The sequence below is a fragment of the Thermobia domestica genome, chromosome 1 (assembly GCF_964235325.1).
Source record: "Thermobia domestica chromosome 1, izTheDome1.hap1.1, whole genome shotgun sequence".
NCBI classification, from domain to species: Eukaryota; Metazoa; Arthropoda; class Insecta; order Zygentoma; family Lepismatidae; genus Thermobia; species Thermobia domestica.
Window position 1 is genome coordinate 24,339,201 of NC_137454.1, and position 288,358 is coordinate 24,627,558.

At 35.9% G+C, this 288,358-nt stretch overlaps 3 protein-coding genes across 3 annotated transcripts; 2 read left to right on the forward strand and 1 right to left on the reverse strand.

Annotated features, from left to right (window-relative positions):
- Positions 1–8,843: 8,843 nt before the first annotated feature.
- On the reverse strand, positions 8,844–213,587 carry LOC145683816 (rifampicin phosphotransferase-like). The gene is made up of 29 exons (XM_081755413.1): positions 213,276–213,587; positions 196,646–196,790; positions 191,802–191,968; positions 187,351–187,489; positions 186,349–186,466; positions 185,228–185,293; positions 180,881–180,991; positions 178,984–179,208; positions 177,045–177,169; positions 174,058–174,214; positions 171,356–171,539; positions 166,720–166,865; positions 164,774–165,040; positions 157,771–157,918; positions 147,290–147,407; positions 144,781–144,932; positions 140,000–140,127; positions 129,420–129,591; positions 125,994–126,164; positions 115,784–115,918; positions 94,170–94,254; positions 77,292–77,380; positions 49,781–49,939; positions 48,640–48,800; positions 43,679–43,906; positions 41,853–41,934; positions 16,341–16,569; positions 13,899–13,973; positions 8,844–8,981 (listed from the first exon to the last, which is right to left on the reverse strand). Exons 2-29 carry the CDS (start codon positions 196,779–196,781, stop codon positions 8,929–8,931), a joined length of 4,026 nt encoding a protein of 1,341 aa, XP_081611539.1. The 5' UTR covers positions 196,782–196,790; positions 213,276–213,587; the 3' UTR covers positions 8,844–8,928.
- LOC145666654 (kynurenine--oxoglutarate transaminase 3-like) lies at positions 206,216–206,734 on the forward strand. The gene has a single exon (XM_081734501.1). The coding sequence runs from the start codon at positions 206,216–206,218 to the stop codon at positions 206,732–206,734; it is 519 nt and encodes a 172-aa protein (XP_081590627.1).
- A 62,033-nt stretch (positions 213,588–275,620) lies between the features above and the next one.
- Positions 275,621–276,046, forward strand: LOC145667528 (uncharacterized). The gene has a single exon (XM_081735180.1). It carries the CDS (start codon positions 275,621–275,623, stop codon positions 276,044–276,046), a length of 426 nt encoding a protein of 141 aa, XP_081591306.1.
- The last annotated feature ends 12,312 nt before the right edge of the window (positions 276,047–288,358 follow it).

Genomic DNA, 288,358 nt, shown 5'->3' on the forward strand with positions numbered 1-288,358 from the left:
TTTTCGTCACTAGTGAGCAAGCGGTCAAAGATGGGTGTATTCAGGTACCGAGTGAGGAAGGACAAATAGGCTGTTACTGTTCCTAGTTGGCTGCCGACAATATGTGGGGTACCCACTTCCTTAAATTGTATGACTTCCCTATCCCATACAGGCGCAGTCTGACTGTTTCAGCGGAAACATGGAACCTTTCTGCAGGTTCATCACATGTTAGACCACTGTCCTCCTCGATAACTTCTTTCAGGATCTCGTCATACAACACATATGGTCGTCCGCTGCGAGGTTCATCCGAAATGCTCACATGTCCCGAACGTAATTTCTGGAACCAACCTGGTGGTGCGTTAGTTCACGACATGCTCCCCAAATGCCTGACATATGTGGCGACTTAATGCGGCTGCTGACAAGCCCATTTTAAAGTCATGCAACACGCGAGCAAGTTGCTTCGATACTTCCGTTTTCTCTTCGACACTGGAGGAGTTATGACTGCTTTACGTGCGCAAAGTGCCTGTGTTACTGAAGTTCTATGGTCAAACTGATTCCCGATCGCTTGGCAGGCACGTCCGTCATATCGTTTCCTCTCTGTGAGCTCATGATTAATGAGACGTCAAAGCGGCAAGAACTTTCTTGGTTACCTTGTTCATTCTAGTAACGTCCTAAGGGTCCCGAAGATGGTCATCCTTCATGACAATGCACGGTGTCACTCGGTTAACATGATGGAGCTGCAGCGTCGGTGGCAGTGGCAGATATTGTGACATCTGCCGTATTCACCTGAAGAGCCCGTACAATTACTACCTTTCGCCGAAATGAAGGAATAACTTCGCAGGAGGCACCACGTCACAAGAAAAGCCATCATCTTTGTTATATTGTGGTCCCTGTGGGATATGGATAAAGATGGACTCGCTGACGACGCACGATGCCTTCCGCACGTGTGACAGAAAGTGATGGAAGACAATTATATTAAAGAAAGATAAGAGATGTTTGCATAAAGCCAAGTACGAATTATAACACTGTTGACATTACTTTTTATGCAACTCATGTACGTATCGAGATCAGGATATGGCACGAAAAAAATTAATGCAACAAATCGTTTGATACCATGTTTTACCTCGAATTTCAACATTACAATTACACTTATATGTAACGCACAGAAACCAGGGATGGAAAATGAACCGGTTCTTGTAAAAACGGTCACATCTTTAGCATGGGTTCTTGGTGCCTGAACTGGTTCAAAACCGGGTCAGAACTGGTTCTTTTTCCATCCCTGCCAAAAACACACCAGTGATTTCTAGAGTCCTTCTAAGTAGTATCTCAAAGAATCCGCAGTACACTGTCAACGAACGTGATTCGAGATAGAACATGTGCGAAACAAATGATTCGTTATATTCATTTTTCTTGTTCTATATCCTGATGGAAATATTATGTTCATCCAACTTTCTACATGTAACGTTTACATATATACTAACCTTCCATTTGTATCTTTAAAAATTTCTTGCTTCTTTCCCATTTTCATTAAAAAAAAAAAAAAAAAAGTTGTCATTACTTCTGCGGAATCCTCGTACATAATTCGACTTTTTTTGGAGTGCAATTCTGTTTCGAAGAAATTACAACGTTGGCAACAGATATGTATTTTACAATATACCATTTTAACAGATGGCTAACATATACCTTAGTAGCTAATGGGTGCAAATTGCAAAAATCAAGTTTAAAAAAATATGTTGGCCCAACAATTCGCCGTAATTTATCCAATATTTGGATCTTGTACTCCGAATCGCAATTTTATATCTTTTGTAAGAGGTTTGTTAGCAAATGCTCGGCAAAGCGACAAATTACATGGTTGGCACTTGGCTGACTCACCATTTCCCACTGTTGGGCCGACGTGAATATAAAAAAAATCGACTTAAACGCACTAGTGTGTTACAAAGTTCCAAGATGTATCTAGGTATAGGTGAACAACTAGATATATATTACTAGTACACATCTTAGGCCTTTTAGACATGATCATATTTCCACAATATACTACATCAAACTAAAGATTAAACATGAACGATGGTGATATGAATGCAACTTTGGGACTGCATACATTTGATGCAAAGTTCTATTTCCATCCAACATTGCTTTAAGTAAAAAGTACTGTGCGGAAGCACTGATGTCTGGAGTATCACATTTCGGATTAAAATATCCTCTCATATACATACATTATTCATCTCCACTGATATAGAATTATCCGAGTGGTAGCTGTCACCTAGCAAAAAATAGTTTGTATTTGTATGCTTAAAGCGTGGAAAATATTGACAGCATTTGGCACAGAATAAAATACATTTAAAAGACCAGCATAGTAATGCATACTAGAGTACATTCTCTATACGAGGGTGATCAGAAAGTAAGATTACCAAGCCTGCAGGGAAACATGTATATGTTATTTCATGCAACGAATACAACCAACAGCGAGTACATACATTAAGTTATTTTTCGACATAAACTTACTGTCCATATCGGCTGACGCATTTGTCCCATCGTGGGATGAGTTCAAAGATTCCCTCCTGGTAAAATATACTATGCTTGCATGTTCAGCCACATTGTTATGAAGTGTTTTCCTCCTCGCCTGAAGTCTCCGAGGTGCTTCGGCAAGTACGGGAATAGGTGAAAGTTTCTTGGGGCGAGGTCCAGGCTGTAGGGAGGGAGGTAGGGTGTTTAAATTTGATGATGCTGTGCTGCGCTGGGCACTGCGTTCCTCGTCGATGGCATTTTCTCTACCAACCGCAAACTTTCGACACTATTCTGCGACATGCTGACAAGACCTATAGTCTCTCTGTAAACCTCTACCAGCTGCCGTTGAATTTCTGCCCGGTTAGATGTTTCACCCACAGAAATCGAATAACTGAGCGGCCTTCTTCGAGAGACCAGTTTTCCAAACGAGTCGCCATTTTTGTTTACATACAACTAGCGTTGTAGATGACGGATGGCCGTAACTCTGCACAATTGCCAACTCCACGTATTAAAATTACCTCATACTTCTCATCCCTCTATAACAGATGAAACTCCAAAATTACCGGCCTTGTAATTTTACTTTCTGATCCTTCCTCGTATATGGAATTTAATTGCTTCACTTCGGTAGCATTTCAGATAGTAGTCTCTGTATTTATATACAAAGTTTATGGAATCACCTATCCGAACAATCGAGTGAGAAATGTTTTAACAAGTAAGTAACGAACTTTATTTTGTAACTTTTTTAAAAATCGTATATAAGGTCTAAAAATGTATCATCCACCTTGTCACTACTATACAAGAAAGATGAAAGAGATGTAACATACAATGGAAAACTGTGCTCGTGTCTAACTGCCCTTACAATAAATTTTTGCAGAAATAATAACTTTTACTGTATTACAATAGAAGGTAGGTGCTATAGCATTTTATGCAATATCAAAACGCTATATACAAGGAAAGCTTCAATCTTATCAAAAAGAAAGCACAATACAAATCTAATTCGTTATTTTCTGTAATAACTTTATACTATTAGCCAAGACGTACGAGTCGGGGACAAAAATTGATCATTTTCTTGGTATTCATAAGGAAATATAAGTCATCTCATGCATGCGTGCGTCCTATAAAGATCATATCGCTGTTAGGTTACTTTGTGACAATAACAAGGTTATCAGACAACTAATGCACAAAGTGACAGGTGGCATCGATTTCTTTATTATCCATTCATATTTCATCCATCCACCCATATTGTATTGTAACATTAGCATGTTACAATTACCGAGCATTTTTTGGTCTTTTATTTACCATTTTTCCGCAGCCAATGAATAAAATAGATTACATTTTATCGACAACATAGTGACCATGAACTTATTATATTGTACTGATGACGTAATGGGGACAGCACTATGGCGTCTGCAAGGTTAGGACAAATATTGATGAATTAACGGGTTTAATCGAATCGTTATAATTTAGCAGTGAAAGGGGATAACGTCAGCTAGTTTAAACATATTTCGGAAGACACAAGTTCGAGATGGAAATATTCCGCCTTATGCAGAGTCGTTTTGATGTATGATTAGCGTGATACTAAAGGCCTGATTACTGCAGGAAACATATGTTAGTTGAACGCTTTAGTATGGCACTAAATGACGCGTCAGAACGACTCTGCACAAGGCCCATTATGATTATATAAACAACAGGAGTAAAAATAATAATAAAAATAGCGATCATTAACATGAGAAGTGTATATCTTTGGTCTTATTATTAATGTTTAGTACATTTTAACAAATTATAGGCCTACAGGGTGTATCAAAAAGGACTTAACAACTTTAGAAACTCTAATTGATTTATTTATTTATCTTAATCAGACATGGTTTTGATGTCATTTTGTAGCAAAACATATCAAGTTTTGACTCACGTAGCACACTAGTTCAGAAACAAGCCACCGCAAGCGCTAGCGGCAGTTGCAGCAAAAATGGCCGCCTTTACTGGTCCCGAGCGTCCTATCTGTGTGTTTTGGATTGAAGAGTCCAAGTCTGCGACAACTGTGCAATGTAATTTTCGTACAAAGTATGATAAAGATCCTCCCAGTAGGCCTACTATTTATGAGTAGCATAAGTGTTTTATTGAAACTGGATGTTCAGTAGGATACAACAAATCTTCAGGTCGTCCCCGTACGTGTGAAGATGTTGTAGAGCAAGTGAAACAAAGCTTTATAAGATGCATTTTTAGGTATAAGGCAAAAAAGAAGAAGATACATTTTTAGGTATAAGGCAAAAAAGAAAAAGATACATTTTTAGGTATGAGGCAAAAAAAGAAAAAGATGCATTTTTAGGTATAAGGCAAAAAAGAAAAAGATGCATTTTTAGGTATAAGGCAAAAAAGAAAAAGATGCATTTTTAGGTATAAGGCAAAAAAGAAACAGATGCATTTTTAGGTATAAGGCAAAAAAAGAAAAAAGGCATTTTTAGGTATAAGGCAAAAAAGAAAAAGATGCATTTTTAGGTATAAGGCAAAAAAGAAAAAGACGCATTTTTAGGTATAAGGTAAAAAAGATGCATTTTTAGGTATAAGGTAAAAAAAGATGCATTTTTATTATAAGGCAAAAAAGAAAAAGATGCATTTTTAGGTATAAGGCAAAAAAGAAAAAGGTGCATTTTTAGGTATAAGGCAAAAAAAAGAAAAAAGGCATTTTTAGGTATAAGGCAAAAAAGAAAAAGATGCATTTTTAGGTATAAGGCAAAAAAAGAAAAAAATGCATTTTTAGGTATAAGGCAAAAAGAGAAAAAGATGCATTTTTATGTATAAGGTAAAAAAAAAGATTCATTTGGCTACAAAATGACATCAAACCATGTCTGTAAGCTAAATAAATAAATAAATAAATAAATATGAGTTTTCAAAGTTGAAGTCTTTTTTGATTCACCCTGCATATTACAAACGTGACGATAAACTGAGATACGAGTATTTTTGCCTGGTAGTTGTGTAATTATTAGATTAACTAAGTATTTTGAATGAAACTCTAAGATGAAACTTTAATACTTCAAATGATATTTTAAAAGAAATCGATTGGTTTCATTCTTAAAAAAAAAAAAAAAAAAAAAAAAAAAAAGATTTGAAACTAGGAATCTTGAATGTTTTAAAGCTGTGAAAAGAGACTAAATGACATATACAGGAGTAGTGGATCTAGCCCGAGGCCTAGGCGCCTAGGCCCCGCCAATTTTTGACCGACAAAAATAATTGAAGCTATTATTTATATATTTGTGAAAGTTTACATTAAGGGTTGCCTTTTATTCTTTACTGGAATTTTTTAAAAACAGTTTCAGTTGCAGTTTTTCTGTTATGCAATGTATAAAACAACCTAATAAATTTCTACCTAATACCTTATAAATTTCTGGCACTTTCCATTGTTGTTAAACTTTAACTCTGTTGCTGCCTTTAAAAGTATTGTTTCTATCGTTACCATGGCAACAATACTTGAGATCCACAATGTCAACATCCAACTAGCCATAATATCCATCGGGAGAGAATTGTCTGCCTCTCTCATTGCTGTTCTGAGGAATTAAAAAAACCGCATGTCATTACCCCTTTTCCCCTATACCCTCTCCTATGTTGCACCGTCAAAGTGAAATGATAAAATCCATCCTAGGCCCGAACCTCATCTATGTTGAAAATTTGATCGAGATCGGTCGGATAGTTCAAGAGTTATTAAGGCACAAAAATTAGTGAGTTTCATTTTATATATATGTAGATATAAATTTCTGGCACTTTCCATTGTTGTTAAACTTTAACTCTGTTGCTGCCTTTAAAAGTATTGTTTCTATCGTTACCATGGCAACAACAGTTTGAACGATTCTGTGAATGATATACAATTTCCTCCTTCGATAGTGGGACCTTGGCTCTTGTTTATCGATTTTCTCCAAAATCATGCATGAAAATTTATCCTCAAGCATTTCATTGTGTTCAGCTAGATATATTCTATCACTTGATATTTATCTTATCTTTGGGCAATGTTATAGGTAAAAATTAAAGCTTCAGAGGCCTAATCACTGCGAAATTAAAATACCGCTAATTTTACAGTAATTATGTAATATCTTCAAATAAATAAAAGATAATCCAAATGTGGAACAAGAGCGCGAGAGACAATATTATTTTGCATAAGGTATCGTTATCACGAGTCATCTAGTGGCTTAGAGTTCGCATCTATTTAGAAACGCGAACATAAATGCCGATTTTCTAATCGAAAATCTAAAGCAGATACGGTGACTCGTATCTCATGTAAAATGATTTCGTCTAATGAGCTCTTGTTCCACTTTTTGATTATTTTTTTATTTATTTGAAGATATCACATAATTAATTACTGTAAAATTATCGGTATTTTAATTTTTGCCGTGACGAGACCTCTTAAAAGCTAATAATAATTTTTACTATATTTCACTAATCCTACTGCCCAAAGATATTAGGTATTGTGATCGTGCTAGTCTCACAATGAAGAAGTTAATGGTTGTATGTTTAACGTCAGTAAATAGTAATGATTCTCGAACAGCGTCAATTTTTAGGTTTACAAAAAATTCATTTTCCACCATTTTTTCGAAAACTACGCATGATATTTTGTTCATTCAATCGGTTCTATTGATAGGCAGGCGTGTATTTATATATTGTACCCCCTATGCTCTACCTATAAATAATTTGCCATCCCCTCCACACAAACTTATGTCTCAAACAAGGAAACATTTTTGCCTCCCTAGTTTTGCAAACATACCACCTAAAGAATAACATGGAGGCATTTTAAAAATAATCGAAAAAGACCAATATTAGAGTTGAAGTCATAGTTTTTGGGGTCGCTGAGAATAATAGTTCAGTTTTAATCCAATTTAACTTTAAGGACATAATCCACTCCCCAGGAAGGATGCGAGATTTTAATAGTAATCGAGAACGATAGATATTAGTGTTATATCCATAGTTTTCGAGGTCGCTGAGTTTAATGTATCAGTTTTCATGATGTTCAAGTTATCCTCACCTTTTGGGGTGGGGTGGGAGAGGGTGACTTTTAAAAATAATCAGACACACTTTCGCAACCTAAATTTCGTACATTTTCTGTGTTTTGTACTACAGGATGATCAGAAATTCCGTTTACACTTGCACTTATTTCATTCATACATTAACAATACTACTGTAGTTAGAGCGAACTAGCATATTTTCTCACGCCTGCGCGGGACTCTGCGGATTGCTATTTTTAAATATTACTTTATTGTGAATTTTTTTAAATAATCCAAAATTTTGCCGCTCCCTAAATTCTGCCGCCCTGTGCTCGAGCACAGAATAGCACTTAGCTAAATACGGGCCTGTTGATAGGTAATGTGTATTTTCTTTGGATATAGAAGGGATGATCGAAGAAGAAGGTCAGAAAGCCTATTACGGCCTGTGAGGCATATCTGGAAAATCAACACATTTGATGATAGAGAGCAGCACTCAACAATATTTCCCGATGTAATTACAGATTTTGTTCAATTGTTTATCAAATCGGCAGATAATGCTATACCATTCGCAAAGAAATCCGTTTAAAGTTCTCGTAGCCGCAGTGTGGCAGCGGTTTTTGACATAATCACTTGAATCGTGGCCAGCAATTTTTTTGCTTTAGATCAGGGAAAAAAAAGTTAAAGTCAACTGGGGCTAGGTCAGGGCTATAGAAGGGGTGCCCTAGTTGCTCCAAGCGCTACGTCAGTGGTTGAAGTACTGGGTATACCGCTGTTTCCAGGATTGTCATTAAGAATATTGGTGTGTCTTCCTTTAAAGGCACGACAACATTTCCCTTACATGTTGCTTTGAAATTTAAGCCCTCCTCATACAGTTCTACATCTGCCTATGAATGTTAGCAAATATCGTGTTTTTTTTTTTTTTTTTTTTTTTTTTTTTTTAAGCTCACAGGAAGAACACTACTGATCTCACTTCTACTGTTGACCGATTTTCCGGACTGGGCATCATTTTTAATGTCCGCTTCTCGGGTTAGAATCCGAAGTCTTCAAATCTGCATCAAGACAGACATGTTACTAATCTACAAATAAATTTTCGTTAAGTTACAGTGAATAACATAAAAGTGTTATGCGTTGTAACGTTTTTCGATCATTTCTCGTATTTTTCCTGTTATTAGTTAAGTTATTATTATTATTATTATTATTATTATTATTATTATTATTATTATTATTATTATTATTATTATTATTATTATTATTATTATTATTATTATTTTAATTTAGGAACTTTGTTTCGAACCTATTAACTACTTTGCCATTCAATTGTACACAATTTTTTTCATTGTTTCACCTCTTACACAATACAAACAGTCCTAATTTTACAAAACTACTACAAAATACTGAAATCTATTTTTATTCAATTTTAAAATTTACAATTACACGTATTAAGTTAATTATTTTCGTGAATACTCTTCTACGTATGTCAATCAATTTTCTCCAACAATCCAGTTGAACCATCCAAGCGTACTATGTCTCCTGCAAAAGGATGAGAACAAATATTAAATTGAATATTTGTGTGTATTTGGACATCTTTTAAGAGTATATAATAAGAATACTCTTTTCTGGTATGCTTTCCAAACAAAAGAACCCTTCTCATTGTCACAAGCGGGGCTTCAAGATTCGCCTAGTACCTCCTAGCTATGAAGACGTCAATCAAAGCGATGACAGTTAATTTTATTAGGCGAAAGTTGAAATTAAAAAAAGAAAACTGTTTAGCTCGCAAAGGTTGGTAGTCCTGCACCTCGTCAATAGTTAGCATTTCCTGTTGAAATTATGTTTGAGCTCTTATTAAATAGTTCAGTATGTAGGGAAAAATTTTGACAAATCCAACAAAAATTAGTAGCTCAATGGAGCTTGCCAGATAGTTTCCTTTCATCAAGTATAGTAATATCCTAAAAGTCCCCGAACATCTCTCTCGAACTACATTCAATATGGTCGCCACATCTAATTTGGCCGCCACGTTTATAGAACAGCAATGTTTTCCTTGATTTCTTACCTTAGGTTCAATTCTACGGTCTTGAAACTTATAACAAAATATTTTGTAAATAAAATTTCCTTTCGCTTGATATATAATTCATCTCTGTAGGTCAGGTAGATATACAGTTACAAATGATACAGAGTAGGTTTGTATCACTTAATCTTGTACTTATGCTTCTTTCAAGCGTATTTTTCTGATTTCCTTGTTTTTATTTTATACATATAGTACTTATATAAGTGAAACAACTAAAGAAAATATATCAACATGCCATTTGACATATACAAAAATATCACACATTTGATAATAATGGGGCATTATATGGTAGTTTCTGTAAACTTATTTACCAAAATAGTCCGTAGAGAAAACGTTATTTGAGCCCTTTTTTTTTTTTTTTTTTTTTTTTTTTTGTAAACGATAGAAATAATTTAGAGTACATAAAAGACACAAAAATTAACACATCCCTGACACGGTGTACTGTTGGATCATAAATGATACGGTTAGGTTGGATCAGACCCACTGCTGGTTCAGATGAAAGAAGTCAATGATACAAGAACTATTTGGGATACGACTTTAAGGAGATCGTTGATATTTTTGGTAATTTAAGTTTCATATAATAAACTCTGCTTTTTCAGAAGAGGAAAACGGTAAATGTTACATTGAAAAACTAAAAAGAAAAGAAACTTCGAAAGATCCATAAAAGTATGGTATAATTCGAGGGTAATCCAACACTAAGAAAACGCTAGCGTGTCACTTTCATCCTGCTGCTTTTTCACTCTCAAAATGTGATGTTCCTGCAAATAATGAGCATGTCTGAGTAAAACCATCTCGAACATGAACAGTTGGACTAAGTACATGAGAGTTTTACATTTGCAATCAATTGCTGAAATATCTTGCTCCAGCCAAGTTTCCTCCTGATGTGACACCTTCAACACGTGACGTCTGCTCGCACTTGCTCTTATGGGTAATACTGAGGGATGAGTGACTGGTGTGAAATAAGTTTTCTATATGTGAAAATATCGATATAAAGCCAGTGCATCACCATTAGACGATGCATGAATGTGTAATTGGAAATCTTATCCCACTTTTACTAGTTCTTGAGGATAGATTTCTTGAAGGTGTACTCACAACCTGTTGCAGTTAAGTGTCTATCTCTCGAGTAGTTTCTAACAACTTTTCTTCTCTTTTTTGGAACAGAGATAAAGTCGTGTTACTTCCTGAAAATTCATGTAAAAACAGTATCACATCATCCATGTTTACTTCTGTATTTTTATATATTTAAACATTTTGGCTGGTTGATGAAAGCTGCCTTCTTTATGTACGAGTTTGAAAAAATAAAAAAAAAAATACACTTGAAAGAAATAGAGACAAGGTTAAGCGACACAAGCCAATTCTATCATTTGTAACTTTATATCTATCTAACCTACAGAGATGTATTATATATCAAACGAAAGAAAATTTTATTTACAAAATATTTTGTTATAAATTCCAAGACCATGTGATTAAATTGAAGGTAGGAAATCAAGGTAAACATAATTCTTCTAAAGAGGGTGGCGGTCAAATTAGATATGGCATTCATATTGAGTGATGCTTGAGGTGGATATCTGGACACTTTTAGGATATGTTTCCTTGACAGAACTGCAAGTTTCATTAAGTTAGTAATACTGTTTTCGGATTAGACCCGTACATATTGCACTAAAAAGTTTGAACTTAATTGAAAATTAAAATTTCCTCTTGAAATTATTCTCGCTCTGTGATTGGACTTTTTCAGGCTTATACTTAATCTTGGTGCTTTGTTTAATTTTATTTTATGATTAATGCAAACTCTCGTATAATTTACGTTACTTCATTTTATCCTTTCCGTAATACGTTTTGTAACTACATGTAACATTATCTTATCTCGATGCCAAACATTTAATGTCTAGTCATATACTTAATTGTGCTTACACTATTTTAATCTACATTTCAAATATATATTTCTTTAAATTTAGAAACCGGTACAAATTTTTGTCATTTCTTGTCAGTATTACCAACATAATTTCGCATTAGGTAAATCTTGAAAGGCGAATCGTGAATTCAAGATTTGTCCACACTTTCTCTTGAGTTAACATCTGTAAAGTTCATTACCTGAGCGGGGCCGCGGTGGCTCAGTGGTAGAGCGTTCGCCTCTGGTGCTAGGGGTCCCGGGTTCGATCCCAGCCCCCGCCAAGTGAACTTTGTGGTGGACAAACACCGTGCGCGTGGGTTTTCTCGGGGTTTTCCCGTTTCCTCCCACTTTCTTCATTCCACCATTTTTCATTCATTATTCATCATCACCGTCTCCTTTAGCCTAACCGTGGGACGTAAACCTCAAAGATTTCATTTCATTTTTTCCATTGCCTGAGGTTATTAGGCGAATCTTGAATAGGCGAAAGTTGAAGTCACCGTCACAAGGTATCCCTGAATCCTTTAAACAGAAGTTAGATAAGGTGATTAGCTAAAATCCAGGATTAGAGAAAATTCAAGTCAATAATCTAGTGCAGGGTTTCTCAACCTGGAGGTCGCGATCCCTTGGAGGGTCGCGAGTGTAAGCGAAAGAGATAGGGCCTAATTAGAATCTAATACCAGAAAATATTTTAAATATGACACATACCTTTAAGAACAACAATCAATAGGTCTACTAAACCTTTACAACAGATGCAGAGTTGTTTAAAAATCAATTTAAATGAAAGAGGTACTATACGAAACTAATGAGAACTGCATACTGAAATACCAGAAAAATACAAGTGCAACAAATCCTGCATATTGAAATATAATTAAAATTGAAAGGTAATGAAATAGCTGAGCATAGTGTCATTTCACTAGTGGGGCAATGTCCGGCTCAATCTTCGTGACACACATTATCAAATCATTTTAAATACTCAATAACTTTTTAAACAATTGTCCACGTTTTTTTAAAACGAAATTTAGACATCACTTCATTTTTTCATATGACCCAAAATTAAGTTTTGAAGTTTTAAAATTTTGAAACGGCTTCATTTTGAAACAGTATGAAGGATTGGATTGGATTCGATATTTGTAATATGAATGAACTGACCAAATTTAGTTTTAATCCATTCGCTTTTAGGGAAATTACTGTATTCACTATATGCAAGAAATTGATTCTACTATTATAGAAATAGATGGATATTGTAAGATCTCCACAATAGGTATATTAAAAATTCCACACATTAAAAATAGGTATATTAACAGTTTATTACAAACCAGAAATTATAAGGAGGTCGCTGGCAAGAGGATGTGATAAAATGGAGGTCGTCAGTGGCGGACCCCCCAGAATAGGAAACTTTAATATATATATATATATATATATATAACCCATCTGAGAATTTGGAGCTCTTAAAAGTAGCTCTAAGTAGCAGTATTACAACTCACCGCCTCCCCCAGAAGTCCGTCCTGGATCCGCCCCTGAGGGTCATGATAGAAATTAGATTGAGAATCACTGATGTAGTACACATGTGGGATCAGTAAATCTCCGCCACATATGAATGTTCTGAATTTTCTGTGCCAATGCACAAATGTCAAATCACTTCAGTTTAAGACGAAGTTTGACACTAAAAAACCTTTAAAAAATCTTCTAGTGATATAATATAAACATTCATCATGCATACAATAAATATAACAAACAATTGAATCTAAAATGAGTAAACTGTTTCTAAAGTGCATATCATTTTATTTACAGTGAATATTTTCTAAGTTTTAGTTCTATTTGCATGCATATTTCCACGTTTTTTAGTGCATACAAATGCGGTCCCTACTTGTAACTTTGGGTAACTTTTGTGATGTCTTCTCCCTTACTCACCTTGAATCTCCTTCTTTAGAGCAGTGACAGGAGAAGGAGGACACAGGGCTGGGGCCTTTGCCAAGACTTCAAAAAAGGACTTCGAAGGGGAAATGGTTTGTCGATTGTTCGCAGTAGAAGGAAAAACACGGTCATGTTCTTTGATCTGTAACTCAGCCCGACTATTCTTCTGAATCTCAGCATTCTCCTAAAAATTCCCTTTCTTCCTATTTGCTAAATTTTGCTACCAAATTTCCCTAGATTAAAGAAAATTCCCTCAATCTAGGAATACTCAATAAGGGTTGCCAGATTTTTCAGAGAGATAAAAGGAAGATTTTTTAGTGATATTTGATATTCATATATGATTTCACATAGTAAAGTATGGCAACAAAGAAAAGATCTGGCAACCCTACACTGAACACGCTGTATTTTCGCTGTATTTTAAACTTCCCCACGTGTACTATGTAGATAAATGAACACACGATGATTACCATGGCAACAAATAGTGTAACGTCATATTATAACCACTCTTTTAATCTTTTTCTTATGATTTACAAGATTGACTAATTTAAGAATGAAATTAATATACTTTGTAGCTCACCTGTCTTAAAAATCTTGGTTGCAAATTCTGCTCCAACGATGCATGGTAGGCCATACTCTCTTGCAACTACAGCTCCTAGAAACAATGTATGAATTTATTAAATTCTATTCAATATTCCGTGTGTTGTAAACCTTTCAAAAAGCACAACTTTCAAAAGAATGATAATATCGTCTTCCATCGCTGAGCAACTTGCAGCAGGATTCACCAACAGCATTCTTGAAATTTGTTTTTCGAACTCCCTCATGATCATTGATATCATCACCTAATTTCCCATCGCATTCTTATGTATTAACGGCAATAAGTCAATAAATAAATAAATAAATAAATAAATCTTGATACCCGTTCCTTTTACCCTCCTTTTTACAACACTTAAATTGATGTCAATGGTTAGAGAATGCGTTACCTTCTAGGGACCGCCCGTCTATTGATGGAAATGAAACTGCACTTGTAAAAAATGTCCCTCATGACTAAACATTCATCTGGTTTACTGTGAATGAGATATGCTAACTGTTACGTCACAGAACCTTGAATTACAAATGGATGTTCTAAACCTCACGAGAAAATGAAAAATCTTAATTTTCCTTTTGTGATCATCACACATGCTCGGATGAAGTAATAGCCCAAGAGTAAGGGCGCCGATTTCTCTGAAAATTAGGGGGGGGGGGACATTCAGATGCAGGAGGTACATATATGAGGATTTTAAGACAAATTGCATTCAAATTATGCCAAATATTGTATATTCATAAATACAATAGGGGCCCACATGAGCTTTGGGGGGCCCGGGGCCCTCCAGGATCGGCGCTCTTGCCCAAGAGTATGACTTGTATCTAATTTAGTATTCTCTTCCAGATAACCAAAGAACATCCTATCATAGCATTAATAGAAAGTAACCACGCGTGAATACATTTCTAATTGGGCTTTTTAATTATAACAATTTGAAGACACTAAATCCTGAGAAATATATATATTTTTTAAAAGTTATCCGTCCATGGCATCACGAGAAAAATGATCTTGAATTTGGAGTCTTTGTGGTACCGCCTATGTTAATGGTAAAAGTGCCCACGTTTAAATACATTTCTAATTGAATCGCACTTTTCATACTGATATTTTATCCTTTTTATTAACAAAAACTATCTGTATATGGTTAAGTAATGATACGATATATATTGTAATATCTTACACGCGGTCTATATTTGTAAATACCAAGACGTGTTTTTCATTTATAAACGAACCCATGTGATTTCTATACAACTATGAGGGTTCCACTGAAAGGTTCGGGAATCACGTACTGGCAACAATGTAATCTGTTAAATTTTGTCATCTTTATTTACTCTCAATGCAAAACCGTATATTACTCGGAATCTTTGTGGTTGCAGGGCACCCGTTTGAAGCGAGGTGGTTGTCACCAAAAGTGGACCTGACGAGAGAGCACTTCCGTATCATGATTTATTACAATTTTCACCAAGGGTTACGACTGCTACTTTTCTTGATTAAACTCTATCCCAGACGACAATTTACACCAAGGTGACCAGACGTCCCGTTTTAGCCGGGACAGTCCCTTTTTTCCAACCGTTGTCCCGTTTTTTCTGATTCTCGAACGGGACGCCTAAATGTCCCGTTTTTAAGTAAAAATGACCTAGGTATCCCGTAATTATTATTCAAAATATAAATCGTCAATGGAAATTCTACTCTTTTCCGTACCAACACTCGTTGCCAAGGTTTAGCCATGTCTAGAACTTTTGAATTTTCAAATGGGAATTGAGTGTTCGTGGTTCAAGTTGGAATTGAGTGGGAATTCTGAGTGTTCAACTAGTTAAAAGAATTGTTGGGTAGAACTTGCAATCGGGAACCATTATTTGTTGTGTGGTACACGTAAAGTTAGAAACGGTGTGTTAATCTCTTACTTGTGTATTTTGTAAATTGAGAACACTGCTGAGTCCCAAAACGCAATCTGGAAGTCAGTTATACCCCCCTTCCCGTAGCCGATTCGTATGCGTCCCGTTTTTGCAAGTGAAAATTCTGGTCACCTTGATTTACATGTGGTTTCAGGAATTGGGATATGATCGGGTCAACCTGAGTGATGAGGATCGTGCAGGTAGACAGCCATTGTGTCTAAAAACATTGAAGCTTATTACCGACCTAAAGCTCATTTTTTGGATTTAAAAGGGATATTGGGAAAAACAATGTACGAAAGTTCAATTAGAAATTTATCCAATCGTAGGCACTTTTTTATTAGTGCCATGATAGGATATTCTTTAAAATTTTATTTCTAAACTATTTCCTAACATTAAATAAAACTAAATAAAAAATAGGGAATATTCTAGGGTTTACACGGTGGGCAAACAATAGACTAACTGTCAAACCTAAATGAGCCTAGTGAGAAAATTCTGAGATCTGAGAATCATGAAACTCAGATACTAAATAATACACTCAAATACTTACCGTGTGAAATAAGTCCTCCTAATTCGGTGACTACTCCTCCTAAGAGAGGGAAGAACGGTGTCCATCCGATGTCCGTGCAATGGGTGATAAGAATGTCTCCATTTTGAATCTGGTCAGTTTCAGCAAGGTTTAACACCACACACGCTCTAGCTTCCACTACGCCATGGCAGACAGGTGTTCCTTTCAAAGTCACAGTTTGTCCTTCACGTTTTGTGAACATGGTTTCGTTCTGTTAACAAATAATGATAAGAAATAAGAAGTATAATTTCTTCAATATATCATAGTTACCCTCGCACTGCTAGGTACTTTTTGTAATGCGGACTTCCTGGAGGGGGGGGGCATTTTGTACCCACTTGTTAAGATTAAAAACGAGGTATGATTGGAAAGTTTTAAGACTGGGCTTGTAATTTAAAAATGGCAGTACTTACAGGCTATTGTGATGGATCTCCTTCAAAGTAGTCCCCTGCTGAATGAACACACCGCTTCCAACGGTGTTTCCACTTCTGGAAGCATTCCTGAAAATTATTTTCCGTAATGGTGTGAAGCACTCTCTCCGTGTTTGCTTGAATGTCCTCAATTGAATCAAATCTCTTTCCTTTCAATGACAATTTTAATTTAGGAAAGAGGTAGAAGTTGGCTGGGGCCAAATCTGGGGAATACAGGGGTTGCGGAAGCACAGGAATGTTGAATTTGGCCAAAAAGTACTTGATCGAGAACGCACAATGCTCTGGGTGCATTGTCGTGATGGAGAATCTAATTCTTTTCTTTCAAGAGGGCAGGCCTTTCTGCCGCACATTTTCGCGCAGACGCTGAAGGACACTTTTGTAGTATTCCTGGTTGACTGTCTACCCCCTAGGGGCAAATTCATGATGCACGATACTCTTAGAATCGAAAAAAAAACCACCAACATTGTCTTCACATTCGACCGACTTTATCGCGCTTTCTTTGGTCTTGGTGAATCTGGGCTCTTCCACTGAGAAGATTGGACCTTTGTTTCTGGGTCATACCCATAAACCCATGATTCATCTCCTGTTCTTTCTTACCCTATTCAAGAAATCTGAGTCCATTCCGGCTCGGTTAGACAGTTCTTGGGACACCTCAAGTCTGTGTTGTTTCTGCTCGTGTGACAACACTTTTGGAATGAATTTCGCGGACACTCGACTCATGTTCAAATCATCAGCTAAAATTGACTGAATTGCATATAAACTTAAACTCAGGTCTTCAGCCATCTCCCTAATTGTAAGCCTACGGTTCGAGCGCACTAAATCGCCAACTTTCGCAATGTTTTCGTTAGTTTTTGATGTTGAAGGGCCGTCCAGACCAAGGGGTCATCCTCTACTGACTCGCGGCCATCTTTGGGTCTGTAAAACCATATAAACACGTTTGACCGGCTTCGGCTCAGACATTTGTCTTCAAAAGCTGTTTTTAAGAGTTTGTCAGTCTCCGAAGAGGATTTCCCAGTTTTAAACCAAATTTCACACAAACGCGTTGTTCCAATTTTTCATCCATTTTGCGCACTTAAAAATCCGCCAACACACACACACACACACGCCCGCACTCAACTGGTTGCTACGCCGTACTGAATAAAGATATCTCGGTGCATGTTTCAATATGTGTCAAGGACACACCAAACTACGACTTCCATACTAACGGACGATTATATCTACTCCTCCTGAGCAGTGTTGCCAACTGTCTTAAAACTTCCCAATCACACCTCGTACATCTCGCAAAAGAAAGAAATTAGAAACTCTCACAAATATCTACAGTGACTGAAGCAGTGTTGGGTAAGTTACTTGTAAAAATGTAACGCGTTACAAGTTACTTTACTTTCTCTTAAAATGTAACGCGTTACTTGCCCCAAAAAAGTAACTGTTACTTTACTTCGAAAGTAACGCGTTATTCCGCGTTACTTTTAGGTCCGAAACTTTAAATATGTGATAAAAATTATTACTTCAATTTTCCGTACTACTATTACTACCGCTATTATTATTATATTATTATTATTATTATTATTATTATTATTATTATTATTATTATTATTATTATTATTATTATTATTATTATTATAACACCGTATATAAACATGAAAGATAGGAGCTTTGTATTTGAATACTAAAAACTAGTTGATTGCCAACCTCGCTAGTCGTGAAGTCTAGGAGTCAAGGACATTGTTCACGACATCCTGAATTTGGGTCTTGGTTGAGTATTCGAGCTCGAACCAAACACGGTTAAAAATTATAGGGCACTGGCCAAATATCTTCAAAACTGCTCGGCCCGGGCTTAGAATTGTCAACGCCTCGAGCAGCTCGGCTCATAGCTCAATCACTATCGACCCGAACCGAGAAGTGAGCCGAGCCAACAGCTCACCCAACCAACTCGGCTAGAGCCATCGGCTCAGTTGAGCCGAACCGAGCAGATGGCTCATCCCAGCCAAGCCAGTTCGAGTCGATGGTTCACCCCAAGCGAGCCGGCTCGAGCTATCTTCTCAGTTGAGCCGAGCGGAGCTGAGCTTGTTATAAAAAATCTCTTGTGGTCTCGCTATCGAGACGAGAGGAGATGCGAACAGTGTCCCCTCTCGTGAGCAACACTAAAAGTATTCCATATTACTGCTTAGCTTACATTTCTTATGGTTTTCACTTTCCAGTGTAATCAGGCCATGATTTCAAGACGAGTTAAAACGAACGAGCCATTTAAAAAACTCGACGGGACTCGCAACTCGATGCGATAAACTGAATCGACTTGGAACTCGACTTGAGAATATTACCTTTGACTTGACTCGAAACTCGACTTGAATTCGAGTCGAATCGAGTTTTATCTTGACTTGTGCTCATCCTTATGCGTTAGAAAAAATTGTTGCTTATTATTATACTGCTAAACTAATTATATAATAATAACAATGTTGTTATGTAAAATTAAAAATACACAATATAGAGAAACATAACACTACAACCAATAAAATGAGAACACATGAACTGGGGGTGAATCAAAACCTGCCAGTAACTCTAAAGTCGATACATGCTTTTTAAAGCTAGTTTCAAAGTCTGTAATCAACGGGACTCTAGGATAAGCAAACTGATCTGAAAGAACTCCAATATTACATACATCAGCAAACTATTTTCTAGTAATAAAGTAGGCCTGCTCATCAGAACAGTTTATTCATATTAACCCCTTACTGTATATCGTTAATTATGGCACCCTAGTTGTTGATATTTTCCACCAGGGGACTTCAGACATTTTACTTTTAAATTCTGTCCACCATCATCCTCAGCTCTTAAGAAAAAAGTATTCTTTCAAATGTTCGAACGGTAAAATATTTTCGTTCTCCATCTTCATAAAAACAATACCAATCAAAGTAAAATAGACTACCGGTATCATTGCACTCCTAGTTCACTCACTGAATGCATTGATTTCGAGCTGTCAAAATCTACGACAAAATCTTCCAGGTGCTTGGAATCAGTACACATGATTTCCCTGAGGCTGTCCTCATCTTCCAAACACAGCAAGTGGCACTACGAATTTATCTGTTTCTCTGTGTGTCTGTGACTGTCGGTCACTGACATACGTAGTTCATGCTCGATTGTTTCATTCTGAGAAATTCACTTACAGGAAAGAAACATTTGTTTCCGAAAAGAATACATATATTGTAGTTACTCATCCGAAATGTAACGCGAAAAAAGTAACGCAAACTAGGTACGTTACTTAAAAATTTGTAACGCGTTACCGTTACAGTTACTTTGGTAAAAATGTAACGCGTTAATAGGAAACGTTACTTAAAAAGTAACGCGTTACAAGTAACGCGTTACTTGCGTTACGTTACTTCCCAAGACTGGACTGAAGTGTATAGTACACGAGATAAGACTAACCGCCAAATTCAGGAAATGCAGCATAAATCTATTTATTATACTGCCATCTAGGAGTGACACTTCTAAATCACATCTCCTACCAACGAGACACACCAACGTTCAATTTGCACCACCATAAGGTATACGCTTTAGCCAAACATGTTGAGCAATAACACATTGTTTTACAATTTTAAAGATAAGATTAGAAGAGTTATTTACCCCCCCCCCAAAATCTGTGAAGGACACAAAGTATCCAACCCCCGTTGGTAGTGCGAGGGTTAAAGAATGCAAACTTCAAGAGGTGAACTCTTTCATCAGTGGCTAGCATTCAAAGCCATAACATGAAACCCATAGAATAGTTTCTCATTTCGTTGAAGAAACACTGCGTGTAACAATTCTAAAAAAAAAAAAAAAAAAAAAAGCGGCGAATCTTCAATTGTTACGTGTGCTAATCAGAAGTACAAATATTGATATTGCTAATCAGAAGTACAAATATTGATATTGCTAATCAGAAGTACAAATATTGATATTGCTAATCAGAAGTACAAATATTGATATTGCTAATCAGAAGTACAAATATTGATATTGCTAATCAGAAGTACAAATATTGATATTGCTAATCAGAAGTACAAATATTGATATTGCTAATCAGAAGTACAAATATTGATATTGCTAATCAAAAGTGCAAATATTGATATTGCTAATCAGGAATGCAGCTCGACGCAGAGCTCAGGGTAGGGATGGCCACAAAGTTCCGGTTCCGGCGGAACCGGTTCCGCAAGGAACCGGTTCTTGGAGATCCGGGTTTCAGAACCGGTTCTGGAACCGGTTCCGGACCTGGATCCGAAAACCCGGTTCCAGAACCGGATCTTAGGAACCGGTTCCAGACCTGGATCCGAAAACCCGTTCCAGAACCGGATCTTAGGAACCGGTTCCAGATCTGGATCTGAAAACCCGGTTCCAGAACCGGATCTTAGGAACCGGTTCCAGACCTGGATCCGAAAGCCCCCAAAGACCCGTAAAGGAGGCATAAAGTTCACCTTCAAAAATAATGCAAAGAGGACCATGCGCTTGTGCCTTCCTCGCCCAGACCCGCTTGTGCCCCCAGAAAAAAATTTTGGTCCACCAGTGGGTGTTTAGCCAAATGAGTTGGCCAGTTTGCCTGTTTAACCAATGAGTTTGCCAGTTACCCAGTTTATTTAGCCAAATGAGACAAGCTGCCGCCGCCTGGGCGCCTGCCTGTCGCTTCCACCATTTCATCTAGCATACTGTTCACAGCTTGCCAGCAGCTCGGGTTTAGCGTAGAGATGGTCACAAAGTTTCGGTTCCAGCGGAACCGGTTCTGCGAGGAACCGGTTCTGTTTTAGAACCGGTTCCAGACCTGGATCCGAAGAACCGGTTCTAGACCTGGATCCGAAAAACCGGTTCCTGACCTGGATCCGAGAACCGGTTCCAGACCTGGATCCGAAGAACCGGTTCCAGACCTGGATCCGAAAAACCGGATCTTCTAGAACCGGATCCGTTCAGACCCGAAAACCGGTTTCACTAGGAACCGGTTCTGGCCATCCCTAGCTCAGGGAAAGTAAGATGCTTGTTTTATGCATTCTTCCACATATGCTTTCAGAAAGGCCTTTGTCTCCTTCCCGGGAGTTCACCAACCGTCCCAGCAGAAAAAAATGTTCCGAGGAAGCGCACTTAGTATTCCGGGAGGGGAGGGGGCTACTGGTACTATTCTATTTATTTTTATATTATAGACATATTATTTTGGTCTCCTCTGGGGCACTCTCAGAGTTGCGGGAGGGCAGTGCCCCCCAAAAAAAACATGTCTGGATGAAACACTGAACTTCCCCTTCGAAGCTACGAGAAAAGAATAATAAATAACTGCCATAGCAACTATATAAAGATAGTGTCTCAGTGCAATTCCCTCGCATTTTCATTTCACCCTACCCCCGCTGAGAACAAAATTTTATTGAAGAAAGCGTTTATGTTACCTAGCGTTTTAGTAATTTCCGACTTTCTTTCCTGTAGTAATAAAATTTATCAGAATAAAGAAAAAATAGAGAACCCATCTCTTTACACCGACAACTGCATTTATATTAAGAGCTCAACGATCATATTCAATTTCTGGTATCAGCGGCCCCAAACATTTCCATACCCTCCTCTTTCCTCATTCTCCTTCTCTTCGTCCTTAAATTAAAAATTTAGCTTAACTAAATGAAGATTGATTTGTGAATCAACCATTTATCACAGTTCAATATCAATATTGTTTGTTGGTTGATATGTTACAAGCTACAAGTATGGTGCATAAATAAATAAATAAATAAATAAATAACAGAGGAAAGATGTTTTGAAATATTTTTAGATTTCTTATGCTAGAATTAAATATATTATAATAGAATAGTAAAAAATAATTTTGTTTATGAAATAATATACAGGGTGAGCATAGAGTCTTGCCCTGATTACAAAAATTTATTACAGAAGAACCGTTTGACATAATAATGTAAATACTGGTCAGTTACATAGGTTAGTATTACAAGTTTTTTTTAAAAAAGACCACTTACGTTACTTATGTTACTGATGGGCGATTTGCTTTCGTGATACCACAGCATGCATTGCGCTTTCTCCTGCTTCGATGCCATTTCGCCAACTAACCCGCGCGCGCCAAGTAACGTACTGCATCACTCTTGGGTAGCACTAGTGCCATCTATTGGTCTTTAAAAAAACTTGTAATACGAATCTATATAACGGACCAGAATTTACATTATTCTGTCCAACGGTTTATTCCGTAAATTTTTATAATCAGGGCAGGACTTTATGCTTACGGTGTACTATGCACATATCGTAAAGATCTTTGGGGCAGGGTGACCACTCTGGCAGAGGAAGAGATGCGTGTTCATGCGTACATTCTGGACGGTTCAATGTACGGTAAATGTAGGTGAGCGTTTCTTGTCCTTGTTTTGGGATGCTCAGTCCACTTTTGCTCATTTTTGACATAGACTTATATCATATTTCAGATCTCTACTTGAAGGTCCTTTCAGTGCGTAAAAGATTCAAGTCTAAATAACTCTTATATATATATATATATATATATATATATATATATATATATATATATATATATATATATATATATATATATATATGTGTGTGTGTGTGTATAATATTCACTTTTTCATACATTTAAACGGAGCCCACAAACTTTATGAATCTTTTGATCTGGACTTGAACTCCTTGTGATCTGAATGTTCCATTTATTATTGCATAGATTCGGAAAAAGAAAAAAAAATGAAATGAAATCTTTTAGTTTAACGCCTTACGAATATGCACTTTAAGCTAAGGGAGACGGGTGATTAAGGCAAGTGAATGATGATGGGAGAATAAGTGGAATGATCAGATGGAAGAAAACGAGAAGTACCCCGAGAAAAGTTATGGACACTATGTTGTCCCACCACAATCTTATTTTCTCGTAAATTCGAGGTGCACGGCGCGGCGCTTCTATCGTCGTGATCGTAAAATATCCTTTATTTTGCTTTTGGTTCTCTAACTTTTTAAGGGAAAAATATTTTTTAAAAAGAAATTTTTTAAATTTTTCACTTGCAAAAAATTTGCGATCTAGGCACGAGACTAGTCGATCTAATGGAAAATTCGTTAACTTACGAATCCTACAACATTTTGATAAAACTTTTCACATAAGGCAACCGTCTACGACTATTTGTGACTTTACTTTTTTATACATATATATATATATATATATATATATATATATATATATATATATATATATATATATATATATATATATATATATATATATAAAATTAATACAACGTATACAGCTGTTTGTTTATATATTTAGTTTAGTCTACATCTTGATCAGTGTTCGTAGGTTTCTTCAAGAAAATTTTCCCTTTTCTTATCAAATTTTTCCTTTTCTTATCAAATTTTCTATTTTCTTATCAAATTTTCTTTTTTATCAAATTTTTCCTTTTCTTATCAAATGTTCCCTTTTCTTATCAATTTTTTCCTTTTCTTATCAAATTTTTCCTTTTCTTATCAAATTTTCTCTTTTCTTATCAAATTTTCCCTTTTCTTATCAAATTTTCTCTTTTCTTGTCAAATTTTCTTTTTTCTTATCAAATTTTTCCTTTTCTTATCAAATGTTCCCTTTTCTTATCAATTTTTTCCTTTTCTTATCAAATTTTTCCTTTTCTTATCAAATTTTCTCTTTTCTTATCAAATTTTCCCTTTTCTTATCAAATTTTCTCTTTTCTTGTCAAATTTTCCTTTTCTTATCAAATTTTTCCTTTTCTTATCAAATTTTCTCTTTTCTTATCAAATTTTCCGTTTTCTTATCAAATTTTCTCTTTTCTTATCAAATTTTCTCTTTTCTTATCAATTTTTCCCTTTTCTTATCAAATTTTCCCTTTTCTTACCAAATTTTCCCTTTTCTGATCAAATTTTCCCTTTTCTGATCAAATTTTCCCTTTTCTGATCAAATTTTCCCTAGTTTGTTCAGTGTCTAATTCTTATGACAGAAGTTATGTAGTAAGATTAATTTAGCTATATTAAAGGAAGTGCCAACCACATTTGTTTTATTCATTTGCTTTTTGCTTCTATTTTTAAAAACTTTTTCTTTTACTTCTTTTTTTACAAAAATAAACACAAAAATACACTCAGCCAACAATGGGCACAAATTATGCTGCTTTGAACACACACACACACACATACTTCTATTGTATTTGTTTATTTCTGAAAAACAAATAAAATTTTAAGCATTTATGTTGGTCAAGCAGTCAGCGCTATAGCATTTCCCTCGATTTCTTCATATTTTATCGAAAAAAAATCTCCTTTTCGTGTTTCGCTGAATTTACCTACGAAATTTCCCTAGGTTAAGGAAATTTTCCTCATTTGATGTTCTTGGCAACACTAGCGCCGTTTTCAAGTTTTGACATAACAAGCAGGTAGCCTCTGAGATTTCAAATGTAGAACTTAATGATTTTTCTGCTACGGAGACAAATGGCGACAGAAGTAACACACAAACACACACATAGACAGAAAAGAAGTTACAAACATCGTAGACTTTTTAAAAGTGATATGTCTCTAAGTGGTAAGTTTGAGTAAGAAAAAAACACTTTTTTTTTTTTTTTTTGTAGATTTTGATTGACGTGTTCCACTAGTATGCACGTGATAGCTCGAACATTCTATGGCAAACCTTTCCAACAATTTGCCAACTAAACAAACTTTTTCTTTAAAAAAAATATAATAAAACAATCTTTAAATTCCATAACATAAAATATACAACGTATCTGACTAACTCTCAGTAGCGCATGTGCTGTCACTCATCTTGAAAAATGACACACACGTACCCTTTCAACCACTGTAAAATAACGTTATCAGATCAGGTGATCTTTCAGAAATCGAAAACCCAATGCTGATATTTACGTGATCAGTAAAAGCATTTTATACAGTGGACTGAGATTAATACGGATTGATTTCGTGCTACACAGTCCTGTGATTAAAAGAAATCAATATACGCATTGCATTTATGTCACATTTTCTTCGGACTTGATTTCGTCGTCCATCTGGCGAAGTAACATGCATTTATCACAATATATGAGAGTGCATAATAGAAGTTTTCGCGCTCTTAATTTTAATAGTAGTGTACAGTTTTGTTATATGGAATCGTAATACTGCTAATTATGTATGCATTAAAATACCAAATAATACTTTCCACAAAGTAGATACTTTCAAATATCTAGGATCAAAATTAACACCTTGCATTCCAGGTGTCATTTTCCTATGTGCGTGCTGTAAAATACCAGGTTTTCATTTTCTGTTCAACGACTATCCAAGACCGTTATATATGGTATAGTTATTGTCCACGCGCGAGGAGAGCATTCAAATTACTGACTTAAAAAGAATATTTGCATTGCGGAACATTTGGACTGAAAACGGGAAATTTTGATGATCTAAAAGGGATTTTATGCTGCTTCAGGTTGGCAACTCTGAGCAGAGATCAAAGACAAAGTTTTATTACTTTTTTTTCCGATCTCAAACTATGATCTCGAATTTGCTAACTGTTTATCATCAAAACAAATACATGCGTGTATTAATTCAATGCTCTCTTAGGTCTACCAAATACTAAGACAAAACGTTTTTCTTTTGTTAGTAAGGATCTGTCACCTAAGGAGAAACAGTACAACTAACTCGAGCCTTGCACCTACTAAAAAATTTCATCACCTCCAGGATTAATACGATCCTTAATAAAGGATACGTTTTCATGATATACCCATGGATGTCATTGTTATTTTGAAACGGAGTATTTTATGATATCCACATGGATGTCAGTGGGAATATTTCCTCATCTCCAGGATTAATACGACCCTTAATAAAGGATACATTTTCATGACATTCCCATGGATGTCACTGGTATTTTGAAACGGAGTATTTTATGATATCCACATGGATGTCAGTGGAAATATTTCCTCATCTCCAGGATTAATACGACCCTTAATAAAGGATACGTTTTCATGACATTCCCATGGATGTCATTGTTATTTTGAAACGGAGTATTTTATGATATCCACATGGATGTCAGTGGAAATATTTCCTCATCTCCAGGATTAATACGATCCTTAATAAAGGATACATTTTCATGACATTCCCATGGATGTCACTGGTATTTTGCAACGGAGTATTTTATGATATCCACATGGATGTCAGTGGAAATATTTCCTCATCTCCAGGATTAATACGATCCTTAATAAAGGATACGTTTTCATGATATACCCATGGATGTCATTGTTATTTTGCAACGGAGTATTTTATGATATCCATATGGATGTCAGTGGAAATATTTCCTCATCTCCAGGATTAATACGACCCTTAATAAAGGATACATTTTCATGACATCCCCATGGATGTCACTGGTATTTTGAAACGGAGTATTTTATGACATCCACATTGATATCACTGGTACGCAAGAGGTTAATAGACCAAACCATATTCACGACGAAATTAAATGTCGACTAAAAAAAGAAGGAATTTGTGTTATTATTCAGTTCAAAAATCTTTTGTCGTCGCAAATTCTGTCGAGGAATTTGAAGCTTAAAACATATAAAATTATAATCATATCTATTACACTGTAGGGTTCCGATACATGGTCGCTTATTCTGAGGGAAGAACATAGACTGAAAGTATTTGAGAACAAAATCCTGAGACGAATATTCGGACCCAAGAGAAGTGGGAACGGCGGGAACTTCATAATGAGAAATTGCATAATTTATACAGTGAAACCTGTCTTAAGCGGAATCGAGCGGGACTTGCAAAAATTTCCGTTAAAGTCAGGTTTCCGCTTAGTGGAGGTAGACCTTTCCTCTTTAAAAAAAATACATGCTTATAAAGGGGCATACTGAGAAAATATATTGCTGTACGTACATTGTTCGATTCAGTACTTCTTTCTTCTACGAATAAATACACAAAACAATTAAAATGAATACAAAATATACTATGCCCACGTTTTCTTTATTTTTCTAATAGCCAAGCAGGGTTTTCTGTGTACATTGCTGCTTGACTTTCCGCATACACTTTAGGCTGAGAAATTATACTAAGTGAATCAGAATCATTTTTTCGTAAGACAAATTTTTCAGTTCCTTTAAACTTCTGAGAGCATCTTGATATGTATTTATTCTACACTCTTCTTCGAACTCGGTATCGTATTTCTCTTCTTCCTCTATCTCGTTTTCTTCTTTCCGACATTCCGTATGGTTTTTGATTAAGTTGCTGGGATTAAGGACAATTTGTGGGAGTGAATATGAGTAGTGGTTGGGGAAGGTAAACACTGTCCAGAAATATTTAACAAAAGAACTAACATTTTATCGCAGACAATGTAATGTATATGTCTCACAAAATGTCTAAACATCTAAACGCTGTAGTCCGGAACTCAGAATTTTCCGTTAAATGTTTAATTTTCTTTCCGTTGTCCGCGTAACACAGTTTCCGCTTAATGAAGGGACTTTTTACACGTTTTGTTCTCCAAAATTCATGGGACCGTGAAATATTTCCGTTTAAGACAGTTTTCCGTTTAATAAAGGGTCCGTTGAAGACAGGTTTTACTGTACCATTTACCAAACATTGTTAGGGTTATTAAATCTAGGAGACTCAGAGTGGCCAGGTCATGTAGTTAGAATGGAAGAAAGTCGGAAAACTTTCAAAGTTTTAACTGGAAATCCAATCTGAAAACTACCATCAGGAAGACCTTGGCGCACAGAGGAGAACAATATTAAGATGGATCCCGCAGAAACAAGAATACAAAGTAGATACTGGATCCAGTCAAGTCAATGGAGCGGTTTCGTGAATACGGCATTGAACCTCCGGGTTCCATAGTTAGTTAGTTAGTTAGTTAGTAAAATTTTCTTTTCAAAAGTTAAAGTATGTTTAATAATGTTTTTTTTTTTTTTTTTACTCATGTTGTACAATTAAATTATATTTATAAATGAGCCCTATGGTTAGTTTAGGAGTCTTTAGCGCGGAAGATCAGGTTCGATTCCCTGCAGGAGCTCATGTAGTTTGAATCTCAACCAGTGTTCGAAGTGGAAAAAAGCAGAGGTGGTATGTTTTATTATCATTTTGACTCAACATACTGGCTATTTAAATATTATCTTGATCACTAAAAAACCAGAGACGGTATGTCCTCATTACTAAAAAACCAAAGGCGGTATGGCATACCACCGCATACCGTCCCATTTCTACCACTGATCTTAATTCAAATAAACCAACCTACTAATCTATTTATTTGTGTACTTTTAAAGGACTATCCTTATAAGCAAGACGCCTTAATCCCCCAGTAATGTTAATATGCAACCTTTAAAACGTATAAGAGTCACGGGTTGCATAAACATTCAAACAAACCTTTTTTACGAATAATGGAGATACTAAAATTTCACGCAAGATTTGAATTTTGCACCATTTGTACGGTTTCGGTGTTGCCAACGAAAAAAAAAAAAAGAAAAGAAACCTTCATAGCTGATAGTTCAGGGTTATTAAAATGGAGCGCTAGACAAAAGAACGCATTTTCATTGTTGGACAATATTTTAAAAATAATGAAGGTTTGGCAGACACAGTTCACAATTTTCGTACAAAATATACTGATTTAAGTTCATCAACTGTGAAGAGATTTAATTAATTATAAACTTTAGGGAGGTAGGATCAATTTGTGATCTTAAACACTCTGGCCATCCTTCAAGAAATCGTTCAACACAAAACATTGAAGCAGTTCGTGAGAATGTTGCTGAGAGGCCAGGAACATAAGTTCGATACCATCAGTGGCGTATTTAGGGGGCCTTCCGGGCTTAAGCCCCCCGAAGTCTTTCTTACTATAGTAAAGTAAATGAAATATCTTGCAGAATTTGCAAATTTCCAGGGAAAGATCCCCCAAAGTTAGCTAAATCCCCCCGAAAGAGAAGCGTAAATACGCCACTGGATACCATAGTCAACAATTGAACATTTCGAGAAACTCCCTACAGCGTATTCTCACGAAAGATTTGCATCCTCATGCTTACAAAGTACAATTAACTCAAGAACTGACGCTTACTGACCACGCATAGCTAAGAAAGTTCATTCAATGGATTCTGGGTGGATACTGATTTTTCGAAGAAAGTCATCTCCAGTTATGAGGCTCACTTTCATCTTGATGGCTTTGATAATCGACAAAATTGTCATATTTCGGGGTTCAAAAAATCCACGAGTTATTTTTAAGAAACAAATTGCACCCACAACGTGTCACTGTTTGGTGCGGATTTTGGACTGGAAACATCATCGGACCATTTTCTTCGAAAATATGGCTGGTTAGGTAACAACAGTTAATCGTGGTCGCTATTGCGATGCAAAACAGTCATGAAAATTTTCAATAAAGAAGTGTATATGTACAAGCAAAGCTGTGAAGGCCATTTACCCGATATGCTATTCCATACATAACCCTATACTGTGTACTTTATGAATCAATACAAAATTTACAACTTTAAATTATAAACCCGTGTTTTCTATCAAAATTCCTTCTTGCGTGAATTTTGGGAATCCTTTCATATTCTTAAGCTTTATTATAAAGTACGAAGCATCGTTCTGATACTCACATTAATTACTAGTAGTTCGCGTCAAGCTAATAATTGTCGCTAGCTGCGTCGCCAGACGCCAAGAGATGTCGCTAGCGTAAGACGAACCTTTAAAACAAACTAGGACTCTGTAGATTTTCAAAGTACAAGAAAGTCAACATAAGGGCTCTGTAGATTTTCAAAGTACAAGAAAGTCAACATAAGGACTCTGTAGATTTTCAAAGTACAAGAAAGTCAACGTAAGGACTCTGTAGATTTTCAAAGTACAAGAAAGTCAACATAAGGACTCTGTAGATTTTCAAAGTACAAGAAAGTCAACATAAGGACTCTGTAGATTTTCAAAGTACAAGAAAGTCAACATAAGGACTCTGTAGATTTTCAAAGTACAAGAAAGTCAACACATACTAGGATTTCGAGCATAAAGGAACTAATGAGAATCAAGATGTGTACGTTCAGTTCCAGAACGTATGAATATGTGGAATGTCAAGATGAACAACCTTGATTACGTGAACACGTCACGAAAGGAAATCTGAGAGGAAGTTCACAAAACCAGGTTCACGTGTTACGTCTAACCTACGGTAGTGTTCACAAAATGTTCAGTTTTACCATAAGTTCCAATTTTGTGTAGTACTGTCTCCATTGGACTATAAAGGTAATTGCTAGAAGCAGGAATTTTAGGTGCAAAATTTTGGTTAAAAAGGTACAAAATTTTGGATAAAAAAGGTACAAATATTCTGCACATTTCAAATATAAATATTCATACAAACAGTACCAAAGCTAATTACATCATATATACGGATTCAAATTTCACTAATATATTAAAAAGTCTGTCTAAAGACACTACCAGAACAGAATATTATTATTAATTCACAGTCACAAGTCCAGAAAACTGTTGAAACATATAACCTAACATTTAACATGTCAGTTTTTTTTTTTTTTTTGGTTAGTTAAGCTGCTTCTCTGGTCACTAAAGAAAGGATCGTGGTTTATCAGTAGCGTACGCGCCTTTGGCGCGGGAGATCCGGGTTCCATTTCTGGAGGGACTTCATACGTTTAGATCCTATATTGAGCTCTAGATCTACGTCTCATATAGCGTCGGTGGCAAACGGGACACTAAAGTTCAAATCAACTAACCAATCAATGCACCAGTTCACAAGGAAATATATGCCTGTACACAAAAACCACTCAACAATAGCAATTGGTGATAGCTATGATTAGTCAGTTAGATGTTGCCACCTTTCTTTGGTTTGTATTCAATAGCTTTCATTTAACGGTACACCTGAAACAAAAGGAAAAGTGATATTGCGTACTCTATATGTTTCTTGCTAAAATATTGTACAGGGACAAAATCGTAAAAGGAACCGAAAAAAAAAAAAAGATTTTAAAAGTGCAGAAAGGTGATGATACTGGAAAAGATGCAAAAAGGTATTTCATACTTGCATTTAGAAAAATACAGAAAGGGGGGGGGGGAAGAACAGAAGAGTTTATTTAATGCTTTCTTTGTAAAATCTGTTTGGACACTTTAGTAAGAATTCATGTCTTGCGAAATGATTTGAACCTCTCTTGGTAGTAGGAGTAACTGTTATTTCTTTCTTTTACTTAAGCACTGAAGTTTAGAAGAGCATTTTTTTTTTCTGCCAGTGATGTTAGTTTCATTCTTTCTTGAAAGGTGTTCTTTTATTGAATGGCAAATCTTTTGAACTTGGATTCGGATGTGATTATACTTTTCAACACTAGATTGTGTTAGCGTCTCGTCCTTACATAGCTGTGTATTTCGTAATCTGCATAGAATATTTTGTCTTATTTATGATATCCAGACGGAGAAGAGAGGTGCATAATTTTCTCTTGGAAAGCGATGTTGCGAAATATGACGAAGTGAAGAAGGTGCTAATGAGGAAAATGACACACTCATATATAGTAAATCCAGCGATAAATTTTATACTGAAAGTGGAGAGTATATACTTAAATAACGGCAGGACAACACTGAAGTTAAGATTCTAGCATAACTTTCTTTAAAAGGGAATTACGAGTAGGCCCTATATACCAAGATTCGTCTTTCTAACTTGAGGGGCTGCTGAGATATTCTATTTTTGACGTAATTTCTAACTCCCCTTGGAGGTGCACATATAAGCACATATATGTAATCAATAGCAAATGCCCTCTCATATTATAATGGAGGATATTTTGCGTTCTTCCTTTTTTTCCTCTCATATATATATATATATATATATATATATATATATATATATATATATATATATATATATATATATATATATATATATATATATATAAATAGATAGATAGATAGATAGATAGATAGATACATAGATAGATAGAGATATACATATAGATATAGAGATATATAGAGCCTATAAAACTAGTTGAAATACCCATTCTTCGCATGGGGCTGTATTTGGAAGTCAACGCTTTGGAAGTATCACCATTCATCTCAGCGACCGCGAAAACTATAGATTTGACACTAATATCGGTAATTTTGAATTGTTTTTACACGTCTCGGTATCCCCCGGTGACTCCACGCCAGCAGCCGAATCGGATGAATTTGGAAGTTAATGTGATCGGAGTTTCACCATTGATCTCAGCAACCGCGAAAACTATGAATTCGACACTAATATCAGTCATTTTTTAAAACTATTTTTACATGTCTCGGTAAACGTCCCCCTGAGACCCCCCTGGTTCGAAATGTGAAAAAAGCGCTTCATCTTGGTCTGGAGCCGGGACCAAGGTACCCGCGACCCAAATTTGGAAACTCTCGGTAGACTTGTCGGCCCACAGGCAGCACACAGACAGATACAGACAAACAAATTCTTTATTTTTAGATTCGTCTCAATTTGAGGTCTCTCAAGGAATTCGAACATCACTCTTTTTCTTCCATTCTATATCAAACACCTAAAAACACTGAAAGACATATTTAATTACTTTAGATTAGACCAAACATCAAATTTCACGTCTCTAACCTTGGGATCCCAGGTAACGTCTTTTTATAATAAATGTGACCCTCACACCTTCCTCTCACCTATTTTTTTCACTTCTAGGACAAATACCAAGAAAACATGAAATACATATTTAATTGCTTTAATGATAAGTCCAAACGCCAAATTTCATGTCCTTAACTTTAAGGAATTTCCAGAGAATCCATCCAATTTTAACTATTGTAACCCAACCTTTTTCCTTCCCTTTTAGGACATATATATATATAGTGTCTCAAAAGTATCCTGACATAGGGTAACTCTGTTGTTATCAGAGTTACAACAAAATGTAAGAGAGGAAACCATCTCCAAATGTGATGTTTTCAATCTAAAGTGAAGGATTTTTTTTTAATCGGACGAGCCGTTTGGGTTGTACATTTTTTTTTTTTTTTTTTAAGCCTCCACTTTCCCCTGCCTTTGCCATTTCATATGGTCTTATTAAATGGCAGATGCTACTGCCTCTTACTCGTAATTCTCTCTCTACTACTTTTTTTTTTCGTATGATTTCTCTCCTCTTTTTATGATTGGCCTCAGTTAGGGTGAGGCGAGGCTTACCTTTTATTGGCATGATACCTAAAACAAAATTTAAATCATGCCCTATTCTTTATTTTTTCTTTCTTTTTTCTTGTTGTTTTATTTCCTTTTTTTAAAAAAAATTGAAAAGATACACAAAGACACATACACACACACACATACTACATATACATGAACAGGAAACACCTTGCATAAAATGTTAAGGTAAGCTGAAAAGAGAAAAGAAATAATTAGTAAACAATTTAAACAAGTATTACCAGGATCTTTTTTTTTTTTTTTCTTTAAATAGTTATCTCCCCTGTATGAATTTATTTCTTGATGTTATTCATACCTGTCTTTCCCACTAAAAAGAAAGTTCTTTGAAAGGAAATCGGATTTCCAGATTTCCAATTTTTCGTTAGTTGTTAGTTCTGGAAATCAACATCAGAACTGTTTTGGTCTGTCTGAATTTCTCTCACCAGTTTTGTAAAGTCTTCTTATTTTCTTTCTTCTTCTAAAACACTTGTTATATTTTAAAATCCTGCCACCACTAGCAAAACACTAAACAAGGCACTATACACTAACACAAATAAGGAACGTGAAGGTTTAAGTTCTGGAATTGTCATCAGAACTTAGTTTTTTTTTTCTGTTTGATTAGTTTTATTTTCTTCTAATTCTTTATTTCTTTATATTTACAATATAGGGTGTGGGTCTTGTTAATTTCTTCTTCTTTCATAGTTTCTTTCCTTCCACAAGTTTCTTGATACATGTCTTGCAACAAATTGTAATTTTCCTAATTTCATTTTATCGTTTATTAAAGTTTATATATTATCCCTTTTTAATTGGTCTCTTATTTCTCTTATTTTATTATTTGTTATATAATTATTGCAATTCCAGAAGACATGTTCTGGTGTTTGTACTTCATTACATGTACAGTTATATTAAGTCTTTTCAGATGAGATTTATACGGTCCATGTCCCGAGATGTATTCTATTAATTCACTGCTTATTGTTCCCATTTCTTCTCTTATTTTTAAGTTTGGGATAATGGTTCTTGTTCTTTGTCCCTTTATCGAATCCCTCCATTCATCTTCCCACTTCCGTTTAATCAGTTTGTTAATATCGTCTTCGGTGCTTGGCAATTCTCCCGTAATTTCCAATATCTTCGTTCTCTCATTATTCTTTAGCCACGTCTTAATACATCTTCTTAATGTCTGAAGGTGTATGGGTTCTTCATTGGCCAAAAGTTGTATTGTTTCTGCAGAGATAGTTTTTATGATGCCATGGGTTCTAATTAGCATTAATCGCTGCACTCTTATTAATTTTTGCTTTAAGTTTTTGTTTAGAAACAGTCTATGACCCCAGATTCCGGCACAATATTGTGCAATAGCCATTAGAATAGCTTTGTTATACAATTTAAAAATTTTTCTGTCAATTTTAAAATCTTTCATAGCCACTGTTAAGAGTTTGTTGGCTATTTTTTTCATCTTCTCTGTTGTTTCAGTTATATGTTTATCGTAGTTTAGTCGTTTGTCTAGCCATACACCTAAATATTTGAATTCATTCACAATTCCTATTTTAGTGTTCCTAATTTTGATTGTGGGTTCTCTCTATAGAGTTTGGCCAAATACTGTAATTTTCGTTTTATTAACCGATAGAGTTAATTTATTTTCTATACACCATCTTTCTAGATTTTCTAATATTATATTTTCTTTTTGCTCTATTTGTCTTCTTGAGGATGCTGTCATCACAATTGCTAAATCGTTCGCATATCCAACTACACCTAATGTTTCTTTTAGATTGTTTAGTTTTCTTAAACATGGTTGGAAAGTAATGTCCCACATTGTAGGTCCGCATATTGAACCCTGTGGGCATCCTTTATTGCTTATTGTTGTTATATCTTTTCCTGGAGATTTTAATGTAATCGTTCTGTCAGTACAGTAATTCAGCATGATGTTGTAAAGAGCTTTACTAATTTTTAGTTTTTTGAGTTCTTTAAAAAGTGCGGGCCACCATAGATTGTCAAAAGCACCACTAATGTCGGCATAAATAACAACTTGGTACTTTTCCAGTTTACCTTCTTCTATGAGGTCAATTAGTCATTTTACAGCTGTTTCGGTGCTTTTTCCTTTTCTGAAACCATATTGCAATTTATCATTATTTAAAATTCTGTTTTTGTTTATTCTTTCCACAATGGTTCGTTCGAAAAGTTTACTTATTACATTTAATAAGCAGATAGGTCGATAAGATTTTGGATCGTCATTTTTCTTGTCATCTGACTTTTTGAATATGATTAAATTTGCTTGTTTCCACCTTTTTGGAATTCGTCCGTTTTTAAAACACAAGTTGAAGAGTTCTGCTAGGTATGGTGCCCATGTGTCAGCATTGTGTTTAAAAATTTCCGATTTTATTCCATCCGGTCCAGGAGCTTTTTTTGCTTTTAAGTCGTTTTATGTGATTTATTATTTCTTGGTTTTCTATTACTTCTATTCTGTCTTCTAAAGGTGGTAATTGCATTTCTCTTCTTATGAAACTTTGTGAGTTATTATCTTCTTCAGGTATATCCTGTGGTAATAGAGATTTTATTAGATAGTCTATTGTTTCTTCCCAATTATTTGTATATGTACCATGTGTTCTTTTTAGAGTTGAGAGGGTGGTAGGTATTTTAACTTTATTACTCATAATTTTGTAGGGTTCACCCCAGTGATCTAGATTTAAATTAGTTTCAATATATGTTTTCCAGCTATTTTTCTTTGATTCTATTATTTTGTTTTCATATTTTTGTTTTAACTCTCTATATTAGTTTAATCTGTTTTGTCTTAGATTATTTTCTGTTGTATGTTGATAAAGTTTCCTAGCTTTACGTGTTTTTCTTTTCAGGTCTTGTAGTTCATTGGTCCAGGAGGTATTTGTTTTATTGTGTAATCCTTTAGTTGTCTTTTTTTGTTTTTGTTGAGCTTTTAATTGCTCATGTTATTGTATTTTCTGGGCTAATTCATCTAAGTTGCTCTCTTCTATCTGTGGTAGATTTATCGTTTGCCAGAACTTTGTCCAATTTATCTTCTCTGGGTTATATATTAATGTTTCGTCTGAAGATTGAAAATAATTTGTTTCTTCTTGTTTGGTTGGTTTTACGATATCAAATATTATTATATTATGATCGCTTATTGTTGCTGAATCGAGTACTTTCCAATTTTTTATTTTATTACTCAATCTTGTAGAAGCTATTGTCTGATCAATGTTTGATTCCCCCTGACTGTTCTTAAAAGTTGGTGGATTCCCTTCCTCATTTATTATTATTAGGTTATTATTCATGACCAATTCTCCAACCCTTTCCCCTTTATTGTCCGTTTTATTGCCGTGCCATAGTGTTGATTTGGCATTTGAATCCATACATATTAGGATGTTTTCTTCTTTATACATTTGACAAAATCTTTCTATATTATCCAAAAAAGATTGTATGTCCATGCAAAATTGACAATAACAGTTAATTAATTTAATGTTCCCTAGATTCGTTCTCAATTCCACACATACCGTCCAATTATTTCCAAATTGTGTTATATTTAATGTTTTGATGTTTTTATTTCTGTTTATGATTGCAGCTTTTGGTTTCTCACCTACGTTTTGAGGAATCTGGATCTCTCCTGTGTGGTTTCTCGCAATAATTGTTTCACAGTCTCCCATGTTAATCAACTTGTCATTTCTTGTGTAAGGCTCTTGTACAACTGTTATGTCTGCTTCTACTTTATTTGCTAGTTCTTTAATTTCATCCATAGCCGTCTTTGCTCCCATAGCGTTGATTTGAATGATTGTTAAATTTTCTTCATTTAAGAAATTTGTCATAAAAAGCTTTTGAGTTTGTCATAATTTATCTTTTTTTTTTTTTTTTTTTTGTATTTAAAAGTCGACTTTTGCGATTGTGCGTTCGTATAGCATTTTATATGTTGCACACTCTTGTTCGGTTTTAGCATTGCACTTTTTCTTTCTCTTGGTGCATGGGATACAAACCTTGGCTTTATCTTTATTCACACATCCCGACTTATCGTGCTCTCCCTGTCCACAGAAAAAACAAACTTTCTCTTCTTTGCAGTGTTTACTGATGTGACCGCATAATCAAGACAGATATTGCATTTTGAGACAGTAATAAAGTCTTTTATTCCATGAGCTTCGAACATTAGATATACTCGTCCTTCTTTCAAAAGTTTTCTTCTAATTTGGGAAGTTGCTTCAATAACTAGATGACATTTATTTTGGTTTTTTGGTCCGGTCCTAAATCTAGGTTTAATTTCTTTGATTGCTTCTGTCATTTCTTGCTCGTCAAAGTTTTGCTCCACTAAAGTTTCGACGATCTCTTCATCTTTGAAATCAGCTGGAATGTTGTACATAATCAATAATGGTTTCTTCTTCTTCGGTTTTTCTACTACAACGGTTTCGTTTAGTTTTTTGTTATTTACTAAGCTTCTCATGTCTTTCTCAGTGGCTGTTTCTACAATGATTGCATTTTTCATTGTTTTAACCGATGAAATTTTGATTTTCTCTTTAGCTGGATTCACAACTTGAAACAATTTTCTCTTTACCTCCTTTATTTCCTCATTCCCATTCGCTTTTAGAAAGATTGTTGGCTTTTGTTTCGTTCGTGCTTGTTCAATTTCCCGAGTTCTTTTACTTGTTTGTACTTGTTCCTTTGATCCTGTAAGGATTGCGGAATACAGTGGCCTCTCTTCTGTGGCTTTTCCCTTGTCGTTTTGTAATTTGGTGATTTCGATCTTTAATTTTTCATTTTCATCTCTGAGCTTATTTATTTCGGTTCTTATGTATTGGTTGACACCTTCTGTTTTTGATTGTTTCATTAACCATTTGGCTAAATGCTTCTTGATGCTTTTAGCTATCGATGAACTGGCTTTGTTTTTTCTGACTGCTTGGTCAACAAAATCCATGGCCGTTTCGTAGTCCTTACTAATTTCAACATCGTTGTCTTCTTCTTGATCCTTTTCTCCTTCGACCTCATCTCCAGAGATATTTCCCTCTTGCTCATTTAAACTCATGCTGACATTGAGTATGGTTGGTGAAACTTCTTTTTTCCCTTTCCCACTCTTTTCCTTCTCAGCTGGCGAATCTACCTTTCGTTTTTCACTAAATGTCTTTCCTTTATCTTCTGGATTCTCTCTTTGAGTTGTGTTTGATCTGTTTCTGTTCACTTGTGCGTTAGTGTTGGTTGTTTGTCTTTGTTCCTGTTCGTACTTATCTAGCATATCCTCATAAGAACTGCCCGAAAAGTTTGGCCTCCTATCCATTGGGATTTTGGTTTGTATCTTTGTTTCCCTATGATTATATTTAGTTTAGTTAGTGTGGAAAATAACACCTTACTATTATGCAACCCGCGTGTCCCTAAGAACGTAGTAGCCGCATCTCCTGTATGCGTACTAGTTTTCCCGCCAATTTCCCCCCGACAACAGCAAAAGGGTTATATGTTTAAAGGTATTACTCACTATTGCATCACGCTGCACCAAAACTAAAACTTCAACTCACACAAACACTCACTGTTGTTTCTCAGGAACCACTGATTACACCCCGTGCCTTTGCATGTATACAAAAGCACGTGTTTTTACTCACTCATTCACAAGATACTATGTAGTACTATAAACTGCACACGTATTATTTTCTTCCATTTACACTTCACTCACAAACTAAAAAGAAAAAAAAAATGTTTTCTTGAAGAAAGATGATTCTGCGTTTGTCGAACGATAAAAGTCTTCGCTCTTCTTTTTAGCAAGATTGCAGTTTTTACTTTCTAGAGGAAGGAATTTCCTGACAACTTATCGACAGAAAATGTCTTCAATATTGCACTGTAACTTTTAGAAATGGTTATTGTTCTTGTTAATATTTTTAAAACAATGTTTTTTTCTCTAGATTTCACTACTCGTAAATGTTCACTTGATGTTCACGAGCTTGTGGGTCAGCGGATAATAACCTGCTTCCCCTACAACCTCTTTTTTCGATATATTCTTCCAGAGCAACATAGCACACGTCACTCGCGGTTGGTTACACGTTACACGTTACACGTGGTCTTTATGTGAATAATGTTAAATGAAAATGCAACATTGCCATTTACTTGGACCCACAACATAAGTGAATGAAGTTACTGTTTAAATGGGGGCTGGCCATCGACACGTTAGCCTAAAAGACAGTGGGCCTTATGCAGAGTCTTTTTGAGGTAAGATTAACCTCATACTACGAGGTTGACTAACGGATGGTTATCAAAATTGTATTCAGAGTCTCTGATTAGGGACGTAGTATGTGACGAAGATAATCACATCTGATGAATTAATCTATAGCAGAGGCTAATCTTTTACCCACGGTTTTGCGTGCGAAACAACATTTTGTATTTCGTATTTCATGTATTTTCATTTTTACAGACTACGCATGCGCACATCTACTTTTCCGTAGTTGCCACATTTATTTTTCTCATCCGATGCATTGAGGTTATATTAGTTAGTCATACCCAAATCGAAGTTTTAGTAGTAGGCCTACTGAAAGTGGACTCTGAATACCAAAAAGTACACCTTCCTTAGTCAAGAGCTAGTATGACTTTAACTAGTCTTTGTCTAAACTTCGATTAACGCATTCTCTCTGAATACCGCCCAGTGACTTTAATTCGCTCGTCCGATTAAGAAAAAAAAAAACTTCACTTTAGCTTGAAAACATCATATTTAGAGACGGTTTCTTCTCTTACATTTTGTTGTAACTCTGATAATAACAGAGTTACTCTATGTCAGGGGACTTTTGAGACACCCTATATATATATATATATATATATATATATATATATATATATATATATATATATACCCAAAAGATGAAACACATATATCGAATTTCATGTCTTTAACCTAGAGAGGTTCCGAGATGTGGACATTCTGAGATAATAATTGTCACCTCTCTTTCCCCCTGCCCGTTGAATTTCCAAAAATCCTTCCTTAGTGGAACCTTACGTCACAAATCCTATGCTACAGTATGTCCGAATTTCAAGTTTATAGCTTAAACAGTTTGGCCTGGGCGTCGATCAGTGAGTCAGTCAGGTACGATAGATATTTAGGATAAATGTAAAGTACAACTACAACTACTCCAAAGACTCATGTTGCTAGTGTAGCTGAAGGCATTAACTCAGATTCAATAAACGCCTAGATATATTTTTACAATCATTTGAAAACAGCACGAACAAATTTGACCCCTTCCCCTTGGCAATACACATAGCAGATACGGCCTTGATAATTACAGGTTTATGGTAGAAAGGCTATATGAAGCAATTCCTCATTATGGTGCTTCTGTAACATCTTCTATCCCTTCCTATTCTCTTTACCATATTCGTATACGACACGTTACGAGCTTTCATTTATTGGGCGTTCGTTAACAGACATCAACTAAGAAAACACATATACGTAACTTAGTATAACATGACTTTTATCAAAGTTGTTCAAGGGTCTCATTCCGTATCAGTCTATGTCTACGTAACACAAAATTTGTGTTCTAGTTTTGCAATACTCGTATTCGATAGCTTATAGTGTGATATGATGTCAGTGACAGAAACGATGACTTTGCGATCATCTTGCCTATTATGTAGTGAAATGCATATTGTTTGTGAAGTTCTTAACCCTTATTTTGAGCTGCGATGCAGTCCGAAAATTTTGCCAAGACTAGTACGGAATGAGGCCCCTAATCCTCCTACTCGCTACTGCTAAATTCACCATATCAAATTGAAGTACTTCTTTGCAGTCTACGTGCTACGACAATATGGTTGTCAATCGCACCAAGTTGTGCTTGTCAAAATATTTAGATTCACTTCTTTTTACCCAGTTTTTATGTACGGACTGTACTTCTATAACTTACAAAATTGTTTATATATATATATATATATATATATATATATATATATATATATATATATATATATATATATATATATATATATATATATATATATATATATATATATATATATATATATATATATATATATATATATATATATATATATATATATATATATATATCTTCTTACCAGTGGTTGAGGAATTCCAACAACTACTTCTGGAAAGGTCAAAGAATCCCATTGTTTCATTAGTTTCCGTCTGCGAATTGCTCTGCAACAGCATAAAATTTATAATTATTAATGAAGGAACCTGCTCTATAAACTATTGTGTCATTTGATATATATGGTACATACATACGTATAAATCAAGATAAACACAAGCATATCTTTTGAAGCAGCATGTCTTCTGATATCTTGAACTAAATTTCATGAACTACAAGCATACCGTAGACTATACAACATTCAACTAAACTTCCAGGGACGAAATTCCAAAGTGTTTTACCCGACCAGCAACTGATGTATGGCAAAAAGAGAAATATCACAGAAAGTTACAAGTTGGATGTTTACTCTAATTCTCAATAAATGAATAAATAAAAAAAAAAACACATAGTGTATTAAAAATAAGCAGAATTTTGGAATGCAATCCCTAGTAATTTACTCATGAATTAGAAACTTTACATCCTTGTTCTCGTTACGATCCCTGTATCAATGAGGTAAACACGTTGGATCAGTGCGCGAAAACCATTCATGACAAGTTCAACTTCAGAATAGTGTTCCTGGGATTGGTTCTGTCTATTTGATACAAGAACTGAACAGGGACGGATCCAGGACCGACTTCTGGGGGGAAGGGGCGGTGGGTTGTCATAATGCTACTTTTAAGGGCTCCAAACTCTGGGGTAGATTTTATTTATATATATACAATAAGAAAGTTTAATCTTCTGGGGGAGGCTCTGGATCCGCCCCTGGAACTGAAAGACAAACGTGTAGATACTTACGAATGTTCCTTCTAACATTACAGAGTTGAAGGGAAATCATTTATTTGTCAGTCAGTCATTGAGGACGAGTCTTATTCTGGATGAGTCATTGAGGACTATTTTCGTTGTGAAATTAAGGGAGTCAGAGTTGAATTGTTGAACGTATAACATTTTGTGATATTTCCCACTTTTGCCATACATCAGTTGCTGGTCGGATAAAACACTTTGGAATTTCGTCCCAAGAAGTTTAGTTGAATATTGTATAGTCTACGGTATGCTTGTAGTTTATGAAATGTAGTTCAAGGCATCAAAAGATATGCTGTGTTTATCTTGTAGGCTATCACATTATCTGCAGATCAAGTCAAGGCTGGTAGCTTTTGGAGCCAGAACTGAATACAATTTTGAATATCATCTGACCAAAGGCACAGGTAATAATAGTGCTTGTTCTATAGTGTGTTGCTGCAGGATCGTATGAAAACATCTTGGACATCTTTGGAGAAATATTTGCTTGTCATGGTTGTCCAGATATCATTGCTATGACTTATCTGACTATTGTTAATTTGCGTATGTAAATAAGTTATCCCACATCCTTTTTTTTCACACTTCAGACCAGCTCCAAGTGGTAATTGGCTTTTTTGACCTCTTTAAGAGGCTTTGTCTTGTAAACATTTCACATCTAATGAAGAAATTCAGCAGCTGACTTTCCGGTTGAAGCAGCAATTATATTTTTCTTTATAACGTTATCAATTCCCAACATAAGAATAACAATAGACATAGAAAATTACACAAATGAAAGAAAAATATTGAACAAGGAAGATAGAAAACCCAATGAATATATTAATTGGGAATTCGTTTTCCTATGTGCTCTAGACGCAACATGCATTATGTAAATGAAGTACTTCTGCTCAATTATCATAACACTTCACCAAAATTCTGTGTATAATAGAATATGTTTCATATAGTAATTTACTTGAATAAGATAAAATACTAATGTTTCAAAACGTTTTTCCTAATAGAAAGACTACATTGATTAAAACTTACTTGTTCAATAGCGTAGGACTTCTTGTTGAAATGAATTCTCCCAACTCATAGTGTGTCAGGAAGAAAACGAGTTCTGGATCTGGAAGACGGCCTTCCTTTACCATCAATGTTGCCAGATAGTTATAAGCACCTCGCAAATGATCAATTGTCATGACAGTGATGGACTTTGTGTTCTCTCTGCATCCAACATTAGAACGACAATATGGGAGCAACATCTTCAGAACTCGCCTAAAAGTGAAACAAAATAAAAGTTATAGAGTGGGCCTAAGTACAGTAAATACACCAATACTTTTTACGAATTTGAAAACCTTAATCTAGAATCGAAATAAAAATATTGAAGATAAAAATGGCGAAACACTTTTAAATTTTATTTTGCTTGGAGCGGGAACTACTGTTTGTGACAGATGGACCAGACTTAGGTATAATCACAATACAAACGTACAATTACAAACAGTTAAACTCATGGTAATGATCTTCGGACATTCCATTAATTGAATGTGAGGTGGGAAAAAATCAGGTCTAAGTCCAAAACTATATCATATTGATTTTTTTTTTGTGCTGCATAACCTCATAAATGTATTGTATTTCAGTGTGTTTTCTCGGTCAATATTTAACAAAACTCATCAATCAAAGAGCATATCATACTCAATGATTGAAACCTGTTTTCTGCACGCGCTGTTCTTATTCCATGCGAAGGTTGGCTAATGGCCTTCCGTGTGGTAATGATTCTATCAATAAAAATGATATATGTAAGTTGCTTCTAATGAATAGTTGGCGCCCACTTGATATGTTGTAAGGAAAGATAATATAATCACTCAAATTATCAATACGTAAGTGGAAACACTTGATGGTTTGTACTGTGCTTTCAAAGGCATATATTGAATATTAAATGAAATGGCCGTTATCTTTTATGGTAGTTGGAAATTATAGACGTGATGACATTAGTGAGACTTACCAAATGCACTTATATATCTTTATTACATCAGATTTTCCTACCTTTAATGTACGAGAATGTTTGTGTTCTATAACAGACACAAAATTGAATATATTATTCATAGTATCCAACTAGTAGCCTCTCGAACATGCTCTTCAGATTTCTTTTGACCGGTAAAAAGCCAGTGGGTCAATTTGCTCATGCAAGCAGTTAGAAGCTGTTATGAGCAAACCTGCAAAGTAATGTCAGTGTTTCCACTTCAATATTTGTGACACTATATGGGGTAATTCAGCAGAGTGGTCTGCTTATGGTAAAAGGCAAGTCGCCAATCCTAAGTTCATTCAATCCTCTTGGGAGGATTTTTTTTTTGGGTAGAAGACAGAATAGATGTTTAAGATGTAGAAAAATATTAAGGGTTGCTCAACGAAGTTTAACGTCAAGCGACATTATTCAACTTATCATGCCAATAAGTATGATAAGTTTAAGAAGAAAATAGAACCCTGCAGAAATAATAATAATAAAAAGGAATGTTACCAAATATAACTAACAACTATTATTAGTAGTATAAATCGTATAATTATTGTTTTGAAAGTTTGCTTGATTTGAAGGATATTTAGTAATATCGTAGTGTGTTAAACATTTTTTTTAATTCAATGTATGGAGTTGTGTTTCTTATGAAGTAGCACGTGGACTACTGGTGATCCACAGCATGGTTCCGGATAAACGATACGGAACATGATAATTTTGCAGTCACATCCAATAGATGTTTAAAATGTATGTACTAGTAACATAACTTTGTTTTGGTTGAAATAGTGTTTGAAGGATTCTCTTTATACAAGGTTATGAATTATTACTTGTTATTTGAAACAGAAAACAAAATATTAAATATATAGAAAAATTAATTACTTTAGGTTTGCAAGTGATCTATGAGAAATTATTTTTGCATCTACATATTCAGATAAATCACTGATAAGATACCTATTGAAAAATAATAGAAATTTCTAATGTTAATTCTTCAAATTGCAGCATTGAGTTTTAAATTCAAATGTAAGTATTTTTCCCTCTTCTTCAGTAGCTGTGTCAAGTGAAGAGTAACTGTAGAGTAGTCAGGCCCCCGTGAGGACGGGAAATTCATCTCATCTTAGTCTCGTCACAATGATGCTCTAAGGTTCATCCAGCATTTGTGAAATAGTATCAAGGGCAGCACTGTTCTGATTATATCACCTCCACTCAGTGGCGTATTTACGATTTTGTTTCGGGAGGGGCTTTGCTAACTTTCGGGGGGGCTTTGCCTGGAAATGTGAAAGTTCTGCAAGATATTTCATTTACTTTACTGTACTAAGTAAGATTTCGGGGGGGCTTAAGCCCGGAAGCCACCCCCCTAAATACGCCATTGCCTCCACTATATGTCGAAATTAAGAAAGTGTGTGAACCTTTACTTTCACACAGCCCTTGGATTGATTAGACCTGTCTCGTATGTGTCTGCCATTCACTTGTTACCGGTACACGTCTAATGAAAAGTACGAGGGAGGATCAAAAAGTAGCCTCCTTCATTATTTTTTCTATTACAGCTACTGACTTATTTATGCATGACGTTATAGAGGTAGCCTTCCTCCACTAACGTAGTCTTTTGTTTTTCAGATTGAGTTATTAGAACCATGGATCTGAAGCTAGAAGAAAGAGTCGTCATCGACTTTTTGGCGAAAGAAGGTTGTCCACCTAAGAAAATCCATATGTGCTTGAAGAATGTTTATGGGGATCCGGTAATGAACATTAGCAATGTACGGCGTTGGGTGAAGAAGTTTAGCAACGGAGAAACAGAAATCGCTGATAAACCAAGAAGCGGCCGGCCGACAACATCGATCACAGATGCAAATCGAGAACGCGCTGAGGAATTGATTCGAGGAGATAGGCACATTACAGTTCAGAGTGTTGCTGATGCATTGAACATCTCGTATGGCTCTGCTCAAGGAATAATTGCTGACTTGGGATATCACAAACTGGTGCTAAGTGAGTACCTAAGTAATTGACTGTTGGTAATCGGAGGAGGCGGGTGGACATTTGTCAAGAGCTCCTGAACCCTGAAAATGGGTTGGTCAGTTGTGCTTAACCCACCCTACAGCCCTGATTTGGCCCCTTCTGAGTTTTATCTCTTTGGACCTTTAAAAGAACACCCACACGATTGCCGATTCAATGATTTGGATGAAGTTAAAACAGCTGTAAAATCATGGGTCAAAAACCAACCTCCTGAATTTTTCCAAAAAGGTTTTGACGCCTGGGTTCAAAGATGGCGTAAAGGTGTTCAAATTCATGGAGACTATGTTGAAGGGTAGGATTCCTTAGAGGCTATGCTCTGCAATAACTTGTCTTGTTCTATGTTCATTAATACATTTTTGTGACACATGAAGCATTACTTGTTGGTCCCCCCTCGTATTAAATGTTCAACCAAAGAAAAGTTTATGCAACACTACTAGGGATTCCAGATAATTTTTCATGATAAAGCGGAAGAGTTTAATAGATGTTCCGTTCTGGAAATTTTCTTCCTGGGAGGGAGAATAGATACAACCCGTAAAAGAAAAGTAGTTACTTGAGGCATTCTCACGGTCAGACGAGTGCTATTACTTGCCACAGGATGTCATGTTTGACTTTCTGATTACCGTAACACGCAGCACGCATATTTGCGGATCCCAAACGTTTCAGGTATCCTCTGATCTTATTGGCCGATACAGACAGGACATCAAGAGTCTAGACATACATTACAACAGAAAACAAATGCCAGATGTTTTCGGCCTTCATTGCCGAGCGAGCTAGTAATGAAAATCGCTTTTGGCATGGGTTCAAACCCGGCCCAAGGAAAGTCTTTTTTTATTTTTTTTTTTAATTTCATAATACTTCTTCATTAACATAAGCGTGCAGTTTTACTATGGGATCCATACTATAAGTAGTAGTAGGGTTGGATCCCAGGGGTTGGTTGGGTTCTGTTCTCGACATCAAATTGGCAAATTAGGGACTTGCCCAATTTTTCCGTACATTTTACATGACCGATTAAAAATAGCTGGCTAGGGTAGCGCGTGAATACTGAAACGTTTCGGATCGGCAAATTATGCATGCAGCACTGAACTTTACTGCTGTCAAAGGGAGCTCTACCAATTATTAACTTCAACATCAGAAATAATTCCTTCTGTACACCGGATTAAGTAGCAATGGGCATAGGCATATTTTGGGGTATCTATTTTCTTATGTCGGTAGTGTATACCCTGATCATTTAAGAAATATTTGTCACGTGACATTTATTTAGTGCTAAGTCCCACGTTTTACGATGATCTACAAATTAAGAGAGCGAGAACCTAACTTTCGGCTGATTTGACCAAATGAAAGAATGATAACTTTTCAGCCATTTGAGGCCTTTTAGTGAAGTAAGAGAGTCGTTGCGGAGGCGCTCAGCTTTCTGTTTTGACCTGAATCTATTTGCTTTAGTTTCGTGCAAGGATGTTATAAAATAGAGAATCTGCCCATATCACAAAATTGTGAAGCCATATGTCACAGCTTCGCCACACCTACTCTGCCCACTCCGCGCAACTAAGATCGCAATGTTTCGAGCCAACAATCATGGCGGAAACGAGAGTAGCCAATCAGACGTGCCGGCTCAGAGGATGCTCGATTGTTTTTCGGCTTTATTGAGTTCATATGATGAAGATACGTATGGGCAGATCCTCTATTTTATAACATTCTTGGTTTCGAGAGCTGTAGGAACCTCGAAGAGCGATACATTTCGGTTTCAAGTTTCACATACGAGAAAAACACAAGGCAATTTGTAAGTCCCACTGTCCAACATGAGCGTGAGACAATACTTGAATAATGGAGAAGAATAGATTGGCATAGAGCGCAATAGAACTATCTCAAAGCAGATCGCAACGAAATCACACAATAATACACATATCGAAGGTTTCGAAAAGAGTTCACAAACTTTATTGTCTGACTTTTCACAGAATATCTACTAAACCTATGAATAGATGACTCTTCAAACCTTGTTCCTGGCTTTATGTTTGATTTGAGACTATCAATAGCTGTCTGCACACTTATTATCTCTTTTGTTTCCTGGTAGCTCTTGTGATTCTTCACCATTGTTTGCAGCGTTGCCACTAGACTGTCTGGTTTTTTCCCCCAAGGAACGACATAAAGGTCAAACTGAAAGAAAGTAAATTTATTAGATAGTTGTATGATTCAAGTAAGAATATGAAAATACAACCAATATATTTTCCGAATTTTAATATCTGTCGAGCAGGGATGCAAATAACCACTCACCCGTGGCGAGTGGTTCATTAGTGCGGGCGAGTATTTAATATCATACCGAAAGTAAATAAATGATTTCTATTGTGGGATGTGAGCTAGTAGCTTTTTCCTTGGGCTAGTAAAATTTTGTTGCTTATTTGCATGCCTGCTGTAGAGTTAAAAATATAGTAATTAGGGGAAGATGGGATAATAAGCGACAGGAGTAATAAGAGATAAAATGGTTGGTATTTGGTTTATCATCAGAAAAACCGAAAAAAAAAATCCACAGCTTACTGTATCCTTCTGTGTACAAGAATAAAAAACATTGCTTTTAGGCAACTTCTTTACCTTTTTATTTTCTACCTAAAAGTGTCTACCAAAAACTTTAGGTACCGAAATTCAGTCTTTTTCGTGAAGATATTTTTTAAACTTAGTTATAAATATTTCTTAAAAAATGGTTGCATAAATTTGTACAAAATTACTGGATACTTCAAAGTGGAATTGTTCCAGTTTTTCTCTGATAAGTGAGGTTGCCAGAAAACGCGTGTCTCTTATTATCCCCCTTTTTTTGTTTTGTCGGGGCTGCTTTAAAAGTTCTTCAGAAAGAACAGTCCAATAAATATCATTGTAAAGTATATTTACAAAGTTAGGCCCGAAAAAGCCCGAGAAATATGGTTATATATTTAAAAGTTTACGGCCCGAGCCCGGCACGGGCCCGAAGTGGTATATGCTTTGTAGGCCCGAGCCCATGCATACCTCTAGACTGAGTACATACACAATAAAGCAAGTGCTTTCCAATGTTCCCATTAGATGTCAGTATCCGTAAGAAACGGCAGTATTGCACACCAAAAAAGAAAATTCATCCAACTACTGACTTAGAATCATTGTATGCTCACCTCCTTAATACTGCGGTGTCCGTGCTTCTTAAGAAAATCCTTAAATTTAAATCCTGCTTCTCCTGAGCAATTTCGAAGCCATTCTGTTGCCTCTTCAACTGAGACGTTGCAGAAATTATTTTCGTTCCCCTCAGTTGAAGCTATCGTTGCCGCCAGATCCTTAAAAAAATAAGAAAATCTACTATTAATTTCAATTACCTATTACTGTATATACACTACAAAGTTTATTCAGCCGTGTAATGTGGTTCCTATCACCACGGCACCTCGCAGATATTAATACAAAATAGAAACTGGATCCAGTTGGCTAAGGATAGAAGTCTGTGGAGAGCTTTTGTGAACGCGGCATTAAACCTTTGGGTTCCATAAGCCATAGAGTTAGTTAGTTAAAGTTTATTTAGTGCACAGCATTATGGGTACAATTCCAAAAAAAAAAAAAAAAAATGCATGTATAATGTGCAATTAAGGTAAAAAGTACATCTTAGCTGGGTGAAAAGAGCTGAAAATGAACACACTACTTGTAATTCGCACAGATTTACATGTTTATTTAAAGAGAAACAGGTTTATTTTAGTACTTAACACTTTGAGTGCTAATCACATGTATAGAGGAGAGGAAGGGAATGGCGATCAGTTGGGAATGGCGATCAGCCCACTTTGCCCTCTTGCGTGACCCGTGGGGAAATCAAACTAGTGCTGCCATGTGCCTCTTTTAGCAAGGTTTCTTGTGTATTGTCGAGGAAGTTGTCAGAGAAGACTGAAGTCTAGAGCGTGCTGAGATTTGTTTTTGTTGATTTTCTTATAAGGATCTGCATATTTCAACTCACGATACGTACAATTTTAAGTTGTAAGATCTTGAAGTTACTAAGATTCATAAAAAGTTATATTTACGTCTAATGCACGACACATAGTTATATTTTAAATAAACTACGTTTTACAATATAACCAGCTCAATTTTCAAAATGGCGCAATGTTGGGAATCCTGATCAACGTGTTTGGTTTACTAGCATGGTGATCGCCATTCCTAACAAACATTTGAAATACTTCTCCAGCCAAAAATTATAAACGAGGCTAGACCTAAGATAGGTAAAACGCCTACTTGAGTCAAACAATGAAACTTTGGTATCGGTGTAACTTTGTGGATCGTGGGTGCATGCTGACTGTACTGTTGTGGACTCAGCACATGGATATATCTGTGACGTGTCTTTGAAGAAACATCAATAAAACATTCAGTTGACGTTTCTCAGTCTTTCGAAGGCGCAGTGTAGAAAAAAAATTGAACTGCCTATGAAACTATGTATGTTTATTGAGCTTGTACTGTGATCGCCATTACCAACATGTGATGGGAATGTCGACCAAAGTAGCAATTTGAATTTTTTTCCATCGTGTTCCCGAACTGAAAGAATGATCCTCTTTTTATTTTACACACTTATTGTAGAAGGATTGGAGTACGTATTTACAAATTTGTTTCAATATATTTTGCAAATGAAACTACGTAATAACCCATTTCTCTTAGGTGATCGCCATTGCCCACCGCTCCCCTATACGGAATGCCTCAACTTTTGTAGACTACGGGTCACACATAAATATACGTTTCCGTTCAAAATTTATTTTATCTGTTTTTCTTTATACTTTAGCAATCTGGAACTATTCGTCGGATTTCATAGCTTGTAATTTTGTCACTAGATGGTGCTCAAACGCTTTTTCTGTTCTGTTACCTTTTTTATCTGAAAGGGATGAGTATGACACCCAGATCATTTCCCTTCTCGCAAAAATCTTGCCAAAGTGGAAACTTCTTTCGCGAATAACGTACTTTTTCAAACCTCAATTTCACTCTTCCATATTTAATGTAATGTATAATGGTAATGATAGTGTATAATACATAATGTTGTAGCTTAGAGATTGCTGAACATTTTGGTTTTCATTCCACGTCGATCGGATAATTAGAGCCTGAGAAACAGATTTGATAACTCATTCTGACATCACGAAATGGCGCATCTTCAAAAGCAAATATGGCTGCAACTCGAAACTTACCGTCACTACCATTAAACTAATGATTATTAGAACTAACAGCATAGTAAGGCATCTGTAGATAAAATTTTACACTAAAACAATTATCGAGCAACATGATTGGACCACTTGTCGTGGATTTATCCTATGATATTAAGAGCATCACTTACTAAAAATAATAGAAAATTTACCATTTTTCCTTTGCTTGTTTATTCATAAGTGAAAGGAGATAATGAAATACATTATTATTTAGTTTTAATAATTGCGTGTTAAAACTATTTTGTTTATTAGAAACTAAATACAACTACTATTTAAGAAGTAGTTCACAGGAAACCAAAACAATATGATACGTAACCAAATGCAGTTGAGTTCGTTCCTCTAGTCGCTGCCTTAACTTATATTTTAGGGGCGTTGCTATTCTGGCAACACTGTAATTTCTATGGATGGCAACACTGAAAATTCTTAAGGTTCTTATTTTCTGTTGTAGGATAACATTATCTATGATTGTGGTAAGTTGCATTTCATTAACTAATTTTACTTATGAATAAACAAGCAAAAGAAAATGGCAAATTTTGTATTATTTTTAGTAAAGCAGGGCTCTTAAAGGTTAAGATGGAATAATGATATTAAAACTTCTGTATTATTTCGTTGTACGTTGTATATAATGCGTTTAGGTATAATAGAAAGTGGTAGAGCGTTCACCTCTGGTGCTTGGGGTTCCTGGTTCGATCCCAGCTTGCGTCAAGCGAACTTTGTGGTGGACAAACACCGTGTGCGTGGGCTTCCTTGGGGCTCTCCTGTTTCCTTCTACTTTCTTCATTCCAACTTTCATTCATTTCTCATCATCATCGTCTCCTTTAGCCTCGCCTTCATAAGCGTAGGACTTAAAACTCAAATATTTCATTTCATTTCATATAGTATAATACTCCACACGAAGCATTTTATGAGCCTTTTTCTCAATCCTCTATTCAAGTTCTCACAAAACAGAGATTTCCTATTCCCAAGGGCTACTTTCGCCATTCCTATCTTTGCTTTTATTTCACATTCACACTTCATATAATCTCTAATAACACTACCCATGTACCGAAAACCAGCCACCTGTTCTATTTTCTCCCTCTTCTGCATTTGACATTGACCGCTTTGTTCCAATCACGATGGCTTTTGTCTTTCTAACATTTATTTTCATCCCATATTCTTCACAGCCTTTTCTCAAGCTTTCTAACATCTTATTGACTACATCTTCTAGGTGGATGTTAAACAATATTGGCGATAGACAGCCCCCCTGTCGAACTCCCCTTCCAATTGCACTCTCCTCTCTTATTTCCTTCCCTATTCTAACGCTTACTTGTTGGTTCATATATATAAGTTCCTTATGAGTCTTCGATCTTTCCATTCTAACCCAACTTCTTTAAAACTTCCAACCAATTCCCGTGGTCAAAAGTCTTTTCTAGATCAATAAATACTACATACTTCTCTTTCCCTTTTTCTATAAACATTTCACCGATCACCCTTAATAATCCAATTACATCTCTTGTGCCCTTACCTCTCCTGATCACGCTCCTTGGCGAAGTTAAAATCTCACGTGAGTGGATTGGATTTTGAGTTCAATGTCCCATTCAGTAGCGAGGCAATATGGAAGTTGAATAGCAGACATGGACCTATTCATCAAGTTTCGCATGATCCTCTTTAGTTATTTATCATATTTTAATGAATACATAACGCGTCACTCAAACATGCCTTCAGAAAAGACATGTTTGCAAAAAAATACTCTCAGCTTAGAGCAAGGAAACTTATTATGAGCCCTTACAGATTAGCTTATAAAGAGGTGTGTCATGTTAAATATCCCTGTATATGGTCCATTGTTTTCGGAGGGTATAGCCATAGCCAGTAGCGTATTTAGGATTTTGTTCCGGGGGGGCATGCACATTTTCCTGAGTGGATATATATATACTAGATCTATATAAGTACGCAATTATTATACAGTTATTATACAGGGTGGAAGGAGTTGATTCGGGAGGTGATTCTACAGCTAAAAACAATAAAGAAGTTCAAATAAACATAGGTCCAACGCAGCGGTGATTTCAAGCAACATCCGTGTAACCTTTCGCAGGCCTCCTCCTTCTAAGTCCAATATCTGCCGACAAATAGAGATATTGACGTCTGGTCAAAAGAATGTAAAGAAAGACATACTCCACAAAAATGATGGTTCAAACAGAAAGGAACAGAGCAAACTGCACAAGGGGACTCCCCGAAGGGAGAAGGGGATTCACCAAATGAGATGCAATAGGGAAGGTGAAAGTGAATAGTAATTACAAACGTAAAACGACCTGGTTATGTTTAGCGTTGCGTACGTACTGAATGATCGATTGGAACGTGCAAGTGGGGTCTCCCGATTGCAGCGTTGGGGAGCAATGTATGCGACATTAAAAAAACATCTCAGGAACGAACCTCATCTATGTTGAAAGTTTGATCGAGATCGGTTGGGTATTTCAAGAGTAATTAAGTTTTGTTTAATTTTATATATATATATATATATATATATATATATATATATATATATATATATATATATATATATATATATATATATATATATATCCCTCTCCGCCCCCGCCTCTAGGTTCTGCCGACAAAGAGAAAATATTAAAAAAATGTTTCGAGTCCTGAATCTCATCTATGTTGGAAATTTGAGATCGGTCGGGTGGTTCAAGAGTTATAAGGTTTTACTTATTTTTATATACCTCCCCTCCCCTCTCACTCCCTTAAATTCTACCGCAAAAATGATTTGATAAAAACCATCCCAGTTGCGAACCTCATCTACGTTAAAAATTTGATCGAGATCGGTCGTATGGTTTGAGATTTAAGTTTTACTTATTTTCATATATAGGCCTATATATTTTCATATATATCATTCTCTCCCGCTTCCTTGATTCTACTGTGAAGGTGAAATTATGAAAGACTTTCTAGTCCCAAACTTGATCTCTGTAGAAAATTTCATTGAGATTGGTCGGGTGATTCAAGAGTTATTAAATCACAAACCTAGTCACTTTTATTTATATATGGGTTTTCTCAGCGTTCTCCCGTTTCCTCCCACTTTCTTCATTCCACCATTTTTCATTCATTTCTCATAATCACCGTCTCCTTTAGCCTAACCGGCATAATCGTGGGACGTAAAACTCACAGATTTCATTTATTTTCCCCCCTCCTCCTCCGCCCTTACGTTGTTCTGTCAAAGTGAAATGATAAAATCCATGCTAGTCCTAAATCTCGTCTATGTTGAAAATTTGATCCAGATCGGTCGGGAGGTTCAAGAGATTAAGAATCACAAAACATAGTCACTTTTATAATATAGAAGACTAGCAGCGTTCACCCCGCTTCGCTGCGGTCACCCCGGAACGCAATAAACTTTGTTACTTAGATAATTTTTACTTTTTCGCTTTCAAGTGATATGATAAAAACCATAGAAGATTGCATTAAATGTTAACATTATATCGCCTGTCATTTATGTTAACCCGCCCCGCTTCGCTGCGGTCACCCCGGAAGTTGTCGCTTTCAAGTGATATGATAAAAACCATAGTACATTGCAGTAAATGTTAACATTATATCGCCTGTCATTTATGTTAACCCGCCGAGTGACACGGTCATGCGGGTTGCATATAAATACGTTTATTTTTACCTATGATGAACTAACAAAGGATTTGTACGTTATGGACACTTGAATGGTCAATTATCTCAAGACACTGGTAATTAAAAATTAAAGTGATATGATAAAAACCATCTAGGGTCCAAATCCTAATAACCCCCCAAAAATAAAAGAAATTGGTTCAGCCGTATTAGCGTGATGAGGTAACAAAGGATTTGTGCGTTCTCTTTTATATATATAGATATATAAAAATTCACTTGAACACTGTAAAAATCTTATACAGTATTGTTCAATTGTAGTCAGTACATTCTGAAATCAATAATAATAATAATAATAATAATAATAATAATAATAATAATAATAATAATAATAATAATAATAATAATAATAATAATAATAATAATAATAATATAGTAATAAAACTAATTCTAGAAATAAAATGAAATCTTTCAGTGTTGCGTCCTACGATTATGGCGGGTAGGCTAAAGGAGACGGATGATTGATTAATGAGAGTGAATGATTGTGGATGTGAACATGGGAGGAAACGGAAGCATACCGAAAAAAACAGACAGACAATATTGCTCATCACGAACTCATCTTTCAACGCCTCTATAGGCAAATCTTTTGTGTTAGTCAAAATAACCTTACATTCTTTACCCTTACGTTTTAAATGGCCTATGATCGAACCCAGAGATCCCTAGTGACAGAGGCGAGTGCTCTAACAATGAACCTGCGATACCAACTGTTTAGTGTCCGAATACAGATAACAAATAATACGTTAGGAGCCGCGGTTCCTCACAAGTAAACCTTACGTTTGGGTGAATCGAGTTGCTGACTGAGACACACATGAAAAAGTAGTACTAAATGTGATTAGTATTTCAGTGAAGTTTTAGGTGCGAAGCTCCAGGGGTTTAGGAGATACAGCTACCAGAACATCACATGGAAGTACAGAATAGTCTTCATACAGTTGGAGGTAAAAGCTCTGTAAGACCTCTTGTAACGACAAAAGGTGCATAACAAATATATGGGTACATATTAGGACTAGGGGGAAGTCATATAGTAAGGGTATATCTGACGGCGGCCATCTTGAAATCCGCCATTTTGAATTAAGGTTAAGTTTTTAAAATAGGAATAGGGTCATGTGATACATGATTTAAGACTCAAATTTAATCAGAAGAACAATGGTGACGTTAATTTTGATTTACGCGCAATTGGTAAAAAGTTACAGGGAAATTAAATATTGTTGCAGCATATGTATTAGTTCTTTACCCCACCTTGTAAATTTTGTTTTAATGATAATAATTAAATAAAAAGCAGGTGGATAAATATTAGGTCTATGGTAAGAGTTGCCTTGATGGCGGCCATGTTCAAATCCGCCATTTTGAATCAGACAAAAGTTTTAAACAAAACGCATAACAGTGAGACCTTATTAATAGCAAATTTTACCATAACCATTTTTAACAATTTTTGCTTTATCATTAACCAGCACAAAGTTAAATGGATCGCTTCTTACGACTACTGCTTTGACGGAATTGTTAACGACAAATGTGTCAAGTGTAACTCGATTGCCTATGTCAGGTGTGCTCACTGTGAGCAGAGCATTTGTGCAAGTCATGCACTCTTTTCTGAACTACATATTGATTGTACTAATTGAGGACTTTTCTGGAAAACACCAAAGACCCAATTTCAATTATGACTCAGTTCCACTTTGGTTAGCAACTTGTTTATGCGATAACAAATGCTGGTTAATGATAAAGCAAAAATGGTTATACCGTTGGATTTATGGTAAAATTTGCTATTAATAAGGTGTCACTGTTATGCGTTTTGTTTAAAACTTTTGTCTGATTCAAAATGGCGGATTTGAACATGGCCGCCATCAAGGCAACTCTTACCATAGACCTAATATTTATCCATCTGCTTTTTATTTAATTATTATCATTAAAACAAAATTTACAAGGTGGGGTAAAGGACTAATACATATGCTGCAACAATATTTAATTTCCCTGTAACTTTTTACCAATTGCGCGTAAATCAAAATTAACGTCACCATTGTTCTTCTGATTAAAATTGCGCCTTAAATCATGTATCACATGACCCTATTCCTATTTTAAAAACTTAACCTTAATTCAAAATGGCGGATTTCAAGATGGCCGCCGTCAGGTATACCCTTACTATATGACTTCCCCCTAGTCCTAATATGTACCCATATATTTGTTATTTATCTTTTGTCGTTACAAGAGGTCTTACAGAGCTTTTACCTCGAACTGTATGAAGACTATTCTGTACTTCCATGTGATGTTCTGGTAGCTGTATCTCCTAAACCCCTGGAGCTTCGCACCTAAAACTTCACTGAAATACTGACCACATTTAGTACTACTTTCTCATATGTGTCTCAGTCAGCAACTCGATTCACCCAAACGTAAGGTTTACTTGTCAGTATTGCCCTTCCGGCTGGTCTAGTGGCTAGCGCGTGCACCTTTGGTGTACGATGTTCCGGGTTCGATTTCCAGTTGGAGATCCTTTGGAATTTTAACTGTCCTCGATGGTTCTGTGTTCGTATGAGTTATCAGTTACTCGAAAAAAGGAATAAAATAAAGTAAAAAAAATAGTGATAAGTAGTTAATCAAGTTACTGAGGAATGCTCGGTAAAGCAGTTAACTTTTAAAGATAAAAAGCGATAGAGCGCTTACTTCTGGTGCATGAGGTCGTTGGTTCGATCCCAGCTCTTGTCAAATGAGTCTTGTGCTGGACAAACACAGTGTGTGTGGGTCTTCTCAGTGTTTTCCTCCCACTTTATTTATTCTCCCAATTCATTCATTTCTCATCACCGTTACCTTTAGACCACACGGCATAATCGACGGACTTAAAGATTTCATTTGATTTTTCATTTTCAAATAATATGTTGTATATACAAAAGAAAAAAATTAAATTTAGAAAAGATAATTGAACTCCTTGTTTCAAATGCAATATATTCGTAAACACGGAATAACGATTCTTTGAAACAGTGGATATGAATTGATATTAAAACGACAACAAGGTGAGGATGTGATAAATTAGTGATGCCCAAACATTTTTTTCCAGTTCACTGTGGCCTAATCGTGCCAATGACTTTTCTATAGCACCCAGACAAAACATACAAGGAAAACTCCTGTGAAAGTTGGACTTCTCGGTTGTCCCGTTGCTAGCTCTTTTTGATGCACGTGATCGTAGGTTCGATTTGTAGTGGGAAAACATTCAACACGTTACCAGTAAATTTCACCTTAAATTATATATGCCAACGTCACACGTAGACTCACGGTCAGTGCTAAAATGAATGCTAAACTTCAACAAATATCAAATATCTACGTGCCAGTTCACGGCGCCGTCATATGCCAACAACCAGCCAATAAATGAAGTACAGGGTAAATCAAAATGATGGGCCCGATTTTAAAAATGTATTCTGTGAACTATAATAAATATATATTATTGTGAGATATGTGCCAAAAAAGATAAGCTGTCTCAGTTGTCTTGAAATATATCACAAACGTTCTATGTGAACATTTCGCGTAACATCTCCCATCAAACCTTTTGCAGCACGTTCTCCAGTCAACTGCATTTTTCTTAACTGCTCGCTGGTGACTCCTAGCGGTAGAAAGTGAAAACACTGTGTGGAAAGTAAACTTTGAAAGTTGCTCTTTCGAAACGCATATCTCACAAGAACATTTTTTTTTTTTTTTTTAAGATTTTAAAATAAATTTCTGAAATCGGGCTCATCATTTCGACTTACCTTGTATAGTTTTCTATTATTTCAGTCCATTTAGTTGGCATCCATTGAATCCTTAAGATGGTATAGCTAAAAGAATTTGTTAGAATTATAATTCGGACGTAACCATAAAGTGAATTATAAAAATACATGCAATGGTGTATTGGTCTATAAAATTGCATTCAGGAAAAAGTAGTAGTGTCAAGTTTGCACTACATGACAGCGATTTTTTCTATGGCGTGCAAAGCAGGGGCGTCATTTGGGGAGGGCAGGGGCAATGAGAGTTTGAGGAATCCATATTTTTAATCGATTGTGCACTACCATAGTAATGTAAAATTCTTATGTCGGTGGAGATCTTGCTCAGAAATGGCGTGTGTCAATAAAAACTTGACTAATGACACACTGCCCCACAACTCACTGTGATCCACTCTGACCCACCGCCCACCACGACCCACTCCCCACCACCCATTAAAACCCATCGTCGTCAACTCTGACCCATGATCCACACTCTCCTCTCCACTGACTAAAGATTTTACACTTGTAATAAAACTAGGGTGAGAAAATACCACCACTAATCGGAGCTTGAATTTCTACGGTCAATCGCTCAAGTTCCGCTCTGTCATAATACCGGTGGATCTGACCGTTATGATATAAAATGTTTGTTACGGGCCGAATTACGATCAAATTTAGTTTTTAATTATCATGTATAATTATTTCCTTGTTGAATTTCAGATTCTTTTCAGTGGAAAATAGGATGACATTTAAAAGTCTCAAATCGAAGTAAAGTAAGCAAACATTAAAAAAAAAAAAAAAAAAAAAAAAAAAAAAAAAAAAAAAAACTAAAATTTGACTGTCTCGAAAGCCAAGTACTAAATCCTACTGACATTATTACAATTACAAATATCAATATCTAAAAGTGGCTGAAGTTCTTTTTCGACAGATAAACTCATCTCAAGTAAGTAAATAAAAAAAAAAAAAGAAAAGAAAAATGGAGGCCTTGAAAGTAAAATGTAGACAAATTTACCAGTGTTCCGAAGATTCTACAATGCACTGAGCAGAGTGGGTCGGTAGGTGAGATTTGGGTCACAGTAGGTGATGGGTCACATTATGTTTACCCACGACCTACTGACCTACTTTACCTACTTGACCCATGACCCACTGACCCACTCCACCTCTGATCTTGCTACCCAAAATCTGAAATGATGTTATGGTGCAAAGCATATAGCTATAGCATGATTTGATGTCATAGTTACTTGGTATTGTTAGCTATGCCGTAATATCAGCATACTTTGTAAATTTAGGTGAATTGAGTACTGAATAGAGACATCCGCAGGATACTTTTCAAAGGGGAGAGGAAAGACCGATACAAGGGGAGTCACGAATACTCACACATCATGATGCACGCATGCATGTAACACTTCACTTAAAAGAACAATTATTTACTCACATTGCAAAATTTTATTAAATACAGTAAACATACTAGAATAGTACTTTGATATAAACACTACAGTGCATGAGAAAGCAAATCTGTTTTGGCATGTACAGGGCGAACCAATAACATTCTCCACATTATAAATGCTAATAAAGCAAAATATATTGCAGATAGAAAGTTGTTTACTGAAAAATATAACATGGTATTGAAAGCAGTTTGTAATTACTTTGTTTTGTTCTTACACTCTCCCTAGGAAGTCCAACAGCTGCAGCATGCTTCCTTGCAGAACGTTCTGCAGACTGTAAAATAGACTGTCACGCAGCCTTGATATTCCAACGATGAACCTGTTGTTCGGAAGTTCTTGACCCAGTGCAAGATAGTCTTCCGATCAGAAACATTTTCACTACGTAGAATAGCAAACTTTAAGCCCAAAGCTTTTTGCACTGTAAACACAGAACTCTGCCGTTTTTGAAAAACATTTCGACTGCGTACGCGGCATGAGCTCCTGACCAACTCACAGTGGCGGATCCAGAGGAAGGAGGGGGCGATCGGGGCGATTGGCGCCCCAAAAGAGGAAACATTCTTATTTTATATATATATATATATAAGTAAAACCCATCCCACAGTTTGAAGCTCTTAAAAGTAGCTCTAAGAAGCAGTATGACAACCCATCGCCCCCTCCAGAAGTCGGTCCTGGATCCGCTCCTGCCAACTCATATTGACGACTGGAAACAGTAGAAGAGATGAGCGGAAGCGATGATTCCCACTCCTCTTGCCCCTCCATTGAAATCATTACAGCCGATCAAAAAGTCAGTGGTTTTATTGGATGTTATTTACAGCAATTATACTGTCAATTACTGTGTAATTTCAACACAATAGAACAATAAATACAAGCTGTTTTCAACACTACTGTATATTTTTGAATAAACCAGTGTCCATCTCTAATACTTTTTGTTTTATTAACCTTAAAAATGTGGAAGATTTTATTGGCAGGCCCTGTATTATTAAAGAATTCACTCCCGTTCGAAAACCAAGAGGTTGGCAGTTGTCCTCGCCGCCGCACCCTGCGTGCGGCCAGCCGAGCCAGGTGGGATACGGACAAAATCTCGCGGACGAAACCTCGCCGAACAAAATCTCGGGGCCAAAACCTCGCCACCCAAAATTTCGCGTAGCCAAAATCTCGTCGTGCAAAACCTCGCGGGACAAAATCTCGCTGGGCCATAACACCGCGTGGCCAAAACCTCGCCGAACAAAGTCTGGCGTGGCCAAAACCTCGTTGACCAAAATGCCGCCTGGTCAAAACCTCGCCGTCCAAAAACTTCGCGGCCAAAACCTTAAGGAATAAAATCTTTCCTTAAAATTTACCCAATGAGTTTCTTAATGCTGTATGCAGTTCCATATTACAAATAATAATAATAATAATAATAATAATAATAATAATAATAATAATAATAATAATAATAATAATAATAATAATAATAATAATAATAATAATAATAATAATAAAAAGAAGAAGAAGAAGAAGATACAAAATATCGTGTGCGTGGGCTTTCTCGGGGTATTCCGGTTTCCTCCCACTTTCTTCATTCCATCATTTCCTTCATTCTGATCATCTACGTCTCCTTTAACCCACAGGACATAATCAAGGGACGTCGTAAAAACTCAGATATTATTTCATACTTTCATAAATATTTATCGATTTTCTTAGAATCTCCTAAGGTCACTGTCAAAGTGGAAAAAAAAAATCCCATTCTCAAACCCCACATACGTTGAAAATTTGTTTGAGACCGGTCGGGTGGTTCAAGAGTTATTAAGTCACAAACGCAGCCACTTTCATTTTTATGTATTTCTATATGTCTCCCCCTTCCCGTCAAAGCGAAATGATAAAAACCATCCCAGGGTCTAACTTGATTTGTGTGGCAAATTAGCTCGAGATTGGTCTCGTGGTTCAAGAGTTATTAAGTTTCATTTACTTTTAAATATCTCCCCCTCCCCTTCGTCATGCAGTCAAAATGAAATTATAAAATACATCCGAGGCTCGAACCTCATCTATGTTGAAAATTTGATCGAGATCGGTCGGGTGGCTCAAGAGGTATGATGTCACAAACATAGTCATTTTCATTTTTATATAAAATAGATTTTCAAAGCACGCGTTAGAAATTTTCTTCTCATTATTTTAATGCAATTACGTGCTATTACAAAATATATACATATAGCAATATATAGAACACTCTACACGGAAGAACTCATCATGGCGACGTTTTATACTGACGACATTTCTTTCCAGGCGAGATTACGTCCCACGTAGTTTAGACTAGGCGAGATTTTTGCCCGCGAGGTTTTGGGCGGCGAGGTTTGGGTCCTCGAGGTTCTGGCCGCGAGATTTTGTACCCAAACCGGGGTCAGATATTAAATAGCCGCATTTTAGTCTGAAGAAATTTAAAAGATAAATGCTTTATAAGTGTAATTGTGTATAGGTGCCTTCCATTTCAACTCAGGCAAAAAAATATAAAATTGTACCATCACCATCTCAGATATTGTTGAAACTTTTTTTATAGCAACTAGACATGTTTTTAAGAGACCCATATTTTTTTGTTTTGGCGAAAAAATTTTCCCGCCAAATAATGGGCCATCAAAGACGGGGAGTACAATTTATGAATTGTAGAAGACATGGAAAATGGTCAATTTCGGAGCCTCACCATTCGGCTATGGAGACAGGTAGAGTTATAATTCTTGTTGTGGTATGTACATAGGGATATAAATAAACTATATTTTATTATAGTTTGGTTTGCGCATGCGTATCTTTTTGTACATAAATTAACAAATGAACGTCAATTTATCTGAAAAGTCGAAGTTTGCGAATTTTTTTCGAGCACTTCCGGTTCGAATTTTAAAATTCTGTTTACACGGTTGGTAAGACCTAGTTACCCGCTTTCCGAAAAAAAAAAATTGTATCGCTTCTGTGGTCAACCGTTTTGTCGCAAAAAATTCGAGAAATTGTAAAATTTTCAAAAATCGCCATTTTTGGGCGCCATTTTCTCGAAAACACCATCTTTTAAAATTCTGGAATTTTGTCAGATGGTTCAACTTTACCTGAAAAATAAACACACCAAATATCATTCTCGACCAATGCTTCATGGATTAACTGCAGCTATTTAAAGTTGCCGAAGTTTCGCTAATTCTGATGTCACAGTTAGCAACACTGGGAACAATGAAAGTGCAATGATTTGATGATGTTTGTGGTTCACATTCATTAAATGAAGAATAAATGGTTTTCTTGGCTGTTTTTTTTTTTTTATTATTTTGATTAAAAAGGCTCTCTGCAATAGTAAAATGAGCCTCCCTCTACTCCTCCGTTTTCTTAAACTGAAGTAATCTGAGGTGGAAATTACGATTACGAAACACACAAATTTCAAGTTCACTTACTTAAAATGGTCTTCGGAAACAAAATTTCACTTTTTTTACACATGGACCAATCATTTAGTTGGTTGTTGTCTTCTTTGCTAATAGCATGTAACCGTGCAGATGCTCCAATAGATGTTGGTTCACTCATAACTCATCCAGGAGTGGATCTGGGGGGACAATTGCCTCCCCCCCAAGAAGAAGAAACTTTCTTATTTATATATAAATAAAACCCATCCCAGAGTTTGGAGTTCTTAAAAGTAGCTCTAAGTAGCAGTATTACAATCCCCCCCCCCCGAGAAGTCCGTCCTGGATCCGCCCCTACGTAGCACATTGTCGATAGTCACAAAACACTTATTTTCACTTCTCTTATGCTCTTCTGGAAACCTGTACCCTGCTGAAGGTTCATGTGGAAGCATAAACAGCACTTAAACTTCACGTAATTCATGATTTATTCATAATATTTCTGCTACGCACCATTGGTTATCATACATATATGTATATAACAAAAGTTCCTTTTTGCAGATTTCTTAAATCTACACTTTGAATTGCAAAAGTTCGATTTTGGGGGAAGTATGAAGTTAGTTCATGGTGACCCGTTACTGCCATAAAAACTTCGCAATTTTCCGAAAGCCAAAGATAACTTCTTGAATACCAGTTACCGGTCGCATACTTTCGCTTTTTTCTTCCGGAAGTCGTCGAATTCAGTTCCTAAGTAACAAAACGAGAGTAATACCCGGAGTTTGTACTTGCACTATACTCACGAATTCTCCTGCGGTTTTAGTGGGGACGCGGTGGCTCAGTGGTAGAGCGTTCAGTCTCGTTCACTTCCGGTGCTTGGGGTCCCTGGTTCAATCCCAGCTCGTGCCGTTCTGCATTCCACCATTTTATTCATTTCTATAATCACCGTCTCCTTTAGCCTAACCGGCATAACCGTGTAACGTAAAACTTAAAGATTTCATTTCATTTTTTTCTTCTGCGGTTTTAATACTGTGTATCTGTTTCAGCCTAAGGCTATGGCGCGTTGCCACATTCTTTGCCCCTTCCCCACTACCGTCGCAGAGACCCTTGCATGGCCGGTTTCACTGCAAAAACACTGCTTTATCGGACCTGTCTGCATCTCGAACATCTGAAAGCGATTTTTAAAGTGGGATGCACCACCATCAGAAATCACTGACACGGTTTGGGAAATTGTAGACACCTATTTTCACGTATTCAAACCTTTTTCTATAAAATATATTTTCGCTTTTCTTCGAGTATGTTTAAAATCTTGTCTATGACTATGAGTACATGAGGCGAATCGTGTGTTTTATCGTCGTTTTTTACAACAAAACTGTCAATTGTTTCATATTTCGGTGATAATTCTGAATTTCACTTTGCAGAATAACAGTCCAGTTTTCAACGAAGTCCACATGAAGTAAAACAGAATTTGTATCTTGAAATTTTATACGGTGGTTTTCGGTAGCAATTGATTCTCTTTGGATTTTCTTGATGTAGTCATGAATTACAATTCTTACAGTTAAACCAGCAATGTACGATACGAAAACAGAAAGTGGCACAGTTTTTTTTTTTTAACGAGATCATTATTCTCCCATATGGCATACGTAACCACTTTCACTTTCATCAGGATCAATAATTAAAGACACCACACTTATTTCTTCCACTCCAGGACATTCACCACATTCTTGAAGAAGACAGCTGTCATTTTCTACGGATCATACTACTAAAGGAAATAGGTCACTCATGACAGCTTCAATACAGGTTGCACCTTTGATTTGTAGCAACGCAGTAGCAGCTAACTTAAAATTTGCACAATACATACACACAAACACTTCCCTCTCAGGTTGCTGACTGACACACTTTAGTCGAATACTATAAAATTCCGAGTTACCCATTTTTATGCTAGGATTGTTCTGTTTAAAAATTCAGTAAATTTCTTTGGAACGCGTAAGTAAACGTTTCGATTTTTTTTTTTTTAACTTTTTGTCATTTTTCGATCACTGTAATGACATCGCACTTAATTAAGACTTTGTCTGGAGCATTCCAAATCATACTGAGGTAATAGTTTAGGCCTTTTATAGATCATCAGAATTCATTGGATGGCCATTTCAAGTAAACTTAAAATTTGTGTGTTTCGTAATCGTAATTTCCACCTCAGATTACTTCAGTTTAAGAAAACGGAGGAGTAGGGGGGGCTCATTTTACTATTTCAGAGAGCCTTTTTAATCAAAATAATAAAAAAAACAGCCAAGAAAACCTTTTATTTTTCATTTAATGAATATGAACCACAAACATCATCAAATCATTGCACTTTCATTGTTCCCAGTGTTGCTAACTGTGACATCAAAATTAGCAAAATTTTGCTAACTTTAAAAGGCTGCAGTTAGTCCATGAAGCATTGGTCGAGAATGATATTTGGTGTGTTTATTTTTCAGGTAAAGTTGAACCATCTGTCAAAATTCCAGAATTTTAAAAGATGGTGTTTTCGAGAAAATGGCGCCCAAAAATGGCGATTTTTGAAAATTTTACAATTTCTCGAATTTTTTGCGACAAAACGGTTGACCACAGAAGCGATACAATTTTTTTTTTTTCGGAAAGCGGGTAACTAGGTCTTACCAACCGTGTAAACAGAATTTTAAAATTCGAACCGGAAGTGCTCGAAAAAAATTCGCAAACTTCGACTTTTTAGATAAATTGACGTTCATTTGTTAATTTATGTACAAAAAGATACGCATGCGCAAACCAAACTATAATAAAATATAGTTTATTTATATCCCTATGTACATACCACAACAAGAATTATAACTCTGCCTGTCTCCATAGCCGAATGGTGAGGCTCCGAAATTGACCATTTTCCATGTCTTCTACAATTCATAAATTGTACTCCCCGTCTTTGAAGGCCCATTACTTGGCGGGAAAATTTTTTTCGACAAAACAAAAAAATATGGGTCTCTTAAAAACATGTCTAGTTGCTATAAAAAAAGTTTCAACAATATCTGAGATGGTGATGGTACATGCTCTGCCTGAATTGAAATGGAAGGCACCTATAGCCTTTTTACATAGGAATATAATTTAACATATAACTTTTTTTTTAATACTGCAAATATTCAGTGATCTTTCAATACAATTTACAAGTACGTACTTAGAACCCACAAAAACAAAGGGAAATATTTTTGAAATATAAAAGGCAATATTTTATATCTATGTACAGTGCCGTGCCGTGCAAAATCACCGCCTGGGACGAGAGTATACGACGGCGGCACCGTACACAAGAGTGAGGTCGACAGACCAGCCGCGAAGCGCCACCATAATTGGCGCGAAGCGTAAGAAAATTTTCAAAAATAAACCCTGTTTTTCCTTAATTTTGAGCAGTTTTTATTACTTTTCCCCTTCATTTTATACACACCATTTCTTTTTCCTCTCTAATTTTTCACCCCATTACTTCGGCGCCCGTAGCCGTTGCCCCACTCGACCCTCTCCCCGCACGGCACTGCCTATTTATAACAGGTCTAGTATTTTCCTTTCAATATAACCTTATTACTTAATACCAGGTAAAAAAAAGGAAACATTTAATGATACGTGGAAATTTCTATTGAGCAGTTGATTGCTCGGAATAATAAACTTGTTTATCGCGTGAGACCTTTCTACTTCTTGCACCCACCCCTTAAGGCTTGGCGCCACACCCTCCATTACATTGGAGACAAAAATTGTCACTCATTTATAAAGTAAACACTGCGAGTGGGTAGGTGACATCTGTCAATAACAATGGATAGGCAGAGAGTAGGAGAAAGAGAGAGAGAGAGAGAGAGAGAGAGAGAGAGAGAGAGAGAGAGAGAGAGAGAGAAAATTGTTGAAGCGTTTCTATGTTACGAAGAACACGAGAAATCGATCAGTGGTCAGTGTTGTAACAATTTTCATGTCAGCAACTAAAATAGCAAATCAATAGTAATAAAGGTCTGTTTACAGAGAGGAAGAATTACCTTCTCAGCCTAAGTTGAGCGTAATCTCTTTGGAAGCCTTCAATAATTTAACCAGGAATGCTCATTTGCTTTGCTCAAGGAAAGAAGGTTTTTGACAGTGGATCTATATATATTTGTAAATTTACATTTTTGCAAAAGTTATGTGAAAATTTCAGTAGTCTATAGAAGTTCTTTTTTTTTTATTTTCATGATTATAGACTTCTTTCAGTATTAGTCAACGACAGGGGCGCCCAGAGAAAATTTTCTCGGGGGGCATCTCCATGGTTGCTATATTACATCTGGTATTTCTGGTATTTAATATACGTGGTTTGCTATATTACATATAGATTTTCGTAAACCAGGGGAAGTGCGGGACCCCTGCCACCATGGTCAACGAATCTGATTGGGGTTCTCCACAATACAAGATGAGATAGGATTTTCGTGACGTAAGAAATGAGACGAACCAAAACCCTTCAAACAGAAACAGATACATTTACTGAGACAAGACATTCTCAGCTGTTGTCTTTGAGACCGCGTTGCCATTATACATAAATCTTGTAGCTGTCATAAAAAAATCTTGAAACCCTACAATAATTCTCCATGTAAACATATTCATGAAAGGGACATACAACATTTTTTTCCATCTTGAAAGGAGTTAAACCATGTACAACTTTCTGGGTCGTCTTGCTTGCTACCTGTTATCGCCCTTCCGCTGACATAAAGGAAAAACCAGTTTCGCCGCTTCCGAAACAAAGGATATATTTGGACAGGGAGGGGAAGCACGCCAAAATACACGTTTTTAGTGAGGAAGTTCACTATTTATCCACTAGAGTGCAGCGCTGCATGGGTGAAGGTATCTTTCTTGCTTTCAGAAAGTTGTACTGTGTAACCAGGAAATAGAAAGATGGCGTTGCAAGATTTTTTAATGGCAGCTATAAGATTCTTGCAACATGGCAACCTAGCTATAGGTAGCCAACGGCACAGTGAATCCGTGATAGACCACTCAGCTCTATTTCCAAGAGTCGTTGGTTTGGTTTCAGGCCATGTGAATTTGTGATGAACAACAACGTGTTTTTCTCCGTTTTCTCGAGGTTTCCTCCAACACTCTCATTCTACCTATTTTTCATAAAAATTTCCTAGCATTATTCATCAGTCTCTTTTTTATCATAAAAGGCACAAGCATGGGAATTAAACGTTTCATTATTTGATTTGATTTTAGTTTCAGCGTCCCTTAAGCAGCGAGGCTATATGAGACGTGGACCTACAGCTTAAAGTTTAACCCAAACTTCATGAGCTCCCACCGGGAATTGAACCTGGGTCTCTCATTCCAAAGGCGCATACGCTAATCGAATAGTCACGAGGGAGCTCATATTTCATTATTTGAGGCAGGGTTTCTTCCAGACATGTTTTTTGGGGGCACTGAGAGGCCCCCCCCGGAGGAGACCAAAATAATATGTCCATAAAGTAATAATAAATAGAATAGTACTAGCAGTGCCCCTCCGGAATACCAAGTGTGCTCCCCCCCGAAACATTTTTTCTGAAAGAACGACTGATTTGATGTAGAGGATTCGAATTTCAAAATGTGTAAACCTCGTATTAATGATAACATGTGAAAACATTGTGATCCTTGCATTCCTTCCTGAAAGGTAGATATAATTGTAAAATTCAAAATATTTCCTCATGTACAATTAGTGTTGTCCACGAGATGATTTTGTCTCGTCTCAAGTCGATTATGGTAAAATTCTTTCTCGTCTTGTGTCGATTGTTTTTCGCATCGTTTCGTATATTTTCTCGTATCCTTTTGGAAATTTATATACAAAGTTTATGACCTGAATTTTTATTGCTGTATTTTTTATCATCAAGTGGTCACTCTTGTCCCGTTTTTTCCAGAAGTTATCGCGAGAGGTCAATGAAGGGTATGATATAAAAACATTTATACCATATTTAGCATTCGAGTATATGTGTAATAACTTATGTATCTATAAAGGTTGATAAATGCACTTCATTATAAGCAAAGGTGTCCAAACTCATGAGGTCGGCGCTCACGAGTTCGGAACTCACGCTCACTCGACCTCAACCTCACGAAGTGAGCGTGAGGTTAAGTAAGCGTGAGGTCAGACTTGTTATGTGAGCGTGATGTCAGACTTGGTATGAGAGCGTGATGTTTTAATTAGCTTGAGGTCAGACTTGTTATATGAGTGTGAGGTCAGACTGGTGAGGTGAATGTGAGGTTGAGTGAGAGTAAGGTCAGACCAGTGAGGTGAGCGTGAGATTGAAATCACTGTGAGCGTGAGGTCGAGTGAGTATAAGGTGAGACCGGTGAGGTAAGCGTGAGGTCAGACTGGTGAGGTGAGTGTAAGGTTGAGTGAGCGTGAGGTCAGACTGGTGAGGTGAGCGTGAGGTCGAGTGAGCGTGAGGTCGAAATGAGTTTGTGAGCGTGAGGTCAGACCGGTGAGGTGAGCGTGAGGTCGAAATAAGTTTGCGAGCGTGATGTCGAGTGAGAGTGAGGTTAGGTCACAGTGGTCACCTCTGATTATAAGTACTTCAACAATCACTTTCTCAATTTATATATATTTTTTTTAAACTATGAATCATCCAACATAAAACAGAGTTTGAGATCTAACAAAAAGATGTGGATGAACTAATAGTGTTGCCATTGAGTCGAGAAATTTCTCATCACGTTTCGAATTTGAAAATATAGTTTTCCTTTATTTCTCGACACAAGACGAGGAATTTCTCAACATTTGACCTAACAGAATATTCAATTAGAAATGTGTTTCGAGCGACAAAAAACTCGACATGATTACATGTTAAGGTCAGCTAAAACTAAACTACATTCTATCGCAGTGGAGTATTTATATTAAAATCAGTGGAAGATCTGCAGAAAAAATTGATGTTTGTTGAATATATACAGCTTCTTTTCAACGGATTTACATATTACGCTGCATACCAACTTAAAAAGAAAAAGAATTGTTCATACGTCGTAAATTCATAATTTTAGTAGCATTTAACACAACACGAAATTAATAATAATAATAATAATAATAATAATAATAATAATAATAATAATAATAATAATAATAATAATAATAATAATAATAATAATAATAATAATGTTCAAAGATGATACATATGTCAATTGATACAGGTCAGTATAAAGGATAGTACGAAGTTTTACAGAAAATCGAGCTAAAAACGATTTTTTCTTGTAAACCTAAATATTATTGTTGTACAGTCAGCGATAAAAGTTGCTGACGGCTATAGGTCGGGCACAATAGTTTCTCTGGTATCACAAACGCCTGGACAAATGCAACCCAAATTACATGTAACTTTTCAAGTAGTTGGTAAGACTGTGAAGCACTGAAAGAGGCTTTTGCTGTGGAATTAATACCTGACAAAAAATTCTCCACTTTAAGATTAATCTCTATTGTTTGAAGCGTGTTGTCCAATGAGAATCATATAACAAAGACATTATAACGCGTTGTGTGTATAATGTATTCTTGCACTACAAAATGCAGATAAGAAGAAAGAAAAAATCACTAATCATATAAGTATTAGAAAATGGTGGAAATTAACTGGAAATATAAATTCTGGAACAATTTAAGAAAATAAGTTTCTAAACCTTTGTCTCTATTCAGGGTCCTACTCCAATTCTCCGTCACTCAAACATCTCTCTTTCCTTTCTCCACAGGAAAAGATCCCATTTTCCACTCCAGAAGCCTCATATAGCTCACATCGTAAATTAATCTTCGTTCTAAAGACGAAATATCATTTTAGATTGATGAACAACCCATGAGTACAGTGTCTTATATCAGTGCTATTCAACCTTTTTTTTTTTTCTCGCGTACCCCTAGACACAGTTCACCATCCAATTGTATACCCCTGAAGCTGTTTAAAAGAAATTAAAATCGAAATGAACCTATTAAATTTAATATGCATGTTCTTTTGATTAAAAGAGAGCACAAATAGAGACCAAAAGGGCAATCAGTGTGCCAATCAAAAGACTATTTATAGCGGGATAAAGTGCAGATCCGAAAAACATTAGCATGGAAAATTTCAAAATATATGGGATACATTCAGTTATACTGAGGGGGTATTTCCCCCTCATACTCCCTGATAATTCGTACACTGAGGACAATGTTAAAAATTCAAAAACTAAAACTAATCTGTCAACGAGATGACTGAGCTTGTTTCCGAGACTCCAACTCCTCGATTCTTGGTCGAATCTTCGAGAGTGCGAGAATCAGAGCTGATTCTGGATCTAAGCATTTTCTGTGCTTCGTTTTTACAGAGGTTGTTCAGCCTACGTTTGGCCGATTTCATTCCTTCCCCCTCCCGGGGAGAATGGACTCACACGACCTGGCTCGTGGCGTCCTACAGTGTTGTGCAGTGGCTTCCTAGGAATGGAGTTGTTTTCCCGCGCGGACGACAATAACGCACAAAACAGGACCATTGTTGTGAGTGTTGTGTTAAATTTGTTTCCAAGTGTCTGGGTTTCCGCTCTGTCACTAAAATGCCTCCCAAACTAAGCCGGTTTTGGGAAGGCTACGTTGCGGCTATGTTGTTATTGACACCCACTTTAGTGTTTCTGTCATTAGAAAACAGTGCAAGAAGAATGTTTGCAACATCATTTTAAGTGGAATAAAAAATGATATTAAAAAGTACAAGGGCAACGAAGCTCCACCATTTGGATCACCAACGAAGCTGCCTAGGAAGCAGGAACGCACCAAGGCCACCTCCACCATGTAGAGAAAACTTGACAAAATGGCAATGCAAGAAAATCCGCCAACACAAATGTGTATGCCTAATCGTCTTGACGTGTCTTTGGGGACTGTGAGCCGGACGTTACACCATCAACTCAAGCTGGAAAAAGTCATAAAAGCGAGCACTTACGGACCTGGCGCCATGGATTCTTCTAAGTTTTTGGGTAAGTCGAAATTGGCCAAATGTAGACTGAACAATCTCTGTATTGATGGTAATGCAGAGAAACCGTGTTCACACAAATATGTTAATGGAAATGGAAGAAGTTTGTGAAATAGCTCTGTCACTAATTTCATTATACTCTTTTCGAGCGTAAATATAAAAGTCACAAATTGACAAGTTATCGAATTTCATTTGCAGTGAACTGTCAACAGACATTTTCAGCAGATTTTCTTTCAACTTCAAAGGAAGATAACAATTATTCAATGCAGAAGCGCTAAAAGAATTTGTTATCCAATCTTGCGTTTTATCTTCTCGCTCGATTTCTGGAAAGTATTTCAGAAATTCTGCACTTAAATTTTGCATATAGCGTTTGATTTAATCCAAGACCCGCTCAGTAACACTAACACCATTTTCTCCAGAATGTCCAAAAACAGTTGGAAAAATTGCTAAATTACCAGCTATGATCATTCAATAAATATTGGAAATATGTTTGTTTTAGGATTACGTACCCCCAGAAACATCTCCGCGTACCCCCGGTTGAACAACAGCACTGTCTTACATTATCAAACTTATTACGTTTAAGGAGAAAATTGAATAGCATTACTTTCCGTATTAACAAAGTTTAATTCTTATTAATTTTAAGGTGTTACACTTACACATGTATTCTACTGTTTTACAAAAAATAAAAAAATAAAAATAGGAAGAAAATGGAATGGGACTTGATTCGAGTTAAAGAAAATGTTATTTGGAGTTTAGTTTGTAACACTACAGGTTACACCACTCTAACTCCACTGAATTAATCTTTTATTATTATTATTATTATTATCATTATTATTATTATTATTATTATTATTATTATTATTATTATTATTATTATTATTATTATTATTATTATTATTATTATTATTATTATTTTGCAACATATTCCTTTTTCAGCCATAACGCATCGCTTCAAGTCTTAATAGAAGAGTTTCTTCTGTCTGTTTCTATATTTTCGTACGAAATTTTAATTACAGAAGTCAATATATCGTACACCCGGTGGAAGAGTGTTACAACCCAAAAAATGAAAATTTTCAGTTATAATCGCTCAAAAAAGAATAGAAAAGAGAATACTATCTGTATAGTGAAATCGCTCGAACCGTCCCCACGCGGCTACAAAGGAAGCGGAACACAATTGAAGTAAACCGCGTGTTTCTTTGTTACATGGGAGGGATAATTCAACATGTCCTTCCAGTTGAGGGTGGCCTGCCAGTTGACCTGCTGAAAAAGAAAGCGATGTTGCAATTTTCACCCTCTTGCTTACTGATTATTCAGTAATCTTCGCAGAAAGACAGATTTATCTAGTTTTTTTTAGTTACTTTTGTTTTCATTGCATCCGCCTCCTTCCGTCTCCTTTAGCTTGAAGGGCATAATTCTGGGACGTTAAACTGAAATATTTCATTTAATTTGAATTCGTTGTAATGAAGAGAAAAAAGAAATCAATCATTAGTTTCATGATATGTGCTTATATTACTCTTAACACGTTGGCCGCCATGTGCATAATTCTGATCCACAAATAGTGGGTTGCAAAATACTCCGAAATATGGCTTGGCGGCTAACGTTTAAACATAGCATATTTTTAATATTGTGTAACTTCCATAACGATAACGCGTGTACGAAGCAAACATGTTAAGTGGTTCGCCTCTGTCCTTTCTCTCCCCCGCCCCCCCGCAAGGCAGTGCCGCAAAAGCCCGATGAGAAAAAATACAATCTTTCTTTGCCACTCCCAGAATCCGCCCTTGACCGCCCCTGTCCATACTATTATACTGAATTTCTTTAATGATTGTTGTGTTTTATTATTATTATTATTATTATTATTATTATTATTATTATTATTATTATTATTATTATTATTATTATTATTATTATTATTATTATTATTATTATATAATGCATCCATCGATAATAAAAGTTTAACGATGGCAACAACGTATTACTTCGACACCGAACACGTGCCGTTTATGGCTTATTTGGAGTGTTGTTTATGAGGGCGGTTAGGGTAAATTTTCCGCTTGAGTACAAAGGAAGCCGGTTGGGGACCAATAGAACGTCTCGACTATACCTGGTAGTATTTTCGCATAAGCGCAACTAAACAAATTAACCCCTAGATGGCAAAAATGCCAGTATTCCAGGGACCGATTTTGGTACAATAACAAAGCTTAAAAGTCGTTCCCACAAATCTGTAATTTTGACTTGTAACAGTCTTCCACCGGGCGTGCTATATGTTTGGCAGAAAATACAGGGTGGCCCAAAAATAGGTATACAGTCCTACAAAGTATGACATTTTAATTTATTAAGATAATTAGTTTATTTGCTTTTGTTTGATTCTAAGCTTAAGGTATGAATGAAGAGAGATTAAGAACAACTAAGTCACTACCTGAATGAATAACATTAATAAAATTATATAAAATGTCATGAGCCGATCTGTACGGGACTGTATACCTACTTTTGGGCCACACTGTATAGACACTACGTTTAAACCAGGAAATGCTAAAACAGTTTGCAGGTTTTAAAGCAATTTGTCTGATGACAGTATTTCCATCACTAATTTTTCTGACCAATTTCTTTAATGGTTGTATGAGACGTTTTTCCAACTTGAAATGAATTATATACACACAGAGTATCATATAACTAACAGTAAGTACACAAACTTCAGGTGTGAACTCCTGAGATCCAAAAGCATGAGGACCTTCATATGAACATAGGTGTCTCAGAAATAAGATAATCAACGAAGCTGAAAATAAACCCGATAGATGGCAGCATCAGAATTTACGTTGTTCGAGCATTGAAATGTTTAACATTCGAGAATTAAGTTCTGTATATCATAACAAGAACAATGTTATTTAATGTTTTCGGAAAACGGATGTATAGCCTACATCCCGATCACTTACTGAATTCTAATGAAATCAGTAAATTTATTTGAAAAGAAAATAGTTGATAAAGTATTATTCAAAGAAATGTTTTCAGTCTCCAGGTAGGTTAGGAGCTAATAAATTACCTACTCTTGCATTTGAACACACGAATAACACGCTAATCAACCAAACGACTCGACTATTTTGTACGCTACTTCAATTTTTTTTTTTTTTTTTTTTAATATAACGATGTTTTCTGTTATACACTATAGTCTTCACTTCAGTCAGATACGACTGAATTTCCTGCGAATAATTGAAAATTATTTTCGCATAATTCACATTTTCTTTTACATCAAAATAACTGACGTGAAACAAATTGAATCTGTGAAATGATAGCGGTTACAATGATTTTTACTGATAATAAAGTAATAATAGAATTTCAATAAATATTAGAAAAACAATAGCATTTGATTAAGAAAAATAATTCAATTAATCTCTTTATAGAGCTTTAGTGACTCGTCTACACTTACATGAGAAGATTTTAAGTAGCTAATAGTTTTTGTGCAAACTACAGGAACTGATTAGCGTACATGATGGTTAACGAATTGGATTTGTACGCGAAACATTTTTAAATCATATATCTCAGTATGATAAGCGAGATCTTTTTCTATGGAGAAGGAAAGAGATGTGGAATAACAGGAAATTGGTGTAGGACCCAGGTCGGTAGCCAGCCCAAACATGTAGGGGGGGGATCTAACTACAGTATATTATAGTTTATCACCATATCATAGTTCATTTGCAAGCCAACCGTGAAAATTTTAGGGGGGGGGCAATAAAAACTTTGGAGGGACCGATCCCCCTAGATCCCCTGTGGATACGGGCCTGGTAGGACCATGAATGTAGACAAATATTTACAAACAGATTTAAATTGTTTCTAAAGTGAGATATTTTCAGTTTATTTCAACCATTTTGTAACTCTCATACGATCAGTGCGTTTTCTTTATTCTCATATGCAGTTTGTAGTGAAATAATGCATTATATATCCAACGCGTTATAATGTATTTGATGGAATATGATGCTCATTGGACAACATGATCCAAACAATATTAATCTTAAACTGGAGAAACTAGTATTAAAGTTACACTTTCTGTTATTACAGAATAAATACAAATATTATTCAAAAAGTAGTTAATTTTTCTAGTCGCTGTCTTAACCTAGATTTTTGTGTAATTCATATTCTGGCCACACTGTACTTTCTACGGATTGCAATACTGAAAATTCTTCCGATTCGTATTTTCAGGTGTAGAATAACATTATACAGTATATGATTGTGGTAAGTTACATTTCATTATCTTTTTTTCACTTACGAAAAACGGGCAAAAGAAAAATGGTTAGCTTTTGTATCATTTTTAGTAGTCTGCTCCCTCAATTTAAATAGTATATACATTAGAGATATCCTATCTATTAAAAGAGTCAGATCTTTAACACTATAAATCATTAAAAAAACGTACATACCTTCAGAGAAGATGGAACATCTGCAGATATGACGTCATTGCATGAAGAAAACAAAAGCGACACATCAGCATAGTGATCGTCAGACCATTCTGTAATAATAATAATAATAATAATAATAATAATAATAATAATAATAATAATAATAATAATAATAATAATAATAATAATAATATATTTTTCTTTAAATTTTAACGAGGGATATAGCTAGAGGAGAATGTAGGAGTATTTCCCTTATTTTTATTGAATAATAGAGTTACATCAATACCTAAAATTCGATTTCATTTAAGAATCCCTTTTGTGGTCTACATAGAAACATCTGCTACTAACAATTCCGAACATTATATTCTTGATACAAAGACAGGCTTGAAACTAGTGCTGTAGAATTTTTGTGACATTTGCAGTTTTCGGTTTTTGAGAAAACCGGTTTTTGAAAACCGCAAAACCGGTTTTCAAAACCGAAACCACAAAAGCAGTTTTTAAAACCGACATTTCGGTTTTAAGAAATTTCACTTTTTTCAAAAACCGATTTCGACATCACTACTTGAAACTATCAACAAAACTATGAAGAACCTATTTATACTATAAATTACGGAAAGAGTATTGAGCTTATGTTGGTCAAAATTGGGAATATATTAATTGTGATTTGAATAACAACATCTTAAAACCACACACACACACACACACACACACACACACACACACACACACCCACACCCACCCACCCACCCACACACACACCATTTTATTCAATGACCTTCAGGCATTTTTCTGGCAACACCATTCATGTATCCACAAACATTTGTGGTTTCTGTTCTTAAAACAGAGACACGTAGTTTTTGCAGTTGTGTTTTAAAACTGTCTTAACATTAGTCAGGAAGTTCGGCAGAGATCGAAACAAATGATAGTTTGACGGTGCCAGGCCCAGGCTATATGGTGAATGCATTAAAAACCGATAAGCTAAGTTCCCACAGTTTCTGACGGATCTATAAATATGTATGTGGCCTGGCGTTATCAGGATGGTATACAACAATCTTCCTCTTGACCATCTCCAGCCGTTTATTTAGAATTGCTAATATTCTGAGGCTAATTGTCGACAGTACAGGTCCGAGTTTATTTTTCTGCCCAATGGCAGCAGCTTTTGATGCACGATGCCCTTCCAATCCCACCAAACACAGCATAATCTCCTATGTGTAAGTGTGGGGTTTGCCATAGAATGTGGAGCTTATGCTGAATTCGACCATGATCTTTTCCGCATATTCTTGTGATAGGTGACTTCTCATCACTAGTAAAATCAATCGCTTCAGAAATTACTCGAGTTCGTTACGTTTGAGTAAAGGTTCACAGACAGAAATTTGCTGTATTGCTCCCAAAAGTAACCCCTTATAATAACATATATTGTGAGATTAAAAAAAAAAAAAAAAAAAATACATGGTCAATTACTGCACGCTTATACTTGCACTCAATCTTGTATAGATACCAAATAATCTATTATGAGCCTAATGCGAAACAGTTAGGCATCAGCAACCAGAAATTAAACCGTGTTCATTAAGCCTGGTGTTTCAACCACTTTATGCTGTCCACAATTATAAAAATAGAGCACAACATTTGAAAATACTAGAAATTGAATTTCTGCAATTATGCACCATTATCAAAATCCAATTTCTTAGCTTTTATATAATGCAATTCATACATACAATGTTTTATTTTATAGTTAATACTTAACAGAAAATTTTTTTGCAATTTTATGCTGCAACTGTCAAAAATATTTGAAATTTAGTATAGTATTCAGTGCTTAGACCATACATGTAAAGATTATTCGATTAATCGATTTTTATGCTACCGACTTTCATGCTGCACTATTTACTCTTTAATAACTTTTTGCTTCCAATTAAAATCAATCAAGAATGGTTTAAATTTAAGACAACCAAGAGTGAATTACTCCTTTGTGACTTAAAAGTATGTTCTATGATTACTTTCGTAAAATTTATTCCATTTAGACAATAAGTTATAGATGTTTATTAAAGCTTTCACATAATCCCAACTGTTTCGAGTTGAAATCATCCAAATATGAATTTACTTAGCACCTACTACCTAACACTAAAAAAGTTGTTTTTTTTTTTTTGTGTGTGTGTGTGTGTGAGAAGTTAATGCTACCAATTGCCGCTTTTCCGCACTGTTCATTACCGAAAATCGATTTTTTTCAACCCACCATAATGTACATGTATGCATCGAAATGTGTGTGAATTTGCGACTGTGTGTATGTGTCGGTTTTTCCTTTCCCCTTGGAATTGGTGTTTTGCTCCCTTGGACAAAATCCTGCAGGTGTCCGTGGCCTAATCTAAATCAAAATCCTTCTACGCCAGTGATGCATTTAGTAAAATTTCGACCGCTGCTTTAGACAAGAATAATTCATATACAAACATTTTCTTTCTTTTCCACAACGATTTACGTTAGAAGCAGAGAGAAACATTGATAAACAGTTATGTAATTTTCTTGTCTAATCTTTTGCAGTGGCGGCGCTATAATGTATTCACAAAGTGATGTGAGTTCCCAATTAATACGAAGCAAAATAAGAAAAAATATGTATTTTTATGTTCCTCTGTACGAATGAGTAACGATGTAAGAAAAATAGTTATTTTAATATGGAGTTTCCAACCCTGATTGATGTCTATGAGAGATTTGGCAACATAGTGTAAGTCATGATGATTGATATTATTCTCTGTTCACGTCCTTTGGCTTGGCTCTCTGTAGCGATCACTTCCCTAACAAAGTAGCCCTAGAACGCCTACCTTTACGTTCACTGTAATTACGCATTTTTCGTGACTGAAAAATATAACCCGTTTCGGTCGGCAGACGGTATCGCGTTAGAACAGGAAATAGGGCGGACCCTAAGCTCTGTGGCTGTGCTGACTTAATCCGAGTGAAGTGGAATAGATTTGTTCAGTTTCTGGCACACACACACACACAAATATTTTATCAGAGATGAGAAAAATGCATAGTAGAGTTTCTAACAATTGTTTGTTTGCGATACTCATATTCAAATTATTATGAAGGAAAAGAATAAGAACACTTTCTTAGTGAACTTACTAAATATTTTTCAAAAGCGAACAATTTTTCTCTTGTCAGTTTTTCGTAAGTGAAAAGAGATAATGAAGTGTAAGTTACCTCAGTAATAGATACTGTTATTCTACACCCGAAAATACGAATCGGAAGAATTTTCAGTGTTGCCATCCATAGAAATTACAGTGTGACCAGAATTACCCCAAAATCTAGGTTATGGCAGCGACTAGAAAAATGAACTCAACGGCAATTGATGGCTTATCATGCTGTCTGTGTTCCTTGTTAATTACTTTTTAAATAATATCTGTATTTATTTTGTAATAAAGAGTACAAAATAAATAAATTTTAATTATTAGTAGAATTAAAATACAAATATTATTTAAAAAGTAATTAACAAGGAACACAGACAGCATGATAAGTCATCAATTGCCGTTGAGTTCATTTTTCTAGTCGCTGCTATAACCTAGATTTTTGGGTAATTCGAATTCTGGTCAGACTGTAATTTCTATGAATGGCAACACTGAAAATTCTTCCGATTAATATTTTCGGGTGTAGAATAACATTATCTATTACTGAGAATATCATTATCTCTTTTCACTTACGAAAAACTGGCAAAAGAAAAATTGTTAGCTTTTGAAAAATATTTAGTAGTCCGCCCCCTTAAAGATTTCCGAATTCAATTACACCTGATGTACGTTCACCTAACTTTTTTTTTTGGCAAATATTTAGGGGGAATATAATATTCTTGAACTACTTTTAAAATTGATTTATCACTGAAATGTTACTGTAAAAGCAAACACGCGAGTTACACTTGTAATTCAAAGTTACAACAAGTCAACTGTCAAATCATGTAGGGTAGGTTTGAAGCGGACAAAACTCACGATGGCTAGTAAATTCGGTCCCAGGTAGACGTGCAGGACTCATGCATATATTGAAACTTCCTCGTGTGTAAGTGGTTTGCAAACTCTTCTTCGGCATAGAATACCAGAGTTCTATTCTCGATTGGAGCACATGTGATTATTCAGAGTCTAACGTTAAATAGTCCGTTTATGTCTTGGTGCTGAAAATGAATGGTCGAATGAATTACTTATTTGCTTTAGAAACATACGAAATGTAATACATACTTGTTTCAATGCATCATGACAATATTATCGTGTGTCTGTTTTAGAAGTAAACTAACGTCAATTACCCGCTTTGCTAGGTTAAAATAATAATAATAATAATAATAATAATAATAATAATAATAATAATAATAATAAACATCCCAGACCCGAACCTCATCTATGTTGGAGATTTGTCGGATGGTTGGAAATTTGATGGAGATTGGTCGGATGGTTCGAGAGTTATTACGTCACAAATATAGTCATTTTCACTTTTATTTATATAAATAAATAAATAAATACACTGGACTGTCGCTAATCCGGCCCTCAGTTGTCCGGCCTCTCAGAAATCAGGCGCACATCCAACCAAAAACACGTGCACAGTGAATTATCGTGCGCATGCGCAACAACGCTTAGTTAAACAATGCTTTTATATACTGTACGTATTCGAACTTGTAGCATTCTTTACAGTTTGGTTGCGCGATAAAGCATGCCACCGTCGTGTATCATTATTGCGACAGTTAAAAATTAGAGACATGTTTCATAGTGAGTGATAGTACTCAAGGACTAAGTTTTCTTTGAAACTTAATGTATATTTGGATTTAATAAAGTATATCCTCTATGTTTTAAAATTATATTCTTCGATTTAATAAAGTACAGTACACTATATCCCCTATGTTTTCAAAATAAATAAAAAAAAAAACAAGATAAATAAATAAATCAAATAAATGTCAGACACTCAATAATCCATCACTTCCGCTAATCCGGCACCCATATGTTCCAGAAATGGTCGGATTAGCGAGAGTTTAGTGTATACGATAAATGAAGTAAACTCTTCGCTAATACTTAGTTCTTTGTATCCGTTTGAAATTACACTCTTTAAGTATCTATGTTAATGAATACGTAACCGAATGATTCTTATGGACTCGATTAAGAGGAGTGCACGGTGACTCAGTGGTAGAGCCCTTATCTCTGACGCGAGAACAGGGCCGTGTCGTGGGGAGGGCGAGTGGGGCGACGGCCCCGGGCGCCTAAGTAAGGGGGCGAAAAAATCGGGAGAAAAAAGGAAAAAAAGATAGGAAAAATTACTTGGAATATATGTATGGGGGTGCCGTCGTATACTCTCGCCCCGGGCGCTGATTTTCCACGGCACGGCACTGCGCGAGAAGTCTGTGGCATGATTTCCGCCCACGAGACATTGTGGTGGACGACATCGTGTCTGTGGGTTTTCTCTGGATTCTCCTATATTCTCATTCCACCAATTATTACATAATTCACTTTCATTAAATCATCCGCCGCCTTTTGCCTAAAATAGAATCGATTGAGAAAATTCAACTGAAGAAAATACAGGATGGCCCAAAAGTAGGTATAAACCGCTGTATTGATCAAGTATAGCATTCTAATTTATGGGTTTATTTGCTTCAGCTGTTCGGAGCTTGAAGTAAAAGAAAAAAATCATTAAGAGCCCTCACTACTTCTCGAGCATGTCAGATTTCAGTGTTCTGGGAGCGGAGAGAAGGGTAGTGTAGGTGTGGCCATTCGTCTGTCAGTCGAACTCGTCCTGTAGTGTTTCCACTTTGCATTAAATATCGTTATCGGTACTTCCTCTTGTTTTGTCATTTGTTAGGAAAATTCTACCACATTCTCATAGGTGACGTATTCACACAAAAGATACTACAAATTTCTTACTGTTCTTCTTGCAGAATTCGTACAGAACGTTAACTTTCTTGTTGAATTATTTTTTTCCTTTAGACAATTCTCTCATATCAGATATGGTAACCTTGAAATTCCGCCCAAAATAGTTCTCATCAATAAATGTGTAAATTTCGGTTATAAGCTTTCTTTAAAACTTTTCAATGCTTGAAAACAATCATAGTAAACCTTCCTGACATCCGTACAGACACTGATCTCAGCATAAACGATGAATCCTATACTTCTGCGACAGTTTACTGCAATACTTCCGCGATGCTTGAATGGCAATGAAGTTGAAGAACAAAAATAAAGAAACTAAATCTACCTGATGGATAACAATAAGAAATGATAAAAAAATGCAACGAACTAATCAATACGATACTGTATAGCTACTTTTGGGCACCCTGTAGATTAGTAGCATTGGCAATATCATTTTTTACTTCTTGAATAAATTTCACTCTTTGTGCTTTATTAAATATGTAAAGTGAAGCTTAATAATTCTGTATGTAAGACATATATTTTGGGTATATGATTATACAGGGTGTCCAATATACAACGCAACCCGGAGTTTGGGATAGTAGAACTTTTGAACCTGAAGTGATACACAAATAATAGTTATACCAAAATGAAGCCTTGTTTATGCATATATTTTTAAACTAGGAAGCAACGATTGAAGTACACTAGGAACTACACACTGTTGCCAGATGTAACCGAAGGTGTAAATCAATTTTTTTGTCAAAACATGTAAATTGACTCATAACTCATACGTATGGATGTTCTGTTGTTAATTTTCAGTTTGTTTAGTTGGAGTAGCTTGTAAACTATGGAGAAGAAAAAAGAATTTTTCATTTCTACCGACAACTAATCGGATGAGGCCTCTGTAAGGAGGAACTAGGGAAATCGTAGTTTTCATAATTTACCACTCTGAATTGGCAACCCTTCTGATGTTTCAGTGCATCAAAAGGTGTGTTAAGGATGTGTCTCCATTATGCAATTCCTGAAAACAATGAAGCACTTACAGAGGCCTCACCCGATTAGTTGTCGGTGGAAATGAAAAATTCTTTTTCTGTTTCATAGTTTACAAGCTGCTCCAACTAAACAAACTGAAAATTAACGACAGAACATCCATACGTATGAGTTATGAGTCAATTTACATGTTTTACAAAACAATTGATTTACACCTTCGGTTACATATGGCAACACTGTATGGTTCCTAGTGTAGTTCAATCATTGCTTTCTAGTTTAAAAACATATGATTGAATAAGGTTTCATTTTGGTATAACCATTATTTGTGTATCGCTTCAGGTTCAAAAGTTCTACTAACCCAAACTCCGGGTTGCGTTGTATATTGGACACCCTGTAGAATGTCAATTTTTTTTCTGCAATATTTGTACATAATAGTAAAATTTAAAGAATGCCTTCAAAGTAAAACGTCACTGGAAATTCGAAAGTCAGGGGATGAGTTTGAGGCGGGGGGAAGCGATGCAAAGCCATTGCCGATGTTACTTGTAGGGTTGCCAACTTTTCTTAAGAAAAAATTGGGAAGGGAAAATCGGTGTTGGAGTCCCCTTCCCATTCCTCCTCCCCCGGAGACGATTATGCGTACGGCGAATCGTTGAAAACAATGCAGATAATCAGCTGAATAACACAAACCTGAATGAATGCAGCATCTCATTTTTTCTTCTAATTTTCTCACCTACTGTTCATCACTAGGTATAAGCAATATAACACTATGCAACAAATTCAAGCCAAAACAACTGCAATTTACTTGATATAATCAAAGTTTAGAGAGAAAACTATATAGTTTTTTTTTTTTTTTAAACCAGAAATGAATGCATAGACCCTGACAAAAAGAATTACTAAAATCAAGTTTTATTTTTTGGCTGTCATCATACAACAAATTCAAACCAAAACAATTGTACTCGTAATTTAACGTAAGAAGACTATATAGAATATTTTTTTTTTTTAAATCACAAATGAACTCCTTTAAAGAATGACTGAAACATACTATCAACTAAACAAATACCTTCCTTGGCTATTACCTTTGGGAATAAAAACTATAAATTAAAGACTAGCTGCTATTTTTTCATGAGTCAAATTAAAACAGAAATTTGTTAAATTGATTCTATATATAAAACTGTGACTGTAAAAGAATAAGTTATTCATTTGTAAAAAATGGCACAGTAAAATATTAATCAACTTTGAAAATCGATAAATCGGGGCAATATGCGTTCTGACGAGTGTTTAGTCGTGACCCGGGACAAATCAGTCAGAAATCGGTACAGTCCCGACAGAATCGGGACGGTTGGCAACCCTGGGTACTTGTTATAGACTTCTAGAGCTTCCACTGAATGTAAAATAACTTTAATTGAAGTCTTGAAAAGTGGTTTCGCACACTATCATTTTCTCTTTCTGATATACGATTAAAAAGTTGACGTTTTAGTTCTGCAAGCCACCACAGATGTCGCATATGTCCAATAGTTTGAAGTCCTCTATCGGCCAACTTTGGTAACTAGTACAACGTCTATCTGAGGAGTTGTTAATCACTCTCAACAGTCTCCAAAGTTGTTTCAAAATATTGCCAAAGTTAAGATAATATTACAAAAATTTCTCTGTAATTTTCTACCACTTAAAGGGCAGTATTTAATAAAAATATAGTAATAGAGATACCCGTTGACTAATAACAAGAGTGTATTAATAATTTTTCTTTGAAAAAAAGGAACGAGTGAAATCATTTATTAAAACTTGCATAAAAACAGATAATTTGTGCACCTATCAACCAGGGGCGGATCCAGGACCGACTTCTGGGGGGGGCGATGGCTTGTCATACTGCTACTTTTAAGGGCTCCAAACTTTGAGATGGGTTTTATTTATATATATAAAATAAAAAAGTTTCCTCTTCTGGGGGGGGGGCGATCGCCCCGATCGCCCCCCCTGGATCCGCCCCTGCTATCAATACCAATTAAGAGCTACCTAGGTTAAGAAGAATACTATAGATTAGGAGAATTTATTAAGTTAAAAATTCATCTTCTTTTAGTGTCTTTTCAAGCTTACACGGGGTCGATACTTTTGATGATTCGTTTCCATCTTGCCATGCTCGTGGGTTTTTTCAGGGCTCTCCCGTTTTTCCTCCCACTTTCTTCATTCCACCATTTCACTCATCTCTCATCATCACCGTCTCCTTTAGCCTACCCGGCATAACCGTGGGACGTAAAACTCAAAGATTTTTCGTTTCCATCTTGTACGCTCCCAAAAGTCATCTTCTATTCACCTCCTTTTCTCAAATCCGTAATCACAAATCTATCTTCTTTTTGGTCTTCCTCTTCCTTTTTTTGTCTTCTACTTCCATTTTCCCTACTCTTGTCTTGTTTTCTTCATTATTATCAGTGTTTTTTAAATTAGGTGCATCAGCTATTAGGCAAAGTATGCTAAAAAAATGTGGTTTCAGTGAATTACTAATATTGAAATTGAATTGAATTGAATTCAAATGAAATCTTTGAGTTTTACGTCCTACGATTATGCCGGCTAGGCTAAAGGAGACGGTGATAATGAAAAATGAATGCAATGAAGAAAGTGGGAGGAAACGGCAGAACCCCGAGGAAGCTCACGCATACGGTGCTTGTCCACTACAAAGGTCACTGGGCGCGAGCTGGGATCAAACAAGGGGCCCCGTGCACCAGAGGTGACCGCTCCACTACTGAGCCACCGCGGCCCCTGGAATTGAAATATTTGTATAATATAAAGGTAACCGAGAAACTTCTGTCGCCTTTTGTGGAGGTCTGTGTTCAATTGGTCCTCACACCATGGGCCTCTCTGGCGGGGGGGACGGGGGGGACGCGTCCCCCCCAATATTTTGAAGTGACATAATTTAAAATTCCGCTGAGATACTAGCAGTTAGATCATTTCCTTTGATGTCCCCCCCAAATTTTACATGCCAGAGACGCCAATGCCTCACACCATGAGTTGAATGAGAATGGAGATAAGGAAAAGGTTAGTTATTGCTGTGGGTATATCCAACATACTACCTGGTTGTGGCAGTTCAGTTACACCGTCAACTTATGTAAGGACAGAGTGAACACGGGATCTCCAGAGAACGTCATAAGGGTGTGTATGCTGTACGATTTCAAACTAGAGTCAAACACCGTTGCAGCTGGGCGGAAGATATGCCATTGGTGACGGTGTCGTGACCACGCGGACACTGCAGCAGTAGTTTAACATACTTAAGGACGGTGACGAAATACTTAAAGACGACCACATGCCAGAAGACGAACACATCTAAAAAAATGAAGATCTTCAGGCAACAATTGAGGCAAACAGTGGCCAGATATGTGAGGAACTGGGACTAAAGTTCAGTGTCAGTGGATAAATCATTCAGCAGCACCTCCATCAACTTGGAAAGCACTACAAGTTTGGTCGATGGATGATTTGACTTCGGGTCAGAAGACAACGCGAGCAGACACCAGTGTTTCTTTGCTGTCTCGTCTGAGGAAGGAGCCATTTCTGGACAGGGTGTTGACATGTGATGAGAAGTGTGTCCTGTACGAAGCTCCACGAGGGGGTCATCATTGGTTAGCATCCCATGAACCGGTTCGAAAACAGCCGAAACCAGCATTGCACCAGAAGGAGATCCTCCTGCGTGTTTGATGAACTGCTCGGAAACTGCTACCACCTGGTCAGAGCATCAATGCAACTGTTTAATCTTAGCAGTTAAACCATGTTCAAGAAAATCTCAAAACTCTGGAGCCAGTACTTCTGAATCGCAAAGGGGGTCTCCTGTTACAGGACAACGCTAAAATCCACGTGGCTAGGATGACCCGGGACACCAGTCTACACCTTGGATGGTAAACACTATTGCATCCGACATACTCCCTGGGCATTGCACCATCCGATTATCACCGTTATATTTCCTGGACAATCACCTTAGAGGACACCACTCAAATCCCTAATAGAATTGCAAAACGCACTTGATACCTTATTTGTTTCACGGTCCACCAAGCGATGGAATCCATGGTCTTCCAGAACGTTAGCAGAACAGTATGTACGCCAGAAATTTTTACTTGGGGGTGTGTTCAAAATAAAAGGGGGGGGTGCTCTCAGAATATTGATATAATTTTAAAACTAACTCAAACAAGAAAACAGTATATTTTGTTACGCAACTATTGCAATACTACTACTACTACTACTACTACTACTACTACTACTACTACTACTACTACTACTACTACTACTAATAATAATAATAATAATAATAATTATTATTATTATTATTATTATTATTATATCAGCTCTTCGCAGTGGTAGGTTCAATAAAGTAAGTTCACACATTTGAGCATTTATTATTATTATGAAACTAAGTAATACAGTGAATCCTCTAAAAACGGACATCGGTGGAACACGATTATTTGTCCGTAAATGAGAGGGGTCCCTAAAAGGAAGGATTCTCTCGCATAACACCACACCACACATATTTATGGAATGGAAGAATAAGAAAGTTTGTTCTCTTATGAAGATGTCCACCATTGAGACATGCCCGTTAAGAGAGGTTTCACTGTATTAGGAATTAACCTCCACTATTTTACCCCGTAATTACACGTGAATTGATTACATGCGAATTATTGTAATTATTTTGCAAAATTCTGCTATTATTTCAATTTATTCACCCCCAGCAAGTTTTAGTGGGTGATTTTTTTTTCCAAAATATTACTTGGGAAAAAATTCACTCGTCCCATGCTGAAATTATATTCGTTTAGTAATTTATACTGTACATAGTTCCAATTTCATTATTTTAATATTCTAACCCTGTTGTTAACGTTAATTGTTGTAATATTATTTGATCTCTTAATCTACGTCCCTGCCCCTTCCTGGCTACGTTATTGGCTCTGAATATCTGTAATAAGAAAATTATTCATTGATTTAGTTGTTTTCCAGAAATGCAGTTTTTCAATTTACAAATATTTCGTATCTTTCTGTTTTGTCTTCTTTAATATACCCTAATTTTAATAATCCCGGGGCTCATGGTGGTCTTGTCTCTTGTAAATAGTTGAAAAGTGACCAAAAATAGTCAAAAGCACAGGTAAAAGTGACCAAAATCTCATCATGCCCTTTTTTTCCTTTGTCGGTTTCCCCATCACCTCTCTCTTTGTTTTGTTTCATCTTTACTTCTTTTTGAGCTTCCCCCTTTCTTAGGTTTTCAAAGTAAGCTTTGAGTTACGGTAAGCAGAAGTAGCAGATATAAAAAAGCTTCTGAGTGGAACCAGTTCTGGCCTATTTCTGAATTTCTTCATCCCAGACATTATATTTAACTTCGCATTAAGAGTTCTCAAAAACGTGAAATATTCAAATTCATCACCTACTCGTAACAAGAACATACAAAAAGCATAACACAAGACGAACATGATGAACCACACAGACACACACACACAATGTTGAACGGAGCGTTAACTATTACGAGAGAAAACTAAAAGATTATTATGATAGAAGAAAGACTAGACACAGAAGGGTTCTCAACCCCACCTTGAGAGCTTAAGCATCCACCAACCGTCCACTGTGCTTTAGAAAGAACAAAAGCTGAAGTGAGAATAAAGCTGACTGATTCACATGTGGCAGCAAGTATTGAAGCTTTCAGAAGATTAATGAGTAACAAATTTCTTTTTTTATTATTTGTTTTTATATTTTTCTTAGAAAACTGCCAATGCAAAACATAAGTCACACGAAAAAGTCACTTTATCTCTCAAAAAAGTAACTTTTAGTGACCAACTTTGAAAAAAAAAAAATTTAGTTTTTAAAAAAGCTACTCGCTATGAGTCCTGTTCCACTCAATGAATTTACGTGAATAAAAATATACTTTACAAAAAATTAAGCTAGCCCCAAATACGTTCTTGCATAACACTAGACTCAGTCTAAAATATATATAATTCTTATTTCGATCGATCTCTTCATTTCTAAAAACGTTTTGACTCCACCCTTCAAACGTCCGTCCGTTGATACACCAATTGCAGAGCAAGCTCGAAAACAGCCACAGAGCTTTGGGGGGGCCATGAATATGTTAGGAGGGGCTAAGTAATTAAAAATTATCATACAAATATCTAAATTGTGCATTTTGTATTGAGGTCTGGAGGGGACATGAAAAATTAAGGGAAGGCTAGGCCCTCCCTAACCCCCTCTGTTTGCGAGCCTGTTGCAGAGTAGCACTTACCAACTGAATCTGGTATATGCTTATTACTATATTGTCATATTTTTCCTTATTGAGGAGGAGGTAGGTGAATGACCGCTCAAGACTTTGCCAATTTCAGGCATCTGCATCTATCCATCAATCTCTTTTCTCGGAAACGACCGCGGAGCGTAAGAGGTTTGGGTACAAAACCTCGCGGTCAGAACCTCGAGGCGACAACCTCGCAGACCAAAACCTCGCCTGGACAAAACCTCGCCTGGACAAAACCTCGCCGCCTAAAACCTCGCGGCCCAAAATCTCGCCAGGCCGAAACCTTGCCTTGCCAAAACCTCGCGTCCCAAAATCTCGCCTGCCAAAACCTCGCGTTCCTGATCTCTGAACGCAGAATTTCGCCTGGTCTAAACTACGCGGGATGTAATCTTGCCTGGGAAGAAATATCGTCAGTATAAAACCTCGTCACGATGATTTATTCGACGTAGAATGCTCTATATATTGCTATATGTATACATTTTGTAATAACACATAATTGCATTAAAATAATGACAAGAAAATATTCTAACATGTGCTTTGAAAATCTGTATATATAAAGTGAAAATTACTATGTTTGTGACATCATACCTCTTGAGCCACCCGACCGATCTCGATCAAATCTTCAACATAGATGAGGCTCGGGCCTGGGATGTCTTTTGTAATTTCACTTTCACGGCATAATGAAGTGGAGGGGGAAATATATAAAAATAAATAAAACTTAATAACTCTTGAACCAAGAGACCAATCTCCATCGAATTTGTTAGACAGGTCAGGTTACCGCCTGTAATGATTTTTATCATTTCACTTTGACGGGAAGGCGGAGGGAAAGGGGGAAACATATAGAAATACATAAAAATTAAATTAGCTCCGTTTGTGACTTAATAACTCTTGAACCACCCGACCTGTCTCGATCAAATTTTCAATATAGATGGAGTTTGAGCCTGGGATGGTTTTTATTTCACTTTGACGGTGACCTTGGGAAATTCTAACCAAATCGAATAATATTTATGGAAGTATGAAATAATATGTAAGTTTTTACGTCCCTCGATTATGTCCTGTAGGTGAAAGGTGGCGTAGATTATCAGGATGAAGGAAATGATGAAATGAAGAAAGTAGGAAAAAACGGGAATATCCCAAGAAAGCCCCCACATACGATGTTTTGTATATTATTATTATTATTATTATTATTATTATTATTATTATTATTATTATTATTATTATTATTATTATTATTATTATTATTATTATTATTGTAATATGGAATTGCATATTAAGAAACTCATTGGGTAAATTTAAAGGAAAGGTTTCATTCCGCAAATTTTTGGCCAAGCGAGATTTTAGTCCGCGAGGTTTTGGACGGCGAGGTTTTGACCAGGCGAGATTTTGGCTCACGGGGTTTTGGGTGGTGAGGTTTTCGTCACGTAAGATTTTGGGCGGCGAGGTTTTGTCCACGCGAGGTTTTGGGCGGCAAGGTTTTGTCCACGCGAGGTTTTGACCCGGCGAGATTTTGTCCGTATCCCGCCCAGGAGGGTATGTATGAGCATGTCTGTTTTATCAATTCTTTCGATCGAAACACCGTCCGAAACAAAGAGGTCATGTGGTATTTGAAGCCGTACATGAGAACGAGGTCGCTTCGTATTTTGAAGTGAAATAAATAAATAAGAATATTGCCTTCTTTCCTAAATGCTAAACCGTTTTTAACTTGATGTAATAAATAACCTATATGATACTGATTGATACAATTGGATTTGGGGGAGTATTCCTTTTCCAACCAGGGGTGTGTGTAAAGAATTTGGAGGGGTGTTAGGGGGGTGTTGGGGGGGTGTAGATTACTCCCTGTAGCAGAAGGTTGTCGATTCTGATGGGGACGATTTTTGATCTTCCAGGTACGTCTTAGGTGACATATCGATATTCGAAGGTGGTGAGTGAACAAGCGGCAGAAATGTGGTGGTTACCTTTATAAATTGAATAAAAAATTAACAAATTGCGGACGACGCCATTCGCATTTTTGGCCGACTTACAAGTCGTAATGTATATTATAATAATTAAAAGATAGTATATTATATTTCTACAAAGTCATAATTGGGTATATACAATGCCAAAATCAAATTGAAAGAATTGTCACAATAAGCATGTATAATTGTCAGAATCGAGAAGGAGATCCGATAAAATGAAAGTGTGTAGAATATTTGTGGGTGTATGAGGATGTATTTATGGTTAAATGTAAATATGTGTAAGCAGTGTAAAGTGTGAAATTTTTACCCTTCCTCTTCCTTCACATCACAGTAAGGGATGATGTCACTTCCACGATCACCGCCGAACCCTTCCCTATACTTTGTTGAAAATATTTCTCATAACACGACCACATCACTGTAATCTTTTCTCTTGTACTTGCTTCGACATCTGAACATTTTCATTTCGGCCATTTCTATTGTTTTGTCTTGCGCCTTCTTGATCCCTAAAATTTCTGTTCTGTAGAGCATTGGAGGTCTCACTACGATCTTGTAAGCTCTGTCTTTAACCCTGATTCTTATCCCTTTATCACAAAGAATAGCTGAGCTCTTCTTCCAGTTCACCCATTCCACATTAATCCTGTGCACCAATTCCTTATCTAAACTCTCATCCTTATTCACAGTGGAACCTAGTTACTTAAATTTATTTACTTGCACTAGACCCTGTCCTTCAATTCGTACGGTTTCCTGTTCATCTCCTCCGAAGTTCACATCATCTGTTTTCTTCCGACTGATTTTTGATCCTTTCTTTTCCAAAGATCCTCTCCACACTTCTGACTTTTCTCTCTTGGAATTACTTAACACAATATCATCTGCATATTGTATACACGTAGATGATGCGTCTTTAATACTTTTAGATAGGACATGCATATAACTATTGAATATTTATAGGCTCAAGGAAGATCCTTGATATAATTCGACGCTAACAGATATTCAGTTCGTGGAGCCTAGTCTAGTCTTCATACTTTGCATTATTTGCGGTTGGGGGACGACGGAAGAAGGACAATCCATACCCGAGATGGAAAACTGCTGACAGACAGGGGTTTCAAAATATCATTATGAAGTGGGAGACACGGGCTCAATTCCCGCTATGAGCCCATGTAGTTTGGAATCCCACATTAAGCTGTAGGCCCAAGTCTCTTATAGTCTCGCTACTGAACGAGACGCTAAACTCAAATTCAAGGCAACCCAATAAAAAATACGTTAACCAAATACTGGTGCTAACAGTGAACTTTATTTACTATCTTGAGCAACTTGACCAAGCAGCAAAACAATTCTCGAAAATAATTGTCTCCTCTACAATCACTCCGATTCATAGTATTTCAGTCTTCGGCTCTGTTGGTAGTAATCATGACTCATTCAAAGCACGTTTATGTAACGGCTACAATAAGCGATCATACCGATCCAAGATAATCCACAAAGTAGAAGTCATAATTTCGGTAAGAATCATTAGTTCAAAACCAGGCTCAAGTGGTAGAGCGTTCGCTTCGCCTTCGGGAGGTCGCGGGTTCGATTCCCGGTGCCACCCATCCTGACTGGGGTTTCCCAGGGCTTTCCTCAGTCCTACCAGGCAAATGCCGGGATGGTACCTACCAACAGGCCCTGTCTGATAACTTCCCAAATCCTTTCCATTGTTATTGTTGTTGTTAGATATCCAGCATAAAATGGTCTCTGAGCTGTATGTGGTGATTCTTAAATAAATAATAAATAAATTTAAGAAATTAGTGGTAAAGGAAAATTTCACCAGGAAAAATGGAACTCTAATATTTCCATCTTTTTAAGTACAAATCTAACAACGCTACTAAGGACCTACCTTCTGATCCTTCGGTCAGGACGGACATCGCAACTATTTGAGTTGAAACACTTACTCCGGACATTTGGACATGGTCCTCCATACCCTACAAGAAAATAGAATAATACAGTACAGATATGTTGCAACACAATCTCTTCAATAATCTCTTGGAGAGAATTACAAAAGGAAAGAACCTGTTTTTAGCATCGAGTTAAACTGTTTTAAATATATTCTAAAAATTTCTAATCCAATAATTTTATTATTTCTTTAAAATATTTAAATGTATTAAATTAAATTTGTCAACTTTTTTCTGCAAATACTACTTCTGTAAAAAAAAAAAAAAAAAAGTATTGCTATGTGCATCTCAAATTTCGATTTGACTGCGAAATCGTCAATTCTCTTACAGGGTTACGAGTATTGAGATTGATTTTCTACTTTTGCAAAGAGAATTTCTTCAAAATGTCGAGCTAGAAAGAATATTCCGTAATTTCTTGAGAGGCCCCACTAGTCTAGAGTGATCAGACGTCCAGTTTCTGATGGGATTATTTCTTTTGTTTTCAAAGAAAGCTACTTTTATTATTATTATTATTATTATTATTATTATTATTATTATTATTATTATTATTATTATTATTATTATTATTATTATTATTATTATTATCTTTGTCTGTAATTTGATGTATTATTTTCTTACGTGTCTTATGTACTTGGTCTTCTGCAACTTCGTACAGAAAGGATGAAACTAAACTAAACTGTCCGGTATCCCGAGAAAAAATATAAACAGAAGGCGAAATGTATCTTCTTCTGAGAAAAACTGTCTTATTTTTGGCCCGTGGTATAATTTTTGCATTTCCTTAAACCACTGGCGTCTCTGACATGTAAAATGGGGGGGGGGGGCATCAAAGAAAGTGATTTAAATGGTACTACCTAGCCCAACCTGTTTATTATCTTCGATTCCATTTTCATCCCTCTGCTTACCTTCACGGACCTCCTAAGGTATATCAAGAACTCTCTAATAATAATTTCATAGCCTGAATATTATATTAAAAATAAATATAGTTATTTATATTTTATTCTGTCTTTAGTAAATAAATTAAATTAGCATAAAATATTGAATATTTTGTACTTCAAAATATTGGGGGGACGCGTCCCCCTCGTCCCCCCCGCCAGAGACGCCCGTGTCTTAAACCAAATAGTAGTGGCTCCAATTTGGTTTGAAAATCGCTAAAAATTATTCGCGATACTTCCTCTCTCTCTCTCTCTCTCTCTCTCTCTCTCTCTCTCTCTCTCTCTATATATATATATATATATATATATATATATATATATATATATATATATATATATATATATATATAATGGGGACGCGAGGCTCCGTGGTAAAGCGTTCACCTCCGGTGATTGGGGTCCCTGGTTCGATCCCAGCTCGCGCTGTGTGGACTTTGTGGTGGACAAACACCGTGCGCGTGGATTTGCCCGGGGTTTTCCCGTTTCCTCCTACTTTCTTCATTCCACCATTTCATTCATCTCTCGTCATCACCGCCTCCTTTAGCCTAACCGGCATAATCGTGGGACGTAAAACTTTTAAGATTTTCATTTCATTTTCATATATATATATATATATATATATATATATATATATATATATATATATATATATATATATATATATAGAGAGAGAGAGAGAGAGAGAGAGAGAGAGGAAGTATCACGAATAATTTCATATATATACGTATATATACAGGGTGTTTCAGATAAAACATCCAGTGCTTATAAATCCAAAATGGCTGAGAATAAAAAGATACACAAAAACTGAGATAGAAAAATGTCATAGGGCGCATCACATGGTGTTGTTGTGGTGACCCAAAGGGCCCTCCTTCAAGGGGGCCCAGGGGCCAACTTCAAATTTTCAAATGGGAACATGTATTGAATCATACCTCATTCAATAGTACTTGAAAAACGAAACCAGTTTTGTAGGAAACAATTTTCGATCTGGGCCACCGTTTTCAAAATGGCCGCAAAAAATGTCCTGTATCAGATAAAACGTCCAGTGCTTATAGGCCTAAATCAGAAACGGCTGAGAATAGAGAGATGAAACAAAAACTGAGATAGAAACGATGATAAAGCATATCAAGTGGTGTTGTTGTGGTGACCCTCAGGAAACTCCGTGAAGGGGGCCCAGGTGTCAACTTCAAACTGATCCAGGACTTTTTGCGGCCATTTTGAAAACGGTGCCCCAAATCGAAAATTGTTTCCTACAAAACTGGTTTCGTATTTCAAGGACTATTGAATGAGGTATGATTCAATACATGTTCCCATTTGAAAATTTGAAGTTGGCCCCTGAGCCCCCTTAAAGGAGGGCCTTGTGGGTCACCACGACAACACCATGTGATGTGCCAGTAGTAGTCCCCCCCGTATATTGAGCCGAGTCAGCAAAAATTTTTGTGACGTCATAGGTCAAAGGTCAATGACCTTGGCCCGGGGTCAATGACCTAGGGGTACCTAGGACCACCCCCTCTAAATTTTGGCAGGGGTACCTTGGCCCACCCCCTAAATTTTGGCAGGGGTACATAGGACCACCCCCCTTAAATTTTGGAAATTGCCAAATCTAAAAATTGGGTGTGGTAGCCTAGGACCATAGTATGTACCTCTATCAGTATTGGGTGTCTATGTCGTTCCCTTTTATGGGTAAAAAATTGCCAAAAATTGAATTTTCGGGGGTTTTTGACCTAATTTATCCCCTTGGATGAGGTATTATTACCCTATATAGTTATATGGGCGTATGCAGGGGTCCATTAGCTTTCATAACATATGGGTATATTAATGCACCCCTTGAAAAATTTGGGAGGGGGTACGTTGGCCCACCCCTTAAATTTTGGAAATTGCCCAATTTAAACATTTGGTATTATAGTACCGGACCCTAATATGTATTATGATAAATTTGGGTGGTCCACCTCATTTCCTTCTAGGAGTACAAAATTGCCAAAAATATAAACGTAAGCAATACGTAGTACCACGTGTTTGGTTTTTGGCTCAATTTATCCCCTTTGATGAGGTGTTATTACCTTATATGGTTATATGGTCATGTATAGGGGTCCATTCCCTTTCATAAGATGTGGGTATATTAATGCACCCCTTTAAAAATTTGGGAGGGGTACTTTGGCCCACCCCTTAAATTTTGGAAATTGACCAATTTAAACATTGGGTATTATAGTACTGGACCCTAATATCTATTATGATAAATTTGGGTGGTCCACCTCGTTCCCTTCTAGGGGTACAAAATTGCCAAAATATAAACGTAAGCATTACGTTATACCACGTGTTTGGTCTTTTGGCTCAATTTAACCTCTTGGATGAGGTTCTATTACCTTATATGGTTATATGGGCGTATACAGGGGTCCATTACCTTTCATAAGACATGTGTATATTATTGCACCCCTTGAAAAATTTGGGAGGGGTACCTTGGCCCACCCCTTAAATTTTGGAAATTGACCAATTTAAACATTGGGTATTATAGTACAGGACCCTAATATCTATTATGATAAATTTGGGTGGTCCACCTCATTTCCTTCTAGTGGTACAAAATTGCCAAAAATATAAACGTAAGCAATACGTTATACCACGTGTTTGGTTTTTGGATCAATTTATCCCCTTTGATGAGGTGTTATTACCTTATATGGTTATATGGTCATGTATAGGGGTCCATTCCCTTTCATAAGATATGGGTATATTTGTGCACCCCTTGAAAAATTTGGGAGACGCACCTTGGCCCACCCCTTAAATTTTGGAAATTGACCAATTTAAACATTTGGTATTATAGTACTGCACCCTAACATGTATTATGATAAATTTGGGTGGTCCACCTTGTTCCCTTCTAGGGGTACAAATTTGCCAAAATATAAAAGTAAGCAATACGTTGTACCACGTGTTTGGTTTTTTGACCTAATTTATCTCCTTGGATGAAGTCCTATTACCTTATATGGTTATGTATAGGGGTCTATTCCCTATCATAAGACATAGGTACATTTGTGCACCCCGGGAGGGGTACCTTGGCCCACCCCTTAAATTTTGGAAATGGATCATTTTATATATTTGGTATTATAGTACTGGACCCTAACATATATTATGATAAATTTGGGTGGTCCACCTCGTTCCCTTCTAGGGGTACAAAATTGCCAAAATATAAACGTAAGCAATACGTTATACCACGTGTTTGGTTTTTGGTTGATTTTATTCTCTTTGATGAGGTGTTATTACCTTATATGTTCACATGAGCGTATACAGGAGTCTATTACCTTTTATAAGACATGGGTATATTGATGCACCCCGGGAGGGGTACCTTGGCCGAACCCTTTAATTTTGGAAATTGCTTAATTTCATCATGTGGTGTCATAGTACTGGATCCTAATATGTATCATGATAAATTTGGATGGTCCACCTCGTTCCCTTTTAGGGTACAAAATTGTCAAATTTTAGTACAACCACGTGTTTGATTTTTGACCTAATTTATCTCCTTGATGAGGTCCTATTACATCATATAGTTATATGGTCATGTATAGGGGTCCATTCCCTATCATAAGACATAGGTACATTTGTGCACCCCCGGGAGGGGTACAATGGCCCACCTCTTTAATTTGGAAATTGCTCAATTAAACATTTGGTATTACAGTATAGGACCCTAATATGGATCACTATAAATTTGGGTGGTCCACCTCGTTCCCTTTTAGGGGTACGAAATTGTCAAATTTAGGTACAACCACGTGTTTGGTTTTGACCTAATTTATTTCTTTGGATGAGGTACTATTACCTTATATGGTAATGTATAGGTGTTCATTCCCTATCATAAGACATAGGTACATTGATGCACCCCGGGAGGGGATTCGGTATCATAGTACAGGCCTCAACATGTATCATGATAAATTTGGGTGGTCCATCTTGTTCCCTTTCATGGGTAAAAATTGCTAAAATATAAACATAAGCAATATGTTGTACCATGTGTTTGGTTTTTGGCCCAATTTCTCCCCCTTTGATGAGGTTCTATTACCTTATATGGTTATATGGTCATGTATATAGGTTCATTTCCTATCATAAGATATGGGTACGTTGATGCATCCTTTAAAAATTTGGGAGGGGTATCTTGGCACATCCACTCGGTTTTAGAAATTGTTTAATATAAGCATTTGGTATCATAGTACAGGTCTTCAATATGTACCACTATAAATTTGGATGGTCCACATCGTTCCCTTTTCATAGGTAAAGAACTACCAAAAATCAAATTTCGGAGGTTATTGACCCCTATTTAGCACATTATATGGGTATGTACAGAGGTTTATTACCTCTATATGTTTATGTTCCCTTTTAAATTTGGGAATTATCAAATAACAAAATTCGGTAAACGTTTTCTAGGACCCATTGGTGTTCCTCTTATGACCAAATATTCAAAATTTAAAGGTTATTGACCGGCTTTATTATTGAATAAGTACAGGATTTATTACTTTTTTCATAAGACACAGGTGTATTTGTGTACCAATCTTAAATTTTGGGAGGGGGTACATTTCTTATTGTCATATCAATAATTGGTAATTGTTCTTTGGGTAAATCATTGTGATCACGTGATCAGTTATTGACCTATGATGGGATTAGGAGTCCAGGACATTGGTACATTGAAACTTTGTAGGATAATTTGAGAATGCGTCATTGGTATTGATTATTACAGCCAAATATAAACGTAAGCAAGACGTTGTACCACGTGATTGACCTTGATGAGGTAGTGTACAGGGATACATAGCTAACCATATTGAAACTTATGACTCATAGTCTTAAGGGAATACATGCTACAACACTGGCAAAGTTATTGTTGATGCAATTTGATTGGCTGATCACTATCTTTCGTGCAATCTGATTGGCTGATCACTATCTTTCGTGCAATCTGATTGGTTGATGAGTGTTAAATCTTTGCTGTATTCAGTTTTTAAGTTTTGTTTTACATTTAAAAATCTTGTTTTCGTTCAACATTTTGCACTCAATGATAAATATGATCAAAACCGTTTATTTGTTAATCGAATAGTTAAAAACCGGATAAAGTTTGACGGTTAACCGTGAAACGTAAAATTTTTTAGTTTGAATTTTTTTTTGCTTGCAACATTTTGTTTGAAAATTCTTGCTTTCAAATTTTTTGTTTGAATTTTTTGTTTCAGAATTTTGTTTGAAATTTTTTTGACAACTTTTGTTTCAAAATTTTTTGTTTAAAATTTTTTTGTTTGAATTTTTTTTGTTTTGAAATTTTTCGTTTCCAAATTTTTTGTTTGAAATTTTTTGTTTCAAAATTTTGTTTGAAATTTTTTTTGTTTCAAAATTTTGTTTGAATTTCTTTCGTTTGAAATTTTTTTGTTTGAATGTTTTTTCGTTTCAAAATTTTGTTTCAAAGATTTTTGTTTGAAATTTTTTGTTTCAAAGTTTGGTTTGACATTTTTTTAAAAGTTTGTGCACTCATTAGTAAAGAACCGGAACTGTTTAGAACTAAAACCTCTGGCAACATTGTGGTGCAATAGTACACGTCAGAACATGGGGTTGTACTTGAAATGAAAAAACACAATTCATTGAAATGGATCATTTTATTACACTCCACATACATCCATACCAGATAGTGGTTCTGGATATTGTCGATACAATGTATTTTGAACTTCTTGCACTAGTTTGTCTTTAGCATATAATTTTAATTCCAGTTGAAGTCTTTTAAGGTCTAATGCAATATCAATTGTTGGAAACTCAATGTCCATTTGATCACAAATAAACTGTTTATCAATACAGGTATGCACCCACGAACGATGTTGACAACCATCACAATATCTAGATACATGTTGTACAATATGCATAACACATTTTTCAAAATAGTACTTTTTCAGGAATATACTAGTTTTGTTGCACACTTCCACTGCATGTTTCACACACTGAAATACGCTGATGAATTTGTTCCATTCTGTTTCCGTTAGATACACCATGTTGCGAGGGACATGAAATGTACTCTTTTTACGTAACAGCACCATCTTCTCTTCGAGGACTGTACGCATCACCACTTCATGATTTGAGCCTAATGATTTGACTATGGTTACATTTAGCTCATCATGAAAATAATAGTTCATTTGGTCGATTCGTGAACATAATATTTGCCATTCTTCACAGGTCAGTTGTACACCAAATTGTTCTGCTTTGCCCAATCGAATCACTGGGTCAAATGTTCTAGCACTGATACCAATCATCACATGTTTTGTTTGAAATATATTTATTGGATAATAGCTTGCGAAGATGAACTCTTTATCGTTAGAAGTACACATCTTTCCTCCTGAAAAGCACTTGCTCAAATGATTTCACGGTATTGGTTGATTTATAGAACTACGGCTGACGTCATTGGAAAGGAATGTGCTGACGTTTGAATTCATGATTTCATCACAGTTCCTGACGTCATGCTGACCAACCACATTCATACAACTATGTCTGACGTGCTAATTCATGATTTCATCACAATTGCTGACGAATCTGGCTGTGTACTAAATTCAAACTGATGACTTCGACCCAAGAGTCTTTTATAGCATAAAGATACAGATCCAGTATTTAAGAAACGCAGCAGTTCTTCTTGTTTTGATGCCTCCATGGGTAAATATCTTGCTGGTAAAATTATATTCTTATCATTTTCAAGCTTCACTACGATTCTTAATCCAAACTTTGTAGGGATCATTTGGCTAGCTAAGATTCTATAAGGTACATTTTGTTGTAAATCAGTAATCTTGGTAAATGATTTCATCACATCACGCGTGTTTAGAAACTGCAGACAAGTAGCCATGATGACGTTATCATGAATACTAACTCGAACGATGATGCAAAACTGATGACGTTGCGTTATCATGTTCTGACGTGTACTATTGCACCATGTTCTGACGTGTACTATTGCACCACAATGTTGCCAGAGGTTTTAGTTCTAAACAGTTCCGGTTCTTTACTAATGAGTGCACAAACTTTTAAAAAAATGTCAAACCAAACTTTGAAACAAAAAATTTCAAACAAAAATCTTTGAAACAAAATTTTGAAACGAAAAAACATTCAAACAAAAAAATTTCAAACGAAAGAAATTCAAACAAAATTTTGAAACAAAAAAAATTTCAAACAAAATTTTGAAACAAAAAATTTCAAACAAAAAATTTGGAAACGAAAAATTTCAAAACAAAAAAATTTCAAACAAAAAAATTTTAAACAAAAAATTTTGAAACAAAAGTTGTCAAAAAAAATTCAAACAAAATTCTGAAACAAAAAAATCAAACAAAAAATTTGAAAGCAAGAATTTTCAAACAAAATGTTGCAAGCAAAAAAAAATCAAACTAAAAAATTTTACGTTTCACGGTTAACCGTCAAACTTTATCCGGTTTTTAACTATTCGATTAACAAATAAACGGTTTTTATCATATTTATCATTGAGTGCAAAATGTTGAACGAAAACAAGATTTTTAAATGTAAAACAAAACTTAAAAACTGAATACAGCAAAGATTTAACACTCATCAACCAATCAGATTGCACGAAAGATAGTGATCAGCCATTCAGATTGCACGAAAGATAGTGATCAGCCAATCAAATTGCATCAACAATAACTTTGCCAGTGTTGTAGCATGTATTCCCTTAGGACTATGAGTCATAAGTTTCAATAAGGTTAGCTATGTATCCCTGTACACTACCTCATCAAGGTCAATCAGTGGTACAACGTCTTGCTTACGTTTATATTTGGCTGTAATAATCAATACCAATGACGCATTCTCAAATTATCCTACAAAGTTTCAATGTACCAATGTCCTGGACTCCTAATCCCATCATAGGTCAATAACTGATCACGTGATCACAATGATTTACCCAAAGAACAATTACCAATTATTGATATGACAATAAGAAATGTACCCCCTCCCAAAATTTAAGATTGGTACACAAATACACCTGTGTCTTATGAAAAAAGTAATAAATCCTGTACTTATTCAATAATAAAGCCGGTCAATAACCTTTAAATTTTGAATATTTGGTCATAAGAGGAACACCAATGGGTCCTAGAAAACGTTTACCGAATTTTGTTATTTGATAATTCCCAAATTTAAAAGGGAACATAAACATATAGAGGTAATAAACCATATAACGTGCTAAATAGATGTCAATAACCTCCGAAATACGATTTTTGGTAGTTCTTTACCCATGAAAGGGAACGATGTGGACCATCCAAATTTATAGTGGTACATATTGAAGTCCTGTACTATGATACCAAATGCTTATATTAAAACAATTTCTAAAACCGAGTGGATGAGCCAAGATCCCCTCCCAAATTTTTCAAGGGGTGCGTCAATGTACCCATGTCTTATGATAGGAAATGAACCCATATACATGACCATATAACCATATAAGGTAATAGAACCCCATCAAAGGGAAGAAATTGGGCCAAAAACCAAACGCATGGTACAACATATTGCTTATGTTTATATTTTAGTAATTTTTACCCATGAAAGGGAACAAGATGGACCACCCAAATTTATCATGATACATGTTGAGGTCATGTACTATGATACCGAATGCTTAAATTGGAAAATTTCCAAAATTTAAGGGGATATGGAATGGACCCCTATACATGATCATATAACCATATAAGGTAATAGGACCTCATCCAAGGGGATAAATTGAGACAAAACCAAACACGTGGTTGTACTAAAATTTGGCAATTTCGTACCCATCAAAGGAAACGTGGTGAACCACCCAAATTTATTGTAATATATATATATTAGGGTTCTATACTATAATACCAAACATGTAAAAGGGGCAATTTCCAAAATTAAAGAGGTGGGCCAAAGTACCCCTCCCAAATTTTTAAAGGAGTGCACAAATGTACCTATGTCTTATGATAGGGAATAGACCCCTATACATAACCATATAACCATATAAGGTAATAGAACCTCATCCAAGAGGATAAATTGGGCCAAAAGACCAAACACGTGGTACAACGTATTGCTTACGTTTATATTTTGACAATTTTGTACCCCTAGAAGGAAACGAGGTGGACCATCCAAATTTATCATAATACATGTTAGGATCCGGTACTATAATACCAAATGTTTAAATTGGGCAATTTCCAAAATTTAAGGGGTGGGCCAAAGTACCCCTCCCAAATTTTTAAAGGAGTGCACAAATATACCCATATTTTATGAAAGGTAATGGACCCCTATACATGACCATATAACTATATAGGATAATAACACCTCATCCAAGGGGATAAATTAGGTCAAAAAACCCCGAAATTTGAATTTTTGGCAATTTTTTACCATGAAAGGGAACGACATAGACACCCAATACTGATAGAGGTACATACTATGGTCCTAGGCTACCATACCAAATTTTTAGATTTGGCAATTTCCAAAATTTAAGGGGGGTGGTCCTATGTACCCCTGCCAAAATTTAGGGGGTGGGCCATCCAAAAATTTAAAGGGGTGCACAAATGTACCTATGTCTTATGAAAGGAATGGACCCCTATACATGACCATATAATCATATAAGGTAATAGGACCTCATCCAAGGAGATAAATTAGGTCGAAAACCAAACACGTGGTACAACGTATTGCTTACGTTTATATTTTGGCAATTTTGTACCCCTAGAAGGGAATGAGATGGACCACCCAAATTTATCATAATACATGTTAGGATCCGGTACTATAATACCAAATGTTTAAATTGGGCAATTTCCAAAATTTAAGGGGTGGGCCAAAGTACCCCTCCCAAATTTTTAAAGGAGTGCACAAATATACCCATATCTTATGAAAGGTAATGGACCCCTATACATGACCATATAACTATATAGGATAATAACACCTCATCAAAGGGGATAAAATCGACCAAAAACCAAACACGTGGTACAACGTATTGCTTACTTTTATATTTTGGCAATTTTGTACCCCTAGAAGGAAATGAGGTGGACCGCCCAAATTTATCATAATAGATATTAGGGTCCTGTACTATAATACCCAATGTTGAAATTGGGCAATTTCCAAAATTGAAGGGGTGGGCTAAGGTACCCCTCCCAAATTTTTCAAGGGGTGCATTAATATACCCATGTCTTATGAAAGGTAATGGACCCCTGTATACGTCCATATAACTATATAGGGTAATAACACCTCATCAAAGAGGATAAATTAGGTCAAAACCCCCCGAAATTTGAATTTTTGGCAATTTTTTACCCATGAAAGGGAACGACATAGACACCCAATACTGATAGAGGTACATACTATGGTCCTAGGCTACCACACCAAATTTTTAGATTTGGCAATTTCCAAAATTTAAGGGGGGTGGTCCTATGTACCCCTGCCAAAATTTAGGGGGTGGGCCAAGGTACCCCTGCCAAAATTTAGAGGGGGTGGTCCTAGGTACCCCTAGGTCATTGACCCCGGGCCAGGTCATTGACCTTTCACCCCGGTCATGAAAGAGAGTGAGGATGAGTCATTCGCGCATAACGGGGGGACTACTACTGTGCCCTATGACATTTTCCTATCTCAGTTTTTGTTTCATCTTTTTATTCTCAGCCATTTCGGATTTATAAGCACTGGACGTTTTATCTGATATAGGACCCACTTTTTGCGGCCATTTAAAAACGGTGGCCCAAATCGAAAATTGTTTCCTACAAAAGTTGTTTCGTTTTTCAAGTACTATTGAATGAGGTATGATTCAATACATGTTCCTATTTGAAAATTTGAAGTTGGCCCCTGGGCCCCCTTGAAGGAGGGCCCTGTGGGTCACCACAACAACACCATGTGATGCGCCCTATGACATTTTCCTATCTCAGTTTTTGTGTCATCTTTTTATTCTCAGCCGTTTCGGATTTATAAGCACTGGATATATCTATACTGTAATCTAAATTTTATAAATAATTTAGCTCATATAGTACCTTGACAGTAATCTTTTAGTACAATATACGTTTTATTTTATGATCAATTTCACTTCACTTCAATGAAATCAAAAATGTTTAGAAAAACACATGGAATTTAAAAGTTTACAAAGAAAAAAAACACTACACCCACTTTACCGTTTACTCGAGCTTCTGTATTATTTCTGAACCTCAACGGAAGCTCTGCAAACTAAACGGTAATGAAGGTTAAAGTTATTCTCCGTTATAGGGCAAGAGGTATCCTATCAGAAAACAAAAGCGAGATTCTGGAGATTTCACACACTATATACAGTGGCGTATTTAAGGTGGGGGCTTCCTGGCTCAAGCCCCCCCCCGAAAACTTAATTACTTTATTAAAGTAAATGAAATATCTTGTAGAATTTTCCCATTTCCAGGAATAAAGTTAGCAAAGCCCCCTCCCCCGATACAAAATCGTAAATACACCACTGACTATATAAGCCGTATATTGCTCCGAACTCATTGACGCTTGGGCTGATTCAAATAAATAGGGCTACAAGGAAAACAAGCATATAAAATCTGCTTCCAAATACTGTAATAGTGCTTGATTTCTTCATAAGAGAGAAGTCGTTGGATTTATATATACATAAGTCGCGACATTGTCATTTAAAAATCAAAAGCCACCAATTGGAACTTTTCTTGTCACTATTCTGGAAGTCGAATCTCCTAGATTTAGGGGCTTTTCCCCCAAATTTCAACAATATTCTGTGGGTAGACTAACTGACAATAGGCAACACATGTTTGGTAGAAGTTGAGGGAATGGCAGATTCTGATTGTGCTCCCTTCACTGATATCTGGAAACCATGTAGAAATTTTCAGGCACCCACAATTTTACTTCTATTACATATAACTATTTGAAACCGGCCAACATTACGTTTTACGTACTGCAACTTTTCGCTCCTCCCTGCTCCTCTTCTAATTGTCAATGCCATGATTGATCGTACATTGTCGGAAAGGTGATGGAAAACACATTTCAGCGGTGTAATATTTGTGCCAATTGTTCTCTATTGAAAGAAGAGAAAGAAGAAACTAAAAAGAATGTTTAAAAATGGGTAAATTTAGAATTTGTCGGAAGGTGGTAGCACCGCAGATAACGGTGCGGGAACAAAACTTTGCCCAGAAATAGGCTGTACATTCATGTCTATCGTATTTAAAAATTAGAAAGATCGGCATTATACACTGTAAAAAAAAAAAAAAAAAAGTGCAATATTCAAGAAGCCTTAATGGATTTTAAAATTTTGGAATCTTAAGCCACAACAGGCCCGTAGCAGCCCCAAAATGTAGGAGGAGCCCGGTAGAAAGTTAGGGAGGCCCCGATCCAACTATATTAGAGTTCATCAACATATTATATAGTTCATTTGGAAGTCTACCGTGAATATTTTAGGGGACTAGTAAAAATTTAGGGGGCCGGCCCACTAGCTCCTCCTATTTGTAAAAGACAAAGACAATGTTTTTAAAGAATTAAAAAGTTCACCATATACAGCTTAAAATGTATGTAGCCAAAAAATGCAGTTTTGTCTGATACAATAAATACGGGAATAAAAAGCATATCATGTGTTAGGATATTCCATCTATATTACTGATGCTAGATGCTAGTATTATGATTCATTTTGAGTACGAGATAGATGTCTCAAAAATGACCCCTATCACTTATGTATCAAAAATTTTATGTACCTTTTGCGAATACACAGCACTTAAAGTATTCTGCATGTATTTATTTTTCTTTTTTTCACAGAACTGATTTGTATGGAAACAATGACTTTGTAAACAGAAATACAATTGCTCATGTGCGCAGCTTTCCCAGGCTCTAGGTGGTTTTTGATCAGATCAGTATTATTTTTGACCAGTCGTTCTTTCAGAAAAAGTGTTCCGGGGGGACACACGTAGTATTCCGGGGACACTGCTTGTACTATTTTATTTATTATTATATTATAGACGTATTATTTTGGTCTCGTCCGGAGGGCACTCTCAGAGCTCCGGGGGCAGTGTCCCCCAAAAAACATGTCTGAAAGAAACACTGTTTTTGACCGTAACAGTGACAATTATTGGTGTGAGATGCAGTTGTCTTTTTGGTAAGTGATTTCTCTTAGAAGCATGCAGAAGTAAAGAAGTTGCAAATAAAATATCAATTAAAATATCAATTTCGATAAAATGGATATTTTTAAATATCTAGGATCAATATTAACAGATGAAAATCATGTTCACGAAGAAATTAAATGTCGACTAAAACCAGGGAATTTGTGTTATTATTCAGTTCAAAATCTCTTGTCGTCGCGAATTCTGACGAGGAATATGAAGCTTAAAATATATAAAACGATTATCATGCCTGTTGTTCTGTATGGCTGCGAAACATGGTCGTTTACTCGAAAGGAAGAACATAGATTGAAAGTATTTGAGAACAAGATCCTGAGACGAATATTCGGACCCAAGAGGAACGGGAATGGGGAATTGTGGAAATCTCATAACGAGGAAATACATAATTTATACGTTTTACCGAACATTGTTAGGGTCATCAAGTCTAGGAGGCTCAGGTGCGCAGGTCATGTAGCCAGGATGAAAGAAAGTAGGAACGCTTTCAAAGTCGTGACTGGAAGACGAATGGAAAACGACTATTAGGAAGACCTAGACGCAGATGGGAGGACAATATTAAGATGAATCTCGCAGAAAGTAGAAACTGGATGCAGTTGGCTAAGGATAGAAGTCAGTGGAGAGCCTTTGTGAACGCGGCATTGCGGGTTCCATAGACAATAGAGTTAGCTAGTTTTGTAATACGTCTATTTTTATAATATTTGCATAATATTTGTATAGTAATATGTTTATAAGTGTGTTGCTCTTCATAGTTGTATCATTTGTAAGACTCATTTCATTTGTTTAAAGTAACCAGGCTCAAAACCCATTGTGCAATTTCAGGCTTGCAGTTTAGTGGACAATTGTTAAACTATTTGGTTTTATGATTTTAGAACACCCTGTATAACGTAAAAAGTAACACTGATCATATCTTATTTCTTAAGCTATAAATTACATTAATATACTGTTCTTCAACTTAAATAAATAGCTGTATTGTGAAAAGTATAACATACACATATATTTAAAATTTTATTTTCGTTGTGATTTTTAGTTTTTAATTAACCACTGAAATTAATAGTATGATTAAATGATTTTATATGCACTTAATTTCCACTTAAATTTGTACTCAGTGCTACACTTTGAAAATAATGAATTTTTCTGAATACTGCTGCGGTCTGCATATTATTTTGTACCTTTATTTTTATTTATCATATTTTTTCACAGAGAACCTTTTTCATTACTTCCATAGCGAGTAGAAGATCTCTTCTACTCGCTATGTTACTTCTTTAAATTATCGTATGTCTTTGTCGAAGACGTTTGGCAACGCTTCTGCGTCGCGTTTGTGGCTGTTGTCAGAACTAGATACGAAAAAAAATTCAACCGTTCTGTGTAAACCAATCATTGCATTGTGTACGATACATATTGGCTGTTGGCCGACAACTCGGTTTGGCCAATACACACAGCGTGTTACATCAATTCGCATACTGGTGTAACTCGCATAAAGTTTATTCAGTGTTCACGTAACTAGGTGTTTGCTTTCTTTGAAGTTGCAGAAACATGTGTATTCCTTGAGGTTCAAATTGGTCAAGGAATGTGGGAGGAATGCACTCTTTCTACTTCCTGGGATAACTAACTTAAATAAACATTTGTTTTTGAAACTTTTTGTATTCGTGTTTGAGACTGAAGAATCACTAGTGACTATCGTGGGGGTTTATTGGCATGAAAACTATTTCTGGTACGAAGCAGTATTTCTTAAAAAAAAAAAAAAAAAAAAAAAAAAAATTGTTCCGAGGTGGCACACTGAGTAATCGAACGGGCATTTCTGGTATTACTCTATTCAGAAAATATTAGTAATTATAGACATATTATTCTGGTTTCTTTCAGGAACACTGCCCTCGCAAAAACATATCTGGAAGAAACACTGGTACGACGTTGCCCTGCACCGATCCCAAGGCATGTACGTGGTTTTGAGCACAAAATACTGATCTCACCATTTCAGAATAATTCACTTTCACTAATAGTTTTATTTGAGCATAAGGACGTCAAATTAAATACTTCATTTTTTTCTTGATTTTTAGTTAGTACTTGAGCCTCATTCTGTATCGGTCTTTGCAAAATTTAGGGACCGTAACATAATGCAACAAATTCAATAAACAATTATATGTTGCAAGGGCGGCGGTAATTTCGTCACCGGAAACTTCGTCACCGGAAAGTTCGTCACGGTAATTTCGTCACCGGTAATTTCGTCACCAAAATATTGCCATATAGGTAATTTCGTCACCGAAAATTTTGTCAAGATAATTTCATCACGGATTTCTTTTAGAGCATAATACAAGTACAAAGAATGAACTCGAAAAAGTTTTTGAAGTTGTTTTCTTTAATCTTCAACTGAAGCAAAACTATGCAGCAATGAAAATTTTCGTCTATTTTGCGAGAAAATGAACTGATTGGCATTTCTTCCCGTGCATCGATTAATATAAGAGTCTGGAGGAAGAGCGGGAACTTCTGGGCTGTTCTGACAGTACTTGCGTGTCCGGCACATATCGCCGTGTTAAAGCTCGATCTGGAAATATTCGTTTACACAATGTGCCCCCTCTATATCCTCCAGATACCTGGAATGTTCACTAAGCCACCCTGAACAACAAACCTAGAACAAGTAATATTTGTGAATCGTGGAACCAGAAGTTTCAGCAACTGGTAGGAATATTCCACCCAACTATATGGAGGTTTATTCGTGGAATTCAACAAGATGAAGCAACAGTTTCAACTATGCTTCATCAAGATGCTGTGGGCCAACCACCAAAAAAGAAAACTAAAAGAGCGTTTCAGACTTTGGAGAAACGGCTCCAGTCTTTGTGTTTAGCGTACAACGCTGGAACTAAAAGTTTGACAGATTTTTTGCTTGGTGTTTCATTTAATGTGATGCACAGTAGAAAATGAACATGTTAAACGCTTATGGTATTATAACGACTTACATTTTCTTTACTATTTTCTGTTCGGAAATTTTGATATTGGCAAAACATAAAATGTGTAAATAGTAATATACAAACTCATTAGGGGCCATTTTGCCTGTGCTTTTAACATTTACTGAAGCTGGCATTATGATCTTCTACTGGTGTTTGTCCTTGCGTCGAGTATCCGAAACTTCGATTTTGCAGAGTACAATACCAACTGAATTGCTTTCCAAGTTTGATTAAGATCAGGTAAGCTTTTTGGTCACTTAGTTTGTCTCTACTTAGTTCAAGAAATATGAAAAGATAACCGTGACAAAATTTCCATGCTAATTAATATTTCTGTGATAGAATTACTGAAAATTTTCTCTCTTATCTCAGACATAATATTTAAAATAATATGTAACTATTGTAACTATTTATTTAATAATCTATGCAATTTCAAAAACTTTTTCGAGTTTATTCATTGTGTCATGTTCTATAAGACACTGGGCATTTCCGGTGACAAAATTACCGGTGGCGAATTTACTAAGTCAAAATTTTTGGTGACGAAATTACCTACATGCTAATATTTTGGTGACGAAATTACCGGTGACGAAATTACCGTGACGAAAATTCCGGTGGCGAAATTTCCGGTGACGAAATTACCTAAGTTCATGTTGCAAGGCTAATTACCGCTAGCCAAAACGCAGGTAACGTTGCAGAGACGCACACTGTTACGGAATGAGCTCCCGTGTTATTTCGTCCAACACTGAAATTATGTTTAACAGTAGACCCTACTATCTAGTTACCAGGCTCGCAACTAGGGTTTGTGTCACCCGGGGCAAACACACAATTCGGCGCCCCCCCAAGGTTTAGTCGAAAAGTATCACTTATGGATTGCAACTGTAAATAACATTCTTAATGAAACCAGTTATATCGATTTTTAAGTACTTTAACCCTCCAATACGCGCGCGGGCTACCATTTAGGCCAGCGTTTTTATTTTCCTTGCCGCAAAGTAATTCGAGATGATAACTCAAAGGGTGTTTGTGTACCTTTCTATCAACTATCATTCTGCGTGTTTAGGGTGTGGTCAAACGTAAAATCGAAAGGATCTCATTGTTATTCTGCTTGAAAGTTTCATGGGCTACATCTGTAGCCCGCGCGACTATTGATGTCACGGGTGCTCCAAAGCGTCAAAGTTTTTTCATTATAGTTTGAGTGTTGATCAGATGGTCAATGAGTTTGCAAAATGCCAATTCTGATGAGAAATGTTTTTAAAACCAACATTTACGATCGAAAATCATTGGGAACATAACAATGCAACAATGAAAAGCTTATTTTTATTTCTGTAAATTTTTCGGTGTAATCCTTTGATGTGGAGAAAAGAAGAAAACTTTCCATCAACAATGAAGCACACAAGAACTCCACACTATATTGTTATGTGTACCTCTCGAACTTGAGCACTTTCTGTACCTTTTGGGCACCTTTCTGTATACTTTCTCTTTCTGTATATATGCACCTCTAAGGTGCACACAAGTGATAGAAAAAACTGATTCGAGCAAAGCATCTCTCTTTACAGTGCATTAACTATAAAGTTCATTAAATATGAAAGAAATTGCTTCATAAAATATTAATAAATAGATCAAGATATTTAGATTATTTAATGTATAGTAAATATTATACATTATACACGATTAATGTAGAAAATGATTGAAATTAACAATAGAGCATAATAAAGCATAAGTTGGACTGATAGGTAACAATTCAAAATGCCTCAAAAAGCTCTCAAGCAAAACTAATAGATACAGCCTTCACTCGTAAAATCTCTTGGTAGGCGTACAAGAAACAATTAAATACACCGAGGCGTGTAAATTATCTTTTCCGCCACAAAACTGCCCTCTAGTTTAAAAACATTACAGCAATTGCGTAACATTACAGGGGGCGCGTCTGAGCTAAACTCTTCAACCACCAGCAAGCAACAAAAATCGGGAACTTTTCGCCCCCGCCCCTATTGATAACAGCGTTTTAAACTTCAGAGCTGTTCTCAATGGAATTATACAAACAAACAGCTCCTTGTGGTAGGAAAAGGAAAGGGGGGCGGATTCTCTGTGGTCGCCCAAGGGAACAAATGCATGCAATATTAGGTTTTTAATGTATGACATTACACTTATTTAGATGAGACTCTCTCTCTCTCTCTCTCTCTCTCTCTCTATATATATATATATATATATATATATATATATATATATATATATATAGGCTAATCAACGAAAAGAGGTCCCATGGAAAAGGCCAAGTAAACTTTTGATTTCTTTCAACCTCTAGAATAAGTTCCTCAAGGGAAAGGGTGCGATTTTTAAAACAATTGATATATCTTCTTTCCGGCGCCCCCTCCAACCACGCGCCCGGGGCACGTGCCCCCTCTGCCCCCTCCAACCACGCGCCCGGGCACGTGCCCCCTCTGCCCCCTCCAACCACGCGCCCGGGGCACGTGCCCCCTCTGCCCCCCCTAGTTGCGGCCCTGCTAGTTACATCCTGTATCTAGTACTGTTTAAATTTTCAGACACTTGATCAGTTTTTCCTTATTTTTCACTTCTTTTGGGGTTACAAGGTCAGCAATCTCCCCATTACCTCGTAATAGCTTTTGACATATAGTAAATTCTAAATAATTCCTCTTGGTATTAAGACAAGTTAATACAAATTTAGATACGCACTCCTAACTCCAACATAGACTAACACGCAACAGTGAAAATAAGGGGAAACGTACGGGAACGGAGTCCCCACTGAAGTTCTTTCTCAAAAGAAGGAAGAATATCAGTGTTGATTAGTAAAACAAAATGGGAAAGTTATCTCGATTTTATTTGGTTGTTGTTTGTTCTGCATCAAACGCTATCTTTTTAGTCATCTCCTACGATAGTCATCTCCTCTCTAGTCATCTCCTTGTACGTACCACCATCCTTCCTGTGTTCTGGTGAGTAGTCCAATCTGACTGTTAAGGTTAATTTCGTACCAGTCTTTGCAAATGACAGTATCATAGTTAACAAAGTTAGTTGTGAATATTAATAAACTGTTGGGTATGTTGGTAACCCACGTTACGTAATGACGTATATTTTGAAGAATACTAACCACAAATAAACCTAAAAGCTTCGTTTTTTTTTTTTAAAAAAAAGGAAAGTTGTCATATTTATACAGATAATTACTAAATATCGTCATTTTATATGCTTCTTTTGTCCTGGCATAGCTATGTGCATGAAATTACTATGTAAAGTAGGGACACACATAATTTAATTATGGCAAAAATATTAAATTTTTATTTAAATTTTATGACTACTTATTTTAGTGGAATATGCACAGAGTGGAATATGCACAGAGTCCCCACTGAAGTTCTTTCTCAAAAGAAGGAAGAATATCAGTGTTGATTAGTAAAACAAAATGGGAAAGTTATCTCGATTTTATTTGGTTGTTGTTTGTTCTGCATCAAACGCTATCTTTTTAGTCATCTCCTACGATAGATTGCTTGTACGTACCACCATCCTTCCTGTGTTCTGGTGAGTAGTCCAATCTGACTGTTAAGGTTAATTTCGTACCAGTCTTTGCAAATGACAGTATCATAGTTAACAAAGTTAGTTGTGAATATTAATAAACTGTTGGGTATGTTGGTAACCCACGTTACATAATGACGTATATTTTGAAGAATACTAACCACAAATAAACCTAAAAGCTTCGTTTTTTTTTTAAAAAAAAGGAAAGTTGTCATATTTATACAGATAATTACTAAATATCACTCACGTTACATTTGTCAACAATATTTTTTATTATTAAGTATAAGCAACATACATTTATAATAATTTGAAATAAGCACAGTTTAATTAAGTTAAACATTGAACTTTACTTTAAGAAAAGGTTTCATCAGTTATATGAAATTTTACTTGGGATACCGACAGAAGACCTATGTAATAATAAATAAGGCTTGTATAATATAATCAACATTAAAACTTAGTAGATGAAAGATAACCTACGGGAAAAATAAGAAAATAGTAATTCTCTGAAAAAAATTAATGATGCCAGCTACATACAACTATATTTTTTATCAAAAGGACAACTTGACTAAAAATTATAACTATATTTCTTTCATGAATTTTTGTTACTGTTTCCGTGGACATGCCCTGTAGTGTCTCGCTTATTTTGGAAGGTAGAAAATTGAGTGCTAACGTTGAATAAAATATACTTCGATTTTGCATTGATATAATCTACAATTGCTCTAATATAATGTTGTTCTAAAGTTTAAAAAATAAATTCTTCAATTTTAATTATTAATATGAAACAAAATACCTTGCAAAGAGCTTGTATTAAGGACAGCAAAATGAAACAAAAATTTACGGTTTCGATAATTCAAAAGTAAAATACAGATTCTGTAAATAGTAAATAAATATACAATTTTATGGTGGCCTGTGATGTCTTTGTCATTGCCCCATGAGTCTTTATTTCTGCCCCCTATTAAATCAGGCTGGCTACGGGCCTGACTGCTACTAATACGAAAACTATCAAAATGTTAACTATTCTTTTTGAAAAATTCTGAAGAAACAAATAATTTGAATGATTTCTTTGCAGGGTGTAAGCCTTGATCATTTCGAGAATAAACAATTAATGACATTTTCTTACCCTGAACATGCATCCTAAATTGTCTGTTATAAATTTATACATATGAGTGGCCGATGTTATGTGATTGTAAGATAACGAGAAATCCTTATAATACTTCTGAGATCTTCTTAAGTGTCGTTTGCCGAAAAGTACGTCCTGCAATATAAAAGAAAACATGTACAGTATAGTCTAGAAATGTACGAAAATCGATTTTGAGATTTAATAAATTGATATTTATTCAATACAACACAAAGCCAAATAAGAATATTAACAATTTAACGAATATTAATTTTTATGCCGAAAAATGTTTCGAAAAAGTCATACTTTTATTTCATATTTTAAATCTAACATATATTTGTCATTACATGATTAACACTCCTACCTGGTTTTAAGTCAACAAACTACAGGACATATTTTCAAGTCACTCTATACAACGAATTATATATGAAGAAAATATTTCAGGTTAATTCAAATTTGAATGTAAGAAAATCCATGCCCGAAATAATTCAGGTTTGCCTGTAAACGTAATAATTCGGGTTAATCCGAGAAGTGGCTAACCATGAAAGACAATTTTAATTAAAATTAGTTATTTCTAGATAATAATCGCGATTTCCACTATTTTTAAGTTTATTTGGATTTAAAAGAAGAGAGTGCGGAATGTATATATATATATGCATGCAATAACGAATTAAATGGAAAGTCCTTTAAGTTCCACCTATTGGAAACGACCCTGCGCCATGTTTAATCGGAAATGACGAAAGTGGTGCTAAACAGTCTATCGGAATTTTAAGGGATTATCTGGATATAGAGCAATTAGAGGGAGTTTGAATTTTTTTTTATTTGAGGACGTACAGTAAAGCTGCACGTATAATAATTTACTTTCTACCGTAATTGAATTGGATAAGTTTGATAGAATATACCATGTTCTTCTAGTTTTACGATTACAGAGACAGTTTAATTTATCTTACTACACAAAAGTAAAAATACGACAAAGTTGGTGTTGTTTTTTTCAATTGCATTAGCCGTATGAGCTTCACACTGGTAATGCGCGCAATGATAAATGAAAATGCGACGGTTGCAGTTCAGCAATTTGGTTAAACTGCACGTAAGACCACACAAAAACGAGATGGGGAACGTGCACATTTTGGTGTGAGGAAACCTAAAGCACCTCCAACCCATTCCTGAATAATTCTGTATTGTGGGTATGATGAACAACCAAAGGAATAGCCTGCTGAACTGGCAACGTTGTTTTTTCATTTACCGTTGGGCGCACTACCAGTGTGAAGCTCAAACGGCTGATGCAATGGAAAAAAAATCCACCGTTTGAGGTTGGACACCACTATTTACAACAATTTTCCTCTCTTTCTATTTCTTTTGTATCTTTACTCATAACTTAGATATTCAATGGCCCAGGACCTTTGTTCGCTCTGTATATCGTAATGTCAGACGTGTTTGTGTAACAAACACCAAACATGTGCTATATATAAACAACAACCAAGTGCACTTTACTATGAAATACTACAGCTGCAGATGACGAAGACGACAGCGACACAGTGGTCACATCACGATGGGGGAACAGCAGCACCACTGCCTCACCTGGGGCACCTATGTAATCGAGAGAAATCCATAGATAGCTATTAGTTTCGACTGGGAAAATAACCTTTTCAGTGGCTTGCAGTGAAGCATAGGAAGAACCTCACCCAAACCCAAAGCCTTAAGATGCCTCATTCCGGCGAAATTAAAATACCATCAATTTTACAGTAATTATGTGATATCTTCAAATAGGTAAAAGATAATCAAAATGTGGAACAAGAGCGCCCTAGACAATATTATTTTGCGTGAGATACCGTTATCACAAGTCATCTAGTGGCTTTCCGTTTTCAGCCGTTTAGAAACGCGGAAATAAATGCCGATTATCAAAATGGCTTGAAATCGAAAGCAGATAAGAAAGTCGTGATAACGATACCTCGTGTAAAATGATATTGTCTAGGGCGCTTTTGTTCCACATTTCGATTATCTTTTATCTATTTGAAGATATCACATAATTACTGTAAAATTAGCGATATTTTAATTTCGCCGGGATGAGGCCTCTTAACTTGCAGTGGAGCTAACGGTTCCTCTTCCTCCTGGCTTGTGGGAAACTTTATCTCTGTTTCTGCTTCCAGTAAAGCAGCAGGAGATTCCTAATCACAACCCGACCCAGCTTGCACTAGAGCTTTGTCGGGATCTCTAATCCCTCTATGCTTGCAGTGGGGCACCTAGTGTCTTACACCTCCTAACGTAGTTCGCTATTGAGGAATCGTTCCCGAGGCCGTAAGATCAAAGGGACATCTATTCCTACCTTATATGAGAGAACTTACATTATTTAATATTTCTGTAAAATACTGTTCATAGTGGATTTTATAATAAAAAGCGATAGTTGGAAACGATTCCGGACTGTAATTTGCTCTACGTATACCCTATCCACTCCTGCACAAACCTGCGTACACCCTATCCACTCCATTACAATATACTATACATTAAAACATGTAAAGTCGGCCACTTCCCTAGATATTTTCATACTGGTTTTATATCTGTGAAGTGCAAATACTGTACATCATTTTAGCTATTCTATAAATTGAATAATTTTTCCTGTGGAATCGAGATTGGTAAACACACACATGTTTTACGCATTTAGCAACAATGTATATAAAAATAATATGCTCAGAAGGAATCTCAGAGTGCAAAAATGTTTTTAAGAACTATGCCATAAGGAAAAGATATTTCGTTGGAAAGCTAACTAGCATTCTGCCAAACTTAATAGGTTAACTGACAAAAATATCTTTACAATTCTTCCCAGGCCCGCAACCAGCAACAGAGGTTTGGGGGAAGCATGAATATTTTAGGGGGGCCAAGTCATTGAACATTCTCTTACCAATAGCTAAATTGTGTTTTTGTATTAATAATAATAGCATTTTGTGTTAAGGTTTGGAGGGGCCACGAAAAGTTTAGGGTGGGACAGGATCCCTTAGCTCCCCCTCTGGTTGCGGGCCTGTAGGGATGCGCACGAGTCGAGTCGAGTCGAGATTTAAGCCTGCCTCGACTCGACTCGAAAAAATGTTGTCTCGACTCGTGTCTCGACTCAAAAATATGTCTCTGTCTCGACTCGTGTCTCGAATCGACAGTTTCTGTCTCGACTCGACTCGAATTCGAGTCGAGACGTCTCGAAATTAGAGTCGAGACAAAATATACGAGTTAAAATATACGCACACATCAGCCAGAACATTATGACTACCTACCTAATTGTCAGTATGTCTACCTTTGGCACGGATAACAACGGCGAATGCTCTTGGCATGGACGTAATGATCCTTTGTAGGTCGCTGGAGAGAGTTGCCACCACATGTGCACACACAGGTCACCTAATTCCCGTAAATTCCAGGGAGGGGGGCGATGTGTTCTGACGTCACGTTCATTCACATCCCAGATGTGTTCGATTGGATTCAGATGCGGCGAGTTGGGGGGCCAACACATCACTTGGAACGCCTCCCAGTGTTCCTCGAACCACTCTATCACAGTCCTGGCCTTGTGACATGGTGCATTATCTTGTCGAAAAATGCCACTATCGTTGGGAAACATGGTCGTCATGAAGGCGTGTACGTAGTCTGCAAGCAGTGTGCGATACGCCTCAACCGTCATGGTGCTTTACTCGAGCTCCACTAGACACATGGATGCATAAGTATAACCTTGGGGGAACATTCGTGCACACACACACCCACACACACACCCACACACACCCACCCACCCACACACACACACACACACACACACACACACACACACACACACATATATATATATATATATATATATATATATATATATATATATATATATATATATATATATATATATATATATATATATATATATATAATTCTCAACCTTTGCCGACCCACTTCTGGATGAAGGTTTCTCCAATTCTTTTTCACACGTATCTATTTTTGGCAGTTCGTTTCCACGTTACTCCACACTGCTTCATAATTTCGTCACACCACATTGTATTACAACGTTTTCTGGATCGTTTTCGTTCCCTTAGAATGCAGTCAAGGATTGCTTTTGTCCACCTATCGTCAGTTCTTCTTGCAATATGACCAGCTCACTGACACTTGAGTCCTTTTATTTTCGCGATGATATCGGTCACTTCTGTCATCTTCCTTATCCATGTATTTCTTTTTCCATCTCTCCGAGTTATTCCAAGCATACATCTCTCTGTGCTTCTTTGAGTTGTATATTCTCTCTCCCTTTGGAAGAAAGAGCATTATACATTAACAACTGATCACAGAAAGATGTGAATTCAATCAAGCGTAGATTTTAATTCCTACTTTTTGATTGGAAGCAGCAACATATTTCACATTATTGCTTTTGGTATAAAAATCGATTATAAAGTTTGAATTTGCGGTGGCAGCTACATGGCATGAGTGTGAACTGCGATTCTTCTTTTCTTTCATTATTAAGAGACAACAAGTTTTATTTATTGACTTTAAGATTCACAAGCTGTAATTAGAAGTATATAATATACATTACTCACTTGCGCACGTTAAACTTTTCTTTGTTTCGACAAAAATATATTCACAAATTTCCACTTGGGTAGGTAGTCTGCGACCTTAAATTGTCACTTTTTGAAACCAACCATACATTTGCTTCTAATGTTTTAACCAAATATTTAGTACCGTAGTTTCGAGAAACCCTCGCTGATTTTGGATCACCATTGTGTAGTTGGAGTGTGTGAATGATATAAATACTACTCCGGCAGATATCCAGCCTAACTTTACGTCAGTTTTTGAGGATGAGACCTAAAATTAAGCCTTATGCTAAAAATTGTTTTAGTCAATAGCCGGAATGCCTTTCCCTAGAATAATTTCGTGGAACACAATGACGCAGATCGAAAAGTTCTAGATTAGTTCTTTATCGTGCTTTAATAAGATATTAATCTGCTTAAAAATATGACAATAATAAACTTGAAATATACAAATTTGGAGCGAGACAAGTACAGCACAGGAACTGAATTCGGACAACACACTGACTTACTGAAACGCAGAACTGGTGCGTTCCGGCCCATTTTAAGCCCCACTTAGCCAATCTTTCCCTGATCTTTGCCCAATCCCTCATATTGACCTGAGCCTTAAATGTTGTTAAGGAATTACCTGGAACAACCTATCAGCACAACATCCACATATTCATTTACCCCAGCTCATTAATAGTGTTTCTTTCAGAAAAAATCTCCAAAGAGGGTATTTTAAAAGTAAAGAGGGGAATTATAGTTAAACAAATGTTTCATGATATCCTGATTTTCCCTGAAAATTTGCCTGAAGCGTATTTTGCACTTGACTGTGTGTGTATAAAGGGGAAAGCCCCGGCTCACCCTCTGAAAGAAATACTGCTGATCAATAATACAAGGAAATCACAATATTAGGAAATCCAAATATTAGCCAGTAAATATCACATTTATAATTTTGATTTAATAAGTTAATATTTCACTTACCACTAAATGTAATGATATGGAAACTGGACTTGAACTGTTAATAGAGCCGCAGCCGCCTTCCTCGAAGTGTTGCTTCTGAATCAAATTTGTCGATAATCTGAGAAACGTTCAAGTCGTAAGACCTTTCTATGCACAACACAGCTAAACTACGAAATTTTTCTTGACCCATAGTGCTACGAACGTATGATTTTAGCCGTTTCAGGCACGAAAATGAACGTTCACTGGTTGCGGAACTGTCAGGCACGGTTAGAAAAATCTTATAAACTTTGTTCAAGTTTGGGAAGCATGCGTAAAGGTTCAATTTTTAAAACAAGTTTAGGAGCGATGAAAAATCATTTTCAGTCTATCTCTCTGCACACAAATTGGAGAAAACTGTTAACTCTGATGTCAGCTCAACTTTAGGGATTTTGTAGGTGTTGCTGACAATTGTGATACTTTCTGCTGATGGCTTGTGTTAATTCAACACGTCGTGCAGGGAATGAAGAACCTGCATATCATTTTCTTTGAACTTTTATTGCTAATATCTGCTCCTGCAAGATTGTCAATAACGGAATAATACACTTCGCGTCTGTAATATTCAGCTGCTGTCTCACACTCGAAGAAGTATCACCACCATCCAATGCTCGTGGGATTCGTCTTCGCGGAACGTTCGGTACACTGAATCCCATGGTTTCTGTAATTTCTTCTGTTTCTGTCCACAGCGTTTTGAAACTTTTCTCACTCCGTAAGGACTGAAGACTGCAGATATTGGCTTGCGACAAATTTTTCACAGTAGAAAAATTGGTACGTGTATTCTGTAAGTGCATGGACAGTTGATTCGTGTATTCAAGAACACGTCTCATCAGTTTAATACGAAACAAAAATTAAAAAATCATGAACATTTCTTAACAGGGAATGCGCATCTGGACCGTAAATTTGATATTGCTATTTTCTCTAAAGTTTCAACTACAGGTTCAAAATTTTCTAAAACTGCACGAATAGCTTCCGATTTACAGTTCCATCTAGTGTAGCTCAAAGATTTTAATGTTACCGAATGCTTTAAGTTTTCTCCTTGACGTTGAACATTTTCAAAAATAGCGTGCTTTTTTGACGGCCTTCTATGAAGGAATGCAACTGCTCAGAACACCAACCATGTTTCGAATCGTAGACAGTTTTCCGCACACCCCTGATCCTCTTTGCAACGCCAGAGTACTGACCACGCATAGCGGCTACACCATCGTAACATTGTCCTCGGATGTTATCTACGCTCAGACCCAGTGATATTAACACATTTGTTAACAGTTTGGACAAACTTTCGCCGTGATTTTTCTGTATTGTAAAACCCGATAAAACTTTCGTGAACGTTTAATGTTTCATCACAGTATCGCAAAACAGTCGCTTCAAACTTTGAGTTTCACCCATGATGACACCATATATACCTGCAGTCTTCACACGATCGATTATTTTTCTCATCACATACTCGCATATTAAATCTAGAAATTGATTTTGGTATTCGGGACTAACGTATCTAAATGTTTTCTCTTTGTTAGCATAATACCGAAAAATCACGTCATTGTCTTTGGATCTTAGCGATAAGAGTTCTAGTAAATTCCCTTAGTTACACTTTTGTTACTTTCCTTATGGTCTCTAAGAGGAACACATTGACGAGCACAATACAAAATACTATTTAGAAGTGCTTCCAAATATATTCTATTGCCGTTAACTATTTGGTTCGTCTGCAAATCTAATTTACGAGCAACTGATCCGTGCAATAGTGTGCGTTTCGGAATTCCGCATCCTTAGAAATACAAGTCTTATAAGCGTTACTTGCCTCATGAGTACCGAATTTATCTACGACCTTCTTCCTGTTACGGAAACCCTCCTTAGTAAAAGTGTCTTCAGATTTCGGAATATTTTCGGAGAATGCGACAATAAAAGCAAAAAGCACTATCTCGAGAAATGTTATATTCTAACCAACTAAATTGCCTATACCAGTGGTCGAAGTGAGACGGTATGCGGTGGTATGCCATACTGCCTCTGGTTTTTCAGTAATGAGGACATACCGTCTCTGGTTTTTCAGTGATCAAGACAATATTTAAATAGCCGGTATGTTGAATCAAAATCATAATAAAACATACCGCCTCTGATTTTTTTCCACTTCGAACACTGGCCTATACCACTCAGATCGGAACTGGCGGACATTTTTATTGGGGTACGTTTTCAATTGCGGTTGGAAGGGACCTAGACCTACTGCCAGAAATGCCTTTGCCATTTCACAACCTTTGACTGGATCACGATCTTCTGAAACTTCATCTTGCGACACTGTTTCCAAAGTAATACCGTAATTTGAATTCTTATCTTCTGAGACTTCATCTTCTGACACTGTTTTCACACTAGCACTTGAATTCTTATCTTCTGAAACGCAAGAAGTATATTGTGTAGTCACTATTTCATTCTCTCCTCTGGCACTGTCAATATTGCTAAGTTTCGGCTTCTTACAAAAATATTCCAACAAAGTTCCTTTTTTTTTTTTTTTTGGAGCACTGTATATTAGTCACAACAACTTCCTGTGAATCTTGAGAAATGTTCAAATACCCCAGATAAAATATAAAAAATGAAACCACTATACACCGATACACGTGAAGGCTATATACTGTATACAAAAAAAAAAAAAAAAAAAAAAAAAAAACCTTCAAACGAACTGCTCACTGCCAAGGGCGCCGATTTCTTTGAAACTTTGGGAGGGGAGCATTCAGACGTGGGTTTGTATATTCATAAAAAAATACATATAACAATACAAAATACATGGGGGCCCATATGAGCTTTGGGGGCCCGGTCCCCTGGCCCCCCAGAATCGGCGCCCTTGCTCACTGCAAACACAAACTTCAGAATAAATCATGGTTTGGGTGCAAGGGTGGCTATTAGTAAAAAAAAAATTGTTTTAACCTTACAATTCTCCCATTCCACTTTACAACAATACCAGATATTGCTATTTTTGTGACTTACAGGGAAAGCAATAAAATATCTTTTGTATTTAGGACCACAAGATTTCCGACAAAGAGCCGAGTTCTGAATGTCTCTGCTTATCCTTATAAAACACTTCCTGTATCCCAGACAACAGACCGACCTGTTCTTCCTTTGACCATCAACGAAAACCATATCCTCTTTCTCCAGCACGCTCAAAGTTCACTGACCTTTATTAAGATGGATGTGGCAAAACATTTATTGCAAGACATTACCAGATATGGTTAAAATCAGAGTTCCATTCCCGTTGTTATTCTAGAACTTTTTTCAGACTTAAAGACAGTTTACAGTCGAACATTTTATAATAATATCAGCATAGATACCGTAAGGCAAAATTTTTAATAACTAATCATTATGTAAGAGACAGCCAGAATTAATAAGGGAGAAGGTATATGAACATGTCTGAATATGAGCATTTTTTGAAAAAAAGATATATTCAATCAGAATTTTACACTGCCTCTGTGATCCTCCACCCCCACCCCCCAAAAATGTTCTGAATAAGTCCTATATTTATTCAAATTACAAGCATTTCTGATGTAACCGAAAAATAAAGAAATCATGACAATACAGTTTATAAATTATTATTACCGTCGTAAAGGAACATGTAATGTCTAAAAACGAAAAAAGCAATAAAGTGAGGTGTGAATCAATTCAGAACACATGCATCGAAAGTGAATGACAATTACCCAGCTAGTAGTAGAGAGGCAGTGTCAAGGCTTAAAGTAAGCCGGAACGCTCGGCACTAAGTTCTGGCAAATCAGCCTGTTGTCAGAATTTAGTTCGTGTACAACAATTGTCACTTTACAAACATTGTGCATTAATTTTTAATTAATATTTTGGTTCCGTGTATGAAACGACTAGTAATATGATCTATCAAACCAGATCTGGAACATGGATCAGGGATTATTTACTTCCATTGTTGACTGCGTTCTCGCAAATCACTGTGGATAAGCATTCTGGTGAGGTGGCTTTTCACTGAAGCCACTTTAAGCCCTGGGCAGTGTGTATGCCTAGCAAGCAGCATTTTAAAGGTGGAGCATGGCCACGAACTCTGTTCCGATCGCCCATCCTGACTGAGTGACTGAGGTTTAACCTAGTATCTTTTGCCAGGCCAGGGTCGCTGTTTTTTCACTTCCTTGCCCCTCCTTTCTCTTGGCCTCGTTAGTCGCCTAAAGACCCTAATACTGTGAAACAAAACATAAAATTAAGCAAAATGTTGTTGTATTCGCTTCAGCTCAGTTTATAGATAACACTGGATGACTATCCTAATAAACTTTAGAAATGTGGGGGCAGTTGCCTCCCTTGCCCCCCTCTAAGTTACGTCTATACATGGCTGCTCACTTGAATTAGTTTCAAGACTGTTTCTGAGTAAGTACTTTCTTCAAAATAATATTAAAAAATATAGAAAGATTTTCGAGACATTCGAGTCGAGTCGAGATTTTTACGAGCAGTCTCGACTCGACTCGTGTCTCGACTCGAAAATTCGAGTCGAGAAATACGTCTGTCTCGACTCGTCTCGAATTTTACAGAGTGTGTCTCGACTCGAATCTCGACTCGAATTCGAGTCGAGTCGAGTCGAGATTCGAGACTTGCCTCGACTCGTGCGCATCCCTACGGGCCTGATTCTTCCTTCTCTTTTTTAAAACCACATTTTTTTATAGTTTCTAATTACATATCATCAAGATGTAAAAATGATGAATACTTACCCCAATTAGTTGGATGCTTCTCTTCATCGCTCCCATTTTTGAAAGCTTACCATACCGTTCCAAAGCAACGTTTATGAGCTCGGGTGACACAACGATATGACCGTACACGGCCAAATCTACAATTTTATGTATAGGAGTCACTTTGGCTTCGTTGTTCTGCGATAACATTACCTAAAATAAAGTTTTCATAAGATAATTGATAACTAAGAGATAACTTTGTAGATTTTAGAGACAGGGAACTTTTTTTTTTTTTTGTTATCGATAGAACAGAAAAGAAATGTACACTCATGTCCAAAATGATTGTTGCATATCTATAACTATGTTTTTGTAAGCATATAATTTGATAACTGTTTTGCAGGGTGCTTTTGATACTGATACTATGTGTATAATCGGGAAAGATATATTTGTGGTAAATTTCATAGGAAAAGAATTATAAATATGAAAATTAGAATGAGTAAAAGAAAATTTTGCTAAATGGACAAAAGAGCTTTATTTTCGTTTTATTATTGTTATTTACTGTTCTTTTGACATGAAATTTGCCACATACATGCCTTTGCCGATTATACACATGCTAACATTGTAAGAAATACTGAAAGAATTTCTTATCAAATTATATTCCTACAAAAACATATTTATAGACATGCGACAATAATTTTGGACATGAGTGTACATTTACTGAGAGACAAAGTTAGAATACGTCCAGTCAGAATAAAAGAAGGAAGTCTTTGACCTCAGAGTCACTCATCCTTATTCTTTATATCCTGTGACCCGGGTTCGATTCGTGGCGGGAGCTCATGTGGTTCGGATTTCACGTTAATCAGTAGGTCCACGTCTCATATAGCCTCGCTGCTGAACGAGACGTAAAAATCAATCAATCAATCAATCAATCAATCTTTATATCCTATGAAAGAATAAAAGTGCAGTTGTGAAGATTTGCTTTAGGTCGGCACAGCAACGACACCAGCAAGTTTTTCTAAGGGGGTCCATGATTTTTTCACGAAGGGGTTACATTCTAAAACCAAACTAGAAGTTTTCTTTCATCACATAAAATAAATAACTCACCATATAGCCTATACAAGAATATTACACACAGGCGCGTACCCAGAATTTTTTTTTTTTTTTTTTTGTGTGTGGAGGAGTCCAAAGTATGAGGGAGAGGCTCCAATACTATAAGCCACTACGTTTATGTAATGTTGACCGGGTATTGTTCTGCACCCGATAAGAGCAAGTAATTGTTAAGTACTTTCATCTAATATTTTCAGAAAATAAATTATAGACCTAGATTGTTTTTATGAGAACAAATAAAGTGTAAGACAAGGATGTTATAAATAGAGGATCTGCCCATATGTATCTTCATCCTATTAAATCGATGAAGCCAAAAAAAACAACAGAGCATCGGTACGTCTGATTGGCTACTCTCGTTTCTGCCATCGTCTGATTGGCTACTTTCATTTCCGCCATGATTGTTGGCTAAAAACTTTGAGATCCTATTGGGCAGAGTAGGCAGAGTAAGGGTGGCGAAACTGTGACGTATGGCTTCAAGATTTTGTTGTAAGAGCAGTTCCTCTATTTTATAAGATCCTTGGTGTAAGATCAAATCTTCATCAATTTTTCTAGTAAAGAAGTACAGTTTTGTCAAAGAAAATATACAAATGTGTATTGACTTAGAAAGTTTTTTTGGGGAAGGGGAGTTCGAACCCTGTAGATCACCGTGAATAAACCATGCACACACATAATTATTATGAATATAATCTTGCATGATAAAATATATGAGATATTTGATCCTCTTGTGCCTAAGAAATTACATATTAACAATACAAATTTTAAAGATCGGAGGACGAATATTGTGTAATAATAATAATAATAATAATAATAATAATAATAATAATAATAATAATAATAATAATAATAATAATAATAATAATAATAATACATATTTTGTAAAAGTCAGGAGTATCAGAGGTACTCAGAGTTCAGAAAGACTGTTTAAAGGAAAAATCTTGATGTAATAAAACATTATTTCTCGAATTTGGTGAATAATATTTATAAGCACGGTTTATATTTCTGGAGAATATTGAAAAATTCGAATAATAAACAAACACAAGGCAGATAAAATATAATACGTAATATATCGGAGACAGAGGCTATAAACATTACGGCAACTTTTAAACATACCAAATTCTTTCATAAAAATAATTCTTCTAATTTGGGTTTCAAGCAATATACTAAATAAATGTGCGACTTTAAATAATTGAGGAAATTTAGTAAGAATTTTGGTATGTCGATTTTATTCCAAGTACCACAGATACTGATCAGGCCCGTAGTGGATGGCCAGGCGTACATTCTCTCTGTGGACACTTAGCCCCCTCCTGAAATTTTCAGTTGTTAGTTGCAAGGGCGCCGATTTCTCTGTAAATTGGGGAGAGGGGGCATTCAGTTGCAGAAGGTATCTATATGAGGATTTTGAGACAAATTGCATTCGAATTATGCCAAATATTGTAGCCCTATATTATATTGTTATTCATTGTTTCTATATACTACATACTATACGCTATATCTCCGAAACATATTTTGACGAAATAAAGCTCAAATTGAAGAACAAAACCCTCCTTGTGGTCGGATGGCAATGAAGGTCCCTTACCGTTGAAGAAAAGTTAAACTTTCTATATAAGTTTTGGTTCTATTTATTTGTTTTTACAAAATATAACAGATTCTATTCCATTATATGTGGCTTTGACACATCATACTATGGTTAACGAATGATACCAGAGGAATATGTAGCTGTGCCATTGAGAAGTACATACAGGGCATTCGTTAATATATGCACTTTCTTCACATTTTGAAAACCAAGTTATACTTTCTGTACTACAAAGCTGAATTTTGCATCACCCTGTATATTTTTCCAAACCTCAACCGAATATGCTACCTAAATGTTCTACACATCATCAGGGGAAAATAAATGCACAAATTACTAAAAAAACTGCATTAAAAATGAACTTAGTACCTGTTGTTTTAGAAGAAATAGTTAACCCTCTCACGGCTGATGAGACCACGTGACACTCGTCGTAACTGGAAAATATATGGCTTCAACCACTAATTTCTTCATTTTTTTTAAAAACTCTCCGATTTGGTATAGATATGTTGTTAGGCAACTATTCAACAATATAGCATATGTCATTCTACATATAGGGCTTTTTTTTTAAATTACAATAGGGGGGCCCACATGAGCTTTGGGGGAGGGGGTCGGGGCCCCGGCCCTCCCCAGGATTGGTGCCCTTGGTTAGTTGATATGTATGAATGAATGCTCCCAAAATTGTCTCGGATTTGAACTTTCTTAGTGTTCTGGCTACGGGCCTGTAACTACTGTAATTTAAACAATCAGAAAAAAAATATAGCACTAAAATTTGAACAATTTTCTGTACTTACATTAAGCATGCTAACCGCCACTCTGTTATGCGTAACTGTCATACACCATGTAAAATGCGAGTCAATTTGTTTGAAGTTGTTGCTTGCGTGAGCAGTTTTCTGAATCACCAAATCAATTCCCTTCGTCACGACGGATAGAGACAGCGGGGATACGAACCCAGGAAGGACTTCTCTGGAAAATAATAATAATATCCATGTGTTACATGACTGTCACTTTCCAAACATGTTGAAAAACTACAACGCAAAATGTTTTATTTTTATTTTTTGTTTACCATACGTTTAAAATAATAAATATTTTACCTAAATGTAATTAATCAATATTATACTATGACGTAGCAAATTATCTTTTGCAGTGTGAAAAAATGATTGCTAAGCTGGGCGTGAATCAATGATTACCAAACTTTTGGTAAGAAATTACTTTCAGTGTTATGATGTATTCGCGTGAATCAATGGTTGGCTATCATCTGCTGAGAAGTCAACTTCCAGCGCTAAGACATGTGGCGTGAATCAATGATTGCCAAACTTCTGTCGTTTCTTCTTTCAGTGTTATGACGTATTCGCGTGAATCAATGATTGATCATCGTCTGCTGAGAAATCAACTTTCAGCGTTACGACGTAGTAGCGTGAATCAATGATTGCCAAACTTCTGTCGTTTCTTCTTTCAGTGTTATGACGTATTCGCGTGAATCAATGATTGATCATCGTCTGCTGAGAAATCAACTTTCAGCGTTACGACGTTGTGGCGTGAATCAATGATTGTCAATATTTGGTAAAAATTCAACTTTCAGTGTTACGATATGATGACGAGGTTTACGCCTTACTTAAAACGTAAAACACGTTATAGCAACAACAAATTCGTAACATTAACAAAGAGCTATAAGTAATATTTTGCTGTGTCCATTTGATTCGAATGTTAGCATAAAAAGCAAATCAACATAAAAAAATCTAACATTCGTTAGCAGTTGGTATGTCATATTTCTTCAGCGAATATTTTATCACATTCTGAATTTTAAAGAATCGATCAAGGACCTTATACGAAACTCCAATCGTCTATATAAGAATATATGAAATTAGTAATCCGAAGGGAAATGTTATGAGGGGGATCACTTGTACATGCGGAACTAAGTACATATACAACCCATTTATGACATGTAAATTTGGGAAAAAGGATACTGTGGAGCAGTGGTAGAACATTCACCTGTGGTACCACAATTTGTGCATCAATCTAGTGAGCTTGTATTCCACTATTTACAAAATCCGCAAAAAATGCTAAATCTTTCTACAGGCAAATCGAAAGCAGATAGATGAGTTGTGATAACGGTATCACATACAAAATCGTACTGTCTAGTTCACTACGTTTCTGCTTTTCGAGTATTTTTATTTGTTTTGAAGATATTACAGAAAAACTCTAAAATTAGCGGTAGTTTAATTTTGCTGTAATGAAGACCCTTAACGGTACTAAAGGATATCAGCTCCACCCGGAATATATGGCTGCATATTCTTAAATATTAAATGTTTTTACGCTATATATCCACTTCACCTATCACTTTCTTCATAAAGGAACAGCTTCCATCTCTATTAATGAACGCTATTCTACTCCAAGTTTTCAATTATAAAGCTGTGTTTCCCTGTTGTATATCTTATACATAAGTGCCATCCCAGAGTCCCGAATTTGCAGATGACATAGCTCTTATCGCCTGTTGCACGTCGATACAAGCAATCTGTAGTGACCCATTGCATGCAACACTAATTCTTTACCTGATGTAGTTAATCAATAGCTAAAAAAAATACAAGCCTTAGATATCCAATTAACGAAGATTCGAATCAGTATCATGACACCCGAACGCTCGAATCGCATATGACGACATTCATCAGTATACGATGTAAAAGCTTGGCCTATCTCTGGTGCAACGGCTTCCTCATTCGATTCCAGGTCAACTGAGTTTGCATTGGATAGCAACATTTCTGTGGATATTCTCAGTGTTCTCTCATTTCCTCCCACACTCACATTTCACTAATTCTTTCATAATCATTCACTTCCATTAGGGTATAACCGAGGGACGTAAAGTTAGTATTTTCTTTAATTTCATTTTCGAATTTTAGGTCCACGGAATACAGATATGTTGAAGCTCTAATGTAAAATATTTGAATCGAAATTCACATGGAAATTACATATTCTCAAGTTTAAAGAAAAAGTAAGCAATAGAGTCGTTTAGCTGGATTTGAATAGTTTACTGAAACTAATTGGGATTTAAAACCAGACACTGATGTGACCTTTGTCCACATCTGATATATGCCCATTTACTAGGATAAGATAAGGTGAGGTAAGGTTGCTAGCTCTGAAATATAAAACTACCTACAGCCCATCAAAAATTGTGCCATCAGTTCAGAGGTATAGGTACACAAAGTTCTAAACATAAGAAAAATGCTATTGTAAATTCACTAATGGGGACAATAAAGTACACAACGAAAGAAATCAGAAACTATACTTAACATTCAAAATTTTATTATATTTTCGCTAACTGTAATGTATTCTTTATACCATCTTATAAATTCTGAAACCAGATTATCAATAATCGTATTTTGGATCTCGAATTATATATTTTAGCCTGTCAGAAAGGAATGAAAGTTATTAAATAAATTTCCCTTGGATATCTTACTACCAATATTTTAGTTTTTATTTGATACTATGATGTAAAAATTCAAATAGTCATGAATGCGACCTTTAAGGAATCTGTACCATCCATTATACTTATTCAAAATTGTAACATTACTTCCTGCCCTGATAGTAAAATACTAGTTAGTTAGGAACCATGGCCAGTGCAGGTATTCACTTTTATAATATATTCCAAATTGCACATCATCATGCTATAAGATTTTCACCACATTAAACTTTATGGTCCAGGTAGTTCGTTATATGTTCACACACATTTTCCACATATTACACGTTATCTCGAGTCATGAATTGCTATGTGAACAATAAGTGCTCGGAAAACAACGGTCGACAATGTCTATGAGTGTCGAAGCTACTAAATTTTAATATAATTCTTTGCAGCATATTATATTAAACTTTACTACTTCACACTTGACGAGTGTCGTCCCCATCACGTCTTTCAGTCTTACAGTCCAAGTGTCCTTAACTCACGACATATTCATCGTTTCTAGTATTAATGCTTCCACCGTACTGTAATTCTGAACAACGTTCACTTGCTCGATTTTGAAGGAAACTATTGTAATATCCTATACGTGGTTTATACGTATTTGCAAACTCTATCACGTGCTTCTTGTTTGTAAAGATAACCACGTGCTCTCTTATTACAACTACAATGGAGCAAGCAGACAACAGGAATCCTCATATCAAGTAATGTAACAGAAGAGGAACATTAGCGGCATTACCGTCCACAAGAGGGAATAAAACACCACATAGGTCTAAGTTCTCCTTCGACATGAGTTTCGGTTGGTCAAATCCTCTCTTTTAGCTTGTCTGGAGCTCTGAGAGTTCTAACCCCCATCAGGAAGTCGCGGTCGGAAAGAGGGATTGCCACCGTCGACGGGGGGTGGGGGGCGGAGGCAGCCGGCACCCGTCCGCAGCGGCACGACGATCTACTTGTTCCAAGTTGCCGAGGCGGCAAGGGGTCGAAAATCGTAAAATAAAATGCCCTTTACCGACTGTTGCCGACCGTCAGAGTCGGCAAAACAGTCGGAAAGGCCTCTTTCCGACCCTCTGCTGACTCTTTATGCCGGTCTCTTTTTGACGGCGGGGACAGCACATTTCCTGTGCATTTACGATTGTTTGCCGACTGCCAAGCAAGGCAACTTTCCGACGGCGGCGTCGACGCATTTAATGCTCATTTCCGGCTGTTTGCCGACTGCTCGGCAAGACAAATATTCGTCGCGGTCGAAAATCGCGCGGAAAGACGTCGGTGTCCGGCGCCGGCAATCAGACCGCGGCATCTGGTCGGCATGGACAAATTGTCCGACTGTAGGCGTCAGGATCCTGATGGGAACCTAACCCAAGTTTCTTAGCTTGCCTGGAGCTCTGAGGCCTCCTGTCCACTGATTGCCTGGAGCATTTGTGGGAACTCAACTCCTCTCTTAACTTGCTTGGAGGTCTACGGGACACCAACCTCTATTTATCCAAAATACGCAGGGAACTTTCTTCGGATTACTCTTATAATGGCCTTTCTTGTTATGCTGTAGCCCTATATGACAGGAATTTTATAATAAAAAGGTTATGGGAGAAAACCAAATCCCGTTTGTTAATTCGTTCTACCTGCTATCTTATCAAGGTAATTTCACACTAGACTTCAATTATATCAATGTATTTTTTGTGCATGTTATCTTCATGACTTATTCAAAACAATATATACACGGTATTGTTTGAATTTACAATTCATAAACCAATAAAAACTGCTAACTTTTATTCTCAAAGAAAATTTGAGAAATTCTCAGAAAGACCTATAAATAATAGGACTTTTCTAACCGACTACGTTTTATAAGGTGCCTTCTTCCATATATATATAATACGGGTAGGAAAATTTTTGTCCACGAGCTTTCACATCGAGAATGGCCTGAAACAAGGAGATGCGTTGTCGTGTCGTTATTATTATTCAACTTTGTTTTGAAGTACGCTAGAAGGAAAATCAAAGATAGCAACCAGGGCCTAGAGTTGAATGGTATTCACCAGGTTATGGCGTATGCTCATGATGTAAACTTAATAGGTGATGACAGAAGAACAATACAAAGAAATACAGAGGTCTTATTAAACGCTTGGAGGGACATGGGTTTAGAAGTAAATGCAGAGAAAACTAAATACATGGAAGTTTGTCGCGAATACATTTGATAAAGCGGATACTTTCAAATATCTAGGATCAATATTGACGATATTAACTAGGATTAAATGTTGACTAAAAGCAGGAAATTCGTGTTATTATTCAGTTCAAAATCTCTTGTTGTCGCGAATTCTGTCGAGGAATTTGAAGCTTAAAATATACAAAACGATAATCACGCCTATTGTACTGTATGGTTGCAAAACATGGTCACTTACTCTGAGGGAAGAACGTAGACAAAGTATTTGAGAACAAGATCCTGAGACGAATATTCGGACCCAAGAGAAATGGGAATGAGGAATGGCGGAAACTTCATAACGAGGACCTATATAATTTATACGGTTTACGCAACATTGTTAGGGTCATTAAGTCTAGGAGGCTCACGTGGGCAGGTCATATAGCCAGGATGGAAGAAAGTAGAAACGCTTTCAAAGTCTCAACAGGAAGATCAATCGGAAAACGACCATTAAGAAGACCTAGGGGCCGATGGGAGGACAATATTAAGATGGATCTCGCAGAAATAGGAGTACAATGTAAAAACTAGATCCAGTTGGCTAAGGATAGAAGTCAGTGGAAAGTTTTTGTGAACTCGGCATTGAACCACCGTCTTCCATAGGCCAGACAGTCAGTCAGTCATGATTTAGAAGGGCCAGTTTCAGAAATGAAACAACAAAATCGCGTTATCAGTTTCGGAAATGAAACAACAGAAACGCGTTATCAGTTTGAGAAAAACTGTGAAACACTCTGTTCGATGTTTTTTTTTTTTTTAAATCTCTCCAACTGAATCTTTGACTTTAAATGCGGTCATGAATGCTTGGAAAGAAAACCTTGGTAGTAGTCAAATTGTAATAAATAAATAAATAAAATTTTTGTTTCCACTTCAATTGCTATTAAAACCAGTGGCTTGGGTGCAAGAAGTCTTGAATTCATTAGGGAGGTAGGAAGACGAATTTCTTTCGTTTTTGGCGAATTCAGGTCTACATCTTTTCTAAGACAGCGCATAGCTGTTTCTATCCGACGTGGTAACGTCTCGTCGATCCTTGGTACTTTACCTTCTGGAAAGGAACTGAATGAGCTGTTCGTTCTCTAATAGGAATATAAATTTAATTTAATTGATGCATTTTGAAAACTTGTGGTAGCAGAGTGCAGAGTGTTTTCCATTATGTAATTATTGTGGTTCAATTTTAATTTTTACGTTGTTATAGATTTATTACATCCAAAAACCTAATCGTGAAGAGTACAAAATTCCCACATCGCGACGTTCATAAATACACTTGGACATCACCAGACGGAAAAATACATAATCAAATTGATCACGTTTTAGTAGATAGAAGAAGGCAATCTAGCATAATTGATGTCCAGTCGTTTAGAGGGGCTGATTGTGACACTGACCATTACCTGGTAGCAGCGATAATACGAGAGAGATTATCGTTGAATAAAGGTAATATTCATTGTCCGAAAACGGAGAGATTTAATTTAAAGAAATTAGAAGAGAGCCAGGTAAGAGAGGAATACCAGATTGAAGTTTCGAATAGATTCTCGGTTTTAGAAGACTCGCGGAAATACGTAGGAACAAACCATGATTCTACCAGGAATGCCTTAATCTAGCAGAGAAGAGAAAACAGGCAAAATTACACTGGCTATAAAATCCGAATGAAATAATTACACAAAATTTCGCAGATATTAGGCGGGAAACTTCCAAAACTTTTAGAACAAAGAAACGCGATTTTTTGAAAGCTAAAATTAAGGAACTTGAAGATAGTAGTAAAAATAAAAACATCCGGGACATGTATAAGGGGATCAGCGAATTTAAGAAAGGCTATCAACCTCGTGCTTATATATTAAATAAACCTGACGGTATAGTTCTCACTGATACGGATAGCATCTTAAATAGATGGAAAGATTTCTTTGACGATTTGCTTAACACGCAACCAAAAATTAGTGTGCGTGGAGAAAAGGAGATATGCACTGCATAACCGTAGATTCCAGAACCCACCCAAATAGAAGTAGGAACCGCTATAAAGAAATTAAAGAAACACAAATCTCCGGGTGTAGATGAAATTCCGGCTGAGTTAATTTTAAGAGGAGGCGAAAAGTTGTAGAACAAGATACACAAACTCATTCTCCTTATCTGGAACAAGGACAAATTGCCACAAGAGTGGAAAGAATCAATCATTGTTGCAATTCACAAGAAAGGCGACAAAACTGACTCTAATAATTATCGAGGCATTTCTCTTCTGTCAACATCCTATAAAATCCTTTCAAATATTCTATTAGCAAGATTGACCCCATACGCAGATGAAATTATTGGAGATTATCAGTGCGAATTTAGACGAAACCGATCAATTATCGACCAAATATTTACCATTCGCCAAATAATCGAAAAAAAGTGGCAATACAATACCCCGGTACGTCAATTATTTATTGATTTTAGAAAGGCGTATGACTCAGTTAGGAAAGAAACACTATACAATGTTTTTGCAGAACTTGGAATACTGAGAAAGCTAATTAGATTAATTGAGATATGTTTAAATGAATCCCAAAGTAAAGTCCGGGTAGGAAAATTTTTGTCCACGAGTTTCACGTCGAAAATGGTCTGAAACAAGGAGTTGCGTTGTCGCTATTATTATTTAACTTTGTTCTGGAATGCGCTATAAGGAAAATCAAAGATAGCAACCAGGGCCTAGAGTTGAACGGTATTCACCAGGTTATGGCATATGCTGATGATGTAAATTTAATAGGGGATGATAGGAGAAAAATACAAAGAAATGCAGAAGTTTTATTAAACGCTTTCAGGGACATGGGTTTAGGAGTAAATGCAGAGAAAACTAAATACATGAAAGTGCGTCGGGACCGTAATACAGCAAATTATGGATGCGTTAAAATATTAAATAATACTTTTGATAAAGTGGATAGTTTCAAATACCTGAGACGAATGTTCTGTCCCAAGAGGAAAGGGAATGGGGAATGGCGGAAACTTCATAACGAGGAATTACATAATTTATATGGTTTACCCAACATTGTTAGGGTCTTCAAATCTAGGAGGCTTAGGTGGGCGGGTCATGTAACTAGAATGGAAGAAAGTAGGAACGCTTTCAAAGTCTTGACTGGAAGACCAATCGGAAAACGACCATTAGGAAGACCTAGGCGCAGATAGGAGGACAATATTAAGATGGATCTCGCAGATATTGAAATACAAAGTAGAAACTGGATGCTGTTAGATAAGGATAGAAGTCAGTGGAGAACTTTTGTGAATGCGGCATTGAACCTCGGCGTTCCATAGGCCATAGAGTTAGTTAGTTAGTTAGTTATAGATTTATTCTATATGTATTCTTGATAATTATTCCTTTCCGTATATTTTTAAATCAAAATTTGTCTATTGTTCTGTATGTGTGTGTTTGTTACATTTAAAATTAATATTCGCAAAGAAAAAATAAAAATAAAATAAAATAAAAATGCATGATTGACAATGCAAGATGCCGAATTTACATTTTGTCTGAATTGCTGGGCGTTCAAGATAATGAGCGGTTACTTGCGAATTGACTGTCATGAGCATTCACCTTATTTTTCTGTGGGGCCATGAGCACCATAGATGATGATTATGTTTGATATCACAAATTACTAACTTATCCAAGTTCTTGAGCATCATATATGATACTCATTGTCACAAATTACTATGAAAAACCATGAGCATCACATATGGTGCTCGGCTCCCATTGGTACATTTTCGGGAGGAAAAATATCACGACAAAAATGTGATATAACTATCCATAATCGAGCCAAAGGTAAGAAAAAATTTATGGCCTCCTGGGATCAGTACCCTCAAATCACTTTGGCAGTCAACCTGTTAACAATCTACGAAGCAATATTTGCAAGGTGTGTATCGTAATTAGTGACACCAATTATAATGAAAATTTATGAGCAAAACTTGGACAGACAAATCCCACTTTGATATTTTGTTCGTCAATAGGGCTATATATTACAAACCAGGAATAGAACAACAATTAAAACAATGTAAATATCACGATATCGACCTCCAAAGAAGGCCAAATATATTAAATACAGTGCAAAGATCTTAACTTTAATTTTTGTTTAAAAGAATTTTCGATGTATCTTCCTAATTGAATTTAGTCCAGTTACTGTAACTACTCGTATTATGGAAGACTTATTATTATTATTATTATTATTATTATTATTATTATTATTATTATTATTATTATTATTACGGATGGATATTTCACTCGTATTAACTAAGTAAGAAATACACAAGAAATGACTACCAAAAAAACTAACTCATCAACCATCAATACAATGCACAACTCCATGTACTGTTGTTTGCTGATTAAAATCGATGAACTAAGATTTGATGTCACACTTAGTGATGGGCAGTGGGAATATTCGCGGTGGGAAGGAAAACAGAAAAAAGGGAATATTCCCGGTTTTTTTTCCTGGAAGGAATTTATCTCCACTTCTTTACTTTATGTTCCAAATTATAAGAACCATGTGTCTAATTACTTTATTTTCATTTATTATTATTTACTTCTAGGTTTTAAATAATTTGGAGATTAAAAAAATAAAATTCTTTGACAGTACTTTAAATAACTAATATTATGATATTTAAGGTTCCATTTCCATTTGCACTAAAAAGTAGCAAAGTACTAATTTAAAAATGATGAAAAGGAACTAGTTTGTAAGGCAAAGTAGACATTATGTAGAAATAGAGATGAAGTACTATCAATACACCCCAAACCATCGTTAGTAATAGACGTCGGTCTGTCTCCTGGCTCTGATTCAAATTTCTGAAAAGGTGCTCAGACTTCTCTTACATGTGAATTAACGCATGAAATTTCGAGAAATAGGTAGCAAGAAAGGTCGTGTGTTACAATGGTACGTGCTAAATTATAAAACTAGGTTAGTATCTTGCAAATATTGTGAACATAAATATGTATGCACAAATGTGTCTTCTCAGACATGGTGAGACATATGTCTTCTGACAGTTACCCAACCTAATTTGCTTATAACATATAAAAATTTAATATGTTTATAATATCAATAGTAGGGTCAAGTTTAGAAAATCCACTTACATATAAATTTTTAGCGGTGTAAAAGTATGTGGACTTACTATACCATTTTTCCACATATTTAGTTGCATAGAACATATTGTAAGTAAATATACATTTATGCGTATTCTCTAAATATAATAAAATATTAATAAAATAACATAATGCCGTTCAGATTATACATTTTGAAGAATCTTCTGGACATAACAGTAATAATGTACGGTGATAAGAAACGAATTTACTTTTGAAATCATAGTAACATAATTCAATTTTCTTTGTGTTTGTATATAAATTCTCGGAATATTCCCATCTTTGGGAATCTTCCCTGGAATTTTCCCAGGAAATAATTCCGAAAAATATATTTCCGGGAATTTACCCATCACTAGTCACACCCATGCTACTTATCTGATTTGGCTGGATTGGATTTCCATTCTTCTCAATGCCGAAAATATTCCTTAGGGAACTGATTTTCATCAGCTGAAAATCTCACACAATCACTTGTAGAGTACTTACTAATTTGGAGAAATCTGACTTTCGTGATGGCATAAAGTGCTTTGAATATCATTGGTTGAAGTGTGTTAGTGTGAGGGAAGTAGAGATACATTCTCATGGTTTGAATTTACTTTCCAGAACTTTTCAAACTACCTAGTATATTCATGAAATATGTATATAAGATAAAGCATTGCCATACCCTATGTTCGCAAAAGTGATAATTTCATTGTCTGTTGGGTTAGGAGAATCCAGTTCATGCAGCAACTCAAAATCAGTCCATGTGTCATAGGAAGTTACTGGACGAGCTTGAAGAAGATAAATTCTGTCCTGAAACAAAATTAAATTTAATGTAATTACATAGTAATTTACTTTTGGAGAACAGAGATTGGGACTCATATTTTAAAAAAGATATTGCAGACTATGTTCATTATGGATCATGCAAACCAACGTACCTTATAAGTTATGAAAACCGTAACATATAAACCTTGTGCATTATAACTAATGTAAACCTATGGTCATTATAATTCATGTAAATCGATGTTCATTATAAGTGATGTAATCTATAATGAGTTTAAGTCATATATACCCATTTTAGGTGTTGTGAACCTATGCTCATGTAAATCGTGTAAATACGCTCATTTTATGTTGTGTAAACCGATGCTCACTTTGAGTCATGTAAACCTTTGTGCACATTAAGTCATATAAATCTGTTTGTTATAATTCATGTAAATCGTTCATGAAAAGTCAAGTGAACCAGAATATTCAAGAAGTTTTATGCTATGTAAACATTTTGAAAAACTGACCTGAAAAACACGACCGGATTTAGGGGGTGCGGTGCTCGTACACACACACACACACACACATACACACACACACACACACACACACACACACACACACATATATATATATATATATATATATATATATATATATGTACCAGGGTGTCGGTAACTCCTTGGGTCAAATTTATACGGGTGATAAAGGGGTTCAATATAGGTATTTGTAGATAGAAAACCGAAGGTCGAAAACTGCTAGTTCAAGCGTCACGCCATCTTGAACTTACAGCAATTTGTGGTAACACGTACGACGTTTCATAAGAACTGTGTTTATGAAGTCGATGTAACTTTCTTTATTGTGTATAACACTCCATCTGATTATGTAAGGTTTAATACAAACATGCTATTGTTGCACTGTACGTACATAAAACTCACAGTAACTGTACAAAGTGACGAGTATCAACCTCGACGCACGTAGCACAACGCCTAACGAAATTTTGCTTTACTCGCTCAAATATTCCCGGCGTTTCTTGCACAATTAAGCAGGCAGCTAGAACTCTTGCAAGCAAGTCTTTTTCAGATTCTACTGGCGATTCATACATCAAGGACCTTCCTTCCTTCGTGATGTACTGCTGGAACTAGGGAGAATGTACTTCTAGATGTCCACGCGAGAATGTGGGTGCAACATGACAATGCACCTTCCTACTTCGATGTGCATGTTCACCGTTATTTGAATACAATCTTTCCTATTTGTTGGATTGAAAGAGAATGTCCCATCCGATGGCCAGCACACTCCCAGGATCTTATTCCTCTCAACTTTTTTTTTTTTTTTTTAAATTTGAGATCACATCAAGTCCTTGGTGTATGAATCGCAGTAGAATCCGGAGAGGACTTGCTTGCAAGAGTAATAGCCGCCTGCTTGATTGTGAAAGAAACGCCGGGGATCTTTGAGCGGATGAGGCAAAATTTCTTTAGGCGTTGTGCTACGTGAATCGACGTTGGTAGTCGCCACCTTGTACAGTTACTGTGAGTTTTTGGTACTTACAGTGCAGTAGTAGACTGTTCGTACTAAACCTTACGTACTGAGATGTAGTGTTATAGACAAACTACACCCTTGTTTGTGAAAGAGACAACCTATATCCTTGTCTGACTTCTCTTCCAATCTCCACACTATTGCTTTCTCCTTCATTCGAGCACAACTTCACTCGTTGTTCTATGTACAGGTTGCGAATGAGTCGTCGATCTCTTCAGTTGACTCCGATTTCTTTAAGTATTTTCAGAAGTTTCGTCCAATTGACCAGTCGAAAGCTTTTCGCCAGTTGAAGAAGCACAAACACAACTCTTCCTTTACATCAAGAATTCTTACTGATATAATTCTCATCAATCCAATAGCATCTCTGGTGTATTTTCCTTTCCAGAATCCAAATTGATCTTCTTCTAACCTCTCATCTATCTTCCTTTCCACCCGCCTGTTCACTGTGCGTGCAATAATCTTTCCAGTGTGGGAAATCAGGCTAATGGTTCTGTGACCGGCACTTGTTTGCTTGCTTCTTCTTCGGCAATGCGATCATTGTAACATCAAGAAAATCATTTACCATTCTCCACTCAGGTAAATCTCGTTAATAAGTGAAGTCAGTACTTTCCTTGCGTTGTCTCCTAATCCCTTGAGCAAATCTATTGGTATGTTATGTCCAGGGGTGTTCTTTGTGGTTTGATATCACAGCAATTAAGTAGTTACGAAATCTGATTATAATTTCTGAGAGATGTGCTTATGACAGGGATAAGTAGAAGTCAATTAATATTAAAGACAATAGAAGGATTCTGGTGTAATTATAAAGAAAATTAATTTATCAATCAGCTATATGTAGGCTATCCTTCAGAAAACTGGAAATTTTCTACTTATCTCTTACTGTTCACCTTAAGAAACAGTTCTGTTAGTGTAGAGAACTCAGCATAATAGTTGCTTCGTAATTAATTCACCCGATGAGGTGGAAAGATTAGAAAGAAAGAAAGACATATAATTAATTGTCTTTGTATTCTCATAATGTAAGTTTATTGCGGCTATAACTCGACAAGTTTCAAACCAAGATGCGCAGATCGCTACGGAGCACTTCGTATTCCGCCATCCTCCCCACTACTCTTCCATCCACTGGTCTGGCTTTGAAAGTTCCAGTGATACTAACTCAGCAAACTTATGTTACAACAAATATCACCTGCTAAAATAAATATTACCATGTAGCGTTAGAATACCGACTCGTAATTCTCATATCAGTGGTCCATTTCATTTAATCCCGCTTTTGAAAATGCGTTGCGGTGGTAGCTCTTCGTATTCTACGGTAGTATATTCACGTATGTTCGTTATTATGCTTTATAACGAAGAGAAACCAAAAGGCGAATGACTTAATTTTCTAGATGCCACATTAAAGACTGACCTGACAGCCGAGCCTACTAGAACATTACGATACTGAACCAAAGGCGAATACAGAACGGGGGCGCATCTTTCTGAAAGGGAAATATTTCTGTCTTACTTCAATTAGACGAGTTGACAAAAGTATTTTTGTCAATATAAGACAACAAATAAGCTGCTTTCAGTCTATTGTTAGTACAAACTGTCTCAAGTGTTATAATATTTAACATTTTGCGCCCCCATCCTTCTCAGTAAGAATGAATAATTATTCTCCTTCCAAGGCTGAAGATACTTGTGCAAAAAAAAAAAAAAAAAAAAAAAAAAAAAAAAAACTATAACAATGATAATTAGTAGAGAAAACTTTGTTCAACGATTTCTTTTATTTCAGCTAGTTCCTCTTCCAGAAGTGCTTATCAAAATATTTGGCACAGTTACAATTAAAATATTTGATTTAATCATCACCCTAGGTATACGATCGAGACGAGACGAGACATAATTTTTACGAAAAGATTCGAGACGATACAAAATTCTTGCAATAGAAACATACATTTTTCGAGACGAGATATCACTTTTACAAAATAGTTTCGAGTCGAGACAACTTCAAAATTTGTGTCGTGCGCATCACTAATCAATTCAGTAAAAATATAAATTTAAGTTTATTATTCTATAAAGCAGGGTGTTCACGGTGGATAAATGTGTAAGCTCGTCGTCTTGTAATCAAGGCATCCCAGGTTCGATGGGGATACGAGTGGTTCGGATCTCACTTTAAACTGTAGACCTCGTCTTTAGGACGTCATTTTCATCTCATGGAAGGCAATAGCAAACCACCATGGGTTAACCTTTCACAGGGAGCTGCTGCAGGTCAAAGACCTGCCTTCAGGCAGAACACGTCATCATAATCATCATTCTGTATAGGCCTATATAAAGATGTTTCCTTCTAACCATAGCTCTGTAATAATAAAATGGAGTGAAATATTCAGTTTAACATCCCACGATTATACATCGAGGCTAAGGGGGACGGTGTGATGAGGAATGAGTGAAATGGTGGAATGAAGAAAGTGAGAGTAAACAGGAGAACCCCGAGAAAACCCACGCACACGGTGTTTGTCCACCACAAAGCCCACTTGGCGCGAACTGGGATCGACCCAGGGACCCCACGCACCAAAGGTGAACGCTCTTCCACTGAGCCACCACGGCCCCTTGTAGCTCTGTCATAATTGGGAATGTTTAAAGTCCGAATCTTACTTTTTTTAGTAGGTAAGCAACCTCTTTTAATATTCTTTTAATATTCAAAGAGAAAATATTAAAATGCATTAACAATTTAAAACAGTCAATATACAGCATTTACACTCAAATGTCGTAGAAAATCCTCAGACCATTCCGCTCCCTGCAGATTGCAACACTGCAAAACATCATTGTCGCGGAGAAGGGAGTGGGGAAATGTAGGATTAGGTGCGCAACAGCTAGGCTGCAGCGTTCTGTTTACAAACTTGTTCACTTATAAACCAGGGTGTCGTCTGCTCTAAATTAATTAGTCACATATGATTAACTTAATCAACTACTGTGTGCTAATAAGAGATTCTGAATACACTTCTGATAACCATGCTTTAGTCAAACCTTTAGTATGGCTCTAATCATACATTAAAACAACTCTGCATAAGGCCCGGTCAGTTTAATACTATTAATACGGATGGTATATCAAGTCTTATTTATTGAATATCCCATTATGTTTACCGGTATTAGAATTGTATGTAAGTAAGGAAAGAAGAAGAAGAAAAATAGAAAGAAACAAACCTTGACAAGGGCCCACTCGATATCTCTTGAATTACCAAACATGGTTTCCATCAACACTCCAATTTCACCAAGTCTAAGAGCATCTTCTGACGTCAAAGATAGCAGACTTCCATCGACCTGGTCCACAGTCTCAGTTTTTGTACCACCTTCATCTGTGGAAAATAAGATGACGAGGTGAATCAAGTACAATATTACTAGGTAAGGAAGAGAGTTTTAGTTGTATTATTCCAATAATTTTAATAATAATAAAAATAAAGTATAGGTATACAAATGAGGAAGACATTTAACTAGGTTATGTCCCCTCGGTTATTTTGCCGATATTTTCAAGACCGTACCAATAGGTCCCTTATTTTCTCTGAAACTAAAACTAGAGATTTTGTCCTGTTTCCACTAATCCGAAGATTTTCGCATCCCAGTAAAGTTAAATCATTGAGCCAATGACCAACTGTGAGGCAACCACGACATTTTTCTTTTTGAAGGGAGGAGAAACGGAATTTTCAGTACAATTACGTAAGTTTGAACATGTTTGGAGAAGATTAAGTTAGAAAATCTGGGACAAAAGATCCCAGCTCGCGCCAAGTGAACTTTTTGGTGGACAAACACCGTGTGCATGCGTTTCTTCGGGGTTCTCCGTTTCCTCCCACTTTCTTCATTTCACCATTTCATTCATTTCTCATCATTATTATCTCCTTTAGCCTAGCAGGCATAACTGTGGGATGTAAAACTTAAAGATTTCATTTCTGCGAGAAAAGTTTGCTAAAAGGATAATAATAATAATAATAATAATAATAATAATAATAATAATAATAATAATAATAATAATAATAATAGGAATCTGAAACTATTTTTTTCAACTCGTATAGTATTTATTGGCTTCAAGTAATACAGTACGTAATTCAATCTTACTTCTTGTAATCTTGAAGAGCAAGAAGCTTACTGACACACATTTTGAAGAATTACTCAACACAAAAATTCATCGATTCTTAGAACTTTAAAACTATACAATTTTGTGTCGAAATATTGTGATATATTTTTTGATAGTGAACCACATTTTCATGCAAAAATTAAGCAATTATGTATGGATTTGGAACTCTCCGGGTTAATGTTTTGAAATGGATTTTGCTCTTAAAGTGTACACTCGAAAGGACAATAACACTAATTAAAACACAACATATTTGTATGTCCTTTTATATGCAATAGTATTGAATTGAAATTAATATTTATGAATTGAAACTGAAATAATAAATTGAAATTAATTTTTATAATGCATACACTTGTAACACAGTATGTACAAGGGTTTATATTTACATTTATTTTTTGTCTGTTGTATTTTTTACTTTATTTGTATTCTGTATTTTTATCTTTCTTATCTTTTCTCGTTTTGTCCTTGCAGCTTGCTTATTTTACTTTTTTACCTATTATATTTTTGAATAACGGTATTGTATTAGAAATATTATGTTAATAAGGCAATTGCAGGATTGTAATCCTGTATGCCTTTTACAAATAAATAAAATAAAATAAATAAATAAACATTTTCTTAACTTCGTCTTTAAGTTAAGTATAGTTCAAATATCAGTTCATTCACTTTTTGGTCCATGAATGTACTTTTGTATGAGGTATTGATCACTAAGAAATAGCATTCTTACTGTTACAGGATTTATTCACCTGATCTCGAGCAAAAGTGATTCAAGAGTTCATAAAATCTTTGTCCAGGTACCAGGGAAACACTAAGAGGTAAAGGCGACTGGGACGTGTTGCCTAAATTTCAAGGCCATTGAAATTGTCTTGTCCCGAATAGAGGTATTTAGTGACTTCCTACATTTTATGTATTAGTTGGCTGATTTAGCTTACCTAATGAGAGCTAGTTATCATCATGTACACGAGCAAATTTAGTGTATTAATTAGGGCTGCAGTGGTCCATGGGGTCCCTGGTTCATCCCCGGCCAAGTAAGTTTGTGGTGGACAACACCATATCCGTGGGCTTTCTCGGTTACTCCTGTTTCTTCCTACATTCTCTTCTTCCATCATCATTCACTTAGCTTAATCATACGCCTCCCTTAGTCTAAGGGATAAAATGGTGGGATGTTAATCTAAAAGATTTCATTCCATTTCATTTCATTTTGGGGGAAAGCAAGCGAGACATATGCCCCGGAAAGGTGCTTGGTGAGATGCTTAAAGGCGCTATATGAATGCATTGAAGGAGTGCCGAATTTCGTGTTTATTCCGGATAACAAAAATCCTAGTTGCGGGTCTGGTATTACTTACGAATTTTAAAGTTAGATTACGTTAGGTTTCAAAACCACTAAATTTCTGACAAAATGTTGATAATGGGAAACTGATACGATTCAAACAATCTGAGCTAGCAAGATACAAATGGTATTCTATGCACTTACGGATGATTGATAAATTCTATCACAAGTTAAGAGCCGTTATAGACATTTGGTCGAAGTTCACAATTTTATACTTGAACTTGTTTTTATTAATGTATGCTATATACGAAAGTACCAACCAAGCACTGTAATCCTGTGAATCTTGCTGCCACACTTTTGTTCTTTAATTGTTAACCTGTTTTTCCAATCTCGGTTAATTATGATGGTGTCTGGTTCTGCTAAAGCTGACACAACGCTCTATAACAGAATAATAATAACAACAATATATTAGATTCACTATCATTTTCAATGTTTAAATATGTATCTATACATTTATATTACTTCAATATATGCTTTATTTCGATAAAACTATTAGTTTCAAGAAAATAAGGTAAAAAAAAAGAAATTTATGCTTAATTCGTAATTGAAAGAAGGTACACTCCGCAGCAAAAAACCTGGAACATGAGCATGTAAATTTATTGTGAAACTACGCCTAACAGCGCAGGGAATCAACATAAGTGGCACGAATCACGCCAGGAGAAATCTCGGCGTCCTCACCTGCACATTTATTTTGGAACAAAATACTTGGTCGTTTCACAATAAACTTACATGCTCATGTTGCAGGTTTTTTGCTGCGGACTGTACTGTAGAATTTGGATTTTTGTTTCATAGAGAAAACATTGAAAATGTCCAAGGATACCAACACTTTAGCAGTTCGAGCTGACCCATGCAAAAGTACACTAATCTTCAAATTTGAGGATTTTGCTTCTAAAGCATTGTTGAAGAACTTATTCTCAAAGGGAACATTTCCATCTTCATTGATATGCGAAATTGATTTTTTAGTGCTTTCTGAAACTGGGACAAACTATGCCGGATTACACGATAGGGTTTATGCTAACCAGTTTTTTTTTTGGGGGGGGGGTAGAAATCGCAATGTAAAGTTAGCCGTTTCTATAAAATAGGAATATATCTAACTCATTCATTCATTTTTACTGTAAAGTTACAAATTATGGAATACTTCATTCCAAAGACTGAGAAATGGGTAAAGGTCAAGTTCGCGAGTTACACTTCCATTCAAGACTAAAGTACCTTACAACATGATACTCTTTACTAGATGGTGAACAACACCGTGTCTGTGGGTTTTCTCGGGGTACTCCCTTTCCTCCTACATTTTCAATCCACCAATTGTTCTATCATTCGTCTCCCTTAGCCCAAAGATATAAACGTGGGACGTTAAACTAAAAGATTGTATTTCATGTCATTTATTCTTTATTAGAATCTATACAATTTTGTTTTATTAAAAATCCTAGAGTGATAACATTGACTAGGGGAAAGAAGAGACTATAATTATATTTCAATATAGATTGTGTTTCAAAATATTTTAAACATAAATATTAGTGCAAGGTGAATAATGTTGTAATATTGTTAGAAAACTAAATGTGGATATGTGGCGCTGAAATGGGTATACTGCGTAACTACGTACACGTAATATTTAATTTTAGGTCAGATTATGAAACATTTAATAATAATGGTAATAATAATCTTAAAATCGAACCAGATACTGACGATTTTTGTTGAGGTTCTTTTTCAAATACTCGTTACTTGCTTAAGTAAATCTTCAAAAAAAAAAAAAAAAAGTCTTAATCTACACTGTTGTGAGAGAAGTCGCGCATAATGAAACTCTGTCAGTTTTATCTTTAGGGATAAGTTTTATTGATTAGCCGTTACTTTCAAAAATGAAACTAATGTTTTATTATTGTTTTTACGTATTTTATAGAGATATCGACAAAATAAAATATCATATTTGATATAAACTTATGCTATTTTCTTATGGACTGTAAAATCTTTATTTGTAGTGACTAAAGAATAGTTTTGTTATTAGAAATTGTTCCGCTATCTTCTATTAATTTGAATTTAGGAATTGGATCATAACTACTGTAATTGCAGTCGTTCTGTAACAAAGAAATAAGCATTCACAGGGTTTCACGTTTTGGTTGTACTATCCTTTAAATCACCATTAAAAGAAATAAAAGCAAGCCACGTCATCAAAGTTAACTCACTAATTATTGGCAGTTGGAGTTGAAATTCCATTTTCAGAACAATAGCTATTTGAGACACAGACAATTGAATGTGGAGTTCGCACTACTACAAATACTTTGGCTTAAGTGCTGTATCGCCGGACCACTTTTAGGAAATTTACCGGGTCAATTGTAGAATTTATTTAAGTTTGTGAGGAAGAATGAGTGAAAGACAGGTAAGGGGAATAGTAAAAGTTAAGAAAGTGGTTGTATTTCTTGGTTGTTTTTAATGTTGTAACTGGCACTGTATGTGGAGTCGGATAAACTATTTCGCGGAGAGGTACACTCATGTCCAAAGTGATTGTCGCATATCTATAACCGCCTTCTTCTAAGAATATAATTTGATAATGATTTTGCAGGGTAATTTTAATACTGATACTATGTGTATAATCGGAAAATGTATATTTGTGGTAAATTTCATAGGAAAAGAATTAATTATAAATACGAAAATTAGAATGAGCAAAATAAAATGTTGCTAAATGGACAAGAAAGTTTTATTGTTTTTATTTACTGCCCTTTTGACATGAAATTTGCCACATACACGTCTTTGCCAATTATACACATACTAGCATTATAAGAAATACGGGGCAAATTCGTTATCAAATTATATTCGTACATCAACATCTTTATAGATATACGACAATAATTTTGGACATGAGTGTACATTTGTTTCACTATATGGACCCATAGATTGTAAAATGTACAGAAACATTTGCGTAAGTCTTTAATTTGCCTATTTCATGTCGAGAACATAACCTGTGAGGCTTCTAACCCGTTCCTTCTACTACTACTACTATTACTACTCCTACTACTACTTATACTATGGATCCGTATAGTAATACTACAGCCTAATGTAATGTAATCTAACGCAATTTAGTGTAATCCAACCAAATAGGGTAAGTGTGTCTAAAGTCAGCCGTCTCCAGTAGTCAGCCATTTTTCAGTAAAAAGCAAGTTAAATAAACATACAGTAGCTTGTTATCAAACAAATAATCAACTACAACTTAAATCAGAGCTCCAGTATTCAACCTCATTTGTTCTGGCCTGGTGTGACTCCTCGTGGCAGAAAAGAAAAATTATCATTTGAGGTCTGATGATACAAGTGAACAAAGTGCGCATTTTGTTAATAACAAAATAAGGAAGAAGCTTTACTTCAAAGTTAAGTTAAAATTATATTATTGTAAAATAGTACGAGTTATTGCTTTCTTCTATGCATGAATGTATCGTAGCTTATTAAAAATTCGTGGTTTATGATACAAAACAAGATATTGCGTAGAAATAAGGGGGGCTGACTACAAGTTGCATTTTTGATAACGTTTTCCGGTAGTCAGCCATTAGGGGCTGACTACTGGAAATGACTCTTCACTTCAATTTCCAATGGTCAGCCCCCCATTACTTTCAACGGACGACTACTGGATACATATACTCCAGTAGTCATCCACTTATCATTCATTCAATTTAAATGACACATGACATACAACTAAGACACTTAACTAATACGTAGAAGACTTTTCTAACGATTTAATGAAAAAGTAACTGTTATGATGTCACTAATTGCATCATACAAGTATAATACAGTTATAAAGTACGGGACAAAATTAAACGATCGAAAATGCCATTATAGTCCAGGAACTTTAGTCTAAAAATGGGTGTTTCTTCGGAAAAATTAGAAGCCAAGGGTTTTCTTCACAAAAACGTCCATTAGCTCATTCTAAATGACATATCAAAAGTCCCCGACTTTCTGCTGTACGCTTCCCCTTTTTTCGGGGGGTGGAAGTGGGGGAGGAAAACACAATTTAAAATACAATCAAATTCAGCTTATTTGCATGTTAACCTAAATATTCCTAATAAAAAAAAAAACAAAATTTACGGAAACGCTTAGCACATTTCCTCGTAAATGTTTCACAGGAAGTCCCAAAGAATATCGGGTCGGGTTTCGGAAATATGACGTCATCAAAATGACCGACACCAGAATTTGTAGTGTTTTGTAGGAATGGTTATAACTTCCCACAGAATAGTGGTAAAATCGTCGTTTTTGTTTCTGATTGAAGATAATTAATTACCAAATGTACGGATTGAAACGTGCTGTCTGCATTGTTAATTTCTTTCGAGATACAATAACAAAAAAAAACTAGTTTTGAGTATCTGGTTTTAAGTGTAAATGCTAATAACTCAGTAATCATAAAATATTTCAAAATATATCTTCAAACAATGGTTGTAGAACATTATAAAGCCTTTCCAATGGTACCTGAACCTGCATTTTTTGTAACTAAAACCAACTAAAAGAGAGAGGTCCAACTGCACAATTATGGGACCAGTATTTAGATATGGTGTTAATCCTCAATGAGTTTGTTAGGGCAGAGAGGATGGGTGATTGGAAGGCATATTTGTCTGCAGTGAAGAGGATGGTTTTGTATTTCCACGCCGCAGGACATTTTTGTACGCTAAAAGTGTCAACTTGTTTGTACAAGACATGGTAAAGTTGGATGACATAATGGATGGAGACACCTATAGAAAATTTACTGCACACTTTTTCACTGTTAAGCGATCAGACAATTTTTTTTTTTAGTTTAACTCCAACAGATATGGTAATAAAACAGTCACTCATGAAGTCTTCAAAGATACGAGGAGGCTTTGTGCATGGAAGAAGTACAAAAGAGAAATGTTTTAACTAAGTTTGTTGTTGGTTTGTTAAGTGCGAGCAATATTTCTGAAGGACTAGAAAACTTTTGTGGGATTAGGTTTGCAAGTGAAGAACAGCATGTAGATGCACGAGAATCTCGAATCAAACGGGACCAAGAAGATGTTAGGGAAGTATCAGAGTGGTTCAGTGCCCACAACCCTTTCTCAAATGTACAAGTGATCATGTCTATAACAACAGGGGTTACAGGTAATGTGGAGAATATAAGCTGCTACGATGCACTGAACATTGGAGCAACCATGATGGAAAGAAAAGTGACAATTTTCATGACATAAAATGTTCTCGTACTGATAGGGTTCTTTCTCTTCAAACAGTGAACAGTCACCTTACGGTACATGATGTTACTGTGCCTGTCAACTGTTACTGCCCACTGCTGTTGTTTCAACGATTCAGCGTAATCAAAAGATCAGATGATGACCTTCGATCATGCTTAAATTTCGAACTGGCTCCTTACCCAATGGCTCTTTTTGATGCAACTGGAATGAGAAAAACGAAGAAATAATCCTTATTCAACATCTTCAACCCGACCTGATCTCGAAAACGCAAACCACGTCGTTGATGGAGGGTTCCTTCTTCATCGAGTGGTGTGGCGTCAAAACGATTCTTTCATGGATATTTGTGATAAATATGTGACATATGTGGAAAAACACTCCGGTCAAAACACTGTCATCGTATTTGATTTATATGGTAATCCTCAGAAAAACATGTTAAAGGCACGGAGCAACTTCGACGGTGCTCGAAAGCAGCATCAACAACAATTATATTTTATGGAAACATGGTTGCGACTAAGAGCCAAGAAAACTTTCTCGCCAATGCAAACAACAAAAGTAGGTTGATTGGTTTGCTCACTGATAAATTCAAGGTTGCCAATGTTGATGTCAAACAAGCAGAGAATGATGCTGATGTCATTGTAGAAACCACACTTCACGATATCAAAAATTAATTGTAGAAACCACGATATCAAAAATTAATTCTAATTCTACATTTATTGTTGGTGAGGATAGTAATCATTACAGCTCGAGCTCCGCCGAATTTAGAATTTTTTTCTTGAAGCCAGGAAAAGGGAAGACAGAGCCAAAAATTTACTCATCAAGGAGTTTAGAAGGTGTATGCAAAAATCACATTTTATTTCTACATGCCTTTTCAGGCTGTGATGGAACATCTGCCATTTTTCAGAAGGGGAAATCAGCTTGTCTGAAATTATTACAAAAACGTCAAAATTTAAAACATGTCGTAGAAATTTTTAATCGATTTAATGTTTCCCATGCAGAAATAACTGAAAATGGCATAGCTTTTTTGGGGGGGGGGTGGGGGGTAATGCGGTGCATCTGCAAATGACATTTCACTAAATGATGACCGTTATCATTATTTCACCAAATCATGAAGAGAAATAAGTCTGCCGATTTAAAAGCCCCACCACCGACTTCAGCTACAGCACAACAACATTTGTTTCGGGTTTATTACCACGTACAAACATGACTCGGAAACCAACTAAATCCTGAGGAATGGGGTTGGGTTATGAAAGACAATTTGTTAGTACCAATTCGACCAACGCAGCCACCTGCTCCACCGTTCCTTTCAAAAATTATTTTCTGTTCATGATTTAAAGGATGCTGCAATGTGTGTGGATGTCGAAAGCTAGGTCTGTTCTTCTCTCTTGCTTGTGCAAATTGTCACGGACAGTCCTGTTTGAATGTCACTCCAACGGAAGGAATCTCTGAACGTGAAATATTCATGGACGCCGAAGAAATAGATGACAAACCAGGTGGACCTGCTATAATTACAATTATTATTTATCAATCAGCAAAGGAACTCGATAAGTAAACATTTCAGGTAAGTTTACATAACTTAGTTTACATTTCTCATTCATTATTACTCTGAATTTTACATTTCTCATTCTACAAACGATAAGAAACTATCGCCGAACGTTGTAAATCCTCATTTCTGTATCTGTGTCTGGGGTGTGTGTGACTTACGGATTCTAATGCGATATTGAATCTTATATCCAATTATTTTTCAATTTTTTTTAAAAAAGTAGGCTTATATTGTCTTTACAAGAGTCGGTCTATTAAATAAAACAACATACCTTCCTTACATTTCAAAAACACACACACAAAAAAAGAAAAGAAAGAAAAGAAAAGAAAAGAAAAAATGCAGGTACAGGTATCATTGGAAAGGCTTTATAATGTTCTACAACTATTGTTTGAAGATATATTTTGAAATATGTTATGATTACTGAGTTATTTGCATTTACACTTAAAACCAGATACTCAAAACTAGTTTTTTTTTGTTATTGTATCTCGAAAGAAATTAACGATACAGACAGCACGTTTCAATCCGTACATTTGGTAATTAATTATCTTCAATCAGAAACAAAAACGACGATTTTACCACTATTCTGTGGGAAGTTATAACCATTCCTACAAAACACTACAAATTCTGGTGTCGGTCATTTTGATGACGTCATATTTCCGAAACCCGACCCGATATTCTTTGGGACTTCCTGTGAAACATTTACGAGGAAATGTGCTAAGCGTTTCCGTAAATTTTGTTTTTTTTTTATTAGGAATATTTAGGTTAACATGCAAATAAGCTGAATTTGATTGTATTTTAAATTGTGTTTTCCTCCCCCACTTCCACCCCCGAAAAAAGGGGAAGCGTACAGCAGAAAGTCGGGGACTTTTGATATATCATTTAGAATGAGCTAATAAACGTTTTTGTGAAGAAAAACCTTGGCTTCTAATTTTTCCGAAGAAAAATGCTAAAGTTTCTGGACTATTAAAACTTATGACGATGTTGGTCGTTTATTTTTGTCCCGTACTTTAATATCAGTCTGGTATTGTAACCATTTCAATTCTTGTATTTTTCTAGAACTGAGGGAAAAAAGGTTAAGGATTGATGGCTGGTCTGAATTATTTCTCTAAAATTTAAAAAGGACAGGTAATGAGTATTTATTTTACCCTAATCAAGGGCGCCGATTTCCCTGTAAATTTGGGGGTCATTCGGACGCGGAAGGTTAGGATTTTAAGACAAATTGCATTCAAATTATGCCAAATATTGTATATTCATAAATACAATAGGGGGCCCACATAAGCTTTGGGGGCCCGGGCCCCCCGGCCCTAGCAGGATCGACGCCCTTGACCCTGATCATAGCTTAGTCTTTTAATCTAAGGTAGCTATGAGGAAGTAAGGGTTATCAATATCTAATTGATTTATTTTTTTAAATTACTCCGCACAATGTCGCGTTTCTGCACGTTTTTAATTCCAAGGCTGCAATTGCTCTTCAACTATTAATATTAATATTATTATTATTATTATTATTATTATTATTATTATTATTATTATTATTATTATTATTATTATTATTATTATTATCTGTTCTTATCTGCTCTGTTCCTAGAGTTGCCTGATTGCCGAAACAATACAGAATAATCATAAATATTTACATTCTAACTCACTGTGAGCGTGAGGAAAATATGTCTAACAGTTTAAGAACGCGTGATTTAGCGTTTCTTTCAACCAGTCCAAAGACATCTACTGGAATAGACTCAGTGTCAGATGTTTTTGCAATGAGGTGCGTTGAGGATACTCTATCCAAAGAGTCTTCTTATTCTACACTAATGAACACATATAAGGCTATTGTTCTGTCCGAAGAGGATCGATCTGCTATCACTAGATACTTGCTAGTGAAATGTTCGATATCTTAGTCCTGGAACATACCAAATTTTAGCAATTGGCCGTCTAGAGCCTACAAATATATCTTCGATATCAGAAATAGACCTTACGTCTGACTCAAACCAGGAAAACAACATATCCGTTATGGCATCTTATATTGAAGCGACAAAAGGTGAAAGGTCTGCTTCTGTTTCTACAGTCAGTAGAGCCAGAAATAACTCCATATGATCTCAGAAGAAATTCAAAGAAAACCTTCGTAAAATATTTCCATATCATCTGGCTTTGATTAGCATCATTTCTGGCTAGCTCCAATCAAAAACAAAACTACCAAACATGTACCCAGAGAAAAAGTTTAAAGTGCAGTATCCTCCCAAGCATGGAAAAATTATCAGATGGTAAAGAATGAAACGAAAAGAAAACTAGAAGAGGAACGTCTAAAATGAAAAAGGGAGAGAATACAAAAGAAAGGAAAAATTTTAAGTCAAACAAAAAGAAAAGGACTGTCAAGCCAAGTAGCACTAGTAGTTAAAAAGACGAGACGCAAGAAGTTGTTGAAATGCCGTCTAAGACCTGAAGAAGAATTCATAAGTGATATTGAGAACGAGATACACTTAAATATATTGGGTGTCACTTTTGTGATCACTGGTACCACTTAAAATGCACATGCCTCAGTGAATTATCGTACGAGGAACCTGCTAAACAAGTGCTTATGTGTCCTGAATGTGCTTAATGAACTTCATATTAAAGGGTTAATGTCATAGCTAAATATAAATATCAATGTAAATATAAATGTAAATATAAATAGGCCTATATATTAGTTTTAAATAGGCTAGTCTAGGCCGAGGCACATTTTTCTTAGTTTATGGTAAATATCGTACAAGAAGTCTTTTTTCCTGTATCGCAATATATTTTCCACCAGGCCTGCTTCTAGCCACAGAGGTTTGGGGGGGGGGTCATATGTCAAGGGGCAAGTCATTAAAAATCTCTTACACATATCTAAATTGTGTTTTTTGTGTTGAGGTCTGGAGGGGCCACGAAAAGTTTAGGAGGGCCAGGCCCCCTAGCTCCCTCTAGTTGCGGGCCTGTTTTCCACGTAGTTTTTCTTTGTAGGAACTCTGAGTGCAATATATTTGTCCCTTAATTTGCTACTGAGGAATTGATCTCTAAAATTCCATTAAAAAAATCAATTCTATAGCGTGGCTGAGTACTGGTTAAAGTAATGGCTGACCTTTGGTTTTCATAGGCCGACTACTGTTTTTTCATTGTTTCTGGTATTTTCTTTTTCCTGTGTAATTATTTATAAAAGATTTCCTATGCGAGCTACACAAACGTAAAATTTAAACACTGTTCTTTCTAATGACATATGCAGTAAAAGTTATTAGTAAAAAATGATTTTTTTATACTTTAACAAAGTTGAATATCTCCTTAAATGGTCGACTACTGGCACATTTACCCTATAACTGAATGCAGTACATTTTAGTACTTTTTTGATTTTCAAATTGGTCCCGGCGATACAGCATTAATGCCAATACTTTTAGTGGCCTTCAGTATCCTAAGTTGGAACGCAATAACAAGACTGAACTTCCTTTATAGTCGCAAGATTAAATTATCTATCATTGCTATGCTTTGTTGACACGTTGTTATTACTGCACAAAGAATCGTAGTTCTGATAACACATCACCTCAACACCACTCATTCGCTTTAAGCCATCTGCATGCTTAGCACCTAAACATTAAAGCTTCTCATCAAATTATTATAAATTATTTTGATTCTAATCATCTACGGCATCTGTATAAGAACTGAAGTCAAAAGTTCATTTGGTATAGCATATACCAACGATACAAAATAGAGGATCTGCCTATAGAACAAAATCGTGAAGCCATACGTCACAGTTTCGCCACTCCCGCTCCGCCCAATATGATCGCAATGTTTTGAGCCAACATTCATGGCGGAAGCGAGAGTAGCCAATCAGACTCGGTTGTTGTGCCGATGCTCGGTTGCCTTTTGGCTTCATTGATTTAATAGGATGAGGTGCAAACCGTAAGTTGAGGTATTTGACGGGAAGCGAGGGATGTTTGTATAGTGAACGTCAGACGAAAGGAAGTTCTTTCGTCAATAGTAAAAAAACAAAATGAGTGTAATATGAATAAAACAAATTGCTTATCACCTCTCCGAGTCCGTAATTAGCAGTGATGACAATTTGACTTGGATCTCCTGTGAAGGGATGTCTTGTGAACATGACTCCTGCAGTCTCTGATCTAACCATCAACTGGACAACGACACCCATCGCCGTCTTTACGGGCTGGCCATGCTGCCTGGAAAAATCAAGAAATGTAAGTCTTGTTTTGTTTTGTTTAAATTATTGCTAGTATAATATCAATATGGGGGTGTCGGTCATTTGTTTTGAAAATGCATTTTTCTTCAGATTGTTTCCCAAGACAATTCGAACTTGTGCATTTTATGATTACCTTGTCCTATAATCTCAAATTCACGACATCTGGTTACACCTTTAACTTTATCACCCTTATTCTCTGGACACCTATACGATTAAACCTTCAGTTTTAGTGTCATAACGTAACCCACAGTTGTGTTGTCTTTTCTAATGGGATTTTCAAAAGCTAGTTAGAAGAGTTCTACAAAAACAAATATTTCATTGGTAAGTGGGCTGTGACTGCCAAACGTGGTTATCTTCTCATTTTCAAAAGGAAGTCTAAAATTGTTTTAAAGTAGCAATATAGTAACCCTCGTTCTTCATACGGTTAGAATAAGGCGTATCCTTCTTCATACGGTTAGAATGAGGCGTATCCTTCTCCATACGGTTAGAATGAGGCCTATCCTTCTTCATACGGTTAGAATGAGGCCTATCCTTCTTCATACGGTTAGAATGAGGCGTATCCTTCTTCATACGGTTAGAATGAGGCGTATCCTTCTTCATACGGTTAGAATGAGGCGTATCCTTCTTCATACAGTTAGAATAAGGCGTATCCTTCTTCATATGGTTAGAATAAGGCGTATCCTTCTTCATACAGTTAGAATAAGGCGTATCCTTCTTCATACGGTTAGAATAAGGCGTATCCTTCTTCATACAGTTAGAATAAGGCGTATCCTTCTTCATACGGTTAGAATAAGGTATAATGAATATAAACACGTCAATATTATATAAATGGTTTCCTTTTCACCCTCAGGAGCTAATTTTCGAAAATATTGAAGTACATATTCCTCTATTTTTAATTGAGATTTTATATAACGAATTTCACTCCTGAAACTTAAGTGAATCCTCACATTCGGCATTTTCTGAATAAATAATCGAAATTTCGAATATCATAGAAATTTCCATCACTTTTCCTTTAGTAACAGAATTTTTTGGAAACGCTAAAACATAATTATATTGCTTTATTCTTAATTAAGAATTTATTGAATGTCAAATGTCCAACTTTAGCTAATCCTCATATTGAGTGGTTTCTAAACAAAGAAAGATAAATTAGAATGATAGAAATGAGTTACCTTTCCATCTTAGGAGCAAAATCGTCTAAAGCGTTGAAGTGTAAATTCCTTTACTTTTAATGAAGTGTTAACAACGTTGTATATGCCCAATTTCATCTCCCTAATTTCACGGAATCGTGAGATACTCAGTTCCTGGCAGAAAATTTGAATCCCTTTTAGGATATGGGGTGAATGCGCCTACTCTCGTCATACCCCCAATGGTCGTCATGGCCAAATTAATTCGTTCATAAGATGGCGTAAGTCATGGTTATACGAATACAAGCTGGCTAATCTCTAACGTCTATGGCTTTAGGTTTTAGCCCGCCTTGCGTTAACACCGAGTCGGGCGTCTTTTGTTTTCTGTTTTCAGTTGAAGTGCAAAGGCTGTTGTTTTGCGTGCTAATTACAGTTTTTGGAAAATTAAAAAAAACTTGTTGCTGCTGGTTGAAAAACAGCAGAGGACGGCGCAGTTGAAGCTCTAAAAGGTAAGATAATTACTTATTTTTATCAACCTAAGTCTCTTTTATATGTTTACCATTCATTTGTCTTTGAAATTCATATTTGAACAAAAAACAGTGGGGTGACGACTATAGGTTTAAGAAAATTTGTGATCTTCCTTACTTCGTCAGATATGCCGAAGACTGGGTTTTTTAACGAACATATTAATAGAAGCTTCAAAATCATTTTAAATTTTTTGTTGGGATGAAAGGTATCAGCTACAAAATTTTGGCGCCAATATCTTGTATCCTTCCATAGGGCGTCATAGGGGTGACGAACACTAGTTGAGTGGGTGACGACTACAGAGTAATTAGGAATAATTTATTTCTATTGGATAATTTTGCCTTTTTTCCTTTCCGGGGTGACTAAACTATAGAAGTTTCATATCTGTAACTGATTTTCAAATGTATAAATTTAAAATTGTCTTATAACGAGATAATATTTTAAGAAAAGCAAATTAACTGTTTCATTTTGCCATGTTTTCATTAGTACCAGAATTTTGAATTTAACTCCCGTTTTATTTAAAGATCTTACCTCGCTTATTTATGAGCTATTGGCAGGTGGTGAAACGTCTTTGAACCTGACTTTTTCTTACCTTCGATATTAATATTCTTTTTTTATATTTTCAGGTGCTGTAACTATGAACGAAAATACCAAAAGACGGAAGATTTTACAATATTCTGAAGATGCGATGCACAAAGCCATTTCTGAAGTACGGTCAAAGTCTATGAGTATCAAGAAGGCTGCTGCAATTTTTGCTGTTCTTCGAATGACATTATCAGATAAAGTTAGTGGAAAAGTGCCTGAACAAAGAAAAATGGGACCAAAAACTGTACTCTCACCACAAGAAGAGGACATTGTTGTTAAATGGTTGGTAGATCTTGCAAAGAAAGGATTTCCAAGGAAAAAGCACGATCTCCTGGATACCGTGCAGAAAATAATTAAATCAGATGGCCGGAAGTCATCTTTTGCAGAGGGGAGACCTGGTGAAAAATGATACAAAGTAAGTAATGCCAGGTTTTATTTCTATTCTTGATTAACTAATTGCAAATCTGATGAAATTTCCAAACTTAATGCTGTTCACTTTATTAGTAAACAGTATGGATTAAAACTAACAGTTTCATGTGTAAACAAAATATTACAGTATATTTCGTCCTACTTGATGTAACTTTCTTAGGTGCACAATTTGCGTCTGGGCAAATGTATTAATTTCCATTTCAAAAATTTTGCTATTACCTCGCAATTTTTTCAATTTTTGAGGGACGAAAGTTTGTTTCAATTCATTGTTAGCTTGACCGTAACATTATAAAATACTTTACAAGCCCTCTCTGCGTATGATTGAGTTAATATCTGATAAAATTTCGAAAATTAACTCTGCTAAAAACAGTATAAATTAAAACGGGATGAATTAAAACGCATCCTTCTACACGTAAAAAATATTACTATAGGTATTTCGTCCCACTAGCTAGGACTTTAGTTGTACAGTTACAACCAGGAAGTGGGACAAATTATCGTGTAGTAATAAGGTTTGTTACATGTGCAAAGATAAGTTTTGATTCATATCGTTTGTCATTTAAGTAGTTAACTAATAAACCCAGTTTCTTTTTCAGCTTTTCCTACAACGACATCCGATTCTCAGCCTGCGAACTGCAGAGTCCGTAACTACCAGAAGAGCTCAAGTTTCTGAACAAAGTCTTCGGAACTGGTTTGAAAAACTAAAGAAATTCTTACAGGGTGAGCAATTAGTGGAAGGGTTCAGTGACACAAGGAAAGTTGGAAATGGGGATGAAACAAATTTCCAACTATGCCCCAAAAGTGGAACTGTTATTGGAGTAAACGGGTGGAAAAACTTTTATAAAATGAAACACGGAAACGAAAAGGAAACCATTACAGCTATGTGCTCATTTTCTGCGGATGGAGATTTTTTACCGGGAATGATTGTCTACCCTTACATTAAGCCACCTAAAGAAGTTTGTGAATCCGTTCCGGCATCCTGGGGAATAGGACTCTCTGAATCTGGATGGATGAAGTCAGATGTGTTTTTTGAATACATTGCAAATATTTTGTATCCCTATTTAAAATAAACTAGCGGACTTCCCTTTCTATATTTCAATGATGGACAAAAATCTCACATTACCAAAGAGTGTTCTGATTTCTGCAGCAAGAATGGAATTGTTCTTTATGCTCTTCATCCAAATGCCACGCATATAATCCAGCCTGCAGATGTAGGGGTTTATAAACCAATAAAACAACATTAGAGGAAGGCTGTTTATGACTGGCAGAAGCTTAATCCAAATCAAACAGTGACCAAAGCAGATTTTGCACCAATTCTAGTGGACATTGTAAAAATCAAAGCCACACCGCAGACGATAAAGAATAGCTTTCGGGTGTGTGGACTTGCCCCTTTAAATGTAGATGCAGTTGATTATTCGAAATGTTTGGATCACCACACACGGGGAGAAACTATCGAACATCAAAGCACCATCTCAAAGAAGTATAGGATAGAAGAATATCACACGGCTCTTAATGTTTTACAGAATGAAATCGGTCATGATACAGTTGTTAAATTTAACGACGTCTTGGGAGGAAAATCTGCTATCGACCCTGAAGACCAAAAGCTCTACAATATCTGGGAATCAATTAAGAAGAAAGCAGAAATAAGCGATCATCTGCTCAAAGATTCTGTGTCTGCGAGTGTAGGAAGTGAGCCAATATTAACTAAACCGTCGCAAACTCCCATGAAGGAAAGCAGTTCTAATGGAGATTCTCTTGTCAAATCACAAGTCGCTGTTCCTTCTCCGTTTAAGAAACATCTCTGGTGGCCAAGAGGGGTGGAACGCAAGAAAACCAGAAGATCAACTCAGAAGTTCCTATCAGCTGTTTCGTCTGGTGAATGGAAGCAATTCTATGAGAAAAAGGAAGCTGAGAAAAGAGAAAAATCTCTCTCTCAAGAAGCAAGAAAACGAAAAAGACTCGAAGCTGAAACAAGAAAGAAAACAACAATTACAAAGCCACGCAATGAATCTCAGTTATGTGCCAAGTGTAATGAGTTAGTAATACTTACTGATAACCCTACATGTATCAAATGCAACAAAATCTTTCACGCTAATTGTATTAGCAAATCACACAAAGAATTTTTCCCAGGTGTGGATGATTCCGATTCAGATGTGGAATTCATGTGCGAAAATTGTTTCGATGTGCGTGATAGTGATGATGATATTGACCGTCTTTTACATGCTAGCCACTTATCTTAAGCGTTAATACTTGCATAAGCTTGAACTATAAGAATTTGTAAGAGTGACGAACACTGGAAGTTTAAGGTGACGACTTTGAGAATTTTTGTGACGACTATAGGCATTTTTCGCATGTTTGGATTGCTTTAATTGTAAACTTTGTTCTATGTGTTTTATATCAAAGATAATGATCCTGTATCACACAATAAGCTACAAATATTAGAACCAATGCACAATTTAAGCATTCACCTGTATCTGTTAAAAGTTATGAAGTAAAAGGCAAATTGCAATCAAAAAGTGACGACTATTGGCACATTCACCCTGTGTTTTAAAAAATCCTTTCTTACTTTTTGCTTTCGTGACAAGAAAAGTATTCAGTTCCAATTTCACATTTCTGTTAATAGTACTGTGGGCTGCGCAATAAAGAATCATTTCTACACTTTTATATAATATTTATAGCATAGATTATTAAAGACACAACACGTATTTAGATGTTAAAATCATGATCTAGCTATCCTCTGCAGTTCAATAAATACAACCATTTAACCAACCAACGCCATCTATTATTATAATAGTCGAATTACTCAGGGATCAAACTTTAAAATTGATACTTGCTTATAGTCCAGAAGGTATGACGTCGTTGGCTTCCCGCGCTTAGACCTGCTCGTCACTGAGGATGTGGTAAGAGGATAGCCAATCACCACCCTTCAGAGTTGCCTAACTTACTCATCGCAGGGTCACTCAACCGTCTACTGCGCTCAGCGAGCCACGAGTAACGAAGCTGGTAACTCCGCATAAACGTCAGTACAACTTTTCGCGGCAAGCCAATGACCTTATACCTTCCGTGCTATAGTAGAATGGCAGCACGAAAGAGAAAAATAAATGGGAGAAACTGGTGTGGTAAAAAAAATTTGGAAACAACCTAAATTACAAGCTGTTAAAGACTAAAGACTAGTAGGGAGGATATATCAGACGTGGGCCTGCAGCTTAACGTAGAACGCGAACCACATTAGCTCCTGCCGGGAACGGAGATTAAAGGATGAAACGAAATACGAGATAGGAAATTTTAGAGGGCGTATCTTCTAATGGAGAGCTTCGTTTTAATTACGGGACCTATCATCGGGCTCCTGGAGGTCACCTGTAAAAGATGATGGAAAAACAAACAACTTTTATAGGTAAAGCTTTTTCATGTCGGGCACTATTTACGAACTGGCCACCATTTAATTCCGAGTTCTTGCACATTGGGATAAAAACGTCTAAAGGTTAATTCAAACATAGTGCCGTTCCCATTCCGTGGCCCGACACGCCGCCTTGAAGAGAAACCAGCCCCGTTGTGGCTCGGCAGTCTCGATACTTCGGCTTTCTTCGGAGCACACGAAGCGACACGAAGTTGATAAGAACCAAGGGAAATGGTGTAGAAAGCAGTAGCTGTGCGGTCGCTACAGCATGATATGTGTAAATGGTCGCGGCTGTAGCACGGATGGAACACGACAGAGGAATGTAATGGGTATGACATACTATGTGTGAAATAACCTTAATGCGTATAAATCACAAACGGCTGGTAAGAATGAAACTAAAAATTATAAGAAAATGTTAAATGGCTCTCTGGCCCTGAGATGACATTCGAAAATTTTGAATTGTAATGCATGTAATTTGATATGCTGTTGATAAGATAATGGAAAAGCAAACACACTTTTTTTAATGAAAAAAGTTTGTAGCGTTTGTATCATTTATGAAACGAAATACATTACTATAAGTTTTATCTGATTATGCAATAAATCACAGCTAAATGGCGGCCATTGCGTAATCCTGTCCCACACGAAATACTTTACGCCTACAAAAATTTTGCTTTTCCACAATCTTTTCAATAATGTATGAAATAACATAGTTTGCAATTTAAAATTTTCACATTTGAGAATGAAATTAAATCGAGAAAAAATACATAATTTACTGTACCTGCGATATTCTACAGACTGATACGCGAATAGAGATGCCCAACATTTCACAAGTGCCTCGAAGATGCCCTTCTCTCCTCGGCATCCAAGAAATGTCTCGTTCTGACCAGCTGCTGAAAGTTCTTCGGAATCTTCTCCAACAGCTGACGATCGCACAGCGAACAGAAAATTACAAGCACTCTCTTCTGGAAATAGATTGCGTAACTCCTCTTCAATGGCATAACGGATTGATATAAAGACTGGAGTCGAAGAAAATGCTTCAACTGCTCTGAAAACATCAAAAAGTTGAAAGTTATTCACAATATATTTACAATATCCTAGTTTACAATATATTTATACAATGATCTATTATTAGACACATCTAATTCTGCATCCAAGTAAGTCACTCTCATTCTGAGATTCATAAATTCTCGCTGTCTTGTTCGATACTCAACAACCAAAACATACTTTTTATGTCTTCTGATGAGTTTGACGAAACGTTCGGAATATCGAAGAATAATGATAGAAGTTAGACAAAAGTTATATTGGTCTAGATTTTATAAATTATATTAGCGTAACTAAAGATAATCCAAATTGTCTACAGATTATATAAAGTGAAATGAAGTCTTTCAGTTTTACGTCCCACGATTATGCTGGTAGGCTACAGGAAACGGTGATGATGAAAATGAATGAAATGGTGGAATGAAGAAAATGAGAGGAAACGGGAAAACCCCGAGAAAATCTACACATACATTGTGTTTGTTCACCACACAGCCCATTTGGCGTGAGCTGGGATTGAACAAGAACTCATGCACCAGAGGTGAATGCTCTTGCATTAAGCCGCCGCGGCTCTTTACAGATTATAGACACTAACGTTGTAGGATTCATCGTGTTTCTAACGTGACTGAGATATTATACCGGATTTTATGAAATCTATGTTGATTTTCGGTGTTTTTTTAAGGATTAATCAAAGCATTACTTGCAGCGATTACACTGGGTACAGTTTTGTTCACAAAAACAAGGCCACCCGCCTTTCTTTAAAAAATCTTGCACTCTTACCGAGAGATGAAATTTTATTAAACAAATATGGATTTTCTTTGGACAGTTCACATTTTTATTTACAGCCAAAGTATTAGAACTTCATACTTACGGCTGATCTTTAAAGCACGGTTGGTTTTCATTTTTTAACTAGACTGTACATTGAATTAATAACATGAAAAAATAGAAAAAAGTTTTTAAATGGAGGACCTCACTATCATATTACTACTCAAGTTAACATGTACCCAAAATTAACGTATACGTCAAATCGCTGTAATATTGTCATTGTAACTCACAGTTTTTCCATACGAAGAAATAAGCCTAAAGGAACCTTTCACCTTTAGCAGCATTATATCACAAAATGCTTAAAAAATGGTTGCGAAGATTCAGTCTTAATCTGGGATCTATTGGCAAAGATAGTGTAGAATTTCAGAAATGCATCCATAGAAGGAACCACGAGAATAGCAAAAGGTCAAAATGTATTTCTTTCAAAGCAGCAGCTCATTGAACACAAAATATTACAATTAAAAATAAATAGGACTGCACTATTAATCTATAAAATGAATTTTGGTTTGATTTTTTGAAGAGAACTCATAAAATGAACTACAAAAAAAGAATGAAATTATAATGAATACAAAAATTTTTTATATTAAAAAATAATTTACGTATTATTTGTATTGTACTTAATTATATCCTGCACGTTTCTCTCAATTACAGATCTAATTTTACCAACAAATTTTATAAGAGAAGTACAATAGTCTGTATCAGAATACTTGTCGATTCGTAATTAACGAAACAATTTCATGAACAACACGCCTAATTAATTTATTGACAAAATTTATCCTCTGTCTATGAACAGACTGCCTATCCTCTGTATTTCATAGCAGGTTTGTCTAGTGACACGTAAAAGTTTCTAAAATATATTTTTACCTGTCACAAATCTCTTTTAAATTGCCTTTCTCGTTACCATATGCCACGTCTTCCACCATTTGCATTGCTTTTGTCAATGTTTGGTGCATACTGCATTGTTCTTGAAACGCCACAGTTGTGATGCAAAAGCCTGGAGGCACTGTGAACTAAATAATTCGGATTATATTTACACAAAATACAATATATATGTACACACATGTCCAAAATGATTGTCGCATATCTATAACTGTCTTCTTGTAAGAATATAATTTGATAATGATTTTGCAGGGTACTTTTAATACTGATACTATGTGTATAATTGGGAAATGTATATTTGTGGTAAATTTCACAGGAAACGAATTATAAATACGAAAATTAGATTGAGTAAAACAAAATGTTGCTAAATGAATAACAAAGTTTTATTTTCGTTTTATTGTTCTTATTTACTGCTCGTTGGACATGAAATTTGCCACATACATGTCTTTGTCGATTATACACGTTATCAAATTATATTCCTACAACATATTTATAGTCATGTGACAATAATTTTGGACATGAGTGTACTGAATATCAATACTATATTACATGTAGTGCATATGTAAAGGAATGTGTGTGTCACTATTAAGGGAACGTAAAACGACAATATAGACAATAAGTTAGTTTGACAGTGTAATTTGGTATAGATACAGTACATAAATAACAATACTAATAAAGTGTCAATTATTATTATTACTGCAATAGACGATATATATATATACAGAGTGGTAGGTAACTCTACCGACAAACTTTGGGAGGCGATTCCTTATACGAAATGAAAGAAAAAAGTTCTGATAAACATGGGCCGAAAAATGCCTCCTTTCAGAGTTATGATCCATTAAAATTCGAAAAATCATTTTTCAAAACTCCCTAACTTAGGAACTATAGGACCTACCCCAAGCGGTTTAAGGAATTACACAGGAACTAATATGTTCTCTATCTAAATATCCATGTTTTACCATCCTCCGTTATCGGTGAAAGGAACTGTAAAAAAGGAAGTTGATGTATAGGAATACTCCTTCAAGTACTAGTGGTGCTTTCGTTTCGCTGGTACCGGTGAATTCTGAAACATCGATATTTAGATAGATATATGTAATTGTTTAAAGAGAGCATCAATGCGTATCCATGGATTATTATACTGTGCTCATATCTCCATAACATATATTTTGATCTTCTGTTATTACTGCAATTCTATCTTGTATAACAACATCCTTAAGCCAGGAAGGCTAGTGGAAAAAGAGAAGTTTGTCACTTTGCGTGTGGGATTCTGGAAATGCCATCGTATTTCGTCATATTGCCACAGTGCTTAGTAACATTTGTTGAAAAGCTAAATTTCCCTACATTTTACTCTCATATTCGTAAAAATCTCCCTTTTTCTCTCCTTAAATTTTTTTTTGCTAAATCTCCCTAAGCCGCGGGAAATTTCCCTCAAACTAGCATCACTGCCTCTATGGTTTGGAAACGACGTGCTTTTAAAGTGATTTTAAGTTTGGGAAACAGGAAAAAGTCTACTGAGGCTAAGTCCGGGCAATAGGGTGGATGGGGCACAACAGAAGTCTGATGATTTGCGAGATAACTGCGGATGAGAAGCCAAGCGTGAGTAGGCACATTGGTAGAGTGCACCATCCAAGTCTGGTTTTCCCACAATTCAAGCCTCTTCCTGCGCACTACATCTCTCAACTGCAATAAAATGTCATGGTAAAACTTTTTGTTTACCATCTGATCACGTGATACAAATTCATGATGGATGACGGTTTTTCAATATCACAACCAATGTCAACTTGATCTTTGATCGACTCATGCGTGCTTTTTTGGGACGAGGAGACCCTGACTGAATTGACATGTCTTTGTAAATGCTTTGCCGAGTTTGTAGCTAAATTTCAAACACGTACGTTGCTTTTCAAGACCTTTCATTGTTACTGTATTATTAATCAGACGAACAGCTTGTGCATATGCTCACTTCAGCGGTTGTAACTATGCGATTAACGATCATATTGAAACGAGGTAAATGACTATTTGTTGTCTAAACCTGCCGCTAGGTGCGCTCAGTAGTCACAGTGCGCTATTCCAAAAGTTCGATTTCTATTCGAACACACCTCGTATGTCTTATCTTTGGATAATATTTTAGTTGAAGTCATAGACGGCCACAGAGTAGGAAACACATTTGACTCTCTGGTGTTCATTTTTCTAATTAGTTTGAAACATGTACTCTTACACACTTACTTAAATTTTCTCAGATGTTTCCTTGAAAATCGTTGAGTTTTACGTCCAACGCTTATGCCGGGTAGGCTAAAAGAGACGGTGATAATGAGAAATGAATGAAGTGGTGGAATAGAGAAAGTGGGAGGAAATGGAAGAACCCCGAGGAAACCCACGCACACGGCGTTTGTCCACCACACGAGCTAGGATCGAATCAGGCCCCCATGCACCAGAGGTGAATGCTCTAAATATGTTCATGAACGTATTTATTACGTTCTGACGCGCGATTAGTGCCATACTAAAGAGTTCGACTAACGTATGTTTTCTGCAGTAGTCAAGCGTTTAGTATGACGCTAATCATACGTCGAAACGACTCTGGATATGGCGGTTAGTGGTTTTGATTCGTTTTATCTAATTCGTCCTCAACCTGAACCCACATTAACAAAATTTTCAGACTACTTACATAAAAGCTGTCAATTTGGTTAACGATAATATAAGGAATGATTTGACCTGCGGTGAATTTCAAGTTGAATTTTGTATCAAAGAAATTTTCTAGAACTACGTCACATTCTATGGAAATCTGAAAGCCGGAAAACTAAATTTACCAGCTTACTCGTTAGTGCTGGAGAGGCTTTTGGCTGACAAGTTCTTCTTAGTACTAAAGTTGCAAATTTCATATTGCAATTCCCGAATTTCAACAGAACTCGGCATCTTTAGAGATCTCTATTCTTTTTCTGGCCCTACAAAATGATAAATGTGAGAGAACTTGGCTCTATTTTTCACATTTATTTATTTATTTAACAATCACCAGATACAGCTTAGAGGCCATTTTATACTGGATATCTAACAACAATAATAACAATGGAAAGGATTTGGGAAGGTATCGGCCAGGGCCTGTTTAGTAGGTACCATCACGGCATTTGCCTGGTGTGACTGAGGAAAACCCTGGAAAACCTCAGTCGGGATGGTCGGCAGTGGGAATCGAACCCATGACCTCCCGAATGCGAAGCCAACGCTCTACCACTTGAGCTACTTCGCTCGTTGACGTTTTTGGCGGGATAATGACTTGAACCAGTATTTAGAGCAGTGCATGGCATTTTTTTTTCATTAGAAAAGAAAGGCAGTCACCTTGTTTCGTACAGTTTCGCAGCATAAGCTAACTTTGGGTTCTGTCTAGTTAATTCGAACTTGGATAATTCGAAATATTGGATAATTCGAACAGAAGTCCATTCCCCTTGAAAACTGTATTGAAAACAATAGTAAAAAATCGTGGATAAATCGAACTTTTGAACCTATGTTTTGGATAATTCGAAGTAAATACAGTTGAAAATTTTTACTGCTGGACAGATGTAAACAGAAAAATACAGTTTTAACGTGTTTTCAGTTATCCAGATGCAGCCATAGGGAAGAGTAATACAAAAGATAAATATAAAATCTATGTAATGATAAAGATGAAGGTGAGTTGGGGAAGAAGTAAAGATAGACAACGTGTACCAATCTCATCTTGTTTCAGAATTGGTTGAAAATTTAACCTGAATTATTGATGAAGTCAACTAAATGTTTTTAATATCGTATTCCACGCAATACATGAAATTCAAGATTTATTGACCGTACAAAAACAATCAAATTTAAGCAAATGAAGTTTACGACTTCTTAAAAGTGAAAACAGAATATTCAAATTGTTACTGGTATTTAATTGTTTGCGCTATTCAATGTATGTTGTAGTGTTGTACGTAAATATAGTTTCCATTGTACACGTAGTTCGAATTATGAGGAGTCAATATCGTTTGTTAGTTTGCGGTATTCGATCACGCAAATAATAAGCTGCTTTAAAGGTAAAGTCTACACCATATGAATATGTTTTTGATGCACAGTACTTTGGTTTGTTTGTTGTTATATATGTGAAAAATGCTGTTGCATAATTCGAATTTTGGATAATTCGAAGTTTTTTCGTGTTCCCTTGGACTTCGAATTAAAAAGAGTTCACTGTATTTTGTAATGCCAGCCACACAGTGCGTCATATAGCGTTAAGGATAAAGGTGGTCTATCTGAGCGGAACTGCGTCAATACGCTGTCTTTTGTGTGAGTTGTCTGTTCTAACGAAAAATATTATTTTCGTGCTATAGATTTTCTTAGTAGGGGAGCATATGTAGGAAAAAGGGCTTCGGTGGCAGGTTTAGTGCTGAAAAGTTGGCGATAGTTTTATTTGATCATAAACATCGTCTACATAAATAATTTTTATGGTGGCACTTCATATTCTGAAGCAGGTACCGTTTCAGAATATATCTGTGAATAACAGATTAAAACAACTACATTTAACACTTGTAAGAAACAGTTAACTCATTGCAAATAAATAACACCCACCAACTACTCCACTGTCAAAATCTGGAAAAGTAACAAATTCAAATACCTATGCACTTACCCTGTCATTCGGTACGGAGCTCATAAGTGCGAGAGAGGATCCTTTCCCTCCGACTAAGCGGCTATTTTGACATTCCTTGTTTTTAAAATTTACCACCAGAGGTCTGATGTTTGTAATATCTATATCAGGCTCACATAAATAAGGAAGAAGTTCGCCTGCGGGCATGGGACAGACGTCTGTGAACCTGGCGAGACGAGAAGTTAATAAATCATAAATATGAACTATAAAAAATATCTTGACATTTGATTATATAATTGTTGTATTATGTCTATTCTTAAATATATATTTAATTGAATTGTTTTTCAATTTATTATTTCGATATAGCTCTTTAGGGCTGGATTAACCCATTTGGAGGCTCAGGGCTAGAAAAAAAATATATGAGGCCTCTGCTGACATCAACTAATACATTTCTGTGGAAGTACAGTAGAAAAGTTACGGAAATATACTTTATATTTTTGGTCATATTTTATATTATGATGATGACTCTTGTATCTTTATAATATTCTTTAGGTAGGCAGTTGAGATTTTGATCAGAGTAAAGGTCTGTGTCCACCTGGATGCCTGAGGCTACAGTTCCCCTTAATCTGGCCCTGTTAGCTCCTGCTGTAAAATTTCGTGTGCATTTTTAAGGTAACGTATCACCTCAATGTTATTCGATAAGTTTAATTTATATTTGATTGTTAATCCAACTATTTATTTGTTTTCTTTTAAAACTGAGAGCTCCCTTGTGGCTAAGCGGTTAGCGTACGCGCCTAACGTGGGTGACCCGGGTGGGGCGTAGCGTGGCGTGGGAGACCCGGGTTCGATTCCCGGCGTGAGCTCATGTGGTTCGGATTCCATGTTAATCAGTAGGTCCACGTCTCATATAGCCTCGCTGCTGAACGGGACGCTAAACTAAAATCAACTCAACTCTTTTAAAACTGAGCATTCCTGTTTAATGTAAAGATAGGAACTGGGGCATGGATTGGCCTAAGGTTACCATAATCAAAATTTATGATTATGGCTCGGGAGCCTATGGTATATGTCACATTTTCTAACTTCCGAGTACGCTGAGAAAAGAAGATTCAACAATTCAATGCAATGACATACACCAAACAAGATTCCGCTGCCATCTACAGGTACATTTACGAAATTAAATTACCTACATCAAGGATCTTATAAAATAGAGGATCTGCCCTTACAACAAAATCTTGAAGCCATTCGTCACAGTTTCGCCACCCCTACTCTGCCCACTCCGCCCAATAGGATCGCAATGTTTTGAGCCAACAATCATGGCGGAAACGAAAGTAGCCAATCAGAAGATGGCAGAAACGAGAGTAGCTAATCGGACGTGCCAATGCTCGCTTGTTTTTTGGCTTCATCGATTTAATAGGATGAAGATACATATGGGCAGATCCTCTATTTATAACATCCTTGACCTAGATGCTGTTTTGTGGTTCGACCCCAACCTATTCCACCTAATAACCCAGTTTCACCGGAAACGGCGCTTACCATTATGACTGCATTTTTATAAAATCTCATTTGACATTTTGAGAGAAATTTCCTTGATACTGAGAATTAATCTTTTATGACGTAAAGCAGCATAATATGATATTCTTGCTTTGAGAGTCGGAATAGTTTTGCTTAGACTAGTTTGACATCTATGCACCCATTCAATCACTATATTGATTTGTAAGATATTACAAACATTTAAATATACTTAATAAATGCACTAATTTTATTATTTAACAATTTAAATATTCGGAAGAAATGAAAACCTAGATTTCTTTTCTGGAAATAATAATAACATTTATATTTTGAATTATTAGTAATAAAAATAAATGTATGCTCATCTCACGTTTTCAAATACTACTATGTAATTAATGTAATGACATGAAGTTTTGAATACTCAAAACTTTCCAAAGGAAAAAAAATATTTTCATTCTTGAGTTTTGGAATTGCATCCGAAACCTTTGGCAATTCCCAATTCACACTACTGGTTTCATAAGAGAAGATTTGAAACCACAGAAATACACGAGGTTCGGGTTTCTTGTACGATCTGTTCCGAGATGTAACCAGCAGTAGTGTAGAACGTAAAAGGCTTATTAACGGGTAAAGTATACGTTATCTTTACTTCTTACACCTTTGAGAAATCTGTAAAACCAAAGGACGATGTAAAGCAATCACAAAGAATAGAACTATAAATTTTGTATCATCACTACTGAAAACTAGGTGTGAGCAAAACCAGTTTTTAAAATAAAAACTGGAAACCGGTTTCTAGAAAAACCGAAACCCGAAAAACAGACATTTCGGTTTTCTCCAAAATTGGTTCGGTTTTTCACCGAAACCGGTTTCGGTTTTCTCCAAAAACCGATTCGGTTTTCACCGAAACCAGTTTTGGTGAAAACTTTTGGAAAACATAAAACTATTTCTGTGGAAACGGATTCGGTTTCCTAAGAACAACGAAACACTATTCTGGTCAGAAATAGAACAAATTTTGGAAAAACTGGAACCGGTTTTGAAGAAAACCGAAACCGGTTTAGGTGAAAACCGAACCGTTTTTTTGAAAATTTTCAAAAACCGGTCACGGTTTTCCTGAAGCCCGAAAACCGAAAAACCGGTTTTTGTACCCACCACTACTAAAAACTTAGTTCCGACGCTCTTTGTACCCACCACTACTAAAAACTTAGATCAGGTATATAAATAGCGAAGTAAATATTTACCTGTAAGAGAATTCTGCTAATCCATATCCTCTTTTAGTGTTCAAACCAAACTCAATCAGAACCAGATGGGTCTCAGTCTTCCAAGGGCGATGACTATACACAATTGTTCCACCTTCTAAAGTTTGAATACTTGCGTGGTAATGTTTCCCATTTGTTGCTGGAACAAATAAAATTATCAGACTGTTTAGTGGAATAAATTCGTATATTTGTAACCCCCAGTTACAGCAGAGGTAGTATCAAATTGTTTTAAATTAGGGTCCGAATAATTTTAAACCACACTGTACAACAATAGTATATATGATCATGTTTTACTGTATAACTACTTTCAGTTTACGTACCAAATCCGTTTTTGTTTTCGTCCGAATAGAATTAATTTAGAAGTTTCAGAATAATTCTAGGTTTTCGGGAAATAATTTCTTTTATTTATAGTATTTTTTTTTCTTCGTAAATTTCCGTGTATCGGCATCTCATTTGAATAACTATAAAATATACATTATTATTTCAATGTAATTCATAGGTCAGTACTTGGATAGAATTTTCTGAATTTTCCACCAATCCGATATTTGGTAGGACACTTTGGACTCCCTTCGTCCCGATGACATACCCATATCCTGCTAAAATTTGGTTTCATCCAGTTCTTACAATTTTTTATTCGTTTTGAAATGAAATGAAATTTTACAGTTTTACGTCCCACATTTATGCCAGTTAGGCTAAAGGATGATGAGAGGTGAGTGAAATGGAGGAATGAAGAAAGTGGGAGGAAACGGGAGAACCCCGAGTAAACCCACGAGCACGGTGTTTGTCCACCACAAAGTTCACACGGCACGAGCTGGGATCGAACCAGGAACCCCAAGCACCAGAGGTGAACGCTCTACCACTGAGCCACCGCACTCCCTTTTAATTCGTTTTGTAATCCCGCCGCGCGAAATATACACTGAGAAAAATCCGTTGTCCGGACAGCGGTATATTGTACAAACATACGGAATCCTCTTGCTTACTACAGAAATCAGTATGGAGCATACGTTACTCATATACTACATATACACTGCCCTTAGATGTTACATCATGCCGTTGCAGGATGTCTGACATCTAACAGTTTTCCGTATATCACATGCATATACTTATGTTACATTCCTCAGCTTTATGTTATGTACGTCCATTTGTATATGAGATCCTGACCGCCTACATTGTTTCATACGCAAAGTACGTACAGATGGAACACTTACACGTAAAGTATTATAAAACATGCGTTTTCAGTTATACGTCTGCTGTACGTTAAGTCCAAAAACTACAGGAATTACTCATGTAACCTACCTTTTTAAGTACGCCACCTCCAATTATTTTTTTCTCAGTGTACATACAGATTTAGCAATGAAAGCTGGAGTTAAGGATATTAAAAGTCTCGAATGCTAATATGGGTAAAAACCGGAAATTGTTTATTTCTACAGCTTCCAGTTTAATATTATCTCCATCAACAGCTTGATTCCTAACGTCTCATTTTCTACATCCTGGCCAAAATTGATGGTGGCCTACCAAGTAGTTCTTGAGATTTTCGGACTGCCGGACGGACGGACGAACCAAAACACGGACAGACAGGAGAAATATATAAGCTTTGGTAGAGGAAACTCGTTAATAGCATTTCATGGTTAGAGGTAATAGGACTCGAATTCGTACTCTGCTATGTTAGCACAAATATAATTCATGAGGTATCTTTTCGTCTAAGCTTTTAACGGACATTCGACCGAGTTATTATTTTGGACACTTTATAAGTACACTGAGAAAAAAAATATAGTTGGCGTACTTAAAAAAATATGTTACATGCGTAATTCCTGTAGTTTTTGGACAACGTTCAGCAGACGTATAACTGAAAACGCATGTTTTATAATACTTTCTGTATGTATTCCATCTATTTGTACTTTCTGTATTAAACAATGTAGGCGGTCAGGATCTCACATACAAATCGACGCATATAACATATAGCTGACGAAGGTAAATAAGTATATGCATGTGATATACGGAAAACTGTTAGATGTCAGACATCCTCCAACAGCATGATGTAACATCTAAGGACAGTGTCTATGTAGCATACGGGTAACGTATGTTCCGTACTGATTTCTATACTAAGCAAGGGGATACCGTATATTTGTACAATATACCGCTGTCCGGAGAACGGATTTTTCTCTGTGTAGAATATATTGTTTTCTAATGTTTTCGAGTTCTACATTAAACACTAAACATGGGAGCACTGTACTATCTTGTTCATCCGAAACCAAAAATAAACGCAAACAGTACATAATTGTTTAAAATAAGTTCCAAACTTAACAACCGTCGATGTCGATAAAACACGATGTTCATACTTTAGTCGCAGCGTTGCATTAACTAATAGGTTTGAAGACATACGTTATAACACGTACAATGCTGTCCTTTTTTTTTTTAAAAAAAAAAAAAAAAGAAAAGTGAATGTATAAATCATTGACAGGGTGTCTACTAAAATTCCAAAATGAAATTTCGTGACTTTTTAAATGACCTTTTCTTTACCAAATCATAAAATTTCCTAATATTTTCAAGAGCGAATTTAGGTGCGAATTAGACCGAATTTTCATCCATGCGATAGAAACGAATTTTGCTTGCGATTTGCTAGCGTCTAAAGCCGACGATAGACATTTTTGGTGGTGAACTTTGACGTTTTATAGAACAAAATTTTCCAATCTGTACTTACATTTGAACAGTTAAAAAAGAAAAGTGAGCCAAAAGCTAAATTTCGTGACTTTTATGACCATTTTCTGATTTCGTGACGTTTTCGTGACATTCGTGACTTTCGTAACCGGTAGACGCCCTGATTGATGACTCGTAACGCCATTCTATATTTGGTGAAGGTTGCTGGAAAGGCCTAGAAGGAGTGTTGTGATAAAGTGAAACATAAAGAGTGAAACATAAAGAACTCAACTCGCTCAGCTCAATTATATCAAAATATAGCAATGTCTTACCTGAAAATACGATACCCAACTGAGATGGAAAAACTTTATGTTCAGCTATTTCAGGCAAATACAGGTCGCTTGAGTTGACTGGCCACAACTGCGCACGGGGATCTCGGATGTGACCAAATTTAATGCTAGAAGAAAAAAAACTATGTTTGTAACCAGTGTGATGATTGAAACATTTGAGGTGGAGAAAACAGTACACAGGATGTTTCTAAACATCATCAAGAACACAGAGGTAATCCCTGACACCAAGATAACAAAAGAAATTTGTAAGAACCTATGTGGAAAAGTGCTTAGTTTCACAGCTAGGACTGCCCAAAAGCGTCGAAAAGCTAAATTGCAACACGCGTTATTTCCAACATGACAAAAATATACAGTGAAGGTCCACATCTTCCAAAAATACATATTTCAGCAATATGCAATGTGTGTGGAGATATTCCCTGCAAAGCATAAGGACCAGACATACTCCCAACACAATTGTCAGATGTGCTCTGACCTCAAGATGGATCCAAACTAGGCAAAAGGTAACCCTTGACAGAAGTGCACATGGAATGCGTCACCGGGAAGTCGGACATGTTAGGAAACGTTAGCTTCACGATTTCTCGTATTGGGAATAACGCGTGGTACGATGCATTATTTCATGCTTATACGTGTAAAAAAAAAAATATTTTGCATAGAATTTGAACTTATGAACTTGCCCTAACTCTTTGGCGCCGACACAGGAAATTCGGTAGACTGCTACTCACTAAGAGAGTTCCCATCACACTAGTAAATACAACAGACAGATGGTTTCCAGTACATCGTACCACGAACGTCTTTGAGGGGGGAAGGCAGGGGGACGCGTCCCCCCAATATTTTGAAGTACAAAATATTCAATATTTTATTCCAATTTAATTTGTTTACTAACGACAGAATATCATATAAATAATAATAATTATATTTATTTGGAATATAATATTCAGGCTGTGAAACTATTATAACAGAGTTCTTGATATACCTTAGGGGATCCGTGATGGTAAGCAGAAAGGTTACAAATGGAATCGAAGTTAATAAACAGGTTGGGCTAGGTAGTACCATTTAAATAACTTTTTTGATGCCCCCCCCCCCAAATTTTACATGCCAGAGACGCCAGTGCATCGTACTAATGGGCAAATTCCATTAACCTTTCTCGAAAGAGACTGATGAATTAAACTGGAAGTTTGAACGTAGTATATCACCCCTTGACTTCAATCACGGACCAATCTAAAATGATCAGGTACCGTCGTTGAAGAAGGGCGTAGGCTCAGTCCATAACGAAGGTAAGATGTCACTCCACGTCTACATCACTCGCGGGGCTTATTGGTCTTCCCGACTGAGGGAGGTAGCTTTGCTTTTTTTTTTTTTTTTTTTTTTTTTTTACAATATCGTTTTAATTTTATAAATTCCACACGCGAATTATTTATACAAAACGTTACGGTAGATCTATTATTTCTTTCACATAGACGGTAAATGCCACATTCTAAAATAATCATGACTAGGCGTACAAAGTGCATAATTAAGAAAGGTAGCCAAATTGCCGAGTTTTACCTTAGAGAACCCTTAAAAATAAGATAAATTTACTTCTTTTTTCATGACTGCACGTTTGACTTTTTTTTTTTGAGTAAACATTTCTATAAAATACCATCACAATAAATGTAAATTGGTGTTCCCAGCAATAGAAAGATGGGTATAGACCGCCAGTGGCGGATTTAGAAGGTAAAAAGTGGGCAGGCTGCCAGAACACAGACTTGAGTTTATTATACACTTTCAAAAACATGTAAATAATAGCTTAAATTATTTTTATCACTGAAAAAACTAGGGGCCTAGGTCCCCGGACCCAGGCTAAACCACGCGTATTCTCTGTTTCAAAGCTTATGTTATAATGATCTAGGAAAGCACGTAACACAAAATAGGATGCACTACTTACTGAGACAATCCATGCAAGTGAGAAGCAGCACCCGTGCAGAAGAAGGTTCCATCTCGTGCACAGCCATAAAAGGCGGCTCTTCTGTGAAGAAACATAACATCATCCACACCCCAACGATGCTGGCGCATCCCTCGCAGGAGTAAAGTTTTAACATCTTGCCCCTCATTGGTTGTCACCGTTCCGTGTAACTCACCCCATTGGTCATAGCCTTGTGGGTCATGTTCGCTGAAAAGCGTAAGAATACGTGGTTCTCAGTCAAAAACATATGATCACACTTACTCTTAATTTTTTATTTTACTAACTACCTTAATAACTCTTCATTATTTGTGATTTTAGTTTAAGTTAATTTCTTTCTTTCATTCACTCTTTTAACTTTTAGGCTGTTTCCATTTAATCTATTAGTATTTCTCTTAAGAGGCCTCATCCCAGCGAAATCAAAATACCGCTAATTTTACAGTAATTATGTGATATCTTCAAATAGATAAAAGATAATCGAAATGTGGAACAAGAGCGCCCTAGACAATATTATTTTACATGAGATACCGTTATCACGACTCACTTATCTGCTTTCGATTTCGAGCCATTTTGAAAATCGGCTTTTATTTTCGTGTTTCTAAACGGCTGAAAACGGAAAGACACTAGGTGACTTGTGATAACTGTACCTTAAGCAAAATAATATTGTCTAGGGCGCTCTTGTTCCACATTTGAATTATCTATTATCTATTTGAAGATATCACACAATTACTGTAAAATTAGCGGTATTTTAATTTCGCCTGGATGAGGCCTCTTAATGACACTTTATGTCCTGTTTCTTAAGCCATAGATCTACTATATGGTGGTTGAATCCATGTTTATTACACTTTAATCAGTTAATCAATCAATACTATATACATACATAAATCAATACATTAAAAATATGTCGCACGTCTTTCTGTAAAGTCAAAAATTAGTGCTACGTGTTAGAAGTGTGTGGACTTGGTTTCATTCCAAGCTCAGAGTTAAAAAAAAATCATAAACCTATTATATCATGAGGTGATTTTAGGACTACAAAGCGAGAAATCAATCATGAGAATCGATGTGCTGACCAAAAAGTTACTCAAGTAAAACTGATCAATCACGGACTGCCATTGAGTAGAATCTCTTGGATGAGCAAAGTGAGCAATGAGGAAATGCTAAAGACAGCTGATGGAAGCAATTGACAAAATAAAGAAAATTCGCTGGTGGCACATCTTAAACGATAGTCACAAGGGAACATCTTATATTGATAGTAGCATTGCCCAATGAAACAATGCACAATCGATAGAGAAGTGACGAAAAGTAAGAAATCCAAAGTTTTACGGGCCGACACTCAGAAACACAGGAGATACAGAGGAAAGAAGGATCTAGAATCATGTGTAAATAGCAATGCAAAAGACACACTGACACAGAAAGAACTTGAAGATGATTAAAGTAATTACAAAGGCATTTGCACAACAGTATAGGAAGTAAATATTGTACCCACAGCCATGCTCAATAGCATCATATGTAATGCAGTGTTGCCAACTGAGCACAAAATGAAGTTTTGTTAAATGGCTCGGAACACAAATTATAACATCCAGCAAATCTAATTATGAGTAGAACCATACCTGTGAAGTTTTGACGTACTGTGTTGCCAACGTTTGAAGATAGGCCTATATGAATTCCTATATGAAGTTTTGTGTGTTCTGTTTGATACTATTCTGATTTTCCACTTGGGCAAAACTGCTTCGACACTGTGGTTCGTCCTTTATTTCGTACTTCAGTGATTATATTCTTGTTTGTTGTCTCATATTTTGGTTTTAACTAATTCGAATCGTGTATTGTATGTACTCTTCTACATTCAAGATTTATAGCAGAAAATTTTCAATAAAAGTCTTACATCATTTTTATCCATGGTTGACTTTTCCACTCCTCTAGTGCAAGGGCTTCGCTCAGGAGATGATTACTGCATTCTGCATGGATGTCTGTTGGTCTACTATAGGCTCGCCATCTGGTGGAGAAACAACAGTGTCTTATGAAACATTTGACATATCATAATATTAATGTTATAGTAGTCAAATATAAGAATATTTTATAGCTATTGATATAAAGCAGCCATGTGCAACGGCGGGTCCGCGGGCCCGTTGCTGCTCACTGAACCCTTTCATCTGGCCCGCCTGATCCCTTGTTGAAAATGTATTTCTTACGTAACCTCTTAACCTGATTTTATTTTTTTTTTCTGAATAACTGATATCCACCTTAAAATTATCCTTTGCGTTGGAACTTCGAATTTACCACCGAATATTGAGAGTTCAAAACTTGAAGAATCAAGTTTTCCACTAAAATAGTAATTATATTTTTGTGCGTTTCTTTAGTAAATAAGTATTTTGGATACCGTTATAGCCGTTTCTAGTTAGTTCCTAGGATTTACTGTGCAATGAACAAGTTTCTCTGTTTTGGCTATTCATAGGGATGCGCACGAGACGAGTCGAGATAGGATTTTCGTGACAAAATTCGAGTCGAGACATGACTCTTCCAATAGAAAAATATACATTTTTCGAGTCGAGACATCACTTTTACAGCATATTTTCGAGACGAGACAGCCATAAATCTTGTCTCGTGCGCATCCCTAGCTATTCAGTTCTTGTGAAAATGTAATGTATTTTCTCCTACGGCCCCCGACACTAGTAACGCCTTTGTGATTGGCCCATTCCCTGTTCCAACTTATACATGCCTGTTATAAAGGATGCAACTATACGTTTTCTCTTTAATCATTACAAAACTATGTATTTTTTTAATGTAAAAGAAGTAAAGTGCGACTGACTGACCAATTGGCTGATTAACGCTTAGGCCAACCTACTTAGCCAGAAACTAGAAATTTGTGCAGAAAATATTTGAGACGTAAGGTACCACTACAGAAGGATTTTTGAAAATTCGACGTGGAAGGGCGAGAAATGGGGGTTGAAATTTTATAATAAAATGCTGACATCTTAGAGCCCCATAAGGTTATAGACATGGAATTTGGTATTTTTTTATTATTTACAAATACTTAAATATGTTTCAGTGTTTTTTGGTATTTAACGTAGAAGGTAAAAAAAGGGATGACTGTGGATTACTAAGAGGCCCATAACGAACTATTCTTGTTACATGCGAAATTTCGAGTTCAGAGAAGTTCTGTTTAAAAAAAAACAACTCCCTTGTTCCTAAGTGGTTAGCATCAGCGCCTTTGATGTGGTAGACCTGGGTTCGATTCCTGGCGGAAGCTCATGTGATTTGGATCCCACGTTAAGCTGTAGGTCTACGTCTCATATAGTCTCGCTGCTGAAAGGGACGCTAAACTCAAAATCACTCACTCATCCAAATTGAAAAACCCAGAAAGAGGTATACCAAACATTGCCCACAGTAATATATATAAGGGCATTTGCTACTTGAAAGATATAGATATTTATTAATAAACAAGGTCCTAACAACGGTATAAGATTGAAACTCAACAATGCTTAAAGTGTTCAAAGCATATAATGAAATTGTGACGGGATACCAGAATTTAGACATCCTAGATTTCAAATTTTACAAATATGAAAAAGAAACAATTCAATATATTTTTCGAATCAACACTGCATTATGTGCATAGGCTATATGCAAAATCAAAATTGACATATTTTCATTGAGTATATTCTACAATTAATCTCAGTGAATACCTCAGTTTTCATTGAGAATATTTCCTTATTTTCCCTTCGTTCTGAGTGTTCAGTGTACTGTGAGGGAGGTTTATTGAGAAATTAATAGGCAGACAGCTTCTCCCTACACGATTAAGAGAAGTTTTTCCAACTAATAAATTAAGGAAAATGGAATACCAATAGCCACTATCAAATAGCAGCACTGAGAGATAGATTAATATAGTTTTAGAGTATATAATTTTAGTACAATATATAGAAGTGGGATCGCTGGAGTAATACCGGAAATTACTTATGAAAAATGCTTAGCTTCAGTATGCAGCTACAAGAGTGCAATCGCTCATGAAGGTGAACATATGAGTGATATCATGTTCAAAATTCGCTGAAGAGTCAGTGTGTATTATAGTAAATCAATTTCAAATAGTACTCTGGTAAAACTAGGTTGAAGGAACAAGTAACTGAATACTAGAATTTGTTCCGTCTATTAACCCTTTCAGCCCTGAGTTTTTTGTTTACTCTCTGATTTTATTTTGCCTTATTATTCTTTTTGACTTAACAAATGAAATACAACCGTCAATTTGTTTGCGGATGTCATATTTAGAGAATTATGGATGAAACATTTTCCGTGCACTAGGGTTGAAATACGTATGTAAAATACAAAATGGCATTAATCCAAAAGATCATAGTGATCTACATTGTTTAGAAACGCAAAACACATCACTAAAGCGGAAGGAGGATTTATTGCAAATAGTTTGTTTCGCCAAGAATAAAACAACCTACGTGGCTGAGCTTCGTCGATCGTGATAACCCTTGCAAGTACTCTACAAGAAATGTGCGTAGCTTCCTGACAACAGATGAAAGCACCAGAGAAATAGCGGAAAGTGATTTAGACAAGTACAAGGAATACTGGCATGAAAACCCAGCCATTTTGAATCCTCCAGAGTAATTAATCTTTATTTATTTATTTATTTATTTATTTATTCAACACAACAGGCTCTAGGCTCAGTTACAGTGTTGTTCTTTAAAAATACATTTACCTTTACTTATATATATGTATTTTAACAAGATTATACATTTATATATTTTCATTATCAGATATAGTTTTAAGGCTATTCTTGTATACTGTCTCCGACATTCCAAAAACATCTATAACACATATTCTTTCAATTGCATAGTAGGAAGCACTCATCCTCCATATAGGAGACTTAGCGAGGATATTTGCTTTTCCCTTTTTGCAGTAAAATGTACTGCTAGTTCCTACACAGGTTTTACCTGATAGGACATGCAATTGAACCTTCGAAGTAAGATTCGGACAGTCAATTTTACCATGTAGTAATTTGTGTAAAAATAAAAGATCCGTATGTTCTCTCCGTTGTTTCAATGTGTTCATAAAATATGATGTACACATATGTTACCACCAGGTCTGAAAGGGCTAAGATTCGACTGTATTTTCATGAGAAGTCTTTGTCTATATGCCCATAATGAGGTCATTTTATTACACAATGACGATTTAGTTGAAATTTAAACTATATTGTCTCAATTTAGTTAACTGAAACTGGATGGTGATGATAGATATTGAACATGAATGTGCGTTGCTCTTTGTTATTAAGACTAAAGTCGTAACCATATTTAATTTTGAGCATTAAAATTTGTGTAACTTGGTGAGCAAACTAAAGAAAAATGTAAATCTGAACAATTAAAACGTTTAATTAAGTAAAATTTTAACCCATAATGTCCAGAAAGTCAAAGGCTTGGGTAAAAAGCTGGTAATACTAATCTAGAATCACTGGAGATTCATTTTGATGCTTTATTATTAGCATAGGCACTTTCGACACGGAATATGCAGGATGGATTACAATGGGAGGTCATACGGTTCACATCCCACCAGTGGCGGCTGCGCACGTTAAGGCATAGATGCACGTATCACAAAGGCCGTATCATGAGACCTTGTAGCTTTAAATCTGAAAAGAAGTTTACTTTCCACTATACATGTACACTCATCTCCAAAATTATTGCCCCATATCTATAAATATATGTTATTGTAGGAATATAATTTGATAACGAATCCTCCCGGTATTTCTTACAATTTTAGTATGTGTATAATCGGCAAAGACATGTATGTGGCAAATTTCATGTCAAAAGAGCAATAAATAAGAACAATAAAACGAAAATAAAACTTTCTTGTCCATTTAGCAACATTTTGTTTTACTCACTCTAATTTTCTTATTTATAATTCTTTTCCTATGAAATTTACCGCAAACATACATTTCCCAATTATACACATAGTATCAGTATTAAAAGTACCCTGCAAAATCATTATCAAATTATATTCTTACAAGAAGATAGTTATAGATATGCGACATTCATTTTGGACATGAGTGTACCTATACTTTGTACGTAGTATATCTAGGTAATCTGCAGATGATGAATGTTTAATTTGTTAGTGGCCACATTAAAACGAAATTAAACTGCATAATGATAACTAAAAAAAAAAAAGAGAGAGACAGCAATTGTTCGTCTTCTCCTGCATACTTATAATGCAAAATAAATAATATTGAATACTATTTACTTACAGAAAGTTGAATTTGACATGTACTACTTCTCCATCCTCGTCCTTCCATTCACTACGTTCGCCTTTCCTGCAAACACATTTCGAGAAAGACATTAATCAGTAAATTATCACAAATTATTTAGCACAATAGTATGGTTAAAATATCAATACTTACAACGTTAGTGGAAAGTGTGTTAACACACAAGTGAGATTGTTAAAATAATACAGAAATACAGCTGTCAATGAGCCCAAGAAAAGATTAAGGGATGTAATCAGTGGCGGTTTTAGGCTTCTTGTGGCCCTAAGAAATTTATGGGTGGAGGCTCGTCATACGCCATTACAGCCATCTCGTGACAAGCAACTAACTAGGGATGCGCACGAGACGAGTCGAGACAGGATTTTCCTGACAAAATTCGAGTCGATACACGACTCTTCCAATAGAAAAATATACATTTTTCGAGTTGAGACATCACTTTTACGGCACCTTTTCGAGACGAGACAGCCACAAATCTTGTCTCATGCGCATCCCTACAACTAACGAAATTCTCTCAGGATTTCATTGATGGTTTTGGTTTAGCCACAGACTGATTTTACAATACATTCACTTTTTAATACATAAAAATATCTTTGGGGTCATTAGTTTTGTAAATGACTTCAAGAAACAATTTCTGATCATTACTGAGTGTTAACTATGAAATTTGTCTTGACAAAATTTAGGTTTGTTATTTTAGAATAATAACGAAACTTATCAGGATAAACAAGTGTATAACGTTACAATAATAATTCAGAAAAGAAAACTGTTTCAAATGTTGATTTTGTTCTTTTGCACCTCTAATCAAGTTGCCTTGTTTGCTTAGTAGAAGATCCGACACTGAATGTCTTAAACATCTATTCCTTCAGTACTGTGTATCAGGTTTCAATACTAATTTTGAACGTATCCATTACTTTATTGATAACAATAAACAACAAATCGACACTTTAATATGTACTTACTAAATATTTCTGAGTTACATATTTTTGAACATTGAATAAAAGTTTTTCGCATGTGACACAATCTAACATAATTTGTATTAATTCTATATAGTAACATGATGTGAATAATTTGGGTTAAGGCATAACACTCGTATATTTGAAATTCATTACCTTAGAAGCCCATTGAATGTTATTCTCCATATTCTCATGGGTTCACACATTTGGAACTTAAGACCTCCTCCAACGTATGAATTTGATGGCGCGTTGTACAAAGTTGTGTCAGGATGACCTGCATTAGATGGAAAATAGAACATTATTGCTTCGCACACTGTTTCAATAAAAATAATGTTTTTTTTAATGTAGCAAATGCCATAAAAATATTGGCCTAACAATACTGGCGTGGACATGATAGATTTCAAGCCACTATTCTAGAAGGTACTAGTGCTTTAATAAGTTCAATTATCATTTCTAGATACTACTGTTCTCTAAAGTCAGATCTTTAGAGAACAGTAAAAGATAAGTTTTTCTTCGGAATTTATGATGATTCTATGGTGCCGTTATAAATAATAAAAAAAGAAAAAAGATCCGCTACTTCCTTCTAGACCGTTGGTTCTTAACCTAGTTGGCTTGTTGCTCCTTTGTGAACCCTGAATACTTCATTCCCCCTCGTTGCTACTCGTTGGTCTGGCCCTAAATTTTAAATGGCTAAAGTTGAGTCATAACCTCCTTTCTTTTGGAAGTAGTGTTATATTAGTCTATACAGCAAAGTAACATCTTAGCTTTCTTTTCTCTCTTTGTAAAATTAACCAAATTATTGTAAAATTATTTATAAGAGTTATACTGTATTTTTCATGAATGTGTTGAACCTCCTTCACTGAAGAAATCATTATGACGAGATTTTGTTCTGGCGAAGTTTTTCTCTTGGGTGAGATTTCATCCAGCGAGATTATTGCCAGGCGAGATTTCCTCCCACAAGATTTTGGAGGGAGATGTTTTCCCATTCAGGATTTTGGCTACGCAAGTCTTTTGACTTGAGAGGTTCTAACCATGCAAGATTTTGTCCTTTGAGGTTCTGGCTACATTTCAGCCGTGAAATTTTGTACCCAAATCAATTATTAAGCGCATTATGAGTTTCAAAAACCATACATTTGTGTAAAAAGAAAAAAAAAATACCTGGAAGTTGATAAACAGATCCATCTTGCAATCGGAGATGAACCCAAACTTCTGTTGTTCGAAAACGCCGTTTCTTGATTTTTAAAATGACTGCATTTCTGTTGCTATCCACGCCAAAAATCATCATACTATCCATTGACTGAAAGACAAAAATAAGAATTATAAGTTAATGCTTCTGAAATTAAAATATTCATAATTGTTTGAACAATTATTTTAATAACAAATATTCAAATACTTTTAGCAGCAAATATTGTATCATAAATCACAATTCAGAAGAAGATCTATTTAACAACTGTCTATCATATATCAAGACAATCATACATTATATAATGTTCTCTCATAGTTGAGTGATGAATTTGTATTCTGGAAAGGCGTCATATTATTCTGATAAGAATGAATCATTAGCAATCTAGAAACGTTCACTTTGTCATGAGTGATTGTTATGTTATTTATACCTAGGTAAGTAGTAAGGATCATATAATTGTCGTTGGAACTTAAATGGAATGTTGTAGCTACCTTTGTGACCCTAAGTTTGTTCGGTAAACATCCAATTGTATGAAACATATTGCTATTATTCGTAAAGAAGTCGGACGGAATGGTATCAACAAAAGTGATATTCAATGATTGATATTATTAATGAGGACCTGGATAATATGACTAAAGAAGTATTTGAGTTTGTAATGTTGGATGTGAAATTTAACCTGGACATAGTTGTACTTTCACGCCAAGAAGCCATTCCAGAGATCTGCTATCCAGGTTTTCTGAAGATGTGTAAACTGAATGGGAAAGTAAATGGAACTATACTGTAGAGAACAACCAGTTTTCTTTCTTTCCTTTATTTGCTGGTAATCCTGCTGATTGAGGTGATGTTGAATATTATTGAATCAATCCAAGTCTACCTGTTTGCTGGAGGAAAGCCACCCCAAAATATGATTGATTGATCATCTAGAAAAAGTTGAATGAGAAAACCCATACAAAACTCCGAAAAGACTAGATTTGTGTGAGACAAATCTCGAATTAGGCTACCGAGAACAACAGATGAACACAAAGCTTCGTCTTAGCGACAACCTCTTAAACTTATAAGAAATCGATTCGCACAAAATTAGTGAGACGAGGGTATCAAACTGTTTCATTCACGAAATTCCGAAAATCAATACATTCCATGATTGAAGATGCAGTTGTTACACGTATCATATTAGGTGAGAACATAATGACTGAATAATCGAATTCTGCAAGTTGGTTCTGCATCAATGTAAGGTTAATCCCTGTTTTCCGTTTACTGCATTTATTATGTTAAATGTACAGACCTGTTCAGATATAATGTAGGACGTAAGTTAAGTATATTTGATGAACTATTTGATCTTTTCTGAATATACGAATGCTATTTTTCTTGAGTACCATCATATCTAGTATGTAAAAAATATGAACATGACTGACCTGGAAGTGATTACAATCTCGCATGTAAGCAGCTGTTGTATCATCATTTTCTCATAATGTATAATGAGAACACCCTATGACAGAAATAATTATTAAAAAAACACGGGAGTGCTTTCTTCATTATTGAAAACATCTTTCCATGCTCAGTCAGGACGACTCATGTCTACCGCACAAGGTGCAGCTCTAGTTTTTCCAAGCTTGGAACGGACATTTGTGATTACATGAGATATACAGGGTGTCTCAAAAGTCCCTGACAAAGATTAACTTTGTTATTATCAGAGTTACAACAAAATGTAACAGGAGAAACATCCCTAAATATGATGTTTTCAACACTGAAGGAATTTTTTAAATCGGACGAGCCGTTTGGGCTGTACACTCTTCATGCGCCCAATGTTAAGTGAAATGTAACATTGCCATTCCCTGGGCCCGCAAGATAAGTGAATGGAGTTACTGTCTTTTACGCTAACGTGTCGATGGCCAGCCCCTATTTCAAATATGATCCCATTCACTTTATGTTGTGGGACCAGGTAAATGGCAACGTTGCATTTTCATTTAACACTGGGTGCATAAAAAGCGTACAGCCCAAACGGCTCGTCCGATTTTTTAAAAATCATTCACTTTAGATTGAAAACATCATATTTGGAGAGGTTTCTCCTCTTTCATTTTGTTGTAACTATGAAAATAACAAAGTTACCCTATGTCCAGGGACTCTTGAAACACCCTGTATATGGTCTCTTTTGGCTAGAAACAGAGTGGAGATAATCCTTATCCTTTTCGGAATACCTTGAGAAACAACTCTTCCGGAATCATATGTCTGCTTTTAACATCACCTTCAAATTTTGCAGTTTTTGTTTAAATTACTTTAGTCATCCTGTAGAAAATGATACCATTAAATTGATTAACATTTCAATTCAGTTTGTAGAATAGCTCATGTTTCTTCAATTGCAATAATGATATGCACAGATGTTTCTTCGCAGCTTCCTTATAGAACATTTTCAGCGCTGCCATATCTACACATCGGTAAAGAGATGTGGCATTTATTTTCTTGAGACTAGATGTATCATCAGGCCATTTTGTTAACATCTTGTTCATAGTTCGTGTTGAAATATTCAATGCACTTCTAAATATTAAAATTCCGCTTATCAGCAGCTTTTTTACACCAAGCCGAGGTGATTTTTGTCCTCGGCAGCTTTTGGGGGCTGATTCATAGTCGACATGAAATTATGTTTCCAGCCTAGTACGGTATGCATATGGCAAAGTGCGAAATCGTAACAGTCCAAGTGAGGGAGACAGGAACGTTAAAAAGAAAGAAACTTTTGAATGGAATATTTTGATAAGGAATTCACTCATTTGAATAGCCATTAATTGATTAAACTGTGTAAGATTAGAGATAGCGCTAACCACTAATTTACTCATTAATTGCATGTGAAATGTATGTTCATTACATACAAATGGATTCTAAAAACATCCAGTTGGGGGAATTTGCCGCCATCTTCATGCATTTCATACTCTGCAGTATGATACATCTGAATCACCAAAAGCGCTATCTCTAATAGTGGGGGGAAAATATTTAAATAAAATAAAATAAAATAAAATATTTAGTGGGGGAAATTCCCCCGTTTCTCCAAGATTTGGCATTTCGGATATACCTAGCGGGAGAGCGAAATTCATAGCTTTAATAAAGCAGCCGAACGTTGTGTTGACAGTGTTTATTCTCGTGACGACTATTAGTTTCTTTCATACACAAAGTATGATCCAGTAGTCGTCAGCTGTGATGAAACTTAGTACAAGTAAGTAAAATGCAATCCAGTAGTCGCTACACCCATTAACTCATATCGCAATTGATAGCTGATTCGTTTATGGTTGTACACAAGTGAACACTCTCCTGTACGTTTTCATCACACATTTCGCTACTTTTTCTCCAAAGCATTCCTCCACCGAGGGTTCTGTTGTTACACATTGTTCTGTTGTGTTGTGTTGTTCTGTTGTGAGAAAGAGTGCAAGGAAGCTAGCAGCGTATATCTGAACTTTTAGTCTCATGTGCTTTTCTTATTTAATTAGTTTTAGTGCTTAAACGACGACTACTGATGCAGTAACGACCGCTGGTGCTCTTACCCTATACACTTTCCGAGACTAGACATAACTTCACCTTCACATATTTTCGAAGCGAGATAGATTCAACCTTTGTCTTGTAGACAGGGTAAAGACATACCGAAGATACTTCGCGATCGAGGTCGAGATTTAAGTTGCGGTCGCTACCTCGATAATGGCAAAAACACATGGATTCAAATGGGTAAGCGCATGCCGGAGATATACACTACATCGCGACCTAGAGGTCGACAGCGATGGTGAATTAGTGATCATGATGATAAACAATCTCCCTGAAGCGCTGCAAGGAATAAATGATTTCTCACCTGAGTGCTGAAAGGGGGCATTTCTTCACAGAAAATTGAAAAAAGATACAAATCTTTGATTTAGACCTCCTATTTATAGAGATGAACAAGACGTGAGACTTAAATATTTTTGCGAAACAAGAGACGAAACTTGGGCATTTCCATGTTTGGTTTCGCGTCCATCCCTATTTATAAACTGTTTAGTCCTTTCAATTTCAAAATATGGTTTCGCAGTGATTTTTATGCACTGATGGAATAATTTTACACGTGTCACCGTAATGTTTCTCCTCAAACTGTGAACTTACAGCGAGGATGCGACCTCTTCGCCATGTGTGTGCTTCATCCATCTAGACTTAAGACATCGAGGTAGCGACCGCGACTTAAACCTCGACCTCGATCGCGAGGTATCTTCGGTATGTACAGTTTGATTCAATCGGAAGTGACAACTGATAGTTGTAATCTTGGTTGCCCTGTGCAACTAATATTTTGCTCTCATGATATATACAGTATATATTAACATACGGTACTATATGAAAATCTTTTTAATTTTGTCCCACGATGTAAGAAGCCAAACTGACCCATCTTTGTTAAAGAGAAGGTAATACTTGCAAATAGACTTACTTCTTCCGCTTCTAATGGTTTTGGTTTCTCTAGTTCTTCTTCCTCTTTTGTAGGCAATATCCCGCCAATTACAGTCAATTTGTCTCCTTTCATGCAAAATGGAGACGGCCGTTTTCTTCGGGAAAGGAGCCAAAATGCACAGATCCTTTTCAGGAAGAAATTCCATCCTATAATAGAAATGTATTGTGAGAATTAGGAAGACGTTAAATATTTTTATGAATATTTTTCACCTTTATTAGTTTCTAACTGTATAAACTTGGTTACTTGTTTTAGTGTTGTCAGATTGGGCTGTGTTAGACCCGCCTGTGATTAGCCAAATAACCTCGTGTAGATAATTCAGTTCTTTAGAATATATAACGAGTTAAACAATGTATTGCTTACCATTTTCGTTTCTTGCAACACCGACATCGTTATCTTCACTGCTAGACTTACTGGAGCCATCATCCATAAAATCTGAATCATCGATATTTGAAGCAAATCTAGAACATTTTCTGTGGTTAGCTCTCATAATAATGAAGAGAGCGAAACCATTCACTATATGCTTATTTTTGGAAAGTGGAGATGAAAATTGCTTTTATTTGTTCCACAAAAAATGAGAAAATGGATATTCAGAAACACAACAAACAATTTGATGTGTCATGTTATGTTCTCAAGCAAGGAGAAAAATGCAAGAAAAATATTACTAAATGAAAGTATTATATTTACTAATGAAGTATTCAGTTCATTTTATTTTAAGTATACAAACGTAGCCGTTGTTTTATTGTGCCATAACAATGTAATAATATATCAGAAGAAAGTTTTAGTATAGAAAAAAGCAGAATAAAATATATATATATATATCATAATTGTTCACAAATATTTAGATATGCAATTACTTGTTATTAAACCAGTGTCTACAAATGTACACATAGTTTTTTTGTAAAACAATACAAAAATCATATTCTGAAAAATAAATTGATAAATATGATTTTAAATGATACCACATACAAATATTGGAAGATGGTTTTAAAAGGTTGGTAGTCTAGGACCGAAGGGGTTATATAATGTTGAGCCAGAGTCATATTACAATTAAAACGACCTGAAGCCAAAAGACATAAGATTAACAGTTACTAATATAGTGCTACTGAGAAGTCCATTCATGTTTTAGACAAATAAGGAAGATTACATTGACTGTTTAGTACTGTATCTTACATGAAATGTCACAGTATCTTTCACTAATCATCTACATATACGATAACTTTCGAGGGTATTCAACTATGTAAAGTTTAATGATCGTGTAATAATTGAGTTTGATGTTCTTCTTCCAGTTTATTTAGAACATGTACCTTTTATGTTTGAAATTCTCGTTCAAGTTTAATTAGATCGTGTATTTTTCTCTCGTACATGTTTGAAGCTTTTGTTCAAGTTTACTTGAGTGGTACACTTTTTACTAACTAACTAACTAACTCTATGGCCTATGGAACCCGGAGGTTCAATGCCGCGTTCACAAAAGCTCTTCACTGACTTCTATCCTTAGCTAACTGCATCCAGTTTTTACTTTGTATTCCAATCTCTGGGAGATCCATCTTAATACTGTCCTCCCATCTGCGCCTAGGTCTTCCTAATGGTCGTTTTCCGATTGGTCTTCCAGTCAAGACTTTGAAAGCGTTTCTACTTTCTTCCATTCTAGCTACGTGACCCGCCCACCTAAACCTCCTAGACTTGACGACCCTGACAATGTTGGGTAAACCATATAAATTATGTAGTTCCTCGTTATGAAGTTTCCGCCATTCCCCATTCCCGTTCCTCTTGGGTCCGAATATTCGTCTCAGGATCTTGTTCTCAAATACTTTCAGTCTATGTTCTTCCCTCAGAGTAAGTGACCATGATTCGCAGCCATACAGAACAACAGGCATGATTATCGTTTTGTATATTTTAAGCTTCAAATTCCTCGACAGAATTCGCGACGACAAGAGATTTTGAACCGAATAGTAACACGAATTCCCTGCTTTCAGTCGACATTTAATTTCTTTGTGAATATGATTTTCGTCTGTTAATATTGATCCTAGATATTTGAAACTATCCACTTTATCAAAAGTATTATTTAATATTTTAACGCATCCATAATTTGCTGTATTCCGGTCCTATCACTTTATACTATCATATAATAAGTAAATTATTACATAATACTGCATAAAGTTTTTTTATTAACATAAAACAGAATCAACAATTAAAATAATATTTTTTAGTGTAAATATTTGGTACGCGGAAGGTGAGAAAACAGTTAAAGCATCTAAAAGTAACCTGAGGCCAAGGTTGTGAAAACTGAAAAATAAACTTTTTCACAACAAACTACTATAACATAACATTTAGCTGACCTCAATATGTGCATTTGTGATTTAATTTATTATTTACAAAAAAAATAAAATAAATAAATAAATAAATAAAAAAATAAAAAAATAAAAAAAATAAAAAAAATAAAAACAAAATATTTGGTGACGTTTTGGTAGACAAATACAATGATTTTCCAAAACTAAACAAAAAAACCTTTATATTTATATACATAACAATAATATTTACCAAAAAACTATAATTTAAACTTTTTAAAATTCAAAAATATAGTGCCAACTAGTTGTAACAAACAAGGACATTTACAAATATAAAAAGACAATTTTTTTAAACCAAGCGATCATTCGGAATTCAACAATCATTCAACGATCATTTCATTCGGCTTCCACCATTTCGGATTCATTTCGTTCCGTTCAGAGCTTCGACATGAAGTCTCTGAGTAGCTGTCGTCAGGACATGAAGTATAAACTCAGAAAATAAAAGTATACCTAATATATGGTATAGTATGACAAGTGAAAATTATCTATTAGCAATTACATGGTTTTGCTTCTTTCTTGCAATTGCATGCTTCTTTCTTTTAGTACCGTAATATATTTGTGCATTTGACTTATATGTAATTGTTTCTTTTATTCTGAATATTAATTAATTACATTATGCATTCTTATTATTATTTTTATTATTCAATCTCTTTCATTCTACTATTTGTCACATCTAAATGAAATGTCATGGATCATTTGGGTGATGGTCTCCACGTGACAGGCATTACACTATAGCAGCGTTTCCCAACCGGTGTGCCGCGAGGAAATCAACACAAAATTATTAATTCTACAGCAATTAAACTGCAAAACATAAGGAAAAAATGTATATTTGTATTTCATATTACTATGAACCTCTACTATGAATCTACAATTTTAAGTTTCGTACCCTGTTATACTTTTCTGTATATTTTTAATGTTGAAAAAAGTATTTGTTGTCATTCTTATGACCATTAATGCTTCTTTATTGTTGCAGACTATTTCGTAACTTGAAAGTTTAAAATATAATTCAATCCTTTCGACAAAGCAATGTATGCATACAAATTACCTACATTTGTGTTTTAAAAGTAAAAGAGATTTGTTTGTTCGTTCGTTATTTAGTGATCTTCCTTCCTAGTGAAAGGTTGGATACAGTTTTAGAAAAAGAAAGCACATAAAAAAAAATCCTTAGTCCAATATTGCATTGCAATTGTTTTCTATTTTTAAATTATAATGAAAAAATTAGCATAATGATTTACCACGGTCGAAAAACAGTAATCGAGCTTTCTTCTCCGTGAGAAGGAGATCAGTAATCACAAAAAAAAAAAAACAAAACAAAAAAAAAAAACAGTATGTTATATTTACAAATGATAAAATCTATGAGTGTGCCGCGAGAATTCATATTACACCCGTAGTGTGCTGCAAGTTGAAAAAGGTTGGGAAACGCTGCACTATACCTATAATACCACTATACTACCAGTTCCATTATTATGGTATACTAATACACTTTACCTATTTATATTACACTGTTATAAATCAATTTTATATTTATTATTTTCTTATTTTGTATGTTATTATACTTACATGTTGAAAGATTTTGTTCAAGTTTGATTGGAAAGTGTGCGGACAATACGACGTATAAAGCTACGTGGCCTGTATTAGAAAGTGTCAAATTAAATTTTACAAGATAATTGCTCCATAATTAACCATGCAGATTATCCATCAATGTTATTGTTGGACGGCAGACTCTACAGTTAGCGTACGCGACTTCGGTGCACGATAGCAAGATTACTCCATTAAGCTATAGATCCTGTGACCCAGCAAAATTGATGTGATATCTGCTGGAATAGTGAATGTTAATTATAATTAAAATGTAGAATTCAGACATTATTCCGTACAGAACTTGTGATAGGTGTTCAAAGCTTCTGATTATGGACTACTAATGCTATTATGATGTGAACTAATGTAAGATAGTATGAAAAGAGCGTACCAAACCCCGTGTATTCACAGTAGGGATGGACAAAACCGTTTTTTAAATAAAAACCGGAAACCGGTTTCTATAAAAACCGAAACCCGAAAAAGTGACATTTTGGTTTCTCCAAAACCGGTTCAGTTTTTCACCGAAACCAGTTTCGGTGAAAACTTTTCGAAAACGTATAAAACTATTTCTGTGGAAATGGATTCGGTTTCCGGAGAACAACGAAACATCATTCTGGTCAGAAATAGAACAAATTTTGAAAAAAAACGGAATCGGTTTTGAAGAAAACCGAAACCGGATCAGGTGAAAAACCGAACCGGTTTTGAAGAAAACCGAAACCGGTTTCGGTGAAAAACCGAAACCTTTTTTTTGAAAATTTTCAAAAACAGGTTTTTCTAAAAACCGAAAACCGAAAAAACGGTTTTTGTGCCCACCACTAATTCACAGACGAACGCAACATAAATTCAGGGTTCGCAACGCCCTTCCTTGTAAGAGTCTTACATTATACGTTTTAAAACACTCACCTGGTGTACGGTAAAATTCACGTGACTTCAGCGACAGATCTCTTTCCCAATCACGTGGTCGTTTCAACAATAAATACAGCAACACGGGAAGTCCTAAGTAAAGACCACTGTTGAACGCCAGGGACAGCAGCTCCATTTTTGGGTCCTGAAAGTAGAACAAAAATTCAGTATTATGATAGTGTCTGAGCTGATTCTAATATCACTTCCCCAAATTCACATCCAGTTTCCATGTTTTCGAAGTATTCGGACTCAAGATTAAGGGAATGGAGAATGGCGGAAACTTCATCGAGGAACTGCATAATTTACCAAATAGTATTAGGGTCATCAAGTCTAGGAGGCTCAGATGGGCAGGTCATGTAGCTAGAATGGAAGAAAGTAGGAACGTTTTCAAAGCTTTTACTAGAAATCCAATCGAGGAACGACTGTTAAGAAGACTTAGGCGCAGATGGGTAGACAATACTAAGATGGATCTCGCAGAAATAGAGAAACAAAGTAGAAACTGGATCCAACTGGATAAGGACGGAAGTCAGTGGAGAGCTTTCGTGAACGAGGAATTGAACCTCCGGGTTTCATAAGCTATAGAGTCAACTAGTTAGTTCCAAGCTTCTGACTGCCGTTTTTAAATAACAGTTGCTCAATGGTAGAGCATTTACCTCTGGTGTGTGGTGTTCCTAGTCGATCCCCGGCCAAGTAAGTATGTAGTTGGTAACATCGTATCCGTGTTTTATCTTGGGATATTCCAGCCACGGTGGTTCCTCGGGGCCGCGGTGGCTCAGTGGTAGAGCTTTCCCCTCTGGTTCGTGGTGTCCTGTTCACCTCTGGTTTGATCCCAGCTCGCGCCAAGTGAACTTTGTGGTGGACAAACACCGTGTGCGTGGATTTTCTCGGGGTTCTCCCGTTTCTTCCCACTTCATTCCACCATTTCCTACATTTCTTATCATCACCGTCTCCTTTAGCCTAGCCGGCATAACCGTGCGACGTAAACTTGAATATTTCATTTCCTGTTTTCTCCCCCGTTCTCATTGCACATTCTTCCATCATCATTCACTTCCCTAATTCATCCATCTCCCTTAGCCTAACAAGCATAACGTAGAACATTAAACTAACAGATTTCATTTCATTTCATTCTATTATTAATTTATCTTGGATCTCCTCGCTGTCGAAAAAAAAGTCCTATTTTTCAGGGCGTTCTCCCACTTGCGTACATTCCCATTTTCGCACATGTCAAAATCCTTCCCAGTTGCGTACAAGTGCCAGATGTAATGAAATGTCATTATTTAAAAAGCGAGATAAGAATTCCCATTTCCGTACAGGTTCAACAGCTGGCCACCATTTCTGTGAATTTTTGTTAGTTTTTGAGCAGAGGGGGATATGGAATCTAAACGTTTCGTTTCGAGTAGCAGACACAGCGAATAAGAATTCTTGAATAGTTTCATTTTGTAGGCTGCCTAACAGGCCAGCACGACTTTCTTTATTGACGGCACGTTTAAGAGCTACAACAAACTTTTCTGCCAAATGTTTGTAATTCATGCAGATTTTTGAAGTTCAATAGAGGAAACTAATGTGATTCTAGTGGTTTTTAGCCTCCCCCCGAACAAGAGAATGTATATACTGTATATGAAAGACTGAAGTCCTGAATTGGAATACCGAAGTTGTAATGGTAGACTTCAAGGAAGCAGTAATAAATTCTTTTATGACAATTTTCCCTTCAGCTTTCGTAAGTGGGTGCAATCTTCACTTTAACCAGGTACAGGATTTGGTCTTGGTTACAGACTACAAAAAGAATGACTTCAGGTTCGAATGTTTGCGTCATTACTTTTCTTCCGTTAGAAATGGTCGACAGTAGATTACTGTGTATTCAAGAAGATATCCCCTAAGCTTGAGCAGTTCTATGGCTATTTCATTGACCAGTGGCTAGAAAACTCTACAGTCCCAATAAGCATGTGGAACTGTTATGAAAAACGCCATAGAACAAATAATTATGCAGAGGATTGGGATAATAGATTAAATACTCTGCTAAACAAGCAAAATCCTCATGTCATCGAATTAGTCCGTTTTCTCAAGTTAGAAGCCAGGAGAAGTGATCAGGCTTACGACAGAAAGTATTTCAACTTGCAAGGTAAAAGAAGAAAGTATATATGCAGCTTGACAAACAAACAAACAACAAAAAAAGTTTTCGGTAGTTTTGATGTTTCAAAAGATGTTAGATGATACAGTAGGACGTGGATAATCCAAACGTCAAAAATCCGAACGCGGTCCCTAGAAGCTTTTTACAGTTTGTCTTAGCGCTAGCGATAAACAAACAATACGATTGTCCTTCAGCGTTGTGTGAAGTCAGTGTTTTTACAAAAGCTCATTTATATGTAATTGTTTGTCATACATATTCTTATTTTTATTTTCCCTTAGGTCAATACAATTTAAGTGTGAGTTGCAAGAGCAGTGTAATTTAGTGTACAAGCAGGTTCTTCAGAAACATTAAATGTAAGTAGCCTTACGTACGGTAATAGTAATTACTGTATGCACTGTATAACCACTATATCGATAAAAGAGCATACAGACAGTATATTTAAGCCTCAATGGCATTTTCTTGATCATTTTCGAAAATCCGAACTACCTCTGATCCCAATTAGTTCGGATTTTCGACTTCCTACTGTATTTGGTTGCATTTTCATATATTAACAAGTTGTCATAAACTGTAAATCGTATATATATATATACTGATAAGCATTACTTATAGGTGGTGGTAACAAAGGTAAACGGCCTACTACACATGGACCAAGATCATAGAAGATCCGAATATTAGTTCGACGAAGACTCTTTATAAAAGTCGACTTCTATATCGTTTTGATGTGATTTGTAAATTCATATCACACACATTTCGGGGATATATTGGTTGAATTTGAATTCAACGTGAAGTGTTGAATCGAAAAACTTACAACAGTATGGAAAGCATGTATATATCTTTCCGTATTTCCGTGAGCATGCAATTCCATATCCTCCTCTGCTCAAACTTTATTAAAAATACACAGAAACAGTGTCAGTTATTAAACATGTACGCAAGTGGGAAAACTCTTATCAATATCAATATGTCATGTTATCACCCATGGCACTTTTACGCATCTGGGAAGGATTTCGACATGTGCGCATCTGGGAGGTAATCTTTTTCAGAACCATTTTGTGGAAGTATTGACAGTTCCGAAAACAAAATTTCGACCACCACATATTCTGTTGACATTGTTTCTATCATTTGATCTTAAAGCATTCATTACATTAAACACTCATTTTTACATGTGCATTAAATGACTGATAAAACTTTACGCAATTTTAAAAGCTCAAGCTTCTAGTATGCACTATGGTTTTCAGCTAGTACGCCTATCTTCGTTTTGACTGACATAAAAAAATAACCCTAAGGCCATCCATTAACCTCATTCTTCTTTCCTTTTTTATTTTATCTTTTACTACACGCTCTCGCACATTGGACATTTTACGCGTGTCTTGCTGTGTATAAATTAGCGCGAGAAATCGTTTACCCCAAGCAAACAGCCGCTCAGAGTTTGTGTTTGTTTGCTACAGTCAAAGAATACCTACAAAACGTCAGATAACATTTCTTTATTTTCGACTCCTCCGCATTTGGCAAACGGACAAGTTGTAACAATATGTGTCATTAGGAAGTGTTAATGGGGCAGACTACTAAATATTTTTCAAATGCTAACAATATTTCTCTTGCCTGTTTTTCGTAAGTGAAAAGAGATAATGAAAGGTAACTTACCACAATAATAAATATTGTTATTCTATACCTGAAAATATGAATCGGAAGAATAATCAGCGTTGACATCCATAGAAATTACAGTGTGGCCAAAATTTGAATTACCCAAAAATCTTGGTTAAGTCAGAGACTAGAAAAATAAACTCAATGGTAATTGATGGCTTATCATAATATCTGTGTTCCTTGTTAACTACTTTTTAAATAATAATTGCATTTATTTTGTAATAACTTACATAAATTTTTATAAAATAATAAGTTATTACAAAATAAATACAAATAATATTTAAAAAGTAGTTAACCAGGAACACAGATATCATGATAAGTCATCAATTACCATTGAGTTTATTTTTCTAGTCTCTGACTTAACCAAGATTTTTGGGTAATTCAAATTTTGGCCACACTGTAATTTCTATGGATGTCAACACTGTAATTTCTATGGATGTCAACACTGATTATTCTTCCGATTCATATTTTCAGGTGTAGAATAACATTATCTATTATCTATTATTGTGGTAAGTTACCTTTCATTATCTCTTTTCACTTACGAAAAACAGGGAAAAGAAAATTTGTTAGCTTTTGAAAAATATTTAGTAGTCTGCCCCCTTAAGGACTGTAATAAACAAAGTGGAAACAAGACAGAGTTGCCAACCGCAGATAACAAGATTATCGATTTTCGTCTTTAAAATTATCGAATCTTACAAAAAGTTAACGTTGTACACGTGATAATTGAAGAAACATATAATACTGCTAATAATTCAATATATATAAGAAACTTATCTACTAATCTTCAGTTTCGAGCTCCAAATCAGCGTTTCAAATCAATACTCACCAGTTTCAAATCCTTATTAACACTATTCTGAACAACAACAATATTTGCATCCCCTCGTACACGTAACTGTATTTAAATAATGGGTCCAGGGTTGCCAATTGCCAATTCTCCAATTGTTTGATTTATTTTAGCAAGAATGAACGTTAGAGAGACCGTCCACATATTACGTAACGCTATTTTTGATCAATTTTTACCCCCTCCCTCCCTCACACTTCTTAACACAACGCCGAACCCCTCCTTCCCTTGTTACATAACATTTTTTTGATTTTTGGTTTTTCACCAATTTTGCTTATTTTGGGGGTTATTACAATAAAAAAACTATTTTTAATGGCGCAATTTCTTATTACAAAATGCTTTTACTTTGAATATATTTGTAATGTGTTTTGCCAATAAATCAAAGTACGTATTAGAAAATGGTAGGACCGTAATAATATTTTAACCCCATAAGATTGCTTAATTAACCAGTGCTAATTTTTCTAAACTGCATACTGTTGTTTTCCCAGGGAGATCGCACCCATCCTTTTAGGTCACCGATGATGACAAGGAGTAATTACTGCTGGAAGATGCAGGTGAAACAGGATCTAAAGAAATGACATCGACCTCATTTTCAGGAATCCAGGATGCTTCGTGCATTTGAAGTTCTCCAGTGTTGACGATGCAAAGTTCTCTTCCTCGTCAACCCCAGATTCGAAGTGGCTGCACATGTGAAAGAGCAAACATATCTTGTTTGTTAACAAGCTTACGAGCATCTTCTTTGGATTTTGCACTTCAGTTTAACCCTTTTCAACTTCTTCTTGTTCTAAATCAGTGCAAGAATAAGAATAAACTCGATTTTTCCAGGGGCCGCGGTGGCTAAGTGGTAGATCGTTCATTTCTGGTGCTTGGGTTTCCGGGTTCGATCCCAGGCTCCGGCAAGTGAATTTTGTGGTGGACAAACACCGTGTGCGTGGGTTTTCTCGGGTTCTCCCGTTTCCTCCCACTTTCTTCATTCCACCATTTTCATTCATTACTCATCATCACCGTCTCCTTTAGCCTAACCGGCATAACCGTGGGACGTAAAACTCAAAGATTTCATTTCATTTCGATTTATCCAGAAATATTCAAATTCAAATATCAAGAAATTTAGTACAAGATGAATATCTGACGAATTAAGGTTTTAATTTAAAAGAAAGATCTGCAAATCGTGGATCGTTTCGTCGCGGAAAATACTATTTCATTAAAAAGGATTTCTTCTTTTTCAATGTAAATTCCCTTAGAAGAATAGAGTGAGTAATAATTCAAATCAAATATTATAGATAATATTCTCAGAAATAGCGATACGAGTCGGAACATGAGGGCATATTAAGGCGGTGGTTACGATCACTAACAACTAACTCCAGAAAAGCGTGTTACCTAATTCCCAATGCGATAACCAGAAAACTGAGTTTTGTTGTATTATAATACACGCAGGGTCGTCATCATCCATGCTGGTGTCTAGTGCGTCTTCCAATCCCTTCTGTATCATTCAATTTATATAGGCCATAGTTCGCAATTTTCCAAAATAATAGAAATATTTATTTATCTATATATACATATAAAATGAAAGTAACTATGATTGTAACTTAATACGCTTAAGCACCCGACCGATCTCGATCAAACTTTCGACATTGATTAAGTTCTGACCTGGGATGTTCTTTATCATTTCACGTTGAAGGTGCAACTTAGGGGAGAAGGAGATATATAAAAATGATCGAAAATGACCGATGTTAGTGTCAAATCCTTAGTCTTAGGGGTAGCTGAGATAAACAGTGACACTTTCTATGCCGTTTAAATCCAAATTCGCCCAGCAACTTGGGGTAAGGGTAGGGTGACATATAAAAATGTTCGAAAATGACCGATATTAGTGTCGAGTCCATAGTATTCGGGGTCGCTGAGATGAACAGTAACACTTTCAATGCCGTTTAAATTAAGATTTAGCTCCGCAACTTGGGGGAGGGGGAGATGTATAAAAATGATGGAAAATGACCGATATTAGTATCGAATTCATAGTTTTCGGCGTCTGTAAGTTTATTGGTGACAGTTTTGGTGTTCTTTATGTCCAAAATGAAATGTATTCTCCTCGTACGAAGAACGGGTATTCTGCTAGGTTATTTATTAAAAAGAAAAAGAACTAAATAAAATTATTTGTTTAAAAGATTGCATATAAATCTGAGAATAAGAGTAAAAATTACCGAAAATAAATGCGTTACGTAACGGAGATCTAAACCCCTCCGCGCAATTGTCACGCTTCATAACGCAAAGCCGAATCTCCTCTCCCGTTTGCCGCGTTACGTAATTTGTGGATGACCTCTTAAAAACCTCAGTGCGTGGGTGGGTGTTTTATAATTCTTTAATGCATACATGAATTTATTCACACTCACAAACTGCGAAAAAAAAGTGCGCGTTCTAAAATTATCGTAATTTCACCAATTATCGCAAGGGAAATATAGTAGGTTTAAAAATATCGTATATCATCGTATATTGCCAACTATTGTAAGGTTGGCAAGCCTGAAACAAGATCTACAGGAAGCATTACTTTTTTTTTTTGCACTGAAAAAGAAAGAAGAAACAATCAAAACGTGTATCTTATCTGACCATTGGATACTGATAAGTGTATATTTCCCTTCAGGTGCATTGAATAACCTTTATTCTGTTCTTACGTAATCAGTTCTTATGTTAATATTGAATGTTGGCATGACTCATTAGATTCAATTGTCTGCATATTCACATCTCCCTCATTCAACCAACCGACATCTCTACAAAACATCAAGATTAATTCATTATCTAAACATGGCAAAAAAAAAAAAAAAAAAAACGTCCATTTCTCATGATGATGATTATGATTTATTCTCTGCATCATTTATGAAGTAATTGCAATTCATAGTATATTCTAATCCTAACTGTATGTAAAACTACATGAACTGACATAAAATAACAGGTACTTCCGGTTCACGTGGAAAGTTGTAATTTGGCATGATTATAGTTGTCCGGTCCGGGACCAACCCACAGGAAAAATCCCAAATGTGAATATTTTAAACTTTTACGGGGTCTAAAGGGGAGATGAAGACGGACGAAGAAAAATATATTATTTAAATGGGCCTGTAATGTCAAGTTTTTGGTACTTGGAATCGAATAAAAACTTGAAATTCGCTATGCTTATATGTGTTCGTTAGCGTTACCTAAGTAAATGAATACAAATAATAAAAAAAAAAAAACCTCCAACTTTAGAGTGGTTTTATGGGGATCTGAACAATCTTCCCCATGTTATTTATATGGGACACCTTTTACACCCCAAAATTATAGGGCACTTCCTGTAGGGCTACAATGATTAAATCTGATATGATTGTAGTTTTCGGGACTAACCGACAGGAAAATTGCGAAATCTGAATATTTTTAATTTTTAGGAGGTCTAAAGGGGCGATGAAGAAAGTTTATGTTATTTATATGGGCCTTTTCTTGACCTATAATCTCATGTTTTAGGTACTTGGAATTGGTATAAAAACTTGAAATTTGCTATGATTGTACGTTTTCGTTAGCATTGCTTAAGTATATCACCAAAAATAGTAATTTCGAACTTTGGAGTGGTTTTATGCGGAACTGAAAGATCTTTCCCATGTTATTTATGTTACATCTTCTATGTATGGCAACTAAGCACTTCAACTACCCGCCAAATAGCAATGACCTCGTTTGATGTATAAAGATAAATGACGTGACTTCAGTGTTTTTTTTTGTTTTTTTTTTGAGCTTCACCTGTTCTCCGAAAGGATGCAAAGCGTTGAAATTTTGAATAAATATATGTATTTCTTGCACCCTAAGCTGTAACTAAGACGAGCTTCCGAGAATTGCATATTCGAAGGAAGGTTGGGGGTGGAGGTTAAACGATCATTGCCGTTCACAAGCTCCCCGACAATATAAGAAGTAGAACTTTGAAATTTTGCATAAATATTCCCCTTACACTTAGGCTGTAAATAAAACGAAATTTTAGAAATTGTACAGTGTAAGGAAAAATAAGAGGGGCTTATTTTTTCCGTCCACCTGATCTTCGTAAGTATTAGACGTAGATCCTTAGAATTTTTGATAAATATTGTCCTTTCACCCCAAGACGAAGTTCTGCGAAAGATGATCCCTCAGGAGGGTGATTCGGGTGCTTGAATGATTTGAGCTGCTTTTTATCAAAAGGTACTTACAACGATACTTGTATTTTTAACATCTTTATTATATCTTTATTTGTATTTATGGGCAAAATGCATTTTTAAATTATACACAAGCTGTTCAAGAAAGGAAGAAGAAGAATAAGAAAAGAGAAATAAAAAGTAATTTATTTTATATTGTTAGGCGATGATATTTTGTTATGACAGTGATTCGACGATGTGAATTTAGTTGTCATAGCAACGAAAAATAATATATAAACAAAGGATCCATCTCGTGAAACCTACATGTATAATTTTTAAGGAATGTAAAAGTTTAATTTGTTACATACCATAATTAAAAGGTAAATATCACGATACTATGTTCATAACACAGTGTGAAAATAGTTTTTAATAAACTATAGCTTTAGATACATATATAACTGAGGATCTTTTTTTTTTTACGTTATGCCTATCTATAAATTGATGTTTACTGCCTCAGGATTTTAGGAGATTTGTGTGAAGCTAAGTAAACAATCTCCTAGATTAATTAACTACAGGATTGCAGATTGATTTTAAGGTAACATAGTGATTTTGCTAAAAACATCAAAAACGAAGTAGAGTTTATTAAGGAGTGGCAGAAAAAGTTTTAGGAATATCAAAATGAGTCTTCCTGATATTGAAAATACAACTGAATCAAATGGTAATAGGAAGATGAACTACTCTGACTTAGCTGACCTAATTAAAAACAGTTTGGACAGCTGAGGCAAGATTTTGGTGAGCAGATTGGGCAATTAAAGCAAGATCTTGATGATCAAATAAATCAACAAATGGAACAAATGAAACAACATTTATCAGAACAGGTTAACCAGACAAATCAACGGATTGAGGAAAGTGAACCTGAACCTTTCATGGAAATTATGGAGAATACAGATCCTAAATTTGCACCAACGAAGAAATATGACGTCATTGATTTAAATGTGTGGATGAAATTTGCTGAGTGGATTTCACAAAAACATACTGCGGTATTGGTTGAATTAGATTATCCCGACTTCTCTCTTCATTCGAATATTTTTGGTTGTCTTACTGATGCTGCGTGTAACGAAGATTTTAGTATGCATCAATATGCGAAAAGTTATGACCATCTTTGTCTAATGAATGCTATTGGTTGCTTGTATTCACAGTATATTCAACATGATATTAATCCTGGAGATGAAGTAATTGTAATAGAAACGTTTAATGATATGTACACGACCTTGGTTCATGTAGCAGAGAGGAAATTGATTCCAGCATTCGTGAAATTCAGAAAGAGAACTGTGTTCTCACCAATGCTTGTATCGATTGGCTGATTGAGTTGGAGCTGTTAAAATGTTTATTTAACGAAAAGACCAAAATGATAGTAGTGAACAATCAGATGGTGCAGTGCATTAACATTGCGAAATTTTGAAAATCCACCAATGGTGCAATACAGTACGAACTTGAATCAAACTAACCTTAATCTAAACCAAGTTCAAAATATTCTTGTGATATTAAAGTGTGATTTCAATATAAAAAGTAATGTTAAATTCATGTGTACCGGTAATGTAACCGAATATAATCTTAGTAGCAACAGTAATAGTAATCGTACTACACTTAAGAAGCATGTAATCATTAGATCTAATTTCCCTCGAATTGGATTTCGTAGAAATTCCATAGATGGTACAAATTCTCAAAATAAGAAACAAAGAACTATAGAAGTCGTGCAAGAGTGTATTCCGGTTTGTGACTTTCAATGCAATTTGAATGAATTAGTTGGTCATGTAACTTAAGCTAAAGTTACGGCTTCCGAGAAAACCGTATTCAATTGATTTTTGTTATAATTCACTGTAAATACCGTTATGATTTCATTTGTTATTTGCATTTCACTTGAATTCTATGAAGATAATTCAATGAATCAACAAGTGGGACAATTCGTACATTTATGATCTTGATAAGAACTTCTTTCGTTCAAACCATAACATTTTTCTTTTTGATCTGCATTTTTGGCACGTTCTTCAAAGTATACTAAAAGTAAATGGATGCAATTAGTTAAAACATTAGTTCCTTATGAGATTGTGACCAAAGTTAACATAAATGACATTTAATCTTTGAGTTTATTCTTAATATGATAATTTCTTTACTTGTTTTAGTTTTTGTTGTGATCTTAATTATCGTGTTTTGTTCTGGATATTGTCGATATTTCAATTTTAATTTGTATTTTGTTGGAATATATCATATATTTGATACTTTCTTGTTTAAAAGAGCAATTATGTAAATGTTATAATGATACCCTTTTCACAATCTTCTTAGCTTTGCCCGATAAAGTAATATAGATTTTGTTAACCTTCAACTTATAACACGTATCAATGGCCCCAAAAGGACTAAAATTAAACAACTTTTATGCCGTTATCTGAATGTACCTTCTGTTATCGACATTGAAATGTATAAATATTTGAAATAAAATTAATTACGAGAATTAAGATAAAATATGAAAATAATATTGATATAAAAGTAAATATGATATATGATTATATGAATTATAATTTTTACATATACGAGAGTCATTCAGAAAACTTAAGTAATTAGTATGTAATAGTTAACGGTCCAGGATTTCTCTTTTTTTATTTTTAAACAAAAAAGATCCTATTGTTCAGGCGCCACATACAACGATACTTGTATTTTTAACATCTTTATTATATCTTCATGTGTATTTATGGGAAAAATGTACTTTTAAATTATGCATAAGCTGTTCAAGAAAGGAAGAAGAAAAATATGAAAAGAGAAATAAAAAGTAATTTCTTTTGTGTTGTTAGGCGATGATAGTTTGTTATAATAGTGATTCGACGATGTGAATTTAGTTGTAATAGCAACGAAAAATAAATAATACATAAACAAAGGATCCATCTTGTGAAAACTACATGCATAATTTTTAAGGAATGTAAAAGTTTAATTTGTTACGTACTATAATAAAAAGGTGATATCATGATACTGTGTTCATAACGCAGTGTGAAAATGGTTTTTAATAAATCCGTAGTCTTAGATATATAAGTGTACAATCTGTGGACCTTGTACGTTATATACAATATCCGTTTTCTTTCAGAATTTGAAATTTTATTAGGTACAGAAAGGTTAGTGGTACTTCTTCATAAATATGATGATAATTTGTGCCAGATAGCTCTGAAACCATGTTTAGATAAACGAACTTTAGAAACACATTTGTTCGAATATGTACTAATTGTATCCAACAATTATTTGCTTCAAAACATACCATAGCCTTTCTTCATTCCATAATGTACTGTATCCAGTATTGTCCGAAAACGTAGTATGTCTTCCTTTTCATGGTAAAATGTACTATATCCAACTAAAACAGTCAATTTTTCTTTCAGGCTCCTTTCTAAGTATCCTGAGTGAGAAACATGATACTTTTTCACTTGTAAATTGTTCTGAAAGGATTTACGCTTTCATTTGACAACATTGCAATTGAGAACGTCGCTACAACACTGCAGTAAACATTATTGTTGACGCCATTCTTATTGCTAGCAATGCTCGTTTTTAACTAGTTTTGTACGTAAATTGCCGTCAAACATTACGAGGCGCTAAGGTAAAAGGTCGTAAGCCTCAAAAAATAGAAAATGTGGATTTTTATCTTTTAGGTCAGGTCATGGGTGAGAAAAATATTATAAGCTTGTGTGTATTGTTAAGACAAATAAACAACTTTTTATACCTGTGTCTTACAAGGATGTAAGTGGAAGTTAGAGGTTGATTTTTTGCTCTCCTGAAAAAAGTTGGAAATGGGGTTTACGACGTTTTACCTTAACACCGTCGATTACACTTTTCGAGTTGTTTCTGTAATACGTTTGTTGTTTGAAGCTAGTTTAATAAATATCATAAAGTTATCGAGTACAGATGAATAATACAGCGATGAAGGCGCATGGGACTATTGTGCTGAAACACCACCAGGACATTCACAGAATTGACACAAATAGATTCTGAACTCGTATATTTATCTCATGTAATAAAGAATAATGTCAGAGTATATGGTTTTAGTGTACTATTTAGTAACTTATGCAGAGTCGTTTTGACGTATGACTAGCGTCATACTAAAGGCCTGACTACTGCAGGAAACATATGTTAGTCGAACTCTTTAGTAAGGCATTAATGACGCGTCAGAACGATTCTGCATAGGGCCTTAAGTATTTTAAAAATATAATCTTGTATTACAGTCTTCTATAATTTTAATTTTAAAAAAATACTATACCCATTCTATTTAATACCAAAATGTACTATATCCATATATAAACCCAAAAGTTACTATTTCTGTAATTTCTAAAATTTTAAATATTTTATTAAAAATTACTAAGTGCATGTATGCACCGAACTATGTAGCAGTAAACTAAATTATAAAATATTCTACCTAAATAATATTATATTACCATTCCACAGCAAAATTTAATGATGATATTAGTTTTTCTATTTCCTAAAAAAAAAAAAAAATCCCAAAGCTGATATAGTACCTAGATACACTCATATCCAATAATATTGTCGCATGTCTATAAATATGTTGTTCTAGGAATATGATTTGATAACGAATTCACCCGGTATTTCTTATAATGTTAGTATCTGTATAATCGGCAAAGACATGTATGTAGCAAATTTCATGTCATAAGAGCAGTAAATAAGAACAATAAAACGAAAATAAAACTTTCTTCTCCATTTAGCAACATTTTGTTTTACTCATTCTAATTTTCCTTTTTATAATTCTTTTCCTATGAAATTTTCCACAGATATACATTTCCCGATTATACACATAGTATCAGTATTAGAAGTGCCCTGCAAAACCATTATCAAATTATATTGTTACAAGACTGTTATAGATATGCGACAATCATCTTTGACATGAGTGTACATTGTGGAAACATGCTCCTCATTTTTTAGTGTTCGGCAGATCTCCGAAACTACCAGATGATCTCCTTACACCCTTTAGATTAAATGGGATTTCGTAAGTGCAAATTTTGAGAGGAGAATGGTTGGAAGTTTTCTTCTTCCTTCTTTCACCAGGTCACCGAAAGAATTGTGCGCAAAACCATTAAAAAATCTTTGAGTTATTTACATTGCATTCAATGTCGAAGATGGGGTAGCGGTGACTCAGTGGTAAAGCGTTCACCCAAGGTGCATGAGGTTCTTGGCGCGCGCAAAGTGAGTTTTGTGGTGGACAAACACCGTGTGCGTGGAGTTTTCCCGTTTCCTCCCACTTTCTTCACTCCACCATTTCATTTATTCTCATCATCACCGTCTCCTTTACCATAGTCGGCATAATCGTGGGATGTAAAACTTCACTTCATTTTTTTCAATGTCGAAGACTGAAGGGAATGGAATGCAGGTCGGGGAATAGAAGAAAAATATTGTTCGCAATAGTACGCAGGGAGATACGCTAGCGTTTTACAGCAATCGGAGTATTTTAAAGAATATTTTACGGGATATTTTATTTACAATCGAGAGGTGAGGATCACTGTGTCATTATTGTTCCATTTCAAAAAATAGCCATCGGCAGAGGAAGACAATTTCAAGGAAAGATGGCGCTAGACAAGGGTGCCGATTTCTCTGTAAATTTGGGGGGAGAGCATTCAGATGCAGAAGGTATAAATATGAAGATTTTAAGACAAATTGCACTCAAATTATGCCAAATATTGTATATCACAAAAGGGGGGGCCACATGAGTTTTTGGGGGCCCCGTCCCCCTCGGCCCCCCAGGATCGGCACCCTTGGCGTTAGATATAGCTACCCTTGCCTTGACAAACTAGATAGACTCAAAGTATATCACTTCGATTTCTTGCCGGAAAACTATGCTCCTATTATTTCAACTTTCCGATTTTTGTCAGTTAGTGGGAATAATACAACATGCCAGCGTGCATACTTTAGTTTGCAGAAATTCAAGATTTGAGTTTCTTTCGTCATTACAAATTATAGCAAAATATTCTTCCCAATGGAAGCTACTTTGATAACATTTTTCAGCATGTTCAGATTAACATTGTTTTCTCTGTCCAAGATCGCGTGATGCAGTTGGGATTATATTCCAAAATTACAGAGAGCACTCGTTTGAGATCTTCAAGAATTTAATGAAAGCAAATGTAAATATCTCGAATGAACTAAATACTGAAACGACCGGTCAGCGAAAAGTGTTCCAACAAGTTCATCGATTTAACTATTCAAGAGATTTGGAAGAATAAATCAGAAGCGGCTCATGAGGGATGTCACAGCAATAAAAATTAAATTTCTGTCACTTCAATTTAAGGGAAGAAAACTAATAAATGTAGTATAGTGATCGCAACGAGTCGTGAAGCTTGACTTTGATTTACCAATTTTACCACCTAATAGAACGCGAGGGTGTGTCCCGGTCGTCAACCCCCATCCATGCAATTTTCCCCGTGTCGTTTTTCGCGCTACATGAAGAACATTTCCTGAGGATACAGTGTTGTCGGATTGCCGCTAATTTCATTTTATTGCTATTGTTCTTGCCGTTGTTTTATATTTTTGCTATTATTATTGTTACAATTTAATCCGATTAATTGTTAGTGTTTGTACTATAATTCTTCAATTGCTTTTTTCTCGCTTGTTTGCCATATCTTCTTATAATATCAGGATATTCCTATTATAAGATAAACTAGCAGATATTGCACCTGTTTATTCAGTAGAAACTATGCCATTCTTGTCGATTCGGCACATTAACCCACTACAACCCCCACTTTATGAGACTTTGGAATGTCCCTGCCGCTATCCATATATTGAAGAAAGGAGTACCGCTTTCCATTTTCTTAATTATACAGTTATTGCTATGGCTCATAATTTGAGGATACTTTTTTTGATGAACAAATGTTCCCAATAAATTATTACTAGGCCTATATAGCAGGATTTCTCAATTTGGAGGTCGCGAAGATAAGCGGAAAAGATAAATATAATTATAATCTAATACCAGAAAATATTTTTAAATATTATTTTGAATTTTGTCCTGATTAGGTATATTTTTATACATATTGTTAAGAACAACAAAAAATACGTCTACTAAACATATTCAACAGGTGCAGAGTTGTTTAAAAAGCAATTTAAATGAAAGAGGTGCGATATGAAACTAATGAGAACTGCATATTGAAATACCACAAAAAATATAAATGCAACAAATACTGCATATTGAAATACAATTAAAATTCATAGGTAACCATCCCCGAGCATGGTATGATTTCACTAGCGCGGCAATGTCCGGTTCAATCTTCGTGACGCACATTATCATGTCATTTAAAGTATTCAATGACTTTTTAAACAACTGTCCAAGTTCTTTTAACCAAAATTAGAAATCATTTTATTTGTTTTTTAATTATGTGACCCAAGATTAAGGGAGTTGCGAAATTTTAAAATTTTCAAACGGAGTTCATTTTGAAACAGTATGACTGGTCGGATTCGATATTTGTAATATGAATAAACTGACCAAATTTGGTTTTAATTCATTCGCTTTTAGGGAAATTACTGTAGGCCCTATTCGCTATATACAAGATATGGATTCTACTATTATAGAAGTAGATAGATATCGTGACATCTCCGCAATAAGTATATTAAAAATTACACACAAGCTTATTACAAACTAGAAATTACAAGAGAGTCGCTGGCAAGAGGATGTGATAAAATGGGGGTCGTGATAGGAACCAGGTTAAGTACCACTACACTATATACTATACATTATACCTCCTAAATATCTGCTATGAAACGCTTTTAAACAAAGTTTTAGTGAAAACCTCCGTATATTTGGTTACTTTTCCTAACATACAGAACTAAAATCTAGATCGTAATTTGTATAGTAAAATGTTCAAACAAAACACTTACCTCCTGAGAATTTTCCTATTAGCACCAATGGACAAATATACACTGAAATTAAAGTTGCTTATCATAGGTTACGAATTCATGTTGTTAAGCGTTTAAAATGCCTGATAACTGATTCTCAGTTTCTGAAGTGATTGATACGTGGAAAAGTGAATAAACGATATATGATTCAAAAGAAGGAATGAAATAATTTCTTATCTTCTTGGCAAACTTACAAATTTAGTCGATCTCCCTCTATTTAGCGATATCTTATCGTATAAGAAATATGTTGTACTTTCAGTTCACACTAAAGAAACACTCTTATTGAGTTGGTTATACTATCTACAGATGGCAGCACCAGATAGAAATATGATAACGCGAAGTGTTTGTTGCAATGCTACTAGATCAGTCATTTGCAATTGGATCCTCTGTGACGTCACTGTCTATTTGGTTTGTCAGTAAGCCTCTCATACGAGCTAGGATAACGCAGCAAACGCACCGTTGATAGAAGACACCCAAGACAGTACTGGCAGGCAAACAAATCGTGATTTTGCAGATATACTGCTTAGGGTTGCCAACTGGCCAGTATTTTTTTTTATCAGCCTTTACCATACAGGGCGTCTCAAAAGTCCTCTGACGTAGGGTAACTTTGTTATTATTAGAGTTATAACAAAGTGTAAGAGGGAAAACTGTTCCCAAATATGGGGTTTTCAATCTAAAGTGAAAGAAATTTTTAAATCGGATGAGCCGTTTGGGCTCAATGTTGGACTCAACGCATAAGTAAATTAAGTTATTGTCTTTTACGCTCACGTGTCGATGGCCAGCCCCCATTTCAAACAGTAATTTCATTCACTTATGGTGTGGATCTCGGTAAATGGTAACGTTGCATTTCCATTTAATATTGGGTGTACAGCCCAAACGGCTCATCTGATATTTAAAAAAAAAATCATTTTAGATTGAAAAATCATATTTCGACACGGTTTCTCCTCTTACACTTTGTTGTAACTCTGATAATTACAGGGGACTATGTCAGGGAACTTTTGAGACACCTTGTATATTTCAAGGTTTAAAACAATATTATTCTTAATCTGTTTTGAGGGTTGTGAGCGGATGCTGGTAATTTTATTTTTCAGAGTTGGCAACCTTAATACTGCTCGTTTATTTATGACTAATCGAACACTGGCAACCTTGTTTTATTCCATTCCACTTAACTTCGTTAAGTCCCATTTCTTGCTTGACATGTTCTCTTTCTTCAGGTTCTGAGCGTACTGATAAAAACCAGCTACTACTCTACGTCGGGAATTGGAAATGGCTGCTCCTACTCTACGTCAGGAATTGGAAATGGCTGGTCCTACTCTACGTCGGGAATTGGAAATGACTGCTCCTACTCTACGTTGGGAATTGGAAATGGCTGTTCCTACTCTACGTCGGAAATTGGAAATGACTGCTCCTACTCTACGTCGGGAATTGGAAATGACTGCTCCTACTCTACGTCGGGAATTGGAAATGGCTGGTCCTACTCTACGTCGGGAATTGGAAATGGCTGCTCCTACTCTACGTCGGGAATTGGAAATGGCTGCTCCTACTCTACGTCAGGAATTGGAAATGGCTGGTCCTACTCTACGTCGGGAATTGGAAATGACTGCTCCTACTCTACGTCGGGAATTGGAAATGGCTGCTCCTACTCTACGTCGGGAATTGGAAATGGCTGGTCCTACTCTACGTCGGGAATTGGAAATGGCTGCTCCTACTCTACGTCGGGAATTGGAAATGACTGCTCCTACTCTACGTCAGGAATTGGAAATGGCTGGTCCTACTCTACGTCGGGAATTGGAAATGGCTGCTCCTACTCTACGTCGGGAATTGGAAATGACTGCTCCTACTCTACGTCGGGAATTGGAAATGGCTGCTCCTACTCTACGTCAGGAATTGGAAATGGCTGGTCCTACTCTACGTCGAGAATTGGAAATGGCTGCTCCTACTCTACGTCGAGAATTGGAAATGACTGCTCCTACTCTACCTCGGGAATTGGAAATGACTGCTCCTACTCTACGTCGGGAACTGGAAATTGCTGGTCCTACTCTACGTCAGGAATTGGAAATGGCTGGTCCTACTCTACGTCGGGAATTGGAAATGGCTGCTCCTACTCTACGTCGAGAATTGGAAATGACTGCTCTAAATCTATCTTAAAAACTTGATACAGTTAGTTGTGGACTTGTAGACAACTTCAGTTACGACAAATGACGACGCCATGTTGTATTCTAATGAAGGCAAAGTAATATAAAATTATACTTTACCGATTTCCCCCCAAATTGCTGTCTGTATCTCCGTTTGCTACCCCCTCCCCCAATGAAACTAAATCTGGCGTCATCATGGTTACGACCACCCGATCAGAAGGTGGCCATGTGGTAATTTGCTATACCAGGGGTGCCCACAAGGGGGGCTATGACGCAAACTGCGTCATTGAAATATTTGGGGGGGGGGTTAAAAGTCTATATAAATATGTTTGAGAGGGTGTAAAAATTAATCGAAAAGTTTTTTTTTTTCACGGAAGAACACCTATGGATAGACAATTGAAGGGGGGTGCGTCATGCACATAAGGGGGGGTGGGCACCACTGGCTATACAATACAATATCAAAAGCCATTTTGAAGAATCGTAGACCGATGATATAGGCTGTGGTTACACTGATTCAGAATTCGCTGTTTCCATGTATATACAAAATTGTTTATCTTTCTGTAATTTTGCAAACAGTAACCATTGTACTGTACACTATATTTTAATGATATATACGCTATTATTATTGTTATTATTATTTTATTTTGTTACTATTGTTATCATTATAAGTCATTGATAATAACCACTAGCGCAAATCCCGGGGGAAAGAGGAAAACATGTCTCCCGCAATCTTGAAACTGGGATGACTGTTCCCGCAATAATCCGATTTTTAAGTGTTTTTGGGAAGAAATTTGATGATTTGTGTGTTTCTGCCACTTCATTTACATCGTCTGATATATATTATACAACTTTACCTCAGAAATCAGATTCATTTACCGTAATATGAGTCTCATTTCTCTTCACCCTTCAGAATAAGCCTCAATTCTGCTGATGTATAATGCTTCAATGATGTATAATACATGTGTAAACTTGAAAAAGGGGTTAATTTTACTTCTTTACTCTCCTTGTATTGGATGGATGTTGTGATCATGATGAGCCTGTAATGGTTGCAATCATTGAAAAAGTAATAATAATAAGCTTCTTGCAGTGGTGCCAACCTGAAACGATATAAAATCCCATCTCAAGAGGCAAAAACTCCCATTTTGCTCTTGAATTTCCCACGCTATACTGATAACAAAATTTTCTAAACTTAGAAAACATGAACAGTGAAATTAATGTATATCAGTCATATTCTTCAATATATGAGTGAATTACTCAAAAATTCCAATCGTCTACGTTTTCCAAGCAATTTATGAACAAATATTTTCGTTAATTAAAAGAAACAATTGAAACTGTTATTGAAAATAAGTACATTTAGTTATAAGTTTAGTATTTCCATCACCTTTTTTTGTTTGTGTGTGTCTGTGTGTCATAATCTTCTATTGAACGTAATGAAAGTAGATAAACTTCATTCTTCCAGTCATTTCGTATGGAACGATTCGAGAAGGGAATTTCTCTCATTTTATTTTCTTCTGTTAATTTTTTTCATTTCTGTCTTTTTTTTTTAAAAATACCAGAGTACAGTTAAGGCTCCTTCGCATTTTGTTATTATTATTATTATTATTATTATTATTATTATTATTATTATTATTATTATTATTATTATTATTATTATTATTATTATTATTATTATTATTATTAAAATGCACTGGCCTACATTTTATAGTAACGAACTTTGACAATTATCATTAACTTAACAAGTTTATTGAATACTCATTTTGTCTACCCCTCTTCCATAGACAATTTTATTGGTATCAATGTAATAGACATATGAAAAATCCCGTAAATCTTGCCGATTTTTACGAAAATTCCCTTTATTCCGTTTCGAGAAATCATTGTCAAAATATCCAACAATATGGAATTTTTCTCACTGGTTGGTATCACTGGCATCTTGTTATATGTTCGTTCTACACTGTATTAATCACATTCCGTCCATAATTATTGTCATTAGCAGAAAAAAACAATACATACAATAAATTAAACATTTAACAATTTATTACTTTTGTGTGAACAGGTCCATTATATTATTAAAGTTAGTTTACTTATCAACTGCGGCCAGTTTTTTTATTTAAAAAAAAAAAAAGAACGAGACCCAAAATTTGCGGCAGATAAATACCTTCTTCTGATGTTTAAATGTTGGCCACTACAAAGTAAATATTAAACTATGTGTGAGTTTTCGTGAACGAAGTACCGTGTTAGATCTTAACTGCATTTTATACGCAAATTTTCAAACTATTGATTCACCACTATCATACACTACTGCTGACAAAAAGGAAAAAAAGAATTAAACTATCTAACTACTCTTGCGAATAAGATGTTTAAAAATAAAAGAAAAATAGATTTTTTTTTGTTTTTTATGATCCATGGTTATGGTCTTTAGGTAATGGAGACCTATGTTTAAAGGAAGTGAATGATTATAACGGAATTGATAGTATGAGAATGTGGGAGGAAACGAGAGAACTAAAAAAACTCATAGACAAGATGTTGTTCAAGAGAAACCCACAGTCTAGGACCCCTCACACTAGAGGCGAGCGGTTTAATACTAAGCCATCATGTCCCCCAGTTATGCCCTTTAGGCTAGAATAAAAGAATGGTAAACACAAGTGACTAAGGAAGAATTCGTGGTCTGAGTATTAGTGAAAATAGGAAAATCCGACAAAATACCATGGGTTTTGAGTTGACTGGTGGACTGGGGTCAGGGGCGCACCAACGCTGGGAGTCCACCGAATCCGGGCCCTACACAAAAAACTTCATTAACTTCGTCACAGGGCACGGGGGCTCAGTGGTTGAGCGATTACCTTTGGTGCTGAGGTCCGTGGGTCAATCCCTGGCCAAGTACATTTGTAAAGAACAACATCTTGTCCGTGGGTTTTCTCGGGATACTCCCGTTTCCTCCCACATTTCCTCCCTAACATATACTAGTATCAATTTTCATATTTTATACATCTTGAATATTTTGTAATTAGTATAGCGCGTTTGGAATTTAAGAGCAAAATAGGAATTTCTGTTTTTCAAGATGAGAATTTGGTTGCTGGTTGGCATGGCTGTATGGAAGGCAGAAGGAGCAACCCAAAATCTTGTCTGTAATAACATCTGAGGCACTTGCTAGTTATAATACAAAATAATGTACCCTAATGAAGAATACATTTATTTATTTAAGTATTTATTTATTTCGGAAAAACAACAGGCAAATACATAATTACAGTTTTCCCTTATTGTATGGTCATACACTTTAAAATACACGTGTGATAACATAATAATATGACCTCAATTCTATCGTAATACACTCTAAAATACATACATATATAATAAAATAATAATATGAAAGCAAACTATACGTGAAAATACAGATAGCACGATATACAAGATACAGCAAATTTATGTAGAATGAAAATTTTGTTTATAACTAAAAATACACTAGTTAACAAATTTAAACTTTTTGTTTGTTACATGAGAAAAATCACCTGTTCTTAAAGGAACTTTTGCGCTGAATTCGAATATGCACTCGGTTTCTCTCCATCACGTACAGTTTTCCCGTAACAGAGGGATTTTCGGGAAATTCCCTAAAAAATTTCCCTTTTTCAGATATTTTATTCCCCTAGCTCCTGTCCCCTTACATATAGTAACATAGAAATTATACCTAAGTATACCTTGATTTATATTTAATAAACCCTAAAAGTTTCGTAAAAATCGCTTTGTTCTTTCTAGAGAAATAAATATATTTGTATGTATACTGTGTGCACTGTTTATTGCACCTGATAGTAATGCTTTCAGATCTCCTGAGTTGGGGTAAAAACGATTTGCTTTATTACTACAAACACAGACATAAAAATGAATATTTACAATAGTCAACAACACACTTGTATTGCTCTCTGTAAATTAGAAACGTGTATAAAAATAGAATGTACTTCCAACGTATATTTTTTTTAAAACGTACAGTATATGTATATCTTAATACATATATATACAATTCTCCAAGTTTTTTCGTTTTGTTCATGAAATGGTTATCAATATTTGTTATCAAATGTAACAGAATGCAAAAGAAAGAAAGAATGGAATACAGACTCATTGTTGACAACAATGAACTAATGCAGTCTGAATTTTCCACTACGGTATCGTTTCCCCCTCCCCCCGCGCATTTCTTTCTTTCTTGTGTTCTTGACACCTGGTGAGGGAGTTTTGTATATACATTTTTATATTGACGTGTGGTTTAACACTACTTCACTTTCAAAGTTGTCTTTGCTGCTAAGAGTGCTATCATGTTTGATCTTAACGGCATTATACCCAACTAAGAGCAGAAGTTTAGTTTGTGATCAGTACAATGGCGTCAAGAGGACGGCGTTCGTGTGTTAACTCACCAAATAGTTTTTGTTATGAGTGTGGCCAGTTTGTAGTTAAAGGACAGTGTAGATCCATTACGCCATCGGTGAAACTAGCATATTATATATATTTCGGATGTCGTGTGGGAGATCAGGACAAAACTTGGGCACCCAACATAATTTGTGTGTCGTGCTACGTCACTTTACTTGCATGGGCCAAAGGGAAACGGAGGTTCATGAAATTTGCTGTACCAATGGTGTGGAGAGAACCCACCAACCATCTGGATGATTATTATTTTTGTCTCACAGTAGTTAAGGGACATTCTAAAAAAAAGCAAATACACAATAAGTTATCCCAACGTTAAATCCGCAATTAGACCTATTCCGCACGGGGAAGAAACCTCCACTTCCCGAGCCCCCTACCAACTGGGCAGAGATATGGCCAAAAGACTCTGATGATGATCATGACCTTGATGAACCATCGACATCAACATGTACATCCAAGGATCCAACGTTCATCCCTGACTGTGTTCGCGAGCCACATTTCATCCGGCAATGTGAACTTAATGACCTAGTCCGTGATTTGCACCTGACAAAACAAGAGGCGGAACTTCTGGGATCCAGGCTCCAGCAGTGGAACTTATTGGATGCAGAAACGAACATATCAGTGTACAGGAAAAGGCATGTTCAATTTTCAAGCTATTTCTCAATGCAAGATAATGTGTGCGTATGTACGGATATAAATGGGTTGATGGCGGAGCTAGGAATTCCTTACGTTCCAGAAGAATGGAGGTTATTTATCGACGCGCCAAAGGTCAGCCTTAAAGCTGTCCTTTTACATAAAGGAAATAAAAAACCTTCTATACCACTTGCGCACTCAGTGAAGATTAAGGAATCCTGACACCATGTCAACTTTGCTAAATCTTATAAATTACAAGGACCATTGTTGGCAAATATGTTGTGATCTCAAGGTAGTTGGTATTTTATTAGGACTGCAGTGCGGTTACACGAAGTACCAATGTTTTTTATGTTTATGGGATAGCCGAGCTGATGACAAACATTATGAAGTGAAGGAATGGGAACCTAGAGTGAATTACGTATCTGGAGAATGCAACGTCAAATACGCTCCTTTGGTAGATCCTAATAAGATATTACTACCGCCACTTCATATCAAGTTAGGACTTATGAAAAACTTTGTCAAAGCCATGGACACATCTGGTGAAGGTTTCAAGTATTTGCGAGATAAGTTCCCTAACCTGAGTGATGCTAAGATTTCAGCGGGAGTGTTTATTGGTCCCCAAATTAGGAAATTAATGCTTGATGATAGCTTTGACAGCAAGTTAAACAGTGCTGAGCTAGCTGCCTGGACAGCATTTAAGTGTGTTGTGCGCAACTTTCTGGACAATAACAAAGCTGAGAGTTACACAGAAATCGTACAGGACATGATACAGAAATACAAAGAGTTGGGTTGTAGGATGTCTTTAAAAATCCACTTTTTGCACTCCCACCTCAGCTTCTTTCCTGCTAACCTAGGTGCTCTCAGCGACGAACAGGGGGAAAAATTCCACCAAGATATAATGGCAATGGAGAAAAGGTACCAGGGACGATGGAATCCTTCAATGATGGGGGACTATTGTTGGGGTCTTGTTAGAGAATGCAACATTTCTTACAAAAGAAGGAAGTAGTGTACGTTTTTGTAACCCAATGGAAGTTTCATATATTGTGATAGTTTTGATTGTCTTTTCATGATCTTTTGGTACATTTGTATTATTGTTTAATGTAAATTGTCACACTTGTAAATTATATTGTATTATATTTTATATATGTGTTTGTGGTAATAAAGCAAAACGTTTTACCTCAACTTAAGAGATCTGAAAGCATTACTATAAGGTGCAATAAACAGTACACACAGTATACATACAAACATATTTATTTCTCTAGAAAGAATAAAGCGATTATTACGAAACTTGGAGGGTTTGTTAAATATGAATCAAAGTATACTTAGGTATAATTTCTATGTTAGTATATGAAAGGGGACAAGATCTTGGGGTGTAAAATAAACGAAAAGGGAAATTTTTGAGGGATTTTCCCGAAAATCCCTCTGTTACGGGAAAATCGTACGTGATGGAGAAAAAACCGAGTGCATATTCGAATTCAGCGCAAAAAGTTCCTTTAAGAACAGGTATTTCCTTTTATGTAACAAAACCTTTGTTAACTAGTGATATCTATATCTGGGTGTCTTCGTGGCATCTTATTATACAATATACACATTTTTCTGACAGGCGATACATCTAATGCATTAGTCATTTGCGCTGAAAGATGGAATATGTCATTATGGGGTCTCGTTGCCCTATGTGGGACGCGAATTTTGATTTCTCATAACAAATATTTTGAATCTATTGCACCATGAATTATTTTATGTAATAAAGATAATATGAAATGACTTCTACTTTCAAGAGATTGTAATGAATATTTGTTTTGAAGACCTTCCTAGTTCTCAAATTTTGGTTGATTGATTGATTTTTAGTTTAGCGTCCCTTTCAGTAACGAAGCTATATGAGACGTGGACCTACTGATTAACGTGGAATCCGAACCATATGAGCTCCCGCCGGGAATTGAACCCGGGTCTCCTGCGCCAAAGACGCGTAAGCTAACCGCTTAGCCACGAGTGAGTTCTCAAATTTTGGATATATACCTGTTCCTTTATATGTCAAAAAGCGTACAAATTTATTTTGAATGTTTTCGATTTTACTTATATATTTCTTACTATTAGAACCCCATATTATCGCTGCATATTCCACCTTAGACCGTACATAGGCAGTGTATAATGTTTTGAGAACATTAGTGTTAGAAAAATCACCTCCTAATCTCATCACAAAGCCAAGATTCCTAAAAGTCTCACCAACTACTCTGTTGACATGAATATCGAATGATAGGTTTGACTGCAGAGTGACTCCAGGATCAGTAACATAACCCACTTTCTCAATTGGCGTTTGATTAATAGTATACACATTGCATACATCGCTTATTTTCCTGGTGTATGATACTACTTTACATTTTCTAATATTTAGTAGCAATTTGTTTGATTCACACCATTGGGAAATAGCATTAATGTCATTTTGCAAAGAAATTGCATCTAATTCCGTGTAGATACTGCGATAGATTTTTAGATCGTCACCAAACAATAGTTTATGAGAAGATATTATTACAGGTGGTAAATCATTAACAAATAGTATAAATAATAGAGGTCCTAAGTTCGATCCCTGAGGCACACCAGAGTCTACGACATATTCCTTAGTTAAAATATTTTTGTTTCGAACGCGATGTTTCCGTTGGCAAAGATAGGACGCTATAAGTTGTTGTAGATTTTGTGAAAAATTGAATGTCACAAGTTTGCTGAGAAGTATATCATGACTAATTACGTCGAACGCCTTGGAGAAATCTGTATAAATTACATCTACTTATTCCTTTATATCCATTTGATTAGCTATAAAATGTGAGAATTCTGAGAAATTGGTTATAGTTGATCTCTTTGGCATGAAACCATGTTGAAAGGGAGATATTATTGACCGTACATGTGAATAAATTTGTTCGTATATAATAATTTCAAATACCTTAGATGGAGCAGATAGTAGGGTTACCGGTGGATAATGTTTTATTTGGTCTGTAGGACAGCCTGTTTTGGGAATGGGACAGACGTCACCAATCTTCCATTTCGTAGGAAATGTAGAAGAAGCTATTGACTTGTTAAAAATAACTTGTAGGGGATGTTTCAGTATTTCTGAGCAGCCTTTAATGATATATGGTGGTATTTCGTCCGGTCCACAAGATGACCGTGGTTTAAGTTTTTAAATAGCATTCTCCACATCTTCGATTTCTATAAAGTTAATGTTTAATTTGTAATGCACTAACTCTCGCTAACGCCGTCCATGCCTAGACGTCATTAATTATTCCAGTGTTATCTTGCCATGGGTGAATTTACAGATGTCGTTTCAGGATCCTTTACTACTCCAACAAGACAGATAACACAAAACAGTATCTGACTTCCAATGAGTTAGGCGTTAGCATAAGATAATAAAGGCGCAGAATCCTCTATGAGAAGACCTGAGCCTGTGGCTCAGTAATGGAGTCGCCCATGTTCGCCTTCTTTATCCGAGAAAAATTATAGATTCGTGGTAGAGATGGATGTTACATAGTGGGAATATAAAATTCACAACGTCTGGCAAATGTATTTAAATGTTTCAGAACGTAATCAAATTGAACTGGTTTGTACCAAAATCCTACTTTAACTAAATTTAGTTTCTAGCAGCTTTACAATGATTCTGTACACATTATATCGTGTTGAAATCTATATTGTGAAAATGAAGAGCAAATTCAGTAATAATCACATTATGAATAAGAAATCCATACCATTGAAATTTGTTAAGTAATTTAGTAGTAGTTTGCGCGTGCTTCCATGTATGTACTATGATTATGATGTTGTTCTGTTTGTATGTAGCTCGTTTTATATTTATTTAAGTATATGTAGCTCGATTTAGTGTATTGCTTGTGCATATCTTGCAGTAATTCATTTCATTTCTATTTTCTCTTTCAAACATTGATTGGTACTATCTGACGTTCCTACGCTCATGTACATCAATTATACGAAGTTTTACTTTATCATCTTTTATAAATATCTCTGTGCACTTACAGACAACTTTCATATTAAATTAATTATCTTTTTTATATATATTTTCATTTATGTATATATTTATTTATATCATATCTACATTTTTAACTTTTTTTTAAATTACAATTAACGTATTTTAGTGAGCTTTTTCAGAATCGTCAGTCTGTAACCAACTTCAACATAACATCTTATGACACCATATTAATATATCATTGAATCTATACAAATTAAGCAGCAAGAAACATCACTACCATTACGATTTGCTACAAACACCATCTGATATCAAGTCTACAAATTATACAGCATGCACCACAAAAAATTTTGATGAAACATTTTATTTTGTAATATAACTACTCATAATTCATGTCGAAAGTTTGGACGTGATGGTGTGTAGAATTTGGAGAGGGAATAGAATCCATTGAGCTAAATAATAGCTTCAGAAATCCATTATATTTTATTCATGCCTTACTGTAAAATAATCAACACTTATTGGAAAGTTAATTAAAATTTAGCACAATAGTTTTGCACTTTTCAAACCCTCGTCACTATAACATTAAATCCATAAAATAATTCGCAGGGTTGATTCTTCCATTATACATTCTCTATATTCTTCGACTCAAACTTTTAAATAAAACTATTATTTTTTATTTCGATTCGAAAAATGTATCTTTGTTTAGATTTAAATCATCGGATACAGATCATAATGCAAATCGCCACGTTCCAAAATATACTTTAATGTAATGCGGCGCAGGTGTAAAATAGCGGGGCATTACAAATTTGTCCAGGATTTCCGAATTATTGTGTTGCTCCATATGAATAAGATTGTAGCTCAGTTTATTGTGTGTCACTTGAAAATTTGCCATAAACGCGTTTGCAATATCAGCATCATCACTCAAAGTTTGACCATCATAATGAAAGATATTACTTCCCGAATTACTCTTTTTTATTCTTAACATACGCCCAGAAAGTCTTTGGATTATCTATAATATTGGCCTCACAGTTGTTTAAATATATATTGTATGCACTAGAAATTTCTTTTTCAGAAAGAGCTCTCAATTCTTTAAATTTATTGTAGTGATATGTATATACATGAGGATTTAACTTTAAAAAAGACCAACCTACGCAGTGATGTAAACCAGGAGTGGATCCAGGGGAGCGATCGGAACGATCCCCCCCCCAAAAAGAGGAAACTTTCTTGTTTTATATATAAATAAAACCCATCCCAGAGTTTTGAGCTCTTAAAAGTAGCTCAAAGTAGCAGTATTATAACCCACAGCCCCCCCCGTCCTGGATCCGTCCCTGATGTAAATTTAGAATTTTTGATAATTATATATTGCACTGTTTCCAAAAATGTTTTGTATTTTCACTTTCGTATACATTCATTGTTCCCAAAAGTCAAGGTGAGGATACGCTATTAAGTATTTTCCTTAATTAAAAGAAATTATTGAAATTCCTGAAAACAAGCATATTTTGTTGTCAGAATTTAGTATTTCTATCACGCTTTTGTACCATAATGTTTTACTGAACGCAATGAAAGTAGACAAACTTCATTCTCCAGTTATTCCATGTGGGACGTTTAACAAATTGGCTATTTCTGGTGTGGAGGATAAAAATTGTAGATGGTAATACCCATATACTTCCATACACGCCAAATTACATCCCTGAACCTACGTATACAAATTGTACAATTTATAAGTATCAAGTCCTATTTCACTTTTATCATTATGGCAACACGCTTTTGGCTTTGATGCGATCGGTCCCAGTTTCGATTCCCGATGTGGACCTAGGGCGAAAATGTGTAAGTTTTTTTCCCCAGACTATCCTTCCTGAATGAGGGTTTTTCCCTGGACTATCCTCGTTTACAGCAGGCAAATATCGGGATGGTACGTAATATACAGGTCCTAGACCGCTACTTTTTCCCCATCCCTTCCTCGCTTCCTCCCTGCTCACCGAGAGACGTCATCCCTCATACGTGACTGACTTAAGGCCGGTAATGCCCAAAAATTTGTATATAAATAAATGAATAACAACACGCTTCCTAAACTTATTTTTCACTTCTTTCCCAGTTTCCGTGTAGTTGATTTCTCTAACAGCCATCTCCTATTTCTGTTAGAAAATGGCTAAAGTGTCATCTGACTAGTGAGTGTCTTTCAGATTTTTGGATTTAAATACAAGATTCTCTTGGGTTAGACAGGATCGAAGCACGCATTGTTACTTTGATGAATACAAAAATTACGTTAAAAACATATCGTTCCAGTTTTTTTCTTTAATAAATGAATAAATGGATTACTTTTGATTAAATGATTAAATTTATTAGACAAAACCACACTTTTAGCGTGTGTTTATATGTTAAATAGTACGGTAACTTACCTCCGAAGATCCAAGGAAAAAATTAAACAGTGGGAGTTCTCGGGAATCACTTACAAAAACGGGAGTGGAGCACAGTGGATCACGGGTAGGGTGTTCACCTCGGGCGTGAGAAGTCCCTGGTACAAGTCTAGTTTAGTAGAGAGTTCATCTCTGGTGCATGGGATCCTTGGTTCGATCCCAGCTCGCGACAAGCGATCTTTGTGGTGGATAAACACCGGGTGCTTGGGTTTTCTTAGGGTTCTCTCGTTTCCTCCCACTTTCTTCACTCACAATTTCTTTCATTTGTCATCATCACCGTCTCCTTTAGCCTAGTCAGCATAAAAGTGGGAAGTAAAACTTAAAGATTTTCATTCCCAGTTCATATGTGTTTCTGATGGACAACATCCTGTCGTGGGTTTTCTTCAAGTTCTCCTGTTTGCGTCGAGACCCCTCGTAGCGTAGTTGCTAAAGCTCTAATCTTTGGTGCGAGCGTTCCCATGATCGATTACCGGTGGGGACTTCCAGTCTAAAAAGTGTAATAAACTTTTTTGGCAAGCCATTCTGGGTGAGGTTTTCCTCATTCACACTAGGCAAATACCAGGATGGTACCTAATATAAGGTCACAGTTCGCTTTCTTCCTTTGCTTTCCTCGTATAGTGTGATCGCCGAGCGACGCCATCTCTTATACGTAACGGCCTACCATGGCCAGAGATCCACTGCCTTATGCAGAGTCGTTTTGACGTATGATTAGCATCATATTAAACGCCTGACTACCTGCAGGAAACATATGTTAGTCGAGCTCTTTAGTATGGAACTAATCATGCGTCATTACGACTCTGCATAAGGCCCCCAGAGTTCAAAAATCCTAATTCTGTTTGCGGGCAAATTTTCATTCAACTAATTTTTTCATAATTATTTACTTTCATCAATCATCTTTCTCCTTTTGCGTAAGGGGATAAGTATGAGACATCCATTTTACTTACACAAAAATCCAAAATTTCTTAAATGCATGTATTTCCCGAAAAAAACTTAATTTACAGTATCTCTTCATTGCGATAGACTCATCAGCCATCTGACGGTGAAGTTATGAACTTTAGTAGTTACTTCCATTTCTGTCGGTAGATGGTGTAGTCGTTAAAGCTTTGCAAGTTTTATGTGAAATAGTTGTAAAAGGATTCATGTAGGAAATAACAATATTTTAGATTATTCATATGGATTGGTGCTGTGCATTATTGAAGCAAGTGATCCTCTCTTTCACTAATTTTAACCGAAAACTAAAGGAGTAAGACAAAATACACACAAAACTCTATAAAAATCTGAGCGTTTTTAATAAATACCCAGGATGATAGATAAAATTGTGGAGAACGCATTCTTCAGTATTGGCCCATTTCAACTTGAAGAAATTGGCACGATTGGAAATTTTCAGAAACAACTCTTATTCGACGGTTTGTTTTTGCGAAGGTTATCATACAATTTTCATATAAGTATTCTGCGGGGGGTTAAATGTATCACAGGCCCACAACCAGGGTGGAGTCAGAGGTGAACCTGGCTTCCCAGACCAAAAAGTGTCATATAATATAAAAAATAAAATTTAGACACTTCTATGAGATGGTTTATTTTAAATTCATTTTCTCTATAAAAAATATACGAGATGAAGAAATGTAGAACACAGCTTGGAATGATTCACAGATACATATGGTTTCGGCAACATTTTCACATACATTTCTTGGTAATTCTTCAATGACATCATAGATAAAAGGTAGCATGTGGAATTGGTTGACGGTAAGCGTAGTACCGGAATGGAGCGAAACACATACGAATTTAGAAAAGGCCATTGTCAGGAAAAGCCGGGGATTCCGACTGCAACGCATGTGCTTTGACTTCTGAGTAGTCGTCAAGGAGGTAGCTAACAGGTGAAAATGACATCAAGAACTCAATGAGAAACAATTGGGAAGATAGATTTTTTCAATACTTTTTTTTTTTTTTTAGCTCAACGTCTTATGAATATGCACCAAGGTTAAGAGAAACAGTAATGATAATGATAATAAATGAAATGGTAAAACAAAGAAAGCGGGAGGAAATGAAAAAAAAAAAAAAACTCGACAAAAATGACACACATCATATTTGTTCACCAGAAAGTCCACTGGGCGCGAGCTGGAATCGAACTACAGACCTCACTCACCATAGATGAGTACTCTACCACTTCGCCACCGCGACCCTAGGACAGCGTTGGTGTAAGTATATTTGTTTTTCAGTTGCTAGGCGATAGCAAAATGGACATTATTCAGTTTTAGAATTATTTGCTATTGCTATGGAACATAGACTCACAAATTTGCAGAATTTTGGAAGAAATTTGTTATATTACTAACTAGGGATGATTCCATACTGGGACCAAGTACCTGGATAAAACCTATATTGTCTGAAAGCTCTTGCCATGAGAAGTACGAAACCGTTTTCAAATCACGGGCAAACCCACAACCTGACCTATAAGGGGCCAGTTTGTTGGTGTTTGCGACACTATGTATGACATATTCGACAGAAGTAAAAATGAATGTTACGACCCATAACACGTAAGTGCCTGAGTCCATCATGTTCCTTTTTAACTCATTGCTAAAACGTGACTCTGACAAGACTTTGGTAATATCGCTTTGCACCCAGACGTACCCATTTGCTCAGTGTTACCAGCGAATTTAAAATATAATGTGGCGAATAGTTTCTCTACCACTGGACGTATATCCTTGTAACGTGTCATAAACACCATTCGTCACTAGAGAAAACATACTGTGCACTATTCCTCTCTCAAGGACCGAAGTTTGTCAGTGTTGACAACCAATTGTAAAAATGAGAAAGTGTAAAACAGGTTTCGTATACACCAAGCTTGGCAGAAATATCACACAATACTATAGCATAAAGACGTTGAGTGTGATCATGCCCCAACCATTCTAGGTTGTCAGTGTTGCCAACGAAGTGTAAACATCACAATGTTGCAAATGACCTGCGTGCTATGGAACGAATATATAACAAATGTGACATAACCAGCATTGGATAATGGAAAACATAGTGTGAGTGTCCCCGTCTCCCGAGCACCCCAGTGTACCAATGTTGTCAACTAATACGAACATTCAAGATTATTGCATGGAGTCTATAGCATTGGCGGACATAATTAGACTCTGACCCATGCTAGGTTTTCCATTGTCCAATTGCTTATGCCACATTTGTTATATATTGGTTCAATTGCAAGCACGCCACTTGCAACATCGTGATATTCACATTTAGTTGGCAACACTGACAACCTAGAATGGTTGGGAAATGGTCATACTCAACGTCTTTTTGCAATAGTATCATGTGATGTTTCTGCCAAGGTTGGTGTATAAATTTCTCATAGTACGAACCTGTTTTACACCTTCTCATTTTTACAATTAGTTGGCAACACTGACAAACTGGAGTCCTTGAGAGAGGAATACGTTCACAATATATTTTATCTAGTATCGAATGATGTTTATGCCACTTACATGAATATACGTCCAGTGGTAGAGAAACCATTTGCCACATTGTATTTACAATTCGTTTGCAACACTGACCAAATGGGTACGTCTGGGTGCAAAGTGATATTACCAGACCCTTGCCGGAGCCACTAGATAGGAAAGAGCCGAAAAAAAAACATAATGAGCACAGATGCTTACGTGTTATGGGTCGTAACATTTATTTTTACTTCTGTCGAATATGTCATACATAGGGTCACAAACAGCAACAAACTGGCCCCTTGTAGGGTGAGGTTGTGGGTTTGCCTATGATTTGAAAACGGTTTCGTACTTCTCATGGCAAGAGCTTTCAGACATATATAGGTTTTATACAGGTACTTGGTCCCGATATAGAATCATCCCTAGTAAGAAGTAGTGCTACTGCATTGTGTTTATACAGGTTGATATGAGTAAAAATGATCTCGGAAAGATTTTACAATGCTGTTACTGTGCTTCCCTTACTTTTAGTTAAATAGGAACGGGGAGTACATGATGGCACAGTGGTAGAGTTCTGGTACGTGGGGTCCCAGGTTTCATCATCGGCCAGTGGTGAACAACATCGTGTCTGTGGATTTTCTTGAGTACACCCGTTTCCTCCCACACTATCATTCTACCAATTCTTCCTTAATCTTTCACTTGCCTATATTATTCGTCTCCCTTAGCCTAAAGGTCATAATCATCGTACGTTAAACTGGAAGATTTTAATTGAGGGGGTCCGCGCAACACTGATCTAACCCACATTTTGAAAAATGAGAAAAATCAAGTTGAACTTAAACATATGTGTTTTTTTGTACAATATATGTATGTACAACGTATGACACATTCAATCACTTGTGCTTGCTTTTGGTATATTGTACAAAAAACCACATGTGTTTAACTTGATTTTTCTCCATTTTAAAACTGTGGGTTAGAACATTGTTGCACTAACCCCCTCAATTTTTTTTTTTTTTTTTTTTTTGTGAAATCAGTTGAATGGTGATTTAGAAACTTATACTGAGAACTCTATTCTACTGTTATATATTCATTAGTTTGCAACATTGTGTAATGTTTGGACTTTTTCACCTTAAAATTGATTATTAAAATTTTATCTCACATTTTAGAATGGAATTTTATTTGATTGATTCATCGTAACTTAACTGTGAATTTACCGAGTGATAATTCATAATACATTTTCATTGCTATTTTATATTGAACACTCTAAAGTAAGAATCTTTCATTATTTTGTGTAGGTAATTATTACCCTGCACCACGGCGTGTTTTAATATAAATCTTCTGCGTCGGCACAATGAGGAAATTCACTATACATGATTCGCATATTTTCTATTACTTCCTTTTGAATAGCGTATCTATTTTAATAAAGTTTTGGAATACAGGTAGGTATTATTTGAATAGTTTTATATACTAAAGAAAGTATTAATCTAACTTAATCTAATCTTCCTTTATTTTACAATCACTAAGTTAATGAGGTTAGTGTTAAGGACCTCCACACTTACCTTGTCTAGGTTGAGTAAAATAGTTTAATGATATCTGTTGCGAAAGAAATTGTGGCAAAAGTGTGCAGTCGCCCCTTGTCAGTCTGAAAGCTCAGATAACGCGCTAATAGATGGTGTAATTGGGGATGTTAGAACTGACAAGTGGCGCCCAGGATTTTGTAAACATTGAATTTGGTAGAGCGTAAAGTACAGGATCTTACCTGGGTTGCATATAAATAAAATTAAACGTATGCAAAAGAAACAGGTTGTGATGTCGAAGGGGTTGGAAAGGCTGAGAAGGGAGTAACTTTTAGGACTGGTTAATCTACTCGCGCTTACTTGTGGACCTCTTTGTCTCCTCTTCGATGATCCTTCCAATGGGTCGATGTCCGTCCATCGGACTCTCTGGTCTGCAAAGCGCCCAAGTAGCCGGGAGTTAAGGGTCAGCAAAATCCAAGCAGGAAAACTAACATTACGAAGACGGTAAATTCAATCAAAATCGAAACTTCTCTTTAGTAAACAATTCATCGTAGTCATAGTCAAGAGGTATATAACGCTAGCTGAAACAATATGCTCTCTAGGCCAAAGCAAGGCAATACTTATCGTAAGCTCGAAAATGAAGTTTGCGTTCTACATCTTAACTCGTCTCCAAATCAATACCGCCTACCTCTTTCAAAAGTCTCTCGATCGTTTTGTTTAGCGTCCCTTCCGGATTCATATCCTGGATCATTGACTGTTTCTTCTGTCTCTACTAGAAGTGCATACTCATAGATTAACCAAAGGTGAGGTGATGATAGGAATGCGGACAGGGAAGCAATCTGTTGTTTTTATTAATTAGGAAATTACAAGTGTAAGAAAGAAATGACAGATAGCAAGAAAACTTCCTAGTAGGAAAAGCAAATGAACTTAGAAAAAAAATCGAAAAGTGATTCAACATTAAATGAACGATTATGCTTTTGTTGAACAGCATAAATGTTCACGACACTAACACAGTTAATAGCGGAACAGTCAAGGCCAAATGACGTAAACACTACAACGTCGATGTTGTGAACACAGCATCACTAAGCACAAGATGTAGGTCTGGAAATCACAGGTACAATGTCCTTACACATCACATAACTGGAAAGTTCATTCAGTACAAGTAGATCATAGGAGTAAGGTAGACAGGTTTAAAAGGCTGAAATTCAGTTAGTTTCATTTCATTCCCCACGAATTCATAACGGGGAATGTGGTAGCTCAGTGATACTCTGGGTACCTCTGGTGGATGGTGTCTCTGTTTTGATTTCAGTCCGCACCAAGTGGTTATGTAAAGTGTATGCTTACTTTGAGCATGGATTTTCTCTGGATTCTCCCATTCCCCCCAATTTCTCCATCCTAATATTATTATTCGTCTCGTCATCACCATCTCCTTTGACCTCGTATGATACTTCCTTTATTATAAGTAGCAGACTAACAGGTGAGATTGTTTCCGTACTGAATCAGTAACGGAGAGTGGCATTTATTAAAGTGTTACCTTTACTTATACTTAATGCAAATATATAAAATTCCAATATCCATTAGAAATACAGTAAACATCGATTACACTCATTGTTCCTTTAATTTTCTCTTCTGCTTTTGAGCCAATAAATTACGATAATAAAACAGGTGGATTTCGTTTCACAGTGCTAAACTACGATAGACTTCCAAACTATACGAATTCAATACTCAAACTTGAAGTAGAACATTTGTAACTACTCATTATTGCAATAGATTAACGAGATCAAAGATGAAACATTTTCCTCGGACACTGAATCCATATCATAAAGCCATTACTCGCCATGCTTTACAGATTTTGTTCATGGAAATAAAAATTGAAACCACAAATCTTTAATTCGAACCACTTCCAATTTGAATGAATGGCTAAGGGAGGAGATAGTATCTATTCTTGGGAAGCTAAATTGATTGGAGTAAAGAGCATCTCGATATCTCTAGCCGTTTTTGCTTAAGGGAAATCAGTATTGAAACCGGATGTAGTAGAAATTTTGAACCACATCATTGATTGCCTATAATGATTATAGGTTCGTAACATTCTGAATCGATTGAAGAAAGCCGCTTCTGGCTATCTGTTACCACTTATTACCCTTTATGTTCTACGACGATAAAGGTTGAAACCGGAAATGGTTAATTTGAACTACTTTCTGGTTAAACAGATGGTTATTGGAAAATATATGAGGTATTCTTAACAAGTTAAATCGATTGAAAAAAAAGCACCTCAATGTCTCTTGCAAGGAACCCTAGGTATCTATCACAGCCCTATGATCATGAAACTTCGTATATAGACAGAGCGCTTCGGGAAACAAACACAGCCAAAATTGTGGCTGCAGTGTCCAAGACGTTGGTACACTAGGGCTCGCTAAAGATTAAAAATGGAACGTCAGTACATTAAGGATATGGTGAGAAAATGCACGTTTTTCCTTAAAATAGATCATTGTAACGACACGAAATGAGCACATATGGATACAAGATGGTAGATATGATCTGTTAAAAGTGATAAAAAGAATATCCGCCGTGGTACGATTAGTGTAAATGAGAAGAGGGTCACGTGATGCATCAGTTTAAACGTAAATAGACCAAAAAACCTGTTGGTGAAGTCTGTTGTGGATTACATTATTCCTGTGCTCCGCTGAAGTTAGGAGGCTCGATCCAACCATATTATATTTCATCACCATATTATAGTTCATATGGAAGCCTACCGTGAAAATTTTAGGAGGTCCGGCCCCATACACCCTTCTGGATACGACCTGACGTTAAACTGAATCAAACCAAATATCTATTTTAGGCAATTTTAAATGGTCCATTATAGTGTGTTAAGTATTTTTCTCCAATCTTGAAACCTTACGCCTTCATTGTTGCAGAATATTGCGTTCTTTCCAATACTCATACTTGACAACCTATAATTTACCGTGCATATTACGAAAGTAAAATACTGTAATGTATTTATTGTCAGTTTGTTTAATATAATCGATTTTTCACTGAAGCATTGAACTATGAAGCGGAATTAAATTATCAGTTTACAGCCTATTCTTAGAAGATACACCTGGAACTCACTTTTCTTGTGTTTGTTCTGCTATTAGTGATAAAGAGAATGCACACACACCTGCTAAGAATAGATGGCAATAAAGATTATTACAAGATTCAGTACCAAGTTGAAATCCATAAAACAAGCCTCTTTCTTGCTTTGTTCTTCAATATTAAATATATAATATCTGCATCTTTCCAGCTTTAAAGATAAAACACTCGCTTTTTTCATATCAAAACTGTGACAAATAACTAATTGTAGCAGATGTTCCTTAAAGTCCGAGGATTTACTTATTATTTAAATCACGTACTTGACAACTCAAGAAATTCATTTTGGGACTTTTTTTTATTCATTTGCTTTAATACTCACAATGATACGTATATATATGGCTCTTTTTTGTGTTTGAAATACTCTATGGGAATGTGGTGAATTTCTCCAATATTGTACTCCGTATTATTAAAAACTGACAAAGTAGACTTAGTTTTCTTAACTTTAGAGCAGCGTTTCCCAACCGGTGTGCCGCGGCACACTGGTGTGCCGCGAATGGGCCGCTAGTGTGCCGCGAGGAAATAGAAACAAAATTATTAGTTCTATAGCAATTAAATTGCAAGACATTGGGAAAATGTATATTTGTATTTAACATTAACACGAACCTCTACTACAAATCTACAATTTTGAGTTTCACACTGTTACTTTTCTGTACATTTTTAATGTTGAAAATAGTATTTGTTATAATTGTTATGACCATTATTGCTTCTTTATTGTTGCAGACTATTTCGTAACTTGAAATTTTAAAATACATTCAGTCCTTTCGACAAAGCAAACATACATACAAATTACCTACATTTGTGTTTTAAAAGTAAAAGAGATTTGTTTGTTCATTCGTTATTTAGTGATATTCCTTCCTAGTGAAAGGTTGGATACAGTTTTCAAGAAAAAGTATATTTTTAAAAGCCTTGGTCCCATATCTCATTGCAGTTGTTTCCTATTTTTAAATTAGAATGAAAAAAAAGCATAATGATTTACCATGGGGGGAAATCAGTGATCGAGATTTCTTCTCTGTGTGAAGGAGATCAGTAATCAAAGAAAAAAATTACCACTATATTTTGTATTTACAAATAATAATAATAATATCTATATGAGTGTGCCGCGAGAATTCAAGTTACACCTGTAGTGTGCCGCAAGTTGAAAAAATTTGGGAAACGCTGCTTTAGAGAATTGTTTATGGTTTTAAGACATAGCAAGCAGAATTTAGAGTGTTTTCCTACAGACAATTGCAATATGGGTGTGCAGTGAGTTGTATGATGTCTGTCTTCGAATGACAAACGGTAGTAGTACAGCAATTTTGGTGCGGGCAGGCGTGTGACGTTAGGTACGAACGCATTTGTTGGACCAGTGAAACATTCGTTCCGTGCATAAAATGCTAACAATTAATCCGATAAAGATAGTCAACATTTTAAATCAAGCAGTGGTGGAAAAATATAGTGTCGTGAGTAAGAATGGGGTAGAAGATAAGACATTTGCAGGTACATTGCAATAATAGCAAGCAAATATGATGGTGACGTTTCTCTAACAGTTAGTGACACATTAGATGTAGACACTCACATAGAGAGTGAACATGAAGATTCGACAAACGAAATGGATTTGGAACAGATAACTAGTCCATCAATTAGTGACAATGAGCCTTCTACGAGCGAGTTTGAGATGTCATCTCCAAGCCGGACTAAATCTGTACGTGTAACGAGCTGTCATTAACAAATACAAACAAATTCAGGAGCACGTTGCATTATGGAAAAGGAATGGGAAACGTAACACTGTTGCAGCTGCAGCGAAGAAATTCCAATGCAATACGGCGTTTGTGTATAAGGCTTTGAAGTTCCATAACAAACCTCCTCGTTCTCATGTCATGTCACTACTAAAATACGAAGTACTAAATACATTTAACATTTATCGCACTAACGGACTTACGGTACATGATTATCATTTAAAAGCGTGGATGTTAGTGACAGCGAGAAAATTGAACTATCCATTCCGTGCGTCTCGTGGTTTCATTAACAAATTTTAGAAATAACACAGGATTCGCTCAAGAAGGATTACGCAATTTGTAACGAAGAGTGATGTTGAAAACAAAGGTGAATTATTTGATAATGCCCAAAATTTTGTGATTAAAATTAATAAAATAATACACGAGAAACCGTACAACAGTGAATGCTTCTTTAATACTAGTCAGTCTAGGTTTGAGTACGAAATGACCTCTGATAGAACTCTGTCAGAAATAGGTGAGAAACATACTACTGCAATCGTTCAGTCTTTGACCTCAGTGCCCCACGCATGCACTATCCAAATTCACATTTCCCCAGTATGGCTATGCACCTCCCCCCCCCCCACACACACTCATGGTGTGGACAGACGGGTGAAGACGTGGGAAAATTGTTACATGGGAAAAACATTCGTGCTGAAGTTATCCCCAAAAGACCACCAAATTTATTCAGCTCTTGATGTATACTTTTTTGGCAATATAAGCTGGTAATTCGGAGACTTGAGGATTATTTTCGACATAAATTCATTGTTTGTGGTACACCTAACAAGTTGTATGACAGAATTTTCATAATGAAAATGCATTCTGTTGTGTATCATCAATTTTTATCGCCAGTTCTAAAGGACATGCTTGCATATGCATGGCAGAAATGTGGGTACGTCGTAAGAGCGATAGTTGTCTCATTTACAGATATTCTGGATACTATGTTGCAAGTAGAAAAAAGTGTCTGTGGTCATGAAGATTGTGACGAAAGTGCATTTGTGAAGTGTTTGTACTGCTCTACGATGCTGTGTGCTAATCACTTCGTTATGGATCTCCATCATCACAACTGAAGAGCAAAAGGTTAGTAGGTTAATATTTGCTTATGTGCACCAGTTTATATTATTTTTCTAATATTTTTCTATCATTTTTCTATTAATTTTCTAATAACTTTAAGACACATCCTTGTAAAATAATATGTTCCGTTCCACCTAAATTATATTACAGCATTTAAATGCTATGCATATTCGCAACACACACAGACTCATATATATAGCGCGCTTCGAAATAGGTATGATTTGTTACAATGCTACTATTCCAGTTTTCACTACAGGCGTTTCAATTTAATTAACGATTTCTCTCACTAGGCTCAAGATCTGATTGGTATAGTGGCTATTGTACATCAAGTGACTATTACTGTATTAGTTAAAACCATGCAAGTGCTCACACGACCGTGTTTCATAACATAAATCTAACTTGTACAGTTATTATATGTTCCTGTGGGTGAGAGAGATCTTAACTCTGAAGTGAAAACAGATATGTAAACTTTGACTACGGAAATGGATTCAGGAGTAAATTTTAGTGCTATTTGATACCCCACATGACCCCTTGCTATTTTTAGGCCCGGGTTCGATTCCCGGCGGGAGCTCATGTGGTTCGGATTCCACGTTAATCAGTAGGTCCACGTCTCATATAGCCTCGCTGCTGAACGGGACGTTAAATTCAAAATCAACTCAACTCACTCCCCTTGCTATTTATTATATTTGACCGCGTTTCAATATGGCGCCTTTCAAGATGGCGATCATGCACTGGAAATACTCCAACATACAGATGCTTCATATCGGTTTACAATACTAAAGTCAGATCTACCAGAAGCTTTTTCATTTTTGTGTCAAAAGGGTATTTTTGGACATTGCCTACTGGATTTCAAGATGGCGTCGGTGTAGCAGTTCAACGAAGCATTTGCGCATCGAGTGACTATTACTATGTTACTTAGCAACTTGAAATGAATCTTATCACTAATTTTCATCAAAATTCAACTCTCACGGTTTACGGACCTTCCTCGTCAGTAGCGTTTGCCACATAACCCACATTTTGACATTAAAGGAAACCTGTCCATTTTCGGCACTTAGCACGGAGTTCATTTTCAGTCCACAGTTATATAATAAAGTACAGCTTTGCAGAAAGTACACTCATCTTCACGGAACAATACTTTACATAAGCTTAGGTTATAAGAATTCCAACACTTTTTTTGTACATCCATTAGCATCAATTGTCAGCTCTCAAATGACGTTAAGCTTGATCTGCTGCGATTTATATGCTCTAAAATTTGGGACACTATCGCCATCTCGTGAGGAAAAGATTCACTACTTTTTATGAAACTTTCCAGAGCTGTTGGTCAAAGAACAAAGTATTTACAAAAGGCGATTTAAAATCCAAAAATACTTGTCGTTCGTAGCAACGTGAGCCAAAATAAAGAAAAAAAAAAAAGAATTTCTGATGGAGAATTTAATAAATTTCCCTAAATTTTAACTGAATAATCCTTCTTATTTAGATGGTAGTTGACAATATTTTAAGGACAAATTAAACTAATAAAACAAGGTACAACTTCTTTAAATATAATAGTTCTAATAGGAGAGACACACAGTTATGTAAAAGTACCTAGTTTTCATAACAATGTATCCCAGCATGAAATGTATTCTAATAATTTATTCGATCGTTGATGGTTTTCTAATGATTTACTGAGGGTTGATGGAAAAGAACATAAAAAATTGATTTGTTTTTTTCAAAAATGCTTTAAATCGTGTGAACTTCATGGTGACGTTTCCACATATCAAACCATTACAGTAATTTTATCTACTTTTCACCTTTTAATCAAGGGATCCCGTGTTCAATTCCGGCCGAACCACAACCCTTCTTTAAAGTATAAAATAAATATCGGTTCGGGTGTCCATTTAAACGAAAGTCTTCTTGATAACTTCGGTATTTCATAAGAATGTTAAGCTTAAACATACGAAACGAAACCAAATTATATATTTCTGCTTGTCTAAATGTCTGTTGTTTTATAAAGTAGCAAGGTTGCTTAAATATATTGATAGAAATTGGCAAAAATTATCAACTGCCTACTTAGCTTCCAACATTAGCTTGGATTGGACTTTGTTTTAATTTTATTGAATGATATCTACATACTAAATCTGCAATTTAATACCTCAGTTTTAGCGTACTGGTTATGATACGTCGACCTCATAATTTTACTTGCAAATACATTTAAAGTAATAGCAAAATCTTCCCAATGTCTAAGGCGGGAGTTTCCCGATTTATATACAGGGTGTTTTACCCAAAAAAGCCGTGATTTCTAGCGGCTACAAAATTTATTTGAATAATAATATAGTAATATATATATAAATACACAGTAAACAAAGTATAAATCTTGTTTTACAATGATTTTTTTTAAGGTTGCGTAGTCCAGTATAATAATGGCAGACCGTAGACTTACGTTGCAGCAGAAGATCTAATTGGTGACTTGGTTCATTGAATCACGCTCCCTTGTTGGTGTCCAACGGCGATTTCGACTGTGCACCATCCACCAAGCTCATATGGCGTTATGTTGATCAGTTCAATAAGACTGGCAATGTTACAGGACTTCGAAGAGGAGGATCCAGACCAACTGTACGTACAGAACAGCGTTTTGCAGTAGTGCGAACATCTGTTGTGAATAGCCAGACTTAAGAATCTCCGCGACGTTTGTCAGTAGAAAACGCAATATCCGAAACATCATTTTAGCGTATTCTGCGAAAAGACCTGCAATTTTCCTCTACAAAATGCAAATGCTTCAAAAAACAACAGAGATAGCAAAAAGAAGGCGTCTGCATTTGCAAATCAGTTGCTGGTGACCCAGACACTATTAAAACCTTGTGGTGTACTGACGAAGCTTACTTTTATTTGTCAGGTGAAGTAAACGAACAACATGTAAGATTTTGGGCAATAGAAAATCCACATGAAATGGTAGACTCAACTCTGAGTCCGGAAAAGGTTTTGGAAAACGTACCATAATTGGACCTTTCTTCTTTGATGGCTAAGTCACATCAGAAAATTATTTGGAAATGCTTGAGCATTACTTCTATCCAGGCCTTCGTGATAAAAAGTGTCCACTTCGTCGGTAATGGTTTCAGCAGAATGGAGCTAAACCGCATACAACAGAACCTGTCCCTAATTTCCTTCACACAAAATTCCGATATCGTGTGATCTCTAACCGCTCTTCATTGTTTTTTTGGAACAGGCTTAGAGTGGCCTCCATCTAGCCCAGACATTAACTCTTGGGATTTTTTTATGGGGTCACTTCAAGCAGGAGGTATTCAAGCTTAAACCCTGATCTTCAAATGATCTTAAACCCTGAGCAAACATTTAGCAGTGTATGGCAGTAGTTAGTCACGTCACCCTTGGTAAGGTTTTGATAGCATGTGCATCAGGGTCAAGGAAGGGTCCGATCGTCAGGATGGACACTTCGAACGTGTGTTACATTAAATTTTAGTCCTTCACTTGTCGAACCATGTAAATTTCTGTTACTATGGTCATCAATAAAATACGTTGTTGCATATCAAAATCACGGCTTTTTCACTGAAACACCCTGTATAATTCTGTATAAAGTTTTTACTTGTGCAACTGTTTATCTTTTAGTCCTGAAATGACTCATTAACAAGTAGGCGTATGTAAAGAACAATATTTTTATCAGGAATCCTTCGTGAGTGAGACGACAGACTCATTGTATTTGTGACCAAGTCCCGGTTTCGTGTCTAAAAGGACAATTTCTTGTGAATGTAAGAAGAGAAGCGGTTTGGATTCCGCTTTAAGCTTGTGTGACCTCTTTCAGCATAACCCTGTTGTAGCATAATATCATGAAGCCTATAGTCACAGTGGATCTGACTTTCACAGCTTTTTTAGCCTATGGTCACAGTGGATCCCTGACATACTCTGACGACATCGATGAAATTAACAAATGCATTGAGAAAAGTGTATGCGGTCAGACTGGCGCCGACATAGTCTGGCGACTAATCGGAAACAAATTATTTTGTTTTTGCCGTCAGACTACGCCAGACTAGCGGGTGGTTTACAACTCATCGCAAGTATTGAGACTCCCATTTACAGGTTACAGCAAGCCATTCTTCTGCTGATATACATTTTCGAAAATTACTTTGCTTCTCTATGCGTCCTCGGATCTTTTGTAAGATGTGTCAAAATGTATCCTGTTCCATTCTGAAGTACTGAAAAACTTCTGTGGCTGCTCCACCAACTTCCCAAACAGCGTGTGAAACTCGCCATATTTCTCTCTTTCTTGAAAAATAGTATTTACATTTCACTCCTACCTTCTTCTAAAAGTAATACTTTAATACAGGATTTTCTAATAGCAGCGATTCCTCATCCATACTATATCCCACAAGAAGACAGATTGACGACGGATCGGTTGCAGTATGAAAAAGCAGTCGGCAGACGTGGACGGCCGACCAGTCAGCCGTAATCGCCAGAGTGAAAAATCGGATGCACTGTGACCGTAGGCTAAGGCGAAACATACTTATTTCTGTCCATATGTAATATAAATACATAGAGCAAATTATTTAAACAAAAAAATCCTGGTTTAAACAAAAAAAAAGGTTTTTGTTTTTTCAATAAAAACCATGGATTTTGCTAACCCTGATTATAATGCATGCATTGTCTGTCATGTCATACCGAGTAATTTAAATTAGGTAAGGTTTAAATGAGAAATTTAACAGTAAAGCATAATTGAAATGAGACTTAAATAACTAGCTTAATGTGTAGTGTAGAACGTAAATCATAAACGAAATGAAAATCACGTATCATATTAACGAATAACTATTTGACTCTAAAAAATTGACTATTTTTTTTTAAAAATAAATGAGTTTTTAATTCAGATATTGCAGCATTTCAAGTGGTGTTTAGTTGATCCATATCAAACCCGAACCATCAAACCTAATACATTACTTTCTAAATACTTAATAAATTCACGATAACTAAAACAAATTAAATATACAGTATTTAATCCCGGAGTTTTTGCTTACCAACGATTTCCAGTTATGCTATATGACAGTTTTAAAATATACAGTATATTGCAACAAATCGGATTTTCTGTTAATGATAGCCTATTCAACATCTTAATTTATTAGCAATAAACATGATGCTTTAAGTTTGAACGAGACTAGCTGTTTTTATTGCAAATTTATCATCACTTACAATCAAACTAAATACATCTTTGAAAGCGATTAAGAATTGGGCAGTAAATGAAATTTGAAAATAAGATATTCAATTTGAACAAATTTATTGATTTTTAACAGTTGAAGAATAGTTTTGATCATATTATACTACCCTTTTCTTTCTTCATAATTCTAGGTTAATTCAATATAAATACTTATATTCATAAGTATTAATTGCCTACACATTCATATTAATCTTCTGCGAACATACGGGACTAATCCATATCAAATTTAAAAAAAAAATTACATTCCAGTTCACTGCTCTGATTACAATTGATTTGAGCACTTGGAATGTCACGTTAACAAGTAACAATAGTCAGAACTGCAAACCGAATCAATTATCCTAAAATCAGCAGTTGGTTTTATTTGTATACGCACTGTCCATAATTAGTCTAGTACAAGTTAATATTTTCTATTTTACTTTAGTTTACCTTCGTAAAAGATTCTACTTCTGTAATTCTATAAATACATGTTAAACATTTTATTTATTTATTTCACACACGAAGTAAAACATAGTAAAAGTCGAATTAATAAGCATGGAAGAATCATATATGAGCTAAAGAAAATAAAAAATAAACTCTACAATACACATTTTAGCTACTCATCAAGAAATAGGGTCGTTATAAAATGGTGTAGCAGAGTAGGGTAGGGTAAGGTAGAGTATAATAAATTTGGGCTAACTTCGGGTTAGGGAAGTTTAGTTCCATTTTGTTAAATTTAATCGAGTGTAATGTCTTGTATTTGCGTAAGCTTACTAGCTGGAGCGAGGATTGTAAAGTTTATCCAAAGTAAATGACTCCACTTCAAAAGTTATATAAACAAAATCTGAAATGAACTATTATATACAATATATAACGTATATAAACAATTCACCATTTAAAACTTTAACAAGACTGCTTTAAGCAATTCATTAATTATAATAACTATTTTTGGTATTTAATTTCATAGCTATTAGAGGAGATAGCTTGCAATTATCCCTTTTCTTTATCGAAAGGATAATGTTCTCTGTAATCTGACTCCACTAAACTTCTTTTATATAAATCTCTTTCGATAGCACACGGTAATAAAAGCTCGCATGGACGGGTTAATACATTTGTACTTTAAATTATTGCTCATTAATATATTGGATAAGTATATGTTGGCGTTAGCTATCACAATTGCTACAATGTCGCACGGACGTCTTAACACTAGGATCGTACCTCTCCAACTGACATATTGAACTAACTTTTCCACGTTCAGTGTATCCAACTACAATGTAATATCACCAATTCAATTGCATCTCTTTTTTTCTTTTTTTATGCATACAAAACAATTCAACTGATCTTTACAAAATCTTTAACACTACAACCTATTCAGTATTGAAAAATTGGTTAGGTTGGTCTAAGTTAGGTTTTAGGTGTATCAAAGAGTCGAACTATTGAATGAATTGCCTAAAGTAAAGTCTTGCCCATTAACACCGTAACAAAATCATAACGAAAACATTCAGTATGGTGATATCATTACTTTTTAATTCATTATTAACTTCTATGAAGTGGAACATCACTTCTTTTTTCCATCTCTTCTCCCAACACAAGTTAAAAGATGGTCAGGGTTTATCATTAACAAAACTTAACGTGATATCCCTTACTAACGCTCATAAAATCACGTCAACAAAAGAATCTGTACAAAACACAAACTATTTTCCAAATTTTCATAGCTACGAATTCTGTATAAGTGTATATTAATAGGATTTCGATATATTGATTTTCCCATCAATACAATTAATCTTTGTAATTACTCAATTGAATTTCAGGTATTTTCTTGCATGATGGAAAAAACTTGCAGAATGATAACTTCATTTACTTAAGTTTTTGTAAAATCTTTATCAACTTCTACAATTTTTCATAACCACACAAGTTGTAAAAAAAAATAATAACTTTTAATAATTTCTGTTAGAAAATTACATTAAATGTAGTTTTACATCTGTTATGCAAACTCAGTAACTATAAGTAATTTCTCCCTGCTAGTTTTCTATAGAGTGGAATAATGTTACTAATAGCTAATAACTTATCTGAATAAATATTTATAATAATTTTTGTTTGCTATACGGAAGGTTTATAATAAAATAATAATTTTAATGAATATGTGTTAAACAGTCTGAACATCTCTCTCAATGTCAGGATTAGTCCTCATTTACCAAACATGAATATGTTTCATGACTCTTTGATGTACGGTCATAAGGGCTTAAGTCACTTTTTGGCTATTTGTACTTTGTGATGCATTATCAACCAGAAAAATACTACGTTTCGTTTGGTATTATGGGCGTATGTCTAGGTGTAATTATCAATACATACTTACCATATACATCATAACATTATGCCGGTTTTAAGAACTTATGTCAAAATATTTTGAAGCTTGTTTTGCTTTATCTAAAAAAAGTAATTTTTTGACTTAATCCTTTTTCACCATGCACTAAAAATATAATATTCACACAAAAATGCAAAGTGTATATATAGCGAAACATAAAAATACGTTAAAATACTCGTTTATATAGTAGGAAAATGTTAAAATGAGTAAAGCATTGTACACACATACAAGATACAACAATATGTGAAATATATATAATAATCAAAGCGGTCTAATATTTCTGAGACATTGCATCAGGGAGACATGTTTTATACTTCATAGATTGTTTATTACATATTAAGTCAGGAACAAAGTTAATTAACGATTTAAAACGATAATACTATTGTATTTACAATTGAGATTATATAGAAGTAACTTTTGGACTTGAGATATTCTTGTATATCAGGTTATGAGTTGCAGAGTTTGCGAATGCTTAAGAAATGTTCCTTTTCTTTCGAAAATGAATTTTCCGTCTTCGTGAGTAAATCAGTTCAGACAGTAGAACAAACAATGCTAATGTGTTTCCTAAAACCGAAACATGGAACGCTGCCTGAAGATTATCTAACGAAATTGATTTATGCTTATCACATTGTGTATTGCAATTATGATTGCTTGTTTGAGCTACTTCATCAGTGTACAACTTAGAAACTAACCCAGCATCACGCATTCTATCAAGAACTACATTGAATCGAGAAATATAAGGTGATCTTTTGGGAAAAGCAATGCTACGGGGAACGCCTCCTAAAGATTCTTCCATCATATGAAAATGTTCAACGCACATCGAGCAAGACTGCATCTTCTTTGCAAAATATCTCAACGTTGGTTCTGCTGAAATTATCCCTAGTTTATCTCCTTCTTTAATTCTGTGCAAGAGTAGATCATAACGCCCATTAATTGTAGATCTTTTAAACAGTTTCCATAACAGTGGATTAGAACTGTCATTAAGAAGGTTTATATACGACTGAATACCAACTAGTATAATTTCAGTTTCTGCTAATTCTTGTAAATTTTTAATGTCTGGGAAATAGTGAGGTACTGTTAATACACTAACAATAGCACCTGTGAAGATAGAGGCTATAACAAGGCTGAAATATATCCAAGTAAAGAATAAGATTCGCTTTGGGTTGGATTTAGGTTGTGAAACAGATGATTGCAACAAAATTCCCAAAGCTTTGAAAGAGGAAGAGCAAAACTTATCCTCATGTGGCATCACCATTTGAAATATTCCAATCACTGCAAGTATAATAATGTATAGGGTTAATATTGTCAATAAGAGATATTGATTATAAATAATCAACAGAGTTTGCCAAGAGGGAATTTGTACAGCTTTAGGCAGTAAGATGGAAGACCGATGGATATCGAAATAAGTCGAAAATTCAATGAGTTTACTTCTTTGGTAATTCATGATCACAGTACAATAAGCCAAATCAACTTCCTTTCTCACTAGATCGCCCATGACACCCGTCCATGTTCCATTTGGTAACAACTGACCATAATCTTTCCATGGGTTCACTCTATAAATATCGATGGTGAAATTTATGACTTGACTTAAAGTTTGATAAATTTTGGGTAAATATCCTTGATGTAAGTATCCATTCTTAGCTTGCTCAAGTCCGAAAAGAGGTGGTGATGAAGTATACAATGTACTTACTCGTAATGTGTGTCCGTAGAGGTTTAATAATTTATTCTTAGAATATGCTTGTTGAAGAACTTCTATCCCTTTATGGATTTTTTCCTTTGTTAGGTTGTGCTGAAAGTATATCTCCCGAAATGGATGCCATGAAAGTAGGAAACATCTTTCAGTTTGATGGAGGTCAGTGGAGTTCACAAAGAGTAACACTGCTACCATTGATATTTTCGTTCTTAAGTTGGTTGGAAAAACATCGTTAAGGAAAACTTTGGTATCTTGATCTAAGTTCAACGCATAAACGATTAGAAATCGTGTTTTAATGTTGAAATAAAAGTGCTGATCTCCTTCAACCAAAGACTTCAGTGTAGTGCCATTAGGTTGAAGTATTATCGTTACATCATTTTCTCTTGGAATTACCATATGCTCCGAAATGGTAATATGCATTTTATTTGGTAAGTTTATGTTGTTTAAATTGTTTATGTTGTTTATATTTAATACAGGGATATGTCTACTCCCTAATTCTTTATGAAGAGCGGAAACTATTGTTTCAAAACCATTATCCACTGTAATTAAGGTGAAAAGTTGAGCGTCTAAGAATTCCATGATAAGAATTTGCTTAATAACTTTGAATATATTTTCAGCATTATCAGTTTTGAGCTTCACGTGCTTCCATAATTCGTTCAGTGTATATATTTCGGTCCATAAATGCAGAAGATATACAAAGAAAAAAGTTTTCATACTCAAGTGTAAAATACACAATTGCTGTTAGACCAGTTGTAGCTGAAGATAATTTGCATTTCAGAAGAGGAAGTTGTATTCTCTTTGCTCTGAAATGTGAAAATAGTAAAAAGGATTAATTATAATACAATAAAATGTCTACTAATGACAAGGATTGTAAATAAAGTAGGACAACATTCTGATGATAAGGATTTTATTAATGCCTTAATCAAAATCCCATCATACATCTTTAATATAATCTCCGTTGAGTACAAACTAATTATTTGCTGAGCAAAACTACATATTTTCATTAAAATTAAAATTAGAGCTGTTGTAATTTATGTATATACGATTGTCAGTTATCCTGTATCACATAGTGTCTGATAAAGATAAAGGGTTAGTTGGCGAAACTGTAACCCGTGTTGAATTTTAATGAAAATATATAGTTTTGGTCAGCAAATAATTAGTTTATATTTAATTATAACAAAGCAAAGCTTCTACTTATAGAAAACATTACCGTTGAGGTTCTGATCGTGCTCACAAATGTGTCGCAGTCGTAGTTTAGTCAGTGAAGTGGTCTCTGTTGGTTCTCGTAAGGAAGAGGAATCGTATACTCTGGAGACGTTGTTTTAAATTGTGGAGAAAGACGAAAAGTCACAGTGACTCATGTCAGGGAAATATGAAGGATGTTTAAGTACTTCCTAACTCCGCTCACACAATAAGGTAGCCATTGTTTCCGCTACATATCATCGTATATTATTATGCAAGCTGCAAGGTGGATTATCCTGAAAGAAATATGGTCGTTTTCGCGGCAAAGCCGAAAGTAAGTGGTGCACAAGGTATAGACGATAGTATGGTGCGTTGATAGCTTCAGCGTGATACATCACTATCACAATAATGATTATTCTACTGGATCTCTCGATGTTTTGGACGAGGCGATCCTGGGTGGCGTTATTCGTTCGGTTGCCACTTTAGCTCAGACTTATACAGTAGTATTCAATTTTGTCCAGTGGCTAAAATACGCTACAAAAGTACGTCCATTACACTGCGATATTTGTCAAAATAAGCACAAGCTGCACCACAAAACTGCCAGTTTTATACATTGCTGGGTTATGGTGAACCCAAGGTAATGGAATTTAACTCATGTTGCGAATGTTTTTTTATTTTTTTTATCACGTACCATACAGATTGATGACTAAGCAAATTTCTTTTTCAAAACTGTCTCAAACAGTCCATAGCTATCTACAGAAAACAGGATTCACACTCGCACCAACTGCTCATCAAAAATGAATTGTGAACCATACCGGATAAATCCACAGGCACATCGCGACCGTCACAGTACGCACGCTACACTTAGATTTTACAATGGATTGTTGCTACAAGCCTCTCGTAAACCTTGATAACATTTCCTTACATCTTTGCCACACGTATGTTTGGTCCGCGATTGCTGTTCTACTTTTGTAAACATGTTTTAGGGCCATAGGTAAATTTTCTCAAGAAATATTATATCTCAAAATTATGTTGGAAGCACGTCTGGGCATTATACCTTGTAGGAAATCCCTTGCACACACATTGCACATTAATAAAATATGCATTTTTGAATCTCGTATGTATGAAATCCTTTATACTCCACTCCACAGATACTCGTCTTCCAAATAACGCATTACAACTTAGCTTTTCGATGACATTGGACAGTCCTAGCTCTGAAACTGTGCTCTTTTCATCACAGATTCATATGAACTTGTTCTCTTGTTTTGATGTGAAAAACCCTCATACAGTTTGTCGGTATAGTTCATTAACACCCTGTATATTAATGAACTTACACATTACTTGAATTCACAATTTCAATTAATTTATGACTACCTTGAATGATTCTTATGAAACGTTAAATGTTAAATAGATTCAAATTTTCAATGCCCTTGACACTTCAATGATTTCTTTACCTGGATAACAAACGCCAAAGAATAGTGGAAAACTTTACTTCACATTTGGTAGGTTGTATATATGCTAATGGCCAACATAGTTGGAAATTAGTCATTGCAAAAATTAAATGGAAGGGTGCGTATCCCTACATAATTTAAAGTTGGCCAATCAACCATTTACCGTTATTTATCCAATAGTTTATGATGACCAACCAACAATTTGCGATCATTTATAAACAAATCATGTTGGCTTACAAACAATTTGACGTCATTTATAAGCAGTTTATGGTGGCCAATCAATAATTTGCCGCAACTTACCCAATAGTTCATGCTGGCTAACCAACAATTTGCTATCATTTTCCAACAGTTCGTGTTGGCCAACAAATGATTTGCGTCATTTATCCAACAGTTTATATTGGCCAATAAACATTTTTCGATCATTTTATATTAAAAAAATCATGTTGGCCAACAAACAATTTACCGTCATTTATAAGCAGTTTATCTTGACTACAAACGATTTGCAGTCATTTATTCAAAATTTTATAGCCAACAAACGATTTGCCGTCATTGATCCAACAGTTTATGGTCAACAAATGATTTGTAGTCATTTATCCAATAGTTTATGTTGGACCAACAACAATTTACCGCAATTTATCCAACAGTTTGTTAACTAGCCAACAATTTACCATCATTTACAGTTTATGTTGGCCAACGAACAATTTGCTGTTATTTATCCTACAGTTTATGTTGTTCTACCAAAAATTTGTTGTAATTTACAAATAGTTTATATTGGCCAACCAACAAATTACTGTCATTATTCAACAGTTTATGTTCGCCAACAGACGATTTGCCGTCATTATCCAACAGTTTATCTTGTTGTAATTTATCAAATAGTTTATGTAGACCGACCAACAATTTGCCGTCATGTATTGAACAGTTTGTGTTGGCCAACCAACAATTTGTCCTCATTTATTAAACAATTTCGAATTTGTACTCCTAATTACAACTTTACTTGTGTCGTAGAAGTTACTAGCAGTTGAGTTTGTTGGCAAATGCTCAGCAAAGCAGTTGATTACAACGTAGGACAAACATTTCGAAGCTGGCTTGCCTACCGATCCCCAATGTTGGATTTACAGTTTATCCTTAGAGTGAAATATAGATCTATAATTAGAAGACTAAAATTAATAATTAACCCACAATCCAACTTACCAACTCTGCTTGACATAATATAATGAACCAACAAAAACTTGGAAGGTATTTTGCAAATTTACGATTATAAAAAAAATCCATAGGTTGCCAAACAATTTCAATTCTGTACATCCGTGACCCAACTCAGCAACTCACATGCATTATATTTTGAGTAGCTGTTGGTTGGAACATCATACACAATTAAACTTAAGAATCTTAGTTTGAATGTTCTGATTTCTAACAGAGATGTGGTGGAAATAAATTTTACGTAAAAGATTATATAGGAAACACAAGAATAATACATTTATCTATGATTTTTTGATATTTTGAGTTCTTAAATTCATGTACGGAGTCCCACACTTTGTAATTTTCTTTGCGTCACGCAGTTATACTTGCCAATTAGGTTAAAACATGGTCACGGATACAACTGTTTAAAGCCGATCAACACACTGTTCCGGGGTAATAAAACAACGAATACCAAAGTGACTGATTTAAACCATAAGGGAATGATGTGCTTACTAAATACTGTACATTACTTCAGCACATAAGTTTTAAAGGTACTATTTAGATATTACGTTCATACACAATGAAACAGTGAATTGAAATTAACAGACTATACGGGTACCTTCTATCTTATATTTATAACACTATTATAATGAAGCAATATCTACCCACTACACAAACAGCACTTAAATAATCAATGTTTTCCCTTCCAAGCTCTTATCGACACGACATTAACGATTTTGGTAAAATGTTTTCCAAGAAATGACATTGAACATGTTGCATATAACAAATAATAAAGGAATTAGATCTGATAGAAGGTTATATCGACCATGGAACCACTCTTTACATTAGCTTAAATAAAAATCTTTTCATGTTGTCCGAGAATACAATTGTAAACCGGAAGAAAGTAAAATTCTAATACTTATAATAGGTTTCACAATAACGTTTATTTATTTCATAAGTGAACTCAAGTACTCAAAAGACATGACGCATAATTCAAAAAATGAATTATACCTCCCAGGTATCTATCTCCCTTTGCCCTCTGTCCTTCTCTCCTTCTCTCTCTATATATACATGTACGGTCAACGTAGTTCAGTAAATAATACACAATACTTCCAGCAAACAAATTAATTAATATAACATCGTACAATCAATGTAGCTGATAGATACCAACATTCCTCTTTTCAAATTTGGACCAGAATCAAAATATGTTTTATTATTCCAGATATGAAGTAAACATCAGAATCCCGCAACAGCAGTGATCGAGTTACTGTTCAAATCCAAAGAGGTTTCAGCTACAGAATTTTACTCAAAACTGAAATCTATGTATATAAACGAAACTCTGAATAGAAGTACAATACAGGTATGCATTTAGGGCTTTCAGTCTGGTGATTTTGGTGTTGACTGGGAACAAGAGCCCAGGGAGAATCTTCCCTGCAGCAACAGACCAAAATTTGCCTCGTGTGGAGGAAATGATCAAGAATAACCGGACGAACCAACCAAAGGAAGGATTTGTCGATCTCAAACGAAAGTGTTCTTACGTTTCTACCAGATCTTGTTATCGAAAACTATGTTCATAAAAAGTGCCAAAGTTTTTACAGTATCGCACACCTAACGCTATCAAATATTGCAAGATACAGGTGGACTTCGATGCTTCATCTTGCTTACAACCCGGATTTTGCTCCCTCAGATTTCTACTTGTTTGGTATATTGAAGAATTTTCTACGTGGTAGAATATTTGAAAACGATGACAAGTTACTCCAAGAGGTAAGAGGATGGTTTCGAAAACAAGATGTATCATTTTTAACCGGCTTCAGAAAAAAAAATCTAATTTGTATGCTGATGTACAAACACTCTGCGAATTAAACGTTTATTTCTTAATTTCAAGCCATTGGTGTCTTGAAATTTATTGTCCGTTTTCAGCACCGAGAGTAAACGAGACAGATTTTACTGCTCGTATTATGACTCAAGACCCGTACCACTAGTTGAGCTCTTCTTTATCGCCATCGAGAACCAAACCAGTAATTTAAAGAATGAACACCATTGGATCTGAATCCATCAGACATAATTACAATAGAGCTTTGTCCTGATTTTACAGTGTCTGAGGTAGGATCAAAAACTAAGGTTCCAAGGCCGCTATTTCTGTAGTTTCGTCTGTTATAAAGGAATGAGGAGTGTGCGGTAATTTTACTTAGCAACTGTGCAGAGTTTCAGGCAGCCCCCACCTACAATGGTAGTTGTAGGTAAACATAAATGGCTACAAGTTTGCAAAACTGGTCTTGCGAAGAAGTCAACTCGGTTATTCGATTTCTGTGGACGAAACATGTAACCAAGGCTGAAATTCAGCTGCAACTGGTAGAGGTGTACGGAGAGACTGTGATGTCTCGTCAGAATATCGCAAAATGGTATTGAAAGTTTGCAGCTTGTAGTGAAAACGTCACCGACGAGGAGCACAGTAGCCGACCAAGCACGCCATCAACAGATTTGAGCCCAGTTCGCGTGGAGAAGGTGATTCAGAACAACAGTAGTATCACGTTATGGCATCTGATGGCAAATTGGGAATGCCGTTCTTCAAAAGTGTTCTTGACATTATGCATTATATTCTGCAGTACCGGAAAATTTTATTCCCGATGAGCTCCAAGGACAGGATTTTTTACCAAGAGAGAATCTTGAAATTCATCCCACAATGTTACGAGTGCTTCAGCCGATATGAAGCCTATGTCGAAAAATAAGATAATGTATGTGCTATCTGTTGCCTGTATTGGTTGTATGAAATAATATAACACGTTTCAGTGCAGATTTTGTAACGCTACTTTCTGATCATTCCTCGTATTTGTAAAACTAAAAGCCTTAAGGTGGATTACTAACTATTCTCGGTGCTATGCTAAACGCTGCTTAAATAGTGCAGCGTTGCCAGATAGTGTCGAGTGTTACTGATGCCAGATAATAAAGGAGGTAATGATGGAATCCTGCTTGGATAATTACTTGAGAAATTAGTTTTCGACCTTTTCCGCAATTCACAGCTAAGTTCTGCTTCTCAAACTGCAAGAATCCAGGAATTTTCTTATTGTGACTCCGACAGTAAACGTTCAAATTTGGCAACAACGCATTATAGCGTTCTGAGCAAGTTTCTTCTCAAAATCTATTTCCTTAAATGTAAATTAATATTTAAATAAAATGTGAAACATAACACGAAAAACGGTCGAACAATATATCTATTTCGTAATAAGATCATTACTTTAAAATACTTTACACTTACAAATGAACATTTCATAAAACTGAGGACTTCTAGTAAGATCGAGCAGCAAGTGCCATCTTGTGTCCTCATTGTAAAACGAATCTATTATTTTCTTTAATTTATCTTCTTTCTCGATATCAGAAGACACAACCAAATGAATCAGTGTCTTGTGTTGTAGGTGAAGCATAACTCTATCTTAAAGTACAATATTTATAATATGTAACGTTTCATTGCGCAGTAATTAAGGGAATGAGCTAAAATATGTATAGACTTCCGGGTCGTGATCCACCTTAAAATTATAAAAAGCTTTAACCTATTTTGCTGTTTCTCGTAAGATATAAACCACTAACTTGTAAGTAGTGTTTTCAGAAAGCTACTCACATCAAAGAATAAAAACAAAGGAACGAAACTATTTGCCAAATGTTGCTTAAATGAGTAGTATGTCTTGGTTCAGAACTGTAATGAAATGTTTCACTCGTGATCAATTACGGTTAGTAACAAGTATTACAATTTATGTATTGATTAGATGATTAATTTGATAGCCTATATGTTCAAGTTATAATCATCTCTTTCATCCTTATTTTTCGTGGGATCTTTGCCGTCATTTGTCATATACATACTTCAATAGCTACTGTAATATTATTTCATATATGAACACACTTGCTGATTACTCTTGGATAATGTATACATTAGTGTTTGGAAGACATAATTCCAAAGCTCGATATTAACCTATCACAAAGGGAAAAAGAAACATTAATTTGTAACTGTCTATATCACTCAGGGGGTGTTTAAATAGTACATATTTTCCCGTGTGGTTAAGGTCATGCAAATATTTAATCTATATGCAATTGATGTTAATTGAAGGATAATTTGTCTTTGGAAGAATCTGCATTACTGTTAGAAAGAAATGCAGAGGTCTTATTAAACCCTTGTAGCATGGGTTTAGAATTAAATGCAGAGAAACCTCATTGCATGGAAATTCTCCGTAATCGTAAACGGCAAATTGTGGATATATTAAAATATTAAATAATACTTTTAATAAAGTTGATACTTTCAAATATCTAGGATCAATATTAACAGAAGGAAACTATATTTACGAAGAAATTAGATGTCGACTAAGAGTAGGGAATTCGTGTTATTATTCAGTACAAAATCTCTTGTAGTCGCGAATTCTGTAGAGGAATTAAAAGCTTAAAATATATAAAAAGATAATGATGCCTGTTGTTCTGTGTGATTACGAAACATGGTTGCTTACTCTGAGGGAAAAACATAGACTGAAAGTATTTGAGAACAACATCCTGGGACGAATATTCGAGCCCAAAAGGAACGGGAATGGCGGAAACTTCATAACGAGAAACTACATAATTTATACGGTTTACCAAACATTGTTATAGTCATCAAGTCTAGGAGGTTCAGGTGTGCAGATCATGTAACCAGGATGGAAGAAAGTAGAAACGCTTTCAAAGTTTTAACAGAAAATCCAATCGAAAAACGATCATTAGGAAGACCTAGGCCCAGGTGGGAGGAAAATCTTAAGATCGATGTCACAGAAATAGGAATACAAAGTAGAAACTGAATCCAGTTGGCTGATGACAGAAATCAGCGGAGAGCTTTCGTGAACGCGGCATTGAACCTCCGGGTTTCATAGGCCATAGAGTTAGTTACGATCTTTTCCTGAAGAGGATAACTGAAAATGCATTCGGAAAATGCAATCATAGAGGAAATTATATCGTTAAAATATGATTTTAGTTCAACAAGACAAGTTATAGCCCCGCTGTACACTGTAGGTTGAAATCAAGCTTGGTGAGAAGCTCTAATTGTTTACATATAACATTTTTTTGAGTTGGCACACCAATCATCATGCCATTACATAAATATTAATGCTGAAATGTAAATCTTGTTAAATCTCTTGTCTTATTTGGAAATCATTATATTGAAACAATACATATTTAAAGTTGCCATTACACTGTCACAACAGTATAAGGGTAACCAAGAAAATTCTGTCGCTTTTTGTGTAAGTCTGTGGTCAATTTGCCCTCACATCGTGAGTTGAATACGAGTGGAGATAAAGCGAAGGTCAGTTGTTGGTGTTGGTATATAAAACATACTACCTGGTTGTGGCACTTCAGCTACACCGTGAACTTGCGTAAGGACAGAGTGAAGATAGGATCTCCACAATGCGTCATAAGAGCGTGTATCCTGTATAAGTTCAAACTGGGGTAAACGCTGCTACAGCGGGGTGGAAGATATGCCAGGCCTTTGGTGAGGGTGTCGTAACTACGTAACTACGCGGACAGTGCAGCGGCGGTTTAACATGTTTAAAGACGGTGGCAAAAGAGTCAAAGACGCATTCCGTGCCGGGAGACCAACTCATGTACAAAATGAAGATATTCAGGCAGTAATTATAGAACAGTGGTCAGACATGCGAGGAACTGGGACTACAATGTGAGTGGAGAAACCATTCGGCAGCACCTCCATCAACTTGGGAAGCACTACAAGTTGGGTCGAGATGTCTCACATGATTTGACTAAGGGCTAGAAAGCAACGCGAGCAGATACCTCTGTTTCTTTGCTGTCTCGTCTGAGGAAGGAGACATTTCTGTACATGGTGTTAACATATGATAAGTAGTACGTCCTGTATGAAGCTCCACGGCACCGACATCACTGGTTAGCGTCCCATGAACCGGTTCCAAAACAGCCGAATTCAGTATTGCACCAGAAGAAGGTCCTCCTGTGTGTTTGGTTGACAGCTCGCTGCATTGTGCATCGGGAAATTCTCAGAGCTGGTCAGAGCATCAATGCAACTGTGTACTGTCACCAGTTGAGCCGTGTTCAAGAAAAACTCAAAACTCTGGAGCCAGCACTTCTGAATAGGAAAGGTGTCCTATTACGGACAACGCTAATCCTCACGTGGTTAGGCTAACCCTGGACACCATTATACGTCTTGGATGGAAAACACTAATGCATAACACACATTCCGGACACTGCACCGCCCGATTATAACCTGTTCCATTTCTTGGACGATCACCTTAGAGTGTGCCAGTTGAAATCCCAAATAGAGGTGCAAAATCCACTTGATACCTCCTTCGTTTCACGGCCCATCAAGTTATACCGCGATGGAATCCATGCTCTTCTAGAACCTTGACAGAAGATCGTCGATGCTAATGGAGGCTATTTTTGATCTTCGAGGTACATGTCAAGTGAAATATCGATGTTCGAAGGTGATGAGTGAAAATGCGATAGAACTTCCTTGGTAATATTTATATATTAATTACTATATTTCTTATTCTTTTTCTTTCTTTCTAGGTTGTGCCAGATTTATAAACACTTTTTGTCCTGAAGATTAAAAAGTGTTATCATTACACGATCCCCAGCAACAAGAAATGTATTTCTTCGAAAAGTAGTTTGTCTCTCTACGTTTTTTTCATGCATATGTTAAATTACATGGCTGGCGACATGCCTTAATTAGACTGTTACAAGAATGAAGATAGAGCTTAAATTAGACTATATAAAGTACCATAAGGACAGAGTCAGCTTATTAATCTCGTATAGGTAATCTTAAAGTCTGTTGGCAGAAATTAATTTTTGACACAGAATTATGTTTAATATTTGAATTTAATACTCTTTTAGCGTACATTTAAGAAAGGTAGAGTGTTTGATGTTGTGTAGTGAATTTTTGTATGCAAGGGAACATATTTATCATTCACTAACCTGCTATTCATTGTATAGCGATGAATGAAACTAGACGCGAAATTCTCTGAATTCGCTACTTATTCAGTAGAACTTTGATTCATATAGGTGATATTGGGAATGTTGCTTCTCATAGGAAGGTGAAGTTCAGAGTTGGTGTTGCAGCTTGCTTCTGACAGATTTGGTCTACATATAGCAACAAGATACTTTACTAGAGATCAAATGGTTGATACCACGAAGTCCACAGATTATATACCACGGAAAAGATACAAAAGTACTATCTGCGATGTCTCAAAACTAGAATCTCGATGTGCCATTTTCTTTTTTCTCTATTAGAAATTATTTTTCTGAAATACGCAACCAATGTAGTTTCGAATTGTAAAAGCAAATAATTATGATTTATACGTGAAATTCCACTTTATTACTAATTCGGAGTAATTAACACATCAAAAATAAATGCGCATTTATGTAAATTGAGCTGAAATATCTGCACTAGTAATTTTAATTGGGTTGTTTTAACGAGATATATGTGATATGGTGTTTATGCGTTATTAAGTGGTTTCCAAGTCCTAAGGCACTAACAAAGGAAGTTCGGGAGAAAGCACTTTCCTGCAGAGAAACTAAGCATGCCATTTGAAGTACCAATTCATGCTTACTATAACAAGCTAATAAAATTCGTATACGGTTGAGAACTGTTTGAGAGATACAACTTAGAAGCTTATATGAAAAAATGAATATATGCACATTTAAACGCGTTAAGTACAATATTAGTAGCAACGAATATTGACATACAAACTGAAATCTATCAGAGGTAACAGAACAAAAAACAAAACTAACGGGTTTGTTAGTTTAAATTAGTCATTATACTGTTCACAATAATGATATGTTAAAGATGAATTGCTCTATGAAGAAATAACGTAAGCAAAAGACTTCCTTGCACCATGAACATTTTATATGTGCAATTGCGTTGCATCCGTCAAGGGAACAGTTCGCATAATCAATGCGAAAAGCAAATTCGACAGATGATTCAAAAGGTAATTTGTTCGGTAATCTGCTTCCTGGAACGCAAACTGAAACAATTCAATGTATCTTGGTGATTGGAACTGCATTGGCTTCGACACTAACTTTATTTGATTGCTTCGTTGGTACATTATAGTCCGGATGAAGAAGTTTCATACTATGTATAAATTTCCTGCCATAATCTTTGATTGGTCGGAATCCAAACACATCAAATGATTGTACAAATCGTGTCCAGTTCTTTGGTATATTCTAAACCATTACGTCTTTGCCATCCGTTATCCAACTTGCAATGGACAATTTATCTGTGAATGGACGTAATATCAAGCAGTAGCAAGTTCAAAATATCAGGTCGCTAGGAGGTGCAATAGTGCATTTAATGTTCAATCTTTCGAAAGGTTCTCAACCGTACAGTAATTTTATTAACTTAATATAATTAACATGGATTGGCCTTTCAAATGACGTGCTTAGTTTCTGTGCAGGCGAGTGCTTTCTTCCAAATTTCCCCTGTAAGTGCTTCAGAGATAGTTGTTCATTGTCACATTTCTTTCGATATTGTCAGCAAAATTTACTCAGCTATATGTTAAAATTGATACATGTCTAGTCATATACTTAACAGTGCTGCTAATATAGACCATTACATTTGCAATATCAACGGGGAGGTAATTAATGTTTTATGCTGTGATGATAGATAATCATAATATATTAATGTATACAGATGAAATACGAAACAAAATTAAGATGATGATGATGATGAATGTGATTACAAGTGTTGACTTGTTGCTGGTTAAAGCTTCGTATTTTGAAGGTTGTAATTTATGATCTGACTCGACTCTGCTAGCTGTATTTACTTCTGTTTATGATATCCAAAGTCGAACAACTAAAACAAGTGTATCTGATTGACCTAGTTTTATCTGATTGATTGTATCTGATTGATTTTATCTATCAACCTGGTATTAACAAGTACACTGTGGCTGACTTTTGGGTAGATCTTTTCTTTCTAACTTTGTAAGACTGATGTTGTTCTCCATTGCGAATCAGACTATTGTGCGGAGTCGTTAAGGAGGGTTCGTTTCAATCTGACTCACTGACTTTCTAATGTGTACTGAAAAACATTCTCTTAAGAGAAGTTATTTTTATCCTTTTCCATACCATTGGATGTGTTTGTTCCCATCACTGGTCTTCCAGAACCTGGGACTGTTAGCTTTAGCAATTTTACGCACACACGACATGCTGTGTTATTTGCCAATACCATGGTTGAGAATTCATTCTCGAAGCACTTTATCACCACTGGAATGGATTGAAATCTTACCAGCAAGGATCATTATATTTTATTTACAGTTTGGAAACGGATCTCTTGGGAAGCCATGAGGATTATCAATCTCGAAAAGTTACTGTTTTAGACCAGATACTGTGTCTACCTTTATTATCAACATGAGGGAAGAAATTAACTCTTGTTACAAAAGATTACAATAAAGTCACTCATTTATGTTTGTTTTTGATTGAATAAAACATGTTTCTTTATGTCTGCATTACTATTATTTTTAAAGATTTTTACCTAGCAATGTTTTATTTCCAACAATATTGCCTATATTATTGTTTAAATGATTTTTCTTTGAATTTTATTTTAAATGAGGATTTCATTGAGATAACTACATAGACCTTATCTTTCTCCATAAAGGATTATGTTGCTTTTCAGATTTTATTTTTAAAAAAATAATAGAAACGAACTTGTTCAGATTATGGTCAAACTTCATCGTGATAAAATGCTACCTCAAGAGATATGAGCAGTTATTTCGGCTAATAAGGATTTCGGCAAATTAAAGAGAATTGGGAGAATGTTCAAAGGTGAGAATGTGCGAATCCACATGTTCCTGCGTGTTTTAAAATTGGCCCGGTTACTTCAAACAATTTAAAAAATGTATTCTATGATCAAAGAATTACTTATTGTGACAGTTTGATAAAATGCCTGGATAACTAATCATGCGGACTCGCAAATGATTATTTCCTCTGACGGACTACCAAAATTTATTAGATTACCATATATTTAATAATTTGTCTACTAATTCGAAACTTATCAGTAGTTTATTTCTTCCACAACAAAATATTTTCAGGTTTCTTTCTTTAGAAGAAAATGCTCTTTGTGAACAACATGTGGCCTAATTTCAGTACTTGTATAAAGGATCTTATAAAATAAAGGATGTGCCCTTACAACAAAATCTTGAAGCTATACGTTATAGTTTCGCCACCCCTATTCTGCCCACTCCGTCCAATAGGATTGCAATGTTTTGAGCCAACAATCATGGCGGAAACGAAAGTAGCCAATCAGACGATGGTAGAAACGGGAGAAGCCAATCAGACGTGCCGATGCTCGGTTGCTTTTTTGGCTTCACCGATTTAATAGGATGAAGATACATATGGGCAGATCCTCTATTTATAACAGCCTTGACTTGTATATCATTGAACGTTTGCCTTCGTTCCTTCGAGTTTGATTTTGTTGCCTATTCTTAAATGATAATTATCTCTACATACCACACTCCATTACCAGGTAAAGGCGAAATGTCGATTCGAAGTTTTTCCTATCACTATAGCTACCAGTGTAGCCATATTAGTTAATTTTCAATTATATTTTATACTAGCTGAAATGCGAGTTTATTTCACGGGGTAGAAAAAGTTATGGAAAATATTTAAAATTTTCCAACACTTGCGATATGTATTTTAATGGAAGTGTTACTATAAAATCAAGTGTGGTTATCTGTGTCTGGCGTAAGTTTTTGTACTCCCGAACCCACATAGAAGACGTCTATTAATCAAACTGAGATTATAAAAATCTAGTTTGAGGTAGGAACTATATTTCAAAATTCATTTCAAATAAATCAGCCATTTTGTCGTGATTCGAACATCCACAAGATCAGCTTTATTTTTATATATTAGATATGGTGTTCTACTATACCATAAGTTTTGGGTGGCACGGAATGATTATAACGATAGTTTATACAGGATAAAAATCAGAAAATAATAAGTATGAGAAAGTTGTCGACATGGCATTACTCGTACTAAACATCTAAAACTCAAATTTTAAAATTCTTTAAGTATAGAAAAAGTAGAGCTTTTAAGTCATACCTTAGAAGATAAATAAATTTAATCAACTCGTGAAATATTAAGCTCTTGCTGTGGTTTGGACAATAATATAACATTTGTTTTATAGAGTTACAACACTCAGATCACACAATATAGTATACGCAATGTGTATACTATTAATCAAACGCCAATTGAGAGAGTGGATTATGTTACTGATCTTGGAGTCACTCTGCAGTCAAACCTATCATTCGATATTCATGCCAACAGAGTAATTGGTGAGGCCTTTAGGAATCTTGGCTTTGTGATGTGATTAGGAGGTGATTTTTCTAATACTAATGCTCTCAAAACATTATACACTGCCTATGTACGGTCTAAGGTGGAATATGCAGCGATAATATGGGGTTCTAATAGTAAGGAATATATAAATAAAATCGAAAACATTCAAAATAAATTTGTGCGCTTTTTGACATATAAAGAAACAGGTATATATCCAAAATTTGAGAACTACGAAGGTCTTCGAAACAAATATTCATTACAATCTCTTGAAAGCAGAAGAAGTCATTTCATATTATCTTTCATACATAAAATAATTCATGGTGCAATAGATTCAGAATATTTATCAGAAATAAAAATTCGCGTCCCACATAGAGCAACGAGACCCCATAATGATATATTCCATCTTTCAGCGCAAAGGACTAATGCATTAGATGTATCGCCTATCAGAAAAATGTGTATATTGTATAATAAGATGTCACAAGAACACCCAAAGCCGGACTCAAATTAGGGGGCGAGACGCCCGCGCTTTTCAAATTGTGTGTGCAGCAAGGAAAAGGGAGATAAAGAGAACGGAGTCAGTTGAGGTTCAGATTGAATTAGCGACCTGATGCCTCATTGACACCAACCCACACGCATGTATTAGTGGTATGACCCTGGCTCTGATTTACTCAGATCACAGTGCCGGGTCCTAGATGTAATATTTAGGGAATACCACGAAAGCAATAAATACATGAAATCTATTATGTAGTTAGAGCTAGGTGTGAAATAAAAACTGTAAAAATAAATGTAAAATAGGAATTCCAATCCCGGCGTGATAGAGAAAAATCATAAAAAAACTAGAAGTCTTAACCACTATTGAGCATGCGCGTGAAAAAGTTTTCTCCCAAGCTCGATGAGGCTCGTGACGTCGCTTTCGAGCGACGTCAGAAATGGCAGAAATGCGTGGGACGAAACGCCTTTATAAGCGAGGCCTGTTCGCCGGGCCGGTTGATTCTGCAGTAGACCGACGACGAGTGTGTGTGCTCCCTAGTCACGGCCGCTCTGTATAACACCAGGTATGTGATTATTTTTTCTAAGTTCCCCCTTCAACTCGGGACGAGCACTTGGAGATTTGTAGTCGCACCTTGAGAATGTTTAGTGACGAATATGAAGTTCTTATAACTCGAGATCAAATTCCCTCTTCGAGAATTAACACTTTTCCCTTTGGGCCAATGCAAGTTGCGATGTACGAAGTTCACATTTCACTATTTTCAATAAATCGCGGTTTAGCATAAAAACCTTCTAGCACCCATTGAGTATTATAGGGGTTGTGCTCCCACTTAAGTGATGTAGTAAAACTTCCAAGTTGTAATTCCAAGTAACCGATTTTGTTAAATTCATCTGTATTCTTATTTTTTATTTTTTAAATAAAACGTAAAGTGGAATGGTCTCTTTAATTTAGACAAGCCATCCCACCTTTCTAGATTCAGCTCACAGTCTTCATATGTTACCTGGGTTTCGATTTCCAGTACCAAGCTCTACCACTGTTAGTGCACTTTCTCATCATCTTCGAACCAGTAAGCGAAAGACGTTTTCGAGACCGAGGCTAATAGGGAGTTGGACTCCGAACCAACTTTGTAATACTGGGTGGAGAGTGAAGAAGTGATCTCAATTACGATTTCACAAAAGAAAGTGTACACAATTGCTACGCCAATCTCAGAACAAAACATCACATAACAGTTTTATGGTGTTCGGTGTTCGCCGGGTAACCAACTGTGTGTTCTTGAATCTCTAAACAAATCTCTGGTGCTCATTCTCTTTATAGGGGAACCAAATATCTCAGTTGCCCTAAAACGCGATTTTTGCAAATCGGGAGTGATTTTTTTTATCGAAGAGTTTTCAATATATAAAAGTGCAAAGTGTACGCGAAGTTTTTCTTTTGACTAGTCAAGTGGTGTATCGGTACTATGTAAAGTCAGTAAAGTTCAGGGGCGTACTTGGCCTAGGCGGTGTTCAGCCTATGACTCTGATATACAAATATAATTTTTTCTGCTCTAAATAGTGCGTTTCACAAGTAGTGAAGTGGTGACGAAAAATTTTTTATTCTCAACTTCTCTCGCTTTAAGTTGTTATAAGTCAGCGGAATAGTTGCTAGGTTCCGCAGAGCAAGACTCAGTTCACCTCACGACGTTTTTTGTGTAGTAATGGAAATGGAAAATCGGGACGCGAGTGTTAAAAAAAAAGAATTCAGCTCTTGTCTCATGTACTTGCAAAACCCTAAGTCTGCTTATGCTTCTGCTCGCTTTGGTAGGGTCAGAGTCAGTTTTATCTCTGGTCAACAGAACCTCCCGTTTTACGGGATGAGAGTTCGACTAGTTTGTCCGGCGATAAGTGTCTAAAATCCTTTCCCATGCAACGCTTGGGGGTCACAGGTATCTTATTCTCTAGGTCCAGCAGGGCCCCTCTGTACTAGGGGTGCAAGCCCGACGGCTGCCTGGGAATAACTGTCTAAAACTCACCTTTATGCAAATGCAATACCAAAAATCAAAATGCAGGTACATGAACCAATGGTTCGATGATCGAAGTCCCCCTTGTGAATTTAAAAACAAAATAGTTTTTTTTTAAAAAATTGAAGTTTTTTTAAAAAAAGAAAAAGAAAACAAGTTAAAGAATAGAAGTAAAAAGTAAAATCATCATAAGTGAGCAAATAAGCATTATCTGTTAGAAACAGCTGTCTAGTCACTTTCCGTTTCCCGTTCTAAAAAGTAAAGCAAAATTTATAAAGAAAGGGAAGTTGAGCATTTCAAGTTCAAAGGAAGTTAAATGAAGATATTAAAATAATAATAAGTCGCCTAATACGTAAAAAAGATTTTTGACGTAGCATTTCCGAGGGAAGTAGCTATCAGTGATTAAATTCTTACTATATCAGAGGAAATAGGTTGATTACCCACTGCCCTGGTTTAAGAGGCCACTGACTTGAAAGAAAAACAGATTCATTTATCAAAAATGAGTTTCGCGCAGAAAATAAAAGAAAAGCTATTAGATTTAGGGCAATCTCATTGTCCTAAGACGCCCACGGGCAAGCACCGTTATATTTTAGATCGGTGGAATAATTATTATTGTATTGAGTGCAATAAAATAAAAGTCCACGGGCATTCTCCTCCTGAATTTGGCCGTTGGAAAAATAATCCATTACCGAGATACTTGGATACCTGGAGTCAGCCGAGATATCGTGAACCAACGACCGCTAGTCCGCAAACTCCAGACGCTCCGGCGAGTGGCTGCGATCTAACGCCGCTGGCCGCGTCTAGCCCTATTCCGACTAGAAACGATATAGAAATACAAAGTGCTGGTTCAAGTGAAAAACCAACGCCAGCTCCTAGGACGATCTATGTAAATTCAGATACGGACGAGACCCCACCGGGGGTAGATCCAAAAACTCTAGTGAATAAAGTAAACTTAAAAGATGAATTAGAGATAGCCGAACTAATAACGGCAGGTCAGGAATGCCCTCAAGCAACAATTGAGATAGAAACAACAACAGGTGTAATGCCTGATGTCCCCTCGAACCAAAGTCCCCTAGATAATAATAAGTTAGCTGATAAGGAAAATAGACTAAGTAACTTAGTGTTAAGTTCAGAAAACAAAGATATTGGTGTATCGAAAGAACCAGATAGCCCAGTAGCGCTATATTTTCCTATTAAATACGAACTGTCGGATCCTAGAACGCCGTTAGAAATGCAAAGACCGACCTTTCAATCTTTTTATGCTGGTAGTAGTGATGAAACAGTTTATGCTGAGATCGGTCCTAGAACTATGTATGCTAACTTAAATACTGAATTACGAATCTCAATGAGTAAAGAACCAATTTATGAAAATATTGGTCCCGAACCCAAGGCTTTCACGAATAAAGAGCCAATTTATGCAAATATAAGAACCGAACCAAGGGAAACGAAAATTGAGAACCCTGACGAGAATAACGAAAATGAATTGCGCTCTCTGACACAACCTGACGATGAAGCATTAATAGACCAGATTAGGCATTCCTTACAAACGGAACTGTCCCCGGCAGTAGGAAATTTAATTCAACCTTTAACTAGACAACTACGAAACAAGAAAGTACAGGTCACAGTTGTTCGTCGCCACGGTGACGACGACGAGAAGTTAGGTATTTTATTTCAAGCTGACCCCTCAGCCCCCTTTGAAGATTTACTACCTGAGGAAAATGTAGTTGGCAATTTTGACATGGAAATACAGACCGACGTTTTTCAAAAGAAAGATGTTAGTGTTCAGACCGAATATAAGTTTCCTAAAATGATCCGGATTGACACAGATCGTGAACTTAAGGTTCTACGGACAACTGCTACTCAAACCAACCCTGTCATGTTTGAAGATAGCCTTACCCTCCAAGAGAAACTGCAATATTTGGACAGTATAGATAACATACTCAGTGTAGTTAGTAAAGTTAGGTGGTCAAATTGAGATATTAGTAGTGCAGATTTAGAGGGGGGTGAATCTTTGAAAGACGATTGGTTAGGATACGAACTACAGAAATTACAAAACGAAGAAATAGCGCAAATACAAAACGACAAACCGGAGTCTCCTCCTGCGTCATTCCTGGAGGATGAGTCAAAACCTTCATGGAACTCCGAAGAAGAACTCCGATATGACCATTGGGATCCTCCCACGGTCTCTACTCCCCGAGCAGCAAACCAAGACCCTCCCCCAGAGGACGCTGACCAGAGAAATGACCTCGTCGCCCCTGCTCCAATTGAGAGGAGGTTAGGCGAAGAGAAGAAAAGTGATGATGCTTTTCCCTCAGTTTGCTCTGACCACCAGAAGCAAATTGAGAAAGAAGAAAAAGAAAATAACGATTCCTGGTCTGAAAGTAGAATAAACGAAAACATTGGTAAAATCTTTGATTATGCGGAATTTGGTGCGTCAGTAATTTGTTTAGATGAAGTAGAAAATAGAGACGATCCCTCAACCTCTCCAACCCAAAGTGAATCCAACAAACAAATTGATAGTGTTAAGAATATTGGTTTACAACCTTCAGCTAGTGCTAGTTCTAAATTTAGTTCCTATAATGAAACTGGTGAATCACCTGCGACCAAAGAAATGAAAAAGTACCAACAAGAGGAAAAGTTATATCCCTTACAAATAGTGTTTGTTTCGCCACCTAGTAGCATAATTACACCCACGACCCCAGTGGAGAAATTAGAGTTTAGCGAAGGGGAAAAGACAGAAAAATCAGTACTCAGCGAACATGATAGATCTTATACATCAGAATTTAGTTCAGAACAAACTTCCGAGTTAGAAAGTAGAAGCGTAACTGATACCGACTATAGGTCCGTTTCTGAAAACTTCAACACCTCTGTTTCTTTAGACAGGTCCTTAGATCTGAAAAATGAGCCCGTTTCACATTCATCAAGTGAAGATAAGACTTCTGATAAGCAAAAATCAAATTTTTCTTCCTTTCTAAAAGTAGATCCTGAGAATAAGCCTCGTATAAATTTAAAATCTGAGCAAGAAATTAAAACTAGTCCGGTTACCGAGCCATCTATACCATATATTTTCGAGAAACCTAAATTTACGGATACAGTAATAACAGGCAAAGTTAGCAACCCTCCTCCCGAGGGTGACAATCAAAATTCTACTATTGGTGCTAAACCACAAGTATTCCAGATCTATCCAAATGTTGAAATTCCCTCCTTCTCTGGCAATAGACATGAGTGTGTGGAACTTTTCCTACAAGAATATGAATTAGTGGCTAGCATATACGAATGGTCAACCCTAGAGATAGTAAATTACCTTCCTTACTGTCTGGAAGGGGAAGCTTTCTCCTTCTATTTAGTAGACCTAGCAAACATTTTACCTTTAAACTATAGCGAGATGAAGGAAAAATTTAAAAAGGCCTTCCCTAGTATTGAGTATACTGCAAGATTAGAATATGACGTTGATACAAGAAAACAACAACCCAATGAAAGTACTTTAGCGTTCATTTATAAGTTAATAAAGGATTTGAAATTCTTACGAGGTTGGGTTAATGAAAGTGAATTGATGAGTAAACTTAGAATGAGTTTGTTACCTGACATCCTAAATAAGCTGATGCTTGAGGTGGATGATTGCGATAATCTCGAACAGTGCCTACAATATCTTAGAAAATTTCATACAGCACAAAAATTAGTTAGTCAGAGATTTAGCCATGACGTAATATGGGAAAATGACCGCTTGGACTGGTCAAGCATTAAAGAACAACACCAACCGGGATTTGTACAGGTTAGTTCTTGTTACTCAGACGAAGTAGTAGCAGAACCGGGTTACAAAACGTATAGGAACAATCACCAAAATACCTATGGCCTTGGCCATGGGCAGGCGCAGCTTTGTACAGTCAAGACAAAAATAGGAGACCGCTGGGCGCAAGCTCTTATAGACACTGGCTCTGAAATTTCGCTGGCTTCGAAAATCCTCTTACCCCCAAGATTTCCACTAACGGAAAGACTGAAGGGTTATGTTAAGCTTCGTGGTGTAGGTGCCCAGCCCACAGATTACATTCCTGTGGTGAGAATAGCGTGTTGTTTCAAGGATCACTTGAAAACAACCAAACGAAGATATCTAGACGTAGCTATAGTTGACCCACAGTTTTGCGCCTATGACGTTATCTTGGGGATAGATTTTTTGCACAAGTATGTCACAACCATTCATTCCAAATATATGGAACTAGCAGATAAAGACGGGAATCATGTCGAAGATCTATGGTTTACAATCCCAAAAGGTACATATGGGTACCGTCAAGGTGTGATTCATACCTTAGATTTAAGACATGTTGAACGATACCCACCATCAGTAGGAAAAAGATCGTTTAACGATTCCCAATCAATACAGAACGATAATGCTAGACAAACGGCTTTCTCTATCCCCCCTCATAGAAACAAACCAATTCATAGGAAACGGAACCTCCCATACAAGAGGAAGGATCTGTCTCCAAAATTGGTCACCGGAAATCACATAAATCCCGTTGTTAGTGTACCTGATAAGAGACAAAAACTCCCTGTTGAAGAAATTACCTCTCGAGTATTCGTGTGTTCCAGGGAAACTACAAAATTTCCCTCGGAGCCTACGAATAAAACGAATGGGAAAGTCAATAGACGTAAAAAGGCAAGACGTAAACGAACTAAGAAAAGCAAGGTATCTTCCAGCACTCCTGAGCTGGAACTTACCAAATCGGCTGACTTAGAGAGAGAGGAAAAGAATCTATGCAGTTTTGACCCTCAACCAGGCCCTAGTGGAACTTTGGCAGTTAGTTCTACAGAAAGTTCGGATACAGAGATTATTCCTAGAAAGAAAAAGAATGCGCCTTATGCGACAAGATATAACAAAAAGAACCAACACTCTGTAAAGCCACCCCTGGCCTCCCAGGCGCCTCATGAGCCTGTAGAGGAAAAATCAAATAGAGGGCATTTAGAAACATTAGAAAAACAATTGATAACGCAAGGAAGTGTAAATGATCCCGCAACCCTCCCTGATCTAGAGAGTTCTGCTCAGGATCATAGTAAGAAAGAGGTCGTGCCAGACCCCTTGGGGCTGAGCGACGAACTTTTTGATATTTATCCGGACACTACCTACAAAGTACACCTTCCAACAAATGTCCGCGTGCCGTCCAAAGCTTCATATGACATAGAAATTACCGCACCAACCGGGAACGTGCATATTTGGGAATTCTTACCGTCCAAAGGAATTCGATATTGGCACTCCTGTTTGATCCCAAGAGGTCCAGTCTTTACTGACAACGGAAATATTACTCTGACTATTTTTAATAGTTCAGATCGAACCAGATCCTTGTCTAAAAACCTTTATTTAGGGAAACTTGTTCCCCAGGTCGAGTCCTTAAATGACAAGACGGATAATAACGTACAGGCCGTTAATCAGATCATACACCTTACTAACAAAGATGAAACAGATGACGTGGAAGTCCCTGAACAACCCCAGAAAGTCCCCCAAACAAAGGAAGAATTAGCTCAAGCACTAAATATTGGCCCAAACTTAAACCCAGAAGAAAGAAACAAATTACTGGACTTATTGATGGAATTTAGGGATGTAGTAGCCTGGGACAAGTCTCGTCTGACTGCGGCTACCGATAAATTTATGTGTCCCTTAGAGGTCATTACAGATATACCTGTTTCTCACCCACCATATAGAGAAACACCAAAACAGAGAGAGATAGTTGCGGCAGAGATCCAGAGAATGTTAGACAGCAATATTATCCGGGAAAGTCAGAGTCCATATTCTGCACCAATTGTGATAGTAGCTAAAAAAGATGGCTCCCCGCGCATATGTACGGACTTTAGAGGATTAAATAGGATATTAAGGCCCAATTATACGCCAGTGCCGCGTATAGATGAGATACTAGCGTTTCTGAGTGGTACCAAATACATAAATACGTTGGACATGCAAAGTGGTTATAATCAATTATTAATCCGTCCGTGTGATATAGAGAAGACTGCATTCATCTGCAGCCGTTTAAAATTCGAATTTTTGAGACTACCATTCGGCCTAAGCACGGCCCCGGCCCTTTTTCAAAATATGATGAACGTTATCTTTGGTGACATTATGTGGAAGTATGTAATTTGTTATTTAGACGATTTGGTTTGTCCTAGTCCTTCCTTCCCAGCCTTAATAGAAAGAACGAGAATTATTTTATCTCGACTCCGGGAGGCCAACTTAAAACTCAACCCTAAGAAATGTTACTTTGGATACGAAGAAGCCTCTGTGCTTGGTCACATCGTCGGTAGACGAGGAATTTGTGTAGATCCCGCAAAAACGGAAGCTATAGCAAAGGTACCATACTCTACTACAGTGAAAGAAATACGTAGTTTTATTGGACTTTGTTCATTTTACAGAGCTTTTGTCCAAGGATTTTCTTCTATTGCAAAACCACTCATTTCGTTGACTAAAAAGAACGCCAAATTCGAATTTGGAGAAACTGAGAAACAAGCATGGGATACTTTGAAATCTTGTCTTATCTCTGCTCCGGTCCTTGCCCACTTTGACCCGAATCAGGACGCCATAGTTTATTCGGATGCTTGTCGAGACGGAATAGGTGGATATGTCGCACAAATTAAAGAAGATAACAAAGAACACCCAATAGCTTATTTCTCGAAATCTTTGTCCCCAGCGGAGCTCAACTACTCTACGGTCGAGCTCGAAGCGCTAGGAGTTACTAAGACAATTTTGCATTTCCACTTCCTATTGGCAGACCGTCCCTTTATTGTGCGGACCGACGCTCACGACATATGTTACCTCAGAAATAATAAGATGCTAAATTCTCGTTTCATGCGTTGGGCAATTCGTTTGCAACCTTATCAATTTAAAATCGAACACGTCAAAGGTCGCAATAACGTGACCGCCGATTTTTTGTCAAGATGTCCGCTAAAGGATGAGTTACCCTCTAAATTTGGTCAAGAAGAAGATTGTGCAGACGTGTGCAACCTAGTGTTATGTCCCAAAATAGATATCAAAACAATGCAAAAAGAGGATGATAAAATTAGAGAACTAATACAAAGGAAGAAAGATAACCCCACTGATCGTGCTTTAAAACCCTATGTTGTAGTTGACGATGTTTTATATCGAGTCATGAACAAAGATAAGAAACTAGTGATACCGGAAAAGGCTATCCCCGACATATTACAAGAGGCCCATTCGTCTCCGCTGTGTGGAGGCCATACGGGATTTTCTCGCACTTACTCTAAAGTAAACGAACGTTACTACTTTCCGAACATGGGGAAAATAGTTAAGGAATACGTGCGCTCTTGTGACGAATGTCAGAGGGTGAACATCTCTAGAGAAAAGAAACAAGGTTTTCTTCATCCTTTACCGGTAAAAGAGGAATTGTTTTCCCGCTGGAGTTTAGATATTTTTGGCCCGCTACATAGTAGCGCAGGCTACAGTTATATCCTGGTCATGATAGAATATCTTAGCCATTTCGCGATATTGGTCCCGCTACGAAATATGAAAGCTCCGACAGTGGCTAGAGCCATGTTGGACGAGTTAATCACGCGTTTTGGCCCCCCAAAAGAGGTACTGACGGATAGAGGTACAAATTTTCTCTCGGCGATAATGGCCGAACTAAATGACTTATTCGACATTAAACATGTTCGAACTGCAGCATTTAAACCGTCAACGAACGGACTGTGTGAGCAATTTAACTCCGTCATTGCAAATTTCCTAACTAAGTACACGGCTAAACAGCCTACTAAGTGGGCGGAATATGTCCGCTTGTGTGCATATGCCTATAATATATCAACATCCCCTATTAGGAAATATTCCCCATATGAGATTGTCTTTGGTCAAAAGGCCAGATTTCCCACTCAGTTGGACACCCAGTATCAATTCACGAAAATACAGGAACATCAAAAACAACTAAAGTTAATCCGTAAACTAGCCCAGCAGGCTATGACGCATGCACAGCAGCAAACTAAATTACGCGTTGATCGCACTAGACAACCTATTAAAATAAAGGTTGGTGACTTAGTATTGTGTAGAGATTATCTACCTAAGAAGGATATTTCTCCTAAGTTGACACCCAAGTTTATGGGGCCGTATTATTTAAGGAGTATTTCTCCCACAAATGCTTGTAAAATTGAGCTAGTAGCAAACCCTAACCACACTCAGATTGTAACTATAGAAAGGTTTAAGAAGTATTTCTCCCGAGATAACTCACGCGAGCTGGAAGTTTCTAGCGATAGTGAGGACGAGGAATGTTAAGCGTAGCATATGGGTCGCTCATGAGACCTAGTCGCATCAAGCTAGACAAATTAAAAAAAAGGGGAAAACTTGGGGGTTACTAATTAGTGAGTGTGTAGAATGTCTCATATAGCTCATAGACCTCTAAAAAAGTGGAGTACACGTAGTCAAACATGACTTCTGGCATACCGGAACACTTGCATACGGGGCTATAGATAGAACCAAGCTACGTTGTGGAATTGTAAACAACAAAAACTATTTTCGTAAACTCTTCAACAGTCAGAAACAAAAAGTTACTTTCTGGGATCCATTCCCCCCTCTCCTTTCGATGCTGTACAAGGCATTAGATACCCATGGCCTACTATGGGAATAGACACTCATCTTAGTCGGCGGCGCTAAAATTAAATAGAGGAGCAAATAAGTCATTTTTAGAATCAGGGCCCTACCATACCTACCATACCACGGAAAAAGTTAGACGCGTCACAAGAAAGGTTATGTCGAGTTGATACCTAAAGGAATGGTTTGCCAACATATTGGGGCGAATAATTTTTTTTCCTTTGTGTGAATGTTGCCGGCAACGAATGGGTTACCCTTCTTCTTCTCCTATAAGACTCCCAATATGCTGTCAAACACAGAAAAACTATAAGGAAAGCAGGTGTCGACGTAACTGAAAAGAGAAAATGTTGTCAGTGATCACAAACAATTATATGCACAATTGTATCTGAATGGTATACTCAACTCCGACGTTATATATACGTCATTGCAGGTGCAAGCTCCTCATGCACAGTATAGGATTCCATCCGTTGCTGCCGCCTGATTATTTCCTTTGCTTTTCTCTCGAGAAATACTCGCCGCTCTCCCTCTTCGTGTCTAGGAAAGCATTAACCTGGAAATTAAAGCAAAGTCAATATTGCCCGTTCTGGGTTGTCCCACTACAAACTTATGCCTACTTAGGATACACGCATGCTTACGGGTCGTTTTCCTGTGACCCAGGTTACCTACCTGTTTAAAAAAAAACGGAAGAGGGAAGCTGGATTCCCCCCCCTCACCAGATAGTTACATGGGTTACTCCACACAATGCCTACCCCATTTGTTTTTCCTTGAGCAATTATTATTTTTATTTTATTTTTTTTCTTTCCGCGTAGTTCGGGCGGGAAGCATATTAGTTAAATAAAAAAAATAAAATAAAATAGATAACGAAATAAGGAGAAATACGCCTTAGTCTCTGACATGTTGTTCTCTGCTGCTGCTGCTGCTGCTGCTGCTGCTCCATAGATATAAGTGAAATTTTTTCTGCGACCCCTTCTGGGTGAGCACAAGTGACCTTATGCTGCTGTAAAAATGACCAATCTCTTAGCGATGGCCAATCTATTGGCAAACTACGGCAATGTACTAGCCTACTGTGCATATTGTACATAATACATTTACAATTATATATGTATCGGCTATTCATTTTTTTTAAAAGAATGTAAATAGTTACCTGTGTACTATACTTCACTACATTTAGTTAGTAAGATTACATTACCTTTAGTTATATTCATGTTGAATTAAGATCAAGTATCAATAGTGATGCTCATTTTAAAATAATGTTTTCAATTATAAGGGCGTCATTAATAGAGGAGAAGGTCTAAATACGGGCAGTGGTCTAAATATAGGCTAGGTGACGTTCTAGACTTCTGAATGCTTGTGTACTGCTACCACTTACTGACAAAGGTGTGAAAGCATTATTCAAAGACGAAGGTGGTGGCGTGGTTCAGTTGGCGACGAACAGTTGGGTTTGGTTGATCAACTTGTGTGTTTTGCCTGTGTTCAATCGCGGGAAAGTTTTATCAGGTATATGTTTTGTGTTATTTTTGACCATAAGAAAACCCAGTTTGAAAAATTGTAACAGGTATGTTGTATTATGCAGGAATAGCACTTGTAGTTAGTAGAAAACAAAAGGTAAATAATATTGTGTATGAGTACTGTTGCGTGACAAAGCAAAATCTACGAATGGTCTAAATACAGGCTACCTTGCTAGGTCTAAATATGAGCTAGTAGCCCATATTTGGACCATCATTGTAAAATTCTCAAAACTATCTCTTTTGTTTCATCATGCCAAGATCGAAACCCAAGTACACTCCAAAATGCAAGAGAAAGATGTGGAAGCAAGAGGACATGGCGAATGCTATTTGCGCCGTAAGAGAAAACCGCATGGGGATGCTGAAAGCAGCAAAGCCTTTTAATGTGCCACGTACAACTCTGCAAACGTTAAGCAAGAAACACAATCTAACTCACATTGAAGCAACAAAGACAAAACTTGGAAGAAAACAACTGATATTAGGTGACGAGCTTGAAAAACAATTGGTAGAATATCTACTCCTCATGAAGCAAAATTTCTTTGGATACACTAGGAGCGACTTGCAACGTATGGCGTATCAACTAGCATCACGAATTTGTCTTCAACATCCATTTAGGGACACAGAGGCTGGAAGATCGTGGATTGATCTTTTCCTTCGTCGGCAGAAAAACGTTATTTCGCTTCATAAACCATGTAAAACGTCTTTTGCTCGGGCTTTTGGTTTCAACAAGGAAACAGTTCAGCAGTTTTTTCGTCTGTTCGAAGATGCTTATGAAAAATACAAATACCCTGCACAGAATGTCTACAATGTGGATGAGACGGCCCTTACAATTGTTCAAAGCAAATTCCCGTCTATAATAATTTGAAGGAAAGGTAAAAGACAAATATGCCGCTCTAACTTCTACAGAGAAAGGTGCAACAATCATAAATATTGCCTGTATCAGTGCCTTTGGACAATTTGTGACTCCCATGATAATATTTCCGCGAACAAATATGAGTAGTCAGTTAATGAAAGGAAGTCCTCCAGGTTCCGTTAGCGTAGCGCATCCTAGTGGGTGGGTACAAGCCAATTTATTCACCAAGTGGTTTTCTCATTTTGTTGAGAAAGTTCGTCCGATTGAAGAATCACCGGTTCTGCTGATTCTTGATGGACACTATAGTCACATTCGAAATATTGACGTCATTGAGATGGCAGGTAATCATCATGTTACCATAATTTCATTGCCACCGCACACAACTCACAAACTTCGGCCACTAGCCAAGACGTTTATGGGTGCCCTAAAGGCTTGTTATAGTGAGAAATTAAGGCAATGGCTTCGTCATTCGCAACGGCCAGTTACACCTTATGACATCATGGAGATATTTGGAAGAGCATACCTTAAACTCCAAACTGTGGAAATAGCTGTAAATGGTTTTTAGTCCTCACGAATTTTCCCACTGAATCCAAATATTTTTAGTGATGCAGATTTCATAACTTCTGAAATAGAAGCACAAAAACATGCAACTCAACTCTTAAACCTACTGTGGATCAAGATCCGAGCCAAAACAACAATGCCCAAGATCCTGTCCCTTCTACATCATCGTTTGAAGAGTTTCCCTACCTTACATCTCAAGATACTCACAACACAGTACCTGGTACTTCAAATCTAGTAAGTCCATTTCATATTTCAACAGTTCCTATAATTAAAAAAAAGACTCAGCAATCGAAGTAGAAAACCAGCACGTGCTACTGTTATAACGGGTACTCCTCACAAAGAAGCAGTTCTTACTTCCTTACAAACGTCCCGTAAATGCAAGAAGTAATTATCGTTGACTACCGTTGACCACAAATCTGCAAATGTAAAAAGGAATACATCTGGACAGAAAAGAAGACAAGGATCTCAGGAATTTGCAAAACAAGAATCAGATTCAGAAGAATGTAGGTTGGTGATTCCTGATTTAGACCTTTGTAATGATGAAGATACTAACTTAGATATGCCTGTTGGACACGAAAAGCCTGATGACGAAGACGCAAATTGTATATTCTGTGATAGGAAATTCTCTGAAGATACACACTGGGAGCTATGAGTTACATGTTTAATGTGTTCAATGTGGGCACATAACGAATGTGCTGGTGCGGTAAAGGAAGACTACATCTGTGACTTTTGTAAATAGACGGTCATCACCTCTACATTATTCTTTCACCTTATTTTGCACCTTCAGGCATTTTTCTTAGTTCTTTGTGGCAAATTTCGAAAGTAGCCCATATTTAGACCATACTTTCAAAACTTAACATTATGGCCTCTCTCAGAAAACTGTGTTTATTGTTGTTAGTCTTGGAATTTTCAGCTATATTTGTAACTGTTATAAAGTTAACATCTCTCAACATATTTGGAGTTGTTATTTCGTACATTCCTTAGAACATTTTATTGATATTCGAAAAATAAAAATGGTAGCCCATATTTAGACCTTCTCCTCTATTTATCAAAATACTAGATAGTATCATATTGTATCATTATTTCATTGTGGCAAGATAAACTTAGGTTAGGTTAAGGCTACCATATGTATTTCGTAAGAATATTGGGGGTAGATCGAGCCCCCTCCATTTTTTTCTGTCCTCCCATCATTGGGTAAGGGGCTAGAACCCGCTTATTTACACTAACTTGATTATATTACTATCGCCATGTTATGTACAGTAACGGTTACAAAATTGGCATCGTTATGGGCTACAGTAACTTCCCAGATGTTGTCCTACCACTACACCACTATACTCGTGTGTTTTCAATCATCCCTGTGTAACTGCCTTCATACAAGTTAAAATCTTAGCTTGGTTTGAATTAAAAGGCACACAACGCTGATAATACAATCGGAGTGGTATTAAATCACGCTATCACTGGTACAGAATAATAATAATAATAATAATAATAATAATAATAATAATAATAATAATAATAATAATAATAATAATAATAATAATAATAATAAAACATTGAAAGCGAATCAGTACGTGTACATCATTTCATAATTAGGTTCGATACTCGAATAATAGAGATTTCCATAAATTAAAGGACACATATTAAGGATACACGAGCTCTGTCAACTTGTTTTAAATAAATTTGGTATAAACTAACTTAATTCTATTCAGAATAAAACTTATGATTATACCCGTCACAAGATTTAAAACTACAAGTCATGAGACTTTCAAAATTTGTTGGCCCCCTCCATAAGCGGCCTTGTTTAATAGGTGGAAAATACTGCTTCACAACAGCGCATGGCGCGCACGAACTTTAGAATATAAATATAAGAACGTGACAGTATTTATAATTTTGAGTGAAATAAAATGTCAAAATAAACAAACAAAAGGGTATTCTTTAAAAATTAAAAGTTAATCGAATAGCATTTTGTTTTGATGCAAATATTTATAATGTTCACAGATACTTCCTCAACACTCGTCTTTCATTCAGCGTTAAAACTAAAAAAAAATCACCTCTTATCGGGTGACGGAAGTGAGTCCAGCTGTTGACAAGGACTCAGGATGTTGTTGCGTGTAGCGTCTATACACACCAACATTTATAACGGGAACATAGATAAATAAAAACAAAAAAAAATAGGGAAATGACATCACAATGAAATGAATAATAATAATAATGTTGCCCCATAAATCATCACGATTGGGATACACCACAATCTCAGATAAGCAATTGATTCTTAACGATTCCTGGTTCGATCCCCCGATGGATCATTTCAATTATCCTATATCTAAATTATCGCTCCGCACGAGCGCAAGTCACATTTGAATTGGTTATGTAAAAGTAGGTTAGAATCAAATACTTGCAATAGACACTTAGTTTACCACATATCTTCATTATCTACACTAGAGGTCCCGAGTACGAGACCCGGAATGTTTGTCAAACTTAATATCGTTGTCAAAATGACATCACTTTCCGGTGATTATTGGCATTTACGCAATTGTATCTAACGTTGAAAGGGAACAGATAAGTCGGAGATCGAGTCCCGACTCACGCACTTTTTGTATGAGTGACACACACTAAACAACGTTTTTGTTTTTCCTTAGGGAAACACTAAATTCACAGGTAATGCAAAACGCACTTCTTATAATCATTGATTAACTATGACTTTGGTCACTATCTTTCATTGTGGCTTTCACTTATTTCAGTGGTAATGAAAATCGGTATGGGATACTCCCAGGATACGAACTGCGATTTCGTTGCACTCGAGTTAGCACTCAACTATGTTAACACTCACTATTAAAACCAATTGGTAGCTTGACGTGAAGAAATTGAAATGCATGCTTCAAAAATAACACACTAACAATTCAAGGAGATAGTACTTACCCTGTAACAAGAAACCTCCCCTTATTGTCACTGGAGACGTAAGTCTTCCATTCTCCTTCTTTTGCGTTCTCCGAGCAACAGATGATACGTATACTCCAACAAGCTGAAAAATATGAACCACAAAGTTAAGATCTTATTTAAACTCGTTGGTTATTATACTTAATAATTAACACAGTGCAATAATTAGCATCATACTTAATATTTAGAAATTAAATAATGGTAACTACTATTTAAATCCAGTCACGCCTTAACTACCAAGTTCGTTAATTTTCGGCTAATAAGTATTCGGAACACTACATTCAACTTCAGGTCCCCGCGTCCAGCCTATAATACTATGTGTGTGTGTGAGCATTTTTCGTTTCAGGTTTTTCCTTTCAGAAGCCTAAAAGCAGATCCTGCCCAGGTAAAAGCAGTGAAAGGACCTACGCCTTGGAAATAACTGAGTATTCGTTTTTCTTTTTTATACTTCTGTTAAAAATTATAAGTTTTTAATCACTTGAATATCAATTTACTTCAAAAAAAGGGAATTTGAAATTTTTCTTTGTTATTCTTACTAAGCTACCTACAAAGGGTTGCAAATATAATGAACAAATTACATTGTGCGCAAGATAAGACTGCCTCTTCTGAGGGTCTTAGTTATATTAATTAACTTTATAGAGCTCAAAACCCTACAATATTATTTCAAGAAATCTATAACAATTGAGATAACATGCACGTTAACTGAGAATTTCTCAAGTGCTGGATTGCCCTATTGTGAGATACGTCTTATCTTGAACACTATGGGTACACAAGGTGTAATAAGGTGTAAAAATAGAAATGACTACCAATTAGGAAATAATACACGATTCAAATTCATATCAGTTTGATTGATATAATAGAAAATTTTCAATAAAGTGTAAAAAGTGTAATAAAGTGTAAAACTAGCCATGAATTTCAATTATGAAACAACTATAAAAATTTATACTCGTTTGCTTGAGCTTGTGTTAAATTTTTAGTTAAAATTGATTGATATAAATTTTGAAGATACTTTGGAACTAATTATGTTAACTGGCGTATTTGTAAAAGTATAATTAGATTTAATTAAATCTTGTTAAATCTCAACTCTGTTTACTAGTTCTGTGGTTTACGAAGTAACCTAAATTCAAATCTCACAATCTTTGTTAAAGTTTAATTTAAAAAAAGGGTAGATAATATTAACATTTCAAGGTATAAAAGATTGTATACAATAGACTTCTTGTACTCATGCATAGAAATCCGAACGACTGACCCCTTCTTATTCTCTAAATTAGTAAAACAATGCAAAAATACTTATCTGACAATGTTAAGAAGTCCATGGTCGGAAGCCGGCGTCTGTAACAGTATACTAGATGAATTCTCTCAGTTGCGATGCAAAACCCCCTTTTCCCCTCTCTCTCCGAACATTCGTCAGCTGAGCTGATAATTTACAAGCCACTTATCATTATACCAAGCTGTATAATTAGCTCATTTCCGCCACGCTGGCTAAATTCAAACTTCCTTTTAACACTCTAGTCCTCAACCTGACTACATCTGAAAACAAAATATACGGCAAATGTATGTCAATATGGCAATTACGTCCTGACGTTTTCATAACAAACCAGGTATTGCCCATCTTGTAAAGTACCTTGGACTTACTCACCATATGATTCATCACCCATTAATCATTACAGTAAATGAAAAGAATATTTAATAATTCAGTTTCCTCCATCATTATCATTCCACTCACAAAGAAACAAACCGAGTTAGGTACATGAATCAATTTGAGAAGAACTTGTCTTACCGTGACGTTGTTTTGATCTTCATCCACAGTCACGGCTTGAACACAAGAGGCATCCCAACAATAATGTGTGGTCAGCGCACATACACTTAATTCTAGGCTTCCGGTTTAGTTGTTCAATGGTACAAAATTGATTCTTGTGATATTACTACAATAACATACATTAATTAAATAAGTTTCTATACCTAGACTTTGACGATGTGTGGACAGCACCCCCAAGACATCTGAATGAGCAACATTTGGTATTCAATTCTCATTTTCGAATAGCCTCACTTCTGGGTAACCCTTGCAGGTTCCATCGATCACTATACCCTTCTTAGAGTTGATGTGTGGTCAGCCCCGTTAAAAATATATATAATGAACCATTACAAGAAGGATTCAGTGGACTTCTTATATAAACAAATACTTCGAATAAGCCAAGGTTATTATGTAACGTATTAATGATTATGTAGTCTAATAGCCTCTTTGATTGCAGATCTCTATCCATTGCCTTCCCAGTGTGATGTCTAGAGTAAGGCCCCCCCTGGTAACTGGAGGTATCCAAGGATCCAGATCGCAGCCTGTCGGCTGATCCAGAGGGACGATAGGGAAATTGATTATTATTATTGTCAATCCATCACTGTTTGTTAGTGGACAACAATGACCTAGAAACCTAAACTTCCATCCGGATCCAGAACTTCCTCTGTGCCGTAAGAATTATAAACTTCTACTGTGACAAGAAAATCTCTTTTATCTACGGACAGACTCCCATTGACTTACATCAGTTCATTGCTTACAGATGAAAAACTCTTCTCGTATCAGTACCAACACAAAATTTGGACAAGTGATAAGACAAAAAAAAAAAAAACTCCTTTCAAATCAGCGTTGTGAAAAATCATAAGAAGATTGTAAGCAATGTCAAGAGACTTTAAAACTTTCTCAATATATGAAACAACTCAATTTCATTGTAATGACCACGATCTAACGTACCAAAAACCATGGAAAGTTATTGTCTAAATTTAAAAATTAAATTTCTATTGTTTGGTCAAGTAAAAGTACAAGTTTGTTTCAGACATTTAAAGAAGCCTATATGTGGGTATGGTAATCGAGTTTACACATTTTCATTCCATCATGCTAAAGACCGTAAGTGTTGGAACCCTTTGTATAGCTATCTCTTGGCAAATACCGAAGCGAAAAAGACAAGGAAGTAATTTATTAAATTATCCATTGCACATTGTAGTTAACTGTTGCTCAACAACAGGTCACCGTGTCTTCTACCTATAGAATTATTCTCCGCATAACTAAATCCCTTACACTATGTATTTAAGACTTAAAAAACAGAAAAGTTCACCACAACGGAAATCGAGGCCTGTTATCAGTCAAGGCTAGTAGAATTAAAAGAAAGAACGGAACATACTTCCGGTGTGTTTTAAAAACATATCAACCATAGCTTATGTTGTGGTTAATTTTTGCGTTTAAAATCTATTCTATAAATCAACAAGATCCACTAACATGATGAAACATGATGTAACTTTACTTCGTAAAATTTCCTCTGTAACCGCAAAGAAATCCCTCTCGATTTCGGTGTGTATTAAAAAAAAAGAGATAAAATACGTTAATACTATTATTAATAATAATAAGAATAGGAATACTAACAATACTAACCTATAAACCCCCCCTGACATTCCCCTCTAATTATATAGAAACGTTATGTAATCCCCTGCAAGAAACATGTCCTCTGGTATAGCAAATGTAACTGCATCCCTGATTATTAGATTTTGTATCTGATATTACCATAGGCCATTAGGGCATAAGCTAACACACTAACCATAGGGTCAGTATTTTAACCATTCAGACTCCCCCTTTGATAACAGAACCACTCATGAAAAAAGAAATCTAAAGTAATGGTATATAAATCCCTAGGTGCGCTAAAATGCGCTACTTGGTTGGTAATGTCTGAATATTGCCAGTATACGAAAAATATTAATGTGTCTAGTGTAATGTATACCACACAGGATGAGAGAAACCAAATCGAGGTTGCAATAGCAATCCGGCTGAGTAGAAGTTTAGAAAAACACATGTACATACTATGATTACCCTGTATAGGACAGAGCTATACAGTAAGTTTGTAATATATTACATTTATTGCATTATCAATGTAGAGAGCAATAACTAATAATGTGAGATTCATTCTTCGATAACATTAAGATGAGTTTAATATAAAATGCGTATAGACGCACTTAAAACATTTATTAAGCATTAAGCAACTGTTTTAATCGCTAGTTGTTAAATATTCACGTTCTTTTACATACGCGATTTAATCATTTAGTATGCAATCGCTTCTATGTTATAAATAATTATATTACCAGTTAGGTAATGGAGTACTCAAATACTTTCAAAGTTAGATTTTCCTTACGGGTCATAAAATATTCACTTGATTCTGAAAAGTAGAGTATAGCCTATGATTTATGAAGTATAACTGGTATATTGAAACAACATAAGAAATTTTGTTCACCAACTGTAAGGCACAACCCCGCAATAATTTAAAAAAAAATTATTAAGGCAACACAATCGAGTGTACTAGTCTAGATCATTGCATGTTTTTCCCATTTGGCTTATACTATAAACAATGAGAACTACTCTTGTAATTTTATCGTTCATCACAGTCAAATCTTAAAGCGCTTCACGCTATTTTTTGTTTGAGTGTATTTAATGTTGAATTTCTTTCATTTATAGTTGAATAAAATTAGTAGCCTGAGACAAGCACATTTAACACGCATAACTATAATTGTACTCAGTACCGTAAATACAATTGTAATTAGCAAATCCGTGGACTCACAAAATCGTAATTTTCTTTATAATACTAGAAGTTGTACTCATAATCGGTTCGAAGTCATGCTTAATAATATGATTAGGAATTGGTTTAAAAAAAACAAATATGCTATTGTGAGTTCACCCGAAACCTTTTGATAGTTATAAGCTAGAAGGATTCCATGATTGTAAGGTTTCATCCTACATATTTTTAATCTACTAGTTTGTTAATGGAATTGAGTAACATTTAAACGTACTATAGTTAGTTAAGACACATGAAATCTTACAATCCCGCTCTCTTGCAGTTTATTCGTGCATAATCTCCAAATCCCTCAGGAAAGTTTTGTTTTCAGTTTCCTAGCGCCTTATGTAAGGCCAGTTCTATATTAACCCTTTAACTCCCAGCAACTTGCCTTGGACAACCGTTTCTGTAATTGAATATAAATGCCAGAAAGATAACTTTCGACATTTTTTTTGTTTATTTTTTTTACCGAGGTCGGCGGATAACTGTTACACAGTTGTGCCTCGAAGTCCTAAGCTGGACTCAAATTATGGGGCGAGACGCCCGCGCTTTTCAAATTGTGTGTGCAGCAAGGAAAAGAGAGATAAGGAGAACGGAGTCAGTTGAGGTTCAGATTGAATTAGCGACCTGATGCCTCATTGACACCAACCCACACGCATGTATTAGTGGTATGACCCTGGTTCTGATTTACTCAGATCACAGTGCCGGGTCATAGATGCAATATTTAGGGAATACCACGAAAGCAATAAATACATGAAATCTATTATGTAGTTAGAGCTAGGTGTGAAATAAAAACTGTAAAAATAAATGTAAAATAGGAATTCCAATCCCGGCGTGATAGAGAAAAATCATAGAAAAACTAGAAGTCTTAACCACTATTGAGCATGCGCGTGAAAAAGTTTTCTCCCAAGCTCGATGAGGCTCGTGACGTCGCTTTCGAGCGACGTCAGAAATGGCAGAAATGCGTGGGACGAAACGCCTTTATAAGCGAGGCCTGTTCGCCGGGCCGGTTGATTCTGCAGTAGACCGACGACGAGTGTGTGTGCTCCCTAGTCACGGCCGCTCTGTATAACACCAGGTATGTGATTATTTTTTCTAAGTTCCCCCTTCAGCTCGGGACGAGCACTTGGAGATTTGTAGTCGCACCTTGAGAATGTTTAGTGACGAATATGAAGTTCTTATAACTCGAGATCAAATTCCCTCTTCGAGAATTAACACTTTTCCCTTTGGGCCAATGCAAGTTGCGATGTACGAAGTTCACATTTCACTATTTTCAATAAATCGCGGTTTAGCATAAAAACCTTCTAGCACCCATTGAGTATTATAGGGGTTGTGCTCCCACTTAAGTGATGTAGTAAAACTTCCAAGTTGTAATTCCAAGTAACCGATTTTGTTAAATTCATCTGTATTCTTATTTTTATTTTTTTAAATAAAACGTAAAGTGGAATGGTCTCTTTAATTTAGACAAGCCATCCCACCTTTCTAGATTCAGCTCACAGTCTTCATATGTTACCTGGGTTTCGATTTCCAGTACCAAGCTCTACCACTGTTAGTGCACTTTCTCATCATCTTCGAACCAGTAAGCCAAAGACGTTTTCGAGACCGAGGCTAATAGGGAGTTGGACTCCGAACCAACTTTGTAATACTGGGTGGAGAGTGAAGAAGTGATCTCAATTACGATTTCACAAAAGAAAGTGTACACAATTGCTACGCCAATCTCAGAACAAAACATCACATAACAATATATATATATATATATATATATATATATATATATAGTTATTACAAACAAAATTTTCATTCTACATAAATTTGTTGTATTTTGTATATCGTGCTATTTGTATTTTAACGTATATTTTACTTTCATATTATTATTTTATTATATATGTATTTTAGAGTGTATTACAATAGTGTATTACAATACACTTTACAATAAGGAAAAACTAATTAGGCATTTGCCTGTTGTTTTTCCGAAATAAATAAAATAAAATAAATATTTACGATGACCTGTGAATTTAATATTAGGAAGATCCTCTACTAAGACATATCGTTGTTATAAGCTAAATATTACGAGACAAGTATCACAAGTTGCATTCATATATTTTTTTAAAATTGCATGTTTTATATACCTAGCTATTATAGAAACTAGCAGTTATTGAAGACATGGCAGGACGCTATTAAAATCTACTTTATTCTTTTGTAGCAGGTTTGAAGAAGCTGTAATGTCGATTTGCTCTATTCTTACACGACCCTTAATTTCATTTTAATGGTTTCTTAAATAATTAAAAGTACGGTGCAAGGTGTGTTTAGACCATTAAAAGCCAATTGTATATCTCAAAGCTTTACCTTATCTATCTTAGAAATCTTGAAAAGTAATATGTAGTTTGAGGAAATTTATTTACGTAGACTATTGCGTAAAACAGTAAAAATGACTCATCATCCACGTTTTGATGGATGATGTTCGTCGGCGAGCACACTATTTGGGGAAAGGGAAGGAAGGAAGGAAGCGGCCTGGGACCTATAAGTTAGGTACCACCCCGGCATTTGTCTGGTGCGAATGAGGAAAATCCAGGAAAACCTCATTCAGGGTTGCTGGCCTGATAAAGCGTTTTACACTTTTTCGACCGAGTGCTCCCACCGGAAATCGAACCCGGGACTTTCTACAAGTCGAGTTACCTCCAAAAGTTGTTACTCTCGGATTGCAAAACTTTTTTTCTACCCTCATCTCACCTAATCGTACCTCAATGAAACTTGATCTATATGTAAATCATAGGACAGGACATGTATTATTTTTGAAGGTACTTTTTGTGAAAAAAAAAAAAAAACTGAACCTGGAGCCCTGACAGAGCAATCGAATTGAACAAAATTCTACGTACGAAAAAATCGTATGTTGTCATTCGAGAGTTCTTTCAAAGATTCTTTCTAAAGATAAAGTGTACGAACTATGAATCAGGTAGTCAGAAACTAGCAGCATCTTGGTAAGTAAAAATCTACAACTTCTTTAAAATCTCCGTTCGCTTAAAGAGTATAAAAGCACACATACCTTTAGGGAAGGATATATATATAAGAAAAAATGTAGTGCTACATAGACCTTAGGTAGATGAGTCCCTCGCTTTAAGTATAGTTTAAGATAGGATATGCCAGAGCAGTAGTATCTCTGGTGTATAGCTAACCTTACCGGAAGGTCTAAGAACAAAAAAACAAATTCAAGGGATGTTTACCACCTCTCAAGAATGACGCAAATAAAGTACAGAAAAATGTATTAATGGTTAAAATATGTTTGCCTTCGGAATATCGAAATAAATATTACAGAACTCTCAGGTTAGCCGGTTACTTTATCGTCAATTTCGGTTAGCTATAAATTTATTAACTACTTTTGAATATTTTATCCATTTTTAGCCATATTTTCTCTGTCATTCAGCTATATGTTGGAAACACTGTTTGTTTCTTATATAAATTGTTGATCATTTTTATCCTTCAAAACGGTGTTGTCTCCTGGGAACGATGTTGCTAGTAGCGGTCTTCATGTAAATATCGTCATTGTATTTGGTGAAGGAAGTGGGTCAAATGGGAATTTTATTTACGCACGTTTACCTTCATGTATATGTTCTTTGATCAATTTAATTATACATTTTCCACACCCGTATCTTTACCACAATCTCATTTTGTATTATTTCGTTTTTATATTCTATTATTTTTCACAATTAATGCTTCTTGCAATTTATATTAGTTGTGTAAATTGCTGAATTGGACTTCAAATACGTGAATTATGGGATAGATCGTTAGAAAGAATTGAAAGATTAAAATTAAGGATAAGAGAAATTATTTATTTATTGAGCAAATTCCCAGATACAGTGTAATTGTGCCATTTTACACAGGGGAATGTTAACAAGCAGGAAAAAAGAAAAAAAGAAAAAAAAGAATAAAGACAATAAAAATAAATAACAGTAATATCAATAATATCAACAAAGAGTGCACAAGTAATATTATTTGGCCAGTATGTGTTTTATTGCTCTTTCAAAAACTAGGTAGCTCGAAAAAATGTCCACATCACTATAAATATACCACATTGACTTGATCCCTAGTCCACCGTTGCAAGCGCTGCTATCGGCTGAAGGAACTCCACTCGCTTTCTCTCGCTTAGCAACAGCTGAACCCTTATTGGCTCAACGCGTGGGTGTGTGAGGGTGTGAGCTGTAGTTCGCATTTTTGCCACGGCTCAAGACATTTTGGCAGCACAAGTTAGACTATTATAATAGTTCGGTAATCGGTGAAAAAGAGACCTCTGTATAATTGTCAACCTAGGGCGAACAAGATGGAATAGGTGAGTATTCCGGGTTATGTGGGGAGGGACACGTAATGATAGTTCCTAAAGATGTTTTCGATCTTAAGTTTCCATTAACTATTTTATGAAAAAAATTCAGGTCAGAGTTATGTCTACGTGCTCTGAGAGTCTGGATATTAAGATATCGCAAAATTTTCTCGTTAGGTAATATTCAAAGTGCAGGAACACGAAAATGTACTATTGCAATAAAGAAATTGAGAACAGACTCAAGTCTAGAGAGATGTGTCGGTGTGGCCATGGCCCATATGGGAGAGCACTATTTGATCTTGGGTGCTATTAGAGTTTTATAAAATGTTCTTAGTGATGCCACAGTGCGTAGTTCAGTGAATCGGTAAAGAAGCCCCAACATACGTATTGATTTCTTAACTATTGAGGATATGTGGTCAGAGAACGAAAGTTTCTAATCAAAGATGACACCAAAATCACTATGACTAGCAGAATATGT

Bases quoted from the DNA above. Each gene is read 5' to 3' on its own strand.
- LOC145666654 (XM_081734501.1), top strand. From the start codon at position 206,216: ATGGAACAAATGAAACAACATTTATCAGAACAGGTTAACCAGACAAAT.
- LOC145667528 (XM_081735180.1), top strand. From the start codon at position 275,621: ATGAGTAGTCAGTTAATGAAAGGAAGTCCTCCAGGTTCCGTTAGCGTA.
- LOC145683816 (XM_081755413.1), bottom strand. From the start codon at position 196,781: ATGGAGCTGCTGTCCCTGGCGTTCAACAGTGGTCTTTACTTAGGACTT. The intron at 174,215-177,044 runs GTAAGACATTGC...TATTTGTTCCAG, and splicing joins GTTGGGTATCGTATTTTCAG to CAACAAATGGGAAACATTAC. The intron at 147,408-157,770 runs GTGATAAGCAAT...ATTCTGTTATAG, and splicing joins CTAATTACGGACTCGGAGAG to AGCGTTGTGTCAGCTTTAGC.